This window comes from Macaca fascicularis, chromosome 10 (genome assembly GCF_037993035.2).
Source record: "Macaca fascicularis isolate 582-1 chromosome 10, T2T-MFA8v1.1".
Taxonomy (NCBI): domain Eukaryota; kingdom Metazoa; phylum Chordata; class Mammalia; order Primates; family Cercopithecidae; genus Macaca; species Macaca fascicularis.
In genome coordinates, this window is record NC_088384.1 from 10,645,455 (window position 1) to 10,933,812 (window position 288,358).

Genomic DNA, 288,358 nt, shown 5'->3' on the forward strand with positions numbered 1-288,358 from the left:
AATATTATTATATCCAGTGCTGGCAAAGATGTGAGAAAACTCTCCCTGCAATTCTGATGGGAGTTGGATTTAGCGACACCCCTTGGGTGGCAATTTGGCAGGACACCATCAGATAAAAATGAAAAGGCTCTTGTCCTACAACTTGGCAATTCTAGCTCTGTCTAACCTGGAGAAATACTTACACATGTTCACAAAAGAGTTGCATATTAGAATGTTCTTTGTGGCATGTTTGTAACAGCAGAAAACCTGACAAATCTATGACATCCACGGACAGGAAATGGCTCATGAACTGGTCTCTCTCCTCAGGGGGGATTCATGATGAAGTTGCTGAAGTTTAAGCTGCAGGCGTCTCACTTGCACCACCCCCTTCCAAGGCCCAAGGAGGGGCTTTAGCCATTTCTATGTGCAACGTTGTATTATTTCTTAAAGAGGCTCCCCCTGAATGCATAAGCTCCAGGCTCCATAACATTTGAGCCTGCTCCTGTCATACTCTATAATGGATGATGGCAATTAACAAAGAAATAGGGCCAGTGGGCCAGACATGGTGGCTCACCCCTGTAATCCCAGCACTTTGGGAGGTCGAGGTAGGCGGATCATTTGAGGTCAGGAGTTGGAGACCAGCTTGGCCAACATACCATCTCTACTAAAAATACAAAATTTAGCCTGGCATGGTGGCGCTTGCTTGTAATCCCAGCTACTCGGGAGGCTGAGGCAGGAGAATCGCTTGAACCCAGGTGGCAGAGGTTTTGGTGAGCCAAGATCACGCCATTGCATTCCAGCCTGGGTGACAGAGTAAGACTCCATCTTAAAAAAGAAAAAAAAAAAAAAAGATAGAAAGAAAGAAAAAAAAAAGTAAGGCCAGTGGCTAGAGAACAGAGGGTTTCACTGAGCAGAGCCTCTGAGTTCTTGGAGAGGGTTGGAAGTGACAAGTTGAGAAACAGAGCAGGCATCACCTCCTGCCACCCACCCTGGGCAGCTGGCGTGGGCATGTGACACAGATTGGGTCAATCTGAGAGGCTCCTATATAGAAGGTGGGATTAGGGGCCAGTGGTGGGCAGTGAGTATCCCAGGGGCCACCTGCTTGCAGGCCATGATGATTGTCCAGGAGTGGCGGTGTCGGCCCACAGTTCCTGTGGTTTGGTCTCAGCTGCATTTTGTCCCTCTTGGTTTGGCCTTTTTTTTTTTTCTAAGTTTCTTCTCTAGCCTTCCTGCCATTTGTTCATTTTGTTTGTTTGTTTTTGAGAGAGGATCTTGCTCTGTCACCTAGGCTAGAGTGCAGGGACGTGATCATGGCTCACTGCAACCTTGACCCTCCCGGGCTCAGGTGAGCCTCCTACCTCAATCTCCCAAGTAGCTGGAACTACAGGCATGTGCCACCACACCTGGCTAATCTTTGCCTTTTTTGTAGAGATGGGGTTTCACCAGGCTGGTCTCGAACACCTGAGCTGAAGCAATCCTCCTACCTTGGCCTCCCAAAGAGATGGGATCACAGGTGTGTAATCCTCACCTGGCACTTCCTGCCATTTGCTGAGCTTTCTGATGGTCTCCTAATAAATCCCCTTCCTGCATAAGCTAGCCAGTTGGTCTCTTCTCTTTGCCACCAAGAACCTGACTGGTACCAGTAGCTCACCCCAGTTCCCAGAAATATTTAAGGGAATACATAGAATTCTTTTCAGTCTAATGCTTTTCTCCTGCAAATTTTTCTGAAATCTTTGATGTCTACTATGACTCATCTCCACTAGAATTTCATAAAAGGTATTGAATCTGACACGAGAGGTATAGGTTTATTTATTCTGGCTTTGGCGCACAGCTCAACCATGGTGCTCTGCCACTCAGGAACCCAGAGCCCTGGAAAGCCTGAGGTTCCCTGGGCAGATCCCTTTCTATCGGGAGATGACCCCCGCACACCCCAAATAGGAAGATTGCTTTCTTTTTTTTTTTTTTTTTTTTTAGATGGAGTCTTGCTCTGTTGCCCAGGCTGGAGTGCAGTGGTGTGATCTCGGCTCACTGCAACATCCACCTCCTACGTTAAAGCAATTCTCCTGCCTCAGCCTCCCGTGTAGCTGGGATTAGAGGCATGTGTCACCATGCCCGGCTAATTTTTGTATTTTTAGTAGAGACGGGGTTTCACCATGTTGGTCAGTCTGGTCTTGAAATCCGGACCTCAGGTGATCCACCCGCCTCGGCCTCCCAAAGTGCTGGGATTACAGGCGTGAGCCACCGCACCCAGCTCCAAATAGGAAGATTTTCATAACACTTAACACTTGGAGAGTTTGTTCCCTGCATAAGAGGTAAAGTCATTCAGTGGAAAGAACATGAGATTTGGAGTCAGGAGACTGCTCTCAGGTCCAAATCTGCCTCCGGGCACAGTCTCTCCAACACTCTGAGCCCCGTACTCTCATTTGTAAAGGGGGTAACAGTACTTACTACAGATCAGCCATCCAGGAGACCCTGGGCGCTGCCACTCCACAGCCCCGACTAGAGAAGGTGTCAGAAATTCTTTTTCTTTTTCTTTTTGAGACAGAGTTTCGCTCTGTCACCCAGGCTGGAGTGCAATGGCACAATCTTGGCTCACTGCAACTTCCATCTCCCAGGTTCTAGCGATTCCCCTGTCCCAGCCTCTTGAGTAGCTGGGACTACAGGGGCCTGTCACCACACCCAGCTGATTTTTGTGTTTTCAGTAGAGACGGGGTTTCACCATGTTGGCCAGGCTAGTCTCAAACTCCTGACCTCAAATGATCCACCCGCCTTGGCCTCCCAAAGTGCTGGAATTACAGGCGTGAGCCTCTGCACCCGGCCCACAGATTGTTTTTATGAACAAGTCGTTATGTATTCCTCGGACTTCAGACATGTGGACTAGAAGAGGATCAGGTGACTCTGGCAAGGGCAGCCATCTCTGGAGGTCAGTGCTCTGTGAGCTGGGTTAGCATGAACAGTCCTGCCCGATCACCTGTTTCTCGTGGACACATGAAATGCAAGGCTTCCGCGGAGATTTGTGCAGCAGGGACACAGAAACCCAGAGATCCACAGAGATGACAGCTAAAAGTAGAAGCTGAGGCAGTAGAAGCTTTAAGCATGCAGGAGTACGCAGGAGTAAGGCGGCAGAGAGGCCGTGGTGGTTGCGGGAGCTGTTGGTCCCCTGCGTTGTATCCCCTTGGGCCTTCTTTGTCCACTGCAGGTGTAGGCGGTGGTTCCCTGCACACACAAAGCTTCACTTCACTACCCCCATCTCTCTGCTTCTCAGCCCGAGGGGTTTTTTCTGGAGCAGTGAACACTTGTTCAGCCTTTTGTGCAGGGGAATCCAGAAGGGCCAGGTATTTAAAACCTCCAGGGCCTGGCTCAGTACCCGGCTTGCCATCGCTGGGTGGGCAGTGCTGTGGTGTGCTCTGCACGACCCCTCAGCGGGCCCGGAGGGGGACTGAGCCCAGTTGCCCACAGAGGTGACCCGCTCAGTGCCTTTCCTCACTCCCCTGTCTCACATTCCCTCTCCCGCGCTGTGCTTCCTGGAATCAACTCCAAAATAAGCTACCAAGTTCTCGTCTCAGGCTCTTCTTTAGGGGAATCTAAATTTAGACAGTGGCACTAGAAGAAAAGAGAAACAGCAACAAAAATCTACTGTGGGTGCTGAGAAGCAGCGGACACTTCTGCAGGGACAACCAGATGGAGGCCTGTGGCCTACTGAGCGACATTCCGGTCTCCCAGGCCAGACTGTGCAGACAGGGAGCATTTCCTGTGAGCCTGCTGTGCTACCAGTGTGCCTGAGGGAACCCGAGGAAGACTCCGGTCCTTTCAACCTGAAGACACCGAACCAGGCATCTCCTAAGGAGAGCTGCTGTTTATTGGGCATCTACTATGTGGCCAGCTCTGTGGCAGGCACTTCCCTTTCATCTCTCATTCTCTTGACAACTTGCAAGGGAGGTAATATCTTAAAAAACAAAGTAGGCCGGGTGTGGTGGTTCACACCTGTAATCCCAGCACTTTGGGGTGGGCGGATCACCTGAGGTCAGGAGTTCAAGACCAGCCTGGCCAACATGGTGAAACCCTGTCTCTACTAAAAATACAAAATTAGCCGGGCGTGGTGGCGCACGCCTGTAATCCCAGCTACTCCGGAGGCTGAGGCAGCAGAATCGCCTGAACCCGGGAGACGAAGGTTGCACTGAGCCGAGATTGCACCATTGTACTCCAGCCTGGGAAACAAGAGCAAAACTCCATCTCAAAAAAAAAAAAAAAGGCCAGGATTGGTGGCACATGTCTGCAGTCCCAGCTACTCAAGAGGAAGAGGCAGCAGATTCGCTTCAACCCGGGAGGCAGAGGTTGCAGTGAGTGGAAATCATGCCACTGCACTCCAGCATGGGGGATAGAGGGAGACTCTGTCTCCAAAACAACAACAACAACAACAACAACAACAACAACAACAACAAAAGTAAGAAGTAGGTCAGGCATGGTGGCTCATGCCTATAATCCCAGTAGTTTGGGAGGTCAGGAATTCAAGACCATCCTGACCAACATGGCAAAACCGCATCTCTACTAAAAATACAACAGGCCGGGCGCGGTGGCTCAAGCCTGTAATCCCAGCACTTTGGGAGGCCGAGACGGGCGGATCACGAGGTCAGGAGATCGAGACCATCCTGGCTAACACGGTGAAACCCCGTCTCTACTAAAAAATACAAAAAACTAGCCGGGCGAGGTGGCGGGCGCCTGTAGTCCCAGCTACTCGGGAGGCTGAGGCAGGAGAATGGCGTGAACCCGGGAGGCGGAGCTTGCAGTGAGCTGAGATCCGGCCACTGCAGTCCAGCCTGGGCGACAGAGCGAGACTCCGTCTCAAAATAAATAAATAAATAATAAATAATAAATAAATAAATAAATAAATAAATAAATAAATAAAAATACAATAATTAGCTGGGTGCGGTGGCACGGGCCTGTAGCCCCAGCTGTTCAGGAGGTTGAGGCAGGAGAATCACTTGAACCTGGGAGGCAGAGGTTGCAATGAGCCAAGATAATGCCACTGCACTCCAGCCTGAGGTGGCAGAGTGAGACTCCATCTCAAAAAAAAAAAAAAAAAAAAAAGATGGAAGACCTATATTTAAGAACTAAAACCACAAAAACTCTTAGAAGACAATATAGGGGCAAATATTCATGATGTTGGACTTGACAACAATTTCTTAAATGTGACATCAAAAGAAAAAATAAATAGATTGCAATTCATTAAAATTAAAAACTTTTGTGTATCAAAGGATATTATGGGTTTTGTTATTATTGTTGTTGTTGTTTGTTTGTTTGAGACAGAGTTTCCCTTTGTTGCCCAGGCTGGAGTGCAGTGATGTGACCTCGGCTCACTGCAGCCTTCACCTCCCAGGCTCAAGCAAGCTATCCTCCCACCTCAGCCTCCTGAGTAGTTGGGACTACAGGCATGTGGCACCATGCCTGGCTAATTTTTGAATTTGTTTGTAGAGACGGGGTTTCACCATCTTGCTCAGGCTGGCCTCAAACTGCTGGGCTCAAGCGAACCTCCTGTCTTGGCCTCCTAAAGTGCTGGGATTACAAGCGTAAGCCACCACGCCCAGCTGGGACACTATTAAGAGAGTAAAAAGGTAACCCATAGAATGGAAACAAATTTTTGCAAATCATATATCTGGTAACAATTTAATATCCACATTATATAAAAAGTTCCAACAACTCACCACCACCAAAAAAACCCCCCAAAAATAACCCCCCCAAAAAAAGCCCAATTAAAAAATGGCAAAGGGGCCAGGCATGGTGGCTCATGCCTGTAATTCCAGTACTTTGGGAGGCTGAGCCTGGCAGATCACTTGAGGTCAGGAGTTCGAGACCAGCCTGGCCAACATGGTACAACCTCGTCTCTACTAAAATTACAAAATTTAGCCAGGTGTGGTGGCAGATACCTGTAATCCTCCTAGCTACTTGGGAGGCTGAGGTAGGACAATTGCTTGAACCTGGGAGGCAGAGGTGGCAGCGAGCCCAGAGATCTCACCACTGCACTCCAGCTTGAGCAACAGAATAAGACTCTGTGTTGGTCAGGTGCGGTGGCTCACGCCAGTAATTCCAGCACTTTGGGAGGCCAAGTGGGCGAATCACAATGTCAAGAGATGGAGACCATCCTGGCCAACATGGTGAAACCCCGTCTCTATAAAAATACAAAAATTAGCTGGGTGTGGTGGCGTGCACCTGTAGTCCCAGCTACTCAGAAGGCTGAAGCAGGAGAATTGCTTGAGCCCTGGAGGCGGAGCTTGCAGTGAGCCGAGATCGCGCCACTGCACTCCAGCCTGGAGACAGAGTGAGACTCTGGCTCAAAAAAAAAAAAAAGAAAAAAAAAAGAAAAAAAAAAAAGACTGTCTCAAAAAACAAAACAAAAACCAAAAATGGCTAAGAAAGAAGCCATGAAAAGATGCTCAACATCGTCAAAACCACAACTAGTTCTCATTCCCCAGGATTTATTATCAAAATTCATAAAATGACAAGTGTTGGCAAGGATGTCGCTGTGGACTGAATTGTACCCCTCCCTGCAAATTCATATGTTGAAGCCCTAGCTCCTGGTATGACTGTATTTGGAGATAACGTGTTTTGGAGATAATTAAGGTTAACTGAGGTATAAAGTTGGGGACCTAATCCAATAGGACTAGTGTCTCAGAAGAAGAGAAAGAAGAAGAGAAAGAAGAGACCGGGCTTCCCATCGCTGGGTGGGCAGTGCTGTGGTGTGCTCTGCACGACCCCTCAGCGGGCCCGGAGGGGGACTGAGCCCAGGTGCCCACAGAGGTGACCCACTCAGTGCCTTTCCTCACTCCCCTGTCTCACATTCCCTCTCCCGCGCTGTGCTTCCTGGAATCAACTCCAAAATAAGCTACCAAGTTCTCGTCTCAGGCTCTTCTTTAGGGGAATCTAAATTTAGACAGTGGCACTAGAAGAAAAGAGAAGCAGCAACAAAAATCTGCTATGGGTGCTGAGAAGCAGCGGATACTTCTGCAGGGACAGCCAGATGAGCCCTGGGCTATCACCCAGAGCTCTCTCTCTCCAAAGGCCATATGAGGATGCAGCAGGAAGGCAGCCGTCTACAAGCCAGGAAGAGGGCCCTCATCAGAAACTGAATTTACTGGCACTTTGATCTTGAACTTCCAGCCTCCAGAACAGAATAGAAAATAAATTTCTGTTGTTGAAGCTGCCCAGTCTATGGTATTTTGTTAGAACAGCCTTAGTAGACTAATACAAATTTGGAGAAATTGAAGTGCATTGCTGGTGGAAATGTAAAATAGTATACCTGTGGAAAAATTTGGCAATTACTAAAAAAGCTAAACATAGAATTTACTGTATGACCCAACAATTCTACTTCTTGATATATACCCAAAATAACTGAAAGCAGGGTCTTCTAGAGACATTTGTACACATTGTGTTTATTGCAACATTATTTGTGACAGCCAAAAGGTAAAAAAAAAAAAAAAAAAAAAAAAACAACAGTCAGACATGGTGGTTCATGTCTATAATCCCAGCAATTTGGGAGGTCGAGGCAGGCAGATCACCTGAGGTCAGGAGTTCAAGACCAGCCTAGCCAACATGGAGAAACCCCGTCTCTACTAAAAAATACAAAAATTAACCGGGCGCAGTGGCTCACGCCTGTAATCCCAGCACTTTGGGAGGTGGAGGTGGGCGGATCACGAGGTCAGGAGATCGAGACCACCCTGGCTAACACAGTGAAACCTTGTCTCTACTAAAAATACAAAAAAATTAGCCGGGTGTGGCAGCGTGCGCTTGTTGTCCCAGCTGCTGGGGAGACTGAGGCAGGAGAATGGCGTCAACCCAGGAGGCAGAGCTTGCAGTGAGCTGAGATTGTGCCACTGCACTCCAGCCTGGGTGACAAAGCAAGACTCTATCTCAAAATAAATAAATAAATAAAATAAAATAAGGCCGGGCATGATGGCTCACGCCTGTAACCCCAGCACTTTGGGAGGCTGAGATGGGCAGATCACCTGAGGTCAGGAGTTCAAAACCAGCCTGACCAGCATGATGAAACTCCGTCTCTACTAAAAGTACAAATATTAGCTGGGCGTCATGGCGCATACCTGCAATGCCAGCTACTAGGGAGACTAAGGCAGGAGAATTGCTTGAACCCGGGAGGCGGAGGTTACAGTGAGCCGAGATCACTGCAGCCTGGGCAACAGAGCGGGACTCTGTCTCAAATAAGTAAATATACATATTGCATAAAAAATAAAAATCTTGTCTACTCCAAATCATGAATGATGATACTGCGGGGTGGGCAGCCCACTGCAAAGGGTAGGGTGAGGTAAAACCATCATCACCAAAGACCAAGAGAGGGTAAGCAAATCCTCTGGGTGGGTAAGGGGACAGGGCTTGGTATCAACCATGGGCCAAGGATGAGGACGCCAGCCTTGGAGTCAGGCAGACCCTGATTCAAATTCTGCCCCTGCCATTTCCTATGGCGGGAACTTAAACGAGTCACTTAGCTCTCTGGGTATCAGTTTCCTGATGTGCAGCATCAGGGCAACAATAGAACTAATTTCACAGGCTCTATTTTTGTTGTTTTTTTGTTTTTTGAGATGGAGCCTTGCTCTGTTGCCCAGGCCAGAGTGCAATGGTGCCATCTCGGCTCACTGCAACCTCCACCTCCTGGGTTCAAGCGATTCTGCTGCCTCAGCCTCCTGAGTAGCTGGGACTACAGACATGCACCACCACGCCTGGCTAATTTTTGTATTTTTAGTAGAGACGGGGTTTCACCATGTTGGCCAGGCTGGTCTCAAATTCCTGACCTCCAGTGATCCATCCCCCTCAGCCTCCCAAAGTGCTAGGATTACAGGTGTGAACCACGGCGCCCAGCCCACAGGCTCTATTTTTGTGATGAATAAGTGGATGGTGCAGTTTCCCCTTGTGCCTGGCACATCATTGAAAGTCAATGAATAGGCCAGGCACGGTGGCACACACCTGTAATCCTGGCACTTTGGGAGGCCGAGGCAAGTGGCTCACCTGAGGTCAGGAGTTAGAGACCAGCCTGACCAACATAACAAAACGCTGTCTCTACTAAAAATACAAAAATCAGCCAGGCATGGTTGCACACGCCTGTAATCCCAGCTGCTAGGGAGCTGAAGCAGGAGAATCGCTTGAACCTGGGAGGCGGAGGTTGCAGTGAGCCGAGATCGTGCCACTGTACTTCAGCCTCCTGGGCGACAGAGCCAGACTCTGCCACAACAACAACAACAACAACAACAACAACAGAAACTTCTTACCCAGCCCAACATGTCTCCAGGTGAACTGGCCCCAGCCTTCCTCTGTAAAAATGATGCTCCCTCCTGTGTTCACAGAGCTCCAATCACACTGGAGCAAGTCATCATCTGCCCCGGGGACTTGATCTTGAACTCCCCACCTATCTCCGATGACTGGCTTCATCAAGTCTCAGAACTTGTGTATCATGTGCTCAGAGGACTTCCCTGCCACTCTGTTAGAAATGGCCAACAAGTTTTACTCTGACACCTCAACCCGCTTCACTGTCTACATGACACTTAGCACTATCTAAAACACTAGTCACATATGTGATTACTTCTTTACAGCCTGTCTACCCTCCTGGTTCTGAGGCTCCAGCAGAGCGAAAGCCTTGTCTGTCCTGTTCACCTGTGAATCTCCAGCACTCAACACGGTGCCCTAATGAATACCGGCTGAGTAAATGAATGAAGGAATGAACGAATGAGTGGCCCTGACTTTGACTTCATTCGTGTCTGCCAAGCCAATTATCTGGTCAGGATCTGGCGGCCCACTAGGAGACAGTATTAAAATGATGGTATAGACGTAAGTATTTGTCCTGACCCCTGCAACAGTTATGGTTCACTTTGAAATAATTTGTGTGTTTTTTTTTTGTATATATGAGTCTAGGAGCTTGATAATTATTGGCATTGTTATTATTATCATGCTCTATTATTCATTGACTTTTTTTTTTCTTAATTTTTTTTTTTTTTTTTGAGACAGAGTCTCACTCTGTCGCCCAGGCTGGAGTGCAGTGGTGCAATCTTGGCTCACTGCAACCTCCACTTCCTGGGCTCAAACGATTCTCGTGCCTCAGCCTCCCGAGTAGCTGGTACTAGAGGTGCTCGCCACCACGCCTGGCTAATTTTTTTTTTTTTTCTTTGTATTTTTAGTAGAGACAGGGTTTCACCATGTTGGCCAGGCTGGTCTCGAGCCCCTGACTTCAAGTGATCCGCCCCTCTCGGCCTCCCAAAGTGCTGGGATTACAGGCGTGAGCGACCATGCCTTGCCTTTGTTTTTCTTTTTCTTTTTCCGAGACAGAGTCTTGCTCTGTCGCCCAGGCTGGAGCGCAGTGGCGTGATCTTGGCTCACTGCAACCTACAGGTGAGCGCCACCATATCTGGCTAATTTTTTTTTTTTTTTTTGAGATGGAGTCTCATTCTGTCACCCAAGCTGGAGTGCAGTGGCACGATCTCGGTTCACTGCAAGCTCCGCCTCCTGGGTTCACACCATTCTCCTTCCTCAGCCTCCCGTGTAGCTGGGACAGGTGCCCACCACCACGCCCGGCTAATTTTTTGTATTTTTAGTAGAGACAGGGTTTCACTGTGTTAGCCAGGATGGTCTCAATCTCCTGACCTCGTGATCCACCTGCCTCGGCCTCCCAAAGTGCTGGGATTACAGGCGTGAGCCACCACGCCCAGCCTGTACAGCTAATTTTTATATTTTTTACTAGAGACAAGGTTTCACCATATTTGCCAGGCTGGTCTTAAACTCCTGGGCTCAAGCGATCCTCTCACCTTGGCCTCCCAAAGTGATGGGATTACAGGCGTGAGCCGCCGTGCCCAGCCAATTCATTTTTTAAAGAAAGAACTTGGAGTTGGTCCCTTGCCTGTGGCAGAAGCTGTGGGAAAGGTGGCAGAGTCTTTGGCATCCAGAGTTTTCCTGTCATGTCTGAAGCTGGTCTCTGTGAGAGAGACAGCGAGGGCCGGGTACGGTGGCTCACACCTGTAATCCCAGCACTTTCTGAGGCTGAGGTGGGCGGACCGCCTGAGGTCAGGAGTTCGAGACCAGCCTGGCTAACATGGTGAAACCCCGTCTCTACTAAAAATACAAAACTTAGCAGGGCATGGTGGCACATGCCTATAGTCCCAGCTACTCAGGAGGCTGAGGCAGAAGCATCACTTGAACCTGGGAGGCAGAGGTTGCAGTGAGCCAAGATCACGCCACTGGATCCCAGCCTGGGTGACAGAGCAAAACTCTGTCTCCAAAAATAAAAATAAAAAATGAAAAAGAGAAGCAGTGAGAATCCCAGCAACATGGATTCCCTGGTTCTCTTCAGTCTTAGATCCAGCTGCGTCTCCAGCCCTTTCTGCTGTTGCATTGCAGACCTCTACAGCCCTCCAAGAAATTTCCCTTTTGCCCAAGCAGAAGCTGGATTTCTGTACTTTACGCAAAGAATTCTGATCAAAACCCAAGCAGAATTCTGCAAATATGTAATGTGTCATCTGTGCAAAAAGCAATGTGTTCTTCATTAATGAAAGTATTTATGCAGTTTGAATACTGCCTGGAAAGGGTTTAAAAGAAGGAATTTCTGCTGAGGATGGTAGTCCCAAAATGATACAAATAGGAACAGTAGCAGCTGCCTCCATTTGAGTGCTTGCTACATACTAGGTACTGTGGTAGTTTAGTGGGGAAGCCAGTTTTGTTCCAGGTTAGACTTTGAAGTTCTTTTAGTTCTTTTTTTGAGGTTTTTTTTTTTTTTTTTGAGACAGAGTCTCGCTCTGTCACCAGGCTGGAGTGCAGTGGCGCAATCTCGGCTCACTGCAATTTCCACCTCCCGGGTTCAAGCGATTCCCCTGCCTCAGCCTCCCAAGTAGCTGGGACTACCACCATGCCCGGCTAATTTTTTGTATTTTAGTAGAAAAAGTTTTCTCATGTTGGCCAGGATGGTCTTGATCTCCTGACCTCATGATCCACCCACTTCGGCTTCCCAAAGTGCTCCTGTGCCCGGCCGAAGTTCTTTTTTTTTTTTTTTTTGAGACAGAGTCTCACGCTGTCGCCCAGGCTGGAGTGCAGTGGCGCGATCTCGGCTCACTGCAAGCTCCGCCTCCCGGGTTCCCGCCATTCTCCTGCCTCAGCCTCCTGAGTAGCTGGGACTACAGGCGCCCGCCACCGCGCCCGGCTAGTTTTTTGTATTTTTAGTAGAGACGGGGTTTCACTGTGGTCTCGATCTCCTGACCTTGTGATCCGCCCGCCTCGGCCTCCCAAAGTGCTGGGATTACAGGCTTGAGCCACCGCGCCCGGCCTGAAGTTCTTAATGACGAAGTTAAACAAAGCTTTTCAAACTTTTTAGTATCAGGACCCTTTTATGATGTTAAAAACTGAGGACTCTCCCAAAGTTTTATGCGGGTTTTATCTACAAATATTTACAATAATGGAAACCAGAACTGAGAAATTAGCCTGGGGAACACAGTAAGACTCTGAGACAGGGTCTCCCTCTGTTACCCAGGCTGGATAACAGGTTGCAGGATCTTGGCTCACTGCAACCTCCACCTTCTGGGCTCAAGCAACCTTCCTGCCTCAGCCTCCCCAGCAGCTGGGACTACAGGTACATGCCCCCACGCACAGCTAATTTTTATATTTTTTGGAGATAGGGTTTCACCATGTTGCCCAGGCTAGTCTTGAACCCTTGGATTCAAGCAATCCACCCATCTTGACCTCCCAAACTGTTGGGATTACAGGCGTGAGCTACCATGCCCGGCCAAGACTCTACACAAAATTGAAAAATTAGCTCAGTGTGGGGCCTGGTGGGGTGGCTCACACCTGTAATCCCATCACTTTGGGAGGCCAAGGCACGTGGATTGAGGTCAGGAGTTTGAGACTAGCCTGGCCAACATGGTGAAACCTCGTTGCTAATCAAAATACAAAAATTAGCCATGTACGGGGGCATGTGCCTGTAATCCCAGCTCCTTGGGAGGCTGAGGCAGGAGAATCACTTGAACCTGAGAGAAGGAGGTTGCAGTGAGCCGAGATGGCGCCACCGCACTCCAGCCTGGGCGACAAGAGCGAGACTTTCAAAAAAAAAAAAAAATTAGCTGGGTATGGTGGTGCACGCATGTAGTCCCAGCTACTTAGGAGGCTGAGGCGGGAGGATCACTTGAACCCAGGAGGTTGGGGCTGCAGTGAGCTGTGATCTTGCCACTGTACTCCAGCCTTGGGGACAGAGCAAGACCATGTCTCAAATCCCGCCGCCCCCCACAAAAGAAAAGCCCCAGAAATTTGAAAAATGACTGAAAAGAATAAAAACCCACCACTTATGAACATATTTTTAGTAAAATTATTTTTAAAAACAAAAAATGTGAGACTAGCAGTTTTTGTATTTTTGCTAATCTCTTTTACATCTGATTTAATAGAAGACAGTGGATTCTTAAGACGGTTTCTTCATTAGATATGCTGCTTTGGTTGCATATAAAGAAAAACTGCTTTCACATAGACTTGCAGTTGGAAGAACTTCATGAACCCCCTGAAAGGGTTTAAGGTACCCCCTTGTCAAGAATCCTCAGATGATACTTTGAGAACCACTGCAACAAACTATATTGCTTCTCAGTTAAAAAATCTGTATTATTAACCATTGAATTAGTATTAGAACTGACAATTCCTTCCATCTCCCAAGATTTTTTTTTTTTTTTTTTTTTTGAGACAGAGTTTCGCTTTTGCTGCCCAGCCTGGGGTGCAGTGGTGCGATCTTGGCTCACTGCAACCTCCACCTCCCAGGTTCAAGGGATTCTCCTGCCTCAGCCTCCTGAGTAGCCCAGATTACAGGTGCACACCACCGTGCCTGGCTAATTTTTGTATTTTTAGTAGAGATGGGGTTTCACCATGTTGGTCAGGCTCATCTCGAACTCCTGACCTCGTGATCCGCCCGCCTGATTGTAGGCATGAGCCACTGCCCCGGCCAATATCAATTTTTAACTTGAGTTCATAAATTGTCCTTTTGCCAGCCACGATTATATATATCTTTATTTTTCTAAGCCAAGAAAAGAAAGAAACATGTCATACACCAGGGGTCCCTAACCCTTGGGCTGCAGAGTGGATACCAGTCCATGGCCTGCTAGGAACCCGGCTGTACAGCAGGAGATGAACAGGTGCTGACCAAGCATTACCGCCTGAGCTCTGCCTGTCAGATCAGCGGCGGCATTAGATTCTCATAGGAGCTTGAACCCTATGGCGAACTGTGCATGTGAGGGATCCAGGTTGTGGAGTCCATCTAGTGCCTCATGATCTCAGGTGGAACAGTTCCATAACCATCCCCAGGCACACCCCCACCCCACCCCCAGCTGTGGAAAAACTGTCTTTCATGAAACCAATCCCTGGTGGCAAAAAGGTTGGGGACTGCTGTCATACACAACCAAAGGTCACATTTGTATATTGGTTTTACATTTTACAAAGCTTTTCTCTGTGACCACATGATACCACTTAGTCCTCAGAAGCCCACAGTACAGACAAAGTTCAGCGCAGAGAGGCAACTTTGCCAAGATTGCCATCAGTAACCAGGCTGTGGAACCAGGACTCAGAACTGGGTTTGATGACTGAATCCCACATTCTTCCCTTATTCAGCTGCCCGCTGCTGTCACACAGGAGGAGAAAGAAGGGCTGACTGCTGTCTTCGGGTGCCAGCGATCCATACTCTGCCTCTGTCGGATGCCTCATGACTAAGTGATGCGCTCAGAGGACAACCCTGCTCTGGCCCGGATGAACGAACATTTCACTTTCGAAAGTTGAGTTTTCAGCCTTGGAAGGGGAGACTCTTCATTTATGTTCACTTTGTTCACATACACAAGAGAGAGCATCCGTTCTAGAATCCAACTGGACTTTATTTGACACAGAATACAATATGGCTACAGAAACAGCAAACTGAAAAAACAAAGCAGAAAAAACACGGTTCCATCTAATCTGTAATTAGGTAACAGCAGGGAAAGTCATTAAATGAATAACAAAACAATTAAGCTTGATGGAAGAAGTCTTTTCCTAGTGCCCATACCTGAAAGACAAAGCAAATTACTCTGATTAATTCCGTGGTAATTTCCTGTGTGAGACATAAAACCTGCTTAAACACCAGCAACTTCAGTTAGAACCTCAGTGATCACAGTCTGCTCCAGGACTGAGTGAGACACTGACACTAGCTTAAGCTGTCATTGTGATCCCCTTTCCCCTCCCCATCTTTCAGGACTCCTTGCCTACTATCCCCTCTTAGTGACAGGCTCTCCCTGTGACTCAACCATGCCCACCTGACAGGTGCGAGTAGCTGCTTGGTGGTATTAGGGAGGTGAGAGGGGAAAGTCATTGGTGGGTTGTGAAAGGCAGCTCCACCTGCTCACTCCAAGCAGGGGCTCAGTTTAAACTTTCGGGCTCCCCTGATCATGGCGGCCTATTTTCACCTGAACTCCGTTACTCAGGCATGTTCATGGTAAAGCTAATAGTGAGAATAGCGATTGATCAGCTTTCAATTTCAAAATCTGTCATCAGCTCCAATTACAACTCTGATTACATTCAGTTCTATACAAAGAGAAAAGAAGCTAGGCGTGGATTTCAGGGGTTTCTGTTTTCCCCAGAAACTGAAATTTGGCTCTAAAATTATAAAAAATAAACAAGGGGCCGGGTGCAGTGGCTCACCCTTGTAATCCCAGCACTTTGGGAGGCTGAGGTGGGCAGATCATCTGAGGTCAAGAGTTCAAAACCGGCCTGGCCAACATGGTGAAACCCTGTCTCTATTAAAAATACAAAAATTAGCCAGGTGTGGTGGCAGGTGCCTGTAATCCCAGCTACTTGGGAGACTGAGGCAGGAAAACTGCTTCAACCTGGGAGTTGGAGGTTGCAGTGAACCGAGAGATCACACCACTGCACTATAGCCTGGGGGACAGAGTGAGACTCTGTCTCAAAAAATATATATATAAATAAAAATAAACAAGGCCAAGGAATTTCTTCCACATATGAACAGATTTCTTGAACACAAGATCCCTCATTATCTTTTGTCCTGGATCTTTTTAGGCAGTTAACCTGATTAAAATAATTTGTTGTATGGATAGAAAGTAGGGCACTGGAACTCCTGATCACAGCTTCTCTTAAGAAATCTACTTAAATATTGTCTTAAAAAGAGCTGTTGTGCCAAATTCTACATAGGTTAGGTTCTAGCACGTGATATGGGCTGTAGAACAATCCTATCAGATTAAAGAATACTGAAGAATTTGTTTTCCCAATGCACTGATAACTACCACCTGGGAAAGTCACCAGTTAGAGTGGCAGTCAAAGCCCCAGACAAGGAATTCTTCATACCCCCGCCAATTCTTAGATTTAGCCCTGGGCACATGTACGGGCAAAACGAGACCGTTTTGGTCTAAAACGGAACCTTGAGCCTGCTGTAGGGCAGAGCCAATTACACAGGCCGCCTGAAAACTTAGAAAAGTCCTCTGCCTTGACATGTATTCCTGTTATGGTTTTCCGTACAATGCAAGCTCCAAGGGCTGGAAGGACCATCTCAAACATTTTTATACTTTACACGGCACTTAGCATACATTTTGCTGAAGGAAGCCCAACAGTACCACTCAGATACTGAGTATTTGGCAGGTTTCTTAAAAACTGAATATGCACTGATAATACTTCCAAATGTTTTACCAAAATAAATTATTGAATTTAAAGGCAAAATCACTGCACTAATAATAGATTTCTAAGTATTTCATAAACAAAAGAATCCTAGTTTTTTGTTTTTTAAATCCAAGAATAGCCTAATAAAGACTTATATTTAAATTTAAAAACTCCTTTCCCAGAAAAAACTCAGTAAAGAAAATGACCAGTAATTCAAAAGAAAACAACATGCAGGAAGATAAACACAGTGGCTCACAGAAAAGCGTAAGAGATATAAAAACATGAACCTCACTGAATATCCAACCTCACTGAATACCCAACCTCACTGAATATCCAAAAATGAAAATCGAATACTGATCGTCACCTATCAGAGTGGCTAAGATGGAAAAATTGTATGAGGAAGCCTTGGCAGGAAATGAAGAAAGGGGAGTTCTGCTTCACTGTTTGGAGGGAGTGTAAATTAGTGGATATTCTTAGGAATGGAAAAACTGACACTATTTCTCAAAAATAAAAATACATGTATATATATTTTTTTTCTGAGATGAAGTTTTGCTCTTTTGCCCAGGCTGAAGTGGTGTGATCTCAGCTCACTGCAACCTCCAGGCCTCCAGGTTCAAGCGATGATTCTCCTGCCTCAGCCTCCCAAGTAGCTGGAATTACAGGTGCGCACCACCACGCTTGGCTAATTTTTGTATTTTTAGTAGAGACAGGGTTTCACCATGTTGGCCAGGCTGGTCTTGAACTCCTGACCTCAGGTGATCCACCCGCCTCAGTCTCCTAAAGTGCTAGGATTACAGGTGTGAGCAACTGCACCTGACCTTTTTTTTTTTTATTGGCTCTGTTACTTAGGCTGGAGTGCAGTGGCCTGATCTCAGCTCACTGCAAACTCCGCCTCCTGGGCTCAAGCCATCCTCCCACCTCAACCTCTAGAGTAGATTGCGAGTGCATGGCAACACATCCAGCTAATTTTCTTTCTTTTATTTGAGACAGGGTCTCACTCTGTCATCTAGACTGGAGCACAGTGGCACGATCTCACCTCACTGCAACCTCTGCCTCTCAGGCTCAAGTGATTCTCCTGCCTCAGCCTCCTGAGTAACTGGGATCACAGGCACGCACCACTACCACCCAGCTGATTTTTGTATTTTTTTAAGTAGAGATGGGGTTTCACCACGTGGGCCAGGCTAGTCTCAAACTGACCTCAAATGATCCACCTGCCTCAACCTCCCAAAGTCCTGGGATTACAGGCACGAGCCATCACGCACAGGCTAATTTACTATTTTTTGGTAGAGATGGGGTTTCAACATGTTGCCAGTTGGTCTCGAACTAGTGGACTCAAGCAATCTGCCCACCTTGTCCTCCTAAAGTGTTGAGATTACAGGTGTGAGCCACCAAGCCCAGCCATACTCTTTACCCAGAAATTCCTCTTTTAGGAATTACTGCTCCAAATACATCTACATATTTACATAAAGCTTCATGTATAAGGATGTTTCTCCCTTCACATTGCTTGCATCAGTGAAAAACTGGAAACCCAAATGTCCACCAATAGGGACTGACTTGTTTTTTGAGATGCAGTTTCGCTCTTGTTGCCCAGGCTGGAGTGCAAAGGCGCGATCTCAGCTCACCGCAACCTCTGCCTCCCGGATTCAAGTGATTCTCCTGCCTCAGCCCCCTAAGTAGCTAGGATTACAGGCATGCACCCCCACGCCCAGCTAATTTTGTATTTTTAGTAGAGACAGGGTTTCTCCATGTTGGCCAGGCTGGTCTTGAACACCCAACCTCAGGTGATCCACCCGCCTCGGCCTCCCAAAGTGCTAGGATTACAGGCGTGAGCCACTGTGCCCGGCCAGGGACTGACTTTTTAAAAAATGTAAAAAATGTTAAAAACATGCAAACAAATAAAAAAAAAAAAAAAAGAAAAAAGTTAAGGTACATTTACATAAAGAAATACTCTGCAAACATTAGAAATGAGGTAGTTTGTTATTTGTGGAAATGGAAAATCTCCAAAATGTACAAAATGAAAAAAAAAAAAAAAAGGTGAATTACTGTATAGGATACTCACATTTATGTTAACAAAAAAATATATATACACACAGCCATGTAAATGCTGGGACATATAAGAGAGAGTCAGAAAATCTACTAAGAAGCTGTTCTGTTGCTGATGGCTAGCTCCAGCAAGCAGGAGCAGGGGCCTATAGTGGGAAATTCATGTTTTGTGATATACACTTTCAACCATTTAAATTTTTAAAAATTTACCAGGCCATGTTTTATTTATATAACAATAAAATCTAATCAGGATAGCCATAAATGCTATATTAGAATTAATCAGTATGAGATAAACTACTGAAATATGATAGGTGGATACAAGTCTAGTCAAAAGCTACCTGACATTAGGTAGCCCATGGAACCTCATTAGGATGTAATTTATGAAATATTTAAGAGTTTATAGATTATCACATTTTCTACTTTCACAGACCCTACAAGGCTGGGAAACCTGCTGGGCGCAGTAGCTCGCACCTGTAATCCCAGCACTTTGGGAGACCGAGGCAGGCAGATCACTTGAGACCAGGAGTTCAAGACCAGCCTGGCCAACATGGTGAAACCCCATCTCTACTAAAAATACAAAAATGAGCTGGGCATGGTGGCACATGCTTGTAATCCCAGCTACTTGCTAGGCTGACGTGGGAGGATTGCTTGAACCCGGGAGGTGGAGGTTGCAGTGAGCCAAGACAGCACCACTGCACTCCAGCCCGGGCAACAGAGCGAGATTCCATCTCAAAAAACAAACCAAAAAAAAGTTTGGGAGACCCTAGGCTGCAAATGTCTAATGTTGGCTAATCCTCTGTGCATTTTCCATACAGATAAGTCCTAGCTTAAGTAACCAAAAACTAGCTTTAAAAAAATAAGGCATGTATCATGTCTCCATCCCCCAAGACCACACTCCTTTCAGCCTGAGGCAAGTCAAAAAGCCCCGTCAAAACAACCAAAGATACCTACTTTTGGAATTCCCACTCTCTGTTGTCCAATGGACACACCTGTCGTGTTTTGAGCCAGCGAGAGATGCAGTGGAAGTGAAAAGCATGCTGGAAAAAAAGATATTTTATTAAAAATAACTCCGGTTTTTTTTACAGGTCCCACAGGGCAGTGGCATGGGTGACACACAGTGGGCTAGAAAAGAAAAGGAGGTAACAACGAGAGGCAAAAGTTCAACAACTGACTGTATCTTGGTTAGCTGCGAGGATATTTCCAATAAAGCATTTGTTAGAAATGTCACTACTACTAAAGGAAATCATTCAGGAAGCACAGGAGTATGTGCTAGCACTGAGCTCTCTTCTCTTTACGAGAACATGGAATGTGGCTCCTTGGTCCCATTCAGTCTGTAAGGGGATACTTCCACTTTCCCTGGAAAGGAGGCCCCTGATCAATGCAGATTTCAAATATCGCCATTCCTGGTCTCTAGCTTCCCTCCCATCCTCCTGCCCCTGGAGAATACGACCTGCAGGAGCAGAGCCTTCTCCCCAGCCCTTGGTAGAGAAGTGCACGGTCACTGCCACCCACCCAGAATTGAGACGGGCACTTCCCCAACTTCCCCACACCCAGCTCAGCTCTGGTCAAAGGAACTTTATTTCCAGACTTATTCACAGACATATTGATATTACAAGAGCTCAGTACTTCACATGCCTGTAATGGGTGAGGGACTTTGTCTTAGGGAATAAGATAAAAGAAAATTGGGGTAAAAGGAAGTATTCTTACGAGGGACAAACAGCACACAAGCAGCCTAAAGAGCATCAAAAAGCTTATTTCATAATCAAGACAAGAAGTAAAAAGACAAGAGTACCAAGACCACTGGTAACTGACAGGGAGCTAGAAGTCTGCTTAGATTTGGGAAAAGGACAGGCTGCGTGCAGTTTTTTGGTGTGGGCTCATGACATGCAGATGCTAATCACAATGCCTCTACAATGAGCACTTCTCCCCCTGCTCATGTGCGTATTAGGACAGGTGTAGCAAGTGCTTCCTTCATTTCGTCTGTGATTGGTGCGCTGTGATGGGGCACGGGGAGAAATACTCACACCCTAACAAAACAACAAAAGCTTTGCAAGCTTCATTTAATAACAACTGAAATCTGGTCAGTACACCTCCCAAAGTACGTATGGAACTTAAGGGATTATACAATATGGATTATTATCTTGTGAAATATCTTTTGACAAAGACAAAAACATAATTCAGTAATTAAGAGTGGAATCCACAGCTACTACACTAACGATACCCAAGAGGACAAATATTCTCCTAGAGTACAGCCTTTTAGAAGATCCCTCTTCTGTTGACTCTTGTCTAACTCACTGTGAAAAAGAGAAAAGGCAGCATTTCCAAAAGGCAGAAAGCGGCGACATTTTTCTTAACCACCGGGTGTTAGGGTCGGGTTCACCGAAGGGTATTCGACAGCTTCTCCCTCTCTCTCCTCACACACTAAGCACTTTGCAGTGGTACAGGGTCCTGGTATAGCCCAACTAAGTCAGAGAACACCAAGCGCTGGGGAGAAGGGGGCTGTAATGAGGTGTCAGGGACGTGACAGCACCCTGAACGTTTACTAAGACGTGTTAATGGATATATTTAGCGGTCAAAGTACAATTTACAGAAGATAAATTTACAGTACTTGACAGTTTACAGAAGATGTTGACATGTATTACCTCATTTGAGGCCTCACATCAACCCTGGCAGGCAAGCATGACAGATATTTTTATCTTCATTTTACAGACAGGAAACCGAAACCCAGACAAGTGACTTGCCTAATTCATGGAGCTGGTTTGTAGAAGACCCAGAACTAGAACCCAGGACGAATCCAGAGGCTTCTGCCACACCATGCTGGCTCTCTTTTACGTCAGGCTCTCTGAGAGAATCTCTCCTTAGCGAAATTGAAGGGGATGTTCACTCTCTTTTCTTTCCACATAAAGGAACATGGTTCTTAGTATATGTCTGCATGCCAGAGAGAGCAAAGAGCCTGACATACTTCTTTTATCCCCATAAATGATTAAAGCTCCCCCATGGCCAACACGGTCTACTGTGAGCCTGGCCAAAGGGTCGCAACAGAGATGGAAGAAGGTGTACCAGAAAGTGTGGGTAGGGGCTGGGCACGGTGGCTCATGCCTGTAATCCCAGCACTTTGGAGGCTGAGGTGGGCGGATCGCCCTGAGGTCAGGAGTTCAAGACCAGCCTGGCCAACATGGTGAAACCCCATCTCTACTAAAAATATAAAAATTAGCCGGGCGTGGTGGTGCACACCTATAATCCCAGCTACTTGGAAGGCTGAAGCAGGAGAATGACTTGAACCCAGGAGGTGAAGGTTGCAGTGAGCTGGGATCGCATCACTGCACTCCAGCTGGGGCCACATAGTGAGACTCCATCTCAAAACAAACAAACAAACAAACAAACAAACAAAAAACAGTGTAGGTAGGAAAAAGGGTTGCAAGGCAACAGGAAAAAATACCGAGAACACCATCTACACAGTAACACCTCTACCTCTAATTTGTATTTATTTAGATTTTTTTTTTTTTTTTTGAGACAGAGTCTTACTCTGTCACCCAGGCTGGAGTGCAGTGGCACAGCCTCAGTTCACTGCAAGATCTGCCTCCCGGGCTCACACCATTCTCCTGCCTCAGCCTCCCAAGTAGCTGGGACTACAGGCTCCCGCCACCACGCCCAGCTAATTTTTTGTATTTTTAGTAGAGACCAGGGTTTCACCTTGTTAGCCAGGATGGTCTCGATTTCCTGACCTCGTGATCCACCTGCCTTGGCCTCCCAAAGTGCTGGGATTACAGGCGTGAGCCACCACACCTGGCCTATTTAGATTTTTTTTTAACAAGCACTTGTGCTTACTATGTGCTGGGAGCTGTTTAATCACATTTTAACATAAATCACCTAATCCTGATTACAATTTTATGTGGTCTACTATCAGCCCCATTTTACATGAGGGAACCCAGGATTAGAGAGGTTAAACGCCTTGCCTAACATCACTCAGCAAGTCAGTCACAAAGACAGGGAATGGTGGTCTGACTCTAGAATCTCTTAGCCCTGTGTCATGCTGGAAACTGTGGGTATTCTGTCCCCATGACACAGGAGGCCCTGACAAGACAATTTTAGCTCATGTGACTGGGACTTTACAGCTTAAAGAATGAATTTTTAACACATGCTAGAAATAACATATTTGGTATTTGTTATCCTTCACAGCTGTCACACTCTTGGAAGGCCATTCAGTCCAATAAAGCTACACAAAGCATTTCTGGCATAAGCCATGTTAAAAAAAATCCTATCTCAGTACATATGCCACACTTCAAACACACACACACATACACAGAAACTTGAACACTCAATTTACTCATCAAACTTAGTTCCATTAGACACGTGGTCTTTAAAAAAGTCTGTTTCAAAGGTACAAAGTTCTACCGAGAATATTCCAAAGGGTGCACGCAGGTTTTGAAGGCAATTCCCATAGATGAAGCCCCAAAATATTGCTAACAAAAGTGGGTCCACTTTATAATTAAGACAGGTAAGTGCCTTTTTGCAGTAACTGTAATTTTTACCCTGTAACAGGTGAATAGTATCATGATTTAAAATTTTTTTTATTATTTGTATACCTTTTGGGAGAAAGCTGGACTAGTCAGTTTTTTTCCCTAGTTATTTTCAAGACTAGCAAAGCAGGAAAAGTGGAAATATGTTTACAAGCCATGCTGACAGGTAAAGATGCTTCCTTACGTTACAGACTCCCCATGCGACGGTACATTCTTCTGAAGTAGCAGACGCCTGGTTAGCTTGACATTCTATGCCTGTGGGAACAAGAGCAACAGGATCACTGGACCTTGGGAGCAGGAACGTTTCAATCTATAGCAGCCAAAACAATTCTCAAGTGGTTAATTAGCCATAATTGTTTTTTAATGAATGTGGGAAACGACGAACAGAGAAAACAGAGGTAACAGTATGCTTTCTGATGATTTCCTATCCTTGTTTAAAAAGAGTAACAAATGGGAAACGCACATCTCACTCCCGCTGTCCAGGCTACAGTGCAGAGTGACATGAGCATGGCTCACTGCAGCCTCAACTTCCTGGGTTCAGGTGATTCTCCCTCAGCCTCCTGAGTAGCTGGGAATACAGGCACGCACCACCATGCCTAGCTAATTGTTTGTATTTTTGTAGAGATGGGGTTTCACCACGTTGCCTAGACTGAGTTTTTTTCCATTTTTTTTGAGACGGAGTTTCCCTCTTGTTGCCCAGGCTGGAGTGCAATAGAGCGATCTTGGCTCGCTGCAACCTCCACCTCCCAGGTTCAAGCGATTCTCCTGTCTCAGCCTCCCAAGTAGCTGGAATTACAGGCGGATGCCACAACACCTGGCTAATTTTTTGTATTTTTAGTAGACAGGGTTTCATCATATTGGTCAGGCTGGTTTCAAACTCCTGACCTTAGATGATCCACCCGCCTCGGCCTCCCAAAGTGAGCCACTACACCGACCTACCCATCAGATCTTGATCTCAGTCAAGAACTCATCGCAGGCCAGGCATGGTGGCTCACGCCTGTAATCCCAGCACTTTGGGAGGCTGAGGCAGGTGGATCACGAGGTCAGGAGATCAAGACCATCCTGGCTAACATAGTGAAACCCCGCCTCTACTAAAAATACAAAAAATTAGCCAGGCGTGGTGGCGGCTGCCTGTAATCCCAGCTACTTGGGAGGCTGAAGCAGCAGGAGAATGGTGAACCCGGGAGGCAGAGCTTGCAATGAGCTGAGATCGTGCCACTGTACTCCAGCCTGGGCGACAGAGCAAGACTCCATCTCAAAAAACAAAAAAAAAAAAAAAAGAAAAAAAAGATCTGATGGGTAAAGTACAACTGGGTATAAATATTCAAAGAACAAGAATTACTAATGCATAATTTGCTTTCTCTGATGATAGTAACTAAATGGAGTCTTCCTTCTGAAGAATAAAAAGCTTCAGGAGAAACTATTTAATAGGGGAGAAGTACTTCAAACCACTACAGGTGAAAAATAGTAAAACTATGGTCAGGCGCAGTGGCTCATGACTGTAATCCCAGCACTTTGGGAGGCTGAGGCGGGTGGATCATGAGGTCGGGAGTTCAAGACCAGTGCGCCCAACATGGTGAAACCCTGTCTCTACTAAAAATACGAAAAATTAGCTGGGTGTAGGCCAGGCGCAATGGCTCACGCCTGTAATCTCAGCACTTTGGGAGGTCAAGGCAGGCGGATCACGAGATCAGGAGATCGAGACCATCCTGGCCAACATGGTGAAATCCTGTCTCTTCTAAAAATACAAGAAAAAATTAGCCGGGCGTAGTGACGGGTGCCTGTAGTCCCAGCTACTCAGGAGGCTGAGGGAAGAGAATTGCTTGAATCCGGGAGGCGGAGCTTGCAGGGGGCCAAGATCGCATCACTGCACTCGAGCCTGGGCGACAGTGTTAAGACTCCTGTCTCAAAAAAAAAAAAAAAAAAAAAATTTAGCCGGGCATGCGTGGTGGTGGGCACCTGTAGTTCCAGCTACTCAGGAGGCTGAGGCAGAAGAATTGCTTGAACCTGCAGAGGTTGCGGTGAGCCGAGATTGCGCCACTGCACTCTAGCCTGGGTGACAGAGCTAGACTTCGTCTCAAAAAAAAAAAAAAAAAAAAAAAAAAAAAAAAAAAGGAAAACTAAAAAAACAAACAAACAAAAGTAGATGTTAATGGGCATATGTGGTTTTAGGGGAAGAGATACCACAATAATATATATTTTTTTATCCTTCAAAAATTTAGAAACTGGGCTGGGCATGGTGGCTCACACCTGTAATGCCAGCACTATGAGAAGCTGAGGTGGGCGAGTCACATGAAGTCAGGAATTCGAGACCAGCCTGACCAGTATGGCAAAACCCAATCTCTACTAAAAATACAAAATTTAGCTGGGCGTGGTGGTACACGTCTGTAATCCCAGCTACTTGGGAGGCTGAGTCAGGAGAATTGCTTGAAACCAGGGGGCAGAGGTTGCAGTGAGCTGAGGCTGTGCACCATTGTACTCCAGCCTGGGCAATGCAGCAAGACTCTATATCAAAAAACAAAAAATCAAACAAAGGCTGGGAGTAGTGGCTCATGCCTGCAATCCCAGCACTTTGGAAGGATGAGGCTGGCAGATCACTTGATGTCAGGGTTTGAGACCAGCCTGGCAAAACATGGCAAAACCCCCTCTCTAAAATAGCAAAAATTAGCCAGGCGTTGTGGTGGACATCTGTAATCTCAGTGACTCAGGAGGCTGGGGCAGGAGAATCACTTGAACCCAGGAGGCAGAGGCTGCAGTGAGCCCAGATCACACCACTGCATTCCAGCCTGGGCGACAGAGTCACACACACACACACACACACACAAAAGGAAAGCAAAGAACTTACTTTTGCTAGCCAGATTTACACTACAGAGTAACTTGGCTTGCCAACTGATAAAAATAAAGAATTGGGGCTAGGTGCGGTGGCTCATGCCTGTAATCCCACCGCTTTGTGAGGCTGAGGTGGGTGGATCATGAGGTCAGGAGATCGAGACCATCCTGGCTAACATGGTGAAACCCCATCTCTACTAAAAATATAAAAAAATTAGCCAGGCATGGTGGCGGGTACCTGTAGTCCCAGCTACTCAGTAGACTTGAGGCAGGAGAATGGCGTGAACCTGAGAGGCGGAGCTTGCAGTGAGCCGAGATTGCACCACTGCACTCCAGCCTTCGTAACAGAGTGAGACTCCATCTCAAAAACAAAAAATAAAATAAATAAAATAAAAATAAAGAATTGGGCCAGGCACAGTCACTCACACCTGTAATCCCAGCACTTTAGGAGGCCACGGCAGGAGGATCACTTTAGCCCACTCCAGACCAGGCTGGGCAACACAGCAACATCTCATCTCTAGAAACAAAAAAATTAGCCAGGTGTGGTGGCCCATGCCTGTGGTCTCAGCTACTAAGGAGGCTGAGGCAGGAGAATGGCTTGAGTGCAGGCAGTTGAGGCTGCAGTGCACCATGATTGCACCACTGCACTCCAGCCTGGGTGACAGAGCAAAACCTTGCATTTAAAAAAAAAAAAAAAAGGCCGGGCGCGGTGGCTCAAGCCTGTAATCCCAGCACTTTGGGAGGCCGAGACGGGCGGATCACGAGGTCAGGAGATCGAGAGCATCCTGGCTAACACACTGAAACCCCGTCTCTACTAAAAAATACAAAAAAATAGCTGGGCGAGGTGGTGGGCGCCTGTAGTCCCAGCTACTCGGGAGGCTGAGGCAGGAGAATGGCGTAAACCCGGGAGGCGGAGCTTGCAGTGAGCCGAGATCGCGCCATTGCACTCCAGCCTGGGCGACAGAGCGAGACTCCTTCTCAAAAAAAAAAAAATTAAATAAAAAAAAAATTAAAAATAGCCAGGCATGGTGGCTCGACCAGGCGTGGTGGCTCATGTCTGTAATTCCAGCACTTTGGGAAGCTGAGGCAGGCAGATCATCTGAGGTCAGGAGTTCAAGACCAGCCTGGCCAACATGGAGAAACACCATCTCTTCTAAAAATACAAACAATTTGCCGGGTGTGGTGGGTGGCACATGCCTATAATCCCAGCTACTAGAGAGGCTGAGGCAGGAGAATCGCTGGAACTTGGGAGGCAGTGGTTGCAGTGAGCTGAGATCACGCCACTGCACTCCACCCTAGGTGACAGAGTGAGACTCCATCTTGAAAAGAAAAAAAAAAAAAAGGATCTAGGGTCTATGCAGTGTATTTAAGAACTTATTGGGACTGGAATACACTACTATATTTAAAAGAATGGTAGAGAAAAGTAAACATAATATCCTTTAAGTTGGATTCTCTAACTTAAGAGGAGGACTATATATTATAAAATTAAATAAGAGTCACAATTATTAAAGTGAAAATCAAAACTGTTTCAAGGTACATCATCATGTTTAAATTTGATCTGGGTCTTTCTTTTGACTGTGGCCATGGCACTACTAACCTAAAGAATCCTTCAGGCTCCCTTCATGGTATAGTTCTTTCCTTCCTCTCTGCCACACCTGCAACATGCTCCTCCTCCTATCACTCTCAATTAATCTCCACCCTTCAAGACCCAGCTTAAATCCCTACTTCTTGACCGAAGCTTTTCCTGACGCTTCCACCCTGAGTCATTTTCCTCTCCTTCAGGCACTCTTAACACATCAATTATGAGTAACCCTTTACATACCTGACCTCCCTCCTTCCCCCTCAACTCAAAGCTCCCACAGAGCAGGGACTTGGTCTTTGCCAAGTGCAAAGTAGGCTCTTGGTACTTGAACAAGCAAACAAAAACTATTTCTATAACTAGAAGAAATACAAGACAAATACAGATTCATTCTTATTCTTTTTTTTTTAGATGGAGTCTCACTCTGTTGCCCAGGCTGAAGGGCAGTGGCACAATCTCTACTCACTGGAACCTCCACCTCTTGGTTCCAGCGATTCTCCCACCTCAGCCTCCCAAGCAGCTGGGATCACAGGTGCGCACCACCACACCAAGCTAATTTTTTGTATTTTTAGTAGAGATGGGGTTTCACCATGTTGACCAGGCTGGTCTTGAACTTCTGACCTCAAGTGATCTGCCTGCCTCGGCCTCCCAAGGTGCTGGGATTACAGGTGTGAGCCACTGCACCCGGCCAAGATTCATTCCTATTTTTTTTTTTTTTTTGAGACAGAGTCTAGCTTTGTCCCCTCAGGCTAGAGGGCACTGGCGCAATCTTGGCTCATTGCAACCTCTGTCTCCCGAGTTCAAGTGATTCTCCTGCCTCAGCCTCCCAAGTAATTGGGACTACAGGTGTGCGTCACCATGCCTGGCTAATTTTTTGTATTTTTAGTAGAGATGGGGTTTCACCACATTGCCCAAGCTGGTCTTGAACTCCTGAGCTCAGGCAATCCACACGCCCTGACCTCCCAAAGTGCTGGGATTACAGGCGTGAGCACCGCGCCCGGCTAGATCCATTCTTTGCTAGAAAATTCCTAAGAAAGAACAAAAAGATATAGGAGTGATATTACAGTGATCTAGAATGCCAGATAAGAAGGGATATAGCAGGGAAAACGATTGGTGTAAAATGTGCTCAATACAAACGTTTTTGAGCTTTTGCTGCAGAGAGTACGTAAGGGGTTGGGTCCAGTTAGTTTAAACAGGTGCAGTTCACTGTCAATCCAGAACAGGTAGACAGTGGCACATAATGCGTTCATGTCACACCCCTGCCAAGGCCGAAGCCTATCATGTGATTCTAAAGCTTGGGGACCTTTCGGCTTTGATAGAAAGGCTATGCCACCAAAGAGCTGTTAAGGAAACAATGGCTTCATCTCAAGAGCAGACAGATTACACTTTCAAAACACTGATAGGGCCAGGCGCAGTGGCTCACGCCTGGAATCCCAGCATTTCGGGAGGCAACACCGGGTGGATCACTCGAGGTCAGGAGTTAAGAGATCAGACTGGCCAACATGGTGAAACCCCATCTCTACTAAAAATACAAAAATTAGCTGGGCGTGCTGGTGCATACCTGCAGTCCCAGCTAGTCAGGAGGATGAGGCAGGAGAATAGCTTGAACCTGGGAGGCAGAGGTTGCAGCGAGCCGAGATCATGCCACAGCACTCCAGCCTGGGCAACAGAATGAGACTCTGTCTCAAACAAACCAAACCAAACCAACCAAACCAAACCAAACCAAACCAAAACACTGATGGATCTGTAGTTTTAGGTAGATACTAACATCTTCTGGGCCAAGGCTGGGTCTAAGATGATGAAGATTCCCCATCATCCGGAATAAGATTACCAGAGGTAACAGAGAAAATAAAACCTAGCATATTTGATTTTTCAGCAACTCCTTAATACAACCAAGAAAGGAGACAATGTAAAATAAAATAAATACAAAGCTATAGGAGGGCATGCAGAATCAATATGGACTTAAAAGAGGAAGTCTTCAGAATCCTACTGAGGCACAGCCATAATCATTCTTATTTACTTACAGCTATGTATATAATTACTCATTTAAGGCCAGACAAGATTTATTAAAATACAGCCATTGCTAAATCTAGATTCTTACTTTCATCTTTAACAAAAATTGTCTTTACAAAAATAAATCCATTTTTTTGTTTTTCTTTACTAAGTTCTTTTTTTTTTTTTTTTTTTTTAATGTTATGACACTCAGACTTCTCCTTAGTGTGTATAATAAAAGTGTGTGGCCAGGGGCAGTGGCTCACACCTGTAAGCTCAGTGTTTTGGGAAGGTGAGGCAGAAGGATTGCTTGAGTCCAGGAGTTCAAGACAAGTCTGGACGACATAGCAAGACCCCATCTCTACAAAAAATTTAAAAATTCGCAGCCAGACATGGTGCTTCACACCTGTAATCCCAGCACTTTGGGGGCCGAGATGGGTGGATCACGAGGTCAGGAGCTCAAGACCAGCCTGGCCAACATAGCGAAACCCCGTCTCTATTAAAAATACAAAAAATTAGCCAGGTGTGGTGGTGGGTATGTGTAATCCCAGCTACTCGGGAAGCTGAGGCAGGAGAATCGTTTGAACCCTGGAGGTGGAGGTTGCAGTGAGCCGAGACTGCGCCATTGCACTTCAGCTGGGTGACAGCGTGAAACTCCGCCGCCAAAAAAAAAAAATTAGCTAGGTGTGGTAGTGCACGCCTGTGGTCCCAGCTACTTAGAGGCTGAGGCAGGAGGACTGCTTGATCCCAGGTCAAGGCTATAGTGAGCTATGATTGTGCCACTGCACTCCAGCCTGGGCAATTGAGTAAGACCTATTGCTAACAAAAAAAATACATAAAAATAAAAAAAAAAATAAACAGTGTTTCTCTTTTTGAGATAGAGTCTCACTCTCTCACCTAGGCCGGAGTGCAGTGGAGAGAAATCTTGACTCACTGTCACCTCTGCCTCCCAGGTTCAAGGGATCTTCCCACCTCAGCCTCCCAAGTAGCTGGGACCACAGGCATAGGCCACCATGCCTGGCTAATTTTTTGTAGAGACAGGGTTTCGCCATGTTGCCCAGGCTGGTCTTGAACTCCCAGTCTCAAGCAATCTGCCTGCCTCACACCCAAAGTCTTAGGGTTTACAGGTGTGAGCCACCTCACCTGGCCAAGAGTGTCTTTTTTTTTTAAGACAAAGTTTTGCTCTTTTTGTCCAGGATGGAGTGCAATGGCAGGATCTCGGCTCACTGCAACCTCCACCTCCCAGGTTCAAGTGATTCTCCTGCTTCAGCCTCCCATGTAGCTGAGATTACAGGCGTGCACTACCACGCCTGGCTAATTTTGTATTTTTAGTAGAGATGGGGTTTCACCATGTTGGCCAGGTTGGTCTCGAACTCCTGACCTCAGGTGATCCACCCTCCTCGAACTCTCAAAGTACCGGGATTCCAGATGTGAGCCACCATGCCCGGCCCAAGAGTGTGTTTCTTAAAGGTAAAGACTTGAGGTCGGGCATGGTGGCTCACAGTTATAATCCTGGCACTTCGGGAGGCCAAAGGGGGTGGTTTGCTTGAGGCCAGGAGTTTGAGTGGGTCACGTCTGTAATCCCTGCACTTTGAGAGGCCAAGGTGGACAGATCACTTGAGGTAAGGAGTTCGAGATCAGCCTGGCCAACATGGCGAAACCCTATCTCTAGTAAAAATACAAAAAATTAGCCGGGTGAGGTGGCCCACACCTGTAATCCCAGCTACTTGGGAGGCCGAGGCAGGAGAATCACTTGAACATGGGAGGCGGAGGTTGCAGCGAGCCAAGATTGCGTCATTGCACTCCAGCCTGAGAGACAAACAGAGACTCTGTCTCAAAAAAAAAAAAGAAAAAAAAGGTAAAGACCTGATCTCTGTCATTGTTTTATCCTGGTGCCTACCAGGATGCTCAGGATATATTCATTGGATAAATAAAAGATACGACTTAGAAAATACTTTCATAGGTTTTTGTTGTAAGATTTCAATATCCTACTTCATCTGACATTCGAAGTATGTTATGAAACAAAACAGCTATTCCACTGAAAGCCTAATGTGATGTCTCAAGCATTTCACTCTAAGAGAAGACAGAATATGGATCGCCTTTGTCTTCTGTGGTCCTTCTAAGAAGTACATTCTCTCATATCCAGAGACACATATACACTGACTTAAGTATAGAGAAAAAAAAAATCAGGGTGGTATATAAGATCATTAAAAATCATTAACTATTTTCAAAATAGAGCCCCAATAAAGTAAAATTTTCTCTGGGTATAACTCCTTGTGAAAATGCAAGGCCCAGAAACTGGCAAGCATGTAATCAAAGACCCCACCCAAACACATTTGAAACCATGCATATGTTTTTCTGTGATGGGCTCACGTCATCTATATTAAACATCATGGTAGCTGCTGATCTCCCTTGGCTGCAGTGTGAAGAGATAAACAGTGTCAAAAGCTCAAAGAAGCCAAGGGCAATACATGACCAGTATATGCCATGACTGCTTTCCAACAGAAAATATTTGATTCGTGCTTTCCAAGTTGAAAACATCTGAGCAAGTTTAAGATAAGATCTAAAGCTCAACTCTGGGTTAGTGTTACATTGCACAATAAAGTAGTTATTAACCACATGTGACTATTGAGCACTTGAAATGTGGCTAGTCTGAATCCAGATGTGTTGTAAGTGTAAAATACACACTGAATTTCAAAGATGGTACAAAGACAGAATGTAAAATATCTCCTTTTTTCACATTAATTACATGTTGAAATAAAAATATTTTGGCTATAAAAGGTTAAATAAAATAGATTAATTTCACCTTTTTATTTTCTTTTTACTTTATGAATGTGGGTACTAGAAAATTTCAGGCCAGCCACAGTGGCTCACGCCTATATATTTTGGAAGGCCAAAGTGGGAGGATCACTTGAAGCCAGTTCGAGACCAGCCTGGGCAACAAAGCGAGATCCTGTCTCTGAAAAAACAAAAAAAGAGGAAAAAGAAAATTTAAAATTATGTATGTGTTTGTATTTGTGGCTTACATTCAGATTGGACAGTGCTGGGTTAGACAAAACCAAGGAAGAGAACAGGTGAAGAATATTCTAGGTGAGAAAGAATAGGCTATGTAAGGGCTCTGAAAAAGAGCATGGACACTTAAGAATGAAAAAGCAGGCCGGGAGCGGTGGCTCATGCTTTTAATCCCAGCACTTTGGGAGGCCGAGGTGGGCAGATCACCTGAGGTCAGGTGTTTGAGACCAGCCTGGCCAACATAGTGAAGCCCTGTCTCTACTAAAAATACAAAAATTAGCTGGGCGTGGTGGCAGGCGCCTGTAATCCCAGCTATTGAGGAGGCTGAGGCAGGAGAATTGCTTGAAACCAGGGGGCAGAGGTTGCAGTGAGCTGAGATCACGCCACTGCACTCCAGCCTGGGCGACTACATCTCAAAATAAGAAAAAAAAAAAAAAAGGAAAACTGGCCAGGGGCCATGGCTGCTTTGGCCACCATAGTTAGTTTAAAAAAAAAAAAGTGTCCAGGTAAACTAACAGAGTGAGCAGGAGTGACTCAAGATGAAGTTGTAAAGGCAGGTGAGTGATCTGAAAAGTAAGTTCCTATAATTCCAATTCTAGAAACTTGAAGTTTCTTTCCTCCATTTCTGGCCTCAGTAACAAATCATTTTAGTTCCCGGATGAAAAAGTAACCTCTACTGTTCCTGGTGTGATCAACATTCTTGTTCCTTCTACTATAAGGACAGGAAATCAGTCCATCAAAGACTATAATCGGATCACTATGTGCTGACCACTACATGTAATAAAATATGTGGAGATTTAAATGAAATTTCTTTAGTGCAATCAATTACCTATTTAGATGTTGGCAATGATTTCCTTTTTATTATGTTTGGGCCTAACATACAAAATACTTACTCCTTAGGCTTCTTTCCTTTGTAAACAATGACCAGCAAAAATTAGCTCAGATAGACATTTTTTTTTTTTTTGAGACTCTGAGTCTCAAAAACTTTTTTTTTTTTTTTTCTTGAGACCCTGAGTCTCAAAAAAAGACTGTGAGTCTTGCTCTGTCGCCCAGGTTGTAGTGCAGTGGTGTGATCTCAGCTTACTGCCACCTCCACCTACCAGGTTCAAACAGCTGTCCTGCCTCAGCCTCTCAAGTAGCTGGGATTACAGACATGCACCACCACGCCCAGGTAATTTTTGTATTTTTGGTAGAGACGGGGTTTCACCATGCTGGTCAGGCTGGTCTTGAACTCCTGGCCTCAAATAATCCACCCGCCTCAGCCTCCCAAAGTGCTGGGTTTACAGGCATGCACCACCACGCCCGGCTAATTTCTGCATTTTTAATAGAGTATTTTTGCATTTTTAATAGAGTCGGGGTTTCACCATGTTGCCCGCCTTGGCCTCCCAAAGTGCTGGGATTACAAGCATGAGCCACCACGCCTCGCCTCAGATAGAATATTTTAGCTCAAAGTTTATTTTCCTCCTTTCAGTATTTCTACCTTTGAGTCTAGGTACAAGATGGGAGATATGCAGGAAGAATCAACAGTGCCTGTTGTCCACAATTAATTCTAAATGTGTCCCTGCCATCTTTAGATTGAGTAGATTTATTCTGAAAGCTGGGTATGCCTCCAGGACATCATAAAAAAACTACTCTATTTCAAACACACCAAAAGACTAGATACAGAAGACCGAGTGCTCAGAGTAGGCTTGATATCTGCTTGTGAAGAAGAAAATCGGTCACATCAAGATAGCCACAAGCTCTGCAACCTTCTCAACTTCCTCCCATCCTCCTCCAATTACTTACAAAGATCCATAATGTGGTTCCTGCAGATGGCACAGTTATCAACCACAATATCCCAGGCCCAGAGGGCTACTGCATTCCACTGCAAAGACAAAAAGAGGGAACAATGCATTCTCCTTATAACACACACACAGTTTTTAGGACTTCAGGCTGCAGTTGTAGTTATGATCTCTGGCCACAGGGAACCACCAAACAAAAGTTTTTGGATATTATGTTAATCTTATTATACCAAAGACAACAGTAGACAACACATACATTCTCCTATTCTCCAAAAGACTGAGTATATGAACACATAAATTAATGTCATCTTTTAATTTGTTTCCTGTAGTTTAAAACAATTTAGTCTGGCCGGACGCAGTGGCTCACGCCCATAATCCTAGCACTTTGGAAGGCTGAGGCGGGTGGATCACCTGAAGTCAGGAGTTCGAGACCAGCCTGGCCAATATGGCGAAACCCCGTCTTTACTACAAATACAAAAATTAGCCAGGCTTGGTGGCGGGTGTCTATAATGCCAGCTATTTGGGAAGCTAAGGCAGGAGAATCGCTTGAATCTGGGGGACAGAGGTTGCAGTGAGCCGAGATCGTGCCACTGCACTCCAGCCTGGGCGATGGAGTGAGACTCCATCTAAAAAAAAAAAAAAAAAAAAAGCACAAACTTGAATTTCTGTGCAGGTTTTGGTGGCAGTTGCAGAAGCGCTCAAAATCTGAATAAGTATCTGCTCTTCCAGGCAGCTTTGGAAGCATGAGCAATGAAGTGAAAGCTAGGGAACAGAATGAACTAAGATGATGACTGGATCATAAAACGGGTAATCGTGGGATAAGCTGGATAATTAACTGCCCATGTCAGTACACAGAACAAGGTCATCACTTAAATCTTAGATTACTTCATAACAAATTCTACAATTCACTAGAATTTTGTTCGATTCTTACCATAAAATAAACTGATGTTCTGAACTTTTATATGTTTAGACTCTTCTATTAAGATAATAATTCCAGTAAGAGTTTAACTAAAAGTGGCATTTCATTCATTCAACTCTGGTTTCCTCAATTACAAGTACTCCCAAACCTTCATCGCTTTCAAACCCCAGTCTCAGTGCCTAGTAACTTCTTCACCACTTTTCACATCACAGCTTCAACTTGGAGGAAAAGCCCCTACTTCTATTATTCTTCAATATGGCTGGCTGTAACTGAGCAGCAGTGGCCACAATGAGACACCAAAAAGCACTAGGAGGGGGGGATATTGTCAGTGTTTAGCCAGATGTTCCAGGAATATCTTCCCTATTTCAGAATCTCCATTTCGAATAGTTTTCATGTTAGGTGGGAATCGACACTTTTCTCCCAAACTGTGGCAAACCACTAAAATGCATTTCATGCAAAAGACACGTTCCATTTTTGCTTTCCCCTCTTACCAAGTCATTCGCAACTACTACTCAACCCTCCCGAAATGCCACAGGATTTGGGCTCGGATTTTCTTAACAAGTTCCACCGTGCTTTTTATTATTATTTCGGAAGGGGGAGATTCTGAACGTGACAGAGAATCCAAGAGTGGGGTGGTTGTGGGAAAAGCCAACAGACGTCTCAGAACACCCAAGCATTACACTCCAGACTCTAACTCGGCGGTGTGAGGCCCAGAGATGGGGTTAATGGAGGCCTCGGTTCAGCGAGGAACAAGTCTGATCCCTTCAAGTGAGAGGACCCCAAGCAAGCTTCAAAAAGGGGCGGAGCAAGATCACTAGCGGGGCTCCTCAGAGGCCTCCAATGCGGTAGGACCTCAGGTTCCAGGCTTTCGCCGCACTGCCCCATCCTCCACCGCCGCAGTCGCTCTGACTCCCCATTCCACCCACCCCACCCCACCCCACCCCACCCCACCCCACCCCACCCTACCTTCCCCCACCTCTCAACCACTCCAGTGACAGCTCAGGCGCTTGGCTCCCGCCGCCAAGTCGCAACCCCGCGTATCTCAACAAGCAGCTCTGTGATTGGCCCCTCAGCCTCACATCGAAACCAACACTTCCCCTGACAGTGGGCCGCCGTCACGCCGATCAACTCTAAGGCCCGCCCCCCGACTTCCTTTCGTGGTACCCGGTCCCAGGAACGCCCTAAAATGAAACCCTTTACTCCGCGCCTCGACCATCCTCGGGCCTGCCAGCCAGATCCGCGCCTCTCTAGCTTCCCTGAGGAAGGCGCTGGCGAGACCCAACCTTTTTCACTTCAAAGCGCTTCTTGCCCGCGCCGCTGTTGGTGCCGCTCGGGGTATCCACATCCATCGCTGCCGCCATTTTGGAAACACACGGTCTGTCGTCCGACCACCGCGCCTGCGCAGCAGCGCACACCTCGTTCCCCCAGCCTCCCCGGCACCTCCTCCCGCACCCCACCCCTTACTGGCGCGCGTGGGGGAGGTGGGGGCGGAGCACGTGACCACGCCTCTTAAAGGGGCTATCGCAGGTCGCCCCACCCGCGAAGTGTCGGCCGGGGAGGGGGCGGTGGCCGGAGTGGGTGGGGCGGGGCCGGGCGGGGCCGAGGCTACGTGAGCTAGCCTGGTAGAAACGTTCGAAAGGGCTCGAGGTCGCCGCCTCCTCTGGGAAGCCCCCGGCCGCACTCCATCAGCTGGGGCGGCGGCTGCTTCCTCCGCCTGAGTCGGACCTGCGCCGCAGTCCTGTCCTGCCTACCGGGCTCGCCCGGTCGCCGCGCGACTCCCATTGCTAGCCGGGGTGGGCGCCCGCCGCCTGCCCCGAAACCTGAGAGCCCTCGCTGGTCTTTCGCAGACTCTGACCCACCTCCGAGCCAGGCCCAAGGCGCAGTCCGCGTGGGAGGGCTGGGGCCCAGGCACCGTCTGGTCTCCGATTTCTGTTCGGGAACTGCTCAGGGATCGATGGGGAGAGAGGAGAGCCCCGAAGGTCCTCCCTAAGGCCAGACTGAGCAGGCCCCCAGTGCTGCCCTCATCCCCCCGCCAAGCCTGGAGGGTGGCCTCTGCGCCCGCTTAGTCGCAGTCCTAGGACCGCCTTTGGTCGTGGTGCGCGGTTTCACCGTGGCGTGTGTCAGTCCCCACTCCTCATTCCTCAGTTGTCATCTTGTGTAGGGTGATTTCTCCCCAGTCTGTGTCCTCTTTCCGCTACTTGTGCTATAGTGAAACCGACCCATCTGCAGTCGCTGTATTTCTTTAATTTTTGTGAAGCATTCTGACTTTTTGGGGTGTTTTTCTGAGACGGAGTTTCGCTCTTGCTGCCCAGGCTGGAGTGCACTGGCGCGATTTCGGCTCACTGCAACCTCCACCTCCCGGGTCCAAGCGATTCTCCTGCCTCAGCCTCCCTAGTAGCTGGGATTACAGGTGTCCGCCACCACGCCCGGCTCTTTTGTATTTTTAGTAGAAACGGGTTTTTACCATGTTGGCCAGGCCGGTCTCGAACTCCTGACCTCAGGTGATCCGCCTGCCTCGGCCTCCCAAAGTGCTGGAATTACAGGCTAGAGCCGATTTTTTTTTGTTTTAAATAGAGACAAGGTCTCACTCTGTTTCCCAGGCTGGTCTCGAACTCCTCGGCTCAAGCGATCCTCCCACTTCGACCTCCCAAAGTGCTAGGATCACAGGAGTGCGCCACCGCGCCCGACCCAAGCACCTGTACTTTGTGTCACTCTCCCATTTCTCGCTAGACCAGGACTCCCTTTGACATCTCTAACCTTGCAGAGGTATGACTCCGCCAGAGCACTCTTAGATCTGGTACAGGTGATTTGAAGCCTTTTATTTTCTCTTAAAAGATAACTGGAGAGTAATGGAGTGTGCTGACACTATTGCTAAAGAGAAAGAATTGGCCAGGCGCGGTGGCTCACGCCTGTAATCCCAGCATTTTGGAAGGCCGAGGCGGGTCGATCACCTGAGGTCGGAAGTTCGAGACCAGCCTGGCCAACATGGCGAAACTGCATCTCTACTAAAAATACAAAAATTAGCTGGGCGTGGTGGCACGCGCCTGTAGTCCCAGCTACTCGGGAGGCTGAGGCAGGAGAATCTCTTGAACCCGGGAGGCGGAGGTGACAGTGAGCTGAGATCGAGCCACTGTACTCCAGCTTGGGTGACAGAGTGAGACTCCGTTCCCAAAAAAATAATAATAAAAGAGAAAGAATTGCCATTTGTTTATTTGTTAGTCATAAACAGGCACAACAGATCCGGGAAAACACCACCACAGCTTTATCCAGACTTGGAAAGAAAAATTGTGTGAGACAGACCTTAAAGGGCTACAAGAACCCTACAAAGTTTTTTTTAGCCCAAGTTGTAATGACTTTATGTTAAAATTTCTGTTGTTAATTTATTGTGCGCCTACAGTCCCTGACAGGAATACTAGAAACCCATTGTAAATTAAGGTATTGAGGACATACTTATCCATCATTCAACAAAAGTATTGATATTTACCAGGTTCTATTTTAAACAGAAGAGACATAATAACAGTCAACCCCCTAGTTAGGGAATAAGACACAAGTCAACAAATAAATACATCAGGAAGTCTCAGGGCCAGTTAAGGTGTCTCGCGCCTGTAATCCCAGCACTTTGGGAGGCCAAGGCAGGCGGATCACCGGAGGTCAGGAGTTAAGAGACCAGCCTGACCAACATGGTGAAAGCCCATCTCTACTAAAAGTAGAAAAACAAAAATGAGCCGGGTGTGGTGGCAGGCACCTGTAGTCCCAGCTACTGGGGAGGCTGAGGCAGGAGAATGGATTGAACCCAGGAGGTGGAGGTTCCAGTGAGCCGAGATAGTGCCACTGCACTTCAGCCTGGGCAACAAAGTGAGAGTCTATCTCAAAAATAAATAAATAAATAAAAAGTTTCAGGTATCTGCCAGGCAGGGTGGCTCAGGCCTGTAATCCCAGCACTTTGGGAGGCCAAGGCAGGCTGATCACTTGAGTCCAGGAGTTGTCCAGACCAGCCTGGCCAACATGGCGAAACGTCGTCTCTACAAAAAAATACAAAAATTAGCTAGGCAAGGTGGCACATGCCTGTAGTCCCAGCTACTCTGGAGGCTGAGGGGGGAGGATTACCTGAGCCCTGTACATGGAGGTTGTAGTGAGCTGAGATGGTGCCACTGCATACCAGCCTGGGTGACAGAGCAAGACCCTATCTCATAATAAATTAATAAAAAATGCTGCATTGAAAAAAGTCTCTGGCTGGGCACAGTGGCTCATGCCTGTAATCCCAGCACTTTGGGAGGCCGAGGCGGGTGAATTACCTGAGGTCAGGAGTTCAAGACTAGCCCAGCCTAAATGGCGAAACCCCGTCTCTACTAAAAATATAAAAATTAGCTGGGCGTGGTGGTGGGCACCTGTAATCCCAGCTACTTGGGAGGCTGAGGCAGGAGAATTGCTTGAACCTGGGACATGGCAGTTGCAGTGAGCCGAGATTGTGCCACTGCACTCCAGCCTGGATGACAGAGTGAGACTCGTTCTCAACAACAACAACAAAGTGTCAGGTATTAATAAGTGCTATGAAGAAAACAAGGTAATGAGATTGAGAGAAGGAGGCCACAGTAAATTGGGTGATTAATAAGGTTTCTATGAAGAGTGACATTTAAGCTGAAGTTGTTTAAATGGCCCTACATGATCTGCTTCCCCATCCAATTTACATATACCTTTGAAAATATCTTTTCTAAGTTGGGCATGTGGTCCTAGCTACTCAGGAGGCTAAGGACGTGGGAGAATCCCTTGAACTTGGGAATTTGAGGCTGTAGTAAGCTGAAATTGCACCACTGTGCTCCAGCCTGAGTGACAGAGAAAGACCCTATCTCCTAACGAACAAACGTATTTTGACATTTACTTGTATATTAGGATTATTGTTTTTTGTGTGTCCTCAGCAAGAAGAGGGAATTTTGATTTGTTTATTAGTAACAAAAACTGGTACATTGTATGTGCTCATTATGTGTTGAGTAAAGAAATTTGGAGCTTACTGAGCAAGCAGAAAGTAGTAAGAGATGTCAGAGAGGCAGGCAGGGGCCAGAGCATCTATTTTATTGTAGATCTTATGGGAAGGCATTGAAGGTTTTTTTTTGTTTTGTTTTTGTTTTTTTTGAGAGTCTTGCTCTGTTGCCCAGGCTGGAGTGCAGTGGTCTAATCTCAGCTCACTGCAGCCTCCACCTCCTGGGTTCAAGCAATTCTCCTTCTGTAGCCTCCCCTGTAGCTGGGATTATAGGCGCCCCCCACCACACCTGGGTAAGTTTTTGTATTTTTAGCTCAGGTATCTGCCAGGCAGGGTGGCTTGTGCCTATAATCCCAGCACTTTGGGAGGCCAAAGCAGGTGGATCACTTGAGGTCAGGAGTTCGAGACCAGCCTGGCCAACATGGTGAAACCCCATCTCTACCAAAAATATAAAAAATTAGCCAGGTATGGTGGCTTGTGCCTGTAATCCCAGCTACTTGGGAGGCTAAGGTAGGAGAATGACTTGAACCCAGGAGGCAGAGGTTGCAGTGAGCTGAGATTGTGCCACTGCACTCCAACCTGGGCGACAGAGAAAGACTCTGTCTCAAAAAAAAAAAAAAAGAAAAGAAAAAAAAGAACCAAATGGAAGTCTTAGAACTGAAAAATGCAAATAACTGAATTAAAAAACTCTCAGTGGATGGGATCAACAACAGAATGGAAGTGACATTTTTCCCAACAGAAGCTGGGAGGAAAAAAAGACATGGAAGTGACAGAAGAAAAAAAAATAACTGAACTGGAGGATAGAACAATAGAAATAAGGCTGGATGTGGTGGCTCACACCTCTAATCCCAGCACTTTGGGAAGCTGAGGCAGGCGGATTGTCTGAGCTCAGGAGTTTGAGACCAGCCTGGGCAACATGGTGAAACCCTGTCCCTACTAAAAGTACAAAAAATTAGCCAGGTGTGATGGTGCGTGCCTGTATTCCCAGCTACTTGGGAGGCTGAGGCAGGAGAATCACTTGAACCTGGGAGGCACACCTTGCAGTGAGCTGAGATTGCACCACTGCACTCCAGCTTGGGCAACAGAGTGAGACTGTCTCCAAAAAACAAACAAGAAACCAGAACAATAGAAATTACCCGATCTGAACAAGAAAGAGAAAATAAACTGAAAACAAAATTAAAAACAGCCTGTGGAAATACTACAAAAGATCTAATATTTGTGTCATCAGGGTTCCAGGAGGAGAGGATAAAGAGGGCCAGGTTGAAAAGTTAGTTGGCGAAATAAAGGCTGCATACTCGCCAACTTTGGCAAGAAAAATCTGTAGATTCAAGAAGCTGAGCAAACACTACACAGAATACACCCACAGAAACCCATACCACAACACATCACAGTTAAACTTCTGAAAACTAAAGAGAGAAGAAATTTCGAAAGCAGCCAGAGAAAACACCTTACCTAAAGAGGAAAAATCATTTGAATGGCAGATTTCTCACCACAAACCACAAAGGCCAGCAGAAGTGGCAAAATGTTTTTCATGCAAAAAGCGAATACAAAAAAACACTTGTCAACTCAGAACGCTGTATGTAGTGAAAATGTCCTTCAGGAATCAAGGGGGAATCAAGACATTTGGTTGTCTCTGTCACTCTGTCACCCAGGCTGGAGTGCAGTGGCACGATCTCAGTGGAGTGACAGAGAATATGTCACCAGTAGGCCTTCCCCCAGAAAGGGCTAAAAGAAGTTCTCTAAAAAGAAAGAAAACAATAAAACAAGGACTTTGGAAAATTAGAAAGAAAAAAACAAACTCAGAAAGTAAAAATATGGGCAAATACAATAAGCTTTTCTTCTCTTGAGTTTTCTAAATTATGTTTGACAGTTGAAGTAAAAAATTTTTTTTGGAGACAGAGTCTTGCTCTGTTGCCCAGGCTGGAGTGCAGTAGTGTAAACTCAGCTCACTACAACTTCCACCTCCCAGGTTCAAGCAGTTCTCATGCCTCAGCCTCCCAGGTAGCTGGGATTACAGGCATGTGCCACCATGCCCGGCTAATTTTTTTTTTTTTTTTTTTTTTAGTAGAGATAGGGTTTCACCTTGTTGGCCAGGCTGGTCTCGAACTCCTGATCTCAGGTGATCTGTCCGCCTTGGCCTCCCAAAGTGCTGGGATTACAGGCATGAGCCACTGCACCTGGCCTAAAATAAAAATTACAGCATTCCCAGGTCTTTGGGAGGCCAAGGCAGGCAGATCACGAGGCCAAGAGATTGAGACCATCTTGGCTAACATGGTGAAACCCCATCTCAGTGAAACCCTATCTCTACTAAAAATACAAAAAATTAGCCAGGCATGGTGGCACATGCCTGTAGTCCCAGCTACTCTGGAGGCTGAGGCCGAAGAATTGTTTGAACCTGGGAGGCAGAGGTTGCACCCGGGATGCAGAGGTGGCAGTGTGCTGAGATCGTGCCACTGCGCTCCAGCCTGGATGACAGAGCGAGACTTCGTCTCCAAAAAAAAAAAAAATTATAGTATCATCTAATATAGTCCTAAGTCTGTATGGAGAAAATATTTCAAACAATTATAAACTGGGAAGGGTGAAGGGACACGGAAGGATGTAAAGTTTTTATATTTCTCTCAAACTGGTAAAATGATGACATTAGTAGACTGTCATAAGTCATGTATGTAAGAGCAGCCACTTAAAAAGCTATACAAAGAGCTGGGGGCAGTGGCTCACGCCTGTAATCCCAGCACTTTGGGAGGCTGAGGCGGGAGGTCAGGAGATCGAGACCATCCTGGCTAACACAGTGAAACCCCGTCCCTACTAAAAATACAAAAAATTAGCCAGGCATGGTGGTGGGCGCCTGTAATCCCAGCTACTCGGGAGGCTGAGGCAGGAGAATGGCGTAAACCCGGGAGGCAGAGCTTGCAGTGAGCTGAGATCGCACCATTGCACTCCAGCCTGGGCAACAAGAGCAAAGCTCCGTCTCAAAAAAAAAATGAAATAAAATAATCACTTCAACCTGAGGAAGCTGATTAGAAAAATAGAAAAAATTAAAATTAAAAAAAAATGACAGACTTTGGCCCTAACATATCAACAATTACATTAAATGCAAATAGTCTAAATATACCAATTAAAAGACAGAAATTGGCAGAGTGGATTTAAAAAAAAAAAACAGTTGTATACTATCTGCAAGAAATTCACTACAAATATGATATAGGCAAGTTGCAAGTAAAAGGATGGAAAAAGTTATGTCATACAAGCATTCATCAAAGGAAAGCAAGAGTGACTATACTAAAATAAACTAAAGTGGATTTTGGAGCAAAGAAAATTAACATAGAAAGAGCGGGACATTATACAACGCTGAAAGAGTCAATCCACTAAGAAGACATAGCAATCCTAAATGTGTACGCACTAAAACACAGCACTGCAAAACGTGAAGTGAAAACTGATAGACCTAAAAGAAGAAATAGATAAGTCCAAGCCAGGTGTGGTAGCCCATACCTGTAATCCAAGCACTTTGGGAGGCCAAAGTGGGAGGATTGCTTGAACATAGGAGTTGACTGGTCTGGGCAACATAGTGAGACCCTGCCTCACAAAAAATAAAAAAAAAATTAGCCAGGCATGGTGCCACACACCTGTGGTCTAAGCTACATGGGAGGCTGAGGTGGGAGGATCTCTTGAGCCTGGGAGGTCGAGGCTGCAGTGAGCCATGATTGCCCCACTGCACTACCGCCTGGGTAACAGAGTGAGACCCTGTTTCAAAAAAAAAAAGGAAAAAAAATGTAATGACTCAGGCAAAATTGATCACTTTCTCAAAAAACACAAATTACTACAACTCATCCAAGACAAAATAGATAATTTGAATAGCCATATAACTTTTTCTTATTTATTTATTTTTTGAGACAGAATCTCACTCTGTTGCCCTGGCTGGAGTGCAGTGGTGTGATCTCGGCTCACTGCAAACTCTGCCTCCCGGCTTCAAGCGATTCTTGTGCCTCAGCCTCCTGAGTAGCTGGGACTATAGATGCATGCCACCATGCCCGGCTAATTTTTGTATTTTTAGCAGAGGCGGGGCTTTGCCATGTTGCCCAGGCTGGTCTCGAACTCCTGCCCTCCTTGGCCTCCCAACGTGCTGGGATTATAGGTGTGAGCCCGGGAGGTAGAAATTGCAGTGAGCTGAGATGGTGCTACTGCACTCAGCCTGGGCAATAGACCCAGAAATTGTCTCAAAGGAAAAAACAAAAAGTTGAGGATCATGTATAATTTTATGAAGCTAGTTTTACCCTGATAACAAAACCACACAGAGTACAAAAAAGAAAGCTACGGAAACAATAACTCTCATGAATATACACACAAAAATCCTCAACAAAATATTAGCAAATAATACCTACAAAAATTTTAAAAATTTTTGTTAATGGGACAAAATTAGCAAATATAATCCAACAATTTATAAAAATAATTATTCATCATGACCAAGTGGGGGTTTTTCCAGGGATGCAAGGCTGGTTCAGTATTTCAAAATAAATCAATGGACTCTTCTATATTAATGACTCGAAGAAAAATCACATGATTATATCAATAGGTGCTCACAAAACATTTGCAAAATTAAACATCCATTCATGATATAAATTCTCAGAAAATTAGGAATAGAAGAGGAACTTCCTCAATTTGATAAGGAGCATGTACAAAAACCCTACCGCCAACGTTATACACCTGGTCCTCCGTATCTGTGGATTCAACCAACAAGGGATCAAAAATACTTGGGGAAAAAAACCCCAATAAGGATGTTGTGTTTGTACTGAACACGTACAGCCTTTTTTTCCTTGTCATTATTTCCTACCTAGACTATATGGTATGTCAACTATTTACATAGCGTTTACATTGTATTATAAGTAATCTAGAGATAATTTAAAGTATGCAGGAAGATATGCCTAGGTTATATGCAAATACTACACCATTTTATCTCAGGGACTTGAAGATCCCAGGATTTTGGTATATGTTGGGGATCCTGGAGCCAATCTCCCATGGACATCAAGGGACAAGTGTACTTAATGGTGAAACGCTGGATACTTTCTCCTAAAATTGGGAACAAGGCAAGAAAGGCCTCATCACTCTTTCACTCTTATTCATTATAGCACTGGAACCTCTAGTCAGTGGAACAAGACCAAAAAAAAAAAAAAAAAAAGGAAGTAGCCGGGTGCAGTGGCTCACGCCTGTAATCCCAGCACTTTGGGAGGCTGAGGCAGGTGGATCACCTGAGATCAGGAGTTCCAGACCAGCCTGACCAACATGGTGAGACCGTTTCTACCAAAGATACAAAAATTAGCCAGGTGTGGTGGTGTACACCTGTAATCCCAGCTACTCGGGAGGCTGAGAAGGCTGAGGCAGGAGAATCACTTGAAGCAGGAGGTGGATGTTGCAGTGAGCCCAGATCGCGCCATTGCACTCCAACCTGGGTGACAGACCGAGACTCCCATCTCAAAAAAAAAAAAAAGGAAGTAAAAGGCATACAGTTTGGAAAGGAAGAAATAAAACTGTCCATTTTTAGACAACACACGGTTTATGTAGAAAATCTCAAGGAATCTAGCAAAACTCTTACAACTAAATGAGTTCAGCAAGGTTACAGAATACATGATAAACATACAAAAATCAATTGTATTTGTATACACTAGCTAAGAACATGTGGACACTGAAATTGAAAGGAATGTGCCATTTCTAATCATCCAGAAAGTGAAATAGTTAGGTGTAAATCTAACAACGTATTTCAGACTTGTGTGCGGAAAACTACACAACACTGATAAGAGAAATAAACAATATATGTATATTTTTGAGACACAATCTCCCTTTGTTGCCCAGGCTGGAGTGCAGTGGTGTGTGATCTCAGCTCCCTCCAGCCTTGGACTCCTGGGCTCAAGCAATCCTCCTTCAGCGTCCCAAGTAGCTGGGACTATAGGCGTGTGTCACCATGCCCGGCTAATTTTTTGGTATTTTTTGTAGAGATTGGTCTCACTAAGTTGCCCAGGCTGGCCTCTAACTCCTGGCCTCAAGCAATCATTGCTCCTCAGCCTCCCAAAGTGCTGAGATGGCAGGCATGAGCTACTATACCTGGTCTAAACATTTTTAAAAAAATAAATAGACACACGGTGTTCATAGGTTGGAAGATTCAACATTGTAAAGATGTCAGTTTTCACCAAATTGATATACAGTTTAACAGAATTCCTATCAAAATCCCAGTAAGTTTTTTTTTATTTATAGACAAGATTATTATTATTTTTCTTTTTTGAGACAGAGTCTCCCTCTGTCACCCAGGCTGAAGTGGAGTGGCGGGATCTCAGCTCACTGCCATCTCCACCTCCCAGGTTCAAGTGATTCTCCTGCCTCAGCTTCCCAAGTAGCTGGGATTACAGGTACCCACCACCATGCCCGGCTAATTTTTTTTTTTTTTTGAGATGGAGTCTCATTCTGTCGCCCAGGCTAGAGTGTAGTGACATGATCTTGGCTCACTGCAACCTCTGCCTCCCAGGTTCAAGCAATTCTCTTGTCTCACCCTCCCTAGTAGCTGGGTCTACAGGCGCCCGCCACCACGCCCAGCTAATTTTTGTATTTTTAGTAGAGACGGGATTTTACCATGTTGGTCAGGCTGGTCTCAAACTCCTTACCTCAGGTGATCCGCCTGCCTCGGCCTCCCAAAGTGCTGAGGTTACAAGCGTGAGCCACCGCACCTAAGCCAATTTTTGTATTTTTTTAGTAGAGATGGGGTTTCACCATGTTGGCCGGGCTGGTCTCAAACTCCTGACCTCAGGTGATCTGCCTGCCTATGCCTCCCAAAGTGCTGGGATTATAGGCATGAGTCACCGAGCCTGGCCTATTCTAAAATTTATATCAAAAGGCAAAGGAACTAGAATAGCTAAAACAATTTTGAAAAGGAAGAATAAAGTGGGAGGAATCTCTTTACCTGCTTTCAAGACTTATTTTTTACAGCTGCAGTAATCAAGACTGGTGTTGGTGGAGGACAGACACATAGATCAGAGGAACAGAATAGAGGAACCCAGAAAAAGACTCACTCAAATATGCCCAACTGAATTTTGACAGAGGTACAAAAGTAATTCAATAGAGGAAAAACACACCATTTTTAACAAATGGTGCTGGAGCAATTGAACATCTATAGGCAAACAAAAACCAAACCAAAACAAAAAACCCTCGACCTATGTCTCACATGTTACTCAAAAATTAACTCAACCTGTATCAAGAACTTAAACCTAAAACTATCAAACTTTTAGAATGACGGCCAGGCGCGGTGACTCATGCCTGTAATCCCAGCAATTTGGCAGGTCGAGATGGGCGGATCACTTGAGGCCAGGAGTTCGAGACCAGCCTGGCCAACATGGAGAAACCTGATCTCTATTAAAAATACAAAAATTAGCCAGGCATGATGGTGGGCGCCTGTAATCCCAGCTCCTTGGGAGTCTGAGAGGCAATGAGAATCACTTGAACCTGGGAGGCAGAGGTTGCAGCGAGCCGAGATAGTGCCACTGCACTATAGCCTGGGTGACAGAGTGAGACTCTGTCTCAAAAACAATAACAACAACAACAACAAAAAAAGCCAAAATAATAATAATAATAATAAAACAAACTTAGAATGAAAGAGGAGAAGATTTGCAGGATCTAGGGTCAGACAGAATTCTTAGACTTGGCACCAATAAATAGCATGATCTGTAAGTGGAACAATTGATAAACTGAACATTAGAATTTAAAATTTTTGCTTGGTGAAAGGGCCAGTTAAGAGGAGGAACAGATAGCTACAGAGTGGGAGAAAGTATTTGCAAACCACATATCTGACAAAGCACTAATAGGCAGAATATATAAATAAAAAATTCTTAAAATTCAGCTGTCAAAAAACAATCCAATTAGAGCATGAGCAAATGGCATGAAAAGATATTTCATTGGAGAGGATATATATAATACTAATGGCAAGTAAGCAGATGAAGAGATGTTCAACACCATTAGCCATCAGAGAAATGCAAATTAAAACCACAATGAGATATCACTACCCATCAGAATGGCCAAAAAAACCTAAACACAAACAAAAACAAAAACAAAAAAATTGTGACAACACAAAATGCTGGTGAGGATGTGGAAAAACGGAATCACTCATACATTGCAGGTAGAAATGCAAAATGGTACAGTCACTTTGGAAAAAGTTTGCCAGTATCTTTGCCAGTATTTTTTTTAATGGAGTTTTGCTTCTGTTGCCCAGGACGGAGTGCAATAGTGTGATCTCGGCTCACTGCAACCTCCGCCTCCTGGGTTCAAGCAATTTTCCTGCCTCAGCCTCCCAAGTAGCTGGGATTATAGGCATGCACCACCACACTTGGCTAATTTTTTGTATTTAGTAGAGATTTAATAGGGGTTTCACCATGTTGGTCAGGCTGGTTTCAAACTCCTGACCTCAGGTGATACAGCTGCTTCAGCCTCCCAAAGTGCTGGGATTACAGGCATGCACCACTGGGCCTGGCAGTAGTGTTTTTTTTTTAGACAGGGTATCACTCTTGTTGCCCAGACTGGTGTGCATGGTGTGCAGTGGCGTGATCATGGCTCACTGCAGCCTTGACAGCCACAGGCTCAAGCAATCCTCCCACCTCAGCCTCCTGAGTAGCTAGGACTACAGGTGCGCGCCACCATGCCTGGCTAATTTTTTGTATTTTTTACAAAATAAAGCAGGCAGAGGTGGGAGGACTGCTTGAGACTAGGAGTTTGAGATTAGCCTGGGCAACATAGCAAGACTCTCCACCCTGTCTCTAAACTCTCCCTCTCTCTCTCACACACACACACACACACATTTCACTGAGTGTGGTAGCAGGTGCCTGTACTCCTAGCTACTCAGGAGGCTGAGGCTGGAGGATCACCTGGGCCCAGGAATTTGAGGCTGCAGTGAGCTGTGATTGTACCACTGCATTCTAGCCTAGGCACTAGAGTGAGGTCTTGACTCTAAAAGAGAACAAAAACAGAAACAGAAAACCCCAGCTATTGCACTCCTGGCATTTATTCCAGAGAAATGAAGACCTCTATTTACATAAAACCCATGCATAAACGTTTATAGCAGTTTTATTCTTAATAGCCAGATACCCTTCAACGGATGAGTGGCTAAACTGGTAAATCCATACCACTCTGCAATAAAAAGGAATAAACTATTGATATGCAACAACGGGAGGAATCTCCAGAGAATTCTGCTGAATTAAAAAAAAAAAAGCCGGTCCCTCAAGGTTACACACTATATGATGTGATTCTATTTACTTAACATTCTTTTTTTTCTTTTTGATACTGAGTCTTGCCCAGGCTGGAGTGCAGTGGCGCGATCTCGTCTCACTGCAACCTCTGCCTCCTGGGTCCAAGCGTCAGCCTCCCCGAGTAGCTGGGATTACAGGCACCCGCCATTATGCCTCGCTAATTTTTGTATTTTTAGTAGAGACAGGATTTTGCCATGTTGGTCAGGCTTGTCTAGAGCTCCCGACCTTGGGTAATCCGCCCACCTCGGCCTCCCAAAGTGCTGGGAATACAGGCGTGAGCCACCATGCCCAGCCAGCATATCTTTTTAAAAACAGGTGCCCCAAAATGCACAGGATACTTCAGACATAATAATCTAATTATTGCAGGGGACCATGAGATTATAAACTCTTGGTTTTTGTTTTCATTTTTTGTATTTTTTTGAAACAGAGTCTCACTCTGTCACCCAGGCTGGCAAAGTGCAGTGGTGTGATCTCGGCTTACTGCAACCTCTGCCTCCTGGTTCTCATGCTTCAGCCTCCGAAGTAGCTGAGACTACAGGTGGTCACGACCAACATTTTTTATTTTATTTATTTATTTATTTATTGTAGAGACGGGGTTTCACCATATTGTCTAGGCTTGTCTTGAACTCCTGCCCTCAGGTATTCTGCCTGTCTCGGCCTCCCAAAGTGGTGGTGTTACAGGCGCGAGACACCACACCTGGCCAAATTCCTGCTATTTGATTTTATTCTCATTTTAGTTACTTAAATACTGTCAACCTCAATCTGCCTTTAGTCCTCCTCTTCCTGTTGCCCACATGCAGATATAGTGTTTTTGTTGTTGTTGTTGTTGTTGTTTTGAGACAGAGTTTTGCTCTTGTTGCCCAGGCTGGAGTGCAATGGCGCCATCTCAGCTCACCGCAACCTCTGCCTCTTGGGTTCAAGCAATTCTCCTGCCTCAGCCTTCTGCAGATATAGTTATTTTATTAAAAATTGTTATTGCTGGGCGCGTTGGCTCAAACCTGTAATTTCAGCAGTTTGGGATGCCGAGGCGGGTGGATCACGAGGTCAGGAGGTTGAGACCATCCTGGCTAAGACGGTGAAACCCCGTCTCTACTAAAAAATACAAAAAATTAGCAGGGCGTGGTGGCCGGTGCCTGTAGTGCCAGCTACTCGGGAGGCTGAGGCAGGAGAATGGCATAAACCCGGGAGGCGGAGCTTGCAGTGAGCCGAGATCGCGCCACTGCACTCCAGCCTGGGCTGCAGAGCAAGACTCTGTCTCGAAAAAAAAAAAATTGTTGTGGCAAAATGCACATGCAATTTCCCAATTTTACGCATTTTTCTTTCTTTCAAATTTTTCAGTTCAAAGGGCACCTGTGCATGATTGGTACATGAGTAAACTGGTCATCATGGGAGTTTGGTGTGCAGATTATTTTGTCACTGAGGTAATGAGCCTAGTACCTGAGAGCTGGTTTTTCGATCCTCACCCTCCTTGTTTCAGCCTCCAGTAGGCACCGGTATCTCTTGTTCCCTTCTTTGGATCCATGTGTACTCAATGTTCAGCTCTCACTTATGAGTGAGAAAATATATATATATATATATATATATATATTTTTTTTTTTTTCTTTTTTTTTTTTGAGAGGGAGTCTCACTCTGTTGCCCAGGCTGGAGTGCAGTGGCGCAATCTCGGCTCACTACAAGCTCCGCCTCCCGGGTTTACTCCATTCTCCTGCCTCAGCCTCCCGGGTAGCTGGGACTACAGGCGCCCACCGCCACGCCCGGCTAATTTTTTTTTTGTATTTTTAGTAGAGACGGGGTTTCACTCTGTTAGCCAGGATGGTGTCGATCTCTCCTGACCTCCTGATCCACCCACCTTGGCCTCCCAAAGTGCTGAGATCACAGGCCTGAGCCACCGCGCCCGGCCATGCCTGGCTAATTTTTGTATTTTTAGTAGAGAGGAGGTTTCACCATGTTGGCCAGGCTGCTCTATAACTCCTGACCTCAGGTGATCCGCCTGCCCCAGCCTCCCAAAGTGCTGGGATTAGAGGTGTGAGCCACAACACCTGGCCTCAATAGAATATTTAATAACATCTTTCAAAAAGATGAGTATTTTTTTAATTTAATTGCTAAAATGTGAAGTTTTAAAAGTTTTATTTTATTTTATTTATTTTTTTTTTTGAGATGGAGTCTCGCTCTGTCTCCCAGGCTGGAGTGCAGTGACTTGATCTTGGCTCACTGCAACTTCCACCTCTCAAGTTCAAGCAATTCTCCTGCTTCAGCCTCTCCAGTAGCTGGGACCACAGGCTCCCACCACTATGCCCAGCTAATATATTGTTGTTGTTGTTGTTGTTTTTTGTATTTTAGTAGAGATGGGGTTTCACTATGTTGACCAAGCTAGTCTCAAACTCGAGCTCAGGCAATCCACCCACCTTGGCCTCCGAAAGTGCTAGAATTACAGGCATGAGCCACCGTGCTCGGCCATTTTTTTAAGTTCCAGGATACATGTGCAGAACTGTGCAGAACGTGCAGGTTTGTTACATAGGTAAATGTGTGCCATGGTGGTTTGCTGCACCTATTAACCCATCACCTAGGTATTAAGCTCTGCATGCATTAGCTGTTTATCCTGATGCTCTTCCCTCCCCTTGCCCCTCCAAGATGAATATTTTAATAAAAATGTTTGTTCTAACCTTGTAGGCTTCCCACTTTCAACTTTGTTTCCTAGGAAAACGTAATATTTAGTGACAACCATTCAGTACCAATGGGGTTTAAAAATTGGTTATATATATAAATCAGTATTACATAGTGACAGATACTTTTTTTTTTGAGACAGGGTCTTGCCCTTGTCACTGAAGAGTGTAGTGGTGTGATCATAGCTTGTTGCAGCTTTGGGCCTCGGACTCTTGGGCTCAAATGATCCTGCCACCTCAACCTCCTATGTAGCTGGGACTGTATGTGTGTACCATAACACCTAATACAATTTTTTTTGTAGAGATGGGGATCTAGCTATGTTGTCCCGGTTGGTCTTGAACTTCTGGCCTCCAGTGATCCTCCCACCTCAGCCCCCCGAAGTGCTAGGATTACATGCATGAGCCACTATACCTGACCAGTCACACAAATTTTTATGTCCAGAATAATTCTTACCAGTATAATTCTAGATCTTATGACCCTAAATTAAATACCCTAAATGGTATTTCAATTAGGGTATTTAATTTAAGGTTGGAAGATCTAGAATTATTTTTCAAGAGCTCACTGAAACACGGAGGAGGGATGTTACCATTTGGTCATCTACTTCAGTGGCAGCAGTTGAGCACAGTTTCACATGAAAGACAAGGCAGCCGTGGAATTGCTAGGGTGGTTGGTGTTTCAGATGTGTAAGGGCTGCTAGCCATAGGTGTCATGGGGGCTGAAGACTGGGCCAGGGCTGCTTCCAGATACAGCCTCAGACAGCCCAGATCTCTGCTTTACATATGCTGAATACTTATGACTTTTTTGGATGAAGTACCTCTTAGTGGAGTCCAAGCTGTGAGCAGGGTGACTGTTCTTACATGTAATATGCTGCAAATTATAGCTTCATTATTTTGAAATATTTGATATAAAATATTTCAACTGGATTAGAAATCCATTCACATTATAAGAAATTTTATGTTTGTTGGTCAGCCATGGTGGCTCACACCTATAATCCCAGCGCTTTGAGAGGCTGAGGCAGGTGGATCACCAGAGGTCAGGAGTTTGAGACCAGCCTGGCCAATGTGGTGAAGCCCGGTCTCTACTAAAAAAATACAAAAATTAGCCAGATGTGGTGGTGCACACCTGTAGTCCCAGCTACTTGGGAGGCTGAGGCAGGAGAATCACAGGAGAACCGCTTGAACCTGGGTGGTGGAGGCTGCAGTGAGCTGAGATCACTGTACTCCAGTCTGGGCGACAAAGCAAGACTCGTCCCCCCCAAAAAAAAAGAAAGAAAAAAAAATTCACATTTGTTAGTTAAAGGAAGAATTGCTAGATTCTTTTTTGTTGTTGTCGTCGAGATAGGGTCTCACTCCACTTGGCCAGGCTGGAGTACAGTGGCGTGATCACTGCAGCCTTGACCTCCTGGGCTCAGGCAATTCTCCCACCTCAGCCTCCTCAGTAGCTGGGACTACAGGCACATGCCATCACGCCTGGCTAATTTTTGGTATTTTTAGTAGAGATGAGGTTTTGCCATGTTGCCCAGGCTTAGATTCTTTAAATTTTACTTCAATGGTAATAATTATTTTTTCAGTTTTTAAGAAATGGAGTCTTGCTCTGTCACCCAGGCTGGAGTACAGTGGCATGATCATAGCTCAATGCAGCCTCAAACCCCTGGGCTCAAGTGATCCTCCTACCTCAGCCTCCTGAGTTTCTGAGATTACATGCATGGGCCACCGCACCCAGCATAAATTATTTTTTTAAAGATTTATTTAACATAAAGTGAACAATTTAATGGTTTTCACAGAGTTAGACATCTATCACCACTATCGAGTTCTACATTTTCATCACCTAAAAAAGAAACTCTGGGCCGTGTACAGTGGCTCACACCTGTAATCTCAGCACTTTGGAAGGCTGAGGGGGAAGGACTGCTTGGGCCCAGGAGTTTGAGACCACGCCTGGGCAGTATGATGAAACCCTGTCTCTACAAAAAGCACAAAAAAATTTAGCCAGGCATGGTGGCTTATGTCTGTAGTTCCAGCTACTTGGGGGGCTGAGGTGGGAGAATCACCTGAGCCTGGGAAGTCGAGGCTGCAGTGAGCCGAGATCACACCACTGCATTCCAGTCTGGGCAACTGGAGTGAGACCCTGTCTAGAAACAAAAACAAAAACAAAACACAAAACAACCCAAACAACAAAAACCAAACCCCAAACCCCACAAAACTCTGTACCTGTTAGCAGCCACTCTCCATTTCCCCTGCCCTCAAGCACCTTGTAATCACTAACCTACTTTTTGTCTGTATGGATTTGCCTCTTCTGGACATTACATTTAAATAGACTCCTGCGACAGCCCTCTTTTTGTGTCTGGCTTCTTTCCCTTAGCATAATGTTTTCAAGATTTATTCATGTAGTAGCATTAACTATTCCTTTTTTTTTTTTCTTTTCTGAGACGGAGTCTCGCACTGTTGCCCAGGCTGGAGTGCAGTGGCACGATCTCAGCTCATTGCAACCTCCGCCTCCCGGGTTCAAGCGATTCTCCTGCCTTAGTCTCCTGAGTTGCCCAAACTGGAGTGCAATGGCGCGATCTTGGCTCACTGCAACCTCTGCCTCCCAGGTTCAAGAGATTCTCCTGCTTCAGCCTCCCAAGTAGCTGGGATTACAGGTGCACACCACCCGGCTAATCTTTTGTATTTTTAGTGGAAATGGGGTTTCACCATGTTAGCCAGGCTGGTCTCAAACTCCTGACCTCAGGTGATCCGCCCACCTTGGCCTCCCAGAGTGCTGGGATTACAGGTGTGTGAGCCACCGTGCCAGCCTGGTTTAACTTTTTCTTCTTTTTCTTTTTTTTTTTTGAGATAGAGTCTCGCTCTGTTGCCCAGGCTAGACTGCAATGGTGCAATCTTGGCTCACTGCAACCTCTGCCTCCTGGGTTCAAGCGATTCTCCTGCCTCAGCGTCCCGAGTAGCTGGGATTACAGGCATGCATCACCATGCCTGGCTAATTTTGTATTTTTAGTAGAGACGGGGTTTCTCCATGTTGGTCAGGCTGGTCTTGAACTCCTGACCTCAGGTGATCTGCCCACCTTGGCCTCCCAAAGTGCTGCGATTACAGGCGTGAGCCACCGCGCCTGGACAACTTTTTCTTCTTTTTTGAGATATGGTCTAGCTCTGACTCCCAGGCTGGCGTGTAGTGGCATGATCTTGGTTCACCACAGCCTCAACCTCACAGGCTCAATAAATCCTCCCACCTCAGCCTCCCTAGCAGCTGGGACTATAGGTGTTACACTACCATGCTTGGCTAATTTTTCTATTTTTAGTAGAGACAGGGTTTCACCATGTTGCCCATGCTGGTCTTAATATCCTGGACTCAAGCAATCCACCTGCCTTGGCTTCCCAAAGTGCTGGTGTTAAAGGAATGAGCCACCGTGCCTGGCTGATTTTAAGTTTTTTATCACCTACTTGTGTAAGAAGAATCTGAAGACATTATCGCTAAAAAGTCTGGATCAGGTATAGTGTATAGGTGTTTCAGCCTGATAGCAAAAAACTCAGAGTTTCCCAGAAAGCTCAAATCTTTCATTACCATTTTAAAAATTATTTTTTTGGGACATATAACATTTAGGATGGATGTAGTGACTCACACCTGTAATCCTAGCACTTTGGGAGGCCGAGGCAGGCAGATCACTTGAGGTCAGGAGTTGAAGACCAGCCTGGCCAACATGGTGAAACCCCATCTCTACTAACATACAAAAATTCGCTGGGTGTGGAGATGTGTACCTGTAATCCCGGCTACTTAGGAGACTGAGGCAAGAGAATTGCTGGAACCTGGGAAGCAGAGGTTGAAGTGAGCTGAGGTCACACCACCGCACTCTACCCTGGGCGACAGAGCAAGACAGAGCAAGACAAAAATGGCTGGGTGAGGTGGTTCATGCCACCCTATCTCTACTAAAAATACAAAAATTAGCCACGCATGGTGGCAGGCAGCTGTAGTCCCGGCTACTTGGGAGGCTAAGGTGGGAGAGTCGCTTGAGCCCAAGATGGCTACACTTACGATTCATTATATGGTTGACAAAGTTCAAATATGCCTAATTTTGCAACTTGATCCTATTTCCCCACAAAATCCATCCTTCATAAAATGTGCACGGCTATAGTTTACAGTCTTGAGTACTATGGGGACTTTCTGGAGACCTTTCAGTCACTTTTGTGTCAACCAGTTTAACAGGCTGGATCAAATCCATCAGATTCTTCCTCTATAAGACTGATAAAATCATTTCAAGTTTGCTATCATGATTTTGAGACAGCAGCTAATGAATACTTTGTAAAATATTTTGTAAAACCAGATGGTTTCATGTTTACACTAAACAGACTGTAAACTCTAGATTCTAAAGTAACACACACACACCATACACCTCTATATTGTTTTATAGTTTTTTTTTTAAATGACAGTTACAAATGCTTTTCCCTTGATGGGGAATGACGTATCTATTTTCAGTGAATAGTAATGCCTTAAAAAGTAACAGCATTTTGTCTAAATTGAACTTATATAATTGCACAAAAGTCATGGAAAGCATTAAGAAATGCTAGTAAAGATTGAAGTTTCCTCAGATTCTTGCGCAGCAACTCCAAGAAGCCTTAATCCCAGTGGGTCCTCTGATTCAAACAATAATGATGCTCGAACTCAGTGACACACAGGCAGAGAACAGCAGCACAACCAGGAGGACCTATGCGGTTTGTAACAGTGAAATTCTGCTCTACTGTTAAGGTGTAATGATGCATTCATTCATCTTTTCATTAGGAGCATAAAAAACACCTCAAATTATATTTTCTCAGGCTTAAAACTTGTTTTGGGCTATGGATTCTACTTCAGGAAACAACAATTAAAAAAAAAAACCACAATCACACCATAAAAACCTCTTCTAAGCAGGTTCCTTCATGCTGCTACTGTCTGTGGGGCCTGCCTAATTTTCTTTTCTTTTCCTTTTTTTTTGAGACAGAGTCTTGCTCTGTCGCCCAGGCTGGAGTGCAGTGGTGCTATCTCGGCTCACTGCAAGCTCTGCCTCCTGGGTTCACGCCATTTTCCTGCCTCAGTCTCCCGAGTAGCTGGGACTACAGGTGCCCGCCACCATGCCCAGCTAATTTTTTGTATTTTTAGTAGAGACGGGGTTTCACCAGGTTAACCAGGATGGTTTCGATCTCCTGACCTTGAGATTCGCCTGCCTCGGCCTCCCAAAGTGCTAATTTTCTAATAGACACACAAACGAATTACATTCTCGGCTATCAGACACTAGTTGAGGGACAGCAGATAGGTTCTAACTCAAATTCTAACTGTTTTATTGGCAGCAGTTATTGGAAACACTGTTACAAAGGACTCCAAGGTCACTGCTGGACTGGTGAACAGCTCACTGTGCTTTCTTCTCCATCTCTGACATGGGAACAGGAGGGGGAGAAGCAGCATTTGTGCTTCACATTTGTGATCTTTGTATTATTAACAAAGCTGAACAGGATGTGGGTATGGATATTTGGAAAGACATAACAAAGGTACATTTTTCTGTTTAATGAGTTGCAATGTCTTTATATGGAGGTTTAACATGTTTTATTTGGATCTTAATCTCAATTAAGACAGTACTTCTATGGTGAAGGTTTTTCTCTTTCTCACCTTATAAAAACTGAGAAAAAAGCAAGGTTTTGAAAGAAGATTCACACAGAGTACTTTAAGTTACTCTCAGAAGCATTTTCCTAACGTGGATACTATGATTATGAGAGGAGGAGAGTTCTCACTCCAATTTTTCTCTTCTCTTTTATTGAGACAGGGTCTTGCTCTGTTGCCCAGGGTGGCATGGAGTGGCACAATCATGGCTCACTGCAGCCTTGACCTCCTGTGCTCAAGCGGTCCTCCCACCTCAGCCTCCTGAGTAGCTGGGACTATAGGTGCACACCACCACACCCGGCTAACTTTTAAATTTTTTTGCTGAGACAAGGTCCCTCTGTGTTGCCTAGGGTGGTCTCAAACTCCTGGGCTCAAGTGCTGGGATTACAGCCGTAATCCACTGCACCCAACTTTACTCCAGTATTTATACTGTTGTGTTTCAAATAAAGAACACAGTCTGTTTCCTAATTATGGAGACAACATAGTAATTCCTGAAATAAATACATAAAAGTATATGACACTGGATATCCAGATATGTTTCCTTCATTTAGAGGGTATTGCTAATGATCTAACCATGTACCTTCAATTCAGGGAGAAAAATTCCAGTGGTAACATTTGAGTAATTTTTAAAAAGATTTTTAATAGGAGTGACTGGTATAGATATTATTTACTTAGAACTAAAGGCTCAGCTGGGCATGGTGGCTCACGCCTGTAATCCCAGCACTTTGGGAGGCCAAGGTGGGCAGATTACAAGGTCAGGAGATCAAGACCATCGTGGTCAATATGGTGAAACCCTGTCTCTACTAAAAATACAAAAATTAGCTGGGCATGGTGACGCGTGTCTGTAATCCCAGCTACTTGGGAGGCTGAGGCAGTAGAACTGCTTGAACCAGGGAGTCGGAGGTTGCAGTGAGCTGAGATGGCGCCACTGCACTCCAGCCTGGGTGACAGAGTGAGACTCTGTCTCCAAAAAAAAAAAAAAAAACAAAAAAGACTCCGTCCAAAAAAAAAAACTAAAGGCTCAACACAAATGATAATTGTTCAATGTGATGGATATGCTAATTGTTCCGATCTGATCATTATATATTATATGTCTCAAAACATCACTATGTACCCCGTAAATATGTACAATTATATGTCAATTAAAAACTTTAAAAAGGCCGGGTGTGGTGGCTCACGCCTGTAATCCCAGCACCTTGGGAGTCCAAGGTGGGCAGATTATGAGGTCAGGAGATTGAGACCATCCTGGCTAGCATAGTGAAACCCCATCTCTATTAAAAATACAGAAAACTAGCCAGGCATGGTGGCATGTGCCTGTAGTCCCAGCTACTCAGGAGGCTGAGACAGAAGAATTGCCTGAACCCAGGAAGTGGAGGTTGCAGTGAGCCAAGATCGTGCCACTGCACTCCAGCCTGGGTGACAGAGACAAAAACAAAAACAAAAACAAAACAAAACAAAACAACCTTTAAAAAAAAAAAGCTAATATAAAGCCCTTACCTTAAAACTCAGAATTTATCTTATTCACTTTGTACCCTTACAAGTTTATGAACTTGCAAGGCAGTTGAAAACTATGGTAAGTCTTCAAGTCCCAGCTTTATTAAATGTAAGAGATCAGCAAACTTTAATCTAAATTTTAAGAATTTTAAGAAATATTTGGAAACATTTTATTTCTGAAGTATTTTTTAATTATTTGGAAAATTGACTTAAGTGGAATGGGTCATTTCCTGACATTAGAAAAATAAAATTATTTGATATCAAATAACAATAGCATTCTCTGTATAAAAAAAATAACTAAAGGGAAATGTGGGGTATGTCTGTGGCAAGGCTGAGAATGAAAAAGATCACACACAGCACTGTCATTAATTATCTGCTCAACAAATCCTGAATATATCAGACAGCACATAATATTGCTACGAGAAGTCTGATTCAAATGCTTAGCTGCTATAGTTAGTTAATCTGGGACTCAAAGGACAATATACCTGGGTCAGGGACTAAAAGTCACCAGAAGAATTCCACAACAGTCTTTCTGCCTACCAGTAACATCTATAGAACTTGACTGGAATCTAACCAGAAGTCTGTTTCATGTCCAAGCATGCTGCCATACATACAAGCCACCTAGGCTTTTAGGTAGAAAAGTTTAGACCAGAGACAATGATGCAGGAGGTGCGATGGCTCACGTCTGTAATCCCAGCACTTAGGGAGGCTGAGGCGGGTGGATCATGAGGTCAGGATTTCAAGACCAGCCTGGCCAACATCGTGAAACCTCATCTCCACTTAAAATACAAAAAAATAGCCGGGTGTGGTGGCAGACGCCTGTAATCCTAGCTACTCGAGAGGCTGAGGCAGGAGAATCGCTTGAACCTGGGAGGCGGAGGTTGCAGTGAGCTGAGATCTTGCCATTGCACACCAGCCCGGGTGACAGTGCGAGACTCCATCTCAAAAAAAAAAAAAGAAAAGAAAAAAGAAAATGATACAAGAAGAAAAGGAAATTCCTTATTCCTGGATTATAAATGAACAAAGGAAACACAATCCAAGGAAAGGGCTGCTGGTGGCACAGAGCCTGGGAAGTGAGAAGCCAGAGTTGTGGAGTTGTTTCCCTCCCCTTCTTTTAAAAAGTAGTGCTGGATTGAGAAGTTGGAGGGAGGTGGGAGGGTGGGTATGGGGGATGGAGACTCCAGCTGTGCAGCCTCCATTCTGAGAGCTGCTTCGGTAAGGTGCGCAAAGCCAGGCATTCCTGGGCTAGCACTGTCAGGATATGATTTGTATCACTTTTGTTTTCACATTATCTGTCTCTTGAGGAAGTCACTGCCTGTCCGCTTTTCACTGTGTACCCTGGGTTTCCCTGATAAGATAGGCAAACTTCCAGCACTGCAGAGATTGTTAATCCCCTAGCTTGTGCTTCCCTAATACAAATTGTTTTTTTAAGAAACCCTCAAATTTGTGTTCTAACAATTGGCATGCTTTATACATCTTGAGCTCATATCCAGGTTTAAAGGAGGTGAACATACTGGTTCTTAAAGCTTCCCTCTATCACAGAAGCTCCTAAACAAGCTATCTGTGGTAATCTAGCCCTGTTCACCTTGCAAATTGATTTGTTGTATAATTGTATCCAATGTTTGTTTTTAAAGAAATGTGACTCTTACGCCAGGTGTGGTGGCTCATGCCTGTAATCCTAAAACTTTGGGAGGCTAAGGTGGGCGGATTGCCTGAGCTCAGGAGTTTGAGACCAGCCTGGGCAACAGGGTGAAACCCTGTCTCTACTAAAATACAAAAAATTAAAATACAAAAAATTAGCTGGGCGTGGTGGTGTGCGCCTGTAGTCCCAGTTACTCGGTAGGCTGAGGCAGGAGAATTGCCTGAACCTGGGTGGTGGAGGTTGTAGTGAGCCGAGATCGCGCCACTGCACTCCAGCCCAGGTGACAGAGCAAGACTTCGTCTCCAAAAAAAAAAAAAAAAAAAGAAATATGACTCTTTACCACTGCACTCCCAATGCTAATATCAGAGAAAGATAAGAATCATAGGATATTTATGGGTATTTGGTAGATTCCGTATTTTGTTTCTATTAGCACTAGAGGAAATCACAGAATAACAGGGGTACTTCTCTGAAAACTGGGCGCCACTACTGTGACTCTGACGGGGTAAGTAAGTAGAGGATCTGCTTCTGCGTAGCACAACAGCTACAAGGCTAACCTGTGAGGGTCAGTGCATCAAGAATCTATAGAGGGAGCAGGGATGTCTGGGAAAGAAATCATTTTTTTTCTTTTCTTTTTATTAATTTTTGAAGCCATCATTAAGAAATCATCTTTAAATCGAAGAGAAAAGATGGCAGGATGTCAGGATTTTTTTTTTTTTTTTTTTTTTGAGGAAGAGTCTCGCTCAGTCACCCAGGCTGGAGTGCAGTCGCATGAGTTCAGCTCACTGCAATCCCCAGCTCCCAGGTTCAAGCAATTCTCATGCCGCAGCCTCCCAAATAGCCGGGATTACAGGCATGTATCACCACACCCAGCTCATTTTGTATTTTTAGTAGAGACGGGGTTTCACCATGTTGGCCAGGCTGGTCTGGAACTCCTGGTCTCAAGTGATCCACCTGCCTCAACCTCCCAAAGTGCTGGGATTACAGGCGTTGAGTCACTGTGCCCAGACCTGATGTCTGGATCTTTAGTATATACATACACAATTTTCTTTCTCTTCCATTTCCTTCTTTATCTAGAATCTAAACACTTTCCAGGTCCCAGGCAACCAAATGGGAAGAAAAGCTCAAAAGTGTTTTGTTTGGTAGGTAGCTAGTGTTGCTGGAACCTGGACTGTGGCTAACTAGTAAGACTGCAGGACACCAGTGCCCCTGAGGGCTCATATGGCTCCAGTAGATATGCAGGATCTAGAATAGGTAGGGAGGAGTTACAGAAGGTATGTATTGGCCACCCACAATCACCAACAGATGAATTTTCGCATAGGCAGAGACCTTGGTAATTACCTAAAAATACAGGGATCACACAAACTTCTTATGATATTGGGTGGATCTCAGCAAAAGTATAGAAAGGGAAGGACTTGAAAGAAGAAGTGAAATTTCTGTATGTTTAAATGTGTTAACTGGAATGCATGGATATATGTAACTAAGACCTTTATGTTTAAAAATTAAAATTGCTCTGGTCATTAATTCTATAGAATTAATGTTACCAAAGCTGCAGTAACATACTATTCAAAAATTCATTTTTCCAGACTTCTAACTGCTTAAAACAAAAAAACCCCACACACACGATTACATACATTCACACAGCTGCTATGCTCCCAAATGGAACACATATATTACTGCATACACAGAGACACTCAGAAAGCACACGTGCAGGGCTGCCAGCATACACCCATCTTGAACCTGAGGTGCATGTGGGCCACAGTGAAGGTCAAGAAGCCCGGCTGCATATCTGTTCAATGTCATTCATCTCTTTGGGACAATCTGCAGAAAGGATGAGAGGTGAGTCCTGAGTCACCACTACATCATCCTCAATTCGTACACCAAGACCCCGAAACTTCTCTGGGGCATCTCTGTCATCCTCTGGAATATAAATGCCTGTGAAGTAGAAAGAAGAACATGCTGTTCAGGAATGACAGTAACTGGGTGGTTTGGGGCAAGTAAGTTAACCTCTGGGTTAAAATTCCTTCCTCTGTAATACTGGATCTTTAAGGTACCTACCTAGTAAAGCTGTGAAGATTAAATGAGATAATACATGTCAAAGTGCCTGGCATATAATGGTCAACACATGTTGGTATCATTACTAAAATTATGATTGTGGTTATCTTTATATTGGACTACAAGCTCAATACAACTATGGCAATGCTGATCATGATTCTGTCATATTCCAGTGGCTCAAGCAGGCCAATAAAGTTACTTAATTTAAAAGTACGTCAATATATGTGGGGTACAAGCAGATTATATAAGTGCTTTCTTCCCCTGCCTAAGAGTCCCCTGGAAAAAGAGCACTTTGCAAAAATAAAGACAAAATATATTTAAACTGTATGAAAAGAAACATTTAGAGATTATTAGCCTTGACAACTGGAAGCTGCAGAAATAGTCATTATAAGGTTTAAATATATCTGATGTGGCCGGGCACGGTGGCTCAAGCCTGTAATCCTAGCACTTTGGGAGGCCGAGGCGGGTGGATCACGAGGTCAGGAGATCGAGACCATCCTGGCTAACATGGTGAAACCCCGTCTCTACTAAAAATACAAAAAACTAGCCGGGCGTGGTGGCGGGCGCCTGTAGTCCCAGCTACTCAGGAGGCTGAGGCAGGAGAATGGCATAAACCCGGGAGGCGGAGCTTGCAGTGAGCCGAGATCGCGCCCCTGCATTCCAGCCTGGGTGACGCAGAGAGACTCCGTCTCAAAAAAAAAAAAAAAAAAAAAAAAAATATATATATATATCTATATCTGATGTGTATAATATAAAGTAAAAGAGAAACTGAAAGACTTTAATGTACATTTGGAAAAATGTAGGAACCCCAGGTACCCTTTCTAATCATGAAGTTAGACACACACCAGGGCTTTTTATATTAAACAAGTTGTAAACTTCCTCCACTATCTTCACAGATCCTGCTCTACGATTAAAAAACAGAAAAAGATCAGCAAAGGAAAATGGAGCACAGTTAAGGAAGCGCTCATGTACCAACCAGATTGAACCAAACGATATAGCTATGGCCACAGATAGCAATGTATGACTAGGTTCAAAGGGTGGCATAAAAGACATTTCACAGCCATAATTTATATAGAGATTACAATACTTGAAATCTAAAATTTAGATCTGTTTTCAAAACAAAACCAGCATCAGTATTTAACCATCAACTCTGACAACATCAATCTTCACACACCACTGTGGCCACTGCTCCTCTTCAGAATCCTGCTCAACACCCAGGACCATTCAAGTTAGGTAATGTATCTGACTGTGAGCTTTCTCTGAAGCTTACGAGGAAGGCGTTGGGTACTAACAAGTGGGATGGTGCTGGGTAGTTCAATGCAGCTTGCAGAGGTGTTGAAACTGAGAGCATAGTGTGTCTGCCTGTCTCTCTGCACGCAAGCACCGGGGGCTCTGGAAGCTTGAGCAGCCCCCAGCTACTAAATGGGAGACCAGTACAAACTGGCCCTGGGAAAGGCAGGATTAAAAAAGATTCATGTCTTCATATCTATTCATTTGTATATATCTATATATAGGAAGTATTCTCCATCAGTTGTTTATTGGAGGAGTCAAATTGAACAAATTGTGTGATGTTAAATAAGAATACGAAAGATAAGTCTAAAATAAAATTATCTTCCACACTGGAGAGACTTTTTTGCTTGTCTCTTCTAACTTAATTACGTTGGTTGAGGTAAAAACAAACAATGTGGCTGGGCATGGTGGCTCACGCCTGTAATTCTAGCACTTTGGGAGACCGAGATGGGTGGATCACCTGAGGTCAGGAGTTCGAGACCAGCCTGGCCAACATGGCGAAACCCCGTCTCTACTAAAAATATAAAAATCAGCCAGGCGTGGTGGCAGATACCTGTAATCCCAGATACTCAGGAGGCTGAGGCAGGAGAATCGCTGAACCTGGGGGGCGGAGGTTGCAGTGAGTGAAGATCACACCACTTCACTCCAGCCTGGGCGAAAGAGCAAAACTCCATCTCAAAAACAAACAAACGTTTACCTCATAGTAGTAGTATAACTCCTTACCTGGCTCAATTGTGATTACCATCCCAGGCTGCAGAGGGAGAGAACGGGGCATGTCTGGAGTGTCATGGACATCCATCCCGAGGTAGTGGCCAACATGATGAGGGCAGTATTTTCGAGCAGCCTGGAAAGATAATTATCACAGTATCATCAGAGCAATGACCTCTAATGGGGAATGCTGGGCAAGTATAAATCAGTGAGATATGTGTTGTTATCTCCCCCATGGTTCTGCCACTTCAGTTTAATTCCTCCTTGGGCTAATACTTAAAGGCACCTGAAAAACTGCAACCTCTTATATGCAATTCTGCCAATGGCATTCTCATCAATCCACACTTCCATTCCCACTATTTAATATACTACCTACATGCTGACTTGGGTAATCCAACTAATGACTGTGGCAAATGAAAGTCTGTTTTCTTCAGTACCACAGGAAAGGTAAAAATAAAAGAGAGAAAAAAAATCTCTTTTTTTGGGAAAGAGAGGATGACTATTACCACAGTTCTCTTTCCAATGTTCCTTCACACATCCCTCTCAGGAATCCACTCTGGAGACCCTAAGTATCTCACAGCAACTTGTGGAGAATGCATACTTTTGGGCACGTACCAGCTTGGGTATTTCTTTTTTTTTGAGATGGAGTCCTGCTCTGTTGTCTAGGTTGGAGTACAGTGGTGTGATCTTGGCTCACTGCAAACTCGGTCTCCTGGGTTCAAGCGATTCTCCCACCTCAGCCTCCCCAATAGCTGGGATTATAGACTTGTATCACCATGCCTGGCAAATTTTTGTCTTTTTAGTAGAGACAGGGTTTCACCATGTTGGCCAAGCTGGTCTCGAACTCCTGACCTCATGTGATCTGCCTGCCTCAGCCTCCCAAAGTGCTGGGATTACAGGTGTGAGCCACTGTGCCCAGCCAGCTTGGGTATTTCCATCAGTTAGTTAAAGATTTGTTGGCCCGAGCAACAGCCAATTTATAGCTTCGTTTTTATTGATAATAGAAGTCCTAGAAGCCTTAACTTGTAGGTAGGAGATGCCTAATGGTCTATCTGACTTGGGCATCTAGCATCTTAATTTTAAAGCTGAGGTTTTACATTTTTACTGAACATCATCACATTTTGGATGCAGAAAAAAATTCACTAATGACATGGCCTTTGGGAATATTGCTGAAGTCTCAAAAATGTCACTTAAACAAATACCTTCTCCTTTGACCTACAGAATAACCCATAAAGGGATTAAAAGTTAATCTCTCTCTCTCTCTATTTTTTTTTTTTTTGGACACAGGGCCTTGTTCTGTGGCCCAGGTTGGAGTGCAGTGGTGCGATCATAGTTCACTGCAGCCTTGAACTCCTGGGGTCAAGTGATCCTCCCACCTCAACCTCCCAAGTAGCTGGGACTCGAGATGTGTGCCACCACACCTGGCTAACTTTTAAATTTTTTGTAGAGACAGGGTCTTGCTATATTTCCCAGGCTTCTCCTCATTTCTTGTTTCCTTTTTCACCCTGTCTACACCAGACTTCATTTTACGTTTTCTGAATACTGAGCTAGTTGTGCAGCATGTAATGAATCAGAATGTGCTGCCATCATCTGGAAGAAATAAGTACTGACTTCCTTTGTTTTAATCTATGTTAAAGCTAAATCCCTCTTATAGATCACAAAGATGATTTCTAAATCTTTTCACTTAAAAAAACCCCGTGTGTGTATGTGTATATATATATCTATGTGTGTACGTATATATATGTGTGTGTATACATATCTATATGTATATACATATAGATGGGTCTTGCTATATTGCCCAGGCTGGCTTCAAGCGATCCTCCTGCCTCAGCCTCCTAAACTACTGAGATTACAGGCATGAATCACTGCATCTGTCCCATTTCTAAATCGAATTAGCTTTATATACGGTAAAAGCCTAGCAGCATGCTAGGTGTTCTTGAGAACTGGGGTCAAGAGAGGTGAAATACCTTGAAGACATTATTTTCCTTAATGTTCTTCATGATTCCCAAGTCTTTAAGCTTCTGTCCTATCAGGGTCAGCATCATGCTGTAGATGTTCTCCAAGCTTGTCCCAGGGAAGCAGAGGGCCAAACAATCTCTCTGGATCTCTAGAACAGCTTCATAGAGTTCTGCCTGAGGTGCAGTGAACCTAGGGATGGGAAAACCAAATAATCTGAACTTAGATAATCTGATACTCTAAGAAGTTTGCTACTAAGTTTGATTAGAAAAACCCCAAGATGCTGCTGCTGGGGCACTGTTGATGTTTAATAAGTACCAATCTATCAATATGGCCAGGAGCTCAATCATGTCCTAGGTGCTCAGCAGGAAGGGCAACAATCCTTCAAGCTGGAGCAGCAACACAGTCTCTTCTTCAAATGGTCAGGAGAGACATGAAGTAGGGCCAAAAGCAGCACCCAGCCACGAGTGCAGTCAGTGGGCAGACGAGGCTCAGCCTTGATCCTGTCTAATCCCTTACAGCACAGACTACCATTTAAAAAAAGGCAAGAAAGCCTAGAGACCCACTTCTGACAGGTGAAGCAGATACCATGGGATAAACTAGTCAACATTTGGGCTACTAGTAACATACTAGCACTTAAGTGTCTTTAGAATAACAGTTTCTTTAGCAATTATGAGATTAAAAAGTGACCTGGGATAATATATGGTATGTATTCTCACATACTGTTGATAGGAGTGTAAACTAATACAGCCAATTACATCAAAGGCCTTAAAGATGCTCATATAACTAGAGCTTATAATTCTACTCTAATATATCCGAAGAAAATATTTGAAATTCAAAACAGCTGAATGTATGAAATGTAATTTTATTGTTGTAAATTATGTATAATTTGAATATATAAATGAATGTAATATAAAATGAATGTAATTTTATAATTGTAAATTATTAAACTCTAAATGTCCTCTAATAGAAGAATGGTTAAATATAATAGCATAAAAAACCCATAGCATAATGTACCCATACCCCACCCCACCACAGTATTACTAAATAATTATTTCTGTAACAGTTTTTTTTTTTTTTTTTAAAGAGACAAGGTCTCACTATGTTGCCCAGGTTGGTCTGGAACTCTTCAGCTCAAACGATCCTCCTGCCTTGGCCTCCCAAAGTGTCTTTATATACACTAAAATGCATACATTTGAATGGTACAATTTTGACAGATGCATGTACCAAACCTATTGAAGCTGAGGACAATGAACTCCTAAATTCTTCTGAGTCTTTTTTTTTTTTTTTTTTCCCGAGACGGAGTCTGGCTCTGTCGCCCAGGCTGGGGTGCAGTGGCCGGATCTCGGCTCACTGCAAGCTCCGCCTCCCGGGTTTACGCCATTCTCCTGCCTCAGCCTCCCGAGTAGCTGGGACTACAGGCGCCCGCCACCTCGCCTGGCTAGTTTTTTGTATTTTTTAGTAGAGACGGGGTTTCACCATGTTAGCCAGGATGGTCTCGATCTCCTAACCTCGTGATCCGCCCGTCTCGGCCTCCCAAAGTGCTGGGATTACAGACTTGAGCCACCACGCCCGGCCTCTTCTGAGTCTTCATTGCCAGCAGAAGCAGCCCTTCCACCCCTGTCTGAGAAGGCTAACCCTGTTTTCCTGAAAACCTGTAGGTATATCCCTTGAGGTAGTTGCCTTGGTTCTTCTAGTCCGAGCAGTCCTCAAGTCCCAGCAGGCTCCAAGTTAGGTAGAAAGTGTGACCCACGAGGAGGTCCACTCCACTCCAAAAAGAACTGTATGAGGGGCCGGGCATGGTGGCTCATGCCTGTAATCCCAACACTTTGGGAAGCCAAGGTCGATGGATCACCTGAGGTCAGAAGTTCGAGACCAGCCTGACCAACATGGAGAAACCCCATCTCTACTAAAAATACACAATTAGCTGGGCGTGGTGGCGCATGCCTGTAATCCCAGCTTCTCCGGAAGCTGAGGCAAGAGAATTGCTTGAACCTGGGAGGCAGAGGTTGCGTTGAGCCGAGATTGCACCATTGCACTCCCACCTGGGCAACAAGAGTGAAACTTCATCCCAAAAAAAAAAAAAAAAAAAAAAGAACTGCACGAGGTTTCCAATTTCTGACAGACAAAAATCTGGGAATATGGGTGGGAATGAATATTTATGGTGTGGGATTATGGTAGAAGGAACATAGTTGCATCAGGCAACTTTACTGATATGGGTCCACTAATCAGAGATTCTGGATTCAATGTTGTAGCTGAAGGGGTCAGAAAAGTTCTAACAGTTTGGTTGCCTGGCTGGCTGAAACACAAACCAAAAGGTCATCCACAATACATAAACACAAATGCCACAACTGCTTTGGTATACTGGAGAAGGAATTCTGCCTCAAGACTGTAATATAAATCCTGCCTGAGTTTGGACTGAAGTCTGCCCTATAGATTTTGGACTCAAGCCTTATACAGAGCATTTCCATCTCCCCCGAAAGCTTCCTCATGTTCATTTCTTTTTTTCCTTTTTTGAGATGGAATTTCCCTCTTTTGCCCAGGCTAAAGTGCTGTGACCTCGGCTCACTGCAACTTCTGCGCCTACCGGGTTCAAGCGATTCTCCTGTCTCAGCCTCCCAAGTAGCTGGGATTATAGGCGCCTGCCACCATGCCTGGCTAATTTTTGTATTTTGAGTAGAGATGGGATTTTGCCATGTTGGCCAGGCTGGTCTTGAACTCCTGATGTCAGGTGATCCGCCTCCCAAAGTCCTAGGATTACAGGCGTGAGTCACCATGTCCATTTCTAATCAATATCCCTACTTTCCGAGGCAAATGCTGTTGTGATTATTTTGACCTTAGTTTGCCTAATCTAGAACATCATATAAATGGAATCATATAATATATACTATTTTGTGTCTGGCTTCCTTCACTGAGCATAATCTATGCTCTGTGCACCACTGCACTCCAGCCTGGAATGCAATAATCTATGCTCAGTGAGGGTAGAATGATGTCTATGCAGTACATCCATGGTGTTGCTTCAATCAATAACAAAAAACATTCAATCAGTAATTAAAATGTTTTTTTATTACTGAGTGGTATTCCATTGTATGAACAGACCACAATTTGCATATTCATTCTCCTGTTGATGGGACATTTTGGTTGTTATGCTATTGTGAATAAATGCTGTTATGAATGTCCTTGTGCAACTCTTTTTGTTGAGAAATGTTTTCATTTCTCTTAAATACCTAGAATTTGGCTGGGCATAGTGGCTCATCCCTGTAATTCCAGTGTTTTGGTAGGTCAAGGCAAGAGGATCGTTTGAGCCAAGGAGTTGCAGACCAGCCTGGGCAACATAGCAAAACCCTGCCTCTATAAAAAAACAAAATATTAGCCAGGCATGGTGGCAGGTGCCTATAATCCCAGCTACTTGGGAGGTTGAGATGGGAGGATGGCTCTCTGCCTCAGCCTCCCAAGTAGCTGAGATTACAGGCACCTGCCACCATGCCCAGCTAATTTTTGTTATTTTAGTATGGACGGGGTTTCACCATGTTGGTTAGACTGGTCTCGAACTCATGACCTCAAGTGATCCACTCGCCTGGGCCTCCCAAAGTGCTGGGATTACAGGTGTGAGCCACTGCACCTGGCCTTTTTACAATGTAGTTCTATTCTTCCAGCTGGATAATTTCTTTTTTCTTGTTTTTTTTGAGATGGAGTCTTGCTCTGTTGCCCAGGCTGGAGTACAGTGGTGCGATCTCCACTCACTGCAAGCTCTGCCTCCCGGGTTCACGCCATTCTCCTGCCTCAGCCTCCCAAGTAGCTGGGACTACAGGCACCCACCACCACGCCTGGCTAATTGTTTTTATATTTTTAGTAGAGACGGGGTTTCACCGTGTTAGCCAGGATGGTCTCGATCTCCTGACCTTGTGATCTGCCTGCCTCAGCCTCCCAAAGTGCTGCGATTACAGGAGTGAGCCACCGCCCCCGGCCCCAGCTGGATACTTTCTATTTATCTTCAAGTTTGCAAACTTCTGCAGCCTCCCATCTACAGTTAAGTCCACCCAGTGAATTTCCTATTTCAGTTAATGTACTTTTTGGCTTTAAAATTGTCATTTAAAATTTAAAAATTTTTTTATTGTAAAACAAAACACAGATATAGAAAGTCAAACAAATCAATCAAACATAAACCTTAAGAAATTATTCGGTGGCTCTATTAGAAATACAAAAATTAGCTTGGCGTGGTGGCACCCGCCTGTAGCCCAGCTACTTGGGAGGCTGAGGCAGGAGAATTGCATGAACCTGGAAGCTGGAGGTTGCAGTGAGCCAAGATTGTGCCACTGCACTCCAGCCTGGGCAACGGAGCGAGACTCCGTCTCAAAAAAAAAAAAAAAAAAGAAAAGAAAAAAGAAAAAAAAAGAAATTATTATAAGGTGAATACCAGTCAGACAAAAAAATAAAAATAAAAAAAGAAAAACTTGGCAGACTATCCCAGAAGACCTTTCTATAGGTCCCAGAATAATTACAATCTTACCAATAAGTAACCCTCATCCTAACTTTTTTTTTTGAGATGGAGTCTCACTCTGCTGCCCAGGCTGGAGTACAGTGGTGTGATCTTGGCTCACTGCAACCTCCACCTCCCGGGTTCAAGTGATTCTCCTGCCTCAGCCACCCAAGTAGCTGGGACTGCAGGTGCCTGCCACCACGACTGGCTGATTTTTTTTTGTTGTTGTTATTTTTAGTAGAGACAGGGTTTCACCATGTTGGCTAGGCTGGTCTCAAACTCCTGACCTCAGGTTATCCACCTGCCTTGGCCTCCCAAAGTGCTGGGATTATAGGTGTTAGCCACCGTGCCCAGCCTTTTTTATTTTGGAGATAAGAGCCTTGCTCTGTTACCTAGGCTAGAGCGCAGTGACGTGATCGTAGTTCACTGTAACCAAAAATTTCAGGGGTCAAGTGATTTTGCCACCTCAGCCTCCTAAGTAGCTGGGATTACAGGTGTGCGCCACCATAGTTGGTCAATTTTTTGTAGATATAGAGGTCTTGCTGTGTTGCCCAGGCTGGTTTTGAACTCCTGGCCTCAAGTGATCCTCCTGCCTCAGCCTCCCAAAACACTGGGATTACAGGTGTGAGCCACCACGCTAGCCGTATCAGTTTGTAGTCAGTTAATTGTGATTTATTTGTGTGTACTATTATTTACACATGAATTTAATTTTTTTTTTTTTTTTTAAAGACAGGGTCTCACTCTGTTGCCTAGGCTGGAGTGCAGTAGTGCAGTCACAGCTCACTGCAGCCTTGACCTCCGGGCTCAGGTGATCCTCCCACTTTAGTCTCTCTAGTAGCTGGGAGTACAGGCCCATGCTACCATACCCAGCTAATTTTTTTCTTTCATGATTATATATGAAATGCTTCACAAATTTGCATGTCATCCTTGCGTAGGGGCCACGCTAATCTCTGTATTGTTCCAATTTTAGTATATGTGCTGCTGAAGGAAGCACTTTTAAAGTTTTTTTGTAGAGATGGGGTTTTGCTATGTTGCCCAGGCTGGTCTGGAACTCCTGGGCTCAAGTCATCTGCTAGCCTTGGCCTCCCAAAGTGCTGAGATTACAGGATGAACCACAATGCCTGACCGAATTTATAATTTTTATTGAGATATAATTCATTTATCATAAAATTCCTTCACTTAAAAAAGTGTACAATTCAGTGGTTTTAAGTATATTCACAATGTTGTACAACCATCACTACTCCTAATTCCAGAAAATTTTCATTACCATCTCCTCCCAAATCTTGTATCTGTTAGCAGTCACTCCCTTTTCCTTGCATTTTTTTTTTTTAATTTTAATTTAAAAAAAAATTTTTCTTTTTACAGATGGGGTCTTGCTCTTTTGCTCAGGCTGGAGTGTACTGGCTATTAACAAGCTTGTTCCCACTATTGATCGGTACAAGAGTTGTGACCTGCTCTGTTTCTGATCTGGGCCAGTTCAGCCCTCCTTAGGTAACGTGGTAGTTCCCCGCTCCTGAGCGGATACCATATTGATGATGGACTTGTCGCAGACACCTGATCAACATAGTGGACTGCAGCTTAGAACCCTTGGACTCAAGTGATCCTCCTGCCTCAGCTTCCTGAGTAGCTGAGACTATAGGTGCATGCCACTATGCTTGGTCATTGTGGGGTTTTTTCTTTTTATTTTTTTTGCGACAGGGTCTGGTTCTGTCACCCAGGCTGGACTGCAATGGTGCAGTCTTGGCTCACTGCAACCTCTGTCTCCTGGGCTCAAGCAATCCTCCCACCTCAGCCTCCCGAGTAGCTGGGACTACAGGCACGTGCCACCATGCCTGGCTAATTTTTTTGTATTTTTTGTAAAGACCGGGTTTCACTATGTTGCCCATGTTGGTCTTGAACTCCTGAGCTCAAGTGATCCTCCTGTCTTGTCTCCCAAAGTGCTGGGATTACATGAGGCACCTCGCCTGGCTGTCCTTTGTGTTTTTAAAAATATTTTTATCACCCAAATATTCACCCCAAGATAATTTTCTTTGTGCTCATTTTTAATGTATTTGATACACTCATTTGTAATATATTTGATATAACTAAAACCTCTTTTAGTTAATAGGCTCCTCCTCCACCTCTTTTCATTTCCTTGTAATGTATTTGTTAAAGAATCCAGGCTGCTTGACGTAGTTTATCAGTCTAGATTTTGCTAATTGTGCAGTTACAGACTGAATGTTTGTGAATTAGGAGGTAATTATTCTGAGGTAACAAATATTACCTGGTGTTTGGTTTTGTTAGCTAGTTGCTCTATGTTTATGTGACAATTTGAAAAGTTTGAAAAACTATCCTGCTGCTGCCGTCTTCCCAGAATCCCTGGTTCTTTTTAGTTTCTATTTCTCATTGAGATTCTCCATCTGTTCGCTCATTATGTCTACATCTTCCTTTAACATATCTGTAACAGCTACTTTAGAGTCCTTCTGCTAATTGGAACATTAAGATCATTTCTCTCTCTTTTTTTTTTTTCTTTTTCTTAAGATGGAGTTTCGCTCTGTCGCCCAAGCTGGAGTGTAGTGGTGCAGTCTCAGCTCACTGCAACCTTCCCCTTCCCAGTTCAAGAGGTCTTCCTGCCTCAGACTCCTGAGTAGCTGGGATTATAGGCGCCCGCCACCACGCCCAGCTAATTTTTGTATTTTTAGTAGAGACAGAGTTTCACGTGTTGGCCAGGTGGTCTTGAACTCCTCACTTCAAGTGATCCACCTGCCTCGGCCTCCCAAAGTGCTAGAATTACAGGCGTGAGCCACTGTACCTGGCCGGGATTATTTCGTCATCAGATTTTCTTGAATACAGGTCACAATTACCTGTTTCTTCTCACGTCTAGCAATTTTGTTAACTTGGATAGATTCAAACTACAAACTCTGTTTTCACTGGGAAGCAACTAAAATATCTTCTCAGTTTATTCTGCTTCTAGCTGCTGGTATTTTGCTGAGCCTCGTGAGGCCTCCTCAGAACACATAGTTTAGTGACTAGCCAAGGATTTTTAAATAATCTGTATGCAGATTTTGGGGCTCACAGTTTCTGCGAGCCCTTCTCGTCAAGGATTTTCCTTCATCTTTCTGGCTATTCTGCCAGCACCTAAATCTGTCCTTTGATATCTTAAATCAATAAGGCTGTGGCTTTCTGCTGCCCAAGCTATGTGCACTGGGCAATGTCCACAGGCAAAAAGCCCTATTCACCAAATTTATCCATTATAGTTTTTCTTTTTTTTTGAGACAGAGTCTTGCTCTGTCGCCCAGGCTGGAGTGCAGTGGTGCGATCTCAGCTCACTGCAAGCTCGGCCTCCCGGGTTTACGCCATTCTCCTGCCTCAGCCTCCCGAGTAGCTGGGACTACAGTCGCCCACCACCACGCCCGGCTAATTTTTTGTATTTTTAGTAGAGACGGGGTTTTACCGTGTTAGCCAGGATGGTCTCGATCTCTGGACCTTATGATCTGCCTGCCTCGGTCTCCCAAAGTGCTGGGATTACAGGCATGAGCCACTGTGCCTGGCCAGTTTTTTTTTTTTTTTTTTTTTTTTTGAGATGGAATCTCACTCTGTCACCCAGGCTGGAGGGCAGTAGTCCAATCTTGGCTCACTGCAACTTCTATCCCTTGGGTTCAAGTGATTCTCCTGCCTCAGCCTCCCGAGTACCATGCCCAGGCTAATTTTTGCATTTTTAGTAGAGACGGGGTTTCACCATTTTGGTCAGGCTGGTCTTGAACTCCTGATCTCAGGTGATCTGCCTGCCTTGGCCTCCCGAAGTGCTGGGATTACAGGTATGAGCCACCACGCCTGGCCCATTATAGTTTTTTAAAAATGGACTTTTACCTGGCTAACAAAACAGTCTTAGAAAATAATGAGGAGCTTTGCAACCTAACTTGACCAGGAATGGACCTATAGTATTTCTTTAGTCATTTATTCCAAGTATAGCCATATTCCAACTCATACTCCTAAGAAGCAGTGGGATATGTTACTCTGTAGAAACCCTACCTGCCATTGACTGGCCAGGTACGTGTGATGTCACTCACATAGCAGGAAGACTCACAACCTCCATCCAGAAGCACCATTTCCCCATCCTGGAACAAAGTAAGACAGGTTAAAGTGGATAAGCTCATGATTATAAGTTGTTTCTAGTAATCCTAATCCAAAGTATGCCTTTTTTTTTTTGAGACGGAGTTTCACTCTTGTTGCCCAGGTTGGAGTGCAATGGCGTGATCTTGGCTCACCACAACCTCCACTTCCCAGGTGCAAGCGATTCTCCTGCCTCAGCCTCCGAGCAGCTGGGATTATAGGTGCTTGCCACCACACCTGGCTATTTTGTATTTTTAGTAGAGATTGGATTTCTCCATGTTGGTCAGGATGGTCTAGAACTTCCGACCTCAGGTGATCTGCCCACCTTGGCCTCCCAAAGTGCAGGGATTACAGGCGTGAGCCATCGCACTTGGTCCATTTTTTTTTTTAAAGCTCTAATTTGAAGGACACTAATTGCTGGTTTCTTCTATTTATCTACACAGCATCTAAACTTTTCAGATGTTTGAAACAGGGGGCATGTGAAAATAAAACAAAACTTTTCAGATGAATTCACACTGCCTCAAGAAAGTTGGCAATGCATAGTGTTTAAGTGTATAGGCTTTGGAACCAGATTCCTTGGGATTGAATTACTAGGTATAAACATTAACACATCATAAATATCACTATTATCGTTTTTTTAAAGAAAAAAACCCCCATATGCTTTTGCTTTGTTGGTATATGAGAAAAGAAAAAACCAATCCTATATACGTTGGTATGCTGGGCCTTATTCAAACACAGCCACCCTTAAACATTTAACCTTGGAATATCAATTCCCTTTTTTTTTTTTTTTTTTCCCCGAGACAGAGTCTTGCTCTGTTGCCCAGGCTGGAGTGCAGTGGTGTGATCTCAGCTCACTGCAACCTCTGCCTCCTGGGTTCAAGCGATTCTCCTGCCTCAGTCTTCCAAGTAGCTGGGACTACAGGCGCACGCCACCATGCCTGGCTAACTCTGTTGGCCAGGATGGTATCGATCTCTTGACCTCATGATCCGCCCGCCTCAGCCTCCCAAAGTGCTGGAATACAGGCATGAGCCACCGCGTCAGGCCCCACTCCCCTTTTGCTCTCCATCATAATACATGTGGGGAAAGAAGAAAACTTTAAGTATATCTCTAACTTTCTAATTGTCATGTTATGCTGAAATTATCTATGCCCGTGAAGACAGAGTATATATTATTCATATCTAAGTAAGTACAACATTTGACAAACAGTAGAATAGTGAGTAAATGATAACATACAGTAATGGCAACTTAAAATAATGGATGTGATTTTTCATTTTTGGTAAAAGATTGAATAAATTTCTGCTAATAAACAACTAAATCCTGGATAAAATGTATTTTATGAAATGTTGACTTTTTTTTTGAGATGGAGTCCTGCTCTATTGCCCAGAGCTGGAGTGTAGTGGTGCAACCTCAGCTCACTGCAATCTCTGCCTCCCAGGTTCAAGAGATTCTCCTGCCTCAGCCTCCCGAGTAGCTGGGACTACAGGCATGCGCCACCACGCCCAGCTAATTTTTGTATTTTTAGTAGAGACAGGGTTTCACCATGTTGGCCAGGATGGTCGTGAACTCCTGGCTTCAAGTGATCTACCTGCCTTAGCCTCCCAAAGTACTGGGATTACAGGCATAAGCCACTGTGTCTGGCCTATATTTTATTTATTTTTTTTGAAGACAGGGTCTTGCTCTGTTGCCCAGGCTGGAGTGCAGAGGTGTGATCACAGCTCACTGCAACCTTGAACTCCCCAGGCTCAGATGATCCTTCTCACCTTAGCCTCCCAAGTAACTGGGACTATAGGCATGTGCCATCATGCCTGGTTCATTTTTGCATTTTTTTGTAGAGAGAGGGTTTCACTATGTTGCCCAGGCCAGTCTTGAACTCCTGCGTTCAAGGGATCTGCCCGCCTTGACCTCCCAAAGTGCTGGGATTACAGATGTTAGCCACCTCACCCAACCTATGATATTTATGAGTTAAAAAAAATCCCTCCAAACTACATATACAGTATACAATTTGTATAGAGTTTATAAACAAGCAGTAGCTAATTAATACTGTTTGGGGAGTCCTATGTATGTAATACAACTATTTCTTAAAAGTCAAGGGAAAAACAAAATTTAGGTTACCAGTTACCTTTGAGGAAGTGGGATGGGACAGCATAAGGGTAGGTGTGCTGTATTGCTACTGTTCTAGCTCTGAAATTGACTGCCTGGTTCATGGGTATTCATTTTTGTTTTTGTTTTTTTAAATTATGCTGTATAATTTACATGTTTCCTATATTTTTTTCTTTTGGATTTATTGAATACTAAATCAGTAAAGAAATGGACTTAGTAAAGGAACACACAATTCCTTCACTTGTAGAGTCACATGGGAAGAAAATCATAGAAGATATGTTCCCTCACAGCTAATAGCGATTTCTTAAAGTCTTTCTGCCCAGAAAATCCGCTTGGCTCACTGTTGTTGCTGCAAGTCCTTAGACAATGAGAGTTATAGTGAAAAGAGCAGAGGCTTTAGAGTAGAATACTTGGCTCTGCACTAATATGTTGTTTTAGGTTTTTAAATATTTAAATATTTATTTATTTATTTAGAGACAGAGTCTTGCTCCGCAGCCCAGGCTGGAGCGCTGGAGTACAGTGGTGTGATCTCGGCTCACTACAACTTATGCCTCCCGGGCTCAAGCAATTCTCCTGCCTCACCCTCCAGAGTAGCTGGGATTACAAGCACGTGCCACCACGCCTGGCTAATTTTTGTAGTTTTAGTAGAGACGTGTTTCACCATCTTGGCCAGGCTGGTCTCGAACTCCTGACCTCAAGTGATTCACTTGCCTTGGCGTCTCAAAGTACTAGGATTACAGGCCTGAGCCACACCTGGCCTATGTTGTTTTATTTTTTAAAGTTCATTTTCCTCATCTATTAAAAAGTCATGTTAATATTTGCTCCTTTCTAACAGAGCTAATTTAAGGATAAAATGAGATAATGCCTGTAATAAGCAATAAAATATTTTTAAAGCAATAAAATATTTTTAAAATGTCAGCTAATTTGTGAAAGCTGAAGGTTAGGGGACCATGAGGTTAGCAGGTTTTCTACTAGGGTATCTGGACCTAGTGGGAGTAGCACTGAGGGCATTTCACATACCTTGATGAGTTGATTATTCTTCACATAGTGCAAAGTGTTTGACCGATTACCACCAGCCACCACAGGTGGATAGGCTAAGATGTCTGCACCACGAGCCCGGCATTCAAATTCAAACTGTGAAAAACAACAGCAAGGTATGACTCAAAGGGTTTCTGTAGGGCTGCCCCAGCCCAGGCTCTCTTCAACTGCCCATACCTCCATACCAGTACTTATCTTAAGTCATTACTGGAAAACTATTCATCATACCTAACCAAACCTTTTATGCTGTAATTTCAGTCCATCTCTTTTATTCTCACCCCATGTACTATAATCTATGTTAAGTATACTCTTTTATTCCCATAAATCCTGTTATTTCAACCCTATTATTAAATCTGTTCTTTTTTCTTTTTTTCTTTTTTTTTTTTTTTTTTTGAGACGGAGTCTCGCTCTGCCGCCCAGGCTGGAGTGCAGTGGCCGGATCTCAGCTCACTGCAAGCTCCGCCTCCTGGGTTCACGCCATTCTCCTGCCTCAGCCTCCCGAGTAGCTGGGATTACAGGCGCCCGCCACCTCGCCCGGCTAGTTTTTTGTATTTTTTAGTAGAGACGGGGTTTCACCGTGTCAGCCAGGATGGTCTCGGCCTCCCAAAGTGCTGGGATTACAGGCTTGAGCCACCGCGCCCGGCATGAAATCTGTTCTTTTTTCTTTAGTGTTCTCTAAATCTCTTTTTTGTTTGTTTGTTTTTTTTTTTTTTTTGAGACGGAGTCTCGCTCTGTCGCCCAGGCTGGAGTGCAGTGGCCTGATCTCAGCTCACTGCAAGCTCCGCCTCCCGGGTTCCCGCCATTCTCCTGGCTCAGCCTCCCGAGTAGCTGGGACTACAGGCGCCCGCCACCTCGCCCGGCTAGTTTTTTGTAGTTTTAGTAGAGACGGGGTTTCACTGTGTTCACCAGGATGGTCTCGATCTCCTGACCTCGTGATCCACCCGGCTCGGCCTCCCAAAGTGCTGGGATTACAGGCTTGAGCCACCGCGCCCGGCCTAGTGTTCTCTAAATCTCTTATAATTTTCAAATTAAGTCCAGAAGACAGAAAACTATGATGAAGGCTGAGCCTTGAAATACAATCATGTAAGGTTACTATTTGTTTATTCTGATTTAGCTAAACACTGAAATGTGACTTACATTTTTAACAACAGCTCTAAATTACTAATTCCAATCTTTCAAATAGCTACGAATCTAAATGCTCTGGAAAAGTGAAAATGGATGCTAGGAAAATTGCAGTCCTACTAATTTCACTACGTTCTAGGATACAGGATGGAGCTGGAGGTTGGTGAGTATCTGCTACTATCTACAGCACTTTCTCAACCTCTATTTTTTTTTTGAGACACAGTATTGCTCTGTCACCCAGGCTGGAGTGCAGTGGGGCAATCATAGTTCACTATAGCCTGAATCTTCCAGGCTCAAGTCATCCACCCACCTCAGCCTCCAGAGTAACTGGACTATAGGTGTGTTACCATGCCCAACTAATTTTTTTAAATTTTTTGTAGAGATGAGGTGTCAGTATGTTGCCCAGGCTGGTCTCGAACTCCTGGACTCAAGTGATCCTCCCATCTCAGCCTCCCAAATTTTACAGGCATGTGCCACCACGCCTGTCCTCAGCATTTTTTTTTTTTTTTTTTGAGACAGTCTTGCTCTGTTGCCCAGGCTGGAGTGCAGTGGCATGATCTTGGCTCACTGCAACCTGTGCCTCCCCGGTTTAAGTGATTCTCGTATCTCAGCCACCTGACTAGCTGGGATTATAGACATACGTTACCACACCCAGCTAGTTTTTGTATTTTTAGTAGAGATGGGGTTTTGCCATGTTGGCCAGGCTGGTCTCGAACTCCTGGCCTCAAGTGATTCACTTGCCTTGGCCTCCCACAGTGCTGGCATTATAGGCATGAGCTCCACGCCCAGCCCTCAGCCTCTTTTTGACATTGACCTAAACAGTATTACTTTTGTCACCTCGCATTGCTAAATTTTCCCTTCATCATCATCTGTTCTACTTTGCAATTTTCTTCCTTTAATTGTAACACAGTATATTTTAGACTTAAAAATGACCAGTGATATTTCAGAAACAAATCCTCTCCAATGACATGCTGGTCATCACTATCATGAAAGCAAATTGCACTACCATTTCTGCAAATCAAATTATTATATTCACCTCCAACAAGACGGTGAAGCTAACCATCTAAATCTCACCTTAGCATAAAGAAAGCCTTCTTCCACAGGGGCTTTACTGGCAAACATGGTTTCTATGAAAGCCTGCAAAGAGAAAGGAGGATGAAAAGAACATGATCTCATTCTATGTTGCTTACTTGAACATTCAAAATACTGGAGCTCAAATGAAAAGCACCTTTCCCCACAATTTTGTCAACCTGAAGTTGTGACTTACTGGGGATAATAATATAGATTTCTGAAAGGAAAATATTTTGCTTTGATGTGAATGTGTCCCCTCCAAAATTCACGTTGCAATTTAATCCCCATTGGGGTGACAGTAAGAAGTGGGGCCTTTTGAGTAGTGATTAAATCATGAGGGCTCTGCCCTCATAAATGGGATTAGTGACCTTATAAAAGGGCTTGGAGGAGTGAGTTTGGCCCCTCTTGGTTTTCTGTCCCTTCTGCCATATAAGGATACCTAGAGGGTGTCATCTATCAGGAATGTCCCTTCACCAGACACTGAATCTGCTAGTACCTTGACCTTGGACTTCCCAGCCTCCAGAACTTTGAGGAAATACATTTCTATTGCTTATAAATTATCCAATCTCAGGTACTTTGTAATAGCAGCACATACTAAGATACACATTTGTTATTTACGTAACAAAATGCCTCAATAGCACCATGTATGAAATTATGGATTGAATGGTCTAGTCTACATCAAGATTTCCCAACCTCCGTACTACTGACATTTGGGGCCAGATAATTCCTCGTGGGAGAGCTGTCCTGTTCTATGTAGGATGCCAGAAGCATTCCCAATTGTGACAACAGGACATTACCAAAATGCTCCCCAGGGGACAAAACTGCTCCCCCACTGAAAACCACTGGCCTATAGTATAAGTACTTTTATTAATTCTCTGTGATAACCACACCATATGCGTGTGCATTTTTTTTTTTTTTGAGACAAGAGTCTCACTCCATCCCGCAGGTTGGAGTGCAATGGAGTGATCAGAACTCACTGCAGCCTCAAACTCCTGTACTCAAGTGATCCTCCCACTTTAGCCTCCTAAGTAGCTGGGACTACAGGTGCACGCCACCATGCCCAGCTAATTTTTAAATTTTTTGTAATTTTTAATTTTTTCAGCCTCGTAGGGTGGCTCACACCTGTAACCCAGCACTTTAGGACGCTGAGGTGAGAGGATCACTTGAGCTCAGGAGCTCAAGACCGGCCTTGACAATATAGTGAGACACTATTTCTCTAAAGAAAACAAACAAACAAACAAACAAACAGGCCAGACGTGATGGCTCACGCCCGTAATCCCAGCACTTTGGGAGGCTGAGGCGGGCAGATCATGAGGTCAAGAGTTTGAATCCAGTCTGTCCAACATAGGGAAACCCCATCTCTACTAAAAATACAAAAAATCAGCTGGATGTGGTGGTGTGCGCCTGTAATCCCAGCTACTCAGGAGGCTGCGACAGGAGAATCACGTGAACCAGGAGGCAGAGGTTGCAGTGAGCCAAGATTGCGCCACTGCACTCCAGCCCGGGCCACAATGCAAGACTCTGTCTAAAAAAAAGAAAACATGAAAACATTTCTTAGTATGAGGTAATGGCATTGCCAAAATGCCCAATAGAGTAAAAGCAAGTGGGGCAATGGTGGGAATATTTGCATGGCTTGCTCCCTCTAGATTCAAATCTTTCCTCAAATGTTTCCTCCTCATAGAGGCCCTTCCTGACTATCCCATCTAAATTAGCACCTTCCATCACATTTCATCCCCCTTCACTGCTTTGTTTTTCTTCATAGCATTTAATTCCAGATGACTTCATGTCGTTTGTTTACTGTCTCTCCTCCGCCAGAATGTAACTGTGGAGAGTGAGCGTGGATAGTCTATTGTGCTCACTAATGTATCCTCGGAACCTAGAGCAGTGCCTGGCACATAGTTGGTACTCAGTAAATATCTGCTGGATAATGAGCAATTAAAATCAATTAAAGGGGCCGGGTGTGGTGGCTCATGCCTGTGATCCCAGCACTTTGGGAGGCCCAGGTGGCAGATCACGAGGTCGGGAGATTGAGATGATCCTGGCTAACACAGTGAAACACGGTCTCTACTAAAATACAAAAAAATTAGCTGCGCGTGGTGGCGGGCACCTGTAGTCCTAGTTACTTGGGAGGCTGAGGCAGGAGAATCGCTTGAACCTGGGAGGTGGAGGTTGCAGTAAGCCAAGATCATGCCACTGCACTCCAGCCTGGGTGACAGAGCGAGACTCCATTTCAAAAAAAAAAATTAAACAACTGGGTGTGCTGGCTCACGCCTGTAATCCCAGCACTTTGGGAGGCTGGGGCACGTAGATCACTTTGGCAGGAGTTTGAGACCAGCTTGGCCAACATGGCGAAACCCTGCTGTCTCCACTAATATTAGCTGGGCATAGTGGTGGGCACCTGTAATCCCAGCTGCTCAGGAGGCTGAGGTAGGAGAATCACTTGTACCCAGAGAGTGGAGGTGGCAGTGAGCTGAGATTGCAACAGTGCACTCCAGCCTGGGTGCCACAGCAAGACTCCGTCTCAAAAAAAATAAAAAAATAAAAAAATAAAGGACACTTGCACACACAATCACAAATGTTGACAAATAACTTATTCAGCACTATATTTTTAGCATGAAACCTAAAAAATATGGCAGTCCTAGTGGCTTCACTCACTCAAAAGAGGGATTTGTCTTTTTATTAACTTTGCTTTTAACCCTTATTGCCTGGCATAGATAATTGTTGATGTCATGGCTTAAAAAAAATTTTTTTTTGGCCGGGCGCGGTGGCTCAAGCCTGTAATCCCAGCACTTTGGGAGGCCGAGACGGGCGGATCACAAGGTCAGGAGATCGAGACCATCCTGGTGAACCCAGTGAAACCCCGTCTCTACTAAAAAATACAAAAAACTAGCCGGGCGAGGTGGCGGGCGCCTGTAGTCCCAGCTACTCGGGAGGCTGAGGCAGGAGAATGGCGTGAACCCGGGGGGGCGGAGGTTGCAGTGAGCTGAGATCCGGCCACTGCACTCCAGCCTGGGTGACAGAGCGAGACCCCGTCTCAAAAAAAAATAAAAAATAAAAAATAAAAAAAAATTTTTTTTTAAGAGATGGGGTCTTGCTATGTTGCCCACACTGGAGGGCAGTGGCTATTCATAGGCACAATCATGGTGCACTACTGCCTTGAACTCCTGGGCTCAAGTGATCCTTCTGCTTCAGCCTCCTGAGTAGCTGGGACTATAGGTGCACACCATTGTGCCAGGACAGTTGTGACTCTTTCAAACTGTTATGCAGACTCAACAGGATAGAAAAGTTCCTCTTCCTTCCTAGGTGATCAAATGCCTAATCTTGCTTTACTTCTTTTTGTAATGAATGTGCCTCCTATGAGTCAATTTCTTTACAGAGCATTCCAGGTACACATGACACGCAGTTCAAATGCTACCTACCCTTACTATATGCTTGATATCCTTCCAGTAAAGATCAAGAGTTAGACTGTATGATTGGCACTTCTTAGGATTGTCTTGTCACAACGTAGTCCGCACTCCCAATAAAGATTTAACACTCTTACTTCACTAAGTGCTACCTGAATGTATTTTGACTGTTAAAAAATGTAAAATGGGCTTTCTCTGCATTTCACCCTGCATCTTATAATCAGAACACATCACAAACGAACACTGTAAAGCTAATGGAGAAGGGAGAGTAGAGAGAAAAAGCATTTCACAAACCATTTCATGAAAGGTGTGTGTGTGTGTGTGTGTGTGTGTGTGTGACAGAGAGAGAGAGATGGGGGGAGGCAGCCCTTAATATTGTCCCATGGATCGTTTCTTAGCTTCCTTATTTTAAAAATCAGTGATTTGAGGCCGAGCGCAGTGGCTCATACCTGTAATTCCAGCACTTTGGGAGGCTGAGGCAGGTGGATAATGAGGTGAGGAGTTCCAGACCTGCCTGGCCAAAATGGTGAAACTCTGTCTCTACTAAAAATACAAAAATTAGCCAGGCGTGGTGGCGGGCACCTGTAATTCCAGCTACTCGGGAGGCTGAGGCAGAGAATTGCTTGAACCCGGGAGGCGGAGGTTGCAGTGAACCTAGATCGCGCCACTGCACTCCAGCCTGGGCTACAGAGTAAGACTCCATCTTAAATAAATAAAAGGAATGGTTAAGGAAAACAAGAATGTTTAACTTTGGAAGACTAAAGGTAGAATATAGAGAAGCAGGCCTCAAATGTTTGTGTGCTATTATGCTATGAGGCTTAATTCTAGCAGGTCTGAAATTAGCCTGAGCTGTTTTGCTAAAGTTCTGTATGACACTGATTCGGGCCAAGGCCTGAAGCATACTGATAAACAGTGTTGCGGGGAGTTTCAGAGCAGTTTGTATCAGCTTGTCAGTACTTGATAACAGATCAATGCTTTGTACTGGGTCTCCATGAGCTCGCCAGAGGGCTTTACTATTACATAGCATGGATATGCCTATGTGACCAAAATCAAAAATCCTAAGTGAGATTCCATTTTAGGCTCTTGGGTTCTGAGGTGTTCTGGGCATTCATCACTGGTTCCTGGTCTGTGAGAGAACCACCAAGCCCTTACCTAGGGAGAAAAACAGGAGCCTGCACCTGTCTTCTCCAGACTCCTTGCTGTGAGACAGCCACAGGCTGTGATACATATCTTTAACTTTAATGCAGTTGCTCTATGAAACCTTTTTCCTGTAATGACTGTGTATTTGTAAGCACTGTCTCTGGGTCTTCTTTAACAATTGAACTCTAACTGCCACTTAGAAGTAGGAATGTTGGCCAGGCGCGGTGGCTCACACCTGTAATCCCAACACTTTAGGAGGCAGAGGCAGGTGGATCATGAGGTCAGGAGTTTGAAACCAGCCTGACCAACATGGTGAAACCCCATCTTTGCTAAAAATACAAAAATTAGCCAGGAGTGGTGGTAGGCGCCTGCAATCCCAGCTACTCGGGAGGCTGAGGCAGGAGAATCGCTTGAACCCTGGAGGCAGAGGTTGCAGTGAGCAGAGATTGCGCCACTGCACTCCAGCCTGGGCGACAGAGAGAGAGACTGTCTCAAAACAAATCCAAAACCAAAACCAAAACATAGTAGGAAAAGTAAGGAATGTTTAGAAGACAACTAATTCATTCTTGATTTTTTTACTGAGATACAATTCACATCATATAAATTAACCAATAAAGTGAGCAACCTAGTGACATTTAGTACATTCACAATGTTTTGCAACCCCCACCTCTCTCTAGGTCCAAAACATTTTCATCACCAGAAAAGAAAATCCCTTACCTATTAAGCAGTTAATTTCTGTTCTCCTCTCACCCTATTCCCTGCTTTTTGTCTCTATGGGTTTACCTGTTCTGGATATTTCACATAAATGGAGTCATACAGGCGGGCGCAGTGGCTCACGCCTGTAGTCCCAGCACTTTGTTTGGGTGGATTGCTTGAGTCCAGCAGTTTGAAACCAGCCTCAGCAACATGGTGAAATTCAGTATTTACAAAAAATACAAAAATTAGCCAGGCGTAGTAGCGCGAGTAGCTCTGCCTTTCAAGTAGCTGGGCCTATAGGCATGAGCCACTGTACCTGGCCTGTTATTGAACTGTAAGAGTTCCTTAAATAGGCCGGGCGCGGTGGCTCATGCCTGTAATCCCAGCACTTTGGGAGGCTGAGGCGGAGGGGGGAGGGTGGATCACCTGAGGTCGGGAGTTCGAGACCAGCCTGACCAACATGGAGAAACCCCATCTCGACTAAATATATAAAAATTAGCCAGGCGGCCGGGCGCGGTGGCTCACGCCTGTAATCCCAGCACTTTGGGAGGCCGAGGCGGGCGGATCACAAGGTCAGGAGATCGAGACCACGGTGAAACCCCGTCTCTACTAAAAATACAAAAAAAATGAGCCGGGCGCAGTGGCGGGCGCCTGTAGTCCCAGCTACTCGGGAGGCTGGGGCAGGAGAATGGCGTGAACCCAGGAGGCGGAGCTTGCAGTGAGCCAGGATCGCGCCACTGCACTCCAGCTTGGGCGACAGAGCAAGACTCCGTCTCAAAAAAAAAAAAAAAAAAAAATTAGCCAGGCATGGTGGCGGACGCCTGTATTCACAGCTACTTGGGAGGCTGAGGCAAGAGAATTGCTTGAACCTGGGAGGCGGAGGTTGCGGTGGGCCAAGATCAGGCCATTGCACTCCAGCTTGGGTGACAAGAGTGAAACTCCATCTGGAAAAAAAAAAAGTTTTTTTTTTTTTGAGACGGAGTCTTGCTCTGTCGCCCAGGCTGGAGTGCAGTGGCTGGATCTCAGCTCACTGCAAGCTCCGCCTCCCGGGTTCACGCCATTCTCCTGCCTCAGCCTCCCGTGTAGCTGGGACTACAGGCGCCTGCCAACTCACCCTGCTAGTTTTTTGTATCTTTTAGTAGAGATGGGGTTTCACGTGTTAGCCAGGATGGTCTTGATCTCCTGACCTCGTGATCCGCCCGTCTCGGCCTCCCAATGTGCTGGGATTACAGGCTTGAGCCACCGCGCCCAACCAAAAAGTTCTTTAAATATTCTAGATACTAGTAGAACCTTATCAGATACATGATTTGCAAATATTTTCTCTCATTCCTTTTTTTCACTTTCTGGATAGTGTCCTTTTAAACAATTTTTAAAAAGTTTTTTAAATTCTTTTTTTTTAATAAAAAGAGAGGAGGTCTCACTATGTAGCCCAGGCTGCTCTTGAACTCCTGAGTTCAAATGATCTCCCCGCCTTGGCCTCCCAAAGTGCAAGGATTACAGGTATGAGCCACCATGCCCAGTCCCTTTGTCTTTTATTATTTTTAAAAATTATTTTGTTTTGAGACAGGGTCTCACTCCGTTACCCAAGCTGAAGTGCAGTGCTGCGATCTCGGCTCACTGAAGCCTCTGCCTCCCAGGCTCCAGTGATCCTCCTGCCTCAGTCTTGTGAGTAGCTGAAACTACAGGAGCATACCACCACACGCAGCTAACTTATTTTTGTATTTTTCATAGAGATGGGGTTTTTCCATGTTGCTCAGGCTGGTCTCAAACTCCTAGGCTCAAGAGATCCGCCCAGGCCGGGCGCGGTGGCTCAAGCCTGTAATCCCAGCACTTTGGGAGGCCGAGGCGGGCGGATCACAAGGTCAGGAGATCGAGACCACAGTGAAACCCCGTCTCTACTAAAAATACAAAAAATTAGCCGGGCGCGGTGGCGGGCGCCTGTAGTCCCAGCTACTCAGGAGGCTGAGGCAGGAGAATGGCGGGAACCCGGGAGGCGGAGCTTGCAGTGAGCCGAGATCGCGCCACTGCACTCCAGCCTGGGCAACAGCATGAGACTCCGTCTCAAAAAAAAAAAAAAAAAAAAAAAAAAAAAAGAGATCCGCCCACCTTGGCCTCCCCAAGCGTTGGGATTACAGGCGTGAGCCACCGTGCTCAGCCTTTTCATTTATTCTTAAATTGTTTAATTAATTACTTTGTTTTTGAGACAGAGTCTTGCTCTGTTGCCCAGGCTGGAGGGTAGTGGTGTGATCTTGGCTCACTGCAACCTCCGCCTCCCAGGTTCAAGAAATTCTCCTGTCTCAGCCTCCCAAGTAGCTGGGATTACAGGCACCCACCACCATACCTGGCTAATTTTCTGTATTTTTAGTAGAGACAGGGTTTCACTGTGTTGGCCAGGCTGGTCTGGAACTCTTGACCTCAGGTGATCTGCCCACCTCAGCCTCCCAAAGTACTGGGATTACAGGCATGGGTCACCGCGCCCAGCCTTTTTTTTCCTCTAAGGCTGTTTCTCAGTGTGAGAAAAGTGTCCTTTGACGTACAGAAGTTTTAAACATTGATAAATTCTAATTTATCTACTTTTTCTTTTGGTGCCTGTACTTTTGGTATTATACTTAAGAATCCTTTGGCAAATCCAAGGTCAGGAAGATTCACCCTTATGTTTTTTCCTAATAGTTTTATAATTTTAGCTCTTAAGTTTAGGTCACTGATCCATTTTATTTATTTATTTACTTAATTTGTGAGAGAGTCTTGCTCTGTTGCCCAGGCTGGAATGCAGTGGTGTAATCTTGGCTCACTGCAATCTCCGCCTCCTGGTCTGGGTTCAAGTGATTCTCCTATTGCCACACGGCAGCCTGGGAACAAAGGGAGACTCTGCCTCCCGAGTACTCAGGATTACAGGCATATGCCACCACACTTGGCTAATTAATTTTTAGATAACGTATGAAGTAGGGGTACAACTTCATTCCTTTTTTTTTTTTTTTTTTTGAGACAGAGTCTCGCTCTGTCACCAGACTGGAGTGCAGTAGCATGATCTTGGCTCACTGCAACTTCCACCTCCCAGGTTCAAGCAATTCTCCTGCCTCAGCCTCCCAAGTAGCTGGGATTACAGGTGCCCACCACCACGTCCAGCTAATTTTTGTATTTTTAGTAGAGATGAGGTTTCACCATGTTGGCCAGGATGGTCTTATCTCTTGACCTCGTATCTGCCCGCCTTGGCCTCCCAAAGTGCTGGGATTACAGGTGTGAGCCACCGTGCCTAGTCACAACTTCATTCTTTTGCATGTGGATATCCAGCTGTCCCAGCACAACTGACTCATTTCTTTAAAAATTCATCCTTGGTTTGCTATGGTACATGTTTGAAATCATGGAGTGTGGAAATGATAGACCCTGAACTTCATGAGCTAGCAAAATGGATTCGGAGGAAATTCTGAATTGCTGGTAGGTCTAAATATTCAGTAGTTTGGTTAGTGCCTTCAGTGCTGGCTGACAGTAAGCTCAGAATCTCTTTTAGATGAGCTTCTCTTTTTGATCAACAGATGGAGCTCCAACCCAAAGAAACTGTCCTACTACCATTTTTTTTTTTTGATGAGTCAACTGAGACCAACCCCAGCTAAAATAATTCGAGCAGCAAGTTGACAGTGATGGGTAAAAAAACACGGATGTAAGGGGCTATTCAGTGAAGAAAATGAGCCATTTTCTAGATTACTACATGCAATACCTTGAGGAACTCTTGTTAAAAATGGTTCCTGAGAATTTTAGATCAAAGAACAGTATCTCTCATTTTGAATACTGCTGAGTGAGAGAGAATGGTTCACAGGGAAACCCCTAGTTTATTAAAATGGATGAAGGGAGGGGCCTATCATATGTTATCTAGATATGGGCGACTGTCCTGCCCCTCCCTCGTCATACAGTCAGTGCCTCCTGAAGCTGCAGAAAAGCTGTGGATGCAGACAGTATGGTTCTGGTTGTATGAGGACAGAAATGAACTCCATTATTGGCTACCCCTCACCCAGGTTATGATGATACTGTGATAAAAGGCATCCACCAGCATGAACTTCATATGTGACTTTGCTGTTAGATCTCAGGAAGATGTAAAAAGGCAGTTTAAGATCTTTTATCCCAACTTCCTGGATAATAAAAAGATAGTAAGTTTAGGACTTTACAAAAGAAATAAAATCAAGAAAGAAAGGGGACATGAAAAAGAATAAGGTTAGACCCTTAGTTTACACCATATATAAATATTAACTCAAAATGGCTCAAAGACCTAAACAAAAAACTATAAAACTCTTAGAAGAAAACACAGGGGAATATCTTTATGACACTGGGTTTGGTAATATTTTCTTGGATATGACACCAAAAGCACAGTTAACAACAACAAAAAAACAAACTGGACTTTATAAAAATTAAAAAATCTTGAGCATTAAAGGATGCCATCAATAGTAAAAAGCCAACCCTCATAATGGGAGAATATTTGCAAACCATATATCGGATTAGGAATATCAAAAACATATAAGGAATTCCTACAACTCAACAACAAAAATACCCAGCCCGATTTAAAAAATGGGCAAAGGAACTGAACTGGTATTTCTCCAAATAAGATATACAAATGACCAATAAACACATGAAAATATCCTCAACATGTTAAGGAAATGCAAATAGAAACTATGAGATGTCATTTCATACCCGTTAAGGTGGCTAGGACTCAAATGGCAGAAAATAACAAGCATTGATTGGCAAGAATGTAGAAAAACCGGAACCCCTGTACATTGCTGGTAGAAATGTAAAATGGTCCATGTGCTGTGGAAAACTGGATGGTGGTTTCTCAAAAAATTAAACATATAATCAGGAGGCTGAGGTGGGAAGATCACATGAGCCCAGGAGATGGAGGTTGCAGTGAGCTAAGATGGTGCTGCTGCACTCCAGCCTGGGAACAAATGGAGACTCTGTCTCAAAAAAAGAAAAAAAAAATTAAACACAGAATCACCACAGATCTAACAATTCTACTTCTGGGTATATACCCCAAAGAACTGAAAGCAGGGACCTGAACAATTATTTGTAAACCCAGGTACATACCAGCATTAGTCATCATAGCCCAAAAGATGGAAACAACCCAAGTGTCCAAAGACAGATGAAAAGATGAAGGAAACGTCTATACATACAATGGAATAGCATTCAGCCACAGAGGAATGTCATTGTGATAAATGCTACAAAATGGATGAACTCTGAAAACATTTTACTAAGTGAAGTAAGCCAGTCACAAAAAGACAAATACTGTATGCTTCTACTTATATGAAGTAGCTAGAATAGGCAGAGTCACAGAAAAAGTAAAAGTTACCAGGGGCTGGGAGGAGGGGAGAATGGGAAGTTATTATTTATTGAGTACAATTTCTATTTGGGATGATAAAAAAGTCTGAAAAAAGATAGTAGTAATGGTCACACACAGTATGAATATACCTAATGTCACTGAATTTCCATTTTTAGCCATTTTTAAGACATGCATTTAAAAATGGCTAAAATGGTAAATTTTTTTTTTTTTTTTTTTTGAGAGTCTCACTCTGTTGCCTAGTCTGGAGTGCAATAGCATGATCTCAGCTCACTGTAACTTCCACCTCCCAAGCTGCTGGGATTACAGGCATGTGTCACCACACCCGGCTAATTTTTTGTATTTTTAGTAGAGATGGGGTTTCTCGCCTTGTTGCCCAGACTGGTCTCAAACTCCTGGCCTCAAGTGATTTACCTGCCTCAGCCTCCCAGAGTGCTGGAATTACAGGCATGCGCCACCGTGTTCGGCCTAAAATGATAAAATTTTATATGCATCTCACCACAATTAAATAAAAAACACATAGAGGCCAGGCGTGGTGGCTCATGCCTGTAATCCCAGCACTTTGGGAGGCCCAGGTGGGCAGAGTGCTCAAGCTCAGGACCTCATGGCCAACATGGTGAAACCCTGTTTCTCCAAAAATAATGATACAAAAATTGACAAAGGCCAACCCTGATAGAATTTTACAGGAAGGTTTGGGATCCACAACTGCCTGTCATTAAACTCCTCAGACTATAAAAATCCCAAGGCAGATATGTTTATTATCTGAGTTAAAAGGAAGTTTAGAAAGAGAAAGGTTCCAATGAGTCTCTAACATCAGATGTCAAAATGCTGTGTTTTAATATCAGCATGGTAATAAATGAAGAATATTGATATGCAGGCCAGGATCTCATAACCCCAACTCCTGGCAGGGAACACAAGACCTTTCACAAATATGTGAGTAAAATGCCCTGGAGGTGGAGAAGAAACTCTTTTACGTCTACTGGACGGAGTAAGACAGTGTACAATACTCTCTGGGCCTCTTAATGAAGCACTTACGAATGACAGAATTAACTCATGGGATGTGGGGATGCTGCTGTGAAAGGGATAAAAAGTCTGGTTAGAAGTCTGCATAGCTCAGTTGCGTGAGCATCAGATTTTTAATCTGAGAGTCCAGGGTTCAAGGTCTGTAATTCAATTTTTTAAAAAAGTTATAAATTTTTTAATTTAAAAAAGTCTGGGCCAGGCATGGTGGCTCATGCCTGTAATCCCAGCACTTTGGGAGGCAGAGGCGGTTGGATCACCTAAGGTCAGGAGTTCAAGACTAGCCTGGGCAACATGGTGAAACCCCGTCTCTACTAAAAATACAAAAATAAGCCGGGCATGGTGGTGGGCGTCTGTAATCCCAGCTACTCAGGAGGCTGAGGCAGGAGAATCACTTGAAACCGGGAAGCAGAGGTTGCAGTGAGTCGAGACTACGCCACTGTACTCCAGCCTGGGCGACAGATCAAAACTTTGTCTCAAAAAAAAAAAAAAAAGAAAAGTAAAGTAGTAATCTCTATTGGAAAAAAAAAAAAAAGAAATGCATTTCAATAAGATGGACAATGTCCAAAGAAGCTGTGTCATAAAATGGAAATGAACTATATGCAGCATGCTACCAGGGGATCTATGTGAAAGAATCATCAGATTCATGAGCAAGTAGTCTTTTCCCCCTAGGATCCCTCCTTTCTATTATTTGCCCACGAATGCCAGGCAACTGGACTGCTTCACAGATGGCTGTTCTAGAACTGAGGGCAATTCTGTATGAAAAGTAGATGTTCAGAGTCCAGCAGAAAGTAAAATCCTATGGAAAAAGTTAAGTACAAGTTGGTCAACAGGACTGAATTACAGGCTATAATCATAGTCCTGATAGAAGAACTGGACACAAAAGCCCTATTATTTGGGTAAATATTGATTTTTGGGCTGTCACTGATGGACTTGCAATTGGTCTAACAAGTGGGTCACAAATAACTGGACAATAAAAGAGCCCTCCATGTGAGGAGCTGCTCTTTGGAAATCTCTATGAAAATTCTAAGGGAACAATCAAAGTAGGGCATGCTGATACCAAAGAAACTCTATGCCAGAATTTTAAGGTGATTGGAACCAACAGTTGATGGCCTAACTTGATTTCTTGAAATGGCAACCAAGTCTATGAAATGGGTGGAGGAACTCAAGTCAGCCAGTGATGCACTGAACAGTGACATATACCAGTGGGCTCCACTGAAGCTTAAACTATTCATAAAAATTGTCCTGGCTGCCAACAGTATAGTGCCATTTTCTGTATTTATCCAATTTATCTCCCTATGATTGGACTACCTCAATAGCTGACTGAGGAAGTTTCCTTCAGCGGGAAAGGTTTGCATTCAAATTAATAATAAATGCATTTTCTTGACTGCAGTAACCACTGTATTACGCATATGTATATCAAAATATGTTGTACACTTTATATATAAATAAAAAAATTTAAAAATGATTAAGAAACGCAAGGTTGTTGCTAAGGGGAAGGAAGTCAATAAATGAGTGTACAGAAGCTCAACAGATGCTTCTGGTGCCTCAAGAGATGCTTAAAGCAAGAGAATAATATTCTCTCTTTGCTTTAACTCAGATACCCCTTGGGGTGAAGAACTTATGAAATCCCCTTCTTTTTAAGAAATAGAGTCTTGCTGTGCTGCCTGTGAGTGCAGTGGCTACTCACAGGCACTATCATAGCAGCACCTGTATCACAGTCTACTATAGCTTCTAACTCCTGACCTCAAGTGATCCTCCTGCCTCAGCCTCCCGGGTAGTTGGGACTACTGGCATCACCACCACGTCCAGTGTTCTCCTCCTCTTCTGAAGAGCCAAAAAGAGAGCTGGGCAATAGCCAACCTAACAAGCACACTTCCAGGAGTGACATATGTCCTCAAAACGGATGAAGAAATGGAACAGCTGCTGGATGTGGTGGCTCACACCTGTAATCCCAAAACTTTGGGAGGCCAGACAGGCGGATCACCTGAGGTTGCGAGTTCTAGATCAGCCTGACCAATATGGAGAAACCCCATCTCTACTAAAAATACAAAATTCGCCAGGCGTAGTGGCACATGCCTATAATACCAGCTACCTGGGAGGCAGAGGCAGGAGAATCACCTGAACCTGGGAGGCGGAGGTTGTGGGGAGCCGAGATTATGCCATTGCACTCCAGCCACGGCAACAAGAGCGAAACTCCATCTCAAAACACAAAAAACAAAAAACAAAAAGAAATGGTACAGCTATCCATGACTATGTGGAATAATACAAATAAGGCTATATCTTGATTCCTGTTTCACAGGATACATCTTTTTTTTTTTTTTTTTTTGAGTTGGAGTTTCACTCTTATTGCCCAGGCTGGAGTGCAATGGTGCTGTCTCTGCTGACTGCAACCTCCACCTTCTGGGTTCAGGTGATTCTCCTGCCTCAGCCTCCTGAGTAGCTGGGATTATAGGGATGTACCAACATGCCTGGCTAATTTTGGTTTTTTTGTTTGTTTGTTTTGTTTTTGAGACAGAGTCTGGCTCTGTTGCCCAGGCTGGCGTGCAGTGGCCGGATCTCAGCTCACTGCAAGCCCCGCCTCTCGGGTTCACGCCATTCTCCTGCCTCAGCCTCCCGAGTAGCTGGGAGTACAGGTGCCCGCCACCTCGCCCGGCTAATTTTTTTTGTATTTTAGTAGAGACGGGGTTTCACCGTGTTAGCCAGGATGGTCTCAATCTCCTGACCTCGTGATCCACCCGTCTCAGCCTCCCAAAGTGCTGGGATTACAGGCTTGAGCCACCGCGCCCGGCCTAATTTTGTATTTTTAGTAGAGACTGAGTTTCTCCGTATCAGTCAGGCTGGTCTCGAACTCCCAACCTCAGGTGATCTGCCTGCCTCGGCCTCTCAAAGTGCTGGGATTACAGGCGTGAGCAGCTGGCCGGATGTATCTATTATAAAGGATCTGTGTTAGGAAAGCAACCTGTGAGAATATTTAGCGAGTTAAATTTGAAAATCGATGAATAATCATCTCAGTTAGCACATATAACCATTAATTGAGACGATAAAGGTTTTACAAAGCTACCAGAATATGATAGAATGCTATCTCATGCCATGTTCCATCTATTATAATATCTGTAAAAATAGCTATTTGCATTGTTATTGTGGGTGAATAGGCATAAGGAGGTAGAGAGAAAATTGGGATACTTGGCTCAGTAACAAAAAGAAATAACAAGGTATAACCTGGTGGGCCTACATTTCTGAGAATTCAAAACTCAATGTGGATGATTCTGGAAAGCATATTCAAACGACTCTATTTAGATGTGACTACCACTCATATGACCTAAGCCTGGGGGACTCAATATTTTGGGGTCTCAAATTTATTTCCTAGCTGTAGTAAAGCAGTTGTACAAATGAAACAGTTGTACAAATATTAGTTGTACTAATATTTATGGTGACAACATGTTATGTTCCCATACTCAAAACAAGAGCCTTAGTGGAATTAGGAGCCAGGCTAGGAGCAACTGGCAGGTGGATTTGTTTTTAATGAGGAAAGACATACTGATAAAATAATTTGCTGGCCGGCCATGGTGGCTCACACCTGTAATCCCAGCACTTTGGGAGGCCAAGGCGAGTGGATCACAAGGTCAAGAGATTGAGACCATCCTGGCCAACATGGCGAAACCCTGTCTCTACTAAAAATACAAAAACATTAGCTGGGCATGGTAGCGCATGCCTGTAGTCCCAGCTACTTGGGAAGCTGAGGCAGGAGAATTGCTTGAACCCAGGAAGCGGAGGATGCAGTGAACCGAGATCGCGCCACTGCTCTCCAGCCTGGTGACGGAGCGAGATTCCATCTCAAAAAAAAAAAAAAAAAAAGAGAAAGAAATAGATTTGCCAATGCCAATAGGGCGCCTTGAAGGCATCCTATTTCAGGAGTAAGAACAAAAGTGGCAAGCTGAAATGACAGACAGTGCTATCAAAATGGGTCTTAACAATTTACAGCATGCATGATGACAACATGCCCAAACCAACCCAACAACAGGAATAAGCTTGCATGTGAACACAAGCTGCATTACAGATACCTTAATTTAAATGGAGTCCAAGGGATACCAAGCATGACTGCCAGTGATTCATTCCCATGGCAGAACCCCATGTTGTGCATGCATGGGAGACTTGGACCCTCTGGTCTATGGAAATTCTAACTAAAGGATGCAACCGGTTGAGGTGCTTTTTAACAGCTCCAACAATGCAACTGAGTGCCAAGCATTCTTTTCCTGTAGTGCAGTTTGTGGATCCTGGACAAACTTTAAACAGGACTAGGGTCGTGTCATGTCTTCTCTTTTCTTCTCTTGTTTCTTTTGAGACGAAGTCTCACTCTGTCACCCAGGCTGGAGTGCAGTGGCGCTATCTCTGCTCACTGCAACCTCTGCCTCCCGGGTTCAAGCGATTCTCCTGCCTCAGCCTCCCAAGTAGCTGGGACTACAGGTGCCCGTCACCACAGTCGGCTAATTTTTTTGTATTTTTAGTGGAGACGGGGTTTCACCGTCTTAGCCAGGCTGGTCTTGATCTCCTGACCTCGTGATCTGCCGGCCTCAGCCTCCCAAAGTGCTGGGTTACAGGCGTGAGCCACTGCGCCCAGCTAAACCATGTAACCAGTGGCATGATCATGGCTTACTGCAGCCTTGACTTCCTGGGCTCAAGTGATCTTTCCATGTCAGCCTCCCAAGTACTTGGGACTACAGGCATGTGCCACCACATCCAGCTAATTAAAACATTATTTTTTTGTAGAAATGGGGTCTTACTATGAGGCTGAGGTTGGTTTCAAACTCCTGAGCTCAAGTGATCCACCCATCTTGGCCTCCCGAAGTGCTGGGATTACAAGTATGAGTCTCCACATCTGGCTAAATCATGTAACTTTTCGAGAAGAAAATCTGGCTGTTTTCAAGATGTTTTGAATCTTGAAATAGCAGAGATATGGTCTCTGATCTAGACTCCTATGAGAAATAATATATGGTATATAAGAAGAGGTAAATTGCACAGGGAGGGACAAAATAATTACACCATGATTTTGTCTTCTTTTATTTATTTCTTTATTGAGACAGGGTCTCACTCTGTCACCCAGGCTGGAGTGCAGTGGTGCAATCTCAGCTCACTGCAGCCTTGACCTCCCTGGGCTCATGTGATCCTCCCATTTCAGCCTCCTGAGGAGCTGGGACTATAGGTGCATACCACCATGCCCAGCTAATTTTTTTGTATTTTGCAGAGACAGGGTTTTACCATGTTGCCCAGGCTGGTCTTGGACTCCTGGGCTCAAGTGATCTGCCCACTTTGGCCTCCCAAAGTGTTGGGAGTATAGGCGTGAGCCACTGCATCCAGCTGTCTTATTTGCTAATTTTATTTTTTTAATTTTTATTATTCTTTTTTGAGATGGGGTCTCACTCTGTTGCCCAGGCTGGAGTGCAGTGGCACGATCAAATCTCACTGCAGCTTCAACTGCCCCAGCTCAAGTGATCCTCCTTCCTCAGCCTCCCAAGCAGCTGGGACCACAACACCTGGCTATTTTTAAAAATCTTTTGTAGAGATGGGGTCTCTCCCTGTTGCCCAGGCTAGTCTTGAACTCCTGAGCATAAGTGATTCTCCTGCCTCATCCTCCCAAAGTGCTGGGATTACAGGTGTGAGCCATCACACCTGGCCTTAATTTTTATTTTAATGTAAGCCTTTAGCAGCTAAATTTTGTCTGACTTCTCGCTTCAATGGTACTGCTACATGATGTAAGATGGGGTCAGGTAAAATTGTATTTTAGGAGCTTATAAAATTTAGTATAATACTGATGATGATGATCAAATATATTGAGAGACTGAATTAAAGTCCTGTTGGGATGTTATCCCTATGGAGGAGAATTGGTTTGATGAATATTTAGACTTGATTAATGATAGATTATTATTTCTAATAACTCAGCAGATATATACCATAAAGTGCAGAAAACCGTGGATCAAGGAGTCCAAAGGACTGTACAGTTCATACAAAAACACAAGAAAGTATAATTGGGCCGGGCGCGGTGGCTCAAGCCTGTAATCCCAGCACTTTGGGAGGCCGAGACGGGCGGATCACGAGGTCAGGAGATTGAGACCATCCTGGCTAACATGGTGAAACCCCGTATCTACTAAAAAAAATACAAAAACTAGCTGGGCGAGGCGGCAGGTGCCTGTAGTCCCAGCTACTCGGGAGGCTGAGGCAGGAGAATGGCGTAAACCCGGGAGGCGGAGCTTGCAGTGAGCTGAGATCTGGCCACTGCACTCCAGCCCGGGCAACAGAGCGAGACTCCGTCTCAAAAAAAAAAAAAGAAAGTATAATTGGATAATTCAGCTGTCTCTTTAAATCAGTACCAACCCTTCACTGATCATTGTAAATGTTTGGATTCTATGTATGCATTTTTTTAGAGACAGGGTTTGCTTTGTCACCCAGGTTGGAGTGCAGTGATGTGATAATACTTCACTGCAACCTTAAACTCTTGGTCTAAAGTGATCCTTCTGCCTCAGCCTCCAGAGTAATTAGGACTACAGGCGTATGCCACAATGCCTGGCTAATTAAAATATAGTTTTTTTGTAGAGGTGAGGTCTTGCCATGTTGCCAGGCTGGTCTCTAACTCCTTGCTGCCTCACGTGATCCTCCCACCTTGGCCTTAGTGCTGAGATTATAGGGGTGAGCCACTGTGCCCTGCTTGTCTATATATTTTATCTATATGATATTGAGAAGTGAAGTTAACTGTTGTCAACTCAGGATTACTGTTTTATCAAAAAATAGAGTTAATATTGGTTATGGGGGCAGAGTGAACTGTTCTGCTAATTCTGGGCTTAGAATTAGCCAGAGCTATTTTGCTAAAGTTCCTTCCTTGGTCAAGGTGTGGCAAGAAGTACACTGATTGAAATTGTTAAGAGGAAGCTGGGCATGGTGGCTCATGCCTGTGATCTTAGTGTTTTGGGAGGCTGAGGACGGAAGATCTCTTGAGGCCAGGAGTTCAATACCAGCCTGGGTAATATAGTGAGAACCCATCTCTACAAAAACCTAAAAAATTAGCCAGGCATGGTAGTATGTGCCTGTAATCCAAGCTACTCAGGAGGCTGAGGCAAGAGTCTCCCCTAAGTCCAGGAATTCAAGGCTGCAGTAAACTATGATCTCACCATGCACTCCAACCTGAGTGACAGCGAGACACTGTCTCAAAAAGAAAGCAAAAAACAACAAAAAAACAAAACAAAACCATTAGGAAGGCAGGAAGCACATAAAAAGATGCCCAATACCACTAATTATTAGGGAAATACAAATCCAAACCACGATAAGATACCACTTCACACCCATTAGGATTGGCTATTACCACAAAAACAGAACAAATGTTGGTGTAGAGTGGAGAAATTGGAACCCTTGGTGTGTTGCTAGTGGGAATGTGAAATGGTGCAGCCACTATGGATAACAGTATGGTGGTGCTCAAGATATTAAACATAAAATTATCATTTGATCTAGCAACTCCAGTTGTGTGTATATACCAAATAGAATTGAAAGAGACTTGAACACAAGATATTTGTACACTTATATTCACAGCAACGTTATTCACAATAGTAAAAAAAAAAAACGTAGAAGGAAACCAAATGTTTATCAAAGGATGAATGGACAAATAAAATATGGCATATGCATACAATGGAATATTATTCAGTCTTTAAAAATAATGAAGCTGGGCATGGCAGCTCACACCTGTAATCCCAGCACTTTGGGAGGTCAAGGTGGGCGGATTGCTTGAGCTCAGGAGCTCGAGACTAGCCTGGACAACACTGATAAACCCTGTCTCTATAAAAAATTTTAAAAAATTAGCAGGCATGGTGGCATGCGGCCATGGTCCTAGCTACTTGGGAGGCTACGGTGGGAAGATCACTTGAACCCAGGTCGAGACTGCAGTGAGCTGTGATCATGCTACTGCACTCTAGTCTGGGCATCTAAAAAAAAAAAAAAGAATGAAATTCTAACGGAAGAACCTTCAAAACATTATGCTAAGTGAAATAAGCCAGTCACAAAAAGCCAAATGTTGTATGATTCCATTTCTATGCAGTAGCTAGAATAGGCAGATTCATAGAGAAAGGAGAGGTTACTGGGGGCTGGAGGAGGGAGAATGGGAAGTTATGATTTATGTACAGTTTCTATTTGGAATGATGGAAAAAGGCGGGAAAAGTGGGCACAACAATGTGAATATCCTTCATGTCACTGAATTGCAACTTAAAAATAGTCACAATGGCCGGGCGCAGTGACTCAAGCCTGTAATTCCAGCACTTTGGGAGGCCGAGACAGGCAGATCACGAGGTCAGGAGATCGAGACCATCCTGGCTAACACGGTGAAACCCCGTCTCTACTAAAAAATACAAAAAAACCCTAGCTGGGCAAGGTGGCAGGTGCCTATAGTCCCAGCTACTCGGGAGGCTGAGGCAGGAGAATGGTGTAAACCCGGGAGGTGGAGCTTGCAGTGAGCTGAGATCCGGCCACTGCACTCCAGCCTGGGTGACAGAGCAAGACTCCGTCTCAAAAAAAAAAAAAAAAAAAAAAAGGTCACAATGATATATTTTATATTATGCATATTTCACCACAGTAAAAAATTTTTTTACATTAAGTCAATGGCCAACACCTTGGAGAGAATAAATGAAATAAGGAGTTTTGGGGTAGCCAATGAGATTTATGGTTTACACTTGGTCTCTGTGAAACCTCTGGGGGGCTTTACTGTTATATAGCAGGAATATGATTATGTGACCAAAAAAAACAAAAATCCCTAGCTGAGATTCCATTTTGGGGTCTCTGATTCTGAGGTATTCTGCTGCATGTGCCATGGACTGAATTGTGTTTCCCCCAGAATTAATGTGTTTAAGCTCTACTCTCTATGTCTTTAGGAGGTAATTAAGGGTGGGGCTCTAATTTGACAGGACTATGGCCATACAAGAAGGCCCTCTTTCTCTGTCATGTAAGGACGCAGCAAGAAAGCGGCCTTCTGTAAGCCAGGAGAGCCCTCACCAGAAATGGACCATGATGGCACCTTGATCTCGGACTTCCAGACTGCAAAATTATGAGACAATCAATTTCTCTTGTTTAAGCCATGCAGACTGTGATATTTTGTAATGGCAGCCTGAGCAGAGTATGACAACACTGGTGATTCCTAATCTGTAAGAGAGAGATACATCCTGCCTGGCCCTTACCTAGGGAGGACCATTGAAGCCTGCACCTGGTTTCTCTCGACTCTTTGCTTTGAGATAGCCATTGGCTGTGATAGATATCCTTACTTTCATACTATGATTATTTTTCACCCTTTTCCTATAATAAACTGCAGATCTGTAAGCACTGTCACTTTGGGTCCTGAGTCTTTCTTAGAAGCAAACTGTTTAACTGACGCTATTAGTGTAACTATAAGGAAAGGAAATAGTATAAATTTCTGTCGTTCTAAGGAGAAATAATTAAGATTGATGGGTAAAAGAACCACCTTCACAGAAAGCAGATTTACTTTGTCTTGCAAGGTATTAAGCAAGTCTCTAGGTATGTTCACTACACACTGGAGCAGAAGCCAGATGCCCATCTGCGGTGAGGAGACTGCTGCATTGGGTATATGGCCTCAAGGTGCTTACTGAACCTTAAGAGCTTATGATTTTTCCAATCTGGAAAAAACCTTTTCAATAGGAATCATACCTGTGATGTCAGCTTCCCAGCAATCTGCATTCGTTCAATTTCTGCAGGAGATTTGATCAGCCGGAGGCGCTGTATCAGCTGCTGAACACCCCGAACCTTGTTCTTACTCCTGGCTTTGGCCTCAGTCAAGGGCTGCATATAGTCAGAGTGAAGCTGTGCATGCGAGGGCCTCATCCAGTCATACCAAACCATGTTTGTCTCAGCTTAGAATGAGAAGCCAAAAAATAAATTTAAAACAAAACTACCAGCAACAAGAAATATCAACTGTCATAACAACTTCAACAAGAGTCAAAACTACAAAACCTGTAATGTGGAACTCTAAAGTGTTGAGAGTAAGACTCTCAGGACTGAAGCAATAAAGGTTTGATTATAAATCACTAAAAAGGTAATTCCCTGGAAATGGCAAGACATTCTAAGACGGAATATCCAGCTTTTCTGCCCCTAAACTTCAGTATTCTTTATAAAGGACAATACATGGGACTAAAGCTTTATTCAAGCTTTGATTTTCTCTCTTTCTCTCTCTCTATTTTTGAGACAGAGTCTCGTTCTGTCACCCAGGCTGGAATGCAGTGGCACGATCTCGGCTCACTGCAACCTCCACCTCCCAGGTTCAAGCGATTCTTCTGCCTCAGCCTCCCAAGTAGCTGGGACTACGTGCACCCACCACCACGCCTGGCTAATTTTTGTATTTTCAGTAGAGATGAGGTTTAACCATATTGGCCAGGCTGGTCTCAAACTCCTGACTTTGTGATCCACCCACCTTAGCCTCCCAAAGTGCTGGGATTACAGGCGTGAGTCACCGTGCCTGGCCTTCATTATTAAATTAAACAATTAAAACAACTGTTCTTCACCACCACTTACTGAGCTAGAGGCACCTGTTGAATAATTGCACACAGAAGGACAGAAAAACATAAACATACTCAGATTATGACTTTATGGGTAAAGTGTCCCATCCTTTCGCATAATGATCTCAGAACTAGAGGAAAGGGTTCTCCTTCCATTCTGGAGCAATTATTCATTGCTATGGAAACACTACAGTTGATATTTCCTCACTTCTCCCTTTGCATCTGCTATACATTCTCTTTGTAAACAATCACATTTCAGCTTTCAACGTTAGAGACCTAAGGAAATGGTCTATATTTGCCTAAGATATACGATATAAATGTTCATTATAAAAACGATTTGTACTTAATACCAGATCTACATTTGTTCTTTTTTTCTAACAGTAAGCTATGAACAGTATTCCTAACAATCCAAGTGAGAAGGTCTGTATATTTTATATGACTAAAAAGTACTTTGGGGAAAGTAGAAGGGAAAAAATCCAGAAAACTTCGATTGGATATGCACTAGTAATTCTGTCCTACATATTTTCATTTTTAAAATACAAATGGTTCTAAATATATACCACATGGGAAACACTTTCCTACTTATGATAGATAGAAATTTAATTGTTGCGTAATTTTTTTTTTGAGACCGAGTCTTGCTCTGTCGCCCAGGCTGGAGTACGGTGGCGAGATCTCAGCTCACTGCAACCTCCACCTTCCTGGTTCAAGCAATTCCCTCGCCTCAACCTCCCGAGTAGCTGGGATTACAGGCGCACGCCACCATGCCCAGCTAATTTTTTCATATTTTTAGTAGAGACGGGGTTTCACCATGTTGGCCAGACTGGTCTCAAACTCCTGATCTCAGGCAACCCGCCTGCCTTGGCCCCTCAAAGTGCTAGGATTACAGGCGTGAGCCACCACATCCGGCCAATTGTTGTAATTTTTAAAAAGTAAAACAATCTCTACTACCTGTTCAAAGTGTATGAAATCATAGCTCACCTTTTTAAAGGTTTTAAAACCTTTAAATAAATGATTTCAGCCAGGCGCGGTGGCTGATGCCTATAATATCCTGGGAGGCTGAGCAGGGGGTGGATCGCCTGAGGTCAGGAGTTTGAGACCAGCCTGACTAACATGGTGAAACCTTGTCTCTACTTAAAAAAACCAAAAATTAGCCGGGCATGGTGGTGTGTGCCTGTAATCCCAGCTACACGAGAGGCTGAAGCAGGAGAATTGCTTGAATCTGGGAGGCAGGAGTTGCAGTGCGCCGAGATCGCGCCATTGCACTCCACCCTGGGCAAGAGTAAAACTCTGTCTCAAAAAAAAAAAAAAAAGGAATGGTGACTGAGAAGTACTTTTGAGAAATTTATTTTACATGAGATTGTAACTATAGTGAGTTAATAAAATTTAGACAGTAGAATAGACAACTAGCAACTAATGTAAGAAATAAAAAAGCTACAAAGAAAATGATTCTATGCCCCATATTTATTGTGGATTTTGAAGACATAAGAACATTCAATGAATTGAACAGGCTAATTATCTATAAAATGGAAAATATTTCTATAAATAAAAAGAATTTAATCAGATGTTAGAACTTATTCAAATGAGTATTTTCTCCCAAAAGAGGCTTTAAAGGAAACAGTCTAATATATTTCATGATTGTGAAAAACATTTTTGGAATTCTCTTTTAGAAACTAACTTCAGAAATGATTTATAAGCCATATGAGAAAAATCAAACAAAAACTTTACAATTATACATTATCTTGGCCTGAAATCAGTATTTTTAAACTTGATCATCTATCTTATTTTCCAAATAAGATACTTCAAAAAATAAAATGCTCCCAGAGCTAAAGTTTTATAAGAATTACTAAAGATAGTTTATAATGTGGTGTAGGTTCTGAAAAAATTCCCAGAAGGAAAATCTCAAAACATTCAGAATGATTAAAATTTCACCAGAATAACTATAGAGAAGGTAATTTCTTCGAGGGACAAGAACTCAACTGTGGCCGGGCACGGTGCCTCACACCTGTAATCCCAGCACTTCAGGAGGCTGAGGTGGGAGGCTCATTTGAGGCCAGGAGTTCAAAACCAGCCTAGGCAACAAAGTGAAACTCCATCTCTACAAAAAATAAAAAAATGAGCCAAACGTGGTGGTGTTCCCAGGTAATCCCAGTATTCTGGAGGTTGAGGCAGGAAGACTGCTTGAGCTTTGGGGTTCAAGGTGGCAGTGAGCCATGAGTGTGCCACTATACCTACATCCCAACCTGGGTGACAGTGAGACCCTGCCAAAAAAAAAAAGAACTCAACTGTATATGAACCACACAGGATCTTGTTAAAATGTAGATTCTGATTCAGTAGATAGGACGTGGAGACCTGAGATTTTAATTTCTATTACGTATTATGCATTTTAAATTTTAATATGCATTACCAAGTGATTCTGATGCTGTGACGCACGGATCGTTCTTGGAGAACAGTACCTCTTTTAGAAGAGTTGGCAAGAGCACTAAGATAAGAAGTAGTAGTCAAATATCAAGACTGGTCAGTAATCTTGAAGAGTGATCCATGCCCATCCTGTCCCTAATTTATTTTTTGGAGATGGGGCCTCACTACGTTGTGCAGTCTGGACCCGAACTCCTGGCCTCAAGTGATCCTTCTACCTCAGCCTCTCAAGTAGCTGGACTACAGATGCACACCACTGTGTCTGGCTTATCCTTTGCTTTAAAAGAAAATTATCTCTCTGAGATTTCAAACTAGGATAAGTAACAGTCTCCATTAATGAATAATCCAGTGAACATGGAGTTTTTTTTTCAATGAAATGTTCTAAAATTCATTGTGGTGATGGTTGCACAATTCCGTGACTATACCAAAAACTCCTGAATTAGATACTTTTATTTTATTTATTTATTTTTTTGAGATGGAGTCTTGCTCTGTCGCCTAGGCTGGAGAGCAGTGGTGGGATCTTGGCTCACTGGTTCACTATAACCTCCTGCAAATGAATAAATGAAATCTTTTTTTTTTTAAAGACAATCTTGCTTGGTTGCCCAGGCTGGAATGCGGTGGCATGATCTCGGCTCACTGCAACCTCCACCTCCCGGGCTCAAGTGATTCTCCTGCCTGAGCCACCTGAGTAGCTGGGATTACAGGCGCACGCCACTATGCCTGGCTAATTTTTGTATTTTTAGTAGAGACGGGGTTTTGCCATGTTGGCCAGGTTGGTCTTGAACTCCTGGCCTCAAGGAACCTGTCTGCCTCAGCTTCCCAAAGTGCTGGGATTACAAGTGTGAGCCAATGCAGCAGGCATAAATGAAATCTTTAAAGAAGCTCAATCTTCTGGAAAAGGCTTTACATTTCTTTCATGGTGCTCATGGTCTTTTCACGGTGGTGCTACGATAACGAAATTAAAGACTTGTCTAAACAGGCAAGAAAGGTCTTAATCCTAATCTGGTTTGTAATGTGACTTCTGCTCCCATTTGTTACCTTTCATTTTTGGTAGAAGATGTTGAAATTCTTCTAGCGTATAGGCTTCGTCCACTCCAGTTAGAGCTATTGCTCCATCAGTGCCAGATCGTGGACCATCCCAAAGTTCTCGACTGGGATCTCGCCGAGGCACAAAAAGAATGGCTTTGTGTGATGGTAATTGTTTGCCAGGGAGGCTTTGAAGGACAAGAATGCTATCAGGCTCTTGGAATCCACACAGGTACAGGAAATTGTTGTCCTGGTGGAAAATATAGGGAATATCGTTGCTCATGTAGTATGTAGGGTTGGAGAGCACAACCACCGTCTGGTCTGTCCCACTGTGCCCTTGAGCTTCCTTCTGGATCAGAGACATTAGTTTGTGTCTGCGAAGTGCATATTCCACCTGAGATAGTCCTGGAGTTACCTCCCCTAGAAATGACAAATAAAAGGGATGCTTTACATTTCTGCAATGCCAAAGTACTTAAGGTAGTTTGATATTAGATGGAGATACTCAAGTCCAATTGTTCAACTTATGCCAAATCTCCTCCCAGCACATGGAGAATTAAGGAGATGACCCAGGTTTCAAATTTCTATCCCACTGCAAAAACTTGGAAGAAATGATAGTTGAATGTGGCCCCGCCTGAAATCTGGAATCATGGACCCCTTAGATCTCTTCCAGGTCTTTGGCTCATTCTTTTACTCACTCAGTTATATTCAATGAATTTTTTTTTTTTTTTTTTTTTGAGACAGAGTTTCGCTCTTGTTGCCCAGGCTAGAGTGCAGTGGCATGATCTCAGCTCACTGAAACCTCTGCCTCTCAGGCTCAAGCAATTCTCCCACCTCAGCCTCCTGAGTAGCTGAGGTGGCTCACGCCTGAAATCCCAGCACTTTGGGAGGCCAAAGCGGGATGCTCACCTGAGGTCAGGAGTTCGAGACCAGCCTGGCCAATATGGTGAAACCTCATCTCTACTAAAAAAACACAAAAATTGGCCGGGCGCGGTGGCTCATGCCTGTAATCCCAGCACTTTGGGAGGCCAAGACGGGCAGATCACGAGGTCAGGAGATCGAGACCATCGTGGTCAACATGGTGAAACCCCGTCTCTACTAAAAATACAAAAAATATTAGTCGAGTGTGGTGGCGGGCGCCTGTAGTCCCAGCTACTCAGGAGGCTGAGGCAGGAGAATGGCGTAAACCCAGGAGGCAGAGTTTGCAGGGAGCAAGACTCTTGTCTCAAAAAAAAAAAAAAAAAAAAAAAAAAATTAGCCAGGTGTGGTAGTGCATGCCTGTAATCCCAGCTACTCAGGAGGCTGAGGCAGGAGATCGCTTGAACCCAGGAGGTGAAGGTTGCAGTGAGCCAAGACCCCGCCACTGCACTCCAGCCAAGGTGACAGAGCAAGACTGCATCTCAAAAAATAAAAATAAAAATAAAAATAACAATAATAGTAAAATAAAAGTATATAATTCAAGAGTTTTTGGTATAGTCACAGAATTGTGCAACCATCACAATGCATTTTAAAACATTTCAATAAAAAAAAAAAACTCCATGTTCATAAGCAGTCACTACCCATTTTCTCACAATCCCCCAGCCCTTGGCAACTCCTAATCTATTATCTATCTCTCTGGATTTGCCTATTGCAGAGATTTTATATAATGAAACTATACAATATAGGGCCTTTGCTGACTTGGCCAATTGTTTTTTTGTTTTTTTTTTTTGAGACGGAGTCTCGCTGTCTCCCAGGCTGAAGTGCAGTGGCGCGATCTTGGCTTACTGTAAGCTCCGCCTCCTGGGTTCACGCCATTCTCCTGCCTCAGCCTCCCGAGTAGCTGGGACTACAGGTGCCTGCCACTATGCCTGGCTAATTTTTTGTATTTTTAGTAGAGACGGGGTTTCACCGTGTTAGGATAGTTTCGATCTCCTGACCTCATGATCTGCCTGCCTCGGCCTCCTAAAGTGCTGGGATTACAGGCGTGAGCCACCATGCCCGGCCTTTTTTTTTTTGAGACAGTCTCACTCTGTCACCAAGGCTGGAGTGCAGTGGCTTGATGTTGGCTCAATGCAACCTCTACTGCCCAGGTTCAAGCGATTCTCCTGACTCAGCCTCCTGAATAGCTAGGATTAGAGGCACCTACCACCGCGCCCGGCTAATTTTTTTTTATTTTTAGCAGAGATGGGGTTTCACCATATTGGCCAGGCTAGTCTTGAACTCCTGACCTAGTGATCCACCTGTCTTGGCTTCCCAAAGTGCTGGGATTACAGGCGTGAGCCAGCACGCCCGGCCAACTTGTTTTTTTCTTTTTATCATTCCCCCAATTATTCTGCAATTAATTCCTTACTTCCTATATAAGTAAAAAATCTGTTCTTTCCCTATTACCTTGCTTACAATGTGTCTTCTTTCTAAAATTTCTTCTTCCTCCACACTAACTCCACTCCAAAATCTTGGCTTAATACATGTTTGTTTTCAGACTTTTCTCATTCAAAAAGTTTGTTGATTTATCCCTTAAAAAAAATTTTTTTTAAACAGGGTCTCACTCTGTCACCCAGGCTGGAGTGCAGTGGTGGCATCTCAGCTCAAGGCAATGTCTGCCTCCTGAGCTTAAGCAATTCTCCCACCTCAGCCTCCTGAGTAGCTGGGATTACAGGTGTATGCCACCACACCCAGTTAATTTTTTTTTTTTTTTTTTCAGACAGGTCTTGCTCTGTCACCCAGGATGGAGTACAATGGCATGATCTTGGCTCACTGCAACCTCTGCCTCCCTGGTTCAAGTAATTCTCCTGCCTCAGCCTCCTGAGTAGCTGGGACTACAGGCGTGCACCACCACACAGGGCTAATTTTTGTATTTTTAGTAGAGACAGGGTTTCACTATGTTGGCCAGGCTGGTCTCGAATTCTTGACCTCAAGTGATCCGCCTGCCTCGGCCTCCCAAAGTGCCGGGGTTATAGGTGTAAGCCACTGCACCCGGCCCCCTCTTAATTTTAAAAAGGTAACGATTTCAGTTCCTTAAATACACACACTGTATAGCTGTATATAAATGTAATAATGAATTATTTCAATAAATGTTTTTCCCTTCACTGGCTCCTTACTCCTATTCTCTCCTCCTACTCACATCAACACCTTGCCCAGGTTTGTAATCTAGTATGTATCTTTTCTGAGTTTCTCAACACTCACATAATCATACATACATGCATTTGGGGCTTTTTGGATCACTAGTGTTTTACAAAATGGGACACTACACACTCTTTTTGGTATCTTCCTTTTCCAACAGAACAATATGTCATGGAATTCTTTCCCTTCAAGTCATTTGGTATCGCTTCAATTCATTCTTCTTGATGCCTCCATGACATTTCTTGGGGTAAATAGACCATAACTTATTCAGCCATTTCTCTACTATAGGAATTCAAACTGCTTTCAGTTTTTTGCTGCTATAATAAATATCTTTGTACTTACATCTTAGTACTTTCATGTCCCATGTACTGGTGCTTTAATTACTATGGGGATAGTCCCAGGAGAAAAACGGCTTGGTCAAAGATCTTTGAATTTCCTTAGTACTCATGTTCAGTATATGATTACCTTAGATCTATTTTTTTTTTTTTTTTTTTTGAAGACAGAGTCCTGCTCTGTCACCCAGGATGGAGAGGAGTGGCACGATCCTGGCTCACTGAAACTCTACCACATGGGTTCAAGTGATTTTGGTGCCTCAGCTACCCGAATAGCTGGGATTACAGGCGTGAGCCACCAGGCCTATCTTTGTATTTTTATTTATTTATTGCTATTATTTTTATTTTTTGAGAAAGTCTTGCTCTGTCATCCAGGCTGGAGTGCAGTGGTGCAATCTCACCTAACTGCACCCTCTGACTTTCCAGTTCAAGTGATTCTCCTGCCTTAGCCTCTCGAATAGCTAGTATTACAGGTGTGCACCACACGGCCCGGCTAATTTTTGTATTTTCAGTAAAGACAAAATTTCACTATGTTGGCCAGGCTGGTTTCAAACTCCTGACCTCAAATGATCCACCAGCCTCAGCCTCCTAAAGTGTTGGGATTACAGGCATGAGCCACCGTGCCTGGCCTAATTTTTGTATTTTTAGTAGAGACGGTGTTTCACCACGTTGCCCAGGCTGGTCTCAAACTCCTGACCTCAAGCAATCTGCCTGCCTTGGCCTCCCAAAGTGCTGGAATTACAGGTGTGACCCATGTCCCATGGCCCAGGATCTAACTGTTTTACCTATATATAGTTTATCTCGCCAGCAAATTCTGTAACTTGTATTCCATTAATAAAATATTTTTATTTAAATTTTCAGACATCTACACTTATGTTTTTGTTGATGAAGTTGGCAAGAAATAAGAGAGAGAGATAAGTGAAGGTCTTATGGGCCAATGTGAAGCAGCTGAAGCAACAAAATGGGGCCCAGAAGAGCTCATATCACATTTTTTTCTTTCAAGATTGAGCTGGCTAACAGTCTCCTAGGATTCTCAGAATACTGAACTTTGTACTAGAGCTATTTATCTCCTTGATAATTATTCCTGTTAAGTCTGCCACTGTTACTTAACATTGAAAATTTCCTAATTTACTCAAGTAGTAAATACTCTTACAAAAGCAGAGGCTGGTTATAATCGGTGAATTATCTGACCTTTCCTTTTTTTCATCTTTTTATTTTCTTCCTTTCCTGAACTTTGCTTTTGGTTATTTCACAGCTATAGTCCATAAAATAAAAAGAAATTAAAAAATCATCTGGGTGAGGTGGCTCACGCCTATAATCCTAGCACCTTGAGAGGCCGAGGCAGGCAGATCACCTGAGGTCAGGAGTTTGAGGCCAGTCTGGCCAACACGATGAAACTCTGTCACTACTAAAAATACAAAAAATTAGCCAGGTATGGTGGCGCACATCTGTAGTCCCAGCTACTTGGGAGGCTGAGGCAGGAGAATCGCTTGAACCCAGGAGGCAGAGGTTGCAGTGAGCTGAGATCACCCCACTACACTTCGGCCTGGGCGACAGAGTGAGACTCAGTCTCTAAAAAACAAGAAAGAGGCCGGGCACGGTGGCTCAAGCCTGTAATCCCAGCACTTTGGGAGGCCGAGACGGGCGGATCACGAGGTCAGGAGATTGAGATCATCCTGGCTAACACGGTGAAACCCCGTCTCTACTAAAAAATACAAAAAAAAAAAAACTAGCCGGGCGAGGTGGTGGGCGCCTGTAGTCCCAGCTACTCGGGAGGCTGAGGCAGGAGAATGGCGGGAACCTGGGAGGCGGAGCTTGCAGTGAGCTGAGATCCGGCCACTGCACTCCAGCCTGGGCAAAAGAGCGAGACTCCGTCTCAAAAAAAAAAACAACAAAAAAACAAAAAACAAAAAACAAAAACAAACAAAAAAAAAAAACAAGAAATTTAAAAATCAATTTTTTTTAAATTTCAGAAGAAAATTCATAATTTTAATAACTTTATATGTTATCTCTCATTTTCATTAATAACAGTATATATTAACGCATATCAGGAAGTTACTTCTGAAACAAGAAAATTATTTGGAAATCAAAGCAGGATCAAAAAAAACCATCTTTCATACCCTTCAAAGCATTCCTATGTTTGCTGAATCCAATTTCATACAATTGACTACATGAGAAATATTTAAAACACTGGCTATATTTTCCCACACCTATTAATTATCAACACTACTGAATGATCATTAAGTAAATGCTTCTAAACTTCTAAAATCTCAACACGACAAAGCACTCTCCATCACAACAATTTTCTTTTTTTTTTTTGAGATAGAGCTTCACCTTTATTGCCCAGGCTGGAGTGCAATGGCACAATCTCGGCTCACTGCAACCTGTGCCTCCCAGGTTCAAGCGATTCTCCTGCCCCAGCCTCCCAAGCTCTAGCTGGGATTACAGGAATGCGCCACCACGCCGGGCTAATTTTGTATTTCTAGTAGAGATGGGGTTTCACCATGTTGGTAAGGTTGGTCTTGAACTCCTGACCTCAGGTGATCCACTGGCCTCGGCCTACCAAAGTGCTTGGATTACAGGTGTGGGCCACCGTACCCAGAAACAAAAAATTTACTCAAGGAAAAAGAAACCTTATGCCGGGCGCAGTGGCTCACGCCTGTAATCCCAGCACTTTGGGAGGCCGAGGCGGGTGGATCGCCTGAGGTCGGGAGTTCGAGACCAGCCTGACCAACATGGAGAAACCCCGTCTCTACTAAAAATACAAAATTAACTGGGCCTGGTGGCACATGCCTATAATCCCAGCTACTAGGGAGGCTGAGGCAGGAGAATTGCTTGAACCCGGGAGGCGGAGGTTGCGGTGAGCCGAGATCGTGCCATTGCACTCCAGCCTGGGCAACAAGAGTGAAACTCCGCCTCAAAAAAAAAAAAAAAAGAAACCATTTCATTTGAAGGAGAAAAAAAAAATGTGTTAAAGCAATGACCTTTAAACCCTGGGAGTAAACTTGGAAGGTGTTATGGCCTTTGATCACAGAACTCAACTTTATAGTCAATCTGGCCTGGATTTCTTCTGATAAAACTATACCTGAATAGATCCTCTGGCAACTTTGTAGAATTGTAAAGAATTAAAAAACAAAGTCAGCATTTTATGACGTGGAACCACTTAAGATGGAAAGGCTCTTCTAACAAGTTTATTGAGCCAATCAAAAGCCTAGATATTGGAAGCTGGACTCTGCAAAGTCTCACTATCAGTTCTGAGATTCTGCAGCCAAGAAGGAAAGCTCTTCCAGGACCCTTAGGATCGTGCCTCTTGAAGAGAAAAGCAGCAATGTTCTTCATATTTTACCAGCTACACAAAACACCCAGAAAGGAAGATATAACAAAGACTGAAAATGGATGAAATGATACAGGTCTCTGCTACAATCTAGGTATGTATTTTATTTCCTGAAACTAACTAGATTAGAATTTTAACATGGTCTGATTTTGAAAAGAAGTCTGCTTAATATTAGGTAGTTTTCATAGCATATAAGGAAGTAATTAATAAACTATAACTTTGCAGTTGGAGAATGGGGAGAAAGAAAAAGCTAGTGTTTCCTTTATAATGCAAAATAGGCCTCTCAGAAAAAATGCAATGACCAAATAAAAAATACTCTAAATAGATTTGCATATATTGAGCAAAACTAAACAAACAGAAAGGCTACATACATACACATTATGATTCTGTATGATTCCACTTAGATGAAGTCAAGAAAAGGCAAAACAGTCTATGATGACAGAAACCAAAAGAGTGGCTGCCTATGAAGGTGGAGACTGACTGGAGGAGCATGAGGGAACTTTCCAGGACGATGGAAATGTTCTATATCTTGACTGAGCTGTAGGTTACCTTTGTTAAAGCTCACTGAACTACATATGTAAGATCTGTGAAATTTGCTGCATATAAATTTTACCTTATTTAAAAAAAGTATACTACTCTCCAAACAAAATAACTTTTATACTAAGACTTCTCTCAGTTGGATGTCTTCTTATAAAAAATGTAATGAGAAAATACTTTTAAAAATATTCCCAGATAGTATTTTTTGGCATAGGTATTATGCACTGTTTTGTGGTTGAAAGTGTGGATTCTGAGTTAGGCTTTTGTGAGTTGGAATCCTGGCTTAGCAATTCACTGAGTGACTTGGAAAGAGCTACCAAACTTCTCTGTGCCTCAGTCTTCTCATGTAAAATGGAAATAACAATAGCACTGACTTCACAAAGTTGTCAGGTGGACTATGTAAGTTAATAAAACACTTAAAACATAACACTTAGCACTACGTAAGTATTAGCTATAATTATTATCAAAATAAAAAATTTACACTTGAACTGGTTGTCATCCTGGTAATCCAAAGCCAGGCAGGACCTTAGAAGAGTAAAATTTACATGGACAACCACTATTACGACAACAAATGAGATCAAAATAGAAGACCTGGAAGTCTTTGGCTTTTTCAAACATGTTAGGAATGCGTCTCCATTGACCATTCAGAAACTTTTCATTATTATTCATTTCTTTAGGTAGCTCCTGATTCTTGTCTAGGGCTGTTTCTTGCTAATCTTTACCTCAGAGGGTTTCTCAGTGTTAATGAGGACTACACACAAAGGTAAAAAAGAGAAATACAAATGTCATTTATTTATTTATTTATTTGAGACAGAGTCTTGCTCTGTTGCCCAGGCAGGAGCAAAGTGGTGCGATCTTAGCTCACTGCAACCTCTGCCTCCTGGGTTCAAGTGATTCTCGTGCCTCAGTCTCCCGAGTAGCTGGGATTACAGGCATGTGCCACCATGCCCAGCTAATTTTTTTTTTTTTTTTTTTTAAGTAGAGAAGGAGTTTCGCTATGTTGGCCAGGCTGTTGTCAAACTCCACGCCTCAAGCAATTGGCCCACCTTGGCCTCCCAAAGTGCTGGGATTATAGGTGTGAGCCACCATGCCCAGCCAAAGTCATTTATTTTTAATTTTCTAGTATTTACACTACATGAAAACTTTATTATATTTCAAGATTTTCTACTGGACTTAAAAACAAACAAACAGAGAAATCCTCTATAATTCTTCACTAGATGATAGTTTATAGATTATTGGTATAATGGCATCCTGAAATGGTCTGTCAATATGTACTAGATGTTTAAGTAAAAAACAGGTTTATTCATCTATAAATTTATTTACAGTGACTACATTATTTACTCTGTATTAAAACTGAATCAGGAGATGAAGACAAGAGGAAAACAAGTAATCACTATGAATACAGTGATTTTAAAAAATTATATAAGTAAGTCTGGGCAATACGGTGAGATCCCATCTCTACAAAAATTTAAAAAATTAGCCAGGCATGGTGGCTTATGCCTGTAGTCCTAGCTACTTGGGACACTGAGGCGGGAGGATTGCCTGGGAGGTCGAGACTGCAGTGAGATATGATTGTGCCACTGCAGTTCAGCCTGGGAGACAGAGCAAGACCCCATCTTAAAAACAAAACAAAAACAAAAACAAATAAAATTACATAGGTACATTGGGGTGAGAAAAGAAAACATATTACTTTATAAAAACAGGTGGGCTTCATGGTGAAATACTTATAGAAAAAGTAGACCTTCAACTTAAATTTAAAACCTGTAGGATACAAAACTTTCAGTCTACTATTCTATCAGGTATAATCTATTTAAAAAGTGTTTCGAAATGGTTAGATAAATGTAATGTCATCACTCATTTGATGGCGGTGATGATGATAAAGATGTGAATGAATTTAAGGACTGAGTGACGGGGGATAAGACTACAGAGGCATGGGGAAGGCACATTCTGTGTTTCAAAACATGGCCAATGGCCACAGATCTGGCTTGTCCCCTTAAGTCATCAGGCATCTCATGCACCTAGCTAAATGAGTACCCACTAGGTTAGTGGTATATGTGAGAAACGCCTGGGGAGCTCTTCAAAACACATGTTCCAAAGGCTGAGTATGGTGGCTCATGCCTATAATTCCAGCACTTTGGGAGGGCCAAGGTGGTAGAATTGCTTGAGTCCAGGAGTTCAAGACCAGCCTGGGCAACGTAGTGAGACCCTATCTCTATAATACAAAAATTAGTTGGGCAGTTGGGCATGGTGGTGCATGCCTGTAGTCCTAGTTATTCAGGAGGCTGAAGCAGAAGATTGCTTGACCCCCGGAGGTCAAGATTCCAGTGAGCTGTGATCTCGGCACTGTTCTCCAACCTTGGAGACAGAGTGAGACCCTGTCTCAAAAAAACAAAAACAAAGGCCGGGCGCGGTGGCTCAAGCCTGTAATCCCAGCACTTTGGGAGGCCGAGACGGGTGGATCACGAGGTTAGGAGATCGAGACCATCCTGGCGAACACGGTGAAACCCCGTCTCTACTAAAAAAAATACAAAAAACTAGCCGGGCATGGTGGTGGCGCCTGTAGTCCCAGCTATTCGGGAGGCTGAGTCAGGAGAATGGCGGGAACCCGGGGGGCGGAGCTTGCAGTGAGCTGAGATCCGGCCACTGCACTCCAGCCCGGGCGACAGAGCCAGACTCCGTCTCAAAAAACAAAAACAAAAACAAAAACAAAAACACATGTTCTAAGCCCTCCCTTTGAGATTATCATTCAACAGCTCTTTAGAGTCCTAGCGTGTATGTATATTTTGAAAAAGCTTACCCAACAGTCTAGGCAGGTCCAAACTACTTCCAATTTCTGTTATTTCTTTATACATTTTACTTTTTAAATTCTTCTGAGATAGGGTAATACTCTGTCACCCGGGCTAGAGTGCAGTGGCGAAATCATGGCTCACCACAGCCTTGATCTCCTGGGCACAAGCATCATTTTATTTATTTTATTTTTTATTTATACTGGAGTGCAGTGGTGCAATCATGGCTCATTACGGCCTTGACCTCCTGGTCTCAAGCATCATTTTATTTATTTTTTATTTTTCTTCCTGACTCCCCAAACTTGTTATCAAGCATCATTTTAATCTTTTAAATAGTATAAAAATCTTACCACCACCAAAATAGTATCTTTGTCTTTTAGATATTATTAAAATCAACCATATTTAACAAGCTTTAAAAATAAAATGCATCCCTTGCTCAAGAGACAGCTACAATTAAACCATCACTGAAAGGTGGGCAGCTGATTTTGAAACTCTTAAGGGAAAAAGATTTGGGAATAATTATCTACAACCCATTCTAGAATCAATCTTTTCATCATTTTAAATATTATATTCACTATAACTGTATTGTCTCTGCCATTATATACATTTTAAAATTTTTATTTCTATTTTATTTTATTTTTGAGACAGGGTCTTGCTCTGTTGCCTAGGCTGGAGTGGAGTGGCACAATCTCGGCTGACTGCAGCCTTGACTTCCCAGGCTCAAGCAATCCTCCTACCTCAGCTTCCCAAAGTGCTAGGATTATAGGCGTAGCTAGCACTACAGGCATGTGCCACCACACTCAGCTAATTTTGCTTACTTTTTTGTAGAGATAAGGTCTCACTATGTTGCCCAGGCCTCCCAAAGTGCTGGGATTACAGGCGTGAGCCACCACACCTGGCTTCTGCCATTATAGTTGACAATAGAGATGAAAAGGTAAATGGTGAAAGCATTGTCTTAAATTTTATGCCACATAGTTGCATTATGATTATTTCCCCAAAAATCTGTTCGCTGCTGTAGTTGAAAACCAAGAAGTGGGGCGGGCTTGGTGGCTCACACATGTAATCCCAGCACTTTGAGAGGTCAAGGCGGGTGGATCATGAGGTCAGGAGTTCAAGACCAGCCTGACCAATATGGTGAAACCCTGTCTCTACTAAAAATACAAAAATTAGCCAGGCGTGGTGGTGCACACGTGTAGTCCCAGCTACTCGGGAGGCTGAGGCAGGAGAATTGCTTCAATCTGGGAGGTGGAGGTTGCAGTGAGTTGGATCACGCCACTGCACTCCAGCCTGGGCAACAGAGCGAGACTCCATCTCAAAAAAGAAAAAAAAAAAAACCACCATGAAGTGGTTCTACATATGTTAGACAAGTTATTCTGACAAGCCCAACTCCCTGAGTAGCCCTTTTTAAATCTAGCACTCCAAACTATACCACATATTCTAAAACTAATTTTGTTTAAGAATGTAAAAATTTTAGAAATAATGCCTCATTAGGTATCCCACTGATTCTTCCCATTCATTCTCTGATATGTTTCAGTGTTTCTTTGAGATGAATGTCTTGCTGTCCTGCATAATGACAACATTACTCCTTTGACAATAATCAGGGAACCATGGAACTATCGTTCCTGTACAGATAATATAAAAAGTAGACTCGTTGGGCGCAGTGGCTCACACTTGTAATCCCAGCACTTTGGGAGGCTGAGGCGGGCAGATCACCTGAGGTCAAGAGTTCGAGACTAGCCTGGCCAACATGGTAAAACTCCATTTCTACTAAAAACACAAAAATTACCGGGTGTGGTAGCAGGCACCTGTAATCTTAGTACTTGGGAGGCTGAGGGAGGAGAACTGCTTCAACCCGGGAGGCGGAGGTTGCAGTGAGCAGAGATTGTGTCGTTGCACTCCAGCCTGGGCGACAAGGATGAAACTCCGTCTCAAAAAAAAAAAGTAGACTCACAGTTCAGAATGCCACTTGTCTTCCCACATGGAATCATTTTCATGTCTGAGTGTCAAGTGTGAGACACAGTACTAATCAAAGAGACTGACCAACATTTTCCATCCCTACAGATACAGTCCTTACAGAGATGGCACTGTCATAAAAAGCAGAAATGGTCTACAATGCTCAGATTTAAGGAAATGACAAGTTTTGAAAATCACTAGAACCTAGCAGTAGCACAGCCAGAATAGAATTTATTTCCCGTATCATCCTGCTAAATATTTTCCAAGCCATTGATGCTTCAGGAAACTTGGATAGGTATGTATGGCAAAGAAAAATCTAGGAAAAATAGCTCCCAAGAATTCAGAGGAACTGGCCCAGTAATTACACTTTTTTTTTTTTTTTTTTTTTTTGAGAGGAAGACTCACGCGGTTGCCCAATCTGGAGTGCAATGGCGTGATCTCAGCTCACTGCAACCTCTGCCTCCTGGGTTCAAGTGATTCTCCTGCCTCAGCCTCCTGAGTAGCTGGGACTACAGGCAGGCACCACCAAGCCCAGCTAATTTTTATATTTTTAGTAAAGATGGGGTTTCACTATGTTGGCCAGGCTGGTCTCGAACTCCTGACCTCGTGATCCACCTGCCTCAGCCTCCCAAAGTGCTGGGATTACAGGTGTGAGCCATCACGTCCGGCCTCAGTAATTTCACTTTTAAGAATTTAAGGAAATAATAGAGCAATATACAAAGAGTGTGTATACATGTACACTTACACACACACCTATATAAGAAATAAGACTATAAAGAAACATATACCAAAATTTTCTCAACAGTGTCTTTCTCTGAGTTGTGGGATTATCAGTAATTAAAAAAAAAAATCTATGCTTACCTGTATTCTCTTTTTCTGTATGCACAGAACTTGCATAATAATTAGGAAAGGCACTGAGATGTTTCCCAAAAGTATTAAGTGCATACTGCCATGTATTAGGGAAATATGCAAAACATGAAACCTTTGGAGAAACCAAGTAGCACATGACATAATTTTATATCCTAAACTAACAAACCAACTGCGTAAGAGACTTTTTTTTGAGAGACATGGTCTCACTCCGTCACCCAAGATGGAGTGCTGAGGCATGATCACAGCTCACTGCATCCTTGACCTCCTGGGCTCACGCAATCCTCCCACCCGAGTCCCCCGAGTAGCTGGGACTACAGGCATGAGCACTAATTGTTTTATTTCTTATAGAGACAGGGTCTTGCTATGTTGCCTGTGCTCGTCTCGAACTCCTAACCTCAAGTGATCCTCTCACCTTGTCTTTCCAAAGTGTTGGGATTACAGGCATGAGCCACTGTATCTGGCCTACAAGAGACTTTTTAAGTAAGTATTATATGCCTTTTAATTTTTTTTCTTTTTTCTTTTTTTATTTTTATTTTTGAGACAGAGTCTCCCTCTGCCCCCCAAGCTGGAGTGCAATGGCGCAATTTTGGCTCACTGCAACCTCCGCCTCCTGGATTCAAGTGATTCTCCTGCCTCAGCCACCCCAGTAGCTGAGATTACAGGCATATGCCACCACACCTGGCTAATTTTTTTTTTTTTTTTTGGTATTTTTAGTAGAGATGGGATTTCACCATATTGGTCAGGCTGGTCTCAAACTCCTGACCTCAGGTGATCCACCCACCTTGGCCTCCCAAAGTGCTGGGATTACAGGTGTGAGCCACTGCGCCTGGCCTCTTTTAATTTTTCTTAAAAATTTACTCTTCTTCACCCTACGATCATTTTAACGCTTCCACAAGTTTTGCATCTCTGGAAGGAGAAAGACAAATGATTAATTCTTCTGATACTTTTGTCTGCAGAAAAATCGGTACCTAATGGCATACCTGATAGTTTGAGGTCTAAAATCCTCATAATTCTGTTTTAAAATTCCACTTCCATCCCTTCTCACTTACCCCAATGTCCAAAATCCCATGTCTAGGAGAGTAAAATTAGGACAGACATCCCTTTTCCCCCAGATATTCACATACGTATGTATATGAACATACACATGTGCATATTTATTTATATTCACTTATACTTAATATGCACTTAAGGTATACAGCAAAAAAGTCTAGATACAGAGACCATTATCTTGACAATATAATTACTAGGTTTAAGGCCTGGAAAATGCAGCTTACCATGTAAAAATATCTCACCACAAGAAATCAGTAATTTTCAAAGCTGGTAAAACTATCAATTCTACTAAAAAAAAAACCTCGAGGCTACAGGTAGGTTGATAGGGTAAATACTAAAATTAATACCAACTGGGTTGCTATTAAGCTTACCTTACAGCTTTGAAAAACTCTGATTTCTTGTGGGTTTCAGTGGTGAGCTGCATTTCCTTAGTTTCAGCCGACTTCCCAGCAGGAATTCGAGTCTGATGAAAAATCAGCAAAAGGAAGCCCTCACTGAGAAACATACTGGTATCATTCACTGAGTGGAGACAGTGAAAAAGGAACATATTTCTAAAGGCAAATTCACATTAGTAATATATATGTTTATATGGTAAAGACGGATTTAATTTCTTATGGCAGAAAGAACAATTAATTTTCCTTGAAAACCTGATTGCTTTTTCTACAACATGTTTGCTTTTACCCTACCTATCTCTTTGAGATATTCATTAGTCACAGTTCACCCCTTAAGTGCCCTTTAAGAAATCAAAACAAAAAACCTTTAGGTCTAAATTTGAGCAGTAGTTATAAGACATCTTCTGGCAGCAACGCTGGGATCTTATAGCAGAAAAAAAAATTAGTAAAACAAACTTTTAACAATTTTTTGCATCACCTTTATCAACTGGGATACTACCTCTCAAATCTGTGACAAACAAATCTGGAAATCTTGCTTCATCTATATAGAAATCGGTTAAATTTTTAAAGTAAGTATTTGATAATTTCAAGAAAAAACACGTTTTCTAAAATGTCTTTAACACAGTAATTCACAATAGTATACAGTTCTGAAAACGTAGAAATAGAACTTTGCTTTAAAAACATCCTGAAATACATACCTTTCATTACTTATTCTGAATTATAAGGTTTATCATATTTAAACCTTGTTCTAGACTAGTACTGTCAACAAAGCACCAGTACCCACAGGTAGTTAAATTTAAATTTAAATTAATTAAAATAAAATAAAATAAAATAAAATGTTCAGTTCCTCAGCTGTACTAGCAACCTTATTAGTGTACAATGGTCATGTGAGGTTGGTGGCTACCTTATGGAACAGCACAGATCCAGAGCTTACTGCAAGAAGTTCTATTCAATAGCATTGCTGTAGACAAAACCTAAATGGGGAGACAGCATAGTTAAAAGGCCTTACCTGGTCTGAGGAGGTGTGGGTGTGTAAAGGGGCTGGGCTGGCCTAAGTATCGGTTTGGAATCCTCCTTTCTGGGACAGGATGAAGGGAGTACCTTCGCTGTGAACACAACATACATCCTGAATGAAGAATAAAGAGGGCGAAATGAAACAATAGATCTAAGAAGTCTTCATGATATAAATACACTTCTCCATCTCCAGCAGTTTGGATGCTTTAGAAAAATGCAAACTAGTATTTCCTTCCTTCTCTCCTTCAATATTCATTTATTTATTTTTAAGACAGAGTCTCACTCTGTCGCCCAGGCTGGAGTCAGTGGCTCAGCTTCCCTAGTAGCTGGGACTACAGGTATGTGCCACCAAGCCTGGTTAATTTTTTTTATTTTTGGTAGAGATGAGGTCTCACTATGTTGCCCAGGCTGGAAACCCACACCATTTTCTTTGTAATCATCTTAGAAACTATGATTTTTCTTTTTTTTAAATCTTTTTAGAAGAAACTATGCTTTTTCTAAACAATCCTCTACAAACTTAATTGGAATTAACTTTTAAGACTCCTCTCTTCCAAATACATATATTATTATTCATAATTCATAGTCCTTACAGAAATTGTGTGTTCACAAAGAGACTGTACAGTATTGATCGTTGAGATCAAACAGAGAGGACCTAGTGAGCAGCAGCGGGGAGGGATAAAAGCAAAGATTACAAAGTCAAATAAACCTGAGTTTGAATCTCAGTTTCTCTGGTACCAACTGTGTAACCTTGTCCAGATTACTTCTCGGAGTCTGATTCTGTGTTTGTAAAACAATGATGATAATGCCTACTTCACGTGACAGTTAAAAATCTAATTCCTTAATTTAGAACGCAAAGCCTTCAAAGCTCTCTTATCTTCCTAATCTTTTCATCTCCCTCCAGCAGCACTAACCCGCTGGTGGAGTAGGCTGCTGCTGCACTGGTGAGTTCTCTCGTGATTTCTCTCTCTCCTCTTGCACCTTCTCCACATGCACGCTTGTGCACACATACTCATGCACACATAGTATCTTCTGTAATCTCATTCGGGAGTGAAATTTCAGAATATAAAAAGTTAACTGATTCCTTTTTCAATGCTCATATGAAATAATCCTAGCATATCCTTCTATTTTGGACCACTCTCAAGCAGAGGGAGCTTAACTTTAATAAATTCAAAGCAAACAAGTGACACTTTAACAGGAGACATAAATTGAGATGTTTATTCCCAGTACATTTTTTTTTTTTCTTTTTTTTGAGACGGAGTCTCGCTCTGCCGCCCAGGCTGGAGTGCAGTGGCCGGATCTCAGCTCACTGCAAGCTCCGCCTCCCGGGTTCACGCCATTCTCCTGCCTCAGCCTCCCGAGTAGCTGGGACTACAGGCGCCGCCACCTCGCCCGGCTAGTTTTTTGTATTTTTTAAAGTAGAGACGGGGTTTCACCGTGTCAGCCAGGATGGTCTCGATCTCCTGACCTCGTGATCCGCCCGTCTCGGCCTCCCAAAGTGCTGGGATTACAGGCTTGAGCCACCACGCCCGGCCTATTCCCAGTACATTTTTAAAAAAGGTCTCAATAGCTTTTTACTTACATTAAACATCTTTTGCCCAAAGTCATGTAATTAGTAGCAAAGCTGGTGTGTTAAGTTCTATTTCAAAAATATCCAGTTCATTCATAAGTTTCAAACTCTTTTGCTTAGGAAACTTCATGATTTGGATCCTGCTCCCTCATCTGACCTAATCCTCAAAAAACATAATTGCAGCCACACTAAGCTACTTGAAGAATTCCGGCTAAATCATTCTGTATCATAATAGCATTTGCATGAAAAAATACAGTTCTCTTAAAGAGGACACTGCCTACTTATATGATTACACAAATTCTTAAAAAAATCAGCTCAAATAGCACTTACGCAGGAGACTTCTCTTACTCTTCTCACACCTACTGCTTCTGTTTCAGATGTCTTTGCCAATGCTCCTATGGTTTCTATTTTAATACCTACTACACTTCACATAATTGCTAATTAGTTTGCCAGTCTACTATGAACAATCTTTGGAAAAAGAGATAACTTGTTACTTGACTTTATTTTCCCAGTGACTTGATTTGGAATGTATTTTGAAGTTAAAAGTCAATGAGTCTGGCTTCTGATTGGACATAAGAAATAAAAAAGAGGAATTAAGAATAATTCTTGATTTTTGACTTCAACAAGTGAATAAATGGTTGTACCATTACGTGAAACAGGAAAGCCTGAGATATTTATTGGAAATAAATTTAATGGAGAGGTCAAATGAGCAATCTTAATTTCAGGGAGAAAAGTGCCAGGCTAGATATATAAATTAAGGTGTTATAAGCACACAGATAGCATCTAAAGCCCTGGGAATGAGTATTACCCAGGGAAACTGAACAAAGCCTGGCACTGTAATATTTTAAGTGTGAGAAGGAACACAGGAGAAAGAAGGAAAATAAGAAGAATGTGGTATTTAGGGCCGGGTACGGTGGCTCACGCTTGTAATCCCGGCACGCTGGGAGGCCGAGGCAGGCAGATCACTTGAGGCCAGGAGTTCGGGACCAGCCTAGCCAACATGGCTAAACTGTGTCTCTACCCGCCACCCCCTACCCCCCACAAAAAAAGAGTGTGGTATTTAGGAAGTTAAACAAACAAGTGTTTTCAGAAGTGGGGAGGGCCAGGCCAGGCGCGCTGGCTCACGTTTGTAATCCCAGAACTTTGGGAGGCCAAAGTGGATGGATCACCTGAGGTCGCGAGTTCGAGACCAGCCTGACCAACATAGAGAAACCCCGTCTCTACTAAAAATACAAAATCAGCCGGGCACGGTGGTGCATGCCTGTAATCCCAGCTACTTGGGAGGCTGAGGCAGGAGAATGGCTTGAACCTGGGAGGTGAAGGTTGTGGTGAGCCGAGATCACACCATTGCACTCCAGCCTGGGCAACGAGTGTGAAACTCCATCTCAAAAAAAAAAAAAAAAAGAAAGAAAGGTGGGGAGGGCTCACAGTGTGGCAAGTGCTTCAAAATATAAGGAAGCCAAAAGGACGACCACTGGATATGGTAACATTAAAGTCACTGGAGACCCTGGCGATTTTAGCAGAGTAAAGAAGACAGAAGCCAGATTGGAGCATGCCAAGGAGGGAATATGATGTAAGAAAGCAAAGACACTGAGACAATACTCTGGATAAGTTTTGTTGTGAAGAGGCAGAGAAAATGGCACAGCAGATGGCTGGGAGGCAAAGCATCATCAAAGTAGGGGATAACGGCAGAAACAAGTGCTCGTCTTATAACTTTATACTCCACTGAAATTAGTTTTTTCAAACTATAGGAATTTCTTAAGAGCAGAATTTCCTATTTTCTACCTTCTCTCTGTATCATTGTGTCAGAGGCGTTCGAACCAGAGCAACTCCATCTTCAGTAGGGGTCTGGTAAAATAAGGCTAAGACCTGCTAGGCTACATTCCCAGTTTAAGTTAAGGCAGTCTTAATCACAGAATGAAATAGGAGGTCGGCACAAAATGCAGGACATAAAAACCTTGCTAATAAAACAGGTAAGTTATAGTAAAGAAGCTGGCCGGCTGGGCGCAGTGGCTCATGCCTGTAATCCCAGAACTTTGGGAGGCTGAGGCAGGCGGGTCACCTGAGGTCAGGAGTTCGAGATCAGCCTGACCAACATGGAGAAATTCCCTCTCTACTAAAAATACAAAATTAGGCCGGGCACGGTGGCTCATGCCTGTAATCCCAGAACTTTGGGAGGCTGAGGTGGGCGGATCACGAGGTCAGGAGATTGAGACCATCCTGGCGAACATGGTGAAACCCCGTCTCTACTAAAAATACAAAAAAATTAGCCAGGCGTGGTGGCGGGCGCCTGTAGTCCCAGCTTCTTGGGAGGCTGAGGCAGGAGAATGGCATGAACCCGGGAGGTGACGGAGCTTGCAGTGGGCGGAGATCGCGCCACTGCACTCCAGCCTGGGAGACAGAGCGAGACTCTGTCTAAAAACAAGGTGGTGCATGCCTGTACCAGCTACTCAGGAGGCTGAGGCAGGTGAATGGCTTGAACCCAAGAGGTAGAGGTTGTGGTGAGCCAAGATCCCACCATTGCACTCCAGCCTGGGCCGTAAGAGTGAAACTCCGCCTCAAATAATAATAAAAATAATAATAATAATAACAAAAAATAAAAAATTAAAATAAGCCCGTCAAATTTAGATATTGCAAACATCTTCACCTAGACTGTCACCTTCCTGTGAACTTTACCTGTGATATTCTTAGTAATAAAAATATTTAAAAAAAAAGAAAAAAGAAAAAAAAGCTGGCCAAAACCCCCTAAAACTAAGATGGCAATGACAGTAACCTCTGATTGTCCTCACTGCTACACTCCCACCAGCACCCTAAGAGTTTACAGATGCCATGGCAACGTCAGGAAATTATCCTATATGGTCTAAAATGGGGAAGCATGAATAATCCACTTTCTGTTTAGGATATAATCAAGAAATAACCATAAAAATGGGCAACCAGCAGCCCTTGGGGCTGCTCTGCCTATGGAATAGCCATTCTTTATTCCTTTACTTTCTTAATAAACTTGCTTTAACTTTACTCTGTGGATTCCACTGAAATTCTCTCTTGCACGAGATCCAAGAACCATCTCTTGGGGTCTGGATGGGGACCCCTTTCCAGTAACAGTAGGTTCTTAATATCTGTTTGTGGAATGCCTAGAACCTAAACTCTTTAAGTCCTGGTCTGAGAAATGCAGTAGAGTGGAATGAGGAGAACCTGGAATTAGACTCAAGTTTAAAAATCAGGTTTTTCGGCCGGGCGCGGTGGCTCAAGCCTGTAATCCCAGCACTTTGGGAGGCCGAGACGGGTGGATCACAAGGTCAGGAGATCGAGACCATCCTGGCTAACCCGGTGAAACCCCGTCTCTACTAAAAAATACAAAAAACTAGCTGGGCGAGGTGGCGGGCGCCTGTAGTCCCAGCTACTCGGGAGGCTGAGGCAGGAGAATGGCGTGAACCCGGGAGGCGGAGCTTGCAGTGAGCTGAGATCCGGCCACTGCACTCCAGCCTGGGTGACAGAGCGAGACCTCGTCTCAAAAAAAAAAGAAAAAAAAAAAAAAAAATCAGGTTTTTCACTAACAAGCTACGTAGCCTTAGACAAATTACTCTATTTCTCAGAACGTCTGTTTTCGTATGGGCATAAAATACTTATTTTGCTATAATGCTGTGTCAGTGAAATGAGCACTTGCTGCAGTGTGACTCAGAGGGTACCCAAAAATGTTCAACATTATTAGTTACTATTTCCAATGGCAGGCAAATTATAATCATGGGTATGCCACACATAAGTACATGTAAGTACATATACTGGAGAGAATTTAAAAGGAGTTTTAAGCATTTCACAATACCTCTCAAAAACAAGTATATAAAAAAATTAACGCAAAGCAAAAAAATATTCAGAACTGACAAATGGTCTTGAAAGACTAGAAACATACACTGCAGTTTTAGATTTCATTATACTATCATTTAAGTGAGGGGTTATAAATGTGATGGAAAGTAAAATAAACACAACATAGAGGAGGAAAAACAAAGATCATTATAGGGAATTTTCAGAGACAATAAAATGAGCCAGGTATAGAATATAAGTTCTTTAAATTTGGGTCTAGACTACTGGTAATTTATCCCCAAAGCAAACCACCTTTGGTCTGTTTCTACCTGGGCTCTTGAATTCTACTTTCCCATACATGACTGAATTTCCAAATAGCAACCACTGATCCATTACAAATGTAAATTACATCACTAAACTTGCATATTCCCCACTCCCCACAAAGGCTTCCCACTGTACTCGAAATCAAGCGCTAGCTTTAAGTGCACCAGTCCCAACTGGCAACAACCAAAACGTCCATCGACATGGCTAGTGGCTACCATATTAGATCACTACGTGGCTGACTCTCACATAGGTCTCAGCAATAATCTTCTGAGGCTTCTCCTCAGAGGCCTTCTAAACCCAATCTAAAGTAGCGCTCTCCCCCAGCACATTGTTCTTTATTTTTTTTGGAGCACATATCACATTATCTCGAACTATTTTATTTGTTCTATTATTTGTATTCTATTATAATGCAAGCACCAGGAAAACTGGTGTCTTTTGTTCAATACTGTTATCACCAGTGGCTAAAACGGTGCCTGGCACAAAGTAGACATTCAATAATTATATAGTGAATACATAAACACGCAACTTTCCAAATCTTTAATTACATGTTGTATAGCAGTAAACCTTGGGTGGACAAAATACTATAATCTCAAAATGACTTACCACTGGCATGGAGAAAGTTAACTTACCAGGCTACTTCCTCCAAAAGGCTTTCATTGACAACCCCAGCCTGAGCTGTCTCTCATATAATTGTTTAGCATCCAGTACTTCCTCTCATGGTAACTCTTATTATATTGTAACTAAGTTACTTGGTTGTATCTCCCACTGAACTGTCTCTTGACTGAAATAAATATGTCAACTGTTTGAGTACTTTTTTCACACATAAGTCACTACTTCATTTTCCTAAACCAAAGCATGGAAGAGCTGGGAAGTAATTAAGGCCCAGTAATCTAGAGGTCATACTATGCAAGGGATATGGTGTGTCTATTAGCAACAGGTTCCATTGGCTTATAAGGCACTGCCTGAAGCTTCCAGGGAAATATATAGGGGAAACAGTCCAGAGGATTCAGGATGGTCTGGTATGACTCTGGACTAGCTCTATCTGGACGGCCTAGTCCCTACACTGACCCCAGAATGACACCATAATGCAGCCCTCTCTGACATATTTGTAACTCTGCTTGCCACATAATCAGTATCCTCATCTCCTAGCGCATGGTAATAACATTATCTTTAATATAAAGATGTACCTATTTGCAGTCACTACCTCTATCACCACCACCAGCAGAGCCCGAGCTAAGGAAACCACGGTTCTCAATACCCAGCACACCCACTTCCAATTATTTGTTAAAACATGGTGGATTACTATGAAGTTCTAGGAGTGCAAAGATATGCTTCACCTGAGGACATTAAAAAAGCTTATCATAAAGTGGCACTTAAATGGCACCCTGATAAAAATCCAGAAAATAAAGAAGAAGCAGAGAGAAAATTCAAAGAAGTAGCTGAGGCATACGAGGTATTATCAAATGATGAAAAACGGGACATTTACGATAAATATGGCAAAGAAGGATTAAATGGAGGTGGAAGTCATTTTGATGATGAATGTCAGTATGGCTTCACATTCCATAAGCCAGATGATGTTTTTAAAGAAATTTTTCATGAAAGGGATCCATTTTCTTTTCACTTCTTTGAAGACTCGCTTGAGGACCTGTTAAATCATCCAAAAAGCTCCTATGGAAACAGAAGCAGAGACGCAGGATCCTTTTTCTCTACCTCCAGTGAATATCCAATTTTTGAGAAATTTTCTTCATATGATACAGGATATACATCACAGGGTTCACTGGGGCATGAAGGCCTTACTTCGTTCTCTTCCCTGGCTTTTGATGATAGTGGAATGGACAACTACATATCTATTACAACTTCAGACAAAATTGTTAATGGCAGAAATATTAATACAAAGAAAATTATTGAAAGTGATCAAGAAAGAGAAGCTGAAGATAATGGAGAGTTGACATTTTTTCTTGTAAATAGTGTGGCCGATGAAGAGGGCTTTGCAGAAGAATGCAGCTGGAGAAGACAGTCATTGAACAACTATTCACCAAAGTCTCACAGCTCCAAACATGTATCTCAACGTACTTTTGTGGACAATGATGAGGGAGGTATATCTTGGGTTACCAGCAACCGGGATCCCCCTACTTTCTCAGCAGGAGTCAAAGAGGGTGGTAAGAAGAAAAAAAAGAAGCGTAAAGAGGTGCGAAAGAAGTCTACCAAAAGGAATTGTTAAATTGACTCTTCAAACATAACATTTGAACACAATTGTGTGTGTTTTGGTTAATCACAAATTTTGTAGATAACACTTGTTTAATACTATACTAAGAGCTTTTCAACACTCTTAACAGGATTGTGGACATTTGGTTAGTAGTTGTTTGGATTGGGTATGTCAGAAAAGGATGAGTTTGTTGTGACAGTTGGTGCTATTAAGAATTTGCCTGGGTAATATAGTGAGATCTTGTCTCTACAAAAAATTTACAAATTAGGCCGGGCGCGGTGGCTCAAGCCTGTAATCCCAGCACTTTGGGAGGCCGAGACGGGCGGATCACGAGGTCAGGAGATCGAGACCATCCTGGCTAACACGGTGAAACCCCGTCTCTACTAAAAAATACAAAAAACTAGCCGGGCGAAGTGGCGGGCGCCTGTAGTCCCAGCTACTTGGGAGGCTGAGGCAGGAGAATGGCGTGAACCCGGGAGGCGGAGCTTGCAGTGAGCTGAGATCCGGCCACTGCACTCCAGCCTGGGCGACAGAGCATGACTCCGTCTCAAAAAAATAAAAAAATAAAAAAATAAAAAAAATTTACAAATTAGCCAAGTGTGGTGGCACGCACCTTGTAGTCCCAGCTACTCGGGAAGCTGGTAGGACTGCTTGAGCCTGGGAGACATAGGTTGCAGTGTACTGAGATCACGCCACTGCACTCCAGCCTGGGCGACAAAGTGAGACCCTGTCTTAAAAAAAAAGGAATTTGGAAAACTGCAAAGAGTTTTTTACTTCAGAATTTTTCTTTAGTAGAGTGTATATCCTATTTTATTTCTTTTCTCTAATTAAAACCACTATACACATTTCTGAAACATGCATAACATTAGGAGACAAGAAGGTATTAAGACACACAGGTTCAGACTATATAATTATTCATGAAATGATTTTTTTCCAATGGAGGTACAGCATTTGATGCATAACTTAAAGGTACTACAAATTAAAAATTAAAGTATAAAATATTTTAAGTTAAAAATAAACTTAGTTGGGTGCAGTGGCTCACACCTGTAATCCCAGCATCTTGGGAGGCCCAGGAAGGAGGGTTGCTTGAGGTCAGAATTTCACGACAGTCTGGGTAACATAAAGAGACCTGTCCTCTATGAAAAAAATTTTTAAAAACTTTAGCTGGGTGTGGTAGTGTGTGCCTGTAGTCCTAGCTACTCAGGAGGCTGAGGTGGGAGGATTGCTTGAGCCCAGGAGTTTGAGATTGTAGGGAGCTATGATATTGCTATTGCACTCCAGCTGACAGAGTGTGACCCTGTCTCTAAAGAAAAACAATAAAAAATTTAAAAAATTTAAAAATGGGTAACATTGTAAATTTTATGTAGTATATTTTACCACTCTTTTTTTAAGGCCAGTCTTACCCTGAACTCAGAGCAGTCTGTATGGTAGGTCATCACTGAATCACTCCAGATAGGAAACTTTCTATTTTTGTTTAGAGTTTGTACACAAAATCTACAAATACGTTACACTGAAATACCACGTATAGCCATTTTAATTTAGTCATGTTGGGAGAAAAACAGATGGGTTACAAATACACCAGATATCGAGCAAATCGTTTGAGTTACGTCTAGCAGCACTAAAACTTATTCACCTTTGGCCAAATACAAATACAAAATTGGAAAAAAATGATAATATCTGCTATTTTTAAAAGACAGTTATAGTCAAGAGCTTGTGTTTTGTATCGGTATTTGATTTTTAGTGGGCAGATGGGAGAAGGAAAGGTTATTTATTCTACAGAAGAGACTGGGGACAATTCATATAAAAAGTTTATTTTCAGAAAATAAAATAATAAAAGCCCAGGGTATTTTAAATGCTTTTTATATAAGATGTGATATTTAGTAAAGTTTATCTGTTATCATGTATGTGGTAGTAAAGTTGAAAAAAATTGCAATTTTCCAAAAACTAAAGCAAAAATCAGTGTCTCAGAAAATTTAAGAATGTAATGACATGCCCTGTAGTCCATTTCTTCACTCTTAACAGAAAACCAAAAATTTAGATTTAATCATCTTATTCAATAGCTTAAAATTCCTCAAAGTTTTCCCACCATCTAAAGGAAAAAGCTAATTGTTTCTTAACATAATATACAAGGCCCTCCATGAGCCAGCCACCAGCTTTTTCCCAACTTGATTTCCTATCAGCTCCTTGTGCCCATCTTACGCTCTAGCTCAACTGTTTCCAAAATCTGTTCCAGGGATACCAGTTCAAGACTCATCACAGAAAAGGGGTCCATGGTCAAATACATTTTTACACATTTTGCAAATTACTGCTGAACACATCTCTTAGAAACCTAGACTATTAAGGGCTGGGTGCAGTGGCTCACGCTTAAAATCTCAACACTCTGAGAGGCTGAGGTGGGAGGATCACTTGATCCTAGGAGTTCAAGTTTACCCTGGTCAACATGGCGAGACCCCATCTCCAAAAAAAGATTTAAACTATTATGTACATTATGAAATGCAGCATTCCCCAAAAGTATTTGATCACAGAATCATTTTTGTGTAATGCCTACTATTTTGTCTAAGAACATATTTCAAAAAAGCTTTTCCTAAGCCGGGTGCGGTGGCTCACGCCTGTAATCCTAGCACTTTGGGAGGCCGAGGCTGGCGGATAATCCGAGGTCAGGAGATCGAGACCACCCTGGCTAACACAGTGAAACCCCGTCTCTACTTAAAAAAAAAAAAAAAAAAAAAAAAAAACACCACCAAAAAAACTAGCCGGGCGAGGTGGGGGGCGCCTGTAGTGCCAGCTACTTGGGAGGCTGAGGCAGGAGAATGGCGTAAACCCGGGAGGCGGAACTTGCAGTGAGCTGAGATCCGGCCACTGCACTCCAGCCTGGGCGACAGAGCAAGACTCCATCTCAAAAAAAAAAAAAAAAAATCCAGCCATACTACATGATTGCAATGCTTAGTGTTGGCCATTCCTTTTCAGAGTTCTGTGTCTTTACAAGCGTTCCTTCTGGTAGTACGGCTTTTTTTTTTTTTTTTTTTTTGAGACGGAGTCTCGCTCTGTCACCCAGGCTGGAGTGCAGTGGCCAGATCTCAGCTCACTGCAAGCTCCGCCTCCCGGGTTCCCGCCATTCTCCTGCCTCAGCCTCCCGAGTAGCTGGGACCACAGGCGCCGCCACCTCGCCCGGCTAATTTTTTGTGTTTTTAGTAGAGACGGGGTTTCGCCGTGTTAGCCAGGATGGTCTCGATCTCCTGACCTTGTGATCCGCCCGTCTCGGCCTCCCAAAGTGCTGGGATTACAGGCTTGAGCCACCGCGCCCGGCCGGTAGTACGGCTTTTAGTCATGTTGGTGACAGCCTTTCAAATAAAAGCAAATTCCAGGCCGGGCGCGGTGGCTCAGAGAGGAGGGTGGATCGCTTGAGGCCAGGAGTTTTCGAGATCCACTTGGCCAACATGGCAAAACCTGGTCTCTACTACAATAACGAAAATTAGCCGGGCGTGGTGGCACGTGCCTATAATCCCAGTTACCTCCGGAGGCTGAGGTACGAGAATTGCTTGACCCCAGGAGGCAAGAGGATGCAAATGAGTAGAGATTGCCACTGCACTCCAGTCTGAGCGACAGAATGAGGGCCTGTCTCAAAAAAAGACTGAACAATTGCACATCTTTCTTTTCACCTAATCCCACGGAAACTTACGTCTTTCTGTAGCTTTACTATGAGAACTGAAGAACAAGTTCTGTGCACTGGACAATAACTTTTTATTTTTTATAGTAAGAAGTCGATGTAATTAACATTCCATTTTAAATGAATTCAAGTATATCAACATAAACATATGCCAAGACATAGCTTTGATGTCAAATACCACACGTTGTTTATATATTGGCCCAAAAAACTGAAATACAATCCAATGGCAGATCCGCCTGCAAGGAAGGTGATTCAGTTTTCACTGATTAAGCTTTATGTTCATCAGATTAATTGCTCGCAATAGAGGACACCCTACAAAAAATTATTCTCCTTAATCCTTCGTCTTGTCTTTGCAAACAGGACTTTCAGACACAGAATGCCCCAGGAGTATTTCCAAACAGTTACCTTTCCTAAGAAGAGCTGCTTAAATAATTTGTGTTACTAAGACATGCTTCGTGTATATTCTGGAGCAAGCTCTCATGCCTAACAGAAACAAGAGCTACTTGATGTGAGACACTTTGTCACTTATATCACTTATTTGTGATAATTGCCACAACTTCGGAGTCCGAGTAACTTGGAAGACAGCCCCTCTGGGGAATGGCACACTTTTTTCTCTGCAGTCGTTTCGGCTTCACAGAATACCTGAACGGTAGAGAACACACTGGGACCACCCCCTTCCAGGAGCAGCCGGTATAGAAGAAATCCGCGGAGAGCACAGAGGGTTGGGCAGCGGAGGCCCCACCAGGAGAAAGGTCGGCCGAAACAGGGATCGCCTGAGACCAACTTGGGTCCCTCCAGGGGACACCATGGGAGGAGACCGTGGGAGGAGAGTCTAACCTGAGAAACTGCGGATGTTTGCTACAGCGGGAACCAGCTTGGGGGATGAGAGCAGCCAAGGCATGACGGCCTAATTCACGCGTCGGGAAGAGAAAGAGGGTAACCGCCTGCAGCGCCGCGTCGCCAGGAAACCGGGCCAGCCCCCCCCCGCTTCCGGCAGGCGTCGCTCCCGGGCCTTCCTTGCGCGGCGGCGCAGGGTGTGACGTCATGCCCCGAGGTGGGACCGCCTCTCCGGTTCCACACCCTTGTTTAGGTCGGGGTGTTGAGTTCTACTCGGTGCGCGCAGCCACACGATGTGTTCTTGGACGTTGCTCCCTGGAGGGGATGCTATCTACCGCCTCCTTGCAGGCGCCCATTTCTGGGGTTGGCCCATCCAGGGAGCTGGTTCCTAGTTAAGAATATGAGAATGCATGCGCAGGGAGGCAGGCAACAGCACGAACAGCCACGCTTCTAGAAGGTTCTAGGGAGCGCGCAGGAGCAGCGCAGAGAGAGTAGGAATGAGCAGGCGGAGGACCCGGGGTCACGAGACCGTTGGGTGGGAGGAGCCAGCGGCCGGGGAGGTTCTGGTCTGTTCTGCCTCGCGGCAGCCGCCCCCTTCTGCGCGGTCACGCCGAGCCAGCGCCTGGGCCTGGAACAGGGCCGTAGTCCCCCCAGCTTCGCCCACCACCTCTCTACCATGGACCCCCGCAAAGTGAACGAGCTTCGGGCCTTTGTGAAAATGTGTAAGCAGGACCCGAGCGTTCTGCACACCGAGGAAATGCGCTTCCTGAGAGAGTGGGTGGAGAGGTGAGACCCAGGCCTGAGGACCGTTGGGGGCGGGGAGAAGCACGGCCCCAGGGGGAGCCGGGCGGGAGCTGGCTCCGGCCGGCGGGCGAGGCGGGGTCGCAGCCCCTTCTTTGCCCGGGAAAGGGAGGCGACTTCGATGGGTCATGGAGGATCGCGAGCCCTGGGTAGTACAGGAGCTGCGGCGAGCCGGAGGCAGACCCGGTTCCTCGCACCCTGAGGTTGCCAGGGGCGTATCTTGGGCGAAATAAAAAAACGGATACGTCGACACTGGAGACGCGAGGAGTGAGAACTGCAAGACTTAGCTTTTGCGTGGGGTAGTTTTTTCTTTCAGTCTCGTGTGCCCTGCTCATGTCTCATTGGTATATAGCGGTTCCTTTACGCACTATCCCTTTACATTGTGTTACAATAATATAACACTAGTAAGTTAAAAGTTACAAAATTATTTAGTAAGTTAGAATAAAAATGATAACTGTAAAAATGATTGTCTTTACCTTACAGCGTTTCTAGCTGCGTAGGATTAATTATCTTGAGAATCACTTTTTATACCTCCGTTACTTGGCAGTGTTATCACTCCAAACACTTCTGAGAAAAATAATGTTTTAAGTCCTGGCGTGTTTCCAGGATGTATTCTTGTCTTTAACTGTAGAGTACTTCGCTACGTGCAAGGAGTTAATTGCCAAGGCATTGTGCCTGGTGCTAGGAAACAGTATAAGTACTATTTAGGGATACAGACGAATAAATACGAAAGTTCGTTTTGATATTTACTATATAATAGTAATTAGCACTTTACGTATTGAAGGAGCCCCGAAGAGAGAAAAAGTGAGAAGGAAGTCTTCCCTAAGATGACTTTTTAAAAAGTTACTACTAGTGGATAACTGAAAAGATGACATACAAATTGCACTAAACAGGGATAAATAGCAACTATGCAGACCATTGCGACTCCTAAGAGGTGCTATTGTGAACATTATCTATTTAGTGATTTTTCTCTTTTAGAGACAGGGTTTGGCTGTATCATCCAGGCCGCATACAGTGGCGGGATCACTGCAGCCTCTGATTCCTGCGCACAGACGATCCTCCTGCCTCAGCCTCCCAGGTGGCTGGCAGTGCAGGATCGAGCCACCATACTTGGCTAATTTAATTTTTTTTTAGAGGTGGGGGTCACGTTAAGTTGCCCAGGCTTGTCTTGAATTCCTGGCCTCAAAGGACTCCCCTGCCTCCCAAAGTGGTGGTATTACAGGCGTCAGCCACTTCACCCAGCCTGATATTTTTATATGGGAAGATGAGCTCATGATTACCAAATAGCTCAAAGAATATTAACAGGCTGGTTCTAAGGAAAAAACTCGTTGCAATCTGTCAACGTTGTATATTTTTTTCCCTCTTAAGTAGTTTTTCAATCTTTAACTCCCCACCAATTGTCTTAACTACTGAAAGACTTTTACTTATATGTGAAATTCTGAGACCATTTAATATTATTATGTTAATAGTAACTATGACTTGGTAAGAAGTCTATTTTGCAAACTCCTCAACCGGGAAATGTCAGGATTAGGAATTGAGGGCTAGATTTTAGTCGTTTTCTCTATTGAACAGCTTGATGATCCAAAAGCCTAAGATATTTGTATGCTTTTATCCTAATTATAGGAAAGAACCTGCAGTTAATAAATTCTTCTAAAATTCCAGGTAAAGTAAACAAGTATCACAGGAAGAAATAGCTAGCTCCAAGAGCTGACTGCACTTTAAGTGGATACAATGTTTTTGTTCCATTCTTACTAATGAGGAAGAGGAGACACAGAAGGAAAAATTAACGCGTAAGAACAGTGTCCTCCTGACTTGTGTTGGAGTGATTGTGCCTATATAGAGAATTCCAGTTGAAGGTCTGCAAAATATTTATTTGTCAGGCACTACTATATCCTCCCCACCCCCCCCAAAAAAAAACAACAAATCGTCATGTACTTTATTTTAACATAGATAATTCCAGTTTTTCTTTCTGATTCCACTTACATTCTTGTGGCATCCTGAGTCGGCTTAAGTATGGGGTGAAGCATCATGGCATACGTTGGGACTTTATTCTGAACTTAAATTGAGATATTTAATATAGAAGCTTTTTCTCTTTATTTCTGTATTTAAACTAAGATTTTTATAAACTCTTGAGGCCTTTGAGTTTGTATCCGTTTCTCTCTCTGCTTTCATCAATCTGCAGTTCAAGATTATGGCTGATGGGGCTGAATACCAAGACTTCTAGGTCCAGACGTATTCCTAGGCCTGATCCTACTGTTAGGGTTACTCAAGTTGAAAGCATCTCAGTTTCTCACAGGCTTAGCTGTTGAAGAACAGTACATTTGTCTATTTGCTGTAATTGCTAGCATTGTTTATAGCTTAGTTTTATTTGATATAAGGATTTATTAGTTTAACAACCTTTTTTTTTTTTTTTTTTTTGAGATGGAGTCTCGCTCTGTCGCCCAGGCTGGAGTGCAGTGGCCCCGGATCTCAGCTCACTGCAAGCTCCGCCTCCCCGGGTTCACGCCATTCTCCTGCCTCAGCTTCCCGAGTAGCTGGGACTACAGGCGCCCACCACCTCTCCTGGCTAGTTTTTTGTATTTTTTTAGTAGAGACGGGGTTTCACCGTGTTAGCCAGGATGATCTCGATCTCCTGACCTCGTGATCCGCCCGTCTCCGCCTCCCAAAGTCTGGGATTACAGGCTTGAGCCACCGCGCCCGGCCTAACAACCTTTTAAATTGCACAAAGAGAAGTACTAAAAGTCTGAAGTAGTTGTCATTGAGGATCCAGGAGACTGTTCTTTTCAAGAACTGTGTTTTAAGATGTTTTTGTTTTCCCCATTTTAGAGACAGAAGTATTCTCCCACTCTATTTTCTCCCGTTTAACAATTTAGTATCTTGTATGTGCTTTCATGGCTTTACTTGATGGTAATTAAGATCAAAGAGAGTGTCTTTGTATTCTACTCGGTAGCACAGTACATGGCACATGGCTTTTCTAAATACTGTAAAGGAAATGAACAGAATGCATTTCTATCCTCAATATAGGATTTAGAGTGTAGCAACCAATTTTTTTGTACATGTGTATAAATAACCATAGCACAAAGCAGATTAGAAGGTTATCAAATTAAGAGAATTGTGAATGAAGTTTTGTGTGATACTATGTGAGAAAGGTCTCTACGCTGGTCCTACTTGATTGTGTAACATAAAAGCCTGTAGTGGCAAAGTCCAAGTGGCAGTTCTTGGCCAGAAAGTAGCTTGTTCTGAGGCTTGGAAGCATTAATTGAAATTTCGTACCTCCCAGATGGTGTTTTCTTCCATTAGTTAACTAGAATTTAGGATGTGAGAAACTAAATCTAGCTTATGAGTAAATCCTCTTTTTTTTTTTTTTTTTAAGTTTTTATTTTTTTGCAACAATTTCTAGCTCAGAGAAAAATTGCAGGTATGGTACAAAGAAATTTTTTCTGAACTAGTTGAAAGTAAGCTGCCAACATTATGCCCCAACACCATTGAGTGTGTATTTCCTACAAACAAAGTCTTTACAATACAGATATTAAACTTAGGAAACTAATACTGATGCATGCATGCTATCTAATCCTCAGATTTATGTGTTGCATTTAGTTGCCATGTCACCTAGTCTCCATTCTGATACAGTTCCTCAGTCTTTCCTTGAGTTTCATGATCTTGACAGTTTGAATATTATAGTCAAGTTATTTTGTAGACTTTCTCTAAATTTGGGTTTGTCTGGCCTTCCCTGAGTATTGGATTTAGCTTAATAAATTTCTTGGCAGGAATATCACTTCCCCAAGTTGGTGTACCGTAAGTTATACTGTGTCTGGATGTCACCCTGAATACATTCCTGACACTGCATTTTGAAACTTAGGAAGAACATAGCGTAAGAAACCTTGTGTCTTCGTTAAAATTTAACTACAAAGGACTGGTGATTACCGTGCTCTTTCGCAAAGTAGTATCTCCATAGAAAAGAATTTTGTGGTGTCTGTATGCCTGTTCCTTATCATTAAATCATTTTACTTTGCTGAACTGCAGATTAGGATGTTTTGGATCATATAATCTTTATTGTTGACATGGGAGCTATTCCATATTAAGGGTACTGAGTAACATTTTTTTCTATCATATTAAGCATGATGGAAAAAGTAGGCACATTTTGTTTGAATGGTGCTTATAAGAAATTCCAAATTCTGTTTCTTTTTGTTCCATTTGCTACTTTGCATTTATACTTTTGCTTCATATTGGAATCCTCAGATGATACTAAAAGAGTGAAAAGGCAAGCCACATGGTAGGAGAAAATATTTGCAACACATAAAGCTGACAAGGGGTTCATATGCAGAATATACAAACGACACCTTCAAATAAATAAAGACAATCTTTTAGAAAGCTGGATGAGAGTTGAACTTTACAAAAAAGTCTTTTCAAATGAGCAGTAAATACATGAAAAGGGACTCAACTGCAATGAGATACCAGTAGACACCTATCAGAATGGCTAAAAAAAAAAGATGGACAATAGCTAAGTGTTGGCCAAGGGGTGGAACAGTTGGAATTCTCATGGGTTGCTGATATAAGTGTGAATTGATAAAAGAATTTCGGAAAACTGATACTCATTTAAATTCAACCTGCACATACCCTTATGACCACAAATTCCACCCAATTGAAATGAATGTAAATGTAGATATGACAACTCTAGTTAACAAAGAATCAGGCTGGGCCTGGTGGCTCACGCCTGTAATCCCAGCGCTTTGGGTGGCCGAGGCGGGCAGATCATAAGGTCAGGAGATCGACACCATTCTGGCTAACATGGTTAAACCCCGTCTTTACTAAAACAAAATATTAGCCAGGTGTGGTGGCATGCGCCTGTAATCCCAGCTACTCGGGAGGCTGAGGCTGGAGAATCACTTGAAACCAGGAGGTAGAGGTTGCAGTGAGCCAAGATCATGCCACTGCAGTCCAGCCTGGGTGACAGAGCGAGACTCCATCTCAAAAAAAAAAAAAAAAGGAATCAACCCTTTCTGTTTTCAAAGTTAATATATCCCTTGTTTTACATAGTTAATGACTTTTTTCTTTGTTTGTTTGTTTTTTTAAACATGTACACTTTATTGAATGCCATGGTAGAAAAGTGTGTGAGGATAAAGGGCTGATACAGGACTTGGCTCCAGGGGCAGGGCGAGGAATGGAAGGTGGAGCACGTGGGATACAGGTTATGGGCAGAGCTCCTGGCCTGAATGATGTCTCCTGATCTATCAGTAGGCTTGGAAGATCAATACTGGGATGACGATGAGCAGAATGGTCATGAGGATGCCCAAAATCAGGGCCCAGATGTTCAGGCACTTGGCGGTGGAGGCATAGGCCTGGGCCCCAGTCAGGTTGCCAACCATCTTCCTGTCCCTAGACTTCACGGAGTAGGCGAATGCTATGAAGCCCAGGCAGCAGGGGTTCATGAAGAGGGTGTTGAACAGGGACCAGACGACGTGGTCGGGCACGGAGGTCTCACTGCGGATGTGGATCATGGTGGACGTCAGGGGAGCAGGGTTGTGGGGCGCCCCCAGTACAGCCACCTCGTGCTCCTCCTTGAGCATCTCATAGTTGTGGGGCTGGCCGCTGTTGACAGGAGAGAAGAAGGTTTGGACTGTGGTTCATGGTGTCCTGCGAAGGCCAGTGGTGGTCGGGTTAGTCTTTTTTCTTTGTTTTTAAGGCAAATTTTAATAATGTCTGTGTTGCTTCCAACTGTTGTGAAGTGTTCTCAAATCTATCAACCATTTTAGTAACTGGAATGTCGCAGGTAGCCTATATGCTATAGTGTCTGCACCAAATTGGAGCATGTAATGCTAATTCTTTGTGTTTTTTGTTTGTTTGTTTGTTTGTTGAGACGGAGTTTCACTCTTGTTGCCCAGGCTGAAATGTAATGGTGCGATCTTGGCTCACTGCAACCTCTGCCTCCCAGGTTCAAGCAATTCTCTTGCCTCAGCTTCCCGAGTAGCTGGGATTACAGGCATGCGCCACCACGCCTGGCTAATTTTGTAGAGACAGGGTTTCTCCATGCTGGTCAGGCTGGTCTTGAATTCCCTACCTCAGGTGATCTGCCCACCTCAGCCTCCCAAAGTGCTGGGATTGCAGGTGTGAGCTGCTGTGCCTGGCCACTTTGTATCTTTTTTTCTTCCTCTTCTAGTTATTTACTTCTAATGAATTGTGTTGCCCTGGACTATTTGGAAAAGAAGAGTTTGTAGGGCCAGGAGGAAGTATTAATGGATGAGGTCGGGAGGGGTGTATAAGAAGAAAATGTATAATGTAATGGGCATGCAAATATAAGCAAGAAAAGTCCTCGTAGGTCTCAGTCACAGGAAATAAACATTTTGAATTATTATATCATGACTGCATAATTATTTCATAAACTGCATATTTAAATTTAATTGAACTACTCTTATTTCAAGTTTCAAATTTTGGATTCAAATATACCTACTGAGTTGAATTCTAAGTTACCAGCTTGTACAAATTATTTTGTCATTCCATGTTGACATATCTGCCTCTTCCTCTGGGAAGAGGCACAGAGAAGCTATAAATTACGTTTATTAGACTTACTGAGGCAAAGGGGTGGATTAGCCAGTAGCCTAAAAATAAATAAAATTTTAAGCTGGAAAAAATTTGACCATAATAATACCACAGATTCAGATCAATTGAGTGTTTACTTTTAAATTTTGAAAAGGTAGTCATCTAAATGTCTAACTTTATTTTTTAGGTATAAATGGGTTGTGTGATAGTGAACTTTAATTTTCTAAACAAATTTCTTTTTTCTCCTCTTCTTCAAGCATGGGGGGTAAAGTACCACCTGCTACTCAGAAAGCTAAATCAGAAGAAAATACCAAGGTAAGTTTTAATTTCATTTGTATGTTTTGTGATAAAGTACTGTAAGGTTTCTTAGGGGTTGTTTTTAAGCTGCTGCTCTCCAATTATCACTCCTGATTTCCCCAAGATCACTTGGAAATAAGATCTTTTAAGACCTCTTTGTCTTTATAAACTTTGTAGACCGAATTCGCTGGATTCTGATTTAGAACTGAGAATTTAGGGTTGGATGTTCACTGTTTTAGAATGCATGACAATAAGTTACATGTATGGCCTGTAAGTGGTAAGTTGCGTGATGGTATGCATCCGTAGTCTTCATCATTGCCTTACAGTGTGTCATATACATTGTAAGTACTTTATTATTTGCAGAGTAAATGAAGAAGTATCCCAGTTCAGGAATTTAATTTTTTTGCTCTACTACCTGAGTAATATTTCTGAATGTGAGTCATGGTGTTAGGTTGGCATATTTGCTTAAAGGATGTGTAAGATTAGGAGAAGGCTACCGGTAGCTGAAGTTGAGAGACAGATGAAGGGGAAAATACATGTTTAAGAACGTTTTCTTTTGTTTTGTTTGTTTGTTTTTTCTTTTTTGAGACAAAGTCTCACTGTGTCCCAGGTCCAAGTGCAGTGGTACACTCTCGGCTCACTGCAACATCAGCCTACTTGGGTTCAAGCGATTCTCCTGTCTCAGCCTCCTGAGTATCTGGGATTATAGGTGCATGCCACGATGGCCGGCTAATTTTTCTATTTTTAGTAGAAATGGGGGTTTTGCCGTGTTGGCCAGACTGGTCTGGAACTCCTGACCTCAAGTAATCCATCTGCCTCAGCCTCCCAAAGTGCTGGGACTAAGGTGTGAGTCACCGCACCTGGCCAAGAATGCTTTCTTCATAATTTTTTATTTCTCTCTTCTGCCTTCATATCTAAAAGGCTTTTTTTTTTTTTTTTTTTTTGCAAATTTTCTGATTAGCTGTCTTAAATTGATAAGAAAATTAGCTGTTTTATTATTTAGAAACTTAAACATTGATATCTATTTGGATCTTAAAGTAGAAGTTATGTCTGTTAAGAAGGAGAATGAGAAAAGGTAAGCAAAAGCCCAAAAAGTAGTTACCTTTTTTTAAAAGAGTCATTTATCAGAGTGGTATTTTCTGAGCCGTAGGTATTTTGCCATTTGGCAAATGCATATGAAGGCAAAATTATATTTAACCTGTCTGTCAGCTGAAAATTTTTTGTAAGAAAAACATTCTAAATTAGAATTATGACTGGTCTTTTCAATATATTCCAGAACACCTAGACTTTGCACATTTTATAGGGACTCAACAAATATTTTGTAACAAGGTAGGTCTTTGGTTCTAATTTTTTTTTTTTTAATTTTTAATTTTTTTGGTTGAGACGGAGTCTCGCTCTTATCGCCCAGGCTGGAGTGCAGTGGCGCAATCTCGGCTCATTGCAAGCTCCGCCTCCCGGGTTCATGCCATTCTCCTGCCTCAGCCTCCTGAGTAGCTGGGACTACAGGTGCCCACCACCACACCCAGCTAATTTTTTTGTGTTTTTAGTAGAGACGGAGTTTCACCATGTTAGCCAGGAGGGTCTCCATCTCCTGACCTTGTGATCTGCCTACCGCAGCCTCCCAAAGTGCTGGGATTACAGGCATGAGCCACCACGCCTGGCCTTGGTTCTAATTTTTTAAGTAACAGGGAAGCAACCTAAAAAACTGGTTAATGATATATGGTTGAGTGAATAGATAAAGATAGGCTGATAATGGTATATAATTCATAAGATACACAGCATTGTTAAATGCAAAAGGCAAAGGATAGAGTTGTTTCTTATACAGAGAGACTATCCTAGAATGGGATATACAAGAAACCACACTATCTACTTATAGGATGGGAAGAAAATGTTGCTTTCTATAATGTCATGTGCACTTTTAAATTCTTTGAATTTTCATTGTTTATTATTATAGTTCCTCAGGTTCTTATTTGCAGTTCCAAAACTCAAAAACCCTTGTAAAGATTTTTACTAAATTTGACAATAAAACATAATGTGAGTGGACATGAGGCTATTTATAATCTCTAAACTGTTCATTGTCAATGTTCAAACTTTATTTTGAACAGTTTTTTTGTTTTTGAGACAAAGTCTTGCTCTGTCCCCAGGCTGGAGTGCAGTGTGGCATGATCTTGGCTCACTGCAACCTCTGCCTCCCAGGTTCAAGTGATTGTCCTGCCTCAGCCTCCCAAGTGGCTGGGATTACAGGCATGCACCACCACGTCTAGCTGATTTGTATTTTTAGTAGAGACGGTTTGACCATGTTGGCCAGGCTGGTCTTGAACTCCTAACCTCAAATGATCCACCCAACCCAGCCTCCCAAAGTGCTGGAATTCCAGGCATGAACCACCATGCCTGGCCATATTTGAACAGCTTATACATAGATTTGTAGAAATTAGTATAAATATTGGGTATGTTATTAAATACTGATACTGTTTGCCTTCCCTTTGCTAGGAAGAAAAACCTGATAGTAAGAAGGTGGAGGAAGACTTAAAGGCAGACGAACCATCAAGTGAGGAAAGTGATCTAGGTGAGGAGATGGTAGTTGGTTTGTATTTGAAAACTTATGATGTGATCCTTTGTTGATTTTTATTAAGGAGACTTAAATCAGCACTGTGTAATAGAAATATAATGGCACATATGAAACTTAGAGTGTTCTAATAGTCACATTTTAGAAAGTAAAAGGAAACATGAAATAAATTCAGATATTAATGTCATATTGGTTGAAATATTGACATGTGTAATGAATATTTTTTTTGGCAAGGGGGGTGTTTCTTTTTTTTTTGAGACGGAGTCTTGCTCTTGTCACCCAGGCTGGTGTGCAATGGCACAATCTCGGCTCACTGCAACCTCCGCCTCCCGGGTTTAAGCAGTTCTGCTTCAGCCTCCCGAGTAACTGGGATTACAGGCTACCATGCCCGGCTAATGTTTGTAATTTTAGTAAAGACAGGCTTTCACCATGTGTGCCAGGGTGGCCTTGAACTCCTCGTGATCCACCCACCTCGGCCTCCCACAGTGCTGGGATTGCAGGTGTGAGCCACTGTGCCTGGCCTCAATATATTGTTAATAAATTATTTTCCTTTTTTTAATAACATTCAAACTCCAAAGGGTATTGTACACAAGTGGTATCCCTCAATTCAGATTTTACATTTTCACTGATAATAAATCAGACTTCGTAATGTTTGTATTAGAAAAAGTTGGGTTACATATTAAAGTTGTTCTAAGCATACTTTAAAAGTTATCTTTTTTTTTTTTTTTTTCTGTTTTTGAGATGGAGTCTCACTGCGTCGCCGAGGCTGGAGTGCAGTGGCATGATCTCAGGTCACTGCAGCCTCCACCTCCCAGGTTCAATCAATTCTCATGCCTCAGCCGCCCTAATAGCTGGGACTACAGGCGTTTGCCACCAGGCACGGCTGATTTTTTTTTTTTTTTGTAGAGACGGTTTTGCCATGTCGGTCAGGCTGGTCTTGAATTCCTGATCTCAGGTGATCCACCTGCCTTGGCTTCCCAAAGTGTTGGGATTACAGATGTGAGCCACCACGCCCAGCCAAAAGTTTTCCCGTAACTGAATTGAGTACCAAAAAATAGTATTCGTTTAGTACTTACAACCATGTTGATAAAACTGGTTCATATTTAGAGGAATTGTTATCTGTGCTATGAGTTTGGTTGGTTTTTTGCCACAAGTTGACAGAATTTCTTCATGAGTTTGAAAGTCCTTTGGGGTATAAGTATTCCCCAGTTTATCAATTGAGAAATCTCTTATATCACAGAACCTAAAGAAAATTACTTGAAATGTTTCAAACTTTGAATCTTTTTTTTTTTTTTTGGAGACTTGAGTCTTGGTCTGCCACCCAGGCTGGAGTGTGGTGGCATAATTTCGGCTCACTGCAACCCCTCCTTCCTGGGTTCAAGCGATTCTCCTGCCTCAGCTTTCCGAGTAGCTGGGACTATAGGTGTGTGCCACCATGTCTGGCTAATTTTTTTGTGTTTTCAGGAGAGACAGGGTTTCACCATGTTGGGCAGGCTGGTCTCAAACTCCTGACCTCAGATGATCTGCCCACCTTGGCCTCCGAGAGTTCTGGGATTACAGGTGTGAGCCACCACACCTGGCCTGAATCAAATGATCTTTGATATCATTAGAGGTCTTATATTGTATTGGCAGTTGTTCGAATGCTAAATTGAAGATGTTTTACTTTTTATAAAATGCCTTTTTAGTCTTTCTAGCAGTTTCTAAAACTACAATAAAGTTTTTAACCAAATCTCCACCCAAAAGTGTTTTCCTTTTTGTGTACAAATCAAACTTTGACCGTTAGACAAGCTTAGTTCCTGTTAAAAATTGATTAAATTTTTTTTACCCTGTTAAAGTGCATAAACTTTCAGCTATAATCTGAATGAATTCCAGAGATCCAGTATACAGCATGACTATAATACTGTATACTTGAAATTTGTTAGGAGACTAGATCTTCAGTGTTCTAACCAAAAATAAATAAATATGTGAGATGCATAGGTTATTAATATGATGGTGTGAGAATCATTTCATTATGTGGGGTGCAGTAAAGTGAAACACAATAAAATGAGGTATGCCTGAGGCCAGGCGGTAGCTCACACCTGTAATCCCAGCACTTTGGGAGGCTGAGGCGGGTGGACCACCTGAGGTCGGGAGTTCGAGACCAGCCTGACCAACATGGAGAAACCCCGTCTCTACTAAAAATAAAAAAATTAGCCAGGCCTGGTGGCACACATCTGTAACTAAATATATTTTTAAATCTAGCCTTGGTACTTGATGCTACATTAGCAGTAAGCCTTTATTTTAAAATTAAAATTTGTCCATGCTACTTTTTTTTTTTTTTTTTTTTTTTTGAGACGGAGTCTCGCTCTGTTGCCCAGGCTGGAGTGCAGTGGCCGGATCTCAGCTCACTGCAAGCTCCGCCTCCCGGGTTTGCGCCATTCTCCTGCCTCAGCCTCCTGAGTAGCTGGGACTACAGGCGCCCGCCACCTTGCCCGGCTAGTTTTTTTTGTATTTTTTTTTAGTAGAGACGGGGTTTCACCGGGTTAGCCAGGATGGTCTCGATCGCCTGACCTCGTGATCCGCCCATCTCGGCCTCCCAAAGTGCTGGGATTACAGGCTTGAGCCACCGCGCCTGGCCTGCTACTTTTAAAAATGAAAGTAATTAGGGACCAGCTACAGTGGCTCGTGCCTGGAATCCTAGTGCTTTGGGAGGCTGAGGTGGGAGCATTTCTTGGACAACATAGTAAGATCCTGTGCCCCCCAAAATATTTTAATTTTAAAAAGGAAAGTAATGAAGATAATTATATTAAAATATTTTGATTTACATTAAAGTATCACTGTAGCTTGTGTTACCTACATAAAGTGTTTTTGAAAAACGTATAGTACATCAGTGTGTAGAAGAAAATTATTTGAACTAAATCAGTTTGTTGATAATGACTAAATCGATGGTGTATTTATATACAAAGACTAAATCAATGGTGTATTTATGTGTAATACTAGAAACTGCACGTGCCAACAACCCCCCTACAACCTGATGATAAATATCTTACATGATGTGAGAGTTAACGTACTTGTAGTCTTACCAAAGCAATGAAATGTTTAATGGGAACATATTTTAAAATGCATCAATATTTAAATCAAAATTAATTAAAACGAAATATTCAATTAATTGTACTAGACATAGTACATCAGTTTTTAATAATCTTGGGAGTGGCTACTATATTGCACAGTGCGGGTATTATTGTCATTTTCTCAACTTTGGCAGAAATTGATAAAGAAGGTGTGATTGAACCAGACACTGATTCTCCTCAAGAAATGGGAGATGAAAATGCAGAGGTAAGTTCGGTGACTTGATTTCCTGCTTTCCTGCTTATTCTAAGAAACGTGAAAGGTCCTCTTGTTGCAATTATTTTACGACACGATTCTTCCAGGAAAAGTGCGTAGTAAATCTTTCTCTGACTTCAGGCATTTAGGCAAGCATTGTATTTTACTACTTAAAATACTTGTGAAAATAAATACTGTTACTTTCTGTTTTATCTGTTTTTTAAGTTTGCGTCTGGTGTGACTGCTTGTTTGCACTGTAACGCAGAATTCACTTAAAATACATGTCTACTAGAATTCACTTAAAATACACATTTACTAGTGGAGTTGCTCTTAATGGAATATCTAATGCCAAATTGTATTCCAAAATGGTTTTGTCATAACGGGCCCTCAAGGGAGTAAAAATTGGTTCTTGGGAGGAGGGCTTGAAAAAAATTCTACTGGCCGGGCGCGGTGGCTCACGCCTGTAATCCCAGCACTTTGGAAGGCCAAGGCGGGCGGATCACAAGGTCAGGAGATCGAGACCATGGTGAAACCCCGTCTCTACTAAAAATAGAAAAAAATTAGCCGGGCGCAGTGGCGGGCGCCTGTAGTCCCAGCTACTCGGAGGCTGAGGCCGGAGAATGGCGTGAACCCGGGAGGCGGAGCTTGCAGTGAGCCGAGATCGCGCCACTGCACTCCAGCCTGGGTGACAGAGCGAGACTCCGTCTCAAAAAAAAAAAAAAAAAGAAAAGAAAAAAAAAGAAAAAAATTCTACGTATTATAATGGTTAGTGGTCCTCCAAAGACTCATAGAATATTAATATGTAGTGTATCTGTGGTATTAGAATTGGCGATGTGGAAATGAGGAAAAGATGTCTAAAAAGGCTCCTTGGTGTCTGATAAAACAGTTGAGAAACTAATATAGTAATAGCAGTTTTAAAAGATTGGTTTTTATCCTCAAAGCTTGATATTATCGAATTTCATCTTTGTCAGTATTGTGGGAAATGGTATCTTTTTTTGGCTTTTAGTTTGCATTTTCCTGGCCAGACACGGTGGCTCACACCTGTAATCCCAGCACTTTGAGAGACTGAGCTGGGTGGGTATCTGAGGTTAGGAGTTTGAGACCAGCCTGGCCAACATGGTGAAGCCCCGTCTCTACTAATAATACAAAAATTAGCCGGGCGTGGTGGTGCACGCCTGTAATCCCAGCTACTTGGGAGGCTGAGGCAGGAGAATCACTTGAACCCAGGAGGCAAAGATTGCAGTGAGCTGAGATCGCACCCCTCCACTCCAGCCTGGGTGACAGAGCAAAACTCTGTATTTTAAAAAAAAAAGAAAAAAATTGCATTTTCCTGATTCATACTGAGGCCAAGCATATTTAAATGTTTATTGGCCATTCACCGGCATTTGCGAAGTCCTGTTTAAACTCTTTTTCCTCTTTTTGCTGAATCTCTTTCTTACTACTTTGTATTTCGTTTCAATATTCTGGATGCTAATAATTTGTTGCTGGTGCTGCATATATTTTCTACTAGTTTGTGACTCATCTTTGCTCATCTTCATGTTGTTTCAAAAATAGCATCTTTTAATGCAGATATTTTCTGCTTTATTACTTTATGGTTATAATCACTGTAGTGCATTGTTTTTTCTTTTCTGAACACTTTATGCACTTACCTTTCACCTTTAGTCTGCCAGTCCCGCCAGTACTGAAATACACCGTTTCCGAATATTGTGGGTCTGTCTGAGGACTCTGTTGTTCTGCTTGTCTGTTTTTTTTCTGTTCACTAATGCCACATCGTTTGATACTGTCTTGTTATTTTGTAGAACAAGGACCCCCAAAACTTTTTAGTCTTTCAGCTGTTCTTTTTGTTTTTCCAAGTAAATTTTAGAAATAGGTTGGTCAAGTCTCCCCCGTCCCATTGTTTTTTTTCTCCTTTGTTAGAATTGTCTTAAATCTAAATCAAGTTCAGGAAAAGATATATCTCCTCACCATTGAGATAAAGTATCCATAAATAATGTTATCTGCCTAATTTTTAGGTGTTTTTAAAATGTTTTAATAACTTACTAACATGTTCCCTGTAAGTCTTGTGCTTTTTTTTTTTTGAGACAGGGTCTCACTCTTCCATCCAGGCTGGAGTGTAGTGGTACAATCATAGCTCACTGCACCCTTGACCCCCTGGGCTCAAGTGATCCTCCTGCTTCAGCCTCCTGACCAGCTGGGACTATAGTCATGCACCACCATGCCCAGCTAGTTTTTTATTTTTATTTTTAAAATTTTTAGTAGAGACAAAGTCTCAAACTCCTGGCCTTCCAAAGTGCTGGGATTACAGGTATGAGTCGCTGCACCAGACCTAAGTCTTGTGCATTTTTGTTAAGAACAAATGTAAGTACTTTCTGTCACCATTTGTCAAAGGAAACTTTAAAGGTTAAATATTACGTTTATTGATGGTATTGCTTCTTTCATGATGTATCTAGGTTTATAATTTTTTATTTATCCTGCTTGGGATTCATTGAGCATCAAATTCTAGGGTTAACTTTCTTTAGCTCTAGAATATCTTCAGCTGTTATTTCATTCAAATATTGCCTCCTTCCTGTTTACTTTATGCTCTTAATTCTGAATCTCTGGTTATGTTAGACTTTTTCATTATTAAGTTTCATTTCTTTATCACTGTCTGCTGAAAAGCAGTCTGTACTTTCTCTGTTCCATTGATGTTTGAATTGGAGTGCTTGTGTTCTTCATTTTGGTACTTCAAATCTTTTCGAAGTCTACTTGGTTATTTAGAAGTCTTTTGCTCATTACTCATTTTCAGAATTTTATTAAACACATTAAATTCCTTGTTGAACTCTTTGCTGGTCTTACTCTGTTATTCATGGCTCTTGTTCATTAAGGTACCTTGTTTGTTTTATGATGTGTGTTGTGTGTGATATTTTGAAAATGTGTTCTTTGGAACTTAACCTGTAGAAAATTTTTGAGGCCTAGTTAAGAAGGTGATGGCTTCCATCAAGTCACTGAATTGGTGCTACCAACTCAAGGCCCCCTTGAAATTCTCAGCATGGTGTTTTTTTGTTTGTTCCAGTTACTTTGGTAGTTGGATGAATTCCAGATGAAAGGCTGGCCGGTGGCTCTGAATTTTTGGGGGAAGTTCTTTTAATCTCACTACTCAACTGTCCGTTTCTGTAGGACAGGTTTATACCATTATGCTTGCCAGTGTTGGCATTTGGAGTTTCAGATTTATTTTGGAAAGTGTCTGGTTAGACCACATACATTCTTTTCCTCTGAATATAGACTTTGTATCCTATGGTCCCTGCATTAGCTTCAAAATAAAATTGCAGCCAGGAGTGGCGGCTCATGCTTCTAATTCCAGCACTTTCGGAGGCTGAGGCAGGCAAATGACTTGAGTCCAAGAGTTCCAGACCAGCCTGTGCAACATGACGAAAACCTGTCTCTATAAAAAAATGCAAAACATTTAGCTGGGTGCGAGCCTGTAGTTCCAGCTACATGTGAGGGGAGGCTGAGCCCAGGAGATGGAGGTTGCAGTGAGCCGTGATTGCACCACTGCAGTGGAGCTTGGGTGACAGAGGTAGACCCTGTCTTTAAATAAAGAAAAAATAATTGTTATATTTAATATTTATTTTTTGTTTATTTTTTGTAGAGACGAGGTTTTGCCATGTTGCCCAGGTTGGTCTTGAATTCCTGGGCTCAAGGGATCCACCTGCCTCGGCCTCCCAAAGTGCTGAGATTACAGGCATGAGTTGTGTATTTTTTTCCTGTGGTTAAAGATCTCCTGAGCTTTCCATTTTAGGAGGATGTTTGCTGTAAGTCTTTGTTGTTTTTTTTTTTTTTTTTGCAGGGGTAGGGTGAGACATGGTCTTGCTCTGTGTCACCCAGGCTGGAGTGCAGTGACACAATCACGACTCACTACAGCCTTGACTTCCTGAGCTCAAGTGATCCTCCTAAGTCAACCTCCTGAGTAGCTGGGACCAGATGCATGTGCCACCATGCCCAGCTTGGTTTTCTTTCTTTTTTTTTTTTTTTTTGGAGAGATGGGATCTCCCTCTGTTGCCTAGAAGCACATGTTGTTGTTCTTAACTAATCTTTATACTGTCAGCATCTTGTACAGTGTTTGGTCTATCTATATAGTATAGGTGCTCAGTAGTTGTTTGTGGGAACAAAGGAATGAGACCTTTCTCTTCTGAGAATTCAAACCTAAAAGGAGTTAGTTATCTCTGTGAGGGGATTGGGTTTAATGTTTATGGATAGCTGGGAAGGAGGTGGTATGCTTTGGTTGGGCGGGAAGGTTAAGCAAAGGTTGTATCTCGGGCAGAGTGTAGGAGTAAAATTTGTTTTGTATAAAAGGTTAAAACTCATATGTAGTTTCTCACTAATGAGTTATCACAATTGTCTCTCTGTTCTCTGGAGACTAGAGAAGAATGAATGAAAATGGGTATTGTGACTGCACCTCATCCCTAAGAAAGTACAAATTGCTTCCTTCTCTCTCTCTCTACCAATTCTAAGAGGACTTTTATTTTCTTCCTAGATAACAGAGGAGATGATGGATCAGGCAAATGATAAAAAAGTGGCTGCTATTGAAGCTCTTAATGATGGTAAGTAATCTTTTTGCTACATTTCTATGGTAGTCAGAATATTTATTGCAGTAACTTAAATCGTGGTAAAGTAGAAGAGAAGTTACATGTACCTGTCCTGTACTAGAGAAGATAGTGTCCTATTATCCAGTCACTCCTTCCTCATTGATAAAGAGGCTGAAATCACTCAGTATGTATTACCTTCTCTCTGCAAGGACAGATTCTGATTTGATTCAGTGCCTCTGATTTCCTGACCCTATCATGGTGTTTTTCTACTGAGAAGAGGCTTTAAAGGGGTGAAAGGCTTTAAAGAAAAAAAAAATAGTAGTATTAGAACAGTGACCCTTAACTTTTTACATGCTAATACCCTTGACAGATGATGATGTTCATAGGCATAACAATCTTATTCCTAGTCAGAGCATGTTAGATTCTCTTCAGAAAATCCCCTCAGAGTGAGAAAGTGCTGATAGTATTCGGTTTTGTTTTTTTGTTTTTGTTTTGTTTTGTCTTTGAGACGGATTCTCGCTCTGTCACCCAGGCTGGAATGCAGTGGCGTGATCTCAGCTCACTGCAACCTCTGCCTCCCGGGTTCAAGCAATCCTTCTGCCTCAGCCTCCCAAGTAGCTGGGATTACAAGCGTGTGCCACCATGCCCAACTAATTTTTTGTATTTTTATTAGAGATGGGGTTTCACCATGCTGGCCAGTCTGGTCTCGAACTCCTGACCTGGTGATCTGCCCGCTTTAGCCTCCCAAAGTGCTGGGATAACAGGCATGAGGCACTGTGCCTGGCCTCTTTTTTTTTTTTTTTTTGAGACAGAGTCTTGCTCTGTCACCCAGGCTGGAGTGCAGTGAGGCCATCTCGGCTGGGACTATAGGTGTCTGCCACCACGCCTGGCTAATTTTTTTTTTGTCTTTTTTAGTAGAGACGGAGTTAGCCAGGATGGTCTGGATCTCCTGACCTCATGATCCACCTGTCTTGGCCTCCCAGAGTGCTGAGATTACAGGCGTGAGCCACCGCGCCCGACCCTGGCCTCTTTTTTTTATATGTTTATTTTTTTAACTCTCCAAGGTAACAATAGGTTATTTTTTTCTTTTTTCTTTTTTTTTTTAGTTGTATTTTATTTTATTTTTATTTTTGAGACACAGTAGTGCTTTGTCACCCAGGCTGGAATGCAGTAGTGCGATCTCGGGTCTCTGCAACCTCCCCCCCGAGTCAAGCAATTCTCCTGCCTCAGCCTCCCTAGTAGCTGGGATTACAGGCGTGTGCTACCAGCTCCAGCTAATTTTTGTATTTTTAGTAGAGACGGAATTTCACCATGTTGGCCAGGCTGGTCTCGAATTCCTGACCTCGAGTGATCGGCCCGCCTCAGCCTCCCAAAGTGCTGGGATTACAGGCGCGAACCACTGTGCCCGGCCCATGGTAGTATTAAATATAATGTATAATCGGTTATAATTTGTAAGAACAAATCATGTATAAACTTGGGTACTGTGGCTGCTTGAGTAATATTTCATTCTTTATAACTGTGATAGTGTGTCACAATGCCATAGTCGACTAGATACTATTATATAGTGCTCATGTGCATTTGGACTTCATTATTAGATTTAGAAGATGACTGAAGTTATTTTTAGAATGAGTTCAGTATTGATGTTCTGAGTTGGTACATATTTTAAACATTTTGTGATTTTACCACCTGCTTAGCTCCTTAGAACATGTTTATACTATTTTATACTGCAGTTGCCTTAATAATTTACTTTCCTGAAAAATATTATTCCTTTATTGCTTTCTGTTTACTTTAACCTAGGTTATTCTTACTTAGAGCTGTTTTTTATTATACTACTCTTGCTTGTAACCTGTGACTAAGTTTTGCATACGTATTTAAGATCTTCATCAGAGGATTATAGACCTGCCAGACTCAGACCCCTTATTTTACTTCTCCAGCCTTGTTTTCTCCAGTCAGACTTTACTGTTCTAGAATGTTTTTTACTTGTGCTATACTGTTTTTCTGGAAAGCTTTTCTTCACATATTTCAACCTTTAATTTATACCTATCAGTTGTTCCCAGCCATTGCTCTTCTATACCATTCCTTTTCTTCACACGAAAGTTTTGCTGATTTCCCTAGCACCTAAGTTTTAAGAGACAGAGTCTCACTCTGCCACTCAGGCTGGAGTGCAGTGGCATGGTCATGGCTCACTGCAGCCTCAAGTTTCCTAGGCTCAAGCAATCCTCCTGAGTAGCTGGGAATACAGGTGCATGCCACCATGCCTGGCTAATTATTATCTTTTTTTTTGGTAGAGGTAGGGTTTCACCCTGTTGTCCAGGCTCGTCTTGAACTCCTGGCCTCAAGCAGGCCTCCCAGCTCAGCCTCCAAAAGTGCTAGGATTACAGATGTGAGGCACTGTGCCCAGCCCATTTTAAAATTTACCGTCTCGGTAATATATAACAAAAGGAAAATGAGGCTATCACCTAATCGTGTTTTTGTTTTCTCGTTTTTTTCTGAACTCTCTGTTCATGTGCCTTTGTAAATTTAATCTAGTTCTGATTTTAGAATTTATGCAATTTTCTAGTATATTCTAAAGGATAAAAGATTAGTATTCTAAAGCAGGGATTGTGAATCCAAGCCCCACCAAGGGTTGGTGAAGGCAGTTTTGTTTGGAGAATGTAGTTAAAACCTGGAGTATGGAGCCAGAGTGCTATGGTTTGAATCCCAGGTCTGGCACTTAACTGTGGCTGCTTTCCCACTACAGCAGCATCACTGAGTAGTTATGACAGATTGTATGGTCTGCAGAGATTAAAATAATTCTCATTTGGCCCTTTGCAGAAAACGTTTACCGACTCCTGAACTAAATGTATGGAGGAGCCATTTATTTAGTTGGGAAGATTCAGATTGGGAATAGATTTGGAAATGGGGTGGGAAATAGGAATTCAGTTTTTCAGTTTTGGCTGAGCGTGATGGTTCACACTTATAATCCCAACACTTTGAGGGGCCAGAGTGAAAGGATCTCTTGAGTCCAGGAGTCTAAGATCAGCCTGTTCAACACAGTGAGACTCCATCTCTTAAAAAAACACAAAGAATTAGTTGGATGTGGTAGCATGTTTCTGTAATCCAAGCTACTTGACAGGCTGAGATGGAGGTTCCCTTGAGGCTGGGAGGATCCTTTGAGCCCAGGAAGTTGAGGGTGCAGTGAGCTGTGATTGTGCCACTGCACTCCAACCTGGGTGACAGAGCAAGACTTTTTTTTTTTTGATACGGAGTTTCGTTCTTGTTGCCCAGACTGGATGGAGTGCAGTGGCGCAACCTTGGCTCACCGCAACCTCCGCCTCTCGGGTTCAAGCAGTTCTCCTGCCTCAGCCTCCCAAGTAGCTGGGATTACAGGCATGCGCCACCATGCATGGCTAATTTTGTATTTTTAATAGAGATGGGGTTTCTCCTTGTTGGTCAGACTGGTCTCGGGATTTCTCCATGTTGGTCAGACTGGTCTTGAACCCCCCGACCTCATGTGATCCACCTGCCTCGGCCTCCCAAAGTGCTGAGGTTACAGGCGTCAGCCACTGCGCCCGGCCAAGACCCTGTCATAAAAAAATTTAGGTTTTGAACATGGTAGGTCTGAGTTGCTTATTAGACATCCATGTGTAATTACCTATAATAGATACCTGTAATAGTAATTAATAAGACTGAGCATTTTTCTGTGTTGTTTTCGTGAGTTCCTTTCAAGTCCTTTACTCATTTGCTAACTGGCTAAGTATCTTTCATAGTGAATTGTGACATTTATTTTAAAATTTCTGTGTTCGGCCTGGCACAGTGGTACTCCCAGCTACTCAGAAGGCTGAGCTGGCAGAGGGGATCACTGGAGTCCAGGAGTTCGAGAGCAGCCTAGGTGACACAGTGAGGCCCAGTCTCTAAAAAAATTTTTTAATTAGCCAGGTTTACTGGTGTGGGCCTGTATTCGCAGCTACTCAGGAGCTGAGGTGGGATGATCACTTCAGTCTATAAGCTGTGATCTTGCCACTGTACTCTAGCCTGTGTGACAGACCCTGTCTCTTTAAAAAGAAAAAAATTCTATATTTGTCTTGCTTCCCCAAGATTTAGACTTTGTGCAAAGAACTGTTCCGATTCTATAGGGTGTTTTTATGTGTTATATTACTTAAGGGATTAGTAAAGAAACTATGAGAATAGGACACAATGAATTATAGGTTATAGTCTTTTATGAATTCTAGTTTTCTTGAACTTTTATACCATTTCTTTGAATTCAAATAATGAGCATATTGTTGTTTTCTTTTAAAATCAGCCCTGTGAAGTTAACATGGGTTCCTTTTCCTAAACTTAATTTTATCTTTTTAATTTAATGGATAAAAGAAAATCAATGGAATAAAATTAATTTATCCTTTAAATTGATTTTATCTTTTTACTTTATTTTATTTTATTTTTATTATTATTATATTTTGAGATGGAGTCACGCTCTGTCGCCCAGGCTGAAGTGCAGTGGTGCAATCTCGGCTCACTGCAAGCTCTGCCTCCCAGGTTCACGCAGTTCTCCTGCCTCAGCCTCCCGAGTAGCTGGCACTACAGGCACCCACCCACACGCCCAGCTAATTTTTTGTATTTTTAAGTAGAGACAGGATTTCACTGTGTTAGCCAGGGTGGTCTCAATTTCTGGACCTCGCGATCTGCCCACTTTGGCCTGCCGAAGTGCTGGGATTACAGGTGTGAACCACCGCGCCCGGCTACTGTTTTCTTAAACATAATCAATATGAGTCATACTGAGAATGTGCTATTCTATTGTTAGTTAGGGGCTTATGTACCCAGAAATTGGCTTACCTCATGAGTTACAGTATAGATGTGCTAAGATTTGCTTTCAAGAGCCAGTTTTTGTATAACTTAGGTGTCTTTTTTATTTTTACTTGATGAAAAGAAAAATGTAGAAGACTTAACTGGATAAGAGATAAAAACTTTTTATTAATATTTTTATCCTCTCAATATTTCGATAACTTTTGTTTCACTTTAGGTGAACTCCAGAAAGCCATTGACTTATTCACAGATGCCATCAAGCTGAATCCTCGCTTGGCCATTTTGTATGCCAAGAGGGCCAGGTGAGAACTCTAAACAGAAAAGCACCCCCTGGCGAATAATTTCTGCACATTTGTTTAAATAGAGTTGCTTCTGTGTTGATCCCAAAAGTTTTACTGAAATGAATACTTTTTAATAACACTTATTTTTTAGTGTCTTCGTCAAATTACAGAAGCCAAATGCTGCTATCCGAGACTGTGACAGAGCCATTGAGATAAATCCTGATTCAGCTCAGCCTTACAAGTGGCGAGGAAAAGCACACAGGTAAATAATTGAATTTAATTATTTTCAGAATTCTTTACATTTAAATCTGATGTTTTAAGATGCTTTGTTTAAACAAAAATACAGAAGTTCCTAATGACTTAATTTTCAAATTAGTATGTACTTAGTGTCAAGAAATGAGATAGCTTGTAGACAGCTGCTTAAAAGGCAAAAGAAAAAAAGGAAATTTTTTAAAAAAGGAAGTGAGAATATAGAAAGGAAGAAATAAAATAAAAATTCTTTTCATTTTTTTCATTCAAATGAAGCTACTTTTACCAGTTTTTGACTACATATGGCCAAATATAAGGTAAGGATTTTTCCTTAAAATTAATTCCAGGAAAAGAAAGAATGATCTTTTATCAGTGTCCTTACAAATTTTCTCTTACTTTCAGACTCTGTAAGTTAGCATTGAATTACCAATGTATTATAGAAGAAGGAGTATGCCAGCCTGAAACTACTTCAGTCACTGCTAGGCCACCTGAAAAATTAGGAAAAGGAGGGGGGGCATAAAGAGGGGAATTTAACCCAGATTAGTAATTATACCTTGCAGCAAAACTTACGAATATTTGTATCTTGGGGATGAAGCGTTCAGTGACTTTCACATGTTACATGGGTTGAAAGGTCTTATACCTCAAATGTGGATGGAAGTAAAGATGGATATGTTTAGGACAACTGTATTAGCTGACTCAGAGTAGCTCTAGTGGATTTTATGACGCATTAAAGATAAACATTAAAAGTTGAAATAAAATTTATTAATGCTGTGTCAGCACAGGAAAAGCGCATGCATTGCTGTTGATCCCTTTTGAAATCCCATTAGTCCAAGTATTTCTTTCCCTTCTAATACAAGACAGCGTTGGCTCATCTTGTGCTTTGCTTGTCTCAGACTGAAAATAAGCCATTTCTGTGGGAAATCATGGTTCATTATAGTGGAAACTAAGATTTGATCACTATGCGTGTTCATTGCTTCTGGTATGTACTGTCATTTCAGTGAACAGCTAGAAAAAGACATTTTAAAAATCATGAATTTAAGGAAAAAATGCTTGAAATTATGAGTTTATACTGATATTTTCTATTAAAATTTAACATTAAATGTTTTGTTTTACCTTTTAGTTTGTATTTTTGACACTTAACGTGGTAAAAATTTTTGTCCTAGTTTTACATTTACTTACTACAGTGCTATGATATACATAAAACTGTTTCAGAATTATAATACCTTAAAAACAGTATATGCCCTAAGTAAAGTTTGAAGGTTTTTTTGGAAGTTTTTGTTTTGCTTTGTCTTTTGTTTTTAGACAGAGTCTCACTCTGTCACCCAGGCTGGAGTGCAGTGGTGCGATCTTGGCTCACTGCAACTTTCGCCTCCCAGGTTCAAGTGATTCTCCTGCCTCAGCCAGCCTCCTGAGTAGCTGGGATTACTTACAGTCATGCCCCACCATGCCCAGCTAATGTTTTGTATTTTTGGTAGAAAGGGGGTTTAGCCCATTGGCCAGGATATTCTCAAACTCCTGGCCTCAAGTGATCTGCCCTCCTTTCCCTCCCAAAACATTAGGATTACAGGCATGACCCAAGGATGTTCTTATTCTTAGAATATATATCCCACTTGAAATATACAGTCAAGATAACGGTATGAAAAGTTACTTGAATTTGTTTTTTCTGTGTAGCTTATGTTGTTAATAAAATACACAGTTTTTTGTTTTTTGTTTTGAGGAGTTTTGCTCTTTCACCCTGGCTGGAGTAAAGTGCAATCTCGGCTCACTGCACCCCCTTCACTCCGCCCCGGGCTCAAGCGGTTCTCCTGCCTCAGCCTCGCTAGTAGCTGGGATTACAGGTGTGCACTACCATGTCTGGCAAATTTTTTATTTTAGAGATGGGGTTTTGCCACGTTGGCCAGGCTGGTCTTGAACTCCTGACCTCAGGTGATTCACCAGCCTCAGCCTCCCAGAGTGCTAGGATAACAGGCATGAGCCATTGCGCCTAGCCATAGCTTATTTCTGTTTTTTTTTTTTTGAGATGGAGTCTTCCTCTGTCACCCAGGATAGAGTGCAGTGGTGTGATCTTGGCTCACTGCAAGCTCCGCCTCCCGGGTTCATGCCATTCTCCTGCCTCAGCCTTCCGAGTAGCGAGGACTACAGGTGTCTGCCACCACGGCTGGCTAATTTTTTGTATTTTTAGTAGAGACAAGGTTTCACCATGTTAGCCAGGATGGTCTTGATCTCCTGACCTCGCGATCTGTCCGCCTCAGCTTCCCAAAGTGCTGGGATTACAGACATGAGCCACCGCACCCAGCCACACAGCTTATTTGTTTGTATTGAGGTTTAGGATTTGCTTTATTTCCATTTTTCTGATTTTATTTTTTGAGTATGTAAAGCATTTAAATGTTTGAAGAGTTACACCTGAGTTAAAAGGTATACCCAGAGAATTGTCAATTTCCGTTGCTGTCTCCTGTACCCCATTCTCACCTACCCCCACCAATCTGTAGTTTCTGGCTTACCTGTTCTGTGTTTTTCATAAAGCCTGTACACGTGTATTATTTTCTCTCCTGTCTTACATAGAAGGTAGCTAAAAGCTAACACATTATGTTAGTCCTGGTTTGGGTGAGTTGAAAGTTACTGCTCTATATACTTTTTAGAAAATTTTATGATACTCTAAATTAAGAAAAATTTTGTTTTTTAGCTTTTAGTAGGAGATCAGCTTTAAATAGAGGAAATTTAAATGTTTTTATAGAGTTAACTAAAGTGGGATATAGTAACTGAATTGGTTGGTGAAAGTTTATAGTTAATATTTAACTTAAGCCTGTTTTAGAACAATCTTTTTTTTTTTTTAAGGAAAAAAAGATACCATGCCACATAGGTGAATATGTATAAAAGGCTCCTAAAATGAGTGTAAATCTGTTTCAGACTTCTAGGCCACTGGGAAGAAGCAGCCCATGATCTTGCCCTTGCCTGTAAATTGGATTATGATGAAGATGCTAGTGCAATGCTGAAAGAAGTTCAACCTAGGGTATGTTAAAGTAGAGAAAGGAAAGTCATTAGTTTAATACTCCATCGCTCGAGTGCTTAGCCCCTGACAGCTGTAATTCATCTGAAAAATAGGCAAAGAAACTATCGGAAGATATAATCTGTAATTGCTGAAGTTTGTGCTCAACTCTGGAGATCTCATTAGGTTTTCATGCTTTCATTTCTCATGCATTATTAGAGCAAACTCTGTTACTTTGGAAGCTTGCAGTGGAATTATAACCAGAAAATTAGAAAAGAGGGTATCAGGTTTACAACAAGGAAACAAATAGAAAATCTATAATTAGCATTACCCAAGATTGAATCTGATGTGTCCTTAGATATCATAGGTGTATACAGCCACTTTATAAAGCAAGAAGCCTTGTGGAAGTTAAGAAGTTTCAGTCTTCCGGCCGGGCGCAGTGCCTCACGCCTGTAATCCCAACACTTTGGGAGGCCAAGGCGGGTGGATCATGAGGTCAGAAGTTCAAGACCAGCCTGGCCAACATAGTGAAACCCTGTGTCTCCTAAACACAAAAAATTAGCCGGGTGTGGTGGCACGCGCCTGTAATCCCAGCTACTTGGGAGGCTGAGGCAGGAGAATCACTTGAACCTGGGAGGTGGAAGGTTGCAGTGAGCTAAGATCAGGCCACTGCACTCCAGCCTGGGTGACAGAGCGAAGCTGTCTTAATAAAACAAAGAATTTTCAATCTTTAAAAAATAATAATATTGAATCCCAAAGGTAGAACATTCCAGCTTTTAAGGATGATTTTTCTCTGAAATTGTTGGTTAAGATAATATTAATGTGTTTACATGGTAAATCTTTCATTCTGTGGGAAGTTCAACTGTCAGGAATTTACTTTGAGATTTTAAGATAGTGGAAATTGTATTGAATTTAATTATTTACTGCCAGAGAGTTCATTTGGTTTTCTGTTTTCTTCTTAAAATAGGGCAAAGTTGTAACTTTGTCAGCAAAGTATAAACAAGCTAAAGTGACAGTTGAATATGAATCTCTTAAATTTACTTTATTCTCTGAGGAAATAACAGATCCAGAGCATTTATTTGATACTACTAACTAGTGTCTGGTACACATATTTACATTTTCCCCTCTTAATCCCTATAGCAATTTGATAAGACTAAATATTTCTTCCTCTCCTATTTTATGGATACAGAAGCTTAAATATACTGTGACATATACTTGGTGTATGTGTTCCCAGTCTTTGCCTTCCCAGGGTTGACATCCGTAATGATACTCTTTCCACTGATCTCAGCTGTCCTTCTGAAACCTAAACACTGTATCTGGTAGAAACTAGCAGGCAAGAATTGTCATGCACTTAGAAACCTATTTGTTAATCTTTGAGCTTAATTGTTTGAGATTGTAACATTTCTAACTTCAAATCCCAGGCCCCTTTACTCTGTTTTACAGTGCCTCGTGCAGTTGAGGTTGGTTTTGTTAAAGCCTGAGCTTGTGTTAGGTCTTTTTCTACAAGACAAATCTGTCATTTTTCTGAACTGCATGTTGAATTAAACATCTCTCCACAAAAAATATTTGTGTTGATGTTATTCAGCTTTTGGAGCAGACTTATTTTGCTATGGCTCTTTTTTCTAGGCACAGAAAATTGCGGAACATCGGAGAAAGTATGAGCGAAAACGTGAAGAGCGAGAGATCAAAGAAAGAATAGAACGAGTTAAAAAGGCTCGAGAAGAGCATGAGAGAGCCCAGAGGGTAAATTTCCTATAGCAAAACCATGAAAGGAAAATACAGCAAATTATATAGAGGTTTTAGGACACTAAAATTCTAATTGCTGGCTCTTTTATTTAATGCTGGCTACAGTTCTATAGAGTAATGATATTATGTATAAGGAGTCTCCTTTCACTGTGTCTAATTTTGGGGGCATTTTTAGTCTTAAATTCTTCAGTGAGCTTTTATTTCACCATTTTATATTCTTGTTTGTGTTTTTATAAAATCAGGAGTTTTTCCAGGTCAGGTAATTGAAACGTGGCAGTATTATTGTTTGATCTTTTGAGGATGCTTGGCCAGATTAATTCAATTTATGATTCCTCCTCTCTTCCAACAGTGGATGCGTTGCTATTTACAATTGATTCTAGCAGGGTAAGGTGGCAAGTGCCTGTAGTCCCAGCTGTTTGGGAGGCTGAGGTGGGAGGTTCACTTGAGCCCAGGAGTTCAAGACTAGCCTGGGCAACATCGTGTGATGCTGTCTCTTTAAAAAATAACAATAATTCATCTACTCATTTCTAACGTTGAATGAAGGAACATAAGGCTGTATTATATAACTCATTTATAATTTTTTGTCCATTTAATATTCAGCATCAATACTTGATTTTAAGGTTATAGTTTATAATCTGTAAAAGTAATTTATCTCCTTGATATTTAAAAGCAATATATCTCCTTGATAATTTTATAACTACATGTGAGGGAAATTTATTTTTCGTTCATTTTCTCTTTTAAAAAGCAGCAAAAACAAATCAATAAATCTACATTTGTATTATGTAGGGAGAGTATGGAAAAGATGTACCTAGGAAACAAAAGTCATGGTAGTCTTGGTAATCTAGCCACGTCCTTCCCTGTAGGTGTTTTAAAACCAGGATGAATTTAGAGTTTTCATATTAATACTGTAAATTGTTTTCCAGGTTTGTTTCCAGAGTAGAAGTAAAACACTTGAAATTATTACAGAGAATAATGCCCACTGAGAATCCAGTTGGAAAAAATGTTGGAAGGGGGTATGGGGTATATCCTTTAGTTCAGTATTGCCATCTACTAGGTTATTTTACAATTTTTTCATGGTCTTGCATGGACAAGTTGAATGGACAGCACTTATTTCTTCTTTTATTATATAATTTATTTCCTTTTGTGTCAAAGGAGGAAGAAGCCAGACGACAGTCAGGAGCTCAGTATGGCTCTTTTCCAGGTATATTTAAAGAAAAGTTGAAATTTGTTCTATTATACAGTGATACTCTAATATAATACTCAATATTTATTATAACGTGATGTTCTAATTTTGTTCTCTTATACAGTGATATTCATGAAGAACTTAGGTAAAAGAAGTGATGGAATTATTAGGCATAAAAATGATGTTTTGAGTCCAGTGTAAAAATAGCATATTATTCTTTTTCTTTCAAATGTGATCAGAAATTGCTAGTGAGGCAAATCTTTGAATACCAGAGGACAGGACTAACACGGAGATAGAAGAGATGGAAAAGGCACGCAGAAGATTTATTGAGTACTTCCTGATTACGACAGTGTGGAATTTATATAAAGACTAGGACAAGACTTAATTTTTTGTTTTTTAAACAGCTGTCTCCAGTTGTTCAATGGTAACTAGCTTTCTCTTAAGGAAAGTTTTTAGAGGCTATTTATGCTTATATGTCACTGGTTAGAACTTAGCTGCATGATCTGAGACTAGAAAATCTAGTGCACAGCAACAGAATTCAAACCTAGAACAAATACTGAGGATGACCTGATGTTTGAAGAAAAAGCAAGAAATTAAATTTAGCTCATAGTTTACTTCCTATTTAAAATATAAATAATCTTATTGTCAGATACCTTTGTTTTAGAAAGTGACTGCTAATGTTGGGCTAGTACTAGAGATAATTTTCTGTTACGTACATTTTATTTAGATTGACAAGCCTTGGGTCAGTAATTGTGTTATGGGTAGGCACTAATTTTTCAAAGCATTGGGGTAAGTAGGGACAGCAAGAGAAGCTAGAAGTTGTTTTATGGTCCCCTTAGATTTCTTCATCTGTGGTTGTTAGTTATTAATGGCCATGTTTTAATTACTGTTGAGGCAGGTAGAAATGACTTTATCATGTGTTTCCTTCTTTAAAACGGCTTTACTTACAGTGACCCTTTGTAGAATACATTGTTATCTTTCTCTATATTATTAATTATAATTTTAGAGTATCTCCAGTAGACATACAGGTTTGTGATATTGAAGAACAGAGTAGATTATTTGGGTTTATAATCTAACAAATTATACTGGGAGGATAAAATCCTTTTTGCTGGAGCATTATTCTCTGTAAAGAAGCACCAGGATTTCTTGTTAAAAATGCAGGTTTCCAGTTTAACTTTCAGATAATTTTTATTTTATTGGAGATGGAAATGAAAAATCAACAGATAAACAAGCCTTTAGTGGCTGGGCGCGGTGGCTCAAGCCTGTAATCCCAGCACTTTGGGAGGCCGAGACGGGCGGATCACGAGGTCAGGAGATCGAGACCATCCTGGCTAATATGGTGAAACCCCGTCTCTACTAAAAATACAAAAAACTAGCCGGGCGAGGTGGTGGGCGCCTGTAGTCCCAGCTACTCGGGAGGCTGAGGCAGGAGAATGGCGTAAACCCGGGAGGCGGGGCTTGCAGTGAGCTGAGATCCGGCCACTGCACTCCAGCCTGGGCGACAAAGCGAGACTCCGTCTCAAAAAAAAAAAAAACAAGCCTTTAAAGTAGTCCTTAACTGAAGGAAGATCTGTGCTAGATGGGTATAATTGAAACAAAAACCTAAACTCATATGAATCAATTTTAAATTGAAACAGACAAATATTCAAGAATGGAAAGTTGAAAGATGATCAAAATGACTATAATCTAAGGAACTGTTAGATGACTCTTTGTTTTTAAGGTGAAATTAGTCTTTTTTTTAACAGTGTTATTACTAGAAAACAGTTGCTGAGCACAGTGGCTCACACTGGTAATCCCAGCACTTTGGGAGGTTGAAGCAGGCTGATCACCTGGGGTCAGGAGTTCGAGAGTGGCCCGGCCAACGTGATGAAACCCCGTCTCTACTAAAAATACAAAACTTAGGTGTAGTGGTGCGTGCCTGTAGTCTCATCTACTTGGGAGACTGAGGGAGGAGAATTGCTTAAACCCGGGAGGCAGAGGTTGCAGTCAGCCAAGATGGCACCAGTGCACTTGTAGCCTGGGTGACAGAACAGGACTCTGTCTTAAGACAAACAAAAATAAAAAACTGTTATTACTAGAAAAATGCTGATCCAGGAGGTAGCAAAGTGAGATTTACAGCCTTGTTTGTTTTTTGTTTTTTGTTTTTTGTTTTTTGTTTTTTTTTGAGACGGAGTCTCGTTCTGTCGCCCGGGCTGGAGTGCAGTGGCCGGATCTCAGCTCACTGCAAGCTCCGCCTCCCGGGTTTACGCCATTCTCCTGCCTCAGCCTCCCGAATAGCTGGGACTACAGGCGCCCGCCACCTCGCCCGGCTAGTTTTTTGTATTTTTTTTAGTAGAGACGGGGTTTCACCGTGTTAGCCAGGATGGTCTCGATCTCCTGACCTCGTGATCCGCCCGCCTCGGCCTCCCAGAGTGCTGGGATTACGGGCTTGAGCCACCGCGCCCGGCCCACAGCCTTGTTTTTTAAGAGATAATTAGAAGCTATAACTTGTGTCTTGTGTCAGTCTGATTAGAATTTTCAGACTCTTCAGACTACTTCGTGCTTAGTGGCACCCTTATTCGTTGAACCTGTGCTTTTTGTGGATGAAGTACTGTGACAGAATATTTGGGAGTATGATTAGTGTCTCTTCATTTTTTATTACAGGTGGCTTTCCTGGGGGAATGCCTGGTAGTTTTCCCGGAGGAATGCCTGGAATGGGAGGGGCCATGCCTGGAATGGCTGGAATGCCTGGACTCAATGAAATTCTTAGTGATCCAGAGGTTCTTGCAGCCATGCAGGTAAGACTTGGAAGAACTTTGGACTTTGTATCATTAAGGCAATTATTTCATAATTCTGTGTGGAGACAAAGGTTACTCTTGTAGCTATTTTTTATTTATCACAGTTATCAAATAGCTAATTATGCAGGAGTGACATTTATGTTCTTTATGCAGAGTGAGTAAATTAAATTTTTAAAACTAGGAAATACTTAGTAATGATTGGCAATTACATCCAGTTGTCCTTTTCTTTGTATCACAATTGTGCTTTTTTCATCATATAGTTCAAATGACATAATTCAGCTTGATTTTGATACTTCAAGCACTTGTCTAAACGCCATTTAACCATGACCAAGTTATAGGTCTAAATAAGAGATGGAATTTAGGATAATAAACTTATTGACCCAGTAGGATACTTTTTAAATACTAACAAACCCTTTGTTTTCAGGATCCAGAAGTTATGGTGGCCTTCCAGGATGTGGCTCAGAACCCAGCAAATATGTCAAAATACCAGAGCAACCCAAAGGTTATGAATCTCATCAGTAAATTGTCAGCCAAATTTGGAGGTCAAGCGTAATGCCCTTCTGATAAATAAAGCCCTTGCTGGAGGAAAAGCAACCTAGATCACCTTATGGATGTCGCAATAATACAAACCAGTGTACCTCTGACCTTCTCATCAAGAGAGCTGGGGTGCTTTGAAGATAATCCCTACCCCTCTCCCCCAAATTCAGCTGAAGCATTTTACAGTGGTTTGCCATTAGGGTATTCATTCAGATAATGTTTTCCTACTAGGAATTACAAACTTTAAACACTTTTTAAATATTCAAAATATTTAAAACAAATTTAAAGGGTCTGTTAATTCTTATATTTTTCTTTACTAATCATTTTGGATTTTTTTTCTTTGAATTGGGCAGGGAAGATATGTATGGAAGATTATTGCTCTAATTTGAGTGAAATAAAAGTTACTAGTGCGAGGCAAACATAACTCATTTGAGGATAAAATTTGTGTTGGATATGTGGTTCCTGATGCATTTTGACTTGTCTTTTTAAATGCTTTATCTTTTTCTTTAAAGATTTATTTCAATAAAACTAATTGGGACCACCCGTATTTCAGTAGGACCTGGGTAGGGATTGGAAGTACTTAGCAGGGCAGCAGCAATCTTGCTGTGTTTTATATAACATGCATCCTTGGGCAGGTTGCCCTTAAATCTTACACTGTGGTGAAGGGATGATTTTTTTTGTAATGCTGCAGTAGAGTTGGAGTTCTCTTCTTGTCCAGTATATCTAATAAGTGTTTCATATTATTTCCACATAAGGGAAATAAGGGAGTACTTTTCTTTTTATATTTTTACGCTTAAAATTCTCTTTCCTAGTCAAAAATTGCCCAACTCTGTGTTTGTTTTCTGCTTGTTATGTTTTTCTCCCTTACTTTTCTTGGGCTAAAGACAGGCTTTTTCCACCAGCATCATCACTGCTATCATCATTAACAGCATAATTATACAAGCATATTTAATGCTGAGTTTAATTTAATATGTAATACATATGGTAATTGTAGGGTAATACCCACAACAACTGTAGTTTCTTACTTGGCCAAGAGAATGCTTATTTAAGTGTTAGACTTCCGTTCTGGCAAAATCTTGCCATATCAGAAGACATTGGAAAGAAGGATTCCCTTTGGTGTTTGGTCTTCTACTTAGAAAATACTTATTGCAGTTAGAGTTTATCTTGTAGTATTCATCTTTATATTCTGAAGATAATATGGTTTGAATTAAGTTGATATACACAGAGGGGAACCAATTTTTTTGATCCAATGTGAATTATAAATGAGATAATCCACAGTTATTCATTGTGGAGTTGTTGAGACTATGAAAGACTCATTGTCTTTGTATTCAGCTCTTAAATAGTGTAACCATACCCCCACCTCTGCTTGCTTTCTTTCCCTTCCCTCCGATGATAAAGAAAATGATAAATTTTCTGTTGTGCATTCAGTTCTTATTTTAAATAAGACTAAGTATAGGCATTGTACCTGACATTGCTACGTTTCTACCAGTGTTTCAATTTAAAGTGCTAGTGTTTAAAAACATTTTCAAGGGATAAGACCTTCTGTATTTTGCTTATTTGAAGAATCAGTGGTAGGAGCAGTGAAGTAAATTCTATGGAGTACATTTCTAAAATCATAAATAAGTTTATTCAGGTTCTAACCCTTTGCTGTACACAAGCAGACAGAAATGCATCTGTTACATAAATGAGAAAAAGCTATTATGCTGATGGAGCATGCTGCTTAAATCCTTTAAAAACACTCACCATATAAACTTGCATTTGAGGTTGTGTGTTCTTTTTCTTAACGTGTAGAGTTCTCCTTTCTCAAAATTGCCAGTGCGTACTTGGCTTAACTGAAGAACAGTTTCTTCTGGATTCCTTATTTGATTTATTTAACCTAATTATATTCTAATATTGCAAATATTACCATAAGTGGGTAAAAGTAAAATTCCTCTTCTGAAAATGTGTCCTGTGCTTTTAGATTTTTAAATTCCATAATATACATTCTTAATTTTCAACTCAATATTCTAAACTAGAAATGTTTTCTTGTACTAATGATGCTATCAGAAGGAAGTTTTTTTCTGCTTAAAAATATAGTTATGTTTCTAGCTATGTTAAAAAATACGGTTTCAGGCCGGGCGCGGTGGCTCAAGCCTGTAATCCCAGCACTTTGGGAGGCCGAGACGGGTGGATCACGAGGTCAGGAGATCGAGACCAACCTGGTGAACATGGTGAAACCCCGTCTCTACTAAAAAATACAAAAAACTAGCCAGGCGAGGTGGCGGCGCCTGTAGTCCCAGCTACTCGGGAGGCTGAGGCAGGAGAATGGCGTGAACCCGGGAGGCGGAGCTTGCAGTGAGCTGAGATCTGGCCACTGCAACTCCAGCCCGGGAGTACAGAGCGAGACTCCGTCTCAAAAAAAAAAAAAAAAAAAAAAAAAAAATACGGTTTCAAACTGGATATTGGGCGGGTGCGGTGGCTCACGCCTGTAATACCAACACTTTGGGAGGCCGAGGCAGGCAGATCAGGAGTTTGAGACCAGCCTGGCCAACATGGCGAAATCCTGTCTCTACTAAAAAATACAAAAATTGCTGGGTGTGGTGGCTCACTCCTGTAATCCCAGCACTTTGGGAGGCCAAGGTGGGCAGATCACGAGGTCAAGAGATCAAGACCATCCTGGCCAATATGGTGAAACCCTGTCTCTACTAAAAAATACAAAAAAAACTAGCCAGGCGTGGTGGTGGGCGCCTGTAGTCCCAGCTTCTTGGGAGGCTGAGGCAGGAGAAGGGCATGAACCCAGGAAGCAGAGCTTGCAGTGAGCCGAGATTGTGCCACTGCACTCCAGCCTGGGTGACATAGCAAGACTCTGTCTCAAAAAAAAAAAACACAAAATTTAGCCAGGCATGGTGTTGGGCACCTGTAATCCCAGCTACTCGGGAGGCTGAGGCAGGAGAATCACTTGAACCTGGGAGGCGGAGGTTGCAGTGAGCTGAGATCGTAAAACACTGCCTCAAAAAACAAAAACTAGATATTAATTCCCCCACCCCCCGCCCCTGCCTTTTTGTAGCATATGTTCTATTTATGTCTCTGGTACTCAAGTTATTTACTAGGTATATTAGGCTGCAGACTATTAAGTGCTGCAAACAAGAACCCCTAAAAAACAGGTACTTTATTTTGAGTAGCTGTTCAGAGGCAGGCATTCTGCCATGCATAGAAGGTAGCTTCCATTTCTAGGTCCAAAGTTGCTTGCTCTGGTGCTCATCCTCCAATTGAGGAAATAGGAGAAGGGGGGTCTGGGAAACATGCTGAGATACTGAAGCTAATATATGAAGTTAACATTTTATTACTTCTAATATCCCATTGGTCAGTTTGTGTGTTGAGGCTATGTTTAGCTGCAGCGAAAGCCAGTTTGTCATCCATAACTGTGTGGTCACGTGCTCAAGAAAAAACTTACAGTAGAAACAGGAAAGACTTGGGGTGACACCTAGCAGTCTACCATACTAGGAAATACTAGTATGATAAGATAAAGGAGAAACAATTTCAGAGATTTGCTCATGACTAAAATGAATGCACTTGAGTAGGCACAGGTAAGTAGTGTTTGTGCCAAACCCTGTTAACCGTTTGCAAGTATTGGATCAATTCTGATAATGACCATAAGGGTAGATACTGTTAGCACCACTTTACAATTTTATAGATAAGGAAACTGAAGCACTTAATAAGTAAATTGCCCAGGATAACACAGCTGATTATTTGTAAAGCTGAAATTCTTGAATACAGAGGTTTGTGGCTTCAAAGGGCTTCCTCCCAAACTCTATACTGTGCTGCCTGTGTACAAGGTTGATTCTTGCAGAATTGTTTAAGGAACTGAAAACAACTAAAATGTACATTTGAATAAGGTTGGTTAAATAAGGAATGTCACACACTTGATGTGCTGATGTATACATCCAGGGGGTTTCTTCCTAATAGTAAGGGACACAGCATAATTGAAGTACATGACAAGCCCCCAAATAAGGGCAAGAATAAGTAAAAGAATTACAGCACAGTAATTCTAAAAAGGTCATTATGTGCCAGTATTTACAACCAGTATATAATGTACTTAATAGAGCTCATGCAGTTTGGGGAGGAAAATAGCCTAAGGTAAATAGGCAACAACAGTGAATAACTGTTGAGCTTTAAAAAGCAAATGTAAATAGTATGCCCGTCAAGTTGGCAGTTTTTCCGTGAGACCTTTTGTATAGTGCTGGTGGAAGTGGAAGTTTATGGTTTTCTATAAAGTTGTTTAGCAGTTAACTAAAAATTATGTTTGGTGAAATCCTGATTTTAAAATTACGGCTCTAAGAAGCCAGGAGGTAAGTAGAACTAATAGAAATGTCTATGGTGCTCTGAAAATCTAGGACTCTTATACATAATTAAGTAGTTCACTCACACACATCACTGGGACATTTTTAGATTGCAGGGTAAGTAACCTGACCATACTTAAGCCAGTGTAAAAGCAACATACATGAAATGGCAAGTACTAGCTAGGTTCCTTTAATTCTTATAGCATGGGCGTTTACAGAATGGCCCCAAATTTTTTATATACTTTATGTAGTGTCAAGGGATATGATGCTTATATAATTCACAGGACCCTCTTTAAGGGAAAAGAATGTAATTATGAACAACAAATTGGACACACAAGTGGATATTTGTTTAGAATGAAAAAAGCAGCCAAAAATTACAGTCCTTAGGTTTTTTGAAACAATCTTTCTCTGTCGCCCACACTGGAGTGCTGTGATGCGATCACAGCTCACTACAGCCCTGACCTGGGCTCAAGCAATCCTCCTACCTCAGCCTCCCAAGTAAATGTGACTGCAGGCATGCACCACCATGACCATCTGTTTTTGTTTTTAACAGCAATGAGGTCTTAACTTTGTTGTCCAGGCTGGTCTGGAACTCCTGGTTTCAAATAATCCTCCTGCCTTGGCCTCCCAAAGTACTGGGATTACAGACGTGAGCCACTGTGCTCAACTAAGTTATAATTTTTTAGAATTATGTCTCAGCTGGGCACAGTGGCTCATGCCTGTAATCCCAACACTTTGGGAGGCCAAGGCAGGGCGGATCACTTGAGGTCAGGAGTTCGAGACCAGCCTGGCGAACATGGTGAAACCCCGTCTCTACAAAAAAATAAAAAAATTAGCTGGGGGTGGTGGTGCATGCCTATAGTCACAGCTACTTGGGAGGCAGAGGTTTCAGTGAGCTGAAGTTGCGCCACTGCACTCCAGCCTGGGCGACAAGAGCGAAACTGTCTCAAAAAAAAAATATATATGAATAAAATTATGCCTCAAACGTCACAACTTCATAGTTCCATTTAATAACTGAGGTAGCTATGCAATGTCTACATTTTTCAGTGCATACTCTGATTATGTGAAAATGACACTGGCTGGGTGCAGTGGCTCATACCTGTAATTCCAGCACTATGGGAGGCTGAGATGCGTGGATCACCTGAGGTCAGGAGTTCGAGACCCGCCTGGCCAACATGGTGAAACCCTTTCTCTACTAAAAATACAAAAATGAGCCAGGTATGGGGGCGTGCATCTGTAGTCCCAGCTACTTGGGAGGCTGAGGCAGGAGAATCACTTGAACCCGGGAGATGGAGGCTAAGGTGAGTCGAGGTTACGTCACTGCACTCCAGCGTGGACGACAGAGGGATACTCTGTCTCAAAAAAAAAAGTGACTACTGTTCTCAGTATGTCAGTCTTTAGTTGATCAGGCCGGGGGTGATGGCTCATACCTGTAATCCCAGCACTTTGGGAGGCCGAGGCGGGCAGATCACGAGGTCAAGAAATTGAGACCATCCTGACCAACATGATGAAACCTCGTCTCTACTAAAAATACAAAAATTAGCTGGGCGTGGTAGCGCGTGCCTATAATCCCGGCTACTCGGGAGGCTGAGGTAGGAAAATCACTTGAACCCCGGAGGTGGTGGTTGCAGTGAGCCGAGATTGCGCCATTGCACTCCTTCCTGGGCCACAAGAGTGAAACTCCATCTCAAAAAAAAAAAAGTTGCAAGGCCCAGTACAGTGGCTCATGCCTGTAATAGCAGCACTTTGGGTGGCTGAGGCAGGTGGATCACTTGAGCCCAGGAGTTCGAGATGGGAAACCCTGTCTCAGGTTTAAAAAAAAAACAAACTGATCAAAATGTGTTTGGCAGCTAAGATACAAAAACGTCAAAACGAAGTATTAATGTTTTCATAACTATGATGCATAATCTAGTGTATTCTTGACAGCAAGCTCCCAATTTGATCAGGAGTCAGTGAGAACTGAGTTCTCAAGTTTTACAACCAACCAGTTTCTGGCTACGTTCCCGTGCCAAAACCCCTCTTTTTTTTTTTTTTTTTTTTAGGAGTCTTGCTTTGTCCCAGGCTGGAGTGCCGTGGCGCAGTCTTGGCTCACTGCAACCTTTGCCTCCTGGGTTCAAGCGATTCTCCTGCCTCAGCCTCCCTAGTAGCTGCAGTTTCTACTTTGTAATTTCTACAAGGCACGTGCCACCATGTCCGGCTAATTTTTTCTATATTTAATAGAGACAAGGTTTTGCCATATGGGCCAGGCTGGTCTCAAACTTCTGACCTCAAGTGATCTGCCCGCCACAGCCTCCCAAAGTGCTAGGATTACAGGCCTGAGCCGCTGCGCCCAGCCCCAAATCATCTTCGCTTCACTTTTGGTCCTGCACGTTCACATCATGATTCTATGGCGTGATGGGAATTTTCCTGGAAGCAGTATCTTCTGGAAATTTTGTGAAAACGGCCGAGTTAAACTTTGTTAGGACCCTCTCCTAGGGATTAAGTGTGACGTTGGGCATAAAACACTAACCCTGGCATGTAGTCAGCACTCAGGAGTTATCACAAGGGTATTCTAAAAGGAAACATGGTACAGACAAGTGGTGATGGTGTCTCATGAAAGAGTCCCTGAGGAGCATCCTGAAGCAGAATCTCACAGTATGACAGGTTAAAGCTGAATGTGGCTTCTTTAGTGCTATGTAATTTTGTTACTCACTTTGCAACATGGAAAAAAATTTTTTTCCTTCAGTATTTTATGAAGTACTGCTACATAAACTGGCTTTCATAATCTTCACAGCAAACGGGGATTGTTGGTACTAGTACATTGTCATTTCACAAAGTTGGAAACCCAAGAGGTTAAATGACTTCCATAGTTGCCAACGAGGGGGAGGCTCCCACTCGCGTCTGGTATCTTGGTCTCCTGAGCTCAATATCTCTTCCTACCACACTCAAGGGTTTTTCGGGAGGGAGAAGTTTCCAAGTCCACAATTAAGCTGTTTTCCTCTTGGCCAAAATGTGACTCGGAATAGAAAAGAGCTCAGGCGCAGAGAAACAGGGAGACTGCAGTCTCATTGAGTTTCCCCATCTTTGTCACCAGAGTAAAAGAGGGCCATTAAGATTTCTGAGATGGAGGGACTGGTCAGGGCCCGGGAACACGAGAGAACGTCTTGAGACCCGGGAGCTGGGAGCCGGGTACCTGGTATCAGGCCGCCCTGCGCCTTGGAGCCCGGCCCGCGCGAACACCTCGCTGTCCCGCCCCGCGCCCACAGGGGCCAATCAGCACTCAGGGGCGTTCTTAGGCCCTCGTTCCCACCCCGCGACCCGGAAGTGGTTCTAAGGCAGGCGGGCGGGTTTGAGAGGGTGGAGCTTGCGACTTTCACGCCCCAGGCTCCGGCGCTCCTTTCCTAACTCCACTGGCTGCGGCATCTGTGGGAAAAGTGTGGCTGGGTCTTCGAGGAGCCGCACCAATGGCCTCTGTGTTGTCCTACGAAAGCCTAGTCCACGCCGTGGCCGGAGCCGTGGTGAGACGGGGTCTTCACGCCCGGGCCTTAACTGGTTGTAAGGCTTCTCGGCGGCCAGTCCCGGGATATGCCTGCGGGATGGGTCTGAGAGGGAGGTAGTGTGGGTTGGGGTCCTCTGTCGTGACTGTGGGGCAGAGAGGAATGGGCCATAGGCGGAAAGTTGTTGGAGGAATTCGGGCTAAGGGCCGAGACTCCGCCACGTCCTGGTCTCCTAGAGACTGTGGGGTAGAGAGCCGTGGTCACACGTGCACAATCAGGGTCTACATCTTTGCCTTGGGAAATTTAAGATCAGTCCACCACCGCACACTCACACACTTTGCTTCACTGACCCGGAGGAGAACGTAGGTGTGAAGCCGTGTTGCTTAGTCACATGCTTCCCTATAGCCTGTCTTCACGCTTACCGCGGGCAAGTGGCAATACCTAGTAGGATAGCTCTGGGCAGCATTATTGGCAAGAGAAGATAGTTGTTTTTTTTTTCTTTCTTTCCCCGGACAGGGTCTCGCTCTGTTGCCCAGGCTGGAGTGCAGTGGCACGATCACGGCTCACTGCAGCCTGGATCTCCCGGGCTCCAGCGATACGCCCACCTCAGCCTCCTGAGTAGCTGGGACTACAGGTGTGAGCCACCACACCCGGCTACATTTTTTTTTTTTTTTTTTGGGTCTCGCAATGTTGCCCAGGTTGGTCGCGAATTCCTGGCCTCAAACGAATCTCTCTTTGGCGTCCCAAAGTGCTGGCATGAGCCATTGTGCCTGGCTTTTTTTTGTTTTTTTCTAAATCAAGATCTGGGTTCCTGTCTACCACGAGTGTGGTTTGTTATGAGGTATACGCTTGATTCTTGGGCTTCTGGCGTCTAGGTTCCACTTGACACTTCCCCTCTCCCCGCTTTTCCTTAAAACTTTCCACTTGTGGCTTGGGTGACTCCTCTTGTGGTTGTTTTATCTCTTTGACTGCCTTTTCTCATATCCTTCACCAGTTAGCATACACCTTTAGCTGTTAAAATCACTGTGACTTCAGAGGAACATCACTGAATCCTCTGTTTAGCCTCCAGAAACTTCACTGAGAGCTCATGTTCTGGCCGGGCGCGGTGGCTCACGCCTGTAGTCCCAGCACTTTGGGAGGCCGAGGCGGGCGGATCACGAGGTCAGGAGATCGAGACCATCCTGGCTAACACGGTGAAACCCCGTCTCTACTAAAAATGCAAAAAATTAGCCGGGCGAGGCGGCGGGCGCCTGTAGTCCCAGCTACTCGGGAGGCTGAGGCAGGAGAATGGCGTAAACCCGGGAGGCGGAGCTTGCAGTGAGCCGAGATCGCGCCATTGCACTCCAGCCTGGGCGACAGAGCGAGACTCTGTCTCAAAAAAAAAAAAAAAAAAAAAGAGAGCTCATGTTCTGTGTAGACTAACCTGGATTGAACCCTAACTCCATCATTTGTTAGCTAGATGCCCTGTAAACCTCACTTTCCTGATGTGTAAAGTGGGGGAAGTGATACCTACCTCACAAAGTTTAGAGAATTAAGCGACACAGCATTTCATGAAAATGCCTAATTCAGGAAGCCTGGTTCATTCAGTTCAGCCAGAAGAGCCTTTCAGCCAGTATGAAGGCCGAGATGGACGCTTGCGTGACTTGCTTTAAGATGGGCATGGAGGCCTGGATGTCTGGAGTGGAGGGAACAAAGAGGCAAATAGTTTTCAGGGGACGAAATTGTGTGAGTCTTTCGCTCTGGCTAGCTGTTGAACTTGCTGATTTACCTTTAAATGTGATCACCCTGGCTGCTGTGTTGAGAGTAGAATGTAAGGGAACAGGGGACAATTAATTATCAGGCGAGAGATGATGGTGACTTGGATCAGGGTGGTAGCAGACATGGTTGAAGTGGTCATTGACCTGGAATATATTTATAAAATGAGGGTTGGTTGACTCCAAGAGCTTTTGGCTTCAGTAACTGGAGGGATGGTGTTATTTACTGGGATGGCAGAGGCTGTGAAGGAGAAGGTTTTGGGGGAAAAGATAGATTTGGCTTTGGCTTTGGTTTTGGAGGAGTTTGAAATGCCTAAGAGTAGTCGTGAGACTGGATGAGCTTACTAAGGATGTGAGTATGGACTGACAGAAGAATCTGAATGACTGAGTCTTGGAGCAGGCTAACCATTAAGAGGCCGGGAAAATAAGATTGCACTAGCAAAGGAGACAAAGGAAAGATGGATCAGTACGGTAGGAGGGAAGCTAAGAACTAAGAGTGAAAGCCACGTGAAGAAAGTTTCCCGGGAAGGATGTAGACCAGCTGGGTCTGATGCTGCTGAGGGGTCGAGTAAGGCAAGGACTGAGAAATAACTGAGAATTTATCATGTTGAGAAATCCAGTGGTTAATTGAGAAGACCAGTTTTGGTGGAGTGGTGGGGTAAATAGTTGGAGTGCATCTAAGAGAAGAAAGTGGGGAGATGGGAAATGTTTTTCTTTTCCTTCTTGCAATAAATATTGTTCATTAAATACCTTTACTGAGTGCATTCTATGTGCCACACACTGTTCTAGGTGCTAGGAATATAGTAGAGAAGAAGGTCTTTTTCTTCATGGACTGTGCATTCCAGTAGGGGAGTCAGACAATAAACGAATAGGCCAGGCACGGTGGCTCACGCCTGTAATCCCAGCACTTTGGGAGGCTGAGGTGGGCGGATCACCTGAGGTCAGGAGTTCGAGACCAGCCTGTCTAACATGGTGAAACCCCGTCTCTACTAAAAATATAAAACTTAGCCAGGCATGGTGGTGGACACCTGTAATCCCAGCTACTCGGGAGACTGAAGCAGGAGAATCACTTGAACCCGGGAGGCGGAGGTTGCAGTGATCCAAAATTGTGCCATTGCACGCCAGCCTGGGAGACAAGAGCAAGACTCGGTCTCAAAAAAAATTAATTAATAAAAAATAAATTAATAAATAAAAAATAAGTAGAATAATTTTAGATACAGTTAAGTGCTATAAAAGAACATAGAGGTTGGCAAACTTTTTAAAGAGAGCAGATGGGAAATATTTTAGGCTTTGCGTACAGTTGTCATAGCTACCCAACATTGCCATGGTCGTGTGAAATCAGCTGTAGACAGTAAATGAATGGACAGAGCTGTGTTCCAATAAAATCCTGTTTTCTTTTTTTTTTTTTTTTGAGACGGAGTCTCGCTCTGTCGCCCAGGCTGGAGTGCAGTGGCGCGATCTCGGCTCACTGCAAGCTCCGCCTCCCGGGTTCACGCCATTCTCCTGCCTCAGCCTCCCGAGTAGCTGGGACTACAGGCGCCCACAACCGCGCCCGGCTAATTTTTTGTATTTTTAGTAGAGACGGGGTTTCACCGTGGTCTCGATCTCCTGACCTTGTGATCCGCCCGCCTCGGCCTCCCAAAGTGCTGGGATTACAGGCGTGAGCCACCGCACCCGGCCTAAAATCCTGTTTTCAAAAACAGGTGGTAGATTGGATTTGGCCCATAGGCCATAGTTTTCTGACTCCTGCTGTAGAGAGTGACTGGCAATAGTGGTAATATATTTCTATTTAATCTATAAAGATACTTCTTTTTTTCACTTGTTGCCTGTTTTTCTCATTTTTTCTTTTTCTTTCTTTTTTTTTTTTTTTTTTGTTTTTGATATGGAGTTTCACTCTTGTTGCCCAGGCTGGAGTGCAATGATGCGATCTCGGTTCACCACAATCTCCGCCTCCTGGGTTCAAGCAATTCTCCTGCCTCAGCCTCTCGCCCAGTAGCTATGACTGCAGGCAGGCGCCACCACACCCGGCTAATTTTGTGTTTTTAGTAGAGACGGGGTTTCTCCATGTTGGTCAGGCTGGTCTCAAGCTCCCGACCGCAGGTGATCCGCCCGCCTTGGCCTCCCAAAGTGCTGGGATTACAGGCGTGAGCCACTCCATCTGGCCTGGAATTGCTTTTCTAACTTTGTTTGTTTATGCCTGAATCAAAAAGGATTAATGAAATTATATCGTCATACATAGTATTCTATAACTTAATTTTTTTAAGAAGCAAATATGGCATAATAGCTGAAAAAAAAGTTCTGTAGTAAAGCTTAACTATGAGTGTTATCTTTAACTGAACTATATAACAGGGACAATAACAACGCCTCACTTAACTGGGTTCTTGTGAGAAGTAAATGTGATTATGTTTGTGGAGCATCTACCTTAATGGAACATTGTAGTAAAACCATAATTATTCATTTCTGTCTCAAGTCTATTCTTGCAAATACAGCACTATACCCAGTTTTAGAAATTTAAGGGAATTGAAATGTTCTCTTGCCTCATGGCCATCTCCACCTATTCCCTTCACTTGTTGTAGATTACCTTTTACTCTCTAGATAAAATAGAACCTACTTGGGATGAGTTTTTTCATTTTTTTCTAATTACAGTTGTATAGTTTTCTTTTTTTTTTTTTTTTTTTTTTTTTTGAGACGGAGTCTGGCTCTGTCGCCCGGGCTAGAGTGCAGTGGCCGGATCTCAGCTCACTGCAAGCTCCGCCCCCCGGGTTCACGCCATTCTCCTGCCTCAGCCTCCCGAGTAGCTGGGACTACAGGCGCCTGCCGCTTCGCCCGGCTAGTTTTTTTTTTTTTTGTATTTTTTAGTAGAGACAGGGTTTCACCGTGTTCGCCAGGATGGTCTCGATCTCCTGACCCCGTGATCCGCCCGTCTCGGCCTCCCAAAGTGCTGGGATTACAGGCTTGAGCCACCGCGCCCGGCCAGTTGTATAGTTTTCTACATTCTGCTGGTCTCAGAGGAAAAACAGACATATTCAGTGTCTGCTACCTTGGTCCTCCCTTCCACCCCACTGCCAGTTTTCTTCTAGGACCTTGCTCCAGTAATCTTTCACCTCTTTGCTGTAGCTTTAACCTAGTGTCTGCTTCTGTTCAGCCTGCAAACATGGTCAGGCCTGTCTCATCAGAAAACTATACCAATCTGATCTGGAATCTGGCAGCTTCTTCAGCCTCTGCCTGTTCTCCTTCCCTTTAGGCTAAGCTTATTTAAAGAATATCCTGGGCCGGGCGCGGTGGCTCATGCCTGTAATCCCAGCACTTTGGGAGGCCGAGGCGGGCAGATCATGAGATCAGGAGATCGGGACCATCCTGACTAACACGGTGAAACCCCATCCCTACTAAAAATACAAAAAATTAGCCGGGCATGGTAGCGGGCACCTGTAGTCCCAGCTACTCGGGAGGCTGAGGCAGGAGAATGGCATGAACCCGGGAGGTTTTGAGCTTGTAGTGAGCTGAGATCGCACCACTGCACTCCAGCCTGGGCGACAGAGCAAGACTCCATCTCAAAATATATATATATATTTTTTATATTATATATAATATATATTTTAATATTTTATATATATTATATATTTGTAAATATATAAATATGTATTTTTTTTCACATGTACTGCCTTTCCTCATCCTACTTTGACCACTGGAACTGCTCTTCCAAAGGTCAACTCTGACTTCTTGACAGCTTAATCTACTATTGTGAATGGTGTAAGGTCAGGGATAACCAGGTACACACATGTTTGTGTCTTTTCACAATGTCAGACTTTTACTGTGTTATTTCAGTTACAGAAGTCACAAGTTACATGGAGTTCTCAGGGAGGCAATTTTTTTTTTTAGTACTTCTTATTCACTAGTCAGTCAATATTGTAAATCATACATAATAGTATACCTAATTAATATATAAATGTTGTAGATTAAACATTCTGCAACAAAGTAACATTGAACATCAAGAGAAAAGGATAAGGAAAAAGGGTTACCTAACCAGTCCAGGGAGAGCGATATAGACAAGTATCCTGGTCTCGTCATGGCGTCATGGCGGTGTGTTGGTCTTGTAGGAAAGAATCCTTGATGTAGGCAGAGCCTTCAGACACAGATAGCAGGCTTTTTTTTTTTTTTTTTTTTGAAACAGAGTCTCGCTTTGTTGCCCAGGCTGGAGTGCAGCGGCCAGATCTCGGCTCACTGCAAGCTCCGCCTCCCGGGTTCACGCCATTCTCTTGCCTCAGCCTCCGGGTAGCTGGGACTACAGGCGCCTGCCATCACAACCGGCTAATTTTTTGTATTTTTAGCAGAGACGGGGTTTCACCATGTTAGCCAGGATGGTCTCGATCTCCTGACCTCGTGATCCGCCTGCCTCGGCCTCCCAAAGTGCTGGGATTATAGGCGTGAGCCACCGCGCCTGGCGTGATATCAGGCATTTATAACAAGTGACAGCAAGACAGTGTCTGTTAAGAAGACCATTTTGAGTATTTTCAGTCCTGTTCTTTTTATGGTCATAGAGTCTTCTGGTGAGGACTGATAGTGGAAGAGTATGCTTGGTTGTGTCTTTATGTGGAAAAACATCTGGTCCCTGTTGTCAAAGTGCTTTTTAAAATGTAAGTTGGAGTCTTTTTCTAAGATGGAGTTACTTATGTCAAGAGTGCTCTGTACATCTCCTGACTGTTTTTGCATTCTTAATTGATTCCAGTTCTTTGTAAGTATTCGATACTGTTGACCCTTCTACCTTTCTGAAGCTCCTTCTGAAAGAGCAGTTGGTGTTTATTTTTTACTAAACAGCAATCGCTCTTTTGGAAGGAACTTGAGAAGACATTACTCATTTTAGGGACCTAAAATTAACACTGGCTTCTAGTACTAACAGATGCTACAGCTATAAAGGACATGTAGAAACCAGCAATTGTTGAGTGCCGACTGTGTGCCTGGTATGATGCTAGATGCTTTCCATAATTTTTTTTTTTTTTTTTTTTTTTTTTTGAGATGGAGTCTCTCTCTGTTGCCCGGGCTGGAGTGCAGTGGCGTGATCTCGGCTCACTGCAAGCTCCGCCTCCCAGGTTCACACCATTCTCCTGCCTCAGCCTCCTGAGTAGCTGGGACTACAGGCGTCTGTCACCACGCCCGGCTAATTTTTTTTTTTTTTTTTTTTTTTTTTTTTTTTTTTGAGACGGAGTCTCGCTCTGCCGCCCAGGCTGGAGTGCAGTGGCCGGATCTCAGCTCACTGCACCTCCCGGGTTCACGCCATTCTCCTGCCTCAGCCTCCCGAGTAGCTGGGATTACAGGCGCCCGCCACCTCGCCCGGCTAGTTTTTTGTATTTTTTAGTAGAGACGGGGTTTCACCGTGTCAGCCAGGATGGTCTCGATCTCCTGACCTTGTGATCCGCCCATCTCGGCCTCCCAAAGTGCTGGGATTACAGGCTTGAGCCACCGCGCCTGGCAATTTTTTTTTTTGTATTTTTAGTAGAGATGTGTTTTTTTGTTTTTTGTTTTGTTTTTGTTTAAATACAGAGTTTCACTCTGTCACCCAGGCTGGAGTGCAGTGGTATGATCTTGCCTCACTGCAACCTCTGCCTCCTGGGTTCAAGTGATTCTCCTGCCTCAGCCTCCAGAGTACCTAGGACTACAGGTGTGTGCCACCACTCCTGGCTCATTTTTGTATTTTTAGTAGGGATGAGGTTTCATCATGTTGGCCAGGCTGGTCTTGAACTCCTGACCTCAAGTGATCCACCCACTTCAGCCTCCCAAAATGCTGGAATTGCAGGCGTGAGCCTCCGCGCCCAGCTACTTTCCATAATTTGATTCTAACTTCTCATAGCAACCTTGACAGATACTGGTCTCAAAATTACAAATGAGGAAATTATGACATAGAGATTTGAAGTTACTTAGATAATATATACTATTCTTGGGACCTGAACCTAGATTTTATCCCAAAGCCCACAGTCTTTCCATTAAACACTCGAGAGTGTCATCCATGAGGCCATTTGTGTAACTTGCCTGTCCGTGTACGTATGTGAGTTAGCTTGATTGTTACGTCAGGGAAAAGACTTACATTAACTCTGATAAGGTGAATAACATTTTTCAATATGAAAACCACAGTAAGTGACTTTTAATCTTTAGAATTTTATTAGCTCAAACCACAGAAAACATCTTAGGTGGTTTTTAAAATTTTTTTTTTTAATTTTTATTTATTTATTTATTTTGAGACAAAGTCTCATTCTATTACCCAGGCTGGAGTGCTGTGGTATGATCACAGCTCACAGCAGCTTCAGTCCCCTGAGTTCAAGCCATTCTCCCACCTCCTAAAGTGTTGAGATTACAGGTGTGAACCACCATGCCCGGCTTTAAAATAATCTTTCTGTTCTATAATGCAGTGTTCTAAATCAGGAGAGGCTGTACACTGATTTCAGTGGTGCTGCTGTGTCTCAGCCACTTCTGGACTCCTCTGGAAACTGATTTTGGACTAGCAATCAGTTGTCAGTTTGTCTCCCCCCACCCCCCAACTAGTTTTCACCCTGCTAGGATGAATCAGCATTTTAGAAATAGTCACATTTGGTGATTTGGTTGGCACACCAACCCAAACATCGTTGTTTTATGCTTAAAAGACATGAAAATCTGCTTCTATATTTATGTATGTTCCTATCTGTTATTCCCATAAGATTGTACACGCTGGGGGGACCAAGTCTTGACCAGATTTACCCAGATTTACCCAGTGTTTAATTCTTACTCTGTCTGTAAGCTCAACTTCATGTGTGGATTGTGTTGGCCAAATTTAAAAGTATACTTTAGATATTTATTGCCCTTTTACAGGAGAGATATAGCCCAGAATGAATAAACCATCTATTTTTTTTTAGTAAGTAGCCTGAAGTGTAGATGATGATGCATTCTTAAGAAATCCAGGTGCCAGGCTGGGCATAATGGCTCACGCCTGTAATCGTAGCACTTGGGAGGCTGAGGCAGGCAGAACACTTGAGGCCAGGAGTTCGAGACCAGCCTGGGCAATGTAGTGAGACCTCATCTCTAAAAATAAATAAATAAGTTAAAAAGAAAGAAAGAGAGAGAAAGAAAGAGAAAAAGAAAGAAATCCAGGTGTCAGTTGCAGAATTGTTCACAAAAAAAAGAGGAACCCCCAAATCCCTAGGAACTTAGGCTAAAAATCGTTTATGTGACTGATACAGTTTGGCTATTTGACCCCTCCAAATCTCATGTTGAAATGTGACCCCCAGTGTTGGAGGTGAGGCCTCGTGGGAAGTGTTTGGGTCATGGGGGCGGATCCCTCATAAATGGCTTGGTGCCATCCCCTTGGTGATGAGTGAGTTCTCACTGATAGTTCATGGGAGAGCTGGTTATTTAAAAGAGCCTGGTACCCACTGCTCGCTCTCTTACTCCCTCTCTTACCATGTGACATACCTGTTCCCCTTTCACCTTGCACCATCATCATAAGCCACCTGAGGCCCTCAGCAGAAGCAGATTCCAGCACTGTTCTGGCTCATACCTGTAGTCTCAGCTACTCAGGAGTCTGAGGCTGGAAAATCGCTTGAGTCTGGGAAGCCAAGTTTGCAGTGAGCCACGATTGCACTGGGCGACAGAATGAGACCCTGTCTCAAAAAAAAAAAAAAAAAATCTAGAAATAAAATGACTACAATTTAAAAGTTACTGCACGATTGGCCAGGCTTAGTGACTCACGCCTGTAATCCCAGCGCTTCGGGAGTCCGAGATGGGTAGATCACTTGAGGCCAGGGGTTTGAGACCAGCTTGACCAACACAGTGAAACCCTGTCTCTACTACAAAAAAAAAAAAAAAAAAAAAAATTTAAAAGTTAATACATGATAATCATGGGAACACCAAATATTGATTTAAGCAAAAATCTTAACTATTAAAAGGGTGGATAGAATAAAGAGAGGAATTTGAGACCAGCCTGGGCAACATGGCAAAACCCTGTCTCTACAAAAAATACAAAAATTAGCTGGATATGGTGGCTCACGTCTGTGGTCCCAGCCACCTCGGAGGCTGAGGTGAGAGGATTGCTTGATACCCAGAGGTGGAGGTTGCAGTGAGCTGAAATCGTGCCACTGCACTCCAGCCGGGGCAGTAGAGTGAGACCCTGTCTCAAAACAATAACCACAAAAAAAGAGGGAATGTGGTATAAGAGAGCTGAATTTTCATTCCCCATAAAAGAATGTAAATAATGTCTAAAAGTGATTAATAAGGTATCAGTATATTATTATATGAAGATGTATAAATTCCAAAACAAACAACTAGAAGAATTTAATTGCCTCTGTGAAGGAAGATTGGATAAAATAGACAGGAGTGGGGCAAAAACTGCTGTATTTTGTCATTTATACTATGTGATTTTTTTTTTTTTTTTTTGAGACAGAGTCTGGCTCTGCCGCCCAGGCTGGAGTGTAGTGGCCGGATCTCAGCTCACTGCAAGCTCCGCCTCCCGGGTTCACGCCATTCTCCTGCCTCAGCCTCCCGAGTAGTTGGGACTACAGGCGCCCGCCACCGCGCCCGGCTAGTTTTTTGTATTTTTTAGCAGAGACGGGGTTTCACCGTGTTAGCCAGGATGGTCTCGATCTCCTGACCTCGTGATCCGCCCGTCTCGGCCTCCCAAAGTGCTGGGATTACAGGCTTGAGCCACCGCGCCCGGCCTATACTATGTGATTTTTTAAACTATGTGCATGCTTTGATCAATTAAAAATTTACAATTAGAAGGCCGGGCGCGGTGGCTCAAGCCTGTAATCCCAGCACTTTGGGAGGCCGAGATGGGCGGATCACGAGGTCAGGAGATCGAGACCATCCTGGCGAACACGGTGAAACCCCGTCTCTACTAAAAAATACAAAAAACTAGCCGGGCGAGGCGGCGGGCGCCTGTAGTCCTAGCTACTCGGGAGGCTGAGGCAGGAGAATGGCGTAAACCCGGGGGGCGGAGCTTGCAGTGAGCTGAGATCCGGCCACTGCACTCCAGCCCGGGCGACAGAGCCAGACTCCGTCTCAAAAAAAAAAAAAAAAAAAAATTTACAATTAGAATATTTAATGCACAGTGGCTCACACCTGTAATCCTAACACTCTGGGAGGCCGAGGCGGGCAGATCACCTGAGGTCAGGTGTTTGAGGCCAGCCTGACCAACATGGAGAAACCCCGTCTCTACTGAAAATACAAAATTAGCCGGGCCTAGTGGCGCATGTCTGTAATCCCAGCTACTCAGGAGGCTGAGGCAGGAGAATCACTTGAACCCGGTAGGCGGAGGTTGCAATGAGCCGAGATTGCGCCATTGCACTCCAGCCTGGGCAACAAGAGTGAAACTCCATCTCAAAAAAAAAAAAAAAAATATATATATATATATATATATTTAATACATAGCTATGAATTTATGTTAATTGTTGAAGCTTAGTGATATGTTCAAATTCAAGCACAGATTTCTGAACATACTAGATACAGCTGAAGATGCAATTAATGCACTAAAAGATAAGGGGCCACCAGTATACAAAAAGACACTCTTAGCACTCTGGAGATTCCAAGGGTCTTGGACACTCTTGTATCAGGAACCAGGGACTAAGACACTATTATAACAAAAGACATTCCTATCATTCAGGAAATTACAAGAATTTTACCAGGAGCTCTGTGTCAGGAGCCTGAGATGAGGACCAAATATATACTTTGCATCATAATACCACATCCCGTCGTTAAAAAAAAAATCCCCTACTAAATGATCATCTGTAAGACATTAATTATAGGGTATAAGTAATATCCTATATAATATAGAGAGATAATAAATTATATAATTTATTTTTCCTAGTGGTATTTACCTTTTTATAGAGTTTTCTTGGAAAGTACAGTGGCCAACCCAGAGGTAGTGTGATGATGTCAGGTTCTGTTTTTTGTGACACTGGTATGATAAGATTAGCTGAAGGGAGTATTAGAATTGATAGTAAATAATAATGAAGTTTGTTAATAATGTATTTTTTTTTTTTTTGTAGTTAATGGCCTGTGTTCAAACTATGGTCATAGGACCCATTCACACTCCTAAAAATTTTCGCCTATCCCAGAGTCTTGCTTATGTGGTTATAACTCTCAATATTATTGTGTTGGAAATTAAAACTGAGAAATCATTGAGATATTTGGTTTTGTTTTTTGTTTTTTTTTGTTTTTTTGAGACAGGGTCTCACTCTGTCACCCAGGCTGGAGTACAGTGGCGCAATCTCAGCTTACTTCAGCCCTGACAGCCCAGGCTCAAGCAATTATCCCACTTCAGCTTCCCAAGTAGCTGGGATTACAGGCGTGCACCACCATGCCAGCTAATTTTTTTTTTTTTTTTTTTTTTTTTGGTAGAGACTGGGTTTCTACATGTTTCACCATGTTGCTCAGGCTGGTCTCGAACTCCTAGGCTCAAGCAATCCGCCCACCTCGGCCCCCCCAAAGTGGAATTACAGGTGTAAGCCACCGCTTCTGGCCTTTTTGTTTGTTTTTTTATGAGATGTGGTCTATGTTGTTGGCCATGGTGGTCTTGAACTCTTGGCCTCAAGCAGTCTTTCTACCTCATCCTCCCAAAGTGCTAGGATTACAGGCATGAGCCACTGAGCCCGGCCAAGGTATTTGTTAATTCATTAAAAATAATTAAAAATACATTAGCTGGGTGTGGTTGCTCATACCTGTAATTCCAATGTTCTCTTGCCTCTACAAAAAAGAAAAAAAAGGTAAAATACATCCATTGCATGTTAACATATGTAAGCTATATTTTTTAAACCATATTTTCCAAACTGTTGTAAGATGAATGGCATTGATGTATAGTTTTGCAAACACCTCTCTTTGACGTGATAGAAGATAGCTGGATCCTTTTCTCTGCTTCTGAATTCAGTCTGTTGCAATATCACACACTTATGTGTAGCTTTTGGAAAATTTTGCTACACACTGTGAGAGAATGAGAATGAGAAAGGCAAATAGCATCTAATTATTTCATAATGATTCTTATGAAAAGATTTTTAATCCTACAAAGCCTCCTAGAAAGGATTTGGGGACTTTTAGGGATCTCCAGACTATAGTTTGAGAATAACTAGACTATATTATATCTTGTGTTCTGATGTCTTTTACAAAAAATATTTGCCTCTTACCCACTTCAAAACTGAAATGTTTAACGCATGCTTCTTTATAAAAAATTGTACAGAGATGCGTAACATGAGAAATAGAAACCAGTCTTAATTCCCTCCCTCTGCATATAATCATTCTTAAGAATTAGCTGTTTGATTTTCCCAGATCTTATGTGTATGTGTATGTGTTGTGTACACTTTTGTAAGTGGAAGAGAAAATTTCTTTTTTTTTTTTTTTTTTTTTTTTGAGACGGAGTCTCCCTCTGTGGCCCAGGCTGGAGTGCAGTGGCGCGATCTCGGCTCACTGCAAGCTCCGCCTCCCGGGTTCACGCCATTCTCCTGCCTCAGCCTCCCGAGTAGCTGGGACTACAGGCGCCCACAACCGCGCCCGGCTAATTTTTTGTATTTTTAGTAGAGACGGGGTTTCACCGTGGTCTCGATCTCCTGACCTTGTGATCCGCCCGCCTCGGCCTCCCAAAGTGCTGGGATTACAGGCGTGAGCCACCGCGCCCGGCTGAAGAGAAAATTTCAACATCATGTGTGTCTTGATTGAAAAAAGGTTGAGAACTTTGGTAGGAGAGCAACAAACAGTAGGAGTAGGAGTCAGAGATCTTGGTTGTAACCTTTTCTCTGCCACTCTGGCTTTGGGCAGACCCCTTAACTACCCTGCCCTGTCTCCTCATTTCTCAGCTGAAGGGACTCCTCTGCTTCAAGTACCGATATAGTGTAGGAAGTCACTTACTCTCCCAACACCGAATGGTTAAATGCTGCGGGGTTGGGAAGGTAGAGTGTTGTAATTAAAAATGTTTTGAGTGAGATACAAAGAATGGTGTCTCTTGGGAAATAGATTCTTTAAAATTGTAATTGCTGTCAGCGATAGAACTCCCACTTAGATAGATGGTTAGAATTCTGTGGGACTCCAAATAATGGATTTATTTTATGCCTCTCTGGCACAACAGTATTGTACACTGTGGTTTTCTTCTCGGTATTTTGTGCCTTCTAATTTTGTGTAAGTGAACAGACAGTCCTCAGGGGGAAAGAAAATGAGTGTTTATGTTAAGACAAATTTAATTCAGATTCTGAAAAGTTTGTGCTTATACAGCTTGGCATAAGACTCATATATATAACAAATATTTTCCTTCAGGTAACAGCTGCTTATAAAAACAGTCATCTTTGTGTTTGCTTGGCTTGGAGACAAATACAGCAAGCCCCTGAGGTATAGAATGCTGTGTTCTAAATTTACCATTAGCATTTGGAGTACATTATCTTTTTTTTTTTTTTTTTTTTTTTTAATTATTATTATTTTGAGACGGAGTCTTGCTCTGTCTTCCAGGCTGGAGTGCAGTGGTGTGATCTCCGCTCACTGCAAGCTCTGCTTCCCGGGTTCAAACCATTTTCCTGCCTCAGCCTCCCAAGTAGCTGGGGCTACAGGTGCCCACCACCACACCTGGCTAATTTTTTGTATTTTTATTAGAAATGGGGTTTCACCATGTTAGTCAGGATGGTCTTGATCTCCTGACCTTGTGATCTGCCTGCCTTGGCCTCCCAAAGTGCTGGAATTACAGGTGTGAGCCACTGCACCCAGCCTGGAGTACATTATCTTGTAGATATAAACTTGTCTGTAAAGGTACACATTTATACATTCATTAATAAGTTCAGGGCTTATGCTATACCAGGCTCTATGCTGTATTTTCAGACTAGTTCATTAAAAAAAAATGACACATAAAATAGATTCTATATTAAGACTATTTTCTAATTTTTATTTCTTTTTTTTTTTTTTTTTGAGACAGAGTCTCACTCTGTTGCCCAGGCTGGAGTGCAGTGGCGCGATCTCAGCTCACTGCAAGCTCCGCCTCCTGGGTTAGCTCCATTCTCCTGCCTCAGTCTCCCGAGTAGCTGGGACTACAGACGCATGCTGCCACACCCAGCTAATGTTTTGTATTTTTAATAGAGATGGGGTTTCACCGTTTTAGCCAGGATGGTCTCGATCTCCTGACCTCGTGATCTGCCCACCTCAGCCTCCCAAAGTGGTGGGATTACGGGCAGGAGCCACTGCGCCCGGCCTCTGATTTTTATTTCTATATTATTTTTAATTTAATTTATTTTTAATTTAATTCTATAATTTTTTAAAAGTTTTCATTGTAGTAAGAGCATGAGCTGTGTAGTCAGGCTGCCTGTGTTCAAATACTGATTCTGTCACAAACTATCTGACTTTAGGAAAATTGCTGTACCTTTGGGCATCTGCTTCCTTGTCTGTAAAATAAAAAGAATGATAGTGCCTGCTTCATTGGGTTGTTGTGAGGATTAAATTTTTTAAATTGAGATATAATTCATACAACATAAAATTACTTCAAGTATAGTTCAGTGGTATTTAATATATTCAGAATGTTGTACAACCACCACCTCTATCTCATTCCAAACCATTTTGAATAGATAAAATGTGGCATATACACTCAATGGAATACTCAGCTATAAAAAGGAATGAAGAATTTATACGTGCTACAGGATGGGTGAACCTTGAAAGCATGATAAGTGTAAAGAAGCCATGGCCGGGCGTGGTGGCAATCATCAGTAGTCATAGCTACTTGGGAGAGTGAGGCAGAAGGATCACTTGAGCCAGGAGTTCAAGGCTGTAGTGTACCATGATTGTGCCTATGAATAGGTACAGACAGCACTCCAGCCTGGGCAACATAGCAAGACCCTATCTCTAAGACAAGAAAAGAAAAGCCAGTAGCAAAAAGTCACAGGTTATGTGATTTCCTTTAGAGTAAATATCCAGAATAGAGACAGAAAGCAGATTAGTGGCTGCCAGGAACTGAGTGAAGAGGGGAAGTGGGGAGTAACTGCTTAATGGGTATGAGATTTTCTTTTTTTCTTTTTTTTTTTTTTTTTTTGGCAGAGTCTCGCTCTGTCGCCCAGGCTGGAGTACAGTGGCACGATCTCGGCTCACTGCAAGCTCTGCCTCCCAGGTTCACACCATTCTCCTGCCTCAGCCTCCGGAGTAGCTGGGACTACAGGCGCCTGCCACCACGCCCAGCTAATTTTTTTGTATTTTTTTAGTAGAGATGAGGTTTCACCGTGTTAGCCAGGATGGTCTCGATCTCCTGACCTCGTGATCCACCCACCTTGGCCTCCCAAAGTGCTGGGATTACAGGCTTGAGCCACCGCGCCCGGCCAGGGTATGAGATTTTCTTTGGGATGATGAAAATATTTTGGAACTTTGGTGGTGGTTGAACAATATTATGAATTTATAGAATGGAATACTTTAAAATGGTTGATTTTATAATATGTTAATTCCACCTGTTTTTTTAAAGCCCCTTGAGCAATTAGACTGGCAAAAAAATGCTCAGACAACCAAAATAGAAGAGACTTCATAACCCTGTAGGTTTTTAATCTTCTTCCTGGCCCCAGTGGATTTCCCTTACTTTCTTGTGAGCTCAGCTAAGCATTTAAAGGATATTTGTTATATACATTTTATTCAACATTTCTAGGTATTTTGTAGCATGTTGTCTAGGCTACCATATTGCTGGAAATGGAAGCCTACATTTCAACTTTAAATATTTAACCCTCACATTTACACTTTTTTTTTTTTTTTTTTTTTTTTTGAGACGGAGTCTCGCTCTGTCGCCCAGGCTGGAGTGCAGTGGCCGGATCTTAGCTCACTGCAAGCTCCGCCTCCCGGGTTCACGCCATTCTCCTGCCTCAGCCTCCCGAGTAGCTGGTACTACAGGCGCCCGCCAACTCGCCCGGCTAGTTTTTTATATTTTTTTTAGTAGAGACGGGGTTTCACCGTGTTAGCCAGGATGGTCTCGAACTCCTGATCTTGTGATCCGCCCGTCTCGGCCTCCCAGAGTGCTGGGATTACAGGCTTGAGCCACTGCGCCCGGCACATTTACACTTATGTTTTCTAACAAAGCCTAAAACAAATCCATACGTGTGTGTGTGTAAACAAATCTCCTTTAATTGGTTAAAACTGGTCAGCTTTTAATTTCCTCCCCACTTCACAGCTTTCCCCCTGCCTCTGCCTATCTGTTTACTGCTTCCAGTCTCCAGGGATTGTAGCAAAAAGGTAGAATGGGTTTCTGGCAAAATATGATAATGGTTAGCTTTCTGGGCACAGAATATCCTGTTCCAACTGGGTGCTCCAAGTCACCTTTGGCAAGTCAGGTTCCCGTACTCACAGTTACTAGCTGGGACTGGTACTGCCTGTCTGGTATTACTGTGGCACCCAGCCAATAAACCTGAAAGTTGGCCCAGGGCTTCCTTCTGCTTCCCAGGGTTTGTGTCCACCATTTGTATAATAGTAATTCTGTTGTATTACTAGTTTTCTATTGCTGCTGTAACAAATGACCACAGACTTAGTGGCTTAAAATAATACAAATTTATTATCTGTAGGTGTTGTAGATCTGTAGATCAGACCGATGCGAATCTCACAGAGTTGAAATCGAAGTGTCAGCAGAGCTGTGTTCCTTTTTGGAGGCTCCAGGCCTGCAGCTTTGTCCAGTCCTTTGAATGCAAGGAGTTTTTTGCTTATCTGTTGTAGTGGATATCACAAAAATTATGCATGGATCTTTTTTTAAACTCGTCAGCTTTCATTAGTATTAGTGTATTATATGTGGGCCCAAGACAATTCTTCTTCCAGTGTGTCCCAGGATTATCCCTAAAAGGCTGAACATGTGTGCTCTAGGGGATAATCCATTTCCTTGCCTTTTTAGCTTCTAGAGGCTGCCACATTCCCTGGCTAGTGGCTTTTTATGCCATCTTCAAAGCCAGCAATGGTGGGTTGAGTCCTCATCACAATGCAACATTCCCACTACTCTTCTGTATTCCTCTGCTACCTTTTTTTGAGACAAAGTCTCACTCACTCTGTTGCCCAAGATAGAGTTTAATAGCACAAACTCAGCTCACTGCAACCTCTGGTTCAAGCAGTTCTCCTGCCTCCCAGGTTCAAGTGATTCTCCTGCCTCAGCCTCCCAAGTAACTAGGATTACAGGTGTGTGGCACTATTCCCAGCTAATTTTTGTATTTTTAGTAGAGACAGGATTTCACTGTTTTAGCCAGGCTGGTCTTGAACTCCTGACCTCAATTGATCTACCACCTCGGCCTCCCAAAGTGCTGGGATTACAGGCGTGAGCCACTGTGCCCAGCCAATAATGCTTTCCTCAGAATAGCAGTTATAAACCATTGTCTTTTTCTTTCCTTCCTTCCTTCTCTTTCTTTTTTCACCTTTTTTATATTTATTTTTTATAGAGACAGGGTCTTGCTATGTTGCCCAGGCTGGTCTCGAACTCCTGGCTCAAGTGATCCTCCTGCCTTGACCTCCCAAAGTGCTGGAATTACAGGGGTGAGCCACTGTACCTGGCCTTGGACCATTTTCTGACAAGACAACAAATGATGCTCACAATCGACACAGACCCGGAGGCTCTCCTGCATGTCAACCATAATCCCACCCTTTTCTCACAGACTCAGTAAAACACTTCAGGCCTGGCACAATGACTGGCCTGAGTGAAGAGACAACCTATACAATAGGAGAAACTATTTGCAAACTATGCATGTGACAAGAGGTTAATATCCAGAATATATAAGCAACTCAACTCAATAGCAAAAACAAAACAAAGCAAACAAACAAAAACCAAGTAAATAATTAAAAAAACGAAAGCTCTGAATAGACATTTCTTAAAAGAAGACATAGAATTGGCCAACAGATATATAAAAAAACTTCAACATCACTAATCATTAGAGAAATGCAAGTCAAAATCACAATGGGATATCACCGCACCCCAATTAGATTGACTGTTATAAAAAGGACAGAAAATAGGGATCCCATTCCTTCACAGGGGCCCTGGTAGAACGAACTTGCATGTCTAGGTACCAGAGAGCCCCAAGTACTCACTTGCTCTAGGGTTGGGTAGGTAGATGGGAAAGGATGGATTGTCTCTACCTTCCCTCAACCAGCTGAGGCCCTGAAATCCTCCCTTAGCCAGATTTCAGGACAAAGGAGCACTAGATATTATTAAAAGGACTCCTTTTGCTATTCCTTTGGAACCCGAATTGGGATTGAAAGTGAGAGGAACAGGGCCTGGGCTCAGAAGTGGGATACAAGGAAAGCAGAACCCAGTGTGCCTGTGTCCATGTCGTCTGGAGAAAAAGCTCTTGAGGATATCTAATAGCCGTTATTCGCATCAAAACTCTCTAAGGTCCTCCACCTGTTTTCTCATTTATGGGAAATGAAACATTCAGAGAAAGGACCTGCCCAGTCACCTCAGATGGCTCAGCTGGAAACTAGAAGTGAGATCCGACATAGTGGAAATGTGTAGCATATGGTGAGCCGCCACTTTCCAACTTAGCCATTTAAAAAAACAAAAAAACAAAAAAAACTAGCAAATGCTGGTGAGGATACAGAGAAAAGGGAACTCTTGCACACTGTTGATGGGAACGTAAATTGGTACAGCCATTATGGAAACAGTATGGAGGTTCCTCAAAAAATTAAAAATAGAACTACCATATAATCCAGCAATCCCGTTACTGGGTATATATTCAAAGCAAATGAAATCCGCATGTCAAAGAGACCTCTGCATATGTGTGTTAATTGCAGTGCTATTTGCAATAGAAAAGATGTGGAATCAATGCTTATCTACAGATGAATGGATAAGAAAAATGTAAATATACACAATGGGAATTTTATTCAGCTGTAAAACAGAATGAAATCCTGCCATTTGTGGTGATGTGGATGAACCTGGACAATAAATATTATGTTAAGTGAAATAAGCCAGGCACAGAAGAACGAACACCGCATGATGTTACTCATAAGTAAAATCTAAACTGATTTTATAGAAGTAGAGAATAGAATAGTGGTTACCAGGGGCTAGAGATGGTACGAAGGAGAGGGGGACCAGGAGAGGGTACAAAGTTTCATTTAAGCTGGGTATGATGGTGGCACAGGGCTGCAGTTCTAGCTATTTGCAAATCTGAGGCAAGAGGATTGCCTGAACGCAGGAGTTCAAGGCCAACTTGGGCAACACAGGGAGACCCCATCTCTTTAAAAAAAGAAAAGGTTAGCCAGGCGTGGTGGCTCACGCCTGTAATCCCAGCACTTTGGGAGGCCGAGGCGGGCGGATCACGAGGTCAGGGGATCAAGACCATCCTGGCTAGCATGGTGAAACCCCGTCTCTACTAAAAATACAAAAAATTAGCTGGGCGTGGTGGCACATGCCTGTAGTCCCAGCTACAGAGGAGGCTGAGACAGGAGAATCGCTTGAACCCGGGAGGCGGAGCTTGCAGTGAGCTGAGATTGGGCCACTGCACTCCAGCCTGGGCGACAGAGCAAGACTCTGTCTCAAAAAAAAAAAAAAAAAGAAAAGAAAAAGTTAGACATGAATAAGTTCTGGTGTTCTATTACAAAGTATGGTGATTATAGCAAATAACAATGTTGTGCTTATTTCAGCATAGCTAGAAGATTTCAAATGTTATCACCACAAAGAAATGATGTTTAAAGTAATGGGTGTGGTAATTACCCCAGTTTGATCATTATATAGTGTGTACATGCATTGAAACACCACACTGCACCCCATAAACATGTACAGTTATTACATGGCACATATAAATAAGTAAATTTTAAAATGTCTCACTCTGGTATTCTTTTAATGCTCATCTACCAATTAGACCCCTTTTTGTTTTTCTATATAGTCCTTCTATATATAAATCTGTTCTCATTATTAATCATTGGAGTAGGGAGGAGGCAGTGGTGGGTTTTCAGCCAACCCTCTTGATCCAGTCTTTCTAGTACTACTAAATTTATAAACCTGTTACTTGGTGTTACTCATTTGAATTTTCTGTTTTTCTTTTCTTTGAGATGGAGTTGCCCACTTGTTGCCCAGGCTGGAGTGCAGTGGCACGATCTTGACTCGCTACCTATTGAGGTCTATTACTACCTCAAGAACTGGCATATGAAAATTCAAATCAGGCCGGGCACAGTGGCTCACGCCTGTAATCCCAGCACTTTGGGAGGCCGAGTCAGATGGATCACCTGAGGTCAGGAGTTCGAGACCAGCCTGGCCAACATGGTGAAACCCCTTCTCTACTAAAAATACAAAAATTAGCCAGGTGTGCATGGTGGCAGGCACCTGTAACCCCAGCTACTCAGGAGGCTGAGACAGGAGAATCGCTTGAACCCAAGAGGTGGAGGTTGCAGTGAGCCGAAATCCTGCCATTGCCCTCCAGCCTGGGCGACAAGAGCAAGACTCCATCTTAAAAAAAGAAAAGAAATGCAGTACCATGCGATAGAAAACCAATGCCAGAGCCGTAATAAACTTAATAAGCTTTCTCTAACTTTCCAGCTCCCGTTTTTCTTGGAAAATTGCCTCCTGAAGATGAGCAAGGATGCTGGATGCAAGGATTTGTAGGATTTATAAAGCTTTGTGGGTTCAGTGTTTTGTGAAACATTGAATATCATTTAGTCGTTGAGTATCATTTCTTGAAACATTGAATATCATTTAATCATTTATCATGACTAGAAAAGAACATTTATGTTGGGGTCATCAAAACATAAATAAGTGAAAGTACAGTGAATTGAATAAATGTTTAATTGAGAATCTAGGATGTGCACAGGTATAGAATGAATATTCTCACAAATTAGCAGAAGAGTTGGATTTCACTGTAGTATATGTGCTGAAAGAGCCATAAATAAGTGCTACGGCATCCTAAGGACTGAACAACCAATTGTAAGCTGATACGTAGGGAGAGAGGTAAAATTTAATATGTGTTTTGAAGAATACGAATATTAGAATATTCTCCCTTGTCTTGGAGGCTGACCTATTTAAATTGATAATAGGCCTTCCAAATTTTCTTATTTATTGTTAAAGTTGACTTAGTTCCTAGTTATTTATCTTGATTTATGTATATGTATGTGTGGTGTGTGTGTGTGTATATATACACACACACTTTTTTTTTTTTTTTTTTTTGAGACAGAATCTTGCTCTTTTGCCCAGGCTGGAGTGCAGTGACGTGATCTCGGCTCACTGCAACCTCCACCTCCCTGGTTCAAGCAATTCCCCTGCCTCCGCCTCCCGAGTAGCTGGGATTACAGGCATGTGCCACCAGGCCCGGCTAGTTTTTTTGCATTTTTAGTAGAGGTGGGTTTCACCATGTTGGTCAGGCTGGTCTCAAACTCCTGACATGATCTGCCCACCTCGGCCTCCCATAGTGCTGGGATTGATTACAGGCATGAGCCATCGTGCTTGGCCCTTTTTCAATTTTTTTTCAATTTTTTTTTTTTTTTTTTGAGACAGAGTCTCGCTCTGTCCCCCAGGCTGGAGTGCAGTGGTGCAATCTCGGCTCGCTGCAACCTCCACCTCGTGATTAAAATATTGTATGAAGCCAGGTGCAGTGGCTCACACCTGGTACTCCCGCACTTTGGGAAGCTGAGGCCAGAGAATCACTTGAGGCCAGGAGTTTGAGGTCAGCCTGGGCAAATATAGTGAGACTCTGTCTCTACAAAAAATAAAATGAGCTGGGTGTGCTGACACACATCTGTAGTTCTAAATACTTGGAATGCTGAGGCAGGAAAATTGCTTGAGACGAGGTGTTCAAGGTTACAGTGAACTATGATCTCGCCACTGCACTGCAGACTAGATGACATAGCAAGACCCTGTCTCTAAAATAATTAACTAATTCATTAGTTATTTTTTTGTGTAACCATTATTAGATCAGCAGTCTGAAACTTGCTATACCAATGGGTATGCATCTGGGTTGAGAACCATAAACCAAAATGGAAGTTTCATGCATGTAGGTTTCATCCCTAAATATATGCTTGTGGTTTTTATATATGACCTTCTGAGTGGAAAGACTGTTGTTTGCTTGTTTTTTTCATTGATAATTTGTGTCATTGTGTTATCCTGGATGAGCTTAAAGAATTGTTAGCAAAGAGATTGTTCCTATTTAATTTAAAACACAAGCAAACCACTATTTCAAAGACAATATGATTCTTACATGTCCTTTCACTTTGTGGTGAATGTATGAAGCACAGAATAAAAGTATGTATCTGTTTAATTACTGGGTATTTTCGTTTTGGGGGTTATCAGGGAGTGCTCATGATAGCAGAAACTGACCTGTAGAAGGTTAAAAATCCATTTGCCTTCTATCTTTGACATGTGTTCTAGGTTGCAAACCCCTAAGTGTGTCATACGCAGGGAAATACGTTTTCTTTTTCAGTGTCTGAGAGGAGAGAAAGAGGAGTTTTCTTCTGAACAATTAAGTACTTCTACTAAAGCACAGTAGAAGCTTCACCATTACTAATCCTGATAGATTAAAATATTGTATGCATTTGTTCACTGAAAATCTGATTTCATCCATTGCTAATAATAAACTTTTGTTCATTTAAAAGTTGTGACTCCCAGCCAGGCACAGTGGCTCCCGTCTGTAATCTCAGCACTTTGGGAGGCCGAGGTGGGCAGATCATGAGGTCAGGAGTTTGAGACGAGCCTGACCAACATGGTGAAACCCCATCTCTACTAAAAATACAAAAATTAGTCAGACGTGGTGGCAGGCGCCTGTAATCCCAGCTACTCAGGAGGCTGAGGCAGGAGAATCGCTTGGACCTGGGAGGTGGAGGTTGCAGTGAGCCGAGATGGCGCCACTGCACTCTAGCCTGGGCAACAGAGCGAGACTCCATCTCAAAAAAAAATAAATAAATAATGTTGTGACTCCCAGCCTGGGCAACAAAGTGAGACCCCCATCTTTACAGAAAAATATAAAAATTAGCCAAACATGGTGCTGTGCACCTGGATGGTATGTGCTTGTAACCCCAACTACTTGAGAAGCTGAGGTGGCAGGCAGGATCACTTGAGCCCAAGAGTTTGAGGCTGCTGTAAACCACACCCATGCCACTGCACTCCAGCCTAGACAACAGAGCAAGACCGTGTCTCAAAAAAAAAAAGTTGTGACTTACTATGTTTGTAATACTGTCATGGCCTTTTTCAAACTTTTCAGGGAAGCGTGACAGCAATGACAGTGTTTTTTCCCCTGGATACAGCTAGACTTCGACTTCAGGGTGAGTATTTATCTTTTGTAGAAATCATATTCCTACTCATTTGGTGTCAGGAAGCAAACGTTTTCTCTAGTAATTTCTTTTTTTCTTCTTCTTCTTCTTTTTTTTTTTTTTTTTGAGACGGAGATTTACTTTTGTAGCCCAGGCTGGAGTGCAATGGCGTGATTTTGGCTCACCGCAACCTTCGCCTCCCGGGTTCAAGCGATTCTCCTGCCTCAGCCTCCCAAGTAGCTGGGATTACAGGAACCTCTTTTTTAGTAGAAATGGGGTTTCATCATATTGGCTAGACTGGTCTTGAACTCCTGATCTCAGGTGATCTCCTGCCTTGGCCTCCCAAAGTGCTGGGATTACAGGCATGAGCCACTGCACTCAGCCTTTTTTTTTTTTCTTTTTTAATGTATGTGTGATTTTATTTTTTTAGGAGGGATAGGGTTAAGGGGGAACAAGTTTTGACTGAGAAAATAAACTTTTCAGCTGAAACTGTATCCCAGAAGTTTGAAATAAGTTGTAGAAGCGGGAGAAGATAGATACCTGGTAGACTGGGGCCTAAAGTTGCCACCCCCTTTCCCACTCTAGAGGCCCCTTGACTTCCTGCTCCAGATTACAGTGGGGAAGGAAGCTTTCACTCTTTCTTCTGCCCATCGATGATCTGAAAGAGGCAGATGGGGAAAAGGCTCTGAGGAACCAATGGTGCACATCAGGCCATGTTACTTTGTCTGAGATGAGTTCTCTAACACCCAGGGTAAAGGGTGGACTGTAGCTGTATGGACTCAATTTGCCTCCGACCTTTTCCAGAGCTTTTTGCCCAGTTGTTGCTGACAACTGATGACAAGACAGGCAAAGATCAAGGCCACATCAACAGCCCCTTCGAATTTCCAGAGCAGGTGTATTTCTATCAGAGCTAAGCGGGGAGCTTTCAAACTCATTCCTTAGATGAGCTGTTTGCGATTTTCTCCACACACCCTGTGAAGCCACACTCTGGGGTGGCTTTAGCCTGGAAATGAGAATGGGCAGTGCCCCCTTCTATGCAGATCTAAGATGCTCAGGACCGCTGCTCCTCCCGGGGTGCAGGGGCAGTGCTTACTGTACAGCCCTCTTGGAGGTTCCAGGTCAGGGCGGGAAAGCCAGAGGTGCCCATGGGGCAAAGGCTTTATCAGATGTCCCTGTGGCCACAGCAAGAAAAACTCATGTGCTTTTGTTGGCTGCAGAGGAAGGGCTGGCCGGGCATACAGGCCTGGCTCACCTCAGCCTCCACCCCAGTCTAGTGATTTCTGAATTAATCTATGATTTCTGATACTATAGAGATCCAACATTGACTTTAAATACTGGTCATCATTGTTTCCTTTTTTTTTTTAAGTTTTATTTTCCTTTTCTTTCCAGAAGATATGTTTCCTAATTAACAGTCATTCCTGGATGAGTCATAGCCTCAGCCATTTTCTAATCTAAGAACCTGAGTGGGCTTGCATTAATAATTTTGAATCGTTGACAATCCTTTTCTAAGAAGCCATATGACTTTTTTAAGGCACACAGTGGAGAGTTTTTTGAGGGAGTTAGATGGTCTCAAAAGAAGAGGCAGGAACATACTGGAGCCACATACTCAATGCCATTGCTAATGTAGGCATGTAGTCCTAATCTGCCTTTGCAGCTTCATAGTACTCTACAACTCACTGTGATTCTTGCCTGTTTTTTCCTCAGATTTGTTCAAGTTGAAATTGTAAACCTATGCCAGAAATTGCATGAAGAGATGAGTAAGATTAGCTTCGAATAGTAATAATTCAAAGGTTAAACGCTTCATGCCTACTATTTTTGGTTAATTTTAGAGTTTTTGGATAAATAATTTTATTCAAAAGGCAAAATATATAAAAAGGTATACAGTGCAGTGAAAATGCTCACTCTTAGTCTGCCCTGTCTCCCTTTCCTCTTCACTGCAGGTAACATGTTTATCAGTTTCTTGAGTAGCCTTGCAGACTTTCTTCATGGGATAACAAGCAAATAAGAATATATAGTCTTAATTTTCTCTCTTTTTTACACAAACAGCATACTTTACATGCTGTCCTGTACTTTGAACTTTTCACTTAACAATATGTTTTAGATGCCTTCCGAATCAGCGCATTGGGAGCGTCTTCGTCTGTCTTACAGCCGTGGAGTGTTGCATGGTGTGAATGCACCATAATCTGTGTCACCCTTCCCCATTGTAGATTCTTGGGTTGTTTCCACCCTTTTGTTATTACAGAAATGATGTAAGAATAGATTTGTTCCTATGCCACGTTGTTTCTGTGAATTCTATGGGATAAATTCCCAGATGTAGGATTACTGCATTGAAGGGTAATTGTGTTTGTAATTTTGATGGTTATTGCCAGATTGCCTTCTTTTTTTTGAGACAGAGTCTCTCTCTGTCGCCCAGGTTGGAGTGCAGTGGCGTAATCTCGACTCACTGCAACCTCCGCCTCCTGGATTCACGTGATTCTCCTGTCTCAGTGTCCCGAGTAACTGGGATTACAGCCTTGCGCCACCCTATCCAGCTAATTTTTGTATTTTTAGTAAAGACGGGGTTTCGCCATATTGGCCAGGCTGGTCTCAAACTCCTGACCTCAGGTGATCCGCCCGCCTCGGCCTTCCAAAGTGCTGGGATTACAGGCGTGAGCCACCGCGCCCGGCCTCAGATTGCCTTCTATAGGGGTTTGGCCAGTTTGCCATCCCGCAAGCCATACTGGTACCAATTTTAATTCTTAGGAAATTGGTTAATTTGCATATTTTATGTTCTAAAATTGCTTTTCAGGTATGGGTAGGAAATTTGAGGTTAGTTAAGGTGAGTTTTGTTTTCAGTGAGAATGCCAGGAAAAACACAGTCCTCATCCTTTTGAGACTTTTTATTTTTTAGATTAGGAGACAGAACACAAGGCTAAAACCCTTTAAGAAACTTGAATTTTAGGTTGGACATGGTGGCTGATGCCTGTAATCCCAGCACTTTGGGAGGCCGAGGCGAGTGGATAACAAGGTCAGGAGTTCGAGACCAACCTGGCCAGCATGGTAAAATCCCATCTCTACTAAAAAAAAAAAAAAAAAAAAAAAATTAGCTGGGCATGGTGGCAGGAGCCTGTAGTCCCAGCTACTCAGGAGGCTAAGGCAGGAGAATTGCTTGAACCCAGGAGGCAGAGGTTGCAGTGAGCTGAGACCACACCACTGCACTGCAGCCTGGGTGACAAAGCGAGACTCTGTCTCAAAATAAAAAAAGAAAAAAGAAACTTGAATTTTAATACTGGCTTTGCTGCCATCCACATCTGTCCTTCCAGCTTTTGTGTCTATAGCCTCTCCTATAAAAGGTAGAGAGTAATTTATTTCCTCTCTGCTTTATAAGATGCTAAAATGAGAAAATATGTACATTAATTGAATAAAACAAGAGAGCTTTATGAAATACAAGAAATATATTAGGCTTGGTGCGGTGGCTCACGCCTGTAATCCCAGCACTTTCGGAGGCTAAGGCAGACAGATCATGAGGTCAGGAGATCAAGAACATCCTGGCTAACACAGTGAAACCCTGTCTCTACTAAAAATACAAAAAATTAGCCGGGTGTGGTGGCGGGCGCCTGTAGTCCCAGCTACTTGGGAGGCTGAGGCAGGAGAATGGCGTGAACCCGGGAGGCGGAGCTTGCAGTGAGCCAAGATTGCGCCACTGCACTCCAGCCTGGGCAACAGAGCAAGACTCCGTCTCAAAAAAAAAATAAAAGAAATTGCTTCTGTCATGTCTTTTCCTTTGGAAATTAGGAATTACATTAGATTGCTTTATGGTTCATGAGTAACAGATGAAGGCCAAGGGATCTGCAGTGGGAATTTAGCACATGGTCACACAGGCGGATCATTTAGTTCTGGGGCAACCTAGGGAGCTCAAAGGTGAGGTAAATGGCATTTTAGTGAAACTTGCTGATGCTGACAATTATAATTCTCAAAGGATTTAGTTTAAACATACACAGGCCAGGTGTGGTGGCTCATGCCTGTAATCCCAGCACTTTGGGAGTCCAAGGCATGAGGATCCCTTGAGCCCCAGAGTTTGAGACCACCCTGGGCAATATAGTGAGACTCCGTCTCTAAAAATATTAAAAAATAGACGGGGCACAGTGGCTCATGCCTGTAATCCCAGCACTTTGGGAGGCCGAGTTGGGCAGATCACCTGAGGTCAGGAGTTCGAGACCAGCCTTACCAAAATAGCGAAACCCCACCTCTACTAAAATACAAAAATTATCTGGACATGGTGGTGTGCACCTGTAATCCCAGCTACTTGGGAGGCTGTGACAGGAGAATAGCTTGGACTCAGGAGGTGGAGGTTGCAGTGAGCTGAGATCACGCCACTGCACTCCAACCTGGGTGTCAGAGTGAGACTCTGTCTCAAAAAAAAAAAAAAAAAAAAAAAAATTTAATTAATAAATAAAAAACATGCATTGTTTGGTCTTGTAGTTGATGAGAAAAGAAAATCCAAAACTACACACATGGTGCTCCTGGAGATCATTAAAGAAGAAGGACTGTGAGTACTAACTCATTTCACCTTTGTTAAACAAAGCAACTTGTTAGGAGATTCCTGTGCCTCCAGTAGAGTTATGCTTACTTTCTATCTATTCTCATAGCACTATAATGTTGTAAATTTATAATTGCCTGATTTATAAGTACATAATTGTTTTCAGTTTCTTAAAGATCTGTAGTAAGGCATTTGATTCTTTTTATTTATTTATTTTTGTACAATATTTATCTTAAGCCATTTGATTCTTGATCATGGAGTCTTCCATGAAACTAAAATGTATTGTTTTATATACAGTAAACAGAAAAAAATGTAATAGTTGTTTAGTTCATTCCTGTCAGGTGCATTAAGACAGATGATGTACTTCTTTTTTTTAGCTTTTTATTGGAAATAATTTTAAATTTACAAAAATTTGCAAAACTAAACTTAGTACAAAGAAGACAAGTATATGCTTTACCCAGATTCATCTGTTAACATCTTTTCCTTTTTGTTTTACCATTTTTGCTCATGCTCTCTCTCTCCCACCTCTCTTTTCTCCTTCTTACTCACACCACACACAAATTTTCTCTGAATTATTTGAGAGTAAGTTACATACATCAAAGCCTTTAGCCCCATGATGTTGACACTTTTAAAGAATACAGTCCGCCTGTAATCCTAGCGTTTTGGGAGGCCAAGGCAGGCGAATCACCTGAGGTCAGGAGTTAGAGACAGCCTGACCAACATGGAGAAACCCCATCTCTACTAAAAATACAAAATTAGCTGGGCATGGTGGTGCATGCCTATAATCCCAGCTACTGTGGAGGCTGAGGCAGGAGAATCACTTGAACCTAGGAGGTGGAGGTTGCAGTGAGCCAGGATCACGCCATTGTACGCCAGCCTGGGCAATTTGGCCGGGCGTGGTGGCTCAAGCCTGTAATCCCAGCACTTTGGGAGGCCGAGATGGGCGGATCACGAGGTCAGGAGATCGAGACCATCCTGGCTAACATGGTGAAACCCCGTCTCTACTAAGAAATACAAAAAATAGCTGGGCGAGGTGGCAGGCGCCTGTAGTCCCAGCTACTCGGGAGGCTGAGGCCGGAGAATGGCGTGAACCCGGGAGGCGGAGCTTGCAGTGAGCTGAGATCCGGCCACTGCACTCCAGCCTGGGCTACAGAGCGAGACTCCGTCTCAAAAAAAAAAAAAAAAAAGAATGTTTCTCATTTTAAGTTTGCCTCACATTTCCTCATGATTCCATTGAGGTTGTACATTCTTGGCCTGAATAATGCACAGGTGATATTGTGTCCTCAAGGTATCACATCTTGACTCACATATTGTCTGCCTGCCCTTGGTTGGCTAATTATAATTTCTTAAATTTGATTTGGCCACTGTGCGATTACTTTTTTCTTCTCTTGCAACTGTAAGCAGTCTATGTGGAGATACTTTAAAACAATACAAATATCCTGCGCCTTGTCAACATTTCTCCGCTAAATTTACCACGAAGTTGCAAAATGACAACTTTCCAACTCCAGCATTGCCTCCACAGTGGCAATTTTACCAGTGTTGGCATTCTGCTATAAGCAGGACTTCCCCTTCTCCTTCATTTATTTATCTACTTATTATTGGTATAGACTCAGAAATGTCTATTTTTCAGTGGTTTACAATTGATTACTTAATTATTTTGGTATTCAAATTGCCCCAGATTTGGCCTGTAGCCAAATCCTGTGAGCTCCTGTGCCCTTATGAATTCCATCTTTTTTTTTTTTTTCCGGTACTTATTTTCTATAATTACTTCATTTTAACTGTTCTTGCCCTGTCATAAAACATGAATGGTACTCTATTAACTAACAGCCATAAGGAAGTTGTCTCTAATTTTATATACCATTGTTACTAAAGAAAATTAAGGGAGGGAATTAATAAATCAGTCACACTTTGTGTTGTTTCTTTGGTATCATTAGTGCTAGAATAGATTCCTTGATTTGGACATCCTTCAGAATGTGAGGTGTTTGTACAGTTTGGAGTCGCTTGTATTCTTGTAGGAGTGAAGCTTGAGACCATGTGAGTGATGGTCAGCCTTTCCTAGGATTTCTCTGCCAATTTCTAATTTGTCCATGACCTTTACTTTGCTTATTGTGTTTTTCCCCTAGCCTGGCACCATATCGAGGGTGGTTTCCAGTGATTTCCAGTCTCTGCTGCTCCAATTTTGTCTATTTCTACACTTTTAATAGCCTCAAAGCAGTCTGGGTCAAAGGTCAACGTTCTACCACTGGAAAAGATCTGGTAGTTGGGTTTGTTGCAGGTAACAAGGTTTTCTGGGTATAAAATGTTTTTATATTTACCTTGTGGTTTTATATACTCTAAGAGGTTATTTAGCCCAAACTAATGCTTACAAAGAATATAGCCAGTTTTCCAACTTGGTCTTTTTTTTTTTTTTAAATGTGTTAAAAAACATGTGACATAAAATTTACCATGTTAATAATTTTAAGTGTAAGATCAGTAGTGTTAAATATGTTCACAATGTTGTGAAACAAATCTCCAGTACTTTTGCATATTGCAGACCTGATTCTATTCTCATTAAACTCCCCTTTTCCCTCTCCCTCAGCCCCTAGTAACCACCATTCTACTTTCAGTTTCTAAGAATTTGACTACTTTAGATACTTGATACCAGTCGAATCATATACTACTTGTTTTTCTTGTGACTGGCTTATTTCACTTAGTATAATGTCTTTGACTTTCATCCATGCCATATAGCATGTACTATGACTTCCTTACTTTTTTATGACTGAATCCATTATATGTGTATAATGGATCACATTCTGTTTATCCATTCATCTGTTAATGGGCACTTAAGTTGCTTCCATCTTTTCACTATTGTGAGTAGTGCTATGAAAATGAGTGTGTAGCTATCTATTTGAGAGCCTGCTTTTCATTCTTTTGGATATATACCCAGAAATGGGATTGCTGGATCATTTGGAATTCTGTTCAGTTTTCTCGGGAACCTCCATACTGTTTTCCATAACACTGTAACATTTATAATCCCACCAACGGTACACAGAAGTTCCCATTTTTCCACATCCTCGCTAACACTTATTTTCTGTTTTATGATAGTAGCCATCCTAATGGGTATGAGGTGATATCTCACTGTGGCTTTGATTTGCATTTCTTTGATGATTAGTGATGTTGAACATCTTTTCATATGTTTGTTGGCCATTTGTATATTATCTTTGCAGAAATGTCTGTTCTGGTTCTTTGTCCATTTTTTAATCAGGTTATTAGATTTTTTTGCTTTAAAGTTATAGGATTTCTGTATGTGGTATAATAAAAAATACATGTGGCCTTTGTCCCTGGTTCCTGGCACAGTTCCTAAAACCATTGGAATTTCCTGAGTGGTAATATCTTTTGTTATTCCTAATGAGCCCCTTTTAACTATCCCTGAGTTTAGGTTAATAAGGTTACTATTGGATGGCTCCTAGATAGCTTCAGGATGGACACTAGTGGCCAGAGGAACCAGCCATGTGCTTAGAGAGAAGGGGGGAGAGGTTGAATTGTGGATAAATAACTCAGGATAGAAGTCTAGGAGTCATCACAGGCTCTTCGTGCCTTCACCCACTCCACATCTGCTTCGCCATCCAGAACCATTGGTCTGTCTCCTCAGTATCTCTTGGATCCATTTCCTCTTCTCCATATCCATATCCATTTCCCCAAATCAAGCCTTATCATTGCTCACCTGGACTATTGCACTAGTCTGATCTTCCCTTTGAGGTCTTCCTCATGAACCCACTTTGCAGTTTTGCAGCCTTTCTAGGAGAGTAGTTTTCAGAGAGTATCACAACTCAAAGAACTCAAGTTTGAGATTTGTTCACTTGGGGAAAAAAAATTAGAATAGTTCCTATACAGAAAAAGACTTGTTTTTTACATAAATTACAACAAATGGCAATCTAGTGGGATCTTCTGTACTTGAGACCAGTTATTTGTAATACCTTGATTTTAATCACTTTAGATTAGTTTATATGTATTTGCATTTGAAAGATTATAACTCACAGGGACCAACTCATATAACTTTCCATGAAACTTCTAATTCATGGACTATATGTTGAAATCTTTTGCTTTTTAAATTGTCCAAAGCTATTTATTTGCTGTCTGCCATCCCATTACCTACCAGATAGATACCACCCTTGTGTTACTCTCTGTGTCCTGTTCGTCTCCTTTCTAGCTCTTTGTGCAGTTTAGGATTACAGCAGACCCCCCATATCTAACAAGCTGGACTGGTATAGTAGGGCAGTTAGCTTTCTTTTTTTACTTTTTTCCACTTGCTTAAAATTTTTTTTCAGGGCTCATGAACAATTTTTTTCTTTTTTCTTTTTTTTCAGGCTCAATTTTAAAAAGTCAAAGTAACACGTATAATAAATAGCCTACTGACCTTAATTGTTGTATTTTAACTTTGAAGTTCACTCTTTCACTTTTTTTTTTTTGAGATGGTGTCTCACTCTGTCTCCCAGGCTGGAGTGCAGTGGCACGACCTTGGATTGCTGCAACCTCCACCTCCTGGGTTCAAGCGATTTTCCTGCCTCAGCCACCTGAGTAGCTAGGATTACAGGCGCCCACCACCATGCCCAGCTAATTTTTTGTATTTTTAGTAAAGACGGGGTTTCACCATGTTGGCCAGGCTGGTCTCAAACTCCTGACCTTAGGTGATCTGCCCGCCTCGGCCTCCCAAAGTGCTAGGATTACAGGCGTGAGCCACTGCGCCCAGCCTGAAGTGTTTTCTTGAGTGTGTGAGAAGAGGGTAGGATTACAGTTGACATATAGGAGAGCCTACCGGTCTGTGTTGTCTGTGAGCATCATCTGTTGTCTTGTCAGAAAATGATCCAAGGCCAGGTGTGGTGGCTCACCCCTGTAATCCCAGCAGTTTGGGAGGTCAAGGCAGGAGATTCATTTGAGCCAGGAGTTTGAAACCAGCCCGGGCAACATAGCAAGACCCCGTCTCTATAAAAAAATAAATTTTGGACCGTACGTGGTGGCTCACACCTGTAATCCCAGCACTTTGAGAGACTGAGGCAGGTGGATCACCTGAGGTCAGGAGTTCTAGAACAGCCTAGCCAACCTGGTGAAACCCCATCTCTACTGAAAATACAAAAAATTAGCCAGGTGTGGTAGCAGGTGCCTGTAATTCCAGCTACTTGGGAGACTGAGGCAGGAGAATTGCTTGAACCTGGGAGGTGGAGGTTGCAGTAAGCCAAGATCATGCCACTGCACTCCAGCCTGGGCAACAAGAGGGAAACTCCATCTCTAAATAAATAAACAAACAAACAAACAAATAAAATATTTTAAAAGGTGGGAGAAGGAGGAAAGAAAATGAAAATGGTCGGGAGACCCAGCTCCTGAGTTGCCGACATCAGGAATCCTCCGTGGCGTGTCATCGGTGTCACCTGGCTTCTGGTGCCCCCCCCCACCCCCCCATGGCAGACAGAGCTCACGCCCCTTCCCACCCCGCAGCTGGTCCAGGGTCCAGGCACCGCGTGGATGGCGGCTCCTTAGGACGCAGGGACCGGGCCACAGCCCATGCCTCGAGCAGACTGCATTACGAGGCATCTACCCTACTCCTGCCGGGACCAAGTGGTGTGGGGCTTCAGCCGTGGCTACAAGCAGCTGGGCATCCCCCCACAGCTAATTTTCCTAAACAAGGTAAATAATCTGCCAGCTGATACATCCAGTGGCATTTATTATGGTTGGGCCAGTGTTGGAAGTAGAGATGGTCAGAAGATGGTGGTGAGCATAGGATGGAACCCATACTATGAAAATACGAAGAAGTCCATGGAACCACATACCATGCATACCTTCAAAGAGCATTTCTTTTTTTTTTTTTTTTTTTTTTTTTTTTTTTTTTTTTTGAGACGGAGTCTTGCTCTGTAGCCCGGGCTGGAGTGCAGTGGCCAGATCTCAGCTCACTGCAAGCTCCGCCTCCCGGGTTTACGCCATTCTCCTGCCTCAGCCTCCGGAGTAGCTGGGACTACAGGCGCCCGCCACCTCGCCCGGCTAGTTTTTTGTATTTTTAGTAGAGACGGGGTTTCACCGTGTTAGCCAGGATGGTCTCGATCTCCTGACCTCGTGATCCGCCCGTCTCGGCCTCCCAAAGTGCTGGGATTACAGGCTTGAGCCACCGCGCCCGGCCTTCAAAGAGCATTTCTATGGGGAAATCCTGCGTGTGGCCATTGTTGGCTACCTCAGACCAGAAAAGAACTTTGATTCATTAGAGTCACTTATTTCAGCAATTCAAGGTGATTTTTGAGGAAGCTAAGAAATGACTAGATTTACCAGAACATTTGAAACTCAAGACAATTTCTTCCAGGTTTCTAGAAGCAAAATAATGAATGACCACTGATGAAAAATCATATTATTTATTCATTCACTGTTTTCTAGTATTTCAGTGTTTTGTTTTTATTTATTTTATTTTTTTGAGACGGAGTCTCACTCTCTCTCCCAGGCTGGAGCACAGTGGTGGCCTGATCTCAACTCACTGCGACCTCTGCCTCCCGGGCTCAAGTGATTCTGCTGCCTCAGCCTCCTGAGTAGCTGGAATTACAGGCGCACACCACCACGCCTGGCTAATTTTTGTATTTTTAGTGGAGACAGAGTTTCACCATGTTGGCCAGGCTGGTCTCGAACTCCTGACCTCAAGTGATCTGCCCACCTCGGTGTCCCGCAGTGCTGGGATCACAGGCGTGAGCCAGTGCGCCCAGTCAGAGCCTCCTAACTGATCTCTCACTTCCTCCTTAGTCCCCTTCAGTCTGTGTTCAGCATGGCAGCCAGTGTGATCATGTTAAAACATTAATGAGGGCTGTGTGCGGTGGCTCATGTCCGTAATCCCAGCAGTTTGGGAGGCTAAGGTGAGAGAATCACTTGAGGCCAGGAGTTTGAGACAGCCTGGGCAACATAGCAAGACCTCATTTCTACAAAAAAAAAAAAAAACAGCTGGGCATGGTAGCATGCACTTGTAGTCCTAGCTATTCAGGAGTCGTTCAGAGTGAGACCCTGTCTCTTAGAAAAAATTTTTAAAAAGTGAATGAGATCATGTCATTTCTCTGTTGAGAGCCGTCCAGTTGCTTACCATCTCACTCAGAGGAAAAGCCAAAGCCCTTACCTTGTCCTGCAAAGCGTGTTTAACCTGGCCGTCCTATTCTCTTTACTTACACGGCTGCAGCCACCCTGACCTCTTTTCTCCTTCCTGAACACTCCTGGCATGTGTCTGCCTGTGTGCCTACTGTGACCTCTGCCTGGTAACCATGTGATTAACTCCTTCACCTCCTTTTAGGTTTTTCCCTAAATGGCCACTGTTAAATGATAAACTTTAGACAAATTATGTTTAACAGAGTTTGTTTTTGTTTTTGTTTTTGTTTTGAGAATGAGTCTCACCCTGTCGCCCAGGCTGGAGTGCAGTGGTGCGGTGGCATGATCTCAGCTCACTGCAACCTCCGCCTCCCAGGTTCAAGCGATTTTCCTGTCTCAGCCTCCCAAGTAGCTGGGACTACAGGCGCATGCCATCATGCCCAAAAAATGAAATTTTTTGTATTTTTAGTAGAGACGGGGTTTCACTGTATTGGCCAGGCTGATCTCAAACTCCCGACCTCAGGTGATCCACCCGCATCAGCCGGGGGATCACCTGAAAAAAGTGCTGGGATTATAGGCGTGAGCCACCATGCCTGGCCTTACAGAGTTTGATCAAGCAAAGAATAATTCACAAATTGGGCAGCCCTCAGAACCAGAAGGTCAGAGTGACCCTGGAGCTGTCACATGGTAGAATATTTATGGACAGAAACAGGAAAGTGACATATAGAAGTCAGAAGTGAGGTTTAAAGACAGCCAGATTAGTTACCACTTGTTTACCTTAATTGAACAGTTGGCTGCCTGTGATTAACTGAAACTCTATGATTGGCACAAGATCCAGGTAGGTTATACTTCACTGTATACTGAGAAACCTTCAAGGTTTTTTTTTTTCTTTTCTTTTTTTTTTTTTTTTTTTGTTGTTGTTGAGACAGGGTCTTGCTCTGTCATCCAGGTGCTGGAGTGCAATGGTGCAGTTTGCTGCAGCCTCCAACTCCTGGGCTTCAGAGATCCCCCTGCCTTGGCCTCCCAAGTAGCTAGGACTACAGGTATGCCACCACACCCAGCTAATTTTTTTTTTATTTTTTGTAGAGATGGGGGTCTTACTGTGTTGCCCAGGCTGGTTTCAAACCCCTGGCCTCAAGCGATTCTCTTGCGTCGACCTTCCAAAGTGCTGGGATTACAGGTATGAGCCACTGCACCCAGCTGAGTATTTATTTTAAAAAATAAAAATAATATTTATTGTACTGATATTAAATCTACCTTCTTAAAGCAACTAGAAACAAAGATGAAACTTAGTACATATGTTTTCTCCCCCCACCCCACAAAGGTATGAGTTAGCAATTCCAAAATGATTTTTTGTATACTTTAGGATAAGTAAATATATTGTGATCCTGGCCTAGTTCCCTTGGACAATAAAGAAAAAGTATATACCCTCTCCCACAAGCCATTTATTCATCATGGTTTGTTCATCAAATATATATTGGGTGTCTAGTATGTGCTAAACACAGTTCTAGATGCTAAGGATATGGCAGTAAATAAAAAATGAAAATCTCTGTCCTCATGAAGCTTACAATCTAATATTATAAGATAGACAATAAACAAGGAAAATACATAGTGTGTTAGAGGATACGGTTACAGACAAAATTTAAGCAAAGAGGGGATAGAGTACTGAGGGTTAGAAAGAGGTACCACCGGCCGGGCGCGATGGCTCGTACTTGTAATCCCAACACTTTGGGAGGCCGAGGCAGGTGGATTACCTGAGGTCAGGAGTTTCAGACCAGCCGGGCCAACATGACAAAACCCCCTCTCTACTAAAAATACAAAAATTAGCTGGGAATGGCAGCACGCACCTGTAATCCCAGCTACTTGGGAGGCTGAGGTAGGAGAATCACTTGAACCCAGGAGGCAGAGGTTGCAGTGAGCAGAGATCGCGCCACTGTACTTCAGCCTGGGAGATGGAGCGAGACTCCATCTCCAAAAAAAAAAAAAAGAAAGAAAAAAAGAGGTACCATTTTAGATAGTGTGGTGTTAAGTTAAAGCTGTATCTACATATTTTAACTTCAGTGCTGGGAGTGGTAAAAAGGTTAAAAATAAATTAGCTGACGTGTGCCTGTAGTCCCAGCCACTTGGGAGGCTAAGGAGGGAGGATCACTTGAGCCCAGGAGTAGGAGACTGCAGCAAGACCATGTCTCAAAAAAACAAAACAAAATAAAATAAATAATTGTAACAGCTAATGGAATACAACAGGTGTGAAAGTGAATTCCTGAGTTTTGAAATTGTAAAGAATAAACTGAATAATCACTTGGTGATTGGGTTAGATTAGTGGTTTTGCTGATTAGCCTCAATCAGCAAAATTGAGGCTGATTTTGACCCACAGGGTCAAATGTGGCATCTAGTGGGTAGAGGCCAGGGAGACTGCTAAACATCCTACACAAGAGCCCACATACACACACAACAAATAATTTTCCACCTCGGCCGGGCGCGGTGGCTCACGCCTGTAATCCCAGCACTTTGGGAGGCCGAGGCGGGCGGATCACAAGGTCAGGAGATCGAGACCATGGTGAAACCCCGTCTCTACTAAAAATACAAAAAATTAGCCGGGCGCGGTTGTGGGCGCCTGTAGTCCCAGCTACTCGGGAGGCTGAGGCAAGAGAATGGCGTGAACCCGGGAGGCGGAGCTTGCAGTGAGCCGAGATCGCGCCACTGCACTCCAGCCTGGGCGACAGAGCGAGACTCCGTCTCAAAAAAAAAAAAAAAAAAAGAAAAAAAAAATAATAATAATTTTCCACCTCAAAATATCGGTAGTGTCACAGTTGGGAGACTCTGGGTTAAAGAATTTTACAATCCTTTGTAATTGTGAGATTCTCTGATTGTAGGTCTTCTCTTTTTTTTTTTTTTTTGAGACGGAGTCTCGCTCTGTCTCCCGGGCTGGAGTTGCAATGGCCGGATCTCAGCTCACTGCAAGCTCTGCCTCCCAGGTTCACGCCATTCTCCTGCCTCAGCCTCCCAAGTAGCTGGGACTACAGGCGCCGCCACCTCGCCCGGCTAGTTTTTTTTTTTTTGTATTTTTAGTAGAGACGGGGTTTCACCATGTTCACCAGGTTGGTCTCGATCTCCTGACCTCGTGATCCACCCGTCTCGGCCTCCCAAAGTGCTGGGATTACAGGCTTGAGCCACCACGCCCGGCCAGGTCTTCTCTTTTTCTGAAGGTTGGGAGTTCCTTGAAAATTACTTTTGTGAGTTTTAAACTTCTCTTTATAACAAGTTTTTATGTCTTAATATGTACATATTTTTATAATAATTATAACAGCTTTCTCTCTTCCTGCTGTATTATAATCACTGCAGAAATGAGTTGTATCATCTCTAAGGAGAACTAGGAACAGCATTGTTCTTCAAATTCTTCTTGAAACTTAGAAATTTATTATTTGTTGTATTTTCCCAGAAAAACCAGCCTATAAAGCTTAATATCCTGGGGAATAATTTGGGAACAGAACCTTAACACATAAGTGAAGAGACACTCATTTTTATGAAATTGGAATTTTTACCAATAAACTCTTACTGAATGCCAAAGGTATTATTGTTGTGATAGTTAAAAATGCATTTCTTGCCCTCTGGCCTTAAATCTGGCAAGACAGGTTTGTTCCTGTTGTGTGTAAAGCTTCATTCCTTCCTGCGGAGTCAAGTGAGATTTGTTAGATTTGTGCCTTTGTTTTGCCATTTTCTTATATCCATGGTCGTTGCACATATTTCCCGGAAGTGCATACCCAATTAGCATACTTCACTTGTGTTTTCTCTCCATAACAAAGGAGACTCACTGCTGATAAAACTATCAAGATTTCAGGAGTAAATAGCTGTGTTCTAATTGTTCCTTGATTTAGTGAATAATTTCAGTGTGTTCAATTACTGTTCTTCATCTCTTAATTTTGGTTTATTCTTTCTTGTAAATGATTTGTTACATAAAAGAAAGAAAGAAAATAGAATTGTAGACATTAGAATTAGAAAAAAAAACAGTCTTCTGCCCTTTGGTAGGTAAAGTATTAATTTGTATGCCCACTTTAGACTGAAGTAGCACCCACAGCTTGGAACTGGCGGAAGATTTTTCTTTTTTGTTTGTTTGTTTGTTTGTTTTTGAGATGGAGTCTCACACTGTCACCCAGGCTGGAGTGCAGTGGCGCAATCTCGGCTCACTGCAACCTCCGCCACCCGGGTTCAAACGATTCTCCTGCCTCAGCCTCCCGAGTAGCTGAGATTACAGGCACCTGCCACCATGCCCTGCTAAGTTTTGTATTTTTAGTAGAGACGGGGTTTCACCATGTTGGCCAGGCTGGACTCTAACTCCTGACCTCGTGATCCACCTGCCTCAGCCTCCCAAAGTGCTGGGATTCCAGGCGGGAGCCGCCGCGCCTGGCCGGAACTGGCAGAAGAGTTACACGGGCTTATAAAAAAGCAGACAATTTTCTTTGTCCTTTGGGCCTGTCAGGGGTTGGTACTCACGAATGGTTTGTGGCATGCTTCTCTCAGTGGAATGCTGACCTTTGCTTGATGATACAGGTTGCAAGTTTTAGTAAAGTTTTGGATTCCCAAGTATTTTGAGTAGCTTCTCTCAGAACCCATAAAATTATAGTGGTTAAAAAGTACTCCTCCATTTATTTTGACTTAGAGGGTGAAAAAAGTACTTGAACTTCTCAGATAAAAAGCTTTGAAATACCAAATGTTCTTACAAGGACTTTATAATCTGTTATGTAAGTAATGTAGTTCATTTTTGTACTTGAGGTTGTCCTTTAGAAGAATCCTTTTAGTTTTTCTGCTTGTGTTAATAATGGGGATAGGAAAGCAGTTTTGTTGTTGTTGTTGTTGTTGTTGTTGTTTAATAAGAAAAGGTCTCACTCTGTTGCCTGGGCTCTGGAGTGCAGTGGCACAATCACAGCTCACTGCAGCCTCAACCTCCTGGGCTGAGGCGATCTTCCCACTTCAGCCTCTTGAGTAGCTGGAACCACAGGAGTGTGCCACCATGCCTGGCTAATTTTTAATATTTTTTTTAGAGATGGAGTCTCCCTCTGTTGCCCAGGCTGCTATTGAACTCCTGGGCTCAAGTGATCCTCCCACATGGGCCTCTCAAAGTGTTTAGATTACAGGCATGAGCCACCACACTGGGTGTGAAAGCAGAATTTTAAAGAATGGTTAGATCTTTATCTTAGTTGCATTGCCCCCTAAGTGTTTTTGTATGTGCCTACCTCTTAAATGAAGAAAATTTTGATTTCTAAAGAATTTATTTAACAGGCAGCATATTTCACTTGTTTAGAAAGGTGGGTGCACTTTGCCTTTCTACCGTATCTGTAGAAGCTTGTAATCTCTGCTCCTGAGCTCTCCTGTCCTCCTTTTCTCTTAAAACAAATGTAGTAGACTGCTCAGTAGCACTTTCTAGTCTGGTTTTTCTGACTGTTAGTTTTTCTCTGTTAAGTGAAGTGTGCATTGCATTGAATAGGAATATGTTCTAAAATCTAGGCAAATAGGAATGTGTTAATATCCTTCTATAATGGCCTCTGGGGCATGGGTGCTTTTGAAAAAATGAGACTAGCAAGACTCTGTAACTAAGGGTTTTTTAGATTATGTATGTATTAGACAATGTATGAATATTTTAAGTTATAACTAAAGATGACTTCTTAATGTTCTGTGAATCTATAAAAATATGACAAATATGACTGATAAAATTATTAGGTGATATCTTTTATTTTGAGAAATGTGCTCTCATAATGCTCCTTAGAGACAGGCAGCAAAATATCTTTAACAACTGTATGCAACCAATGAAAACACTGAATTTGAATCTCTTGGCTGTTTTGTCAAGTTTATCCTTGGTTAGACTGCATTTCCTATATATAATATTTTGAGACTCTTAAAACTTTATTTCTTCAATTGTCTTTAAATGAATTTTAGTAAAAGACTTCTCTTCCTTAGGATTTTTTTCTCTTGGTTCTTCAGATCTTGAATAGAGCCAGAGAGCTGGATGTGCACTTTTTTACTGAGTTTGTTCATTGCTTCATTTGTTCCACTATTTATTTAACAAATATTTATTTATAAAGTATATACCATGTGTCAGGCACTTTGTTACAATTCTATCTGGTATTTTTTTTTTAATCATTTCAGGACTGGTGAGGAATATTTTAATATCTCAAGATGGTGTTAAATTGGGATCATGTGTTTTCAAAAAAGAAGCACCTGGCTCATTGTATTGTTCTACTCTGAGGCAACCTTGGGGGGCCAAGATCCCCATCTTTAAGCTTGTAAGGATCATGATGCTTGTGAAGCTGTTTCAGGTGTTTTGTGACACTTAACTGATGCTTGCTGCCTGCCTATCCTAATTCTCTAAGCAATGAGGAACTCTTCAGTGAGCTGTCTCTGTGAAGGCATTTTTAAATGTCACCACTTCCTGTCCCACCCCTGTCACTCATTGTACCAGATCCATACTCACTTCAAACCATGTGAGCTACTTAAGAGTTGTAAATTGTGTGTTTTATCTGATATTGTTATGGACTTAGCATGTTAGGTATAAGCCACTCCCATCTCTAAAGCTGTTACGTTAAAATTATATTTAAAGCTATGACTATATCGCAATTGCTACTTTGAATGGTATGTAAATTGACATATAGATTGCCTATTGTACAAATGAGGGAACTTGTTGCTCTTCATCTGGAGAGGTGCTGCTGCCAGCCATTTTGCTCTCAGCAAAGCTTCCAAATCGCTTCTAACAGTAGTGGCTTGTGTTGTACCCTGGCACAAAGAAACACCTTACCTTAGGTCTCCTAAGAGGTCAGTGACAGAGATATAAATGGAATATTAGTATGTAGCTTTAAAACAGCAAAGCTTAAAAGCTGACATTTTGCTTTCCCTTTTTCTCTCCATCTTTCTTTTTTAAAGGAGTAGTTAACGTGTTGCTAACAACTCCACTCTGGGTGGTAAACACCAGACTGAAGCTGCAAGGGGCAAAATTCAGGAATGAAGACATTGTACCAACGAACTACAAAGGTATCATTGGTAAGTATCTCTTCACAGAATTTCTATTTCAGGGTTTTCTTTCTTCTTTGTATCTGGAATATGTTGCCACATAAAGCTACATAACGTATCCTTTGCCCGCTTTTTGATGGGATGTTTGATTTTTTTTCTTGTAAATTTGTTTAAGTTCTCTGTAGATTCTGGATATTAGCCCTTTGTCACATGGGTAGATTGCAAAAATTTTCTCCCATTCTATAGGTTGCCTGTTCACGCTGATGGTAGTTTCTTTTGCTGTGCAGAAGCTCTTTAGTTTAATTAGATCCCATTTGTCTATTTTGGCTTTTGTTTCCATTGCTTTTACCTAATGTAAATGACGAGTTAATGGGTGCAGCATGCCAATATGGCACATGTATCTGTATGTAACAAACCTGCATGTTGTGCACATGTACCCTAGAACTTAAAGTATAATTTTAAAAAAAAATAGCTACATAACAGACAACCTCAAATCTCGGCATTCATCAATAACATTTTTTTTTAACACATGTGTCTGTGGATTGACGTGGATTTGGCTCATCTAGGCTGAGCCTAGCCTAACAGTCTCAGTTCACATGTCTCTCCTCTTTCTGGGACGAGCATGAGCATATTCTTCTCATTGTGATGGCAAAAGGTCCAAGAGGACACACCCAACAGTATAAACACCTTTCAACCCTGTTGGCACCTTGTCTGCTGACATCCCAGTGGCCAAAGCACATCACATAGCCAAACCCAAGACCAGGGGTAGAGAATTATGCTGCTCCCAAGGAGTATCAGTGGGAGGGGATGAATATTTTTGAAGAATAATCTATACTTTTTTATTCTAGTGTTGTCTTTGGATAGACACCAGATTGGTATCTGGTATCTTTGAGCTTCTGCCTTTCAATAGTACGACACTGCCAGGTTCTCCTTTCCCATACATCAATCTTTGTAGTGAAATAGTGGTTTTTAAAAGTCAAATCCTGTATAATAAACTCCAGGAAACGATCTTATCTTTTCTTGTACTGGACTTTTTTGTGAAAGATGTGGGCTCACTTCACAGTTTTGTGTAATCCAGAATTCCCAGTGATGCTGATAATGACTTAGGAGAATTGGACGTTCTAACTCCGGATCGTCAGGAACAGTTGCCTGTGATTGAAGTTGGTCTCTCAATAACTTGGTGACTGTCAGTGTCTGATTATCAAAAAGTAATTAACTGATAAACTTGCCCCCAAACTATCATTGCAAGAAATACATCTTGTTTTGTTTTGTTTTGTTTTTTTTGAAACGGAGTCTTGCTCTGTCACCCAGGCTGGAGTGCAGTGGTACAATCTTGACTCACTGCAACCTCTGCCTCGCGGGTTCAAGCAATTCTCCTGCCTCAGCCTCCCAAGTAGCTGGGATTACAGGCGCGTGCCACCACACCTAGCTGATTTTTGTATTTTTAGTAGAGACAGGGTTTCACCACGCTGGCCAGGCTGGTCTCGAACTCCTGAACTCGTGATCCACCCGCCTCAGCTTCCCAAAGTGCTGGGACTACAGGCATGAGCCATTGTACCCAGCTGCCAGAAGGAGATCTTTATAGAACCAGTATGGTTTGTGTTCTGGGTACATTTGAACGGAATTCACGTTGTCTTCTCTAGTTAGGGGGTTGTCATCATGCTTTTCAAAAGTCCCTGATTTCTTGTTTAGATGCTTTTCATCAGATCATTCGAGATGAAGGAATCTCGGCTTTATGGAATGGCACATTTCCCTCATTGCTGTTGGTCTTCAATCCTGCCATCCAGTTCATGTTCTATGAAGGTTTAAAACGGCAGCTTTTAAAGAAACGGATGAAGGTAATCCCTGATTTTGAAAGCAGTAAAATAATTCTCTCTGACACCTTCTTGTTGACTTGATTGATATGGTTTGTTCTTTCTTTGCTTTCCAGCTTTCTTCCTTGGATGTGTTCATCATTGGTGCAGTAGCCAAAGCGATTGCCACCACGCTTACCTATCCCATGCAGACGGTACAGTCAATTCTGAGGGTGAGTGCTGGAGTTCTTTTCGCATCTGGTCAAACAGCATTCTAATATATGTGGTCTCTTGATTTAAAACAGTGTTAATAAAGCAATAAAGCAGTTAGTTGGTATGCCAGAGTATTCCTTATCCATTTATTTTTCTTTTCTTTTCTTTTCTTTTTTTGAGACAGGATCTCCCTCTGTCACCCATGCTGGAGTACTGTGGTGCGACATGGGTCTCTATAGCCTCGACCTCCTAGGCACAAGCAGTCCTCCTGCCTCAGCCGCCCAAGTAGCTGAGACTACAGGCATACACCACCTTGTCCAGCTAATTAAATTTTTTTTTTTCTGAAGATGAGGTCTCACCATGTTTTCCAGGCTTGTCTCAAAGTCCTGGACTAAAGCGATCCTCCTGCCTTGGCCTTCCAAAGTGCTGGGATTATAGGCATGAACCATTGTGCCTGGCCCCCATTTTTTTATTTGATATTCTGCTTAACTAGGCTGGCTGTCATTGGTTTAGAATGAAGTTTGCATTTGTGATTTCTTAGGTAACATAATGTCTCAGAAAACACAAATGTGGAGACAAGTTCTTTAAAGACCTCAGGAAAGCATAACTTTGCTTCCTTCTCATTCAAGTTTATTGGTTTGGTGCCCCAGGGGGGATTATCCTTTACAAAGTCAGAGGCTGATTCCTTTAGTTCACTCAGGAAGAATGAATGATTTAGCTTTTCTGAAGCACTCTCAAATTTCTGTTTTTTAATTCATTCAGTTATTTATCTGTTCAAATATTGACTAAGCATCTGCACTGTGGGAGGAACTGGGCATGCAGTGGTAAATAAAAGTCATAATCCCTGTCCTCATGGAGCTAGTGGAAGTTAGAATGAACAGGTAAACAAATAAAATAAATAGGTAATTACAAATTGAAAAAAGAGCTATAAAGGAAATTATTTACTGGAGAGGGGCATGGTGGGGATCTTCTTAGATAGCATGATTGGAGGTGGGCTTCTTTGAGAAGGGATGTTTAAATCAAGATGCAAAGGAGGGTAAGGCCCTAGCCAGGCACAGTGGAGGAAAGTGCATTCCAGGCGGGGGGGGCATGATGTGTGTATTAGTCTTTTCTCATGCTGCTCTAAAGGACTGCCTGAGACTGGGTAATTTGTAAAGGAAAGAGATTTAATTGACTCACGTTTCAGCATGGCTGGGAGGCCTCAGGAAACTTACAATCATGGCAGAAGGGGAAGCAAACATGTCCTTCTTCACATGGCTGCAGCACGGACAAGTGCAGGGGGAACTCCTCCTATAAAACCATCAGATCTCGTGAGACTTACTACCACAAGAACAGTATAGGGGAAACCGCCCCCATAATTCAGTTATCTCCACCTGGCCCTGCCCTTGACATGTGGGGATTATTACAATTCAAGGTGAGATTTGGATGGGGACACAGCCAAACCATATCAATGTACTAAGAATTTGGTGCATCCTAGGGACTGAAAGAAGGCCTCTATGGCAGTAGAGTGGCTCAGGGTGAGATTACAAGAGTAGCAGGGAAACCGTAGGTGAGGAATGTGGATTTTTTATCCTCAGCACTGGAAGCTGAGAATATGTGATGGGAAGGGCTTTAAGCTGGAGAATATGTGCTGTGATTTACAATTGGAGAAGATTGTTGTGGCTATGATGTGGTGAACTGGTCAGAAAGCTAAGAGAGAAAGCCAGGGGCAATCTAGTAGGAGGCCATTTCAGTAATACAGGCGAGAGAGGATGGTGGCCTGGACCATGGTGGCGGCACTAAAGAGGAGAGGAATGGGATAAGGACAGATGCAAGATCTGTTTTGAAGAAAAATTTCAAAAGGCTTGTTGCTAGATAAAATAGGGGTGTTAGTGAGAGTATTCCAGTTCAGAAAAATTAGTACTTTCTGTTAAAAGCATTTTTACTAATGTATTATTTTAAAATTGGTACTTAATATAAGGGAATTCAGTAGCATCCTTGTAAATGTATTTTAACACTTTTATAATGTAAACACATAATGTGAACAGCTTAGACTGCAGAGGTCCTAAATGATTCGTTTCTCAGAATTTCCTAAAGAAGTGGAAGTTACTACCATCAATATCTAAATCATCATCCTGGGCATATTTTTTTATTTTGAGGTAGAATTTTCCTATACATTTCTATAAAATGAAAATTACTATGCTTGCTTCATTGAAAACTTTTTCTTAGGTCGGACGTGGTAGCTCACGCCTGTAATCCCAGCACTTTGGGAGGCCAAGGCTGATGGATCATTTGAGGTCAGAAATTTGAGACCAGCCTGGCTAACATGGTGAAACCACGTCTCTACTAAAAATACAAAAATTAACCAGGCGTGGTGGTACATGTCTATAATCCCAACTACTCGGGAAGCTGAGGCAGGAGAATTGCTTAAACCTGGGAGGTGGAGCCAAAATTGCGCCACTGCACTCTAGCCTGGGTGGCAGAGTGAGAAGATGTCTCAAAAAAAAAAAAAGAAAAGAAAAGAAAAATTTTTCTTATTTTCGCTTATTTAATTGAAATATTTCACTCAGTTGAAAAATACAGGTTTAATGAAATCTATGGTACTGGCCGGGCGCGGTGGCTCAAGCCTGTAATCCCAGCACTTTGGGAGGCCGAGACGGGCGGATCACGAGGTCAGGAGATCGAGGCCATCCTGGCTAACACGGTGAAACCCCGTCTCTACTAAAAAATACAAAAAACTAACTGGGCGTGGTGGCGGCGCCTGTAGTCCCAGCTACTCAGGAGGCTGAGGCAGGAGAATGGCGTGAACCCGGGAGGCGGAGCTTGCAGTGAGCTGAGATCCGGCCACTGCACTCCAGCCTGGGCAGCAGAGCGAGACTCAGTCTCAAAAAAAAAAAATTAGGCCGGGCGCGGTGGCTCAAGCCTGTAATCCCAGCACTTTGGGAGGCCGAGACGGGCGGATCACGAGGTCAGGAGATCGAGACCATCCTGGCTAACACGGTGAAACCCCGTCTCTACTAAAAAATACAAAAAACTAGCCGGGCGCGGTGGCGGGCGCCTGTAGTCCCAGCTACTCCGGAGGCTGAGGCAGGAGAATGGCGTGAACCCGGGAGGCGGAGCTTGCAGTGAGCTGAGATCCGGCCACTGCACTCCAGCCTGGGGGACAGAGCGAGACTCCGTCTCAAAAAAAAAAAAAAAAAAAAAAAAAAAAAGAAAAAAAGAAATCTATGGTACTAACTGGATAAATTTATTAATGTATGCTATAAGATACTGCTCCAACATAATATCCTCTCCAGATAGTAATGAAGATTTTTAAAAGCAGCAACAGTACTTACTTTTTTTTCCCTCTTTCCTCAGTTTGGGCGTCATAGACTAAACCCAGAAAACAGAACATTGGGAAGTCTTCGGAATATTCTCTATCTTCTTCACCAACGAGTAAGGTGAGCTTTGCAGATGCCTCGCATCCCGTGCTCTCCTTCAGCAGCCGTCTCTGCCAGGGACGGCATTTCCCTCTCTCACACTACTGCCTCGGTCCAAAACCTTTCCCTTGCTTGCTGTGCTTAGACGTTTCCCATTTTAGGAGCCTAGTACAGTATGACAGTATTTTGGGAAATTATGGAAAAGTTCAGGTTGTTATTCTTTGTTAGTTACAAATATACAGAACTCCTGGCCGGGCGCGGTGGCTCAAGCCTGTAATCCCAGCACTTTGGGAGGCCGAGACGGGTGGATCACGAGGTCAGGAGATAAAGACCATTCTGGCGAACACGGTGAAACCCCGTCGCTACTAAAAAATACAAAAAACTAGCCGGGCGAGGTGGCGGGCGCCTGTAGTCCCAGCTACTCGGGAGGCTGAGGCAGGAGAATGGCGTAAACCTGGGAGGCGGAGCTTGCAGTGAGCTGAGATCCGGCCACCGCACTCCAGCCTGGGCGACAGAGCGAGACTCCGTCTCAAAAAAAAAAAAAAAAAAAACCACAAATATACAGAACTCCTTCAGAAAGAGAACCCTTCTATACTCCAGTCACCCTGAGTGGTGCTTTCATCAGTGGCATATCCTATGACCCCTCTTAGCAATGTAACATCTGCCTATAGAATAGGAGTACTGGAGAAGGGAGGGGGCAGTGGAAAAAGTAATAATAGTGATGATGATGATGATGGTAAGAGTAGCTAACATTTTCATTGGATTGCTGTGTGGCAGACACTGAGCTAGAGGCTACACGTAGGTAATCGCAATCCTAACAGTAGCTCTGTGAGTTAAGAACTATTGCCATTTCCTGTTTCATTTAAAGAAACTGACACTTAGTGAAGTCAGGTATGTCAGGGACCTCCTTTGAAGCAGAAGCTCTTATAACTTTATTAGTGTTCCTAGATACAAGATATTTTGAAAATAAATTTGTTATTAAAATAAAATGTGCAGCTGGGCACAGTGGCTCATGCCTGTAATCCCAACACTTTGTGACGCTGAGACAGGAGGATGACTTGAGGCCAGGAGTTCAAGACCAGCCTGGGCAAAGTAGTGAGATCCTGTCTCTACAAAAAATATTTACAAAATTAGCCAAGCATGTGGCACACATGTGTAATCACAGCTACACATGAGGCTGAGGCAGGAGATTCACTTGAGCCCGACAGATCGAGGCTATGCTGGGTTATGATGGCACCACTGTACTCCAGCCTGGGCTATAGAGGCAAGACCTTGCCTCAAAAAAAAAAAAAAAAAAAAGAACATTTAAGGGACTAAACGATAAAATTAGGCTGGCATGGTGGCACACATCTATAATCCCAGCACTTTGGGAGTCCGAGGCAGGCAGATTGCTTTAACTCAGGAGTTTGATAACAGCCTGGACAACATAGTGAGACCCTGTCTCAACACAAATATAAAATTAGCTAGGCGTGCTGGTGCGTACCTGTAGTCCCAGCTGCCCAGGAGGCTGAGGTGGAAGGATTGCTGGAACCCAGGAGGTTGAGGCTGCAGTGAATCGTGATTGTGCCACTGCACTCTAGCCTGAGCAGCAGAGTGAGACCTTCTATCAAAAAATAAAATACAATAAAAGACAAAGAATAGGTATAAAGTAAAAAATAAATACTTACTATATCAAGTATTGGGAGGGATGTTGGAGCAGCCAGAACTTACTTTCTTTTTTTTTTGAGACAGAGTCTCGCTCTGTCACCCAGGCTGGAGTGCAGTGGCTCGATCTCGGCTCACTGCAAGCTCCGCCTCCCGGGTTCACGCCATTCTCCTGCCTCAGCCTCCCGAGTAGCTGGGACTACAGGCGCCTACAACCGCACCCGGCTAATTTTTTGTATTTTTAGTAGAGACGGGGTTTCACCGTGGTCTCAATCTCCTGACCTTGTGATCCGCCCGCCTCGGCCTCCCAAAGTGCTGGGATTACAGGCGTGAGCCACCGCGCCCGGCCACAGAACTTACTTTCTCATGCTCCTGGTGGGAATATAGAATGGTACAGCTGCTTTGGAAGGCAATTTGGCATTTTCTTTAAAAAATTTATATGTACCACACCTATTATAGGACCCAGCCATCCACTTCAGGGTATTTACCCAAGAGAAATGAAAGCATATGTCTACACAAAAGTTTGTATACAGATGTTATTAATGGCTTTTTTTTTTTTTATTTTTTAATTTTTGATTTTTGTGGGTACATAGCAGGTGTATATTTTTGAGGTACGTGAGATGTTTTGATACTGGCATGCAAAGCATAATAATCACATCATGGAAAATGGGGTATCTATCCTCTCAAACATTTATTCTTTTTGTTACAAACCGTCCTATTATATTCTTTTAGTTATTTTTAAATGTACAATTAAATTATTATTGACTCTAGTCACCTGTTGTGCTAGCAAATACAAGGTCTTATTCAAACTCTCTATTTTTGTACTCATTAACCATCCCCGCCTTCCGCGTGACACTACTCTTCCCAGTAGTCTCTGGGAACCATCCTTCTACTCTTTATCTCCATGAGTTCAATTGTTTTGATTTTTAGGTCCCACAAATAAGTGAGAACATGCGATATTTGTCTTTCTGTGCCTGGTTTGTTTCACTTAGCAGAATGACCTCCAGTTCCATCCATGTTGTTACAAATGACAAGCTCTCATTCTTTTTGACGGCCGAATAGTACTGCATTTTATATAAGTACCACATTTTCTTTATCCATTTATCTGTTGATGGACATGTAGATTGCTTCCAAATTTACGACATTATTTGTAAGAACCAAAATCTGTGGCTGGGTGCGGTGGCTCACACCTGTAATCCCAGCACTTTGGGAGGCTGAGGCGAGCAGATCACGAGGTCAGGAGATCAAGACCATCCTGGCTAACATGATGAAACCCCGTCTCCAGTAAAAATACAAAAAAAAGGCCGGGCGCGGTGGCTCACGCCTGTAATCCCAGAACTTTGGGAGGCCGAGATGGGTGGATCACAAGGTCAGGAGATTGAGACCATCCTGGCTAACGTGGTGAAACCCGTCTCTACTAAAAATACAAAAAATTAGCCAGGCGTGGTAGTGGGCGCCTGTAGTCCCAGCTACTTGGGAGGCTGAGGCAGGAGAATGATGTGAACCCGGGAGGCGGAGCTTGCAGTGAGCGCAGATCACACCACTGCACTCCAGCCTGGGCGATAGAGCGAAACTCCGTCTCATAAAAATAAATAAATAAAAATAAATTAGCCAGGCGTGGTGGCGCATGCCTTTAGTCCCAGCTACTCGGGAGGCTGAGGCAGGAGAATGGCTTGAACCCAGGAGATGGAGGTTGCAGTGAGCCAAGATCTCGCCACTGCACTCCAGCCTGGGTGACTGGCATCCTCCTCTTCCTCATCTGGGAGCTTGTGAGAAATGCACATTCTTGGGCTGGGTGCAATGGCTCACGCCTGTAATCCCAACACTCTGGGAGGCTGAGGCTTGGAGGATCACGTGAACGTAGGAGTCGGAGACCAGCATGGGCAACATAGTGAGACCCTGTCTCTAGTAAAAAGAAGAAATGCAAATTCTTGAATTTCATCCCAAACTTAGTCAATCAGAAACTCTGGGAATTGACCCAGCGATGTATGTTTTAAGAAGCCTTTCAGGTGATTTGGATGCCTGCTAAATTTGAAAACCACCGAGTGAGAGGATGAAATGTATGGGAAGTTTGAGAATCAGGTAGCTTTTCATTTTTCTCTTTCGTTATATTGAGCTGAAATGATCTAAACATATTGGTAGCTGTCCTGCCATTTAGGGACTAAGTTGAAATAACTGAATTAGCATTAAAGTGAAGATCCAGAAGTTCTTAGTTAGATCACAGATTTTGCCATTAAGATGGTTTCAGGAGGTTTCAGGATCTGCATCCTCAGTGGGATACTGTCAACATTCTGCTAATTAATGGTGACTATAAAGACAAAGTATTAGTGGTTCATGAATACTAAACTTTCATCAGTCCCCAAATACCTTTAAAGGTAAGAAGTACTTTGACAGCAGAAGTCTGTGTTGAATCTAAAACCTCCACTGCTTGTTCTCATCAAAGTGCTGTAGCTATCTAGGCAGCATGTTCTCTGATGCAGGAGCTGACTTCTGTTTTTTCAAACCTCTTTCCCTTTAGGCGTTTTGGAATACTGGGACTCTACAAAGGCCTGGAAGCCAAACTGCTGCAGACAGTCCTCACTGCTGCTCTCATGTTCCTTGTTTATGAGAAACTGACAGCTGCCACCTTCACAGTTATGGGGCTAAAGCGTGCACACACACACTGAGATGCCTTCCCATGAAAAATTCCGAAGATGCTCAAGAGGGAGGTTTCCTCGTGAGTGAAGAGAAATGATTCTCCTTTGACTCTGGCTCCTCCCACCACAAATGTTACCCTCTTTGGCTTGAAAAGCATCCAAGGGTGTACAGGGAGTATGGCAAACTGGACCTGTTGTCACCTTAATTGTCATGCTAACTGGTGGCAGTTGGACTAATATGAAAAAAACATTGTTGAAAACCTAAAAATGAAAGTTTGTGAGTGTTTATTGGTTTTCTTAAGAGAAATGGACTATTTTGCTCTCATGTGTAATATTTTCTATTTAAATTTTTCTTAAATATACCAGCTGTTTTCTTTCCCTGAACTCCCCCAGGTTCTAGGACAAATTTAATAACGTGTAATTCTCCTCAAATACTTTTGTATGTCTCAGTGTTGGCGTTTTCCTCCCTAAAACTAACATTAAGGCTGTGCCACGGGCATGACTTGATTTTTGTTGGGCTTTTGTTTTCCTGCTTAAGGAGAGGTGTCTTTTTAGGATATGAGTGATTTATTTTGCGAAATGAAAATTGTTCATCCAAAACGATTCTCTTATAAACTATTGGTAAATGTCACTTATTCATTAGTGTTTGACATAATTTTTAGAATATTTATTTTGAATCAATACTTTCATTATGAAAGACTTGAAGTTTTGTGTCCATCCTTGCAAGCCCTGGTCAGTCAAGTCCCAATAAATGGTCAGCACAAAAAAGATACTCTTGAAAATTGCTCTTCATTAAGGTATTACGTTGAGTTTGCAACCAGATGGGAAAAATCACAAAAATGAGAAGAGGGGGAGCAGGTATCTTGTTGAGGTCTGGAATATTATCTCCCGTTATAAACTTGGTGTAGGCTGTATATTTTGAAAATAAACATCTGGTTGAGGTTATTTCATTTGGAAACCTTCCTTAGAGTCCTATTGCTCAGTGTAGTCCATCAGACAATGACACTGCCACAAGCTTGCTGGGCATGCAACCCAGAGTTTCTGAATCCTGCTCCGTATTTTAACATCCCTGGGGGATTCTTAGCCACATTAAAGGTCCAGAGACCATAGGACCCCCTGACCCACCAGAAGTGATTGGTTTCAATTATGGACATCAAGATAAAGATTTTTCTCAAACGAAAGAGATTAATGTATTCAAACAACCTCTGAAAAATCTAGGAGTCCTATGTCATCTTTTGCTTTCTACTCACAGCACGTTGTTTAGGTGGTAGGGCTTTTATTATGTGACTAGGAGTGGATTTAGATATCTCGACCCACTCAAGAAGCAAATTTTCTTGACATTAGTAGAGCAGTTCTTTGGATTTCTGTGACTTCGTGTTTGTCCCTATAACAAAATGGCAGGTTTTTGATTTATAAGTCCATGATTCAGTCAGAGAGAGTAATAATGAAATACTTCATTCTTTAGGATTTAATTCAATTTTGAGACTGGAAATTTCCTTCTCTAATTTCCTCTTTAGTCCCTGTGGTAATTTCAAAGTATATGATTGTTAAAGATCATCGTATTGTTCTAGCAAACAAAAATTAGCAGGAGCTAATAATCTGGGAAGAGGACTGAACATTCATCCCCTATTTAAGTCAGAGAATTGAAGACAGAATTGTTTTTACTACTTTTTAATTTTACTTTAAGGTTTTTATGTGCCTGTGGCAGACCTTGAGTGGGAAGTACAACATTATTTTGATTTCTGAATAGGAGAAGAATGATCATAAAGGTGCCGTGTGTGTTTTCATTATTGTTTTAATTATGCTGTTCCCTTTGGAACTTGAATTTTGAGCTCAGAATACTGCAAGTTGGTCTGTTAGGATAATTTCCAATTCAAATTATATAGCTCTATTAGCTATTTATGATGTGAGAATGTGTTTGATGCTTCTCTTTTTCTGATTTTATGAGGAAACAATTTAACATTGAGTTATGTTCCTTATGGAAATTCAACTCACCAGTTGAAACTAGTTAGTAACCCACCTAGTTTTGTAACCATAAGTTGTTTGAGAAAACTGAAGAGCTGAAGTCTGTACTAGGGAAAAGGGAATTTTTTATTTTTGATACTTTGTGCAGTTTCTCTAGAATATGAGAATTAAGAACCTTAGGGATTGTATTAGTGTCACCGCAGTAGAAAATTGAATTTCTGTAAGTATTTAATGTGTGTTTTGAAGCGGGCACTGTCATATTTCTACCCTTGTCTGTTCTACAGTTAAGTAAGAAATGCAGAAATAGATCTGTCATAAGAACATATTCAATGGGAGTTAGAAATCTTGGGTTTTATTCCCATCTCTGTTGCTGACTAGCATTTTACGCCATCTCTTTGTAATTTGCTGTTTGATAAGTGGAGATAATACTCTCCACTTCAGAGGACGTTTGAGAGCTAATGATGTCAGCCAAATCCCTTGGTGACTGTGGAATAGGGAAGATCTGAGTGAAACTTTAGACAGTACCTAGATTTATATAGCAATTTCCCTTTTGAAAGCTTATATACTTTCTCATTTTATAATCCTAATATTTCTGTGAAATAGGTAGGGACAAGTAACAATATCCCCATTTAACTAGCAAGGAAATTGAGAGAAAACTATCAAACGACTTGCCTCTTTAGAAGCAGGACTAGAGTTTGAGTTTCCTGCAATCTAGTGTAATGATTAAGAGAATGGGTTCTGGAATTAGATAGACCTAGGTGCAAACTTGTCCTACTCCTTACCAGCTGTGGGAACTAAGCAGTTACTGAGCTTTTATGAAACTTGGTTTCTTCAACTATGAAATGGAGATCTTGATAAACCTACCTCATAGGGTGATTGTGAGGATTAAATGAGATCATATACGTAAGTTGCTTAGCACAGGGCTTGCCACATGAGAGGAGCTAGATAAATGTTGGTGACAACTATTATGATATCATTGTTACTGGTTAGGGATATGGCTATTTGAATAGATGTATCTGTGGTTTAGTGGAAGGCACTCTGGATTTTGAGCCAGATCTGGTTCCAGTTTTCATTCCGTCACTTTGTTAGCATTTGCAGCTACAGACAAATCACTTGACCTTTTGAGCTTCCGGGTCTTCATCTGTCAGGTAGAAATGATGACCTCTCAAAGCCGTTGTGATGATTAACAGCTGTAGATACGGGAGAGCATCTGGCACGGTACAGGGCATATCTATGTGCTTAATAAAAGCTGTTTGAACCAAGCAAATGAACTAGGTTTTGCTTTGGGGCAGCTTTTCCACTTTCTGTTTGTTTTAATTGTGAACATTTCTTTTTTGGGAACTTTCCTTTGTTGTATCTTCTCAAAAAAAGCCAAATCCAGTAATTCTATATTTTATTTAGTAGTCAAGTTTCCCAGACACTTATCAGTTAATCAGTAAAACATGAGCTGGTTTAATGGCAGCGTCACTGACTGAGCTAGTGACTCACCTTGGCTCTTTTGAAAAGCTAAAGAATGGTGACTTGCGGAGCCAAAAGCCCTTCTCTGGGCAAGTGAATTAATTACTTGCCTGACAGTGTGGAATGTCACCAGAATACCCAACATACACAAAGCCTCATTTGTAGGATATTTATGTGTGCACTAAAAGTGGCTGATTGAGGCCAGGCACCAGGGCTCACACCTGTAATCCCAACACTTTGGGAGGCCAAGGCAGGAGGATCACTTGAGTCCAGGACTTCGAGACCAGCCTGGGCAACATAGTAAGACCCCGTCTCAATTGCTTTAAAAAAAAAAAAATCAGCTGGGCACCACAGTTCATGCCTGTAGTCCTAGCTTCTTGGAAGGCTGAGGTGAGAAGATCGCTTGAGCCCAGGAGGCAGAGGTTGCAGTGAACTGTGGTCGCACCACAGCACTCCAGCCTGGGTGACAGAGCAAGAGCCTTTACCCCGCACCCCCCACCCACCACAAAAAAGTGACTGATTGAGAACCTGATTGTTTTGTTTTGTTTTGTTTTGTTTTTTGAGACGGAGTCTCCCTCTGTCACCAGGCTGGAGTGCAGTGGCGCAATCTCAGTTCACTGCAAGCTCCGCCTCCCAGGTTCACGCCATTTTCCTGCCTCAGCCTCCCGAGTAGCTGGGACAACAGGTGCCTGCCACTACGCCCGGCTGATTTTTTTTTTTTTTTTTTTCAATTTTTAGTAGAGACGGGGTTTCACCATGTTAGCCAGGATGGTCTCGATCTCCTGACCTCATGATCCGCTCGCCTCGGCCTCCCAAAGTGCTGGGATTACAGGTGTGAGCCACCAAGCCCGGCCTGTTTTGTTTTGTTTCGTTTTGTTTGTTTTGTTTTGCCTTCACAGGAGCAGTGGGAGGGCTTTATTACTATGTAAATTGAAGGTTAGTGCTGATCTTTCTGGGACATACTTGTTGCCCCTGAAAAGTGCATTCAGTGGGCTTAATGAGCAAAAAAAAAGTTTTCTAGAGGCTAAGTGGGAGAAGAAGGAAAACTACTAAAGACAGAGTGAAAAAGAAATTAGGAGATGGTATGAGAGTCAAGGAAAGGGAGAGACCAGTGCCTACCACAACACTCAAAGAGATGTTCAAAAAATGTGTGGCAGGTACATACTGGACAGTGAACTGTGGGACCCAGCAAATGGGGTTCAGTCTGTAATGACATTGAAAAGGAAGGAGAAATCTGTTTGAAACTAGTTATAGAGCATGAGAGTGGGTCCTGAAACTTCCATGCAAGAAACTGAATGCCCACTAAATGCTAGTTACAATTAATTTATATACATCTTGATATCCTTGTAACAACTCCAGCGTATGGAGTTTATTTCCATTAACAGATGAAGTAGTTGAAGCTTAAAGGGTAATTTATCTACAGTCACACGTGTCATGAATAGGGGTAGGGATTCCTAGTTGAGGCTGACTTTTTACCCTGCCATGCTACATTCTTCAGATGTCCTTAAAAGTAAGCCATCTAGACCGGGCGCCGTGGCGCACGCCTGTAATCCCAGCACTTTGGGAGGCCAAGGCGGGCAGATCACCTGAGGTCAGGAGTTCAAGACCAGCCTAACCAACATGGTGAAACCCTGTCTATACTAAAAATACAAAAATTAGCTGGGTGTGGTGGTGGGCGTCTGTAATCCCAGCAACTTGGGAGGCTGAGGCAGCAGAATCGCTTGAACCCAGGAGGTGGAGGTTGCAGTGAGCCGAGATCATGCCACTGCACTTCAGCGTGGATGACAGAGCAAGACTCCATCCCCCACAAAAAAAAGTAACCTTCGTTTATTTCTTTGCTTTAATTGGAGTCACCAAAATGATCTACCCTAAGGGCACTGCTTATGTAATCGTGTCACGTGCACCTCATTCTTGTTTTGCTTTGGTTTCTGTAGAACCCACTGGCAAACTGGATGGCCAGTCAAGTAGGTGGTTCCCTGTGTGGGTATCATATGGAGGACCTTCTTAAATTGCAAATTCCTCTTCTAAGAATAATGTTATATTCATTTAAGAAATCATTTTTGATTGTCTGCCATATCCAAACACTATGCAAATTGCTGGGATTATACAGATGAATAATAGTCTCTGCCCTCATGTATCTCATTGTTCAGCGTGGGAGTCAGACAAAAACAACTTAAAATTGTACCGCTGGTGAGTTCTGATGAGAAATGTGCTGTAAACATTCAGGAGTTGCTCTGAGAGCATGAGGAAGCGGGACCTAACTCTGTTGAACTGTGGGACCAGAAGGCGACACTTGAACTAGAAACACACCAAGCAGTGGGTGGAGGACCTCCACAGGAAATAAATAGCATATGCAAAGTAGGAAGAGGATGATACTTTATTATTTGTGCATTAGTCTGAATGAGATCCAGAAGCTTTCCAACCTGGACCTCTGGATTGAACAAATACTGAAGCAGAGGAGAAGAAACAGCATCAGGTCACACAGGGCCTGCAACGAGGGAGGAGGAGTGATTAGGACCCCCATTCTACTTAGCAGTTATGTCTACATGTAGACTTGGGAAGGAAGATGAGGTGCTTGTACTCTAAGAATTTAGAATCTAGGTCAGGTGTTACGGCTCTTGCCTTTAACCCCAGCACTTTGGGATGCCAAGGCTGGTGGATCACATGAGCCCAGGAATTTGAGACCAGCCTGGCCAACATGGCAAAACTCTTCCTCTACAAAAAATACAAAAATTAGCCAGGCATGGTAGTGCACGCCTGTAGTCCCAACTACTTACGAGGCTGAGGTGGGAGGAACATCTGAACCCAGGAGGCAGAGGTTGCAATGAGCCGTGGTCGCACCACTGCACTCCAGCCTGGGCGACAGAACAAGACCCCATCTCAAAAAAAAAAAAAAAAAAAAAAGGGGGCCCGGTGGCTCATGCCTGTAATCCCAGCACTTTTGGAGGACAAGGCCGGGGGATCACTTTAGGCCAGCAGTTTGAGATTAGCCTGGCCAACAAGGAGAAACCCCATCTCTACTGAAAATGCAAAAGCTAGGTAGATTTGGTGGCAGGCACCTGTAATCCCAGCTATTCGGAGGCTGAGGCAGGAGAATCACTTGAACCCAGGAGGTGGAGGCTGCAGTGAGATCATGCTGGGTGACTCTGTCTCAAAAAAATAATAATAATTAAATCTAACTTGATTTCATTTATTTTTGTAGAGATATTACTATGTTGAGGTCTTACTATGTAGAGGTCTTACTATGTTGCCCAGGCTGGTCTCACCTGGACTCAAGCAATCCTCCCGCCTTGGCCTCCCAAAGTGCTGGGAGTAGACATGAGCCACCATGCCTGGCCCAAAATCTAATTTTAAATGTACTTTAAAAATTAGACATAGGACTAGGCGACAGAGTGAGACCCTGCCTCAAAAAAAAAAATAATAATGAGACATAGCATTAATTGTTCCGTTTTACCTTTATGAAGATTGACCAGGAAGAACAGTTTAGGCTTACTATCAAGGTCTGGAATTGGATTTATCTTGATTAATACAGAAATGTTTACTTGGAAACTAGTACAGAGATTAGATGAGGTTTTTTTTTTTCTGCTCCTAATTTGTGTGTGTGTCTGGGTGTGTGTGTGGTAAAATACACATGGCATACCATCTTAACCAATTTTTTTTTTTTTTTTTTTTTTTTGAGCCAGAGTTTCACTGTTGTTGCCCAGGCTGGAGTACAATGGCACAATCTCGGCTCATCGCAACCTCCGCCTCCTGGGTTCAAGTGATTCTCCTGCCTCAGCCTCCCCAGTAACTGGGATTACAGGCCTGCGCCACCACGCCCGGCTAATTTTGTATTTTTAGTAGAGATGGGGTTTCTCCATGTTGGTCAGGCTGGTCTCGAACTCCCAACCACAGGTGATCCACCCGCCTCGGCCTCCCAAAGTGCTGGAATTACAGGCGTGAGCCACCGCACCCAGCCCCATCTTAACCATTTTTAAGTATAGAGTTCAGTAGTATATAATATATTCATAATATTGTTCAACCAACAGCACCATTCATCCTAGAACTCTTCATCTTGTAAAACTGAAACTCTATGCCCATTAAACACTAACTCTCCACTCCCCACCTTCCCCTGTCCCCTGGCAGCCACCATTCTAGTTTCTTGAAGTCTCTATGATTTTTGACTACTGTAAGTACCTCATCTAAGTGGAATCCTACAGTATTTGTCTTACTGTGACTGGCTTATTTCACTCAGCATAATGTTCTCAAGGTTCACCTGTGTTGTAGCATAGGTCAGCATTGCCTTCCTTTTTGAGGTTGAATAATATTCCACTGTATGTATACCACATTTTGCTTCTCTAGGGACATTTCGGTTGCTTCCACATTTTAGCTATTGTGAATAATGCTGCTATGCACATGGATATACAAATATCTCTTTGAAACCTTGCTTTTAATTCTTTCGGACACATACCCAGAAGTAAAATTGCTGGATTGTATGGTAATTCTATCTTTAATTTTTTTTTTTCTGAGACAGAGTCTTGCTCTGTCACCTAGGCTGGAGTGCAATGGCGCAATCTCAGCTCACGGCAACCTCCACCTCCTGGGTTCAAGCAATTCTCCTGCCTCAGCCTCCCAAGTAGCTGGGATTACAGGTACCTGCCACCACATCTGGCTGATTTTTTTATTTTATTTTATTTTATTTTTTTGAGATGGAGCCTCACTCTGTCGCCCAGGCTGGAGTGCAGTAGCCGGATCTCAGCTCACTGCAAGCTCCGCCTCCCGGGTTTATGCCATTCTCCTGCCTCAGCCTCCCGAGTAGCTGGGACTACAGGCGCCCGCCACCTCACCCGGCTAGTTTTTTGTATTTTTTTTAGTAGAGAGAGGGTTTCACCGTGTTAGCCAGGATGGTCTCGATCTCCTGACCTCGTGATCCGCCTGTCTCGGCCTCCCAAAGTGCTGGGATTACAGGCTTGAGCCACCACGCCCGGCCTAATTTTTCTATTTTTAGTAGAGACAAGGTTTCACCATGTTGGCCAGGCTGGTCTCGAACTCCTGACCTCAGGTGATCCACCCGCCTCAGCCTCCCAAAATGCTGGGAGTACAGGCATGAGCCACTGCACCTGGCACTATTTTTAATTTTTTGAGGAATCACCATACTGTTTCACGGGAGCTGCACCATTTTACACTCCCACCAACAGTGTACAAGTGTTCCACTTTCTCCACATCCTCATCAACACTTACTATTTTCTGCTTTTTTGATAGTAGCCATCGTAATGGGGTGTGCGGTGGTATCTCATTGTAGTTTTGATTTGCATTTCCCTAATGATTAGTGATAATGAGTATCTCTTCATGTGCTTATTGGCCATTTGTATATCTTCTTTGGAGAAATGTCTATCCAAGTCACTTGCCTACTCCCTAGTGAGCCAACTCAGAATTTAAAAAAAGAAAAAAAAAAGTTACTTGCCTGTTTTTGAATCAAGTGTTTTTTTGTTGTTGAGTTTTAGGAATTCTGTATATATTCTGGATATTAATCTCTTATCAGATATATGATTTGCAAATATTTTCTACCATTCTGTTGCCTTTTTACTCTGTTGATAGTGTCTTTTGATGCATGCATTTTAAAATTTTCATGAAGTCCAACTTGTCTGTTTTTTGTTGTTTTTGCCTGCTACTTGGAAAGCTGAGGCGGGAGAATATTGCTTGAACCCAAGAGGTGGAGGCTGCAATGAGCCGAGATCATGCCATTGCACTCCAGCCTGGGTGACAGAGTGAGACTCTATCTCAAAAAAAAAAAAAAAAAAGAGAAAAGAAACTAGTTGAGTTTTTATTTGATTTCTTTATTTTGCATTTGTTAGTGTATTAAAAATTATAAAAGATTGGGTACAGTGGCTCATGCCTATGGTCCCAGCAATCTAGGGGGCTGAGGCAGAAGGATCGCCTGAGCCCAGGAGTTTGACCAGCCTAGGCAACATAGCAAGACCTCATCTCTACAAAAAATAGAAAAAATGGCCGGGCACGGTGGCTCACGCCTGTAATCCCAGCACTTTGGGAGGCCGAGGTGGGCGGATCACGAGGTCAGGAGATCCAGACCATCCTGGTTAACACGGTGAAACCCTGTCTCCACTAAAAATATAGAAAATTAGCCGGGCGTGGCGGCGGGTGCCTATAGTCCCAGCTACTCGGGAGGCTGAGGCAGGAGAATCGCCTGAACCCGGGAGGCGGAGCTTGCAGTGAGCCGAGATCGCGCCACCGCACTCCAACCTGGGCGACCGACGAGCGAGACTCCGTCTCAAAAAAAAAAGGAAAAAGAAAAAATTAGCTGGGCATGGTGGTGCGCACCTGCAATTCCAGTTACTCGGAAGGCTGAGATGGAAGGATTGCTTGAGCCCAGGAGCCAGAAGGTTGAAGCTGCAATGAACCATGATCATGTCACCACCCTCCAGCCTGGGTGACAAAGCAAGATACTGCCTCAAAAAATATATATAATATGTATATATAAATTAGACACACATTTACATATAAATGTATTAAATACATATATGTAATATATATAAGGATAATATAGAAATTATCCTTTACCTTAAGTCTTCAATGTTTTTAGATATATATTTTATACATATTTAATATGTTACACATATTAAATATATTTACATATATGTTATAGTTAGTAAATATATATAACATATTTATATTTTTAATTTTTTAAATTGAGAAAATCCTGTTTCTTTTCTTAATTTGCAACCAGTTTATAGGTGTATATAGATTTTTCTTCTAATATACTCATTCTCATTTTATTCTCTCTAGTGTGACATTTATTTTAGTTACTTCATACCGTATAGATGGAAAATGGAGACACAGGTCTGGCTCAGGTCATATAGCAAAGGACTGGGAGTCTAAAACAGGAATTCAAACGTCCTGATGTTCTTTCTACCCAAGAATCTTATAGTGTCTTGTCCTACTTGGGGCTATCTGTATTTATTTTATTTATTTATTTTTTTAGAGACGGGATCTCACTCTGTCACCCAGGCTGGAGTTCAATGGCATCGGCAGAGCTCACTGCAGCTGTGACTTTCTGGGCTTAAGCAATCCTCTTGCCTCAACCTCCTGAGTAGCTAGGACTGTACCATACCTGGCTAATTTTTTAGAATTTTTTTGTAGAAACAGTCTCACTGTATTTCCCAGGTTGATGTATTTTATATTTTGGTTAAAATTTTTGTTTAGCTTTAGACATTTTCTTTCCTTACCAAAGTAATACATAGTCATTATAAAATTTTTCAGAAAATACAGAAAAGAAGAAAGAGAATGAGGAGATATATATTTCTATACATTTCGCTAATATTTCGGTATATCTATTTTCACACTTGTTTAAATGTATACATACACAAGTATATTTATAGATAAGGGTTTTTTTAAAAAGCAGGATGGGCCGGGTGTGGTGGCTCATGCCTGTAATCCCAGCACTTTGGGAGGCCAAGGCAGGCGGATCATGAGGTCAGGAGATAGAGACCATCCTGGCTAACACGGTGAAAGCCCGTCTCTACTAAAAATACAAAAAAATTAGCTGGGCGTGTTGGCGGGTGCCTGTAGTCCGAACCAACAACTCGGGAGGCTGAGGCAGAAGAATGGTGTGAACACGGGAGGCGGAGCTTGCAGTGAGCCAAGATCGCACATTGCACTCCAGCCTGGGCGACAGAGCAGGACTCCATCTCAAAAAAAAAAAAAAAAAGGATGAAACTATGCCTAATTCTGTAACCTTTTCATCTCAAATATAATGTTAATAAATACGTGCTAATTTTATTATATAGTTGCTGCATAGAATTGCATTATATGAATATATATAATTAGTTAGACTCCCATTGATGGACTTCTAGGTTATTTTCAATTTTTGCTGTTATAAATGAAGTGGCGATAAAAATCCTTAAAATATGTATCTCTTTACATTTTTCTGATTATTTCTTTTTTTTTTTTTTTTTTTTTTTTTGAGACGGAGTCTCGCTCTGTCCCCCAGGCTGGAGTGCAGTGGCGCCATCTCAGCTCACTGCAAGCTCCGCCTCCCGGGTTCACGCCATTCTCCTGCCTCAGCCTCCCGAGTAGCTGGGACTACAGGCGCCCGCCACCTCGCCCGGCTAGTTTTTTGTATTTTTTAGTAGAGACGGGGTTTCACCGGGTTCACCAGGATGGTCTCGATCTCCTGACCTTGTGATCCGCCCGTCTCGGCCTCCCAAAGTGCTGGGATTACAGGCTTGAGCCACCGTGCCCGGCCTCTGATTATTTCTTTAAGAAAAATTTCCAGGAATTCAGTTACTGAACCAAAAGGTTTGCCTACCATGATATCATGTTATTAAATTTAAAAAGCAGTTCTGTCCTTTGGGATTTGGTTTCATGTCTGCATGGCCTCCTAGTTTACGTGTCTTTGTTAGATGGCAAGGTCATAGGGCAGGGACTTTCTATAAATCTCTTTGTTTTTTAAGAGACTGAATCTTGCTTTATTTCCCCGGACTGAGTACAGTGGCGTGGTCATAGCTCACTGCAGCCTCAAACTCCTGGGCTCAAGTGACCCTCCTTGCCTCAGTCTCCTAAGAGGCTGGGATTACAGGCTAAATTATTTTATTAATTCCTTGAACCGTGGAGTTATGTTCTGCAAAGTGCATCTGTAGAAGTGCTTTATGATTATTATGATAGTCATGGAAATCAAAAGGAAGTTTTATGGCTTATCTTTGTTGATGTTTTAATTTATAAACAAACTCCCGTTTGATAGAAAATGGCTGCATTTTTTTTTAACTTTGCAGTTATAGATACGAAGAAAGCTTTAAACCACCAGAGGGCATTGCAGTCAGCTTCTTCTTATAAATCATTATAAATCACTGCTGTCAGTGATGTCTAGTGAAATTTGTTCCCAATTCAACCAGAAAAAGAAGCATTTTTAGGCCGGGTGCTGTGGCTCACACCTGTAATCCCAGCACTTTGGGAGGCCGAGGCAGGCGGATCACGAGGTCGGGAGTTCGAGACCAGCCTGACCAACATGGTGAAACCCCATCTCTACTAAAAATACAAAAATTAGCCAGGCGTTGGGGTGTGCGCCTGTAATCCCAGCTACTCAGGAAGCTGAGGCAGGAGAATCGCTTGAACCTGGGAGGCGGAGGTTGCAGTGAGCCAAGATCACACCACTGCACTCTAGCCTGGGCAACAGAACAAGACTCTGTCTCAAAAAAAAAAAAAAAAAAAAAGGAAGCATTTTTAGATCTGATAAACAATCTGAATAGGAGCTGTGACTTGAACTTAGTGGAACAGTACCCTGAAGCACCTTTTTATATGTATTAAAGTGAAGAGTGGAGTTGGTAGTACTTTGTTGAAATTATATTCTTTTACTTTTTTCTTTCCCCAAGCATATGTCCAAACTTTTAATTTGTCATCTATCATTTATCACCTTTTTTGGCCAGAGAATGAAGCCAGTACTTCTCCATATCAACAGGTATCGAAGTGTGAGACACAAAAGTTACAGTTTTTGACCAGTAGCATCCACCTCTTTATGGCCTTTATTGGAGTTAACAGAAACTTGCAAAATTAGGCGGCTGGGCACACTGGCTCACGCCTGTGATCCCAGCAATTTGGGAGACCAAGGCAGAGAGATCACTTAAGCTCAAGAGTTCAAGACAAGCCTAGGCAACATGGCAAGACCCTGCCTCTACAAAAAATACAAAAATTAGCCGGGCATGGTGCTGTGTGCCTGTGGTCTCAGCTAGTTGGGGGGCTGAGGCAGGAGGATTGCTCGAGCCCCAGAGGCCAAGGCTGCAGTGAGCTGAGAGCACACCTCTGCAATCCAGCCTGGGCAGCAAAGTGAGATCCTGCCTCAAAAAAAAAAAAAAAAAGAAACATGCAAAATAGAATGATCCACAGTTTGTTAACTCCCTTGTTCCTGTTCACCATTGGTGGAAGTGCCAACAGGCAGAAAAATGATTAAAAGTCAGAGCAGGAGGTAAAAAGCATTTTGACAACCCATGAATTTAAAAATCAAATCCTCACTAAACAAGTGCTGTTAATGTAAACAGGTAAAAAATCTTTCCACATCATCTTTATTATTATTATTATTATTATTTGAAACAGAGTTTTGCTCTTGTTGCCCAGGCTGGAGTGCAATGACGCCATCTCAGATTACTGCATCCTCTGCCTCACAGGTTCAAGCAATTCTCGTGCCTCAGCCTCCCAAGTAGCTGGGATTACAGACGTGCACCACCACGCCCAGCTAATTTTGTTTTTTTTTTTTTTTTTGAGACAGAGTCTCACGCTGTTGCCCAGGCTGGAGTGCAGTGGCGCGATCTCGGCTCACTGCAAGCTCCGCCTCCCGGGTTCCCGCCATTCTCCTGCCTCAGCCTCCTGAGTAGCTGGGACTACAGGCGCCCGCCACCACGCCCGGCTAATTTTTTGTATTTTTAGTAGAGACGGGGTTTCACTGTGGTCTCGATCTCCTGACCTTGTGATCCGCCCGCCTCGGCCTCCCAAAGTGCTTGGGTTACAGGCTTGAGCCACCGCGCCCGGCCTAATTTTGTATTTTTTTTAGTAGAGACGGAGGGGGTTTCACCATGTTGGTCAGACTGGTCTCGAACACTTGACCTCAAGTGATCCACCTGCCTTGGCCTCCCAAAGTGCTGGGATTACAGGCATGAGCCACCACACTTGGCCCACATCATCTGAAATAAATGTTGTAATTATTGAGGCTTCCTGGTTATAGCTGACTAGAGCTCTCATTGGTCTATATTCCAGGAGCGTTTGAGATATTCATTTATTTTACAAACACTTATGAGTACCTTTGTGCCAGTCACTTGCTAAAGCTGCAGCATACAGATACAAACACTGATTATTAATCTTTGTATATTTCTTTGTAGCTGATAAAACAATCTGGCATCCACCCTCTTTTTTTTTTTTTTTTGAGACGGAGTCTCGCTCTGTAGCCCAGGCTGGAGTGCAATGGCCGGATCTCAGCTCACTGCAAGCTCCGCCTCCCGGGTTCACGCCATTCTCCGGCCTCAGCCTCCAGAGTAGCTGGGACTACAGGCGCCCGCCACCTCGCCCGGCTAGTTTTTTGTATTTCTTTAGTAGAGACGGGGTTTCACCGTGTTCGCCAGGATGGTCTCGATCTCCTGACCTCGTGATCCGCCCGTCTCGGCCTCCCAAAGTGCTGGGATTACAGGCTTGAGCCACCGCGCCCGGCCATCCACCCTCTTATTTGGTACTCCAGACCTCTGAGATGCAGTGGGCAGATGATATCTCCATTTTATAGGTGCAGAGACAGGTTCCAAATTGTTAAATGACTCGTTCATAGTCACACAGCCGGTAAGTGACAGCGCAGGACCAAACAGGTCTTCTAACTTCAAATGCCATCCGTCTTTCCACAACAGCATTCCGTCTTCCTAGAAGAGGTAAGCCTGTTACTCTCAATACATATCACATGCCAAAGGACTGCAGGTTAAAAACATAGCCACTTGATGGTTGTGATTATTTAGCTTAACAAGCAACTTAGCAAATAAGTTCAGAAGTGTACCAGTACTATTTCTCTTTTCTCCAAAGATCAAAGGTAGATTCAGCCTACAGTCAATGAAAAAAATAAATTGGATTCTTTTTTAGTATTTGGTTGACCTTTACTAAGAATCTCTTTCCACCAAGCACAGTGGCTCACACCTGTAATCCCAGCACTTTGGGAGGCCAAGGTGGGCGGATCACTGGAGGTCAGGAGTTTAAGAGCAATCTGGCCAACATGGTAAAACGCCATCTCTACTAAAAATACAAAAATTGGCTGGGTGTGGTGGCGGGCGCCTGTAGTCCCAGCTACTCAGAAGGCTGAGGCAGGAGAATTGCTTGAACTCAGGAGGCAGAGGTTGCAGTGAGTTGAAATCGTGCCACTGCGCTCCAGCCTGGGCGACAGAGCAAGACACCATCTCAAAAAAAAAAAAAAAAGAATATCTTTCAAGGCTGAGTTCCTGCATCTTTCCTTGAGGTATGATTTATGCAGTAACACCCACGTTAAAATGAGTAGGCCCATCATTTGAATTTCAAGTTTGGGTAAGGATGTCCCTAAAACAAAGGTATCTGGAATGCTTTTGATTTGATTTCATTTGATTTGATTTTTTTGAGACAGAGTCTTGCTCTGTCACCCAGGCTGGAGGGCAGTGGCGTGATTAAAGCTCACTGCAGCCTCAACCACACGAGCGATCCACTCACCTCAGCCTCCCAAGGGGCTCGTACCACAGGCAAGTGCCACCCTGCCCAGCTAATTTTTTTTTTTTTTTTTTTTTTTTGCAGGCGGGGTCTTACACTATATTGACTAGGCCGGGAGGTATGTATGTCTTTGTTAGTTTTTGGAACATGATACTCTGGGTGGAGCTCTGTCAAGCGCCGTCAGCATTAAATTGTATTTATTTGTTTACTTACCTACCCTCTCAATCTAGCAGATTCAGAGCTCTGAACCCTCATTACTATGGCTAAGTCCCAGGCATTACTATGAATATTCTGTACATATTTGTTTATTGAGTTTATATTGAGGGGGATAGGCTATAGTGCTAAGTCAGACATGGCTTCCCTAAGATTTAGTGCCTTAGAAATTTCACCATATTAAATACCATATGGTTGATGCACTCCTACCTTAGTCTGAATTGAATAAAGTATGGGCATGTCTAGGCAGAAGGAAGCTGAGAAATACATGCATGATCCCAGGAGCTTGTGAGCAGAAAATGTACTGTGTAATAAAACAAGAACGCTAGCCTCAGTGGCTCACGTCTGTAATCCCAGCACTTTGGGAGGCCAAATTGGGTGAATCACATGAGGCTAGGAGTTTAAGACCAGCCTGGCCAACATGACAAAACCCCATCTCTACTAAAAATACAAAAATAGACAGACGTGGTGACACACACCTGTAATCCCAGCTACTTGGGAGGCTGACGCATGAGAATCGCTTGAACCCGGGAGGTGGAGGTTTCAGTGAGCCAAGATCACACTACTGCACTCCAGCCTGGGAGACAGTGAGACTCTGTCTCATAAAAAAGAAAAAAAAAAAAAAGTGCTAGCTATGCTAGCCCGGGTAACATGGCAAGACTCCATCTCTACAACAAATTAAAAAGAAAAATAGCCAGGCATGATGGCATGTTCCAGCAGTCCGAGCCACTCTGGAGGCTGAGGTGGGAAGATCACTTGAACACAGGAGTTTGAGGCTGCAGTGAGCTATGATCATGCCACTGCAGTCTGGCCTGGGTGACAGAGCAAGACCCTGTTCCTTAAAAACAAAAATTAAAAAGATGTCAATGAATAATTTTTGAAGATCTGCCATGTGCCAGCCACTTTGCTAAGCAATAGGGATATAATGCAAATGAGACAGACAAGATTCTTGTTTTATGGGATTTGCATTAGAATGGAAAGAGACAGACAAGAAGCATATAAATCAGTAAAGTGATTTTTAGACATACCTAAGAGCTATAAAGAACAGAAACTAGAGAGAATTTTTTTTTTTTTTTTTTTGAGACGGAGTCTCGCTCTGTCGCCCAGGCTGGAGTGCAGTGGCCGGATCTCAGCTCACTGCAAACTCTGCCTCCTAGGTTCAAGCAATTTTTCTGCCTCAGCCTCCCGTAACCAGGATTACAGGCACCCGCCACCATGCCTGGCTAATTTTTTTTTTTTTTTTTTTTGCAGAGACGGAGTTTTGCCATGTTAGCCAGGATTACATGCGCGAGCCACCGCGTCCAGCCTCCAAGGCACGGTCTTAAGAGGTCCTAAGAACATGTGCCCAAGGTGGTTGGGTTACAGCTTGATTTTATATGTTTTAGGGAGACATAAGACATCAGTCAATACATATCAGCTATACATTGGTTCAGCCTGGAAAGGTTGGGCAGGGGAGCTTACAGGTTCTAGGTGGATTCAAAGAGTTTCTGACTGGCAATTTGTTGAAAGAGTTAGGTTATTATCTTAAGACTTAGAATAGGCCGGGCACAGTGGCTCACACCTGTAATCCCAGCACTTTGGGGGCCGAAGAGGGTGGATCACCTGAGGTCAGGAGTTTAAGACTAGCCGGCCAACATGGTGAAACCCTGTCTCTGCTAAAAAAAAAAAGAAAGAAAAAAAAAATTAGCCGGGGGTTGTAGTGCACGCCTGTAATCCCTGCTACTTGGGAGGCTGAGGCAGGAGAATTGCTTGAACCTGGGAGGCAGAGGTTGCAGTGATCTGAGATCCTGCCACTGCACTTCAGCCTGGGTGACAGTGACACTCTGTCTCAAAACAAAACAAAACACAATCTGTAATCAGTAGAAAGGAGTGTCTGGGTTAAGATAAGGGGCGGGTTGTGGAGACTAAGGTTCTTACTATAGAGCTGAAATCTCACAGATGGTTGCCCTTAGAGGCAATAGATGGCAAATGTTTCCTGTTTAGTTCTCTCAAAGGTGCTAGACTCTCAGCTAATCTCTTCAGGATTAGAAAAAGACCTGGAGAGGGGTCAGAATTCTCTACAGAATGTACATTTCCCCCAAAAGAGACCGCTTTGCAGGGCCATTTAGAAAATGTCAAAGACATATATTTTGGAGTAAAATACTTTAATATTTTAGGGCCTGCTAGATGTCATCTGATGCTATACTAGAATCAGGTTGGAATTTGGTATCTTATTGCTACAAAGAGTATGTTTTGTCAGCCTCAAGGTCCCTGTTTTAATGTTAATGCTGGGCAGCTGTGACTGAATTCCAACACGAGGAGAGTATAATGAGGCACGTTCAACACTCTCTTCCTATCATGGCCTGAACTGGTTTTTCAGGTTTACTTTGGAATCCCCTCGGCTGAGAGGAGGGGTCCATTCAGTGGATTGGGGGTCTTAGAATTCTATTTTTGGTTTGCATTAGTGTCACCCAGCTAAGACAGTTTATGTCATTGCATTATATGTATATAATTTCTTGTCCTGTTCCTGATCTTAGGGGAAAGCATCCTGTCTTTTGCTTTTGAGCATTAGCTATGGGTTTTTCATAGAGTTCCTCCATTGTTTCTTTTTCTTTTTTTTTTTTTCTTTTTTTTTTCTGAGACAGAGTCTCGCTTTGTTGCCCAGGCTGGAGTACAGTGACGTGATCTTGGCTCACTGCAATCTGCCGCCTGGGTTCAAGTTATTCTCCTGCTTCAGCCTCCCAAGTAGCTGGGATTACAGGAATGCACCATCATGGCCAGCTAATTTTTTATTTTTAGTAGAGGCGGGGTTTTGCCATGTTGCCCAGGCTGGTCTCGAACTCCTGACCTCAGGTGATCCACCCGCCTTGGCCTCCCAAAGTGCTAGGATTACAGGTGTGAGCCACCGTGCCCGGCTTCTCCATTGTTCCACTGCCTGCAAGCAGGCTCAGTAGGACAGAGCTCCTACTCTGTACTCAGCACTTCTAGCCATTCTTAGGAATACGTGGCACTACCTAAACAGATTGTTTTCCTAATCATAGTGGCAGGAGATAGAAAAATTCCTGGGCAGATAGGGGCAGGTCCCTGGGCCTCTTGATACCCAACCTTCAAGCCAAAGACAGCCTAAAGCCTGAAAACTGAGCTGCCGGTTCTGGGTAGAGTCCACAACCAGAGTGAGAACTTCCTTGATGCCTTTTATCCAATGAAATGGTGCTTTTTCCAGGCCTGCCCATAGACCAATCAGCATGCACTCCCCCATTCTGAGCCCATATAAACCCTGGACTCAGCCACACATTGGGCTACCCTCTTTCAGGCTCCCCTTTCACACAGGGCTACCCACTTCAGGTCCCCTCTCATTATCGAGAGCTTTTCTGTCACTCAATAACATTCTTCCCTGCCTTGCTCCCTCTCCAGTGTCTGCCTAACCTCATTCTTCTTGGTTGTAGGACAAGAACCTGGAACCCACCAAATGATGGGTGCGTAAAGAGCTGTAACACTGTAGGTCTCCCTCCTGCTCGCCAAGCAAAGGGGGAGAAAAAGCCACTGTGCACCACATGCCCTCATTCACCAAACTGCGGGCGACAGGACTAGACAAGCTGTGACACAAATGAGCTGTAACACGCCCCCCATTCACCGTGCTGCAGGCAGTGGGAATGAGAGAGAGCTGTGTCATTCTTGGGGACTCAAACCTTGGGACATCCCAGGCAAGAGCCATAACACCCCTTGGGGCTCCATGGTTGCTGGCGTGTTTGAGTTTGCAAGCGCCACCGCCTTCCCCTCATCTAAACGCTGGTGCCTAACGTGAAAACAGTCCATGGCATGCCTGGCTCAGCTGCAGGCCAAGCACGGAATCCTTGCGCATGCACAGGATTGGGCTGGCAGCCCGAGCTGAGCGCAGCCTGCCAGGGCGAGCTGGTGGATTGAGCCCAGGAGTAAGCCCAAAACCAAGCCAAGCCTGGACAGAGGCGCTGCCAGCCGTGGATATTTCCAGGTGCCAAAGCGGCATCAAAAGCATCCTGTGTCACTAACATCATTGCAATGCTACTTCTTTATGCACTAAAATGTTTTGACTTAATTGCTTTGTTTTCTTTTAACCATTTTGTACAGAAATCATTCTCAAAAGCTAAACATCCTTGGCCACTTTCAACATAACATAGGCCAGGCACAGTGGTTCATGCCTGTAATCCCAGCACTTTGGGAAGCCAAGGTTGGGAGATCATTTGAGCCCAGGAGTTCGAGACCAGCATAGGAAACATAATGAGACTTTGTCTCTATAAAAAAAAATTTTTTTTTTAATTAGCTGGGTGTGGTGGTGCACACCTGTAGTTCCAGCTACTTGGGAGGCTGAGACAGGAGGATTACTTGAGCTCAGGTGGTAGAGGCTGCAGTGAGCTATGATCATGCCATTGCACTCCAGGCTGGGCAACAGAGTGAGACCTTGTCTCCAAAAATAAAAATAAAAACAAAAAATGAAAATAAAATAAACATAATACATATCGTTCAGTTTTTGCTTTAGCACTTGGACATCATTGTGATGTGTCACTCTGGTGGCACGTAATGTGGGGATACTGTAACTGCCCAGTGGGTTCACCTGGCCGTCTGCCTCGGCAGAGCCAATTTATCAAGACAGGAATTGCAATGGAGAAAGAGTAATTCACGCAGAGCTGGCTGTGCAGGAGACCAGAGTTTTATTATTACTCAAATCAGTCTTCCTGAGCCTTCGAGGATCAGAGTTTTTAAAGATAAGCTGGGGGACACGGGCTTGGGAATTGGGGAGTGCTGACTGGTCAGGTTGGAGGTGGAATCATCGGGGGCTGAAGTGAGGTTTTCTTGCTGTCGTCTGTTCCTGGGTGGGATGGCAGAACTGGTTGAGCCTTTTTACAGGTCTGGGTGGTGTCAGCTGATCCGTGGAGTGCAGGGTCTGCAAAATATCTCAAGCACCGATCTTACGGTTTACAATAGAGATGTTATCCAGAGGAGTAATCTGGGGAGGCTCAGACTCTTGGAGCCAGAGGCTACATTACCCCTAAACTATAATTTCTAATCTTGTAGCTAATTTGTTAGTCCTGCAAAGGCAGACTGCTCCCCAGGCAAGAAGGGGGTCTTTTCAGGAAAGGGCTATTATTTATTTTGTTTCAGAGTCAAACCATGAACTGAATTCCTTCCCAAAGCTAGTTTGGCCTATGTCCAGGAATGAACAAGGACAGCTTAAAGGTTAGAAGCAAGATAGAGTCCATTAGGTCTGATTTCTTTCACTGCCATGATTTCCGCAGTTTTAATTTTCCAAAGGCAGTTTCAATACCTTTGGGAACTTATTGGACGGTTTGTGCCTTCAGAGAATCACTCCAAACTGCTGTGTTTTTGCATTTCTGTATCTTTTTTTTCTTTTTTAAACAAATACATATTGTCCTGTTCCTAGCTATTAATTAACACTTTTTCTGACCTTCATATGCCTGCCTCTGAGAACATTCTCTTCTAATAGGCAATTTCTAATTTGGTGAGACTGCCAAAGAGCTAAAGTTTTTGGAAGTTTTTATAAAACAAGAGCAAGTATACCGAGGAGGGCATTTTCCTATGAATAAAGTGCAATATACCTTGTTTGGTGACTTAAATGCCTCTTATTTCCTAGGTTCTCAGCTCTGTTCTGGATGAATCACTGTCAGGTATACAGTATTATTATATCATAAATAAGATTATTTTTTAAGTCTTCTAGTTCACTCCCCCTCACCCCACTCCTAGTTAATTAGCTTTTTGGCAGTTCTAGAACTGGGCAACGGAAACGGTTGACTTTCTAGACAGAGAATTGCTAAGGAAAGACAGAGCAAGACCCTGTCTCAAAAAAACCAAGCAAGCAGAAGCGAAGAACAAAGAGCATACTGGTGATTTCAAAGCTATGTTTCTTATAAGGCAGGGACAGGGAGACAGAACAATAGAAAAATAACTGATTAGTAAACATCAAGCTACTTTTTTCCTGTAAGGATTAAAGCAGAGGGAACTTCATTATCATGCCAATTGAAGATTTAAAGTGGCCTGTTTGGGAAATTATTTGTGATTTTGGGGAGGGTCAGTCAACTTAGTTTGGGTTTAGTGATGTGGAACTTTGGCACAGGTGACTCCATTTTGATTTTTGTCTTGTCCGTTGGATCCAAGAGCAGAAACTTAGTCCAAAACAATAGCGTCCTGTAATTTTTATTTAACACATTTAATCACATGGATTCAAATGCATAACACAAAGATGGTCAGAATTACCAAAATAAATTGACAGATCTGACCAGTGCAGTGGCTCACATCTGTTATCCCAACATTTTGGGAGGCTGAGGCAGGTTGATACCTGAGGTCAGGAGTTCAAGACCAGCCTGGCCAACATGGAGAAACCAGTTACTTACTAACTAGTTACTAAACCAGTTACTTACTACTAAAAATACAAAAATTAGTTGGGCATGGTGGTGCATGCCTGTAATCCCAGCTACTTGGAAGGCTGAGGTAGGAGAATCTCTTGAACCCGGGAGGTAGAGATTGCAGTGAGCTGAGATCGGGTCACTGCACTCTAGCCTGGGAGACAGAGCGAGACTCCATCTCAAAAAAAAAAAAGAAATGGACAAATCCACTAATCACATGGAACTCTTAACATCTCTTTTTGAAAATTAGATAGGCTAAAGAATATTTGAGTAATATCTTATAATTATGTATCTCTTTGATATGGTGATTCATAATAAGATATATATATATTTGGTGTCTGTCCCTGGTTCCTGGCACACAACTCCTACAACCCTTGGAATCAGAGGAGTAATAAGAGTATCTTTTATATGCTGATGAGATGACTGATGGGGCTGGCAGTCCCTAGATAGCTTCAGGATGGGGGCTGGTCACCAGAAAGCCTAAGGCAGGATTAGAGGGTTGGGACTTTCAGTCCCCACCCCACCCCCAACTTCCAGGGAGGAGACAGAAAGTGGAGTTGATCATCAGTGGCCAATGATATAATCAGTTGTCAACCTGAAAAAATCCAAAAGCATCAGCATCCAGTTTTAGAGAGTATACTCAAGCAAAAAGCTGGGAACAGCCATCCAGGTAACATAGACTCCAGAGAAATGGGGTCAGTGCTCCAAAATTAAAAGTCAAGGTCTTGCTTGTATTGGCTGAAAATAAAGAAGTTCAGTAGGATTACAATTTTCTATACCGGACTGGTTTATGAGTTACAACCATTTAATTCGTTGCAGTTTCTTTTCTTTTCCTTACAGCTTTCCTTTTCTTTACAACCTGTTTTCATTTCCTTTCCAATTCAGAGGTGTGTGTTTGACACTCTATCTTAGACAATGTGATAGTCATGAAGTCTTTGTGTGGGAAAGAAAAAAGGGAGGTTAATCTACAATGAAAATCAACAGTTAAGAGGGAAGGGGTCCCTGATGCTCTTTAGTCGTTTACAACATTTTACAAAACAGTGTAGGTAAGGAAGAAGGCCACTTTATAATCAGAGAAACATAAGTTACAGCTGCCTAGGTTATAGCTGCCTGGTTGTGACACTCAGGTCCCATAATCACATTCCCTTAAGTTTCAAAATATTTTAAAGTTCCAGCTGACATAGGGTTCTTTCAGTGCCACCTCACCAGCCAGAAATCTTCATGGCTGGGGGCACCCCTACCTGGGCCTTGCTTGGCTCCAGGCTCACCGCTGGGCTCACTCTCCCCACTCAGTCCAGCAGGCTGTGCTCAGTTCATGCTACAAGCCCAGATTCTGCTCCCATTGTGGCTCTGCACTCAGCCTGCAGCTGGTCCAGGCATGTCACTACCATGTCTAGATGAGGGGGACACAGCAGCACCTGAAAACTTGGAGATGTCAGCAACCACAGAGCCCCAAGGGGTGTTATGGCTCTCATGTGGAGAGTCCTGAGATCTGAGCCCCCAAGGACTGTTAGAGCTCTCTCTCCTTCCTGCTGACTACAGCACAGCAAATGGTGGTAGTGGGAAGCGTGTTACAGCTCATTCATGTTACAGCTTATGTTTGTTCCTGCCTCCCAGTGGCAAATGGGAGGACATGTTACAGCTCATTAGTTCCTGCCAGCCACATGCTTCAGTGAACGGGGCATCGATCCTGCTGCCCCACTCTGGCCTGCGGTTCCTGGGCTGCCCCAGCCCCACTGCCGCCTCTTCCCATCATGTGGGATGGCCACCTGACACTGGCCGAGGATAAGTGGGCTACAGTGTTACAGCTCCTTTCACACCCACGGTTCAGTGGGTCCCAGGTTCTTGTCTCATGTCCAAGAAGAATGAGGTTACATGGACACCAGAGAATCAGCAAGGCAGAGAAGCTTTTATTGAACAACAGAACAGCTCTCAACGTGAGAGGGGACCTGAAGTGGGTAGCCCTGTGTTTAAGAGCGAGCCTGAAGGTGGGTAGTCCCAACATGTGGCTGAGTCCAGGGTTTTTATGGGCTCAGAATTGGGGAGTATATGCTGACTGGCCTGGAAAAAGCACCAATCGACTGGCTAAAAAGGCATTGAGGAAGTTCTCACTCTGCTTGTGGACTCTATATGGAATGGGCAGCCCATTTTTCAGGCTTCAGGCTGTCTTTGGCTTGAAGGTTGGGTTTCACTGAGGACCTGCTTCTGTCTGCCTAGGAATTTGTGTGTCTCTTGCTGCTTTCAAAACCACTTAGATTTTGAATTACTTATTTTCACACAATCATGCCTACATAATGAAAACTATAAAAACCCAAAATAGGCCAGGTGTGGTGTCTCATGCCTGTAATCCTAGCACTTTGGGAAGCTGAGGAGGGCGGATCACCTGAGGTCAGGAGTTCGAGATCAGCTTGACCAACATGGATAAACCCCATCTCTACTAAAAATACAAAATTAGCCTGGCGTGGTGGCACATGCCTGTAATCCCAGCTACTTGGAAGGCTGAGGCAGGAGAATCGCTTGAACCCAGGAGGCGGAGGTTGTGGTGAGCCAAGATCGCGCCATTGCACTCCAGCCTGGGCAACAAGAGCAAAACTCCATATAAAAAAAAGACAAAAAACTAAAATGATTAGATTCAGAGAGCTTCTGGATTGCAGAACATGTGGAGGTGCCTAGAGGGTGGTGTGCCCAGAGATGGCCTGAAAGTTCATCCCCCTCCCTCATACCTTGCCCTGTGTATCTCTTTCATCATGCTGTTCATCTGTATCCTTTGTAATATCCTTTATAAAATAAATGTATACATGTAAATAAAGTATTTCCCTGAGCTCTATGAGCCACTCTAGAAAGTTAATCAAACTCAAAGAGGGGGTGGTGGGAGCCCTGATTTACAGCCAGCCAGTGAGAAGATCAGGTTATAACCTGAGGGTTGCAATTGACCTCTGAAGTGAGAGGCAGTCTTGTGGAACTGAGCACTCAACCTGTGAGATGTGATGCTATTGAATTGGAGGACACCCAGCTGTTGTCCACGGGAGACTCTGCTAAAGAATTGCTTGGGCCAGGCATGGTGGCTCACGCCTGTAATCCCAGCACTTTAGGAAACTGAGGCAGGTGGATCACCTCAGGTCAGGAGTTCAAGACCAGCCTGGCCAACATGGTGAAACCCCATCTCTACTAAAAATACAAAAATTAGCCAGGCATAGTGGTGCACACCTGTAATCCCAGCTACTCAGGAGGCTGAGGCAGAGAATTGCTTGAACCCTGGAGGCAGAGGTTGCAGTGAGCTGAGATTGGACCACTGCCCTCCAGCCTGGGTTACAGAGTGAGACTGTCTCAAAAAAAAAAAAAAAAAGAATTGCTTGGTTATATGTGGGAACAAATCCCTGTACATTGAGAATGAAAAGTAGCTTAGAGCAGTCTGAGCTATGTGAGGTTTACAAAATTTATCACACCCAGAGAGTCATGAGTATACTTCAGTCACATGTACATACCTGCACCCAGGCAATTGTTTAAAAGCATTTTCTTCAAGCCTGTAATCCCAGCACTTTGGGAGGCCGAGGCGGGCGGATCACAAGGTCAGGAGATCGAGACCACAGTGAAACCCCGTCTCTACTAAAAATACAAAAAAAAAATTAGCCGGGCGCGGTGGCGGGCGCCTGTAGTCCCAGCTACTCAGGAGGCTGAGGCAGGAGAATGGCGGGAACCCGGGAGGCGGAGCTTGCAGTGAGCCGAGATCGCGCCACTGCACTCCAGCCTGGGCAACAGCGTGAGACTCCGTCTCAAAAAAAAAAAAAAAAAAAAAAAAGCATTTTCTTCTTTCTTTCCTTACCTGTAGTTTCCAGATTAGCTGATAAATGACCTAAAATGTTATCACAAGTTGCAGAATGTGACCCTTACCCATTATCTTCATGTTCCTAGAATTTGTGATACAAAAAAACAATGTAGTTATTTTAATGAACCAATGTAAGAACTACCCCTTCTTTTTTTCCTTTAAAAACCCATGTATAACTGCTGCTAATCAGAGCATATATTCAGGGCAGGGCAACTTGAATCTATGTCTTCTGGGTTGCAGTCTTCAAATTTGGCCCAAACAAACCCTAGTTAAAAAACAAACAAACAAAAAACCAAGGCTGGGCACAGTGGCTCACGCCTGTAATCCTAGCACTTTGGGAGGCCGAGGTGGGTGGGTCGCCTGAGGTCAGGAGTTTGAGGCCAGCCTGGCCAACATAGCGAAACCCTGTCTCCATTAAAACTACAAAATTAGGCCGGGCGCGGTGGCTCAAGCCTGTAATCCCAGCACTTTGGGAGGCCGAGATGGGCGGATCACGAGGTCAGGAGATCGAGACCATCCTGGCTAACCCGGTGAAACCCCGTCTCTACTAAAAAATACAAAAAAAAAAAAAAAACTAGCCGGGCGAGGTGGCGGGCGCCTGTAGTCCCAGCTACTCGGGAGGCTGAGGCAGGAGAATGGCGTAAACCCGGGAGGCGGAGCTTGCAGTGAGCTGAGATCCGGCCACTGTACTCCAGCCTGGGGGACAGAGCGAGACTCCGTCTCAAAAAAACAAAAACAAAAACAAAAACAAACTACAAAATTAGCTGGGCGTTGTGGCGGGCGCCTGGAATCCCAGCTACTCTGGAGGCTGAGGCAGGAGAATCACTTGAACCCTGGGGGCGGAGGTTGCAGTGAGCAGAGATTGCACCACTTCACACCAGCCTGGGTGTAAGATTGAAACTCCGTCTCGGGAAGAAAACAGCAACAACAACAACAAAATGCTACTTATATTAATTTTGCCTCTGTTTGTTTGTTTCTCTCTCTCTCTCTCTCTCTTTCTCTTTCTTTCTTCTTATTTTTGGAGACAGAGTCTCACTCTGTCACCCCGGTTGGAGTGTAGTGGTGCAGTCTTGGCTCACTGCAACCTCTGTCTCCTGGGTTCAAGCAATTCTCGTGCCTCAGCCTCCCCAGTACCTGGGATGACAGGGTCATGCCACCATATCCGGCTAATTTTTGTATTTTTAGTAGAGATGGGGTTTTACTATGTTCCCCAGGCTGGGCTCAAACCCCTGACCTCAAGTGATCCACCCGCCTTGTCCCCCCAAAGTGCTGGGATTACAGGCATGAGCCACCTTGCCCAGCTGTACATTTTTTCTTCCCCAGCAGAGAGGCTGCCTAGTTGCTTGTTAATGTCCATTTCCTCTTTTCTCATTAGCAACAGAACCCTGTATCCTTGGATCGTGACTATGTACCCAGTTAAGTAACATATTCCTTAACCTTACAGGTGACAGTGGTTTCCCCTTCCCCTCTTTCTTAATTGGAAAAAGTTATACATGAATACATTCTGGTTGTACAGGTTTCAAACAATACAAACGTACACCTTTTGCTTGCCCTTCTCCCAGAAATGACCACCATCAACAGTTTGGTATACCAGCCTGGGCAACATAGGGAGACCCCGTCTCTACAAAATATAAAAAATAAAAAATTAGCCTGGCATGGTGGTGCATACCTCTGGTTCTAACTATTTGGGAGGCCGAGGCGGGAAGATCATTTGAGCACAGGAGGTCAAGTCTGCAGTTAGTGATTGTGCCATTGCAATCCAGCCTGGGCAACAGAGTGAGACCTTGTCTCAAAAAAAAAAAAAAGTTTGGTATATAATCTTCCAATCCCTTTCTATGAATTTAAATCGGTTTATTTTCTACCTAGTAATCGTAATTTTTTTTATTCTTTATTTTCTAGATAATGTTCATTGAACCTTTTTGTATTGAGAAATGTTAAGGCACATTTAAAAAATATATTCTGACCAGGCACGGTGGCTATCTTAGCACTTTAGGAGGCGGAGGGAGGTGATCAATTGAGGTCAGGAGTTCAAGACCAGCTTGGTGGTGAAACCCTGTCGCTACAAAAAATGCAAAAATTAGCCGGGCATGGTGGCACATACTTGTAATCCCTGTTACTCAGGAGGCTGAGGCAGGAGAATCCCTTGAATCTGGGAGGCAGAAGTTGTAGTGAGCTAAGATCGGCCACTGCACTCCAGCCTGGGGGACAGAGCAAGACTCTGTCTCCAAAAATAATAATAATAATAATAATAATAATAAAATAAATAAATATATATAAAATTTTCTAAGTAAAGAATATCCTGGCCGGGCGCGGTGGCTCAAGCCTGTAATCCCAGCACTTTGGGAGGCCGAGATGGGCGGATCACGAGGTCAGGAGATCGAGACCATCCTGGCTAACACGGTGAAACCCCGTCTCTACTAAGAAATACAAAAAATAGCCGGGCGAGGTGGCAGCGCCTGTAGTCCCAGCTACTCGGGAGGCTGAGGCCGGAGAATGGCGTGAACCCGGGAGGCGGAGCTTGCAGTGAGCTGAGATCCGGCCACTGCACTCCAGCCTGGGCTACAGAGCGAGACTCCGTCTCAAAAAAAAAAAAAAAAAAAAAAAAAAAAAAAAAAAAAAAGAATATCCTGAAATGTTAGGTTAAAAGGTGTATTAGGGCCAGGCGCAGTAGTAGCTCATGCCTGTAGCTGCAGCACTCTGGGAGGCTGAGGCGGGCAGATCACTTGAGGTCAGGAGTTCGAGACCAGCCTGGCCAACATGGTGAAACCCCATTTGTACTAAAAATACAAAAATTAGCCAGGTGTAGTGGCAGGTGCCTGTAATCCCAGCTTCTCAGGAGGCTGAGGCAGGAGAATCATTTGAACCTGGGAGGTGGAGGTTGTAGTGAGCTGTGATGGCACCACTGTACTCTAGCCTGGGCAACAGAGCAAGACTGTCTCAAACAAAAAAAAAAAAAAAGGAAAAGAAAAAAGAAAAAAAAAAGGTGTATTAGTCAGGGTTCTCCAGAGAAACAGAACCAACAGGATATTATTTATAGGAATTGATCGCTTCTCGGCCTTTCGGCTAAGATCAAGTGTAGATTTATTATGGGAATTGGCTCACGGAGTTATGGAGGCCAAGAAGTCCCAGGATCTGCCATCAGCAAGCTGAAAACCAGGAAAGCTGGTGGTATAATTCAGCCTGAATCTGAAGACTGAGGACCAGAGGGACAGTGGTGTAAGTCCCAGTCTGAGCCCAAAAGCAAGAGCTAGGAGCACCGACCTCCCAGGGCAAGAGAAAATGGATGTGGGCCCAGGAAGAGCAGATTCGCCCCTCCTCCACCTTTTGTCCACTCAACAGTGGATGATACCCACCCTCACGGATGGGGAGGATCTTTCTCTTTTCCTTCTTTTTGAGACGGAGTCTCGCTCTGTCACCCGGGCTGGAATGCAGTGGCGCCATCTCAGCTCACTGCAAGCTCCGCCTCCCGGGTTCATGCCATTCTCCTGCCTCAGTCTCCTGAGTAGCTGGGACTACAGGCGCCCGCCACCACGCCCGGCTAATTTTTGTATTTTTAGTAGAGACGGGGGTTTCATTGTGTTAGCCAGGATGGTCTCGATCTCCTGAACTCGTGATCCGCCTGGGAGGATCTTTTGCACTCACTCTACCAACTCGTAACGCTAATTTCTTCTGGAAACATCATCACAGGCCTACCCAGGGCCACTGTTTTGCGAGACATCTGGACATCCCTTAGCTCAGTCGACACATCACACGACCATCCCTTGTCAACTTGTCATCCATTCACATCTCCTTAAACCATACTTAATCTCCACATGAAGACACAAGGTTTTTTTTGGAGACCAGATCTCACTCTGTTGCCCAGCCTGGAGTGCTGCAGCCTCAACCTCCTAGGCTCAGGCAATCTTCCTGCCTCAGCCTCCTGAGTAACTGGGACTACAGGTGCGTGCCACCGTGCCTGGCTAATTTTTATATTTTTTAGTAGAGACGGGATTTCACCATGTAGGCCAGGCTGGCCTCGAACTTCTGACCTCAAGTGATCCACTTGCCTCGGCCTCCCAAAGTACTGGGATTACAGGTGTGAGCCACCGTACCCAGCCAACCTTTTTTTTTTTTTTTAAGAGACTCTTTTTCACTCACTCTGCCGACTCAGAGCACTAATTTCCTCTGGAAACACCATCACAGGCTTATCCAGGAACACTGTTTTGCTGGCTATCTGGACATCTCCTTATGTTGCCCAGGCTAGTCTTGAACTCCTGGCCTCAAGTGACCCTCCCACTTCAGCCTCCCAAAGTGTTGGGATTACAGGCATGAGCCACTGCACCCTGCCAAGACATAAGTTTTTCATTCCACTGAACATGTTACAACCATCTGGTGTACAACTGGATTTCTGTCTTAGTCCTTTGAGGCTGCTATAATAAAATATCATAAACTGTTTATCCTATTTACAAGAGAAATTTATTTCTGCCACTTCTGGAAGCTGGGAAATCCAAGATCAAGGTGCCAAAAGATTTAGTGTCTGGTGAGGACCCACTTTCTGGTTCACAGACAGCATCTTTTTGCTGTAATCTCACATGCTGGAAGGAGCAAGGGACCTCTCTTGGGTCTCTTTTATTTTTTATTTATTTTTTTATTTTTTTTATTATTTTTTTTTTTTTGGGACGGAGTCTTGCTCTGTAGCCCGGGCTGGAGTACAGTGGCCAGATCTCAGCTCACTGCAAGCTCCGCCTCCCGGGTTTATGCCATTCTCCTGCCTCAGCCTCCAGAGTAGCTGGGACTACAGGCGCCCGCCACCTCGCCCGGCTAGTTTTTTGTATTTTTTAGTAGAGACGGGGTTTCACCGTGTTAGCCAGGATGGTCTCGATCTCCTGACCTCGTGATCCACCCGTCTCGGCCTCCCAAAGTGCTGGGATTACAGGCTTGAGCCACTGCGCCCGGCCCGGGTCTCTTTTATTAAAGGACACTAATCCCATTCATGAGGGTACTGCCTTGGGGACTGCACCGCTCTTTCAACTTCAATCAAGTATCTCCTGAGTTTGAGTGCTTGTTTTCGAAAGTGTGGTAGAAGTTTATTTTTCTCCTTGGTCCTCTAGTAGGCAGGTTAGAGTTGGGTCATCTTTACTGTATCATCTGCAGAGAGGAAGACTCACTTTTGTTAGGATAGAAGCACCACTGGCTACCTAGGCAAGGACTATGGACTTAGAATGGCATTGAATTTCCAGTCCAAAACATTTACCAGAGCATTATGGTGTTCAAGGCATTGTGGGGACCCTGAGGGGTGAATGGAGGAATATGAAGAAATCCCAGCCCCCACAGGAAGTTTGCAATTATTTTGGAAGATAGCCATCCATACAAGATTGTGTCCAGGAGCCGGGGGCTCATGCCTTTAATCCCAGCACTTTGGGAGGCCGAGGTAGGCAGATCACCTGAGGTCAGGAGTTCGAGAGCAGCCTGGCCAACATGGTGAAACCGTGTTTCTACTAAAAACACAAAAAAATTAGCTGGACGTGGTGGCAGGTGCATGTAATCCCAGCTACGTGGGAAGGTGATGCATGAGAATGGCTTGAACCTGGGAGGCGAAGGTTGCAGTGAGCTGAGACCACGCCGTTGCACTCCAGGCTGAGCAACAAGAAAGAAACTCTGTCTGGAAAAAAAAAAAAAAAAAGATTGTTTGCTTTGTGTTCCTAAAAATTAATATCTATGAATCTTCTTACATTGCTATTTCTTCATGTGTAAATATCTTATCAGTGCAGCTAAATCGTAAGCTCCATGAGAACACAGACAGTAGCCTGTGTTTCAGTGCATATTCCTACATGGAAGCTCTGAGTTATGGTCGAAGAGGAGACTGAGTTACACAGACGATAATGCTCTCGAACTTCATATTGTCTCTGCAATGATCTATGAGCATATTTGGAAAAGAAATCGCATCAGGGGCCAGTGGTTTAATGCGAGGATTTCTGTGCACTGTCAGGAGGCGTTGTAGACAGACCTGGGTCAGTTGCAGAAGGGAGAAGATGTCTTGGGTTCTTCCTTTCCCCTTTCTGGCTCCAAGCAAATGGGCAGAACGCAATGAGGCAGAAAGGCGAAAGGAAAACTTGGATTCCGCACTGAGAGCTAGAGATGTGCTCTGTCAGTGACTTATGTGAAACCACCCTCTCTCCACAGGTTTAGGTCTGACCACAAAAGAAGCCTGGGCTCCGCAGGGTCACACGTGATGGCTGTTAACAGGACAACTGGCTATGGCGCTGTGATCATTGTATCATCCACTGAACGGTTAAACCATTTTGAATACTCTCAGAATTAAAGAGGATGTCTGGTGGTAGAAAGTGACAATCAGGGCTGTGTGGAGTCCTCATGTGTCCCTTTCTCACGCTTTCTTCCAAAGCTGCTGCTCATCTGATGCCAGATTCTAGAACCGGCCCTTGTTACAAAAGCATGAACTTCCAACAATTTTCTAGTCTATACTCCCTGTTCCCAGGCAAGTTTTGCCTAAATTACTCCCAATCGTGACATGATTTAAATGTGTTGCCTTTTTTTTCTGAGACAGGGTCTCTACTCTGTCACCCAGGCTGGAGTGCAGTGGTGCCATCTCAGCTCACTGCAACCTCCACCTCCCAGGCTCAAGCAATACTCCTACCTCAGCCTCTCAAGTATCAGGGACTACAAGTGCACACCACTACACTCAACTAATTTTTGTATTTTTTGCAGAGATGGGGTTTCACCATGTTGTCTGGGCTGGTCTCGAATTCCTGGACTCAAGCAATCTGACTGTTTCGGCCTCCCAAAGTGCTGAGATTACAGGCGTGAGCCACCGTGCCCGGCCTGTATGCCCTGATTTATGCAAGTTTCCTTATTGAAGAAAACTTGGATCAATTAGATAAATGGATGAAGAAAATATCACCCAGAGTTCTCCCACCTCCAAACAACAACTGTTAATATTTAATGTGTTTCTCATTTATTTGTCTGTGCATAGTGTATGTCTGTAAAATCACGATTGTGATGTATGTCATTTAAATCAGTGTAATAAGCACATTTGCATCCTGTTTTTGTTATTCAACATCAGAACATATCCAGCTCCCCATGCTGCGAAGTGGCTTTGAAAGCATAATTATTTTCTTTCCAACTTTTATTTATTTATTTATTCATTTATTTGAGACAAAGTCCTGCTCTGTTGCCCAGGCTGCAGTACAGTGGCACGATCTCGGCTCACTACAACTTCTGCTTTCCAGGCTCAAGCAATTCTCATGCTTCAGCCTCCTGAGTAACCGAGTCTACAGGCATGTGCCACCGCACCTGGCTACCTTTTTTTTTTTTTTTTTTTTTTTTTTTTAGTAGAGACTGGTTTTTGCCATTTTGGCCAGGCTGGTCTCAAACTCCTGGCCTCAAGTGATCTTCCCATCTCGGCCTCCCAAAGTGCTGGGATTACTGGTGTGAGCCACTTCACCCGGCCTCATGTGCGGGTTTGTTACATGGGTAAATTGTGTGTCATGGGGGTTTGGTATACAGATAATTTTGTCACCCAGATAATCAACATGATACCCGTAGGTAGTTTTTCAATTCTCACTCTCATCCTGCCCGTCACCCACAAGTAGGTCTGTTGTTCCTTTCTTTGTATCAATGTGTGCTTAATGTTTAGCTCCCACTTATAAGTGAGAACATGTGGTGTTTGGTTTTCTGTTCCTGAGTTAATTCACTTAGGATAATAGCCTCCAGCTCCACCCATACTGCTGCAAAGGACATTATTTCATTCTTTTTATGGCTTGTAGTATTCCAAAGTGTATATGTACCATGTTTTCTTTCTTTCTTCCTTCCTTCCTTCCTTCCTTTCTTTCTCTCCTCTTTGTTTTTTTGTTTTTTTGTTTTTTTTTTTTTGAGACAGAGTCTCACTCTGTTGCCCAGGCTGGAGTGCAGTGGCGCAATCTTGGCTCACTGCAATCTTGACCTCCCGGGTTCAAGTGATTCTCCTGTCTCAGCCTCCCAAGTAGCTGGGACTACAGGGGCACACCACCACACCCAGTTAATTTTTGTGTTTTTGTAGGCGTGGGGTTTCACCACATCGGCCAGGCTGGTCTCGAACTCCTGACCTCAAGTGATCCACCCGCCTCAGCCTTCCAAAGTGCTGCAACTACAGGAGTGAGTCACCATGCCTGGCCCATACCATGTTTTCTTTTTTTTTTTTTTTTTTTTTGAGATGGAGTCTCGCTCTGTCGCCCAGGCTGGAGTGCAGTGGCCGGATCTCAGCTCACTGCAAGCTCCGCCTCCCGGGTTTACGCCATTCTCCTGCCTCAGCCTCCCGAGTAGCTGGGACTACAGGCGCCCGCCACCTCGCCCGGCTAGTTTTTTTTTTTTTTTTTTTTTGTATTTTTTAGTAGAGACAGGGTTTCACCGGGTTAGCCAGGATGGTCTCAATCTCCTGACCTTGTGATCCACCTGTCTCGGCCTCCCAAAGTGCTGGGATTACAGGCTTGAGCCACCGCACCCGGCCACAGCATCTATTATTTTTTGACTTTTTAATAATGGCCATTCTGGCCAGACACGGTGGCTCATACCTTTAATCCCAGCACTTTGGGAGGCCGAGGCAGGCGGATCACTTGAGGTCAGGAGTTCGAGACCAGCCTGGCCAACATGGTGAAACCCCATCTCTACTAAAAAATACAAAAATTAGCCAAGTGTGGTGGCAGGAGCCTGTAATCCCAGCTATTTGGGACGGTGAGGCAGGAGAATCGCTTAAACCTGGGAGGCGGAGGTTGCAGTGAGCCACACCAGCCTGGGCAACAGAGTAAGACTCCATCTTAAAAATAAATAAACAAACAAACAAATAAATAAATGAAGGCCATTCTGATGGTGTGAGGCGTATCTCATTGTGGGTTTGATCTGCGTTTCCCTAATGACTAGTGGTGTTGAGTGCTCCTCATTGCTGGTGTAGCCCAGTGAACGCTGGGGATCTCTAGATCTCACACATCAGGAGCTTGAGTGGGGCGGAGGATAGAGGTTAGGGAGAAAACCCAGAATTCTTCTGCCCAAATGGTTCCCCTCAGGAAGAAGGATCAAAGTCATCTCAGACTCGGTCTAGTGGTCCGGGGCGGGGACTGGCCCCAAGGCTGCGCAGGCCCCCCGCCTCCACCACTTACTGGCAGTGTGACCTCAGGCAAGCTGTATCCCTTTATTTTTCCCATCTGTAAAGTCAAGATGGTAAAGGTTCCTTCCTTGTAGGGTTTTTGGAAAGATTAAGTGAGTTAAAATTCAGGCTAGGCACAGTGGCTCACGCCTGTAATCCCAACACTTCGGGAGGCTGAGGTGGGGGGATCACCTGAGGTCAGGAATTCGAGACCAGCCTGGCCAACATGGTGAAACCCCGTCTCCACTAAAAATACAAAAAAATAGCCGGGCGTGGTGGCACACACCTGTAATCCCAGGTACTTGGGAGGCTGAGACAGGATAATTGCTTGGACCTGGGAGGTGGAGGTTGCAGTGAGCTGAGATCACGCCATTGCACACCAGCCTGGGTGACAGAGCGAGACTCCGTGTCAAAAAAAAAAAAAAAAAAAGAGTTAAAATTCGTGCACAGACCAGGACCCAGCCTAGCTAAGTGCTCTGAAAGTGTTGGCTATTTTTCCTAGCTATGGCAAAGGTCCTCCAGTGAGGTTGGGGGAACTATAAAATTTTTATTTTGTGTGCCTCTGCTATATATAATTCGACAGTTTTTTATACCTTTAGATGGGGTTCTTTATTTGACTTAGGAACAAATGTGTTGCTTCTGTATGAATATTAGAATTTAATTCCGAAGGGAAAGAGAATAAACTCAGGGAAAAAAATATCTTCTCATAAACTTAGCACGTCATTTATTACTTTTTCCTCAAAAATGCCAAAAGCCTGATTCCTCTTGATAAATGGTTCAGAGAGCTTTCCTAGCGCTCTGAGGTTTGTAAAAGCCTCTCACGTGGTCCTCCATGTGAGCTCTGTGATTACACCCAACATCTTTGCTTACTAGAAAAATAATTTCATCCAAGTTGCTCTTCCAAGGGTTCCGAAAGGAATGTTAGTTCTTTTTTTTTTTTTGAGGCAGAGTCTCGCTCTGTCACCCAGGCTGGAGTGCAGTGGTGTGATCTTGGCTCACTGCAACCTCTCCCTCACAGGTTCAAGCAATTCTCCTGCCTCGGCCTCCTGAGTAGCTGGGATTACAGGCACCCGCCACCACGCCCAGCTAATTTTTTGTATTTTTAGTAGAGATGGGCTTTTATCATCCATGTTGGCCAGGGAGGTCTTGATCTCCTGACCTCGTGATCTGCCCGCCTCAGCCTCCCAAAGTGCTGGGATTACAGGCGTGAGCCACCGCGCCCGGCCAGTTATTTTTTAAATTGTCACTGGTTCAAGTAGCAAGCTCCCTGGGTGTGGCCTCAGGAGACCTGGGGTCAGGTCCTAGTTAGTTATTTCCTTTGTTCTTTTGTTCTTTACTTGAATGTCTGGTAATTGTGTCACATCTTTGAAGTTTAGTTTTCTCTCTTTTTTTGTTGTTGTTGTTGCTTTTTTAATTTGTTTTTTAAGACAGGGTCTTGCTCTGTCACCTAGGCTGGAGTACAGTGGTGTAATCCCAGCTCACGGCACCTTAAACTCTTGGGCTCAAGTGATCCTCCCACCTCAGCCTCCTGAGTAGCTGGGGCTACAGGTATGTGCCACCACACCCAGCTAATTTTTTGATTTTTTGTAGAGACAGGGTCTCACTTTGTTGCCTAAGCTGGTCTTGAACTCCTGGGCTCAAGTGATCCTCCTGCCTCAGCCTCCCAAAGTGCTGGGATTACAGGTGTGAGCCACGGCGCCCGGCCAGGCTTTGTGTTTTCTATTGGCTTTCATCACAGTCCAGCCTGTTTATTTCCATCTGAGGGAAGCAGCCTCATTCTCTATTGTATCCCGTTCTGTCACGTTTGCACTGCTGAGCATCACTTTATTAATTGTAAGTTCCAAAGGAAAACATCTCTGATTCAGCAGAGATCTACGTCTCACATGACTCAGTGGCCTTTTTAGGGACCTGGCCGCTCTGTGGTGTGTTGCGTTCCCTAAGAGACAGGCTCGTAGCTATAGAAACTGTAACCTTGTGCGGCCAATGGTGTGGCAGGGCTAGCGCCGATTTTGTTGATTTCTTTCTTCTTCACTGTGATTCAAAATACCCGGGGATATTGCCAAAATAACTGAAAGCTGGTTCCCCTTCCCCTACTGCCCCAACTGTGTCTTTGGCCCTTCTGTAGCATTAGATGTAAAACTCATAAGATTTTTTATTTTTATTTTTGAGACAGGGTCTCATTCTGTCACCCAGGCTGGAGTGCAGTGGTACAGTCTTGGCTCACTGCAACCTCCGCCTCCCAGGTTGGAGCGATTCTCCTGCCTCAGCCTCCTGTGTAGCTGTGATTACAAGCACACGCCACCACACCTGGCTAATTTTTGTATTTTTAGTAGAGATGGGGCTTCACTGTGTTGGCCAGGCTGGTCTGGAACTCCTGACCTCAAATGATCCTCCCGCCTCAGCCTTCCAAAGTGCTGGGATTACAGGCATGAGCCACCATGCCCAGCAGGACCTGGTATCTGGTGGATAACAAGTTGACAAGGGATGGTCGTGTGATGGTTAATTTTATGTGTCAACTTGACTGAGCTAAGGGATGTCCAGATGTCTGGCAAAACAGTGGTCCTGGGTAGGCCTGTGATGACGTTTCCAGAAGAAATTAGCGTTATGAGTTGGTAGAGTCAGTGCAAAAGATCCTCCCAGGCAGATCATGAGGTCAGGAGATCGAGACCATCCTGGCTAACATAGTGAAACCCCGTCTCTACTAAAAATACAAAAAATTAGCCGGGCGTGGTGGCGGGCGCCTGTAGTCCCAGCTACTCAGGAGGCTGAGGCAGGAGAATGGCGTGAACCCGGGAGGCGGAGCTTGCAGTGAGCCGAGATCGCGCTACTGCACTCCAGCCTGGGTGACAGAGCGAGACTCAGTCTCAAAACAAAAACAAAAACAATAAGAGAGAGAAAGAGACAGAGAGAGACCAAGTCCTGGTTATACTTTTGAGCCTTGGCTCAAGCTCACCTTGAAGCTGGAGCTACCCATGGACTGTTCAGTCAGACAATTCCATGAGTTTTCTTTTTTTTTTTTTTTTTTTTGAGACAGAGTCTTGCTCTGTCACCCAGGCCAGGCTGGAGCGCAATGGTGCAATCTCAACGCACTGCAACCTCCGCCTCCTGGGTTCAAGTGATTATCCTGCTTCAGCCTCCCAAGTAGCTGGGATTACAGGCGTGTGCCACCATGCCCAGATAATTTTTGTATTTTTAGTAGAGATGGGGTTTCACCATGTTGGTCAGGCTTGTCTCAAACTCCTGACCTCAGGTGATCCACCTGCCTCAGTCTCCCAAAGTGCTGGGATTGCAGGCATGAGCCACCATGCCTGGCCCCATATGAGTTTTCTGTTTCTTAAAACATAAATCCTGACTGTTTATAATTGGTTGAGTGGTGGTCACCCAAAATATATATCCACATCTCAACCCCTGGAATCTGTGAATGTGACCTTTTTTTGGAAAAGGTGTCTTTTTATTTTTTTTAAAATAAAATAGAGTTGGGGTCTCACCATGTTAGCCAAGCTGTTCTCAAACTCCTAGGCTCAGGTGAGCCCTCGGCCTCCAAAAGTGCTGGGATTATAGGCATGAGCCACCATGCCTCCCAGACTTGTCTAATTAAGTTAAGGATCTTGAGATGAGCGCACCCTGGATTATACAGGTGGGCCCTATATCCAATGACAAGTATTTTTATAAGAGACACATGGAGGAGAGACACACCGAGCAGAAGCCCATGTAAAGATGGAGACAGAGATGGGAGTGATGCAGCCACAAGCCAAGGGACACTTGGAGCCACCGGAAGCTGGGAGAGGCAGGGAAGGTTCCTCCCCTAAGGTATATCCCTGCTGATACCTTGATTGTAGACTTCCTGCCTCCAGAACTGTGAGACAGAAAATATCTGCTCTTTTAAACCACTGAAGTGGGACTGGGCGCGGTGGGTCCCGCCTGTCATCCCAGCTCTTTTGGGAGACTGAGGCTGAGGCGGATATGTTGGGTAAAAGCTGAGTGTTGGGAAAAAAGCTGAGGCAGGGTTTGCATGTCTGACATAATGTAAAAGAGTCTTGGAACATGTCCGGGGTCCAGGGTCTAAAATCCCTCGTTGCCTTTGGAACACCAAGCTCTGTGCTAAAGGGTGGAAGGCTGCCCTGCCACACCACAATCTAAGCCCAGGGCATAAAACCCTTCGTGGCCTCTGGAATGTGTCTAGACTTGCTGGCTCCTTGCTTATAGGCTCACATTATCTCAAGTAGCAGAACACGTTCCATATGCTGCAAAGAAAATGCTAAACCGTCACAGCTGTAGATCATGTGCCTGATGCACTGTTTTCTTTCAACCCCCACACCCTCACCACCTGCTTCTTTGATCACCAATAAATAGCGTGGGCTCCCAGAGCTCGGGGCCTTCACAGCCTCCATACTAGCGTTGGTCCCCACTCCCACTTTCACTCTTAACTTGTCTTGTCTCATTCCTTTGATTCCACCGGACTTCATTGCCCACACAGCCTGGTGTTAGGGTCTGATCACCCCAACAGGGTGGATCACCTGAAGTCAGTCTTTCGAGACCAGCCTGGCTAACATGGTGAAACCCCGTCTCTACTAAAAATACAAAAATTAGCCGAGTGTGGTGGCAGGCACCTGTGATCCCAGCTACTCGAGAGGTTGAGGCAGGAGAATCGCTTGAACCTGGGAGAAGGAGGTTGCAGTGAGCCAAGATCACGCCACTGCACACCAGCCTGGGCTACAAGAACGAAACTGTTTCAAAAAAAAAAAAAAAAAAACAACCCACCAAAGTTATGATTATTTGGAAGGCAACTATGCTCGCTACTATACCACCAATGCCACTTGGTTATGGTTGTTACAGCAGTGCTAGGAAACTAATACATGAATCAACATGCATATGGAAGTATTTATAGCCTTTTCTTTAAATATGTTTAATTTTTCCAGATGCCTTTGATGTTTCCTTTTTTTCGGAAGGACAGAGGCAGGCTGCACACGGTGGCTCATGCCTGCAATCCTAGCAATTTGGGAGGCCAAGGTGGACAGATCACTTGACCCCAGGAGTTTGAGACCAGACTGGGCAATATAGCAAAACCCCATCTCAAAAAAAAAAAAAAAATGATCCAGGCATGGTGGTGCTTCTGTAGTCCCAGCTACTTGGGAGGCTGAAGTGGGAGGATCACCTGAGCCTGGGAGGTTGAGCCTGCAATGAGCTGTGATCACCTGGGTGACAGAGTGAGACCCTAACTCAAAAAAAAAAAAGGCAGAGGCAGTCCAGGTTTGAGCCAGCCTGTCTCATTTAAATGCCAATTTGGTCATTCCTAGCTGTGTGACCTTAAGCAAACTACTTAATCTCTCTGAGCCCTCATTTCTTCATCTGTAGAATCTTTGCATTGGTATTAAATGAGACTGTCATGTAAGTGCTTAGAATCGTGTCTGGCATATTATTAGCAATACACATAAGTGGGAGTTTATGTATTCTCTCCTGTTCCTCAGTGATTTCCTTTCCTCATCAGAATGCTACTTCTTCATGGTAATGAGCCAGTTTTGTTCCTGCCTAGATTTTTAAAAAAATCATTATTACCTGTGATTCATTTACCTCATTATGCTTTTAGGCTATTAGAATGGGGAAAATGTCACTCAGAAGAATATGAACAAACCAAGCCCCGTGGCATCTCACTTGATAGCCAGGGTTGATCATCAGAAAAGTCAAAAGCCCAGCCACTAGCAAAGTAGAGAGACAAAGAACCTGATTTAACTCATAAGCACTTTAATACCCGTGACTTCTCTCTCTCTCTACTTTCCTTTGAAATTTCAAAGGGTATGAATACTTTAATTGATTTTCAAAATAACTGACTTGTTTTTGACAAGCATGTGCATGTTTGTGGTTGAGATGGACCGAGAGAGAGGAAAGGATTACTAGGTTTAAGGAGCCCCTGTCCTGTATTTCAAATTTCAAAGACAGTATTTGTTCTTAAAACAGTCACTGCTTCCCTTGCTTCGAAGGAATTTAAGAGCATGTCTTAGTTTACAAATCACTTGGCAGCCAGGCGCGGTGGCTAACCCCTGTAATACCAGCACTTTGCGAGGCTGAGGCGGGTGAATCACCTGAGGCCCGGAGTTCAAGACCAGCCTGACCAACATGGAGAAACCCCCATCTCTACTAAAAATACAAAAAATTAGCCGGGCGTGGTGGCGCATGTTTGTAATCCTAGCTACTCGGGAGGCTGAGGCAGGAGAATCGCTTGAACCCGGGAGGCAGAGGTTGCAGTGAGCTGAGATTGAGCCATTGTGCTCCAGCCTGGGTGACAGAGCGAGAGTCTATCTCAAAAAAATAAAAATAAAAAATCACTTATCTCTGAATGGCACACTGACTTCTTCACTCACAATTGTTCCTCATTCAGACCCTAGCAATTTCAGAAAGTGTTGAGTTTATTACTCGCGTTTGGCCTCCAGGGCTCTCCTTCCACACTGCATTAGTAGCTGAACTGTCTGCTTTGTCTACAGGGCCTGCTTATCTTGAGATTGGACTATCTTCTTTTCGTTTCACTTTCACAGTCTCTTTCACATGAGTAGGAAAAAAAACGGAAAGTTTTTTTTTCTTTTTTGAGACAGAGTCTCTGTTGCCCAGGCTGGAGTACAGTGGTGCTATCTCAGCTCACTGCCACCTTGCAACCTCCGCCTCCTGAGCTCAAGCTATTCTCCCACCTCAGCCTCTCGAGTACCTGGGATTATAGGTGCGTGCCACCACGCCTGGCTAATTTTTCTATTTTTAGTGGAGACAAAGGTTTCACCATGTTGGCCAGGCTGGTCTTGAACTCCTGACCTCAGGTGATCCACCCACCTTTGCCTCCCAAAGTGCTGAAATTATAGGCGTAAGCCACCGTGACCAGCTGGGAAAGTATTTTCTTCCCCAGCCCATACCTTTAACACATTTGCAAAATTAAGCAGCCCTAATGGTTTACCTTGGCGTGGTTAGAAGTCTTGATTTACACAATTTTAGGTTTCCTAAAAGAGGGAGACTTCCCTGTGGCCCTCACCTAAGGGATTTAGGAATAATTCATGATACAAGCATACACACAAAAAAAGATCCGGCCGGGCGCAGTGGCTCACGCCTGTAATCCCAGCACTTTGGAAGGCCGAGGTGAGCGGATCACGAGATCAGGAGATCGAGACCATCCTGGCTAACACGGTGAAACCCCGTCTCTACTGAAAATACAAAAAATCAGCTGGGCGTGCTGGCGGGCACATGTAGTCCCAGCTACCAAAAAAAAAAAAAAAAAAAAAGATGATTATTACGGTCGTACCAATGGCATGTTTAAAACAAAGACTTAGGCCGGGCGCGGTGGCTCACGCCTGTAATCCCAGCACTTTGGGAGGCCAAGGCGGGCGGATCACAAGGTCAGGAGATGGAGACCACGGTGAAACCCCGTCTCTACTGAAAAATACAAAAAAATTAGCCGGGCGTGGTGGCGGGCGCCTGTGGTCCCAGCTACTCAGGAGGCTGAGGCAGGAGAATGGTGGAAACCTGGGAGGCAGAGCTTGCAGTGAGCCGAGATCTTGCCATCGCACTCCAGCCTGGGTGACAAAGACTTCGTCTCAAAAAAAACAAAAACAAAAAAAGCAGACTTAATTGGCCGGGCACGGTGGCTCACGCCTGTAATCCCAGCACTTTGGAAGGCCGAGGCAGGCGGATTACCTGAGGTCAGGAGTCTGAGGCCAGCCTGGCCAACATGGTGAAGCCTCGTCGCTACTAAAAATACAAAAATTAGCCAGGCGTGGTGGCTCACGCCTATAATCCCAGCTACTCGGGAGGCTGAGGCAGAAGAATTGCTTGAGCCTGGGAGACGGAGGTTGCAGTGAGCCGAGATGGCACCACTGTACTCCAGTCTCCGCCACAGAGCGAGACTCTGTCTCAAAAAATAAATACATTAAAATAAAAAACAAAGACTTAACTTGCACTGTGATACAGTGACATCTGGAGGCCCATATTTAGTATAATAGGTAAATTACTCATTTTGAAAAAAACATTTTTATGGCTCTGACCTTGGTAAATTCTGACATCTCTTGTTGACCTGGTTGGCTGGGATTGGACCAGTTTTCAAGATGCAACAATGAAACGCTCCATGGTGACACCTGGTCCCAACCTCACCAGAAGCCTCAGGGCCAGGGGCCAGCCATTGCTCCACCTGGACTGAGTCCTTTCCATGGTGCAGATGGCAAGTTAAGGATGGGGGAATGGGCCGGGCGCGATGGCTCAAGCCTGTAATCCCAGCACTTTGGGAGGCCCAGACGGGCGGATCACGAGATCAGGAGATCGAGACCATCCTGGCTAACACAATGAAACCCCGTCTCTACGAAAAAATACAAAAAATTAGCTGGGGCGTGGTGGCGGGCGCCTGTAATCCCAGCTACTGGGGAGGCTTGAAGCAGGAAAATTGCTTGAACCCGGGAGGCAGAGGTTGTAGTGAGCGAGATCATGCCACTGCACTCCAGCCTGGGTGACAGTGCAAGACTCCATCTAAAAAAAAAAAATCTCAGTTTGGACTTCATTGTCTGTGGTGCTGTTGGAGAAAGAGAATGAGTGCGGGATTGTAAGATAATGAATATGCAGAACTCTATCCCAACAATGAGAGAATATGCATTCTTTCAAGTACAGATGGGGCCGGGTGTGGTGGCTCACGCCTGTAATCCCAGCACTTTGGGAGGCTGAGGTGGGCAGATCACCTGAGGTCAGGAGTTCAAGACCAGTGTGGCCAATGTGGTGAAACCCCCTCTCCACTAAAAATACAAAAAGTAGCCGGGTGTGGTGGTGGGCAACTATAATCCCAGCTACTTGGGAGGCTGAGGCAGAAGAATTGCTTGAACCCGGGAGGCAGAGGTTGCAGTGAGCTGAGAGCACACCACTGCGCTCCAGCCTGGGTGACAGAGCAAGACTCCATTCAAGCGATTCTTCTGCTTCAGTCTCCCAAGTAATTGTGACTACAGGCAATCTTCCCACCTCAGCCTCCTGAGTAGCTGCGACTACAGGTATGCATCTCCACACCTGTCTACTTTTTTTTTTTTTTTTTTGTAGATACAGGGTCTCACCATGTTCCCCAGGCTTGTCTTGAACTCCTGGGCTCAAGGGATCCTCCCACCTCAGCTGCTGGAATTATAGGCTTGAGCTACCATGGCTGGCCAAACTTTATTTTCTGTCCGCCATTCAAATAAGTTAGAAATAAATAACAAACAGCTGGGTGCAGTGGCTCACGCCTGTAATCCCAGCACTTTGGGAGGCCAAAGAGAGCAGATCATGAGATCAGGAGTTCAAGACCAGCTTGACCAACATGGTGAAACCCCATCTTTACTAAAAATACAAAAACTAGCCAGGTGTGGTGGTGCGTGCCTGTAGTCACAATTACTTGGGAGGCTGAGGCAGAAGAATCGCTTGAACCCAGGAGGCGGAGGTTACAGTGAGCTGAGATCATGCCACTGCACTCCAGCTTCAGCGACAAAGTGAGACTCTGTCTCAAAATAAATAAATAAATAAATGAAATAAATAACAAAAAGACAAATACATGTTTTTTTCTTGAGACAGTGTCTTGCTCTTTTGCCCAGGATATAGTATACTGGCACGATCATGGCTCAGCCTTAAAACACAAAAGATATATGTGTTTAAAACATATGTTTGAAACTTTAGAAACACTTCTCTCAATAACTCATGGGTGGAAGGAGAAATCATGATGGATATTTAAATTATTTAGAATTAAGTGATAATGAATATGCCTCATATCAAAACTTGTGAGATGCCTAAAAGGTCATACTTAAAGGGAAAGGTACAGCCTTAAATGCTTATGGAAGAAAGGCTTGGCCGGGCGCAGTGGCTCAAGCCTGTAATCCCAGCACTTTGGGAGGCCTAGACAGGCGGATCACGAGGTCAGGAGATCGAGACCATCCTGGCTGACACAGTGAAACCCCGTCTCTACTAAGAAATAAAAAAAACTAGCCGGGCGAGGTGGCGGGCGCCTGTAGTCCCAGCTACTCGGGAGGCTGAGGCAGGAGAATGGTGTAAACCCAGGAGGCGGAGCTTGCAGTGAGCTGAGATCTGGCCACTGCACTCCAGCCTGGGCGACAGAGCGAGACTCCGTCTCAAAAAAAAAAAAAAAAAAAAAAAAAAAAAGAAGAAAGGCTTAAAGGTTAATGAGAGATTTGGGGAGGTCGAAGCAGGTGGATCACATGAGGTCAGGAGTTCGAGACCAGATTGGGCAACATGGCAAAACCCTGTCTCTACTAAAAATAGAAAAATTAGCTGGCTGTGGTGGTGTGCACCTGTAATTCCAGCTACTTGGGTGGCTGAGGTAGGAGGATTGCTTGAACCCAGGAGGCGGAGGTTGCAGTAAGAGAAGGTTACAGGCGCCTGCCACCACACTCAGCTAATTTTTGTATTTTCAGTAGAGATGGGATTTTGCCATGGTGGCCAGGTTGGTCTCAAACTCCTGACCTCAGGTGATCCACCCGTCTCGGCCTCCCAAAGTGCTGGGATTACAGGCATGAGCCACTAGCGCCCAGCCCCCTTTTTTTTTTTTTTTTTTTTTTTTTTTTGAGACGGAGTCTCGCTCTGTTGCCCAGGCTGGAGTGCAGTGGCCGGATCTCAGCTCACTGCAAGCTCTGCCTCCCCGGTTTACGCCATTCTCCTGCCTCAGCCGCCTGTGTAGCTGGGACTACAGGCGCCCGCCACCTCGCCCGGCTAGTTTTTTGTATCTTTTAGTAGAGATGGGGTTTCACACTTTTTTTTTTTAATTATAAAATTCTTGTTTATTTAAATTTTAAAAAATCTTTGTGCCTATGATTACCCAGGCTGTTGTTTTTTTAACATACGGTGGGTGTCCTGGACACCGCGTATCTGTTGCTAGCTGTTGCCATGGATGAACCGCCAGGCCAGGCTACACTGATTTATACAATATTAGGTATCCTAAAAGAGGAAGACCTACCTGTGGCCCTCACCTAAGAGCTTTAGGGGTAATTCGTGAAGCAAGTATACATAAAAAAAGAATCCTACCATTGCATACCAAAAAAAAAAAAAAAAAAAAAAAAAGATGGTTACCATCATATCAATGTGCTCCCACCCACCAGGGCCCCCCCGCCGTCCGAATGCTGCCCATTGCATCTTTTCCCACCTCCCTCCCGCCCGGAGCCTCTTCTGAACCCTTCTCATTGGAATCTCTTTCAGTGGGAAACCTCATTCCTCATTCTACTCCCTGAATGCTCTCTCTTGGTCCTCATTCTTCCCTTAGAACACTGCGCCCTGGTATCTCTCTTGGGAGGCTATTTCTCATTCACACTTTTCAGACCTAGAAGTCTGGAGGTGCGGTTTGCCTCCTCCTCCAACACCTCCCACAACCAGCTGACGGCTCCTCTGTTCCACCTCCCACATGAAGCCTCCCTCGTCCCACCCTCTTCTCCAGCCCCACCCTCTTCAGCCCCACCCTCTTCAGCCCCACCCTCTTCTCCAGCCCCACTGCCTCGGTCCCACTTCAGACCTTATCACGCTTGATCTTGATATTACAAGAGCCTCCTGGGTCCTCCTCCGCCTTCAGTCTAGGCCCTCCTTTCCTTCTCCACACTTCTCCACACAGCAGGCCGTTCCCAGAGAGTTTTTTTTTTTTTTTTTTTGAGACAGAGTTTCGCTCTTGTTGCCCAGGTTGGAGTGCAGTGGCACGTTCTCGGCTCACCGCAACCTCCATCTGCCAGGTTCAATCAATTCTTCTGCCTCAGCCTCCCAAGTAGCTTGGATTACAGGGGCACGCCACCAAGACCAGCTAATTTTTGTATTTTTGGTAAAGACAGGGTCCCACCATGTTGGCCAGGCTGGTCTCGAAACTCCTGACTTCAGGTGATCCACCCTCCTTGGCCTCCCTAATTACAGGGATTACAGGCATGAGCCACCATGCCCGGCCCCAGAGTGATTTTCCTAGAAGCACAGATCGTGCTGGCCCTGATCCCGGTGGCTTACCTTTCAGGGAGGTCTCCTTTACCTCCCCTGGGCAGTTAGGTGGTTGCCCCCTCCGGCTCCTCTAGCACCAGGGCAAACCTTGGTCACATTATCTGTCACATCCCTGGCACATCAGCTTTGAGGAGAGGAAACACATAGGTGTGGCCATGCAAGGTGAGACCTGTGGACCCACAGCTTCAGCAGCACATGAGGGCTTGTTAGGAAGACAACATCTGGCCAGGCGCAGTGGCTCACTTCTGTCATCCCAGCACTTTGGGAGGCCGAGGGAGGAAGAGTTCGAGACCAGCCTGGGCAACATGGTGAAACATCGTCTCTACAGAAAAATGCAAAAATTAGCTGGGCATAGTGGTACATGCCTGTAGTCCCAGCTACTCAGGAAGCTGAGGTGGGACAATCAATTGAGCCACCAAAGGTGGAGGTTGCAATGAGCTATGATTGTGCCACTGCACTCCAGCCTGGGCAACAGAGACCCAGTGTCAAAAAATAAAAAAATAAAAAAAGAATTTTAATTTGCAATTAACAAGGTCCCAAGTGATTTGTTTGCACTTTATTTAGTTTTTTTTTTTTTTTTGAGACGGAGTTTCACTCTTGATGCCCAGACTGGAGGGTAACAGCGCAATATCGGCTCACCAGTAACTCCGCTTCCCAGGTTCAAGCGATTCTCCTGCCTCAGCCTCCCGAGTAGCTGGGATTATGGCGTGCGCCACCATGCCCGGCTAATTTTGTATTTTTAGTAGAGACAGGGTTTCTCCATGTTGATCAGGCTGGTCTTCAACTCCTGACCTCAGATGATCCGCCTGCCTCGGCCTGGCAAAGTGCTGGGATTACAGGCGTGAGTCACCGCTCCCGGCCTTGTTTGCACTTTAAAATTTGAGAAGCACTGAATACTGAAGAGAAGCGTCAGCAAGGTGAGGGGACAAGAAATTTCAAAGGTCACATACTTTTCATTGCCTTAGTTTGGGAGAGCTTGGGGTGAGGGTGGGTGAGGACAGCCAATTGAAATGACCTACTGTAGGCTGAGCATGGTGGCTCATACCTGTAACCCCAGCACTTTTGGAAGCTACGGCAGGCAGATCACTAGAGGTTAAGAGTTCGAGACCAGCCTGGCCAACATGGCGAAACCCCATCTCTACTAAAAGCCAGGCGTGGTGGTGCACGCTTGTAATCCCAGCTACTTGGGAGGCTGAGGCAGGAGAATTGCTTGAATTCAGGAGGCGGAGGGTGCAGTGAGCCAAGATCATGTCATTGCACTCCATCCTGGGTGACAGAGCAAAACTCTGTCTCTAAAATAAAAATTAAAAATAATTGAAATAACCTACTGACATCCTAGAATGAATAAAATCAGTGCAAACTTTGAGGCTTAGATCTGGAAGAGATCCTATTATTCTGGAAACAGCTGACAGTTTCAGATCGATGCTGTGCTGCGGTGAATAAGGCAGACAGATGCCAGGATATGTCAGCAAAAGGACCTGTCACAGCATCAATTAAGAGAAATGTTGAACACTCACCCCTTTGTCGGAACCAGCATGAAGCAGGAGCATAGCAGCAGGAGGGTGAGAAGAGGGGAGACAGCTCTGTTCTGGCAACAGGAAATTGCCTCGGGAAGATTGATGGGCCCTTAGTGCAAAGTCACTGTGAGGTCAGAAAGGGCTGTGTGCTGAGCCTTTTCTGCATGTTTGACTCACCTGGGTTGTCCCGCCCAATGTGCACTTAGCACTCCTACTCCTCATAGAGTCGTCACAGGCAGTGGTACTTAAATAATGGACACTTAAGCCTAACCTTCTGAAAGGCTCTGGTTGTTTGTTTGTTTGTTTATTTATGACGGAGTCTCGCTCTGTCGCCCAGGCTGGAGTGCAGTGGCGGGATCTCAGCTCACTGCAAGCTCCGCCTCCCGGGTTTACGCCATTCTCCTGCCTCAGCCTCCTGAGTAGCTGGGGCTACAGGCGCCCGCCACCTTGCGCGGCTAGTTTTTTTTTTTGTATTTTTTAGTAGAGACGGGGTTTCACCGTGTTAGCCAGGATGGTCTCGATCTCCTGACCTCGTGATCTGCCCGTCTCGGCCTCCCAAAGGAGTCTGGGATTACAGGCTTGAGCCACCGCGCCCGGCCGTCTTTTATTAATACAAACTAGTCTCTAGGGAAGAGCTAAGCTCTCCTACAGAGCAGTGAGTGTGGGGGAAGCTTGGTGGGGTGGGGGAAGGATGAGGGGGCTGTAATGATAGCCTTTGGGCACCCAGGAGAATGCTGCTAAGGAGAGCATCGCTGTTGATGTGCATCTAGCTCCCTGGGCCAGGTACCACAGCAGAAAGTTCACGATCCCACATGTTCCACTCCCTAGCCGTATCACCTTGGTATTCTCATTCCTACAGCTGAAAAAACTGAAGCAGAGGTTACATGACTTGAGGCATCCCACTGCTAACTAATGGCAGAGATGCTGATATGGGTTGAATTCCGTCCCCCAAAAAAGCTATGCTGAAGTCTCAGACTATAACCTTATTTGGAAACTGGGTCATTACAGACGCAGTTAGTTAAGATGAGATCATACTGGAGTGAGTGGAGCCTTTAATCAAAGATGATTGGTGTCCTTATAAGAAGTGGGGGGCCAGCCGGGCACGGTGGCATGTGCCTGTAATCCCAGCACTTTGGAAGGCCAAGGCAGGTGGATCACCTGAGGTTAGGAGTTTGAGACCAGCCTGACCAACATAATGAAACCCCATCTCTACTAAATACAAAAAAAAAAAAATTAGCTTGGTATGGTGGTGCATGCCTGTAATCCCAGCTACTTGTGAGGCTGAGGCAGGAGAATTGTCTGAACCCAGGAGGCACAGGTTACGGTGAGCTTAGATCATGCCACTGCACTCCAGCCAGGGCAACAAGGGCAAAACTCCATCTCAAAAAAAAAAAAAAAAAAAAAGTAAGGGGCCAGGCAGTGGCTTGCATCTGTACTCCCAGCACTTTTGGAGGCCAAGGTGGGAGGACTGCTTGAGCCCAGGAGCTCGAGACAAGTCTGGGCAATGTAGTGAGATCCTGTCTCTACAAAAAATTTTAAGTTAAGTGTGGTGGCATACTTCTGTAGTCCCAGCTACTTGAGAGGCTGAGGTGGGAGGATCACTTAAATCTGGGAAGTGGAGGCTGCAGTGAGCCTTGATCGCATTGCTGCACTCCAGCCTGGGTGACAGAGTGAGACCCTGTCTAGAAGGAGAAGGAGGAGGAGGAGGAAGGAAGAAGAGCGGAGACACACCGGGGCAGATAGCTATGTGACAATGGAGGCAGATAGCAGCGATGCAATTCCTACTCGCTAGGGAAGCCAGAATCCCTGGCAAACACCAGAAGCTGGAAGATTGAAGGCAGGATCTTCCTTACCTACAGGCTTTGGGGAGAGCATGACACTGCCAACACCTTCATTTTGGACTTCCAGCCTCCAGAACTGTGAGGCAACACGTTTCTATCATTTTAAGTAACCCAGTTTGTGACACGTTGTTACTGCAGCCCTGGAAAACAAATACAGGTGGGATTCAGACTTTGGCCTGCCGAACCTGTGGTTTTCCCATTGATGTCGCCCTGCAGACATGACATGGCCAGAGCTACTTGGGAAGCTGGGATCGCAACATCCATGTTCACGTGTCCTCTGGAGCCCTCCTGCGCACATGGTAAGATAGTTGTCCACGGTGATGTGGAGAAGGGGGATGCTGCTTGGAAAGCTTCAAAAATGGCGCAGACTCCTACCCAGGAGGAAGCCAGACTCCTGCCTGGAGGGACCCTTTACACCCCATGATTTTATAAAGAAAGAAAGCAAATGACGTGTCGTCGTCAGCCGCATAGAAGCAGAACCTGAGTCAGAGATCTTTGTGCAAGGGATTTATTGAGAAAGGGTTCCCAGCAAAAAAAAAAAAAAGGAAAAGAAAAAGAAAAGCGGCAGGGCATAGTGGCTCATGCCTGTAATCCCAGCACTCTGGGAGGCCGAGGTGGGTGGATCATCTGAGGTCAGGAGTTCGAGACCAGCCTGGCCAACATGGCGAAATCCCATCTCTACTAAAAATGCGAAAATTAGCCAGGCGTGGTGGCGCACGCCTGTAATCCCAGCTATGCAGGAGGCTGAGGCAGGAGAATCACTTGAATCTGGGAGGCAGAGGTGGCAGTGATTGCGCCACTGCACTCCAGCCTGGGCGACAGAGCGAGACTGTGTCTCAAAAAACTAAAAAATAAATAGATAAATAGAAAAAAAATGGGAGGAAAGGATCATGCAGGGGACTCTGGTACTGGAATAGGGTTTGGGGTGCATCTCCCAGATCCTAAAGGCCTTAACAGGCAGGAATGATGGCCAAAGATAAACCGTGAACAGATTTAAAAAATTGTGATAAAATATATAAAACCTGAAATTTACCATTTTAATCATTTTAAAATATATAGTTCAGTGGCTTTAAAGTACATTCATATTGTTGTGCCATTATCACCACCATCCATCTCTAGAACTTTTTTCACCTTCCCAAACAGAAACTCTACACCCATTAAACAATCACTTCCCACTGCCTCCCACCCCTAGCCTGCGGTAACCACCATTCTGTTTCTGTCTCAATGAACTTGACTACTCTAAGTCCCTCATGTAAGTGGAATCATGCGCTATGTGTCCTTTTCTGACTGGTTTATTTCATTTAGATAATGTCCTCAAGGTTTACCTACATTGTGTGTGTCAGAATTTCTTTCTCTTTGAAGGCTGAATAATATTCCAGTGTATACACTGTACTGCATTTATCCACGTCTGTTGATGGATGCTTGGGTTCCTTCTATGTTTCCGTTGTTGTGAATAACGCTGCTATGAACATGAGTGTACAAATATCTGTTCAAGTCTCTGCTTTCAGAAGTGGAATTGCTGGATCATATGGTGATTCTATTTTTATTTTTTTAGAGATGGAGTCTTGCTCTTCTCACCCAGGCTGGAGTGCAATGGCACGATCTCGGCTCGCTCCAACCTCTGCCTCCTGGGCTCAAGTGATTCTCCTCCCTCAGCCTCTCTAGAAGGGAATAAAATGAAAAGTAACATATTTTCCCCTTTAATGCCCCCCAACTGCAAAGGTAAGCACCGATAACAGCTTATTTTGTCTCCTCAAGAAAATCGTTTTTACCCTTTTAAAACACACACACACACACAAATACGATAAGTATTAATTCCATTCTGCAACTTGACTTTTTTTGTGTGGTAAAGAACATATAACAAAGTTACCATCTTAATTTTTTTTTTTTTTTTTTTTTTTTTGAGACAGAGTCTTGCTCTGTCCCTGACTGGAGTGCAGTGGTGCAATCTGGGCTCACTGCAACCTCCACTTCTGCCTCCTGGGTTCAAGCAATTCTCCTGCCTCAGCCTCCCAAGTTGCTGGGACTACAGGCGCATGCCACCACACCCAGCTAATTTTTGTATTTTTAGTAGAGACGGGGTTTCATCATGTTGGCCAGGATGGTCTTGATCTCCCGACCTCATGATCCTCCCGCCTCGGCCTCCCAAAGTGCTGGGATTACAGGCGTGAGCCACCGCACCTGGCCTTAATCATTTTTAAGTTTAGAATTCAGTAGTTATATTCACATTGTTGTACAACCAATTTCCATAACTTTTTCGTCATGCAAAGCTGAAACTCTATACCCATTAAACAACCCCTCTTTCTTCCCTCCCCCCAGCCCCTGGCAGCCACCCTTCTCCTTTCCATTTCTATGAGTTTGAACAACTTGCTTTTTTTTTTTTTGAGACGGAGTCTCGCTCTGTAGCCCAGGCTGGAGTGCAGTGGCCGGATCTCAGCTCACTGCAAGCTCTGCCTCCCGGGTTCACGCCATTCTCCTGCCTCAGCCTCCCGAGTAGCTGGGACTATAGGCGCTGCCACCTCGCCCGGCTATTTTTTGTATTTCTTAGTAGAGACGGGGTTTCACCGTGTTAGCCAGGATGGTCTCGATCTCCTGACCTCGTGATCCGCCCATCTCGGCCTCCCAAAGTGCTGGGATTACAGGCTTGAGCCACCGCGCCCGGCCAACAACTTGCTTTTTTTAACTTAACAGTACATCTTTCCATACGGGTGCATAAGCTCTAGCTCATCATTCCTTCAGCTGTCTAGTGGCTTAGCTGATATTTAACCCATCTCCCATCAGTGATGTGAAGGTCGTTTCCAGCTTTTTGTTGTTGTTATACAAAAATGCTGTCATGCCAGGGTTAAGCCCCAGAACCGTGAGATCAAAGGGTATGCCAAATTGTATTGGGCCAAATTGCTGCTCAAATAAGTTGTACCAGTCCACGCTCCCACCCACAGAGGAGGAAGGGGCTCTTTGTTCTGTACGGCGATCAGGTTCTTCCCAGTGTAAACCAACAAGTAAATATTGTGTCATCCCAGGGACAAGCAGGACCAAGCCTTGAAAGGAGGGGTCAGTGACTCCCCTCTGTGGTGATTTCCCCGGGAAAAGCTCAGGAAATGAGCTGGCCAAAGGCAAGAGAAACAGTGCAGCGAGATGTACTCACAGGAGCAAGTCTAATTCAAAAGCCACATAATGAGTAGACTTGGAAGAAGCTCGTTGCTGTGGCAACCTGATTCCCCTGCTGCCAAGAACGGGTTTTCTTCTTTCTTCTGCACCTAGCAGGAGCTCCCTTTCCTCCACATTACTTGAGAAAGAAAGACAGAGTTTGGCATTCTTTTACTGAGGTCAGTGCACCATTTCTGTCGGTGGCCAACCGTCACTGAGAGAGCATGTGCCCCCGACAGGTGCAGACCTGGCCGAGCCCTGTCCCGTGGTGGGTGGACTATGACACCGATGTGATGGGCCACAGCAGCCCGGGCTGCCTTTTCTGATACTCCCCTGAGGTGCCAGGTAGGCCACGCCCCCAAGGAGACTGTTCTGTTTCCTTTACAAGAAAAGCTTTTCTGGATATTTAAGAATGCCAAAGGTCTGACCAGGTGCTGTGGCTCATGCCTGTCATTCCAGAATTTCAGGAGGCAGAGGTGGGAGGATCGCTTGAGGCCAGGAGTTCAAGACCAGCCTGGGCAACATAATAAGGCCCTGTCTCTACAAAAAATTAAAATTAAAAAAAAAAAAACCACCACCAAAGTTCAAAGGCCCAGTGAGCTTGCTTGAGCAAGCCTCTTAAACCTGCTCGCTCAGGTTTTAAGTCATTTTGACTGGCTGCTTCCAGGGCATTTAACCTTGAAAATGCCGATTGAGATGGGGCATGGTGGCTCACGCCTGTAATCCCAGCACTTTGGGAGGCCAAGGGGAGCGGATCACCTGAGGTCAGGCATTTGAGACCAGGCTGGCCAACATGGTGAAACCCTGTCTCTACTAAAAATACAGAAATTAGCTGGGCACGGTGGCAGGCGCCTGTAATCCGAGCTCCTTAAGAGGCTGAGGCAGGAGAATCACTTGAACCTGGGAGGCAGAGGTTGCAGTGAGCCAAGATTGTGCCATTTTGCTCCAGCCTGGGCAACAAGAGCAAGACTCCATCTCAAAAAAAAAAAAAAAAAGAAAGGGAAGGAAGGAAGGAAAGAAAGAAGAAAGGAAAGAAAGAAAGAAAAAGAGAAAGAAAGAAAGAGAAAGAAAGAAAAGAAAAGAAAGAAAAAAGAAAAGAGAAAAAGAAAATACTGATTGGAATAGAGCTGCAGGAGGGACGACAGATGGGTTGGTAAATTCAATTCTTTTCACCTGTTCTCTGCATCAGGCTCTGTGGTAGGCACACAATTTACATTCCCCTTCATGTAATGCTTTTCACAGCTCAGTAAGGTGGAAATTGTTATCTCATTTTTATAAGAATGAAATCTAAGGCTCTGGCTCCACAAGCTTAAGTGTTTTGCCTAAGATCTCAGTGCAGGAATATGAACCCAGCTTCGCCTCATCTCAAGGTCATGTCCCTCCACCACTACCTGCCACAGTGAGGTCGTTTGGTCAAGCAAAGCAGGCAGGAGCAGATCGTCTCTTCTCTTGATATGATGGTGGCCAATCATTAAATCTCCCCCTAAGCAAGGAAGGCTTTAGGGACTTGACCTCCAGCCTCACCTGAAGGTCCCCCTGTCCTCAGAACTCCCACCTCCCTCCTTCAACCAGGCATGGGATATAGAAGGGAAAGCATAGTGTGGAGCCAGATAGACCTAGATTTAAATCGATAAGCGCTGTGGACACCCTGATTTCGTCCTTGCTATAGAATTGCAGGAAAACAGCAACTCTGTTGTTTTGTTTTGTTCTTGTAAAGACAGGGTCTCACTATGTTGCTGAGGCTAATCAAACTCCTGGGCTCAAGTGATCCTCCCACCTCAGCCTCCCAAGGAACTGGGATTACAGGCATGAGCCACCATGCCCAGCCCTTGTTTTGTTTGAAGAATGCTGAGGACTGCCAGGGGCGGTGGCTCACGCCCATAATCCCAGTACTTTGGGAGACTGAGGTGGGTGGAACTCCTTGAGCCCAGGAGTTGAGGCCAGCCTGGGCAACATGGCAAGACCACATCTCTACAAAACAATAAACAAAATTAGCCAGACATGGTCGCATGTGCCTGTGGTCCCAGCTACTCTGGAGGCTGAGGTGGGAGGTTCACTTGAGCCAGGGAGGTAGTGAACCATGATGGCAACACTGTTCTCCAGTCCAGCCTGGGCGACAGAGCAAGACCTCGACTGAAAAAAAAAAAAAAAAAGAGAAAGAACGCCGAGGGCTGTGGGGAGGACTAAGTGAACCGAGGAGAAGGATCCTTGCATTTTATATTAAATTCAAATAGCCCAGGCCAGGCGCAGTGGCTCACACCTGTAATTCCTGCACTTTGGGAGGCCGGGGTGGAAGGATCACTTGAGGTCAGGAGTTCGAGACTAGCCTGGCCATTGTGGTGAAACCCCATCGCTACTAAAAGTACAAAAAAATTAGCTGGGCATGGCGGCAAACTCCTGTAATTATAGCTACTCGGGAGGCTGAAGCAGGAGAATCACTTGAACCCAGGAGGCAGAAATTGCAGTGAGCAGAGATCGTGCCACTGCACTCCAGCCTGGGTGATAGAGCAAGACTCTGTCTCAAAAAAAAAAAACCGGCCGGGCGCGGTGGCTCAAGCCTGTAATCCCAGCACTTTGGGAGGCCGAGACGGGCGGATCACGAGGTCAGGAGATCGAGACCATCCTGGCTAACACGGTGAAACCCCGTCTCTACTAAAAATACAAAAAACTAGCCGGGCGAGGTGGCGGGCGCCTGTAGTCCCAGCTACTCCGGAGGCTGAGGCAGGAGAATGGCGTAAACCTGGGAGGCGGAGCTTGCAGTGAGCTGAGATCTGGCCACTGCACTCCAGCCCGGGCTACAGAGCAAGACTCCGTCTCAAAAAAAAAAAAAAAAAAAAAAAAAAAAACCTCGGGAGGGGGCAGGGATTGCATTGCATTGGGAGTTATACCTGATGTAAATGACGAGTAGATGGGTGCTGACGAGTTGATGGGTGCAGCACACCAACATGGCACAAGTATACATATGTAACAAACCTGCACGTTATGCACATGTACCCTAGAACTTAAAGTATAATAATAATAATAATTTTAAAAAGGAAAAAAAAAAAAAAACCTCAAACAGCCATCTCTACTCAGAAGCTTAGGAGGCTTTTCTCCTTCTGAGCTCTCTTTTCTGGGTTCTCCTACAAAAAGCTTCCTTCTGTCGCCCCCAGGGTATATAAAGATACTGTACCCTTGAATTTGATTTCTCTACATCCCATCCTAGAGGCAACTGTGCCTCGAGTCATTCCTAGGGGAGTCTCGCCCCACTCACACATTTACTCTTCACCTTCCGGACCCCATACGTCTTTTCTACGGGCCTGTTGCCTCCAGCCAGGCCTCGGAAACCTTGCCCTGTTCTCCCCAGGCTTCGTAGCACGGCCTGGGTGACAGTGGCATGTGTAGCAGGATCACAGATTAACATACAAGGAAAGGTGCATGAAGAGATGGTGTTTCTCTGTTTCCTACAGCTGATCTGCTGAGCCGTGAGCCGCTGCGGGGAAGTGGAAAGAAACCTGATCACCGCACTGCAGCTTCTCTCGGTTTAGATAGCCTCTCGACGACTCAAGTCTCTGTAGACTCAATACTCTGTTGTTTTGTTTTGTTTTGTTTTGTTAAAGATGGAGTCTTGCTCTGTCACCCAGGCTGGAGTGCAATGGCACGATCTCGGCTCACCGCAACCTCTGCCTCCCAGGTTCAAGCGATTCACCTGTGGGGTCTCCACTAACTCCAGGCGCTTAGTGTCAGAATCAAGTTTATTGTAAGACACCTGGTCAGCATCCTCAGATAATTGGAGCATTTTTTGATGTGGGAGAACTTCTTACAAATTTGGTGTCAGAAGCAAAGTGTGGTAGAGAAGCTGCAGTGAGTGTGTAGAGCAGAATAGTTAGTTCGTTTTAGGAATGAGGAGCAAGGGACACAATGTCCTGAATGGAAATGGGGGATTTTTTTTGTTTTTAATTTTATTCTTTTGAGACAGAGTCTCACTCTGTCACCCCGGCTGGAGTACAGTGGTGTGATCTCAACTCACTGCAACCTCCACTTCCCAGGCTCAAGTGATTCTCCAGCCTCAGCCTCCCAAGTAGCTGGGTCTACAGGCACAAGCCACCAATGCCCAGCTAATTTTTGTTTTTTTGTGGAGATGGGGTTTTGCTATATTGGCCAGGCTGGTCTCGAACTCCTGAGCTCAAAGCAATCTGCTTGCTTCGGCCTCCCAAAGCGCTGGGATTACAGGTATGAGCCACTGCTCTCAGCCTAGAAATGGGGAATTTTAGAGAGAAATTAGTGTGGATGGTAAGTGGTAGAAAGATAATGGAAAATAGTTTCACTTTATTGAGTCGGGAATGATAGAGATGTCATGTGAACAGATGGAAATATTGAACCGGAGGGTCGGAAAGGGAGATAAGGATTTGAGTGGCATCAGTAAAGAGATGGCTTATGTCTGTAATCTTGGCACTTTGGGAGGCCAAGGTGGGAGGATCACTTGAGGCCAGGAGTTTGAGGCCAGCCTGGCCAATATGGTGAAACTCTGTCTCTACTAAAAAAATATATATATATATACATACACACACACACACACACACACACACACACACACACACACACACACACACACACATATATATGCCAGGTGTGGTGATACGTGCCTGTGGTCCCAGCTACTTGGGAGGCTGAAGCAGGAGAATTGCTTGAACCAGAGAGGTGGAGGTTGCAGTGAGCCAAGATTGTGGCACTGCACTCCAGCCTGGGCAACAGAGTGAGACTCTGTCTCAATCAATCAATCAATCAATCAATCAATGTAGAGAGTGGTTGACTGAGTAGTCAAGGAGATGGAGACAGCAGGGGACTGTTCACTTTTAGGAGTGCTTTACTTAAAAGATGGATGGCGCCGGGCGCGGTGGCTCAAGCCTGTAATCCCAGCACTTTGGGAGGCCGAGACGGGCGGATCACAAGGTCAGGAGATCGAGACCATCCTGGCGAACACGGTGAAACCCCGTCTCTACTAAAGAAATACAAAAAACTAGCCGGGCGAGGTGGCGGGCGCCTGTAGTCCCAGCTACTCCGGAGGCTGAGGCCGGAGAATGGCATGAACCCGGGAGGCGGAGCTTGCAGTGAGCTGAGATCCGGCCACTGCACTCCAGCCTGGGCTACAGAGCCAGACTCCGTCTCAAAAAAAAAAAAAAAAAAAAAAAAAAAAAAAAAAAAGATGGATGGCATTTAAGATTCCCTTCCCCGTTTCCTTCAGAAGATTTTTCTTAATTTCTGGTTTCTTGCTCTTTACTCCATTTCCCAAGGAAGGAAGGAAGGAAGGAAAGAGAGTTGGGGAGGCCACCAGAAATATATAAGCTCTGGCAAAGCTCTTACTGGTGGGCGGCCGGGCTGAGGCGGGGCAGCCACTCTCTAGGCTCGGGTGGGCCTGCCGTGCCAGTCAGCTGGTCTCAGATGGTTAGTGCAGGGAGGGTGGGCTGGCCTGAGGGGACACCGTGCAAGGCAGAGGTGCCAGGCAGCATGTGCCCAAAGTCCATTTGTCTGGCGGGTCAGTTTTGTCCAGTGTTGGTAATGTTGCCGACATTTAGCTTTTGGGCCGTTTTCTCTGGTGAGACCCAGGACTGACTAGGATAGAGAGACAGCAGAACTGCTATGAACTGAACTCTCGTTTTTAACTTTTGCAATGAATTGGTTTGTCTCCAGGCTGCTGTTACAACAACGTAATTGCAACCAGATTACTTTCTTTCTTCTTTTTTTTTTTTTTCGAACCTCTAAATCTATTTTAAACTTTCTTTCTTTCTAATAGAGATGGGGTCTTCCTATGTTGTCCAGACTGGTCTCAAACTCCTGGGCTCAAGTGATCCTCCTGCCTTGGCCTCACAAAGTGTTGACGTCACAGGCGTGAGCCACTGCAACAAGCCCAGATTACTTTCTTGTCACATGTTGCAAAACAGACCCCAGGAGGATGTGAGAACACAGAATGCATCAAGCTGAGACACAGACAAGGACACAGTGGGGGATACCATGTGACTGACACTAGCCAATAAGTATGTCCCACTTCCCTGGTTTTCATGCTTGGTTGGGTGGAAGGGGGAAGATATGTAACTCATACAGGACCAATCAGAGGCTTTTTCAGGGTCTGAAACAGACACTGGGGAGAAAGGTGGCAAGGAGTACCGGGTAGCAGGAAAGAAGATATGCTAATTCCTGGAGCTGCTGCCAGTAGGAACAAGGCAAGTTTACATGCTTGCTGGACACCATCTTTGCTACCCCATGGGAGAACATCCCCTATGAAAAGGAAGCCAACAGAGAGGAAAACTGAGCCAGACAGTGAGGAAAGATAAAATGTGAGGAAGAGGCCAGGCGCGGTGGCTCGTGTCTGTAATCTCAGCACTTTGGGAGGCCGAGGTGGGTGGATCACAAGGTCAGGAGTTCAAGACCAGCCTGGCCAAGATGGTGAAACCCTGTCTCTACTAAAAACACACACAAGAAAATTAGCTGGGCGTGGTGGCGAGGGCCTGTAATCCCAACTACTCGGGATGCTGGGGTAGAGAATTGCTTGAACCCTGGAGGTGGAGGTTGCAGTGAGCTGAGATTGCACCACTGCTCTCCAGCCTGGGCGACCGAGCGAGACTCCGTCTCAAAAAATAAATAAGTAAATTAATTAATTAAATTAAATGTGAGGAAGAGAGAAAAGGAATGTCTGTCCCGATGGCCTGGAGCCCTTGGATCCAGTCATGACTTAAAGCCAGATCTAGTCCTCAGCGTTTCCATTTAATAAGCCAATACATTCCCCCTTTTTGCTCAAATTAGAGTTAAATTTCTAACATTTACAACAACAACAAAAAGCTCTCACAAATCATCTTAGCTCAGGCTGATGCAGTAAAATCCTGGGTGGCTTAGACAACAGGCATTTATTTCTGGTGATTCTGGAGTCTGGGAAGTCCCAGATCAAGGTGCCAGCCAGTTGTGTTCCTGGTGAGGATTCTCTTCCTGGCCAGACTTGGCTGGGTTTGACGGCTCACGCCTGTAATCCCAGCACTTTGGGAGGCCGAGGTGGGTGGATCACCTGAGGTCAGGAGTTCAAGACCAGCCTGGCCAATATGGTGAAACCCCATCTCTACTAAAAATAAAAAATTTAGCCAGGCTTGGTGGTGCGCACCTGTAATCCCAGCTACTCAGGTGGCCAAGGCAGGAGAATTGCTTGAACCTGGGAGGTGAAGGCTGCAGTAAGCCAAGATTGCGCCATCGCCCTCCAGCCTGGGCAAAAGAGTGAGATTCTGTCTCAAAAAAAAAAAAAAAAAAGGTTACTTCAGAAAGTATAGTGAGCTGAATCGTGCCACTGCACTCCAGCCTGGGTGACAGAGTGAGACTCCATCCCATAAATAAATAAATAAATAAATAAATAAATGACTCTTTCTGGCTTGCAGCCATCTGCTTTCTGTGTCCTCACACGGCCTTTCCTCCGTGTGTGCAGGTGGAGAGCGGCAGAGGCGAAGCAAGCCTTCTGATGTGTCTTCTTATAAGGGCCACACCCTCAAGACTTCATCTAAACCGGATCACTTCCCAAAGGCCCCGTCTCCAAATACTAACACATTTGGGGGTTAGGGCTTTGTTTTGCAGCAGAGTGAGAGATCACCTCCAACCTCACACACCTCTTATGTAGGCTCTCAGCTATATCTAGAGACCAAATTGACACAAGCCAGAGTAGCAAGATAAAAGCATATAAGCTTTATCAGTTTTCTGTGTACACAGGGATCTTCATAAGAAAGTGAAGTCTGAAGAAGTGGCCAAAGTAAGATGCTTTTGTACTTTTTAGACAAAGAACAATAGATTTGAGAAGAAATAACAGGACAAAAGGGATCTGGTTACGGGCAGTAAATTTCTAAGGGAGTCACCAGGCGACATATGGGAGGGTATACAACTAGCAGAATAGAAGGGTCACTTTGGGGGCCAGGCGCAGTAGCTCACACCTGTAATCCCAGCACTT

At 43.7% G+C, this 288,358-nt stretch overlaps 5 protein-coding genes, 1 non-coding gene and 1 pseudogene across 17 annotated transcripts; 3 read left to right on the forward strand and 4 right to left on the reverse strand.

The window, feature by feature from the left end:
• Positions 1 to 13,973: 13,973 nt before the first annotated feature.
• RBX1 (ring-box 1) lies at positions 13,974 to 36,684 on the reverse strand. Of its 2 annotated transcripts, XM_045363561.2 has the most exons (5): positions 36,582 to 36,684; positions 34,384 to 34,462; positions 23,371 to 23,441; positions 19,618 to 19,703; positions 13,974 to 15,022 (listed from the first exon to the last, which is right to left on the reverse strand). In XM_045363561.2, the coding sequence occupies exons 1-5, from the start codon at positions 36,657 to 36,659 to the stop codon at positions 15,010 to 15,012; spliced, it is 327 nt and encodes a 108-aa protein (XP_045219496.1). In that variant the 5' UTR covers positions 36,660 to 36,684; the 3' UTR covers positions 13,974 to 15,009. The 2 variants fall into 2 exon arrangements, with proteins under 2 accessions (XP_045219496.1, XP_045219497.1); XM_045363562.2 differs by lacking the exon at positions 19,618 to 19,703.
• Positions 36,685 to 62,032: 25,348 nt separating this feature from the next.
• XPNPEP3 (X-prolyl aminopeptidase 3) lies at positions 62,033 to 134,337 on the reverse strand. 5 transcript variants are annotated; one of them, XM_065522087.2, is made up of 11 exons: positions 134,200 to 134,337; positions 130,309 to 130,402; positions 121,796 to 121,912; positions 106,449 to 106,856; positions 102,151 to 102,353; positions 80,881 to 80,943; positions 78,667 to 78,780; positions 75,465 to 75,550; positions 66,985 to 67,165; positions 65,033 to 65,153; positions 62,033 to 62,899 (listed from the first exon to the last, which is right to left on the reverse strand). In XM_065522087.2, the coding sequence occupies exons 3-11, from the start codon at positions 121,905 to 121,907 to the stop codon at positions 62,733 to 62,735; spliced, it is 1,455 nt and encodes a 484-aa protein (XP_065378159.1). In that variant the 5' UTR covers positions 121,908 to 121,912; positions 130,309 to 130,402; positions 134,200 to 134,337; the 3' UTR covers positions 62,033 to 62,732. The 5 variants fall into 5 exon arrangements, with proteins under 5 accessions (XP_065378159.1, XP_005567228.2, XP_005567230.2 ...); XM_005567171.5 differs by lacking the exon at positions 130,309 to 130,402; XM_005567173.5 differs by lacking the exons at positions 121,796 to 121,912; positions 130,309 to 130,402.
• Positions 72,344 to 72,447, reverse strand: LOC123567423 (U6 spliceosomal RNA). Its single transcript, XR_006690331.2, has one exon. It is a non-coding gene; the product is annotated as a U6 spliceosomal RNA (small nuclear RNA).
• On the forward strand, positions 127,830 to 129,955 carry DNAJB7 (DnaJ heat shock protein family (Hsp40) member B7). The gene has a single exon (XM_065522091.2). It carries the CDS (start codon positions 128,781 to 128,783, stop codon positions 129,708 to 129,710), a length of 930 nt encoding a protein of 309 aa, XP_065378163.1. The 5' UTR covers positions 127,830 to 128,780; the 3' UTR covers positions 129,711 to 129,955.
• A 418-nt stretch (positions 134,338 to 134,755) lies between the features above and the next one.
• On the forward strand, positions 134,756 to 168,566 carry ST13 (ST13 Hsp70 interacting protein). 3 transcript variants are annotated; one of them, XM_005567169.5, is made up of 12 exons: positions 134,756 to 134,985; positions 141,795 to 141,852; positions 144,325 to 144,400; positions 147,645 to 147,715; positions 152,217 to 152,283; positions 157,268 to 157,352; positions 157,483 to 157,593; positions 160,488 to 160,590; positions 162,193 to 162,309; positions 163,465 to 163,513; positions 166,139 to 166,272; positions 166,697 to 168,566. In XM_005567169.5, the coding sequence occupies exons 1-12, from the start codon at positions 134,876 to 134,878 to the stop codon at positions 166,823 to 166,825; spliced, it is 1,110 nt and encodes a 369-aa protein (XP_005567226.1). In that variant the 5' UTR covers positions 134,756 to 134,875; the 3' UTR covers positions 166,826 to 168,566. The 3 variants fall into 3 exon arrangements, with proteins under 3 accessions (XP_005567226.1, XP_065378161.1, XP_065378162.1); XM_065522090.2 differs by lacking the exon at positions 134,756 to 134,985 and adding an exon at positions 140,236 to 140,657; XM_065522089.2 differs by lacking the exon at positions 163,465 to 163,513.
• Positions 137,120 to 140,570, reverse strand: LOC102132866 (interferon-induced transmembrane protein 3 pseudogene; annotated as a pseudogene).
• Positions 168,567 to 174,439: 5,873 nt separating the features above from the next.
• SLC25A17 (solute carrier family 25 member 17) lies at positions 174,440 to 230,024 on the forward strand. 5 transcript variants are annotated; one of them, XM_005567180.5, is made up of 9 exons: positions 174,440 to 174,625; positions 198,459 to 198,519; positions 202,969 to 203,035; positions 205,150 to 205,301; positions 217,022 to 217,138; positions 218,801 to 218,946; positions 219,039 to 219,134; positions 222,451 to 222,533; positions 226,675 to 230,024. In XM_005567180.5, exons 1-9 carry the CDS (start codon positions 174,572 to 174,574, stop codon positions 226,820 to 226,822), a joined length of 924 nt encoding a protein of 307 aa, XP_005567237.3. In that variant the 5' UTR covers positions 174,440 to 174,571; the 3' UTR covers positions 226,823 to 230,024. The 5 variants fall into 5 exon arrangements, with proteins under 5 accessions (XP_005567237.3, XP_065378165.1, XP_065378166.1 ...); XM_065522093.2 differs by lacking the exon at positions 198,459 to 198,519; XM_065522094.2 differs by lacking the exons at positions 202,969 to 203,035; positions 205,150 to 205,301.
• Positions 230,025 to 288,358: the final 58,334 nt, after the last annotated feature.

What these genes read in the sequence shown, in the direction of transcription:
- RBX1 (XM_045363561.2), bottom strand. Translation starts at nt 36,659, where the DNA reads ATGGCGGCAGCGATGGATGTGGATACCCCGAGCGGCACCAACAGCGGC. An exon ending in GAACCACATTATGGATCTTT is followed by an intron (nt 23,442 to 34,383) that starts GTAAGTAATTGG and finishes TTGTTCCCACAG; the next exon opens with GCATAGAATGTCAAGCTAAC. An exon ending in TCGCATGGGGAGTCTGTAAC is followed by an intron (nt 19,704 to 23,370) that starts GTAAGGAAGCAT and finishes CTTTTTTTCCAG; the next exon opens with CATGCTTTTCACTTCCACTG.
- DNAJB7 (XM_065522091.2), top strand. Translation starts at nt 128,781, where the DNA reads ATGGTGGATTACTATGAAGTTCTAGGAGTGCAAAGATATGCTTCACCT.
- XPNPEP3 (XM_005567171.5), bottom strand. Translation starts at nt 134,263, where the DNA reads ATGCCTTGGCTGCTCTCATCCCCCAAGCTGGTTCCCGCTGTAGCAAAC. An exon ending in ACCTGGCCAGTCAATGGCAG is followed by an intron (nt 67,166 to 75,464) that starts GTAGGGTTTCTA and finishes TCCCATCCCTAG; the next exon opens with GTTCACTGCACCTCAGGCAG. An exon ending in GGTAATCACAATTGAGCCAG is followed by an intron (nt 62,900 to 65,032) that starts GTAAGGAGTTAT and finishes TCTACTTCACAG; the next exon opens with GCATTTATATTCCAGAGGAT.
- ST13 (XM_005567169.5), top strand. Translation starts at nt 134,876, where the DNA reads ATGGACCCCCGCAAAGTGAACGAGCTTCGGGCCTTTGTGAAAATGTGT. An exon ending in TTGTATGCCAAGAGGGCCAG is followed by an intron (nt 157,353 to 157,482) that starts GTGAGAACTCTA and finishes CTTATTTTTTAG; the next exon opens with TGTCTTCGTCAAATTACAGA. An exon ending in AGCATGAGAGAGCCCAGAGG is followed by an intron (nt 162,310 to 163,464) that starts GTAAATTTCCTA and finishes TTTGTGTCAAAG; the next exon opens with GAGGAAGAAGCCAGACGACA.
- SLC25A17 (XM_005567180.5), top strand. Translation starts at nt 174,572, where the DNA reads ATGGCCTCTGTGTTGTCCTACGAAAGCCTAGTCCACGCCGTGGCCGGA. An exon ending in GGTAGTTGGGTTTGTTGCAG is followed by an intron (nt 205,302 to 217,021) that starts GTAACAAGGTTT and finishes TCTTTTTTAAAG; the next exon opens with GAGTAGTTAACGTGTTGCTA. An exon ending in TTTTAAAGAAACGGATGAAG is followed by an intron (nt 218,947 to 219,038) that starts GTAATCCCTGAT and finishes TTTGCTTTCCAG; the next exon opens with CTTTCTTCCTTGGATGTGTT.